The following is a 221,480-nucleotide window of genomic DNA, read 5'->3' on the forward strand; positions in this document are numbered from 1 at the left end:
TCTTGTGAGCCTGCTGAGAGTGAGTGTCCTCTTATCTGGCGACAGCTGTATCCTGCTACCAGCTGGGGCAACTCCGTTTATGAACCACTGGTAAGTGTGAATTTGACCTCTAGCCTGGCATGTCAATGAGAAGTCCTTGGTCTCCACTGCAGTAATGTTGGAGATGACAATGGTAGGTTTGGACAGTGGCCCTGCGCAGAGAATAGACAGAAAATGACTGTGTTGGTTCTTTTTCTTACCTTATAACCAAATAAGTGGTTTGGAAGTGGCCTGTCTAAGACCTTGGCAGGCTGGAGGCCAGACACCAAGAACCTGTGATTTCAATAGCAAAGCTCCCCCCTTTCTCTGGTGCAGATCTCATCTCCTCCAGGCCTTAGGAAAAGTTCAGCTTCAGTTCTTGTGACTGACAAAGACATTCACATGGGGTCCAAGCCCCGGGTGCTCAGTCTTTCTGGGCTGAGGCAAGCAGGACTGGGGATGACAGACCCCTTCATCCAGCACCTGGGCTTGGATTTGAGGCCTTTATAGCTTGGCAGAACCACCAAGAGTTTAAGATTCCTTGGCCTGGGCATTAGGAAGCCAGTGTTCCTTACCTTGACAGTTTGATAAGGATATTGGGAGAGGTTGGTGTGGATAGACTAGGGACAGGCCACAGGGAGACTGTGCTCAGAAAGGGAAACATTACTTTAATTCTGAAGAGAAAAGAAAAGGAAAGGCAGAGAGTGGAAAAAGATCAGTTAGTATCAGGGAACAAAAGGAAGAGCCTCAGGCTGGGAGTCAGGTCAGACCTGGTTCAAGTCTGGAGATTTCAAACCCACAATAACATCTCTGGTGCCTAGGACATGATTTGTCCACAGGAAGTAGTTCCTACCCTTTACAGAAGATTCTGGAATTCCCTGCTTTGGCCTCTCCCTTTTCCTTAGGTGTTTCCTACCCTATAAGATAAGAATGAGAATGTTGAAGGTGATCTTCAAGCTCAGATATGGTTTTATGCTGGGAATCTAAACTAATGGGGAATAATTTTCCCAGAGTCTTCATGGCCCAAGGAGAGCCGTTTCCTTATCTCTAGTTGGAAGTAAGGCCTTGCCACTGAGAGAGATATGTATGCCAGAGCAATCTCTGGGGCACATGCATGAGGATCGTCAGGCCTCTGTCCTGGGTCATCCATGGCCAGCTGTCTTAAAAATAATTTCCAAATTGATAGTCATAAGTTAGAAATATTTCAGCTTCCTTGACCTTTCTCCTTGTTATTTTGGTAGAGCTTGCACTCCATCCCTGGGTCTCCATTGGGAAGTTTAATGTGAGGAAGAGTGAGCCTCCCATTTGTATCCAGTAAAGCCAAGTGACACTGGCCAGGACAGTGACAAATCTGAGGTCAGCTAGCTACCTTTTGTAGTGGGGGGAGAATATGAAGGAACAGTGAGCATTCTCCTGGGCATGAAGGCCATGGTAGGACTTTTTGGAAGGTGTTTTGGCAGCATCAATGGATACAGTGCCTGACATGACATAGTGACTAGTGGTAGCCTAAGAGGGAGAAAGACTTATGTTCAAATTCTGTCTCAAAATGTTACTGGCTGTGTGTCTTACTAGGAAGTCCCTATCTGTGTCTCAGTCTCCTGATCTGTTAAATGGGTAAAATAATCTCTCAGTCCAAGTGTTATTGGACCAAATGAGAACATATATAGAAGTTCTGTATAAATCCTGAAAGTAGACCAAACAACGGTTCAGAGGAAGGAAAGTACAGAGTGTGAGTCTGAGTACCAAATGTAGACTCATGCTGTCTGAGCACACAATGCATGGCCAGAAGTATCTGAAAGGCCTGATGCCCTTTTGTGAATGGCTAAGGTTTAATGACAGACCAAGAACACTCAAGGATAGTCTGTAGGCAATAGAGAGTCATGAGCAGAGAAGAGACTAGAGCACACACATATTTAATTGAAGGACCAATTGAGGGCACTAGAGATGCTTAGCCCAAAGAAGAGAAGACTTGAGTGGGAGAGGAGACGTGTCTCCATGGACTGGTGGAGTTATAATGGGTTCTGTGCCCCTGCCAGGGGATGTTCAGTGGCTTACATTGATCAGGTGGGGACTATTTTCCTTTCTCCTTACAGCAACATTCAGGTACCCTTTTATCTCTTGTCTATCACAGAACAACTCTTTTTTTAACCCTTACCTTCTGCATTAGAATCAATACTATGTATTGTTTCCAGAGCAAAAGGGCCAGGCAATGGGGGTTAAGTAACTAGCTCAAGGTCACAGAGCCAAACAGGATCCAGTTTTAATGGACTTGACTCCCTGATCATTTCTCTTCCAAAAATGATTTGGGATGCCTTGGGGAACTAACTGAGCAGGATTCCTGGCCTGACTCTGCAACAGTGCTGAGACCCATAAACAGGTCCACATCCAACACAATCCCTTCATGGGTGAGGATGGACTCCAACATTTGCCCCTCTATGATCAGATGCAAATCAGGCTGGCTCAATCATCCCTGGCCTCAGATATTTCTCTCTTGCTATTGGTCTCCTTCTGTCCACTAGGTGGAACTACCAGGTGTGACAAGGAAATCACTTTTAAAAGACTGATATATATTAATTTAAGGTCGCCAAGGAATTCAGCTATGTAATTCCTTAATGAAAACTCAAGTCAGTCGTCAACCTTTTATGGAGTTTTAATTACAAACAGGAGGAAGAAAGGAATTAGAGATAGAGAGATAGAGGGAGAGAGAAAGGGGAGAGAAGGGAATAGGGCTTGAATACCCCTTCTGTTTAGGCTGGGCCAAAAGGCCCAAGCCCTTAGATAGCTGGGGCAATGAAAGGAGATCAGTCCCTATTACTCACGTGACCAAATATGGAGAAACAGTCTCTGGGGCCCCCACCTTCAGCTTCCTTCAGCACAAGCTTCTCAGAGCACACTGCAACCACTATGACAAACTCCTCAATCACCCCCAGTCTTCAGACCCTCCTATCCTTCAGGAAAACCCTCCAAGTTCCCTCCCCTCAGTCCTCACATCTCCCAATCACCTGTCCATCAATTTCCCTGTGCCAATGGAGGCTCTAGCTTAACCCAGGACCACCCAGAGGTCTCTGGCCTTTACACATGTCTGTTGAAGGTTATATTTTCAAATAATTAAATCTTTGATCCTTTGCTACAGCCCTTTCTAAATCCTGTTAACCTGAGGAGGATAGAGATTGGAATAATTAAATTTTGATCTAGACTGCAGCCCTTACTCAATCCTGTTAGGACTGAATAGGGTGGAGATTGATTCCAAGTATCTCCATTGTATCAATTCTAAAATCAATCATGACTCAAAGAAATTCCTGTTCTATGCTTAAGCATAGGTCAAAGTCCTTTCCATTGTTCAGCAAAAGGTTTCTGACCTAAAGTAATCTTAAGAAGGGAAGAGGAGGAAACTCCCATGCCAATGGGGTTCACATTCCAATAGCCAAGACCCACTATCAATAGGGAATTTTTCAAGTATGAAATTTCCCAATGGTGAAATTTCCAACATTTATAAGTCTAAGAAATTTTGAGGTTTACACAGGACAGGAAGAACTCTGGCTCATAAAAAGTTTCAGAGTAGCAGTTGACACCTAATGTGATCTAGGGCATCTTAACCTCTCTAGGGCTGTCTGTGGATACAACTGACTTCAGTTCCCTGGAAAGATCAGGAAATGTCCAATTAAACAGAAAATCCTGAAAATCCAAAGAGAATTTAATAAAATCAAAAGAAAAAATGCAGAATTAAATAAATCTAGGATCTGTTTTTTTTTTAATAAAAATACAACTAAATAGATGACCCATTGGTTAATTTCATTAAAGAAAGAGGAAAACATAATTACCAAAAGCAAAATTGAAAAGGATGAATGAGTTAGCAATGAAGTTGAAATTAAGGAAATTCTGAGCAATTATTTTGAGCAATTATGTACCAGCCATAACTCAGAAACAGAGAGTCATTGAAGGGTTACATCTAAAAAGCAAATCAGGAAAGGCTTTACAAAGTTATAATTGTGGATTGTCTTATGGCTCAATTAATATGGAAAGGCATAGAATATGTGGTTTCAGGTTTAGGATGGTATCCTCATGAAATCTGGGTACCCATTGCTAAAGATATACTACAGAAATATTTAGTCTTTACTATTAGCATACCCCATTACTATTACCACCTACACTCCACAAGGTTAATTTTCTTTTTTGTCCCAACATCCTGTTGTTTTTCCTAGTGTTCTAAGAGATCTTCCAGTATCAGGACCTAATGTTCATGTTGATGAGAATGCTAGTTATAAGGCAGGAGTATACAAGGAAGGTAGCTACCTGTCATTTTTACCACTCCTTTTTCTTCTTCCCAACAAAATGAATTAACAGCTGTTTTGCTAGAATTTTGGTTATTTCAGGAGCCTTTCAACCTCATAATGGACTTTAAATATGTTTTTCAGTCTTTGCAAGGTGTAGAACAAGCTGTCATCAGATCTACTCAAAGCAATGTACAAATGTTATTCTGTAAATTACAAACTGTCATATGACAAAGGACACATCCAGTGTATGCCATGCATGTACGCAGTCATATCAATTTACCTGGACCTATTTTTAAAGGAAATGATATCATAGATCAAGCTTTGATTGCTCAATGTTATCTAACTGATATGCAATTAGCTGAGGAATCCATCATAGATTTCACCAAAATAGTACTGCTTTAGGCCAAATGTTGCAACTCACTAAAGATCAAGCCAGGAGTATTGTTAAAAAGTGTCCTAATTGTGTTCCAAACCATCCCCCAATGTATATTGGTGTGAATCCCAGAGGCTTAAGTAGTACAGATATACGGCAAATGGATGTGACTCACAAACCGTCCTTTGGACGACTTAAATATATCCATGTCACTGTGGATACTTATTCAGGGTTTTTATGGGCTTACTTTTCAGATGCCTGGTCCCCCCAGAACATTTAAAACAGATAATGGACCTGCTTATACTTCCAAACAACTTTTTCTTTTTTGTAAAACTTGGGATATTCAACACCTCACAGGTATCCCATACATTCCACAAGGACAAGCTATTGTGGAGCATAGTAATCAAATACTAAAAATGTTTCTTTTAAAACAAAAAGGGGGAGACAGCACCCCACATCAACGATCGGCAATAACTGTATATACTATAAATAATTTGATCTTTACTTCCAATAATATATCCAGAGCTGAAAATGTTTTCTCTGCATTTTCTTATGAACGAAATTGAGGTACCACTACTCCTGTATTCCCTGCTACAGAAGAAAAATTTGTCATATGGAAAGATGATGATCAATCCTGGCAAGGACCTCACCCAGTGGTCCTGCAAGGCCAAGGCTTTGTTTGTGGCTCCACAGGTAAAGACAGTGTATGGCTCCCTTCCTGCTGAGTTCAAGAGACTGACTGACCATAAAGAGAAGGACGAGAAGAGGACTCCGGAAGCCTCACAAGGAGACTCGACTACGTCTCAATAAGATACTGACTCTTCTACTCCTATTCCAGAATTTAAGTACAGCTCCTGGAATAAAGAGATGGGTTTTTTGGGAACAACCACCTTGGGTAGAGTATGTCGGCATGGGACACACTTTACCGTAAGTCATCTTATATACAAAAACTAATTCTGATATTCCTGGCATTTACCATTTTGAGAGACAAGCTAAGGACAATAATCAGGCCAATAATTGTTTGTGTCTTTCAATTGGACTGGACTAGTTGAGGCACCCCCAGTGTGCCTCACACGAGACCATCCTGAATGCCTGCCCCTCAGATCTCTGCAGGCGCATTATTATGGTCATCCTGACCTGTCAGACTCTTTCTGGATAGGATCTTATCGTGTAGACAAAGGGGTAAAATATAAAGGGTACAGCCAACTGCAATATTTAGTTTGGCTAGGGGAATCTTGTGATGGTACTTGGGGACAAGAAATACCTATTTGTCCTTCTGTGATGGAATATGAACAAAGAGACACTGTTAATATGTTTCCTCCCTTGCTATTGTGTAGATCTAAAAGGGCACCATGTATTCATTGGAAAAATATGATTTGGGTATCTTGGCATAACGACACAATGTGTATTGGAAAGAAACTGGATTCTTATAAATTTCATCATAGTTTTATAGGAGGATACAGCTTGCCTTTGTGGGTGATGCCCCCAGAGCTAATTGGTTACGTTCTGCTAATTTCATACAGATTTTGATTGATTATGGAAAGACAGCCCTGGCATTGGATAAAGTAAATATGTATCACTATGTTAATGTTTCTAATAATGGAAAAGTCCAAAAACCAGTAAATACAAGTGTTACATTAGACATTCAGACTTGCCTAACAGGGGGATATGCTTTTATACCTACAGTAAATAATCATCCTGAAGCTGAACATTACTGAAATAACAAGCAAAAGAGTTAGATATTTGAATATTGGAATGTAACCTGTAGCAACTATAGGGTCAGTTACTGTGTAGGATCACAGGTGGATGGGCCTGTCTTAATCATTAAGTGACCACGCATGGCCCTTTTTGCCACTGAACATAAAGATTCATGGTATGGTAGCCCAGGGGATCAAATTCTTTATGTATTACAACAAAAAATAAGACCACAACAAAAACGATGTATTACTTGTATTGCATTAGGCATAGTAGCATTAGTTTCTTCATTGGCTTCTACTATAATAGATTCTGTATCTTTAGCACAATCAGTATCTAACTTACATTCTCTGGAGAATGACGCCAATCATTTGAAAGCATTGGCTACAAATGTAACCTCAGCATTAGAAAGAGAAAAAGAAATTGATACAAGTTTTTACAAAAGTATTATGATGTTACAGAAAAATATGACTGATCTAACAAATGAAGTAGAATGTGTCATTGAAAACACACATGAAATGTGATTATACATATACTGCATTTTGCTTACTATATAAGAGTAAATAATGACACAAAAACATTGGAAAAAAATTAAATTACAATTACAGGAATTATGGGACCATGAAAACATCACCAAATATATTAACAATCTCAGTATATTAATTCAGAATATTGATTCATTCTTTCAGGAGGATCTCTAACCACAGCATATCGCAGATTCTTTGTATAATTGGATTGAAACATAAAAAGGATTATTTTCCTCCTTATTTCATGATATGACTCTTCTTGTAGTTGGTGCACTTGTGATTTTGTTTATCTGCTTATGCTTGCCTTGTTTGCTAAAAGCTTTAATTACTAGTTTTGCTGAATTGCAAAAAAACTATTAATGGGATCCTGTACCAAAAGGAATTTGATGTCTTAAAAATAAATGGGGAATTGCAGTGAACCTTCCAGGAACCCATGAGAAAAAATTCCTCTTCCCAGGTGTTTGACACAAACTATTCCTGCTGAGTACACCAAAACATAGAAATCTCAGTTCAAGGCTGCATAAACAATTCCAAGATCTCCTGAGAACGGGTTAACTCCCCTGTTCACATTCTGGGGAGGATTGGGGAGAATAGATTGTTTCTCTTGAGGAGAACTTTAAATCTTGTGTGCTGCATACAATAAACGTTCATTATCCCTGCTTTGATAATGTTGCAGTCTTTCTTTCTTGAAACATTTTAGCAGTCCCCTATTGCAACTCCTTAGAAGTCCCAGGCAGTTTTCTAATACGCAGTTCCCTCAATTGATCTTCAGAGACTCCAGACCCCTCACCAATCTGGCTGAACATTCCCCAGTTCACTGTTGCCACTTGTTAATTGTGTCATCTAGAACCAAATACAATAATCCAAGTGCCATCTGATTGTACAGAAGGACAGCTATCTCCTTATTCTTCGAAGTGGACATGCTTCTCTTAAGACTGCATTGGTGGTTGGGGTAGTTGTGTAGCTCAGTGGATAGAGAGCCAGGCCTAGAGATCAGAAGTTCTGGGATCAAATCTGACCTCAAATAATTCAAAGATATATGACCTTGGGCCACTCATTTAACCTCCATTGCACAGCATGGATTCTAATGCTAATAGGGAAGGATTAAAGAAAGTATACATTATGTTTTTTCAACTACCCTGTTACCTTCCTACTGATAATAAGTTTGTGGATCTCTCAATCATCCCAACATCTCTTTATGCAATCCAACATGGCATTAATAGTCTGTATCCAATTTCTCTCTTTTTTTTTTTTTTAGTTTTTAGTTTTTAAACATTATTTTATTTGGTCATTTTCATACATTATTCATTGGAATCAGAGATCATTTTCTTTTCCTCACCTCCCCTTCCACCAACCATCCCCAAGTCAACTTGTGATTCCACTGGGTATCACATGTGCCCTTGCTCCGAACCCTATTCCTTGCTGTTGGTATTTGCATTAGGGTGCTCATTTAGCATTTCTCCTCAATCATATCCCCTCAACAACTGGAGTCAAGCAGTTGCCTTTCCTCTTTGTTTTTACTTCCACACTTTGTCTTCTGCCTAAGGATACCGTTTTTTCTCATAGATCCCTGCAGATTGTTCAGGGACATTGCATTACCATTAATGGAGAAATCCATTACATTCAATTGTGCCACAGTGTCTCAGTCTCTGTGTACAATGTTCTCCTGGCTCTGCTCCTATCACTCTGCATCACTTCCTGGAGGTCGTTCCAGTCTCCATGGAATTCCTGCACTTTATTATTCCTTTTAGCACAATAGTATTCCATCACTAACATATACCACAATTTGTTTAGCCGTTCCCCAATTGAAGGGCATCCCCTCATTTTCCATTTTTTTTTGCAAGCACAAAGAGCACAGCTATGAATATTCTTGTACATGTCTTTTTCCTTATTTGGGGTACAAACCCAGAAGTGCTATAGCGGGATCAAAGGGCAGACAATCTTTTAGTGCCCTTTGGACATAGTTCCAAATTACCTTCCAGAATGGTTGGATCAGTTCACAGCCCCACCAGCAATGCATTAATGTCCCAAATTTTGCGACATCCCCTCCAGCATTCATTACTTTCCTTTGCTGTCATGTTGGCCAATCTGCTAGGTGTAAGGTGATACCTCAGAGTTGTTTTGATTTGCATCTCTCAGATTATAAGAGATTTAGAACAATTTTTCACGTGCTTATGAATAGTTTTGATTTCTTTAACTGAAAATTGCCGATTCATGTCCCTTGCCCATTTTTCAATTGGATAATGGCTTGACTTTTTCTACAATTGGTTTAGCTCTTTATAAATTTGAGTAATTAGACCTTTGTCAGAGCTTTATGTTATGAAGATTGTTTCCCAATTTGTTGCTTCTCTTCTAATTTTAGTTACATTGGTTTTGTTTGTACAAAATCTTTTTAATTTGATTTAGTCAAAAGTATTTGTTTTACATTTTGTGACTATTTATAAGTCTTGCTTGGTTTTAAAATCTTTCCCTTCTCAAAGATTTGACATGTATACCATTCTGTGTTCACCTAATTTACTAATAGTTTCCTTCTTTATATTCAAGTCATTCACCCATTCTGAATTTATCTTGGTGTAGGGTGTGATTTGTTGATCCAAACCTAATCTTACCCACACTCTCTTCTAATTTCCCCAGCAGTTTTTATCAAATAGTGGATTTTTGTTCCAAAAACAGGGGTCTTTGGGTTTGTCATAGACTGTCTTGCTGAGGTCATTTACCCCAAGTCTATTCCACTGATACTCCTTTCTGTCTCTTAGCCAGTACCAAATTGTTTTGATGACCACTGCTTTGTAATATACTTTGAGATCGGGGTCGGCAAGGCCACTTTCCTATGTATTTTTTTTTCATTATTTCCCTGGATATCCTTGATCCTTTGTTCTTCCAAATGAACTTTGTTATGGTTTTCTCTAATTCGGTAAAAAAAGTTTTTTGGAAGTTCCATGGGTATGGCACTAAATAGATAGATAAGTTTGGATAGGATGAACATTTTTATTATGTTAGCCCATCCCACCTATGAGCAATCAATGTTTTTCCAATTGTTTAGATCTAGTTTTAATGGTGTGGAGAGTGTTTCGTAGTTGTGTTCATATAGTTCCCGTGTTTGTCTCGGGAGATAGATTCCTAAGTATTTTATATTGTCTAGAGGGATTTTAAATGAAATTTCTCTTTCTAATTCTTGCTGTTGAGATGTGTTGAAAAGATATAGAAATGCTGATGACTTATGTGGGTTTATTTTGTATCCTGAAACTTTGGTAAAGTTGTTGATTATTTCCACGAGCTTTTTAGTTGATTCTCTAGGATACTTTAAATAGACCGTCATATCATTTGCAAAGAGTGACAGCTTGGTATCCTCATTGCCAATTTTAATACCTTCAATTTCTTTTTCTTCTCTAATTGCTACTGCTAGTGTTTCTAGTACAATATTAAATAATAAAGGTGATAATGGTTATCCTTGTTTGTCTCCTGATCTTATTGGGAAGACTTCGAGTTTATCCCCATTACAGATGACGTTTACTGAAGGTTTTAGATATGTACAGTTTATTATTTTTATGAAAGGCCCTTCTATTCCTATACTTTCTGGTGTTTTCAATAGGAATGGGTGCTGAATTTTATCAAAGGCTTTTTTCTGCATCTTTTGAGATAATCATGTGATTTTTGTTGGTTTGCTTCTTAATATGATCAATTATGTAGATGGTTTTCCTAATATTGAACTATCCTTGCATTCCTGGTATGAATTCTACCTGTAGTAGCTAACCCTTGTGATGACTTGCTGGAGTCTTTTTGCTAGTATCCTATTTAAGATTTTTGCATCTATATACATTAGGGAGATTGGCCTATAATTTTCTTTCTCTGTTTTTAACCTGCTTGGCTTTGGGATCAGTACCATGTTTGAGGCGGAAAAAGAACTTGGTAGAACCCCTTCTTGGCTTATTCTGTAAAATACTTTGTATAACATTGGGATTAGTTGTTCTTTGAATGTTTGATAGAATTCATTTGTGAATCCATCTGGACCTGGGGATTTTTTCTTAGGGAGTTCTTTGATGGCTTTTTCAATTTCTTTTTCTGATATGGGGTTGTTTAGGTAATTTATTTCTTCTTCTTTTAGTCTAGGCAATTTATATTTTTCTAAGTATTCATCCATATCACCTAGATTGCCATATTTTTGCCATATAATTGGGCATAGTAGTTTTTCATGATTACCTTAATTTCCTCTTCATTAGAGGTGAGGTCTGCCTTTTCATCTTGGATACTGTCAATTTGTTTTTTTCTTTCCTTTTTTTAATTAGACTGATTAGTACTTTGTCTATTTTATTTGTTTTTTTTCAATGTACCAGCTTCTAGTCTTATTTATTAAATCAATAGTTCTTTGGCTTACAATTTTATTGATTTCTCCTTTGATTTTTAGGATCTCTAACTTAGTCTTCTTCTGAGGATTTTTAATTTGTTCACTTTCTAGTTTTTTAATTTGCATGTCCAATTCATTGACCTCTGTCCCTCTTAATTTGTTATATATAAACTCAAGGATATAAATTTCCCCCTGAGTACTGCTTTGGCTGCATCCCATAGGTTTTGAAAGGATGTCTCACCAATGTCTTTTTCTTCAATGAAGTTATTAATTGTTTCTATGATTTGTTCTTTAACTAGCTGGTTTTGGAGAATCATATTGTATAATTTCCAATTAATTTTTGGTTTACTTCTCCATGTACCCTTAGTAATTTTTATTTTCATTGCATTGTGGTCTGAGAAGTTTGCATTTATTATTTCTACCCTTTTGCATTTGTTTGCAATGTTTTTGTGCCCTAATACATAGTCAATTTTTGTGAATGTACCATGTGCTGCTGAAAATAAGGTGTATTCCTTTTTGTCCCTATTTATTTTTCTCCACATGTTTACTAACTCTAATTTTTCTAAGATTTCATTCGCTTCTATCACCTCTTTCTCATTTATTTTTTGGTTTGATTTATCTAGTACAGATAGAGGAAGGTTCAGGTCTCCCAATAATATACTTTTTCTATCTATTTCATCCTTGAGCTCCTCTAGTTCCTCCTTTAGAAATTTGGATACTATGCCATTTGGTGCATAGATGTTGAGTACAAATATTTCCTTGTTGTCTATACTGCCTTTTATCAGGATGTAATTACCTTCCCTATCTCTTTTAACTAGATTTATTTTTACTTTGGCTTTGTCAGATATCATGATTGTGACTCCTGCCTTCTTTTTATCAGTTGATGCCCAATAGATTTGGACCGTCCTCTAACTTTCACCCTATGAGTATCTATCTTCCTCATGTGTGTTTCTTGCAGACAGCATATGTTAGGGTTTTGGATTCTAATCCACTCTGCTATCCACTTGCATTTTCTGGGTGAATTCATTCCATTCACATTCAGAGTTATGATTACTAGCTGTGTATTTCCCAGCATTTTGATTTCTACTCCTGGTCCTGTCTTTTCTTCTTTCACTATTTCCTTCTACACTAATGTTTATTTATAATCAGTCCCCATAGTTACCACCCTTATTTTACTTCCCTTTCTACCCCCCTTCCCTTTTTATCCCCCCCTTATTTTCCCCTGTAATCTTTTTATAAATTTCCCCCCCACCCTTCTCCCACCCTTGTATTTCTTTCCCTCACCACCAGTCCACTTTTTACCCTTTTATTTCCATATAGGGCGCAAATCTATTCTCTGCCCCAATGAATTGGATTATTCTTCCCTCTTTAGGTCAGTCTCAAAGCACATAAGTGATGAGTAATTCCTATCTCCACCCTCTTTACCCTTCCAGTGTATCGATGTTCTCTCCCCTCCTGCCATGAGCTTCTTTGTGACATATAAATTTACCCTCATTTGTTTCTTTTCCTGTTTCTTTTAGTATTAACCTCTTTTTTTTAGGTCTGGTTGTATACACACACACACACGTATATGTATTTATGCATGCATATATCTATATACCTATTGTGTCTTGTCCTTTCATCCTATACAGTTTGTCACTGTTCCCTCTAAGTGTAATTCTACTAGCTGCCCAGGTGATAGCAACAGTTTTTAAGAGTTACCAATGACCTCTCTTTCTTATAGGGATACATATAATTTTAACTTATTGAGTCTCTTAAACATGTTTTTCTTCTTTTTTTGTTTTTCTTTTCCCCCTCTTTTTTAATTACCTTTTGATGATTATCTTGAGTTCTATGCTTGAACATAAAATTTTCTGTTCAGGTCTGATCTTTTCTTTACAAATGCTTGGAATTCTTCTATTGTGTTGAATGACCATACTTTCCGCTGTAAGAATATAGTCAGTTTTGATGGGTATTTGATTCTTGGTTGTAGACCTAGTTCCAGAGTTCTTTGCTTTCCAGAATATCATATTCCATGCCTTTCAGTCCTTCAGTGTGGATATAGCCAGATCTTGTGTTATCCTCACTGTGTTTCCATTGTACCTGAATGACGTCATCTTTACAGCTTGTAATATCTTTTCTTTAGTCTGATTGATAGTTTTTAAATTTGGCTATAACATTCCTGGGTGTTATCAGTTGGGGATTAAATACAGGAGGTGATCTGTGGATTCTTTCAGTCTCCACTTTCCCCTCTTGTTCTAGGATATTGTGACAGTTTTCCTGAATAATTTCCTGTAGTATTATGTCCAGGCTTTTTCTTTTGTCATGGTCTTCTGGTAGACCAATGATTCTTAAATTATCTCTTCTCAAACAATTTTCTAAATTGTCTGTTTTGTGAATGAGAGGCTTCATATTTTCCTCAATTTTTTCATTCTTTTTGTTTAGTTTTATAGTGTCCTGTTGCCTTGTGAGGTCACTTAAATCCAGTTGTTGTATTCTGATTCTTAAAGACTGAATTTCATCCCTGGCTTTTTGGTCCTCCTTTTCCATCTGATCTGATTTTCTTTGAAGGTCTTCTTTCATCCTCTTTACCTTGTCTTTCTTCTCCTTTGTCCCATCTTTCATCTTCTTTGCCTCATCTTTCATCTCCTTTGCCTCATTTTCCAGCTGGTTGATTTTGGCTTTCAAGACACTATTTTCTCATTTTAGTTCAAGTGCCTCTGTTTCCAGATGACTTATCTTAATTTTTCAGTTATTTTCCCAGTTGTCTTCAGCTTCTTTTGATTTTGTTTTGAATTCTTCCACAGCCTGTATCCAATTCACTGGGATTTCTGATTTATCGTTTGCTGATCTCTCCCCCTCTGTTCCATTTGCTGAGTAGAAGCTGTCTATTGTAGTTTCTTTCTTCTTTATCTGTTGTTTGCTGAAATTCACCCCTTCTTTACTCCCCATATTTGTCTGTGCTCTTACTCCTCTCATTTTTTTTTTGGTTTTGGGGGCTTCTGTCAGTCTCCCCTCTTGGAGCTTTAATAGGAGATCTCAATGTAGCCTCTGGTGGGGTTTGAGCTTCGCTGACCTCTGGAGGCTTTTGATTGCATTAAAGTCCAGCAGTCAATGAGGATGGATATGGAGCTTGGGTTTCCCTGAACTCTGGAGTCTTTTGATGAGATTAAGTTCAGCTTAGTTGAGCTGGGTGTGCTCTGAGTCCAAAACTTCCTGGAAGGCTGGAGCAAATATGGAGGATCTCCACCACTCTGACAAGGCTGCCAGGTCTATGCTCCCTCTCTAGCTCCTTCCCCGACATCTATGTTGGACACTCTGAACTTGGCACAGCTCTGCTTGCAAGTTATGCCTTTCAGACCAGCACCTTTGACCACCCAGAAGTTCCCGCTGCCATTGGAATCTCAGCACTCTGGGTGGGTGGGGGGATGGGTCCTGGGACCTTCCTTCATTCTTCCCCTTAACCCTGAGTGTTCTCAGATTCTGGCTTTATGGGGGGAGGGGGGGTGTACTTTTTGAATTAAGTCCAGCAGGATGGTTCCTTGGCTCAGACTTGTTGTTAAGTTTGATTTTCAATCCCCTGGGAGCATTCAGTTTGTGATCCATTAGGAAGGGTATTCAGAGGTCTGAACTTCTGCTCCTTCGAGGCCTCCATATTACATCCCCAACCATTTTCTTGAGGATAACCTTGTGTGCTACATAAAATAAATGTTAATTATCCCTGCTTTGATAATGTTGCAGTCTTTCTTTCTTACAACTCTTTAGCAGCCCCCTATTGTGACTCAGTAGAAGTCCCAGGCATTTTTCTAATATGTAGTTCCCTCAATTGATCTTCAGAGACTCCAGACTCCTCACCAATCTGGCTGAACATTCCCCAGTTCACTGTTGCCACTTGTAAATATTCATCTAGAACCAAATACAATAATCCAAATGCCATCTGATAGTACAGAAGGGAAGCTTTCTCCTTATTCTTGGAAATGGACATGCTTCTCTTAAGACTGCATTGGTTGGGGTAGTTGTTTAGCTCAGTGGATCAAGAGCCAGGCCTAGAGATCAGAGGTTCTGGGATGAAATCTGACCTCAAATAATTTAAAGATATATAACCCTAGGACACTCATTTAACCTCCATTGCACAGTATGTATTCTAAGGCTAAAAGGGAAGGGTTAAAAAAAGTATGCATTATGCTTTTTCAATTACCCTGTTACTTTTCCCACTTATAATAAGTTTGTGGATCTCTCAATAATCCCCAACATCTCTTTATGCAATCCAAATTGGCATTAATAGTCTGTCTCCAATTTCCCCTTTTTTAAATCAATCATACCCCATTACTTCAACTCTTTTCTATGGCATAGGTACCAGTCACTGTCCCATCGAGGCCGATGCTTTTTTGTGTTTTGGACTTTTTCTACTCAAGGATAGGACCTGATATCAATCCCCAATGACATTCATCTTATCACATTATGTCTACTGTGCCAGCATCCTAAACTACTTCTGCATCCTACCTGTTTCAACAATCCCTATCCTGCCAATTTTCTAATTATTTCTTTTTTTCTTTCCAGTTTCAAAATTTTGCCTTCTGCTTCTCTGTAGAATTAGTAGAACATTAATGGTCATGATTTACAAAACTCTTTACAGATATTATTTCATTTGATCCAAGTCACTCATAGAAACATTGAACAGAATGAGTTCAAGAAAAGAAACTTCAGAAGATTTATTTGAACTGATACAGAATGAAGTGAGTAGAACCAAGAGATAATATATACAATACCAACATTGTTCTGAAGGCAAACAACTTGGAAACCCATGGGACCTCTCATCACTGCACTAACCAACCAGGACTGCAGAAGACCCATGATGAAATAAGTTACTCACTTTCTACAAAAAGCTATAAACTTCCTATGAAATCAGCTGCCTCTCTTCAGAAATGGGATGGACTGAGGGTGTAAGTTGCAACACATATTTTTTGAGCTCTGAAATTAGTTTTCCTTGATTGTCCATGCGGCATCATACATGTATTTTAATCTTGAAACAATTATTAATATGTAAATATTGCAACTTATGTGCTCATGTACCGGATTCATAGGCTTATTAGTCTTGATCATTGCATTTAATAGGTACTGTATTAATTCTGACTACTCTCCAAATCTACAGTCCAAAAATAAGAAGAATTCCCAGGTAAGCTGCCATAGGGTCCTAGTTCACACCTTGTCTGACCAGATTCCATACCAGGTCACATGTTTGAATAAACCCCTCCTATTTGATCTTGTGGTAGTCAGTTGAACCAATGTTAAGTCTTGTGCCTTGTAAAATGATCATTAGCTACCTCCATTCCCCATTCCTTGATCCTCCAATAAAAGATTGAGGACATATATAGTTCACTCTCTCTTTCTGTCTACCACCATCAGAGGAGCACACAGGCTGGATCCCAAGCTCTTGAAGCCTTGTCTCTGAGTCTCTCTTCCTTTGTTCTATTTCCTCTTTCTCTATATCCCCTTCACCCATTTTCTCTCAGTTTCTAACTCTCCTTCTCAGGTGTCCACCTAGGAATATATTAATTTGTGGCTACAGGCAGGCACAACTCATACCTGTCCCAAAGATTTTAGTTTTCATTACTGGTAGAAGGTAGAAGGGGGACGGAAAATAGATTTTAGTTAATTGGAAAGAAATAAATTAAGAAAAAGCTCTTTTCAACCATGGCTGTCAAATACATAGCCTGCAATATTCTCAGGTGCTGTATGAACCAGGGGAAATGGTAATTGGAAAATAGTTAACAAAAGAAAATAACACACAGATAATTATATGATCATTTAAAATGTGTGCTTTCATCATCCCCATGTACAAATTGAGGCCAATAAAAAAGCATTCCACCTCTAAAGTATATCCTGTTGGTGTCTGACTTCCCCAAGGTCACTTCCCCACTTCACAATTCTGTCTCTCCCCCCTGCTCTCCATTCAGAACATTCCTAGAGGCAGGGACAGGAAGTTGGGATACCCCTAAGTTTTGTAACAATAAAACTACATGAAATAAAAGGAAACTAAGGCCAGAGATGATCTCTCTCTGGTCCTGCTGTACATTAATGTGATTATGGGAATGGAGGGTCTGTCATCTGTACATAGGAAAGTCAGACCAGTGAATTAATTGGGCAGCAGGAATTCTACAGTGGATCCAGCTACTGAATGCTAAAGCCAATAGATCAGAACCAGGCCTCACAAGAGACATGCTTCCATGTGGCATTTAATGCCACAAAGAAGAAAATATATGTCCAATGGTGAATCTCTTTGTGTGAAAGGAGACAAAGTTTATATCTTCCTTTCCATCTCCAGAATTTCCCTACCAAGGGGAATCAAGGCCAGCCCCATTGCATGACCATAGCTTATACTCAACCAAGACTAGAAATATTCCGTGCTTCCACAGCACCAAGGGAAAGGGATTGAAGGAAAGAGTATTGGGCAGTCATTGAACCTGCGGTCCTAGAATTTGGGAGATGAAGAAGGTTGTATATCACTAGGACAGAAGAGAATAATACAATATCAATAACAAGGATGATGAAGACAACTCACATGCTTTTTATACCTACCATATAAAAAGGACCTCTACTCATAGAATGCTATTATATACAGAGAAAATGTAATTCATTTTTCCAGATAAAGAAACTGAGGCCTCAAAAGGAGGAGTCATTTACTACACAGATAGTAGACAGAAAAGAAAGGATTCTATCCAAGTTTTATGATTCTGAGCTCAGGGCTCTTTCTACCACAGTGCACTGTGCCATGGGACCAGGGGGGTGGGGAGAGTGTCACTTTTGTCTATTTCTGTCATGCCAGGGAAAGAGAGAGCCCCACACAAAGTTGGGGGCCCAATCCAGATACTCACCATAGATTATAATATTCTTGGTTGCAGTACGCGTCAAACCAGTGAATGAGTTAGATGCAGTACAGGTATAAGTGCCAGCATCACTCAGGGATGCAATAATAGAAAATGTGGCTGAGTTGCTGACTGGTTGTCCATTGTGTAACCAAGTGAATTGTGCTGCTGGGTTAGAATCAGCAACACAGCTCAAGGTAATATTTGCCCCAGGAGGGTACTCATTGACTGAATGTACAATTGTGACGTTATCAGGGCCATCTGGAAGAAAGAAAAGGATTCCATATTGAGATTATGGCAGAAATAAGGGGGCATCTCCTAGTCTATAACCCATCACCAAGAACCACTGTGTCTCCCTGATCCTCCTTTGAGCTGGGAAATTCACAACTCATCTTCTACTTTTCCAGTGTGGATCTGAACTTGGAACATCTTAGCGCTTTCTCCAGTTCAGCACCCTGGATGGCCACCGTCAACCAGAACACATGGCAAGGCCAATTTGGGCTCCCTAAAGATGAAAGGGGTTGGGAACCTCAGAGCCTACCTCTTTAGCTCTCAGAGAAGGGACTGAATTAGCCTGGGCCTCTGGGAACACACCACCAGGCTATAAGAAGGCACCATATAGGAAGAAGCAATATACTCACAGGTAACATTCAGTGTGAATGGATTACTCCTTTTCCTAAACAATGGGTTCTCGATTTCACACACATAGGGCCCTTTGTTTTCCGTTCTTCTGAGAGTGCGGATAGTGAGTGTCCTCTTATCCGGCGACAGCTGTATCCTGCTACCAGCTGGGGCAAGTCCATTTATGAACCACCGGTAAGCGTGAATTTGACCCGTAGCATTGCATGTCATTGAGAAGTTCTTGGTCTCCACTGCAGTATTGTTGGAGGTGATGATGGTAGGTTTGGACAGTGGTGCTGTGCAGGGAATAGACAGAAAATGACTGTATTCGTACTTTTTCTTATCTTATAACCATATAAGTGGTTTGGAAGTGGCCTGTCTAAGACCTTGGCAAGGCTGGGGGCCAGAGACTAAAAACCTGTGATTTCAAAGGCAAAGACACCCCTTTCTATGGTGCAGATCTCATCTACTCCAGTCCTTAAGAAAAGTTCTTCTTCAGTTCTGTGACTGACAAAGACATTCACATGGAGTCCAAGCCCCTGGTGCTCAGTCTTTCTGTTCTGAGGCAAGCTGGTCTGGGGATGATAGACCACTTCATCCAGCACCTGGGCTTGGATTTGAGGCCTTTCTAACTTGGCAGAACCACCAAGAGTTTATGATTCCTTGGCCTGGACTTCCAGAAGCCAGGGTTCCTTACATTGACAGCTTGATAAGGATATTGGGAGCCGGTGGTGTGGATAGACTAAAGTCAGGCCATGGGGAGATTGTGCTCAGAAAGGGAAACATTACTTTAACTCTGTCGAGGAAAGAAAAGGAAAGGCAGAGAGTGGGAATAGATCAGTTCTTATCAGGATACAAAAGGATGAGCCTCTGGCTGGGAGTCAGGTGAGACCTGTTTCAAGTCTGGATATATTGAACCCACAATAGCATCTCTAGAGCATAGGACATGATTTGCCCCCAGGATGTCCATACCCTTTACAGAAGATTCTAGAATTCCCTGCTTTGGGATCTTTACTTTCCTTTGGTGTTTCCTGCCCTACAGGATGAGAATGAGAATGTTGAAGGTGATCTTCAAGCTCACATGAGGTTTTATGCTGGGAATCTAAGCTAATGGGGACTAAATTTCCCTGAGCCTTTATGGTCCAAGGAGAGACCTTTCCTGATCTCTAGTTGGAAGTTAAAACACCTCACTGAGAGAGGTATGTGTTGTAATAATTAAAGGAGTTTGGCATAAACTGTTACAGATAAAAGAGTGGTTGCCTTAAACTGTGACCTCAAAGATATGTTTTCAAATCAAAAATATAGTGGTCACCCGGGAAAAATTCCCACATATTAAATATAACCAAGTCAGCTGGGTTTTATGGAGATTTTAATTAATACAAATAAGGAATTAATGAAAGAGAGAGAATAAGAGGAAACAATGAGAAAAGAGATAGGCCAGCTTAGGCCAGCCTAGGCTTTTAAGCCTTAAGAGAGAGATCAGTCAGTCTTTTATCACTCATGTAAAAAATAGACTCAAATACAGGACTACAATCCCCACGAGCCTTTGCTCCACTTCCCCAGAATGCCTTGTAATCTCACCTGGGCCGAGATCGAGAAGGGATTTAAGCTGATTCAAAAGCTTTTGAGGGGGGCTTGGGGCTTTTGGACTTCCGTTTTGCAGCAGGAGCGTCTCTTGCGTGATGTGAGGTTATTTTGTCTAGGCCTCTGGCCTAGGCACATGTTTCTTACTTGTATATTCTTTAATCTTTAATCCTTTAATAAACCTTTAAAAAATATAATACTTCTTGCAGAGAGAAACTAATTTCTACCTGCCTCAGTCTCCCCATCTCCCCTAAATTTTAATCTTTACACTCACCACAAGATTTGTCCCAAGCAAGACTCTAGTGTTCAGAGAGATACCAGTTCACCTTTGGCCAGCTCAACCTCCATCTAAGTTCAGCCACCAAGCCCTTCAAGGCAGCTCTGGCAAGCTGCCTCTCTCCCATTCATCTTTGGCCATATGAAACCTCTTCAGAGAGAGGTCCTCAGAGAGAGTTTTTCTCTCAGCTTCTGATTTCCTTTTAAAGAGAATTTTCTCCTATGTCACCTCCCCTAAGTTCTCACATCTACCAATCGCAGTAGACATTTTCCAAAGGACAAACCATTCTTATTTCACACCTGAGTAGACTAAAACCTCATACCTCTTTTGTTAAGGCTTGTCCCTTACAAGTTGGCAAGTTGCCTGACCTTCATAGGTACTTAGCACCTTCCTAAAAATGGACTTAGCTTAAGGCTTTTGTTTCACTATAAGTATGAGTTAAGTACTTATTTATTGTTCAGTAAAGAGTTTACAACTTTATCTTCCTCTAAAATATGCTTAAGTATGAGTGGAGTAGAGTTCTCACATTCCTGACTAAGTCCCTTCATTGTTAAAATGGGGAATGGTCTTAACCAAGTGTTATGAAGTAGGGTCTGAGAATTTTTAAGATTCACAGTGTGCCAGAGCAATCCCTGGGGCACATCCAGGATCATCAACAGGCTTCCTTCCTGGGTCATCCATGGCCAGCTGTCTTAAAATTAATTTCCAATTTTACAGGTATAAGTGAGAAATATTTCAGCTTCCTTGACCTTTCTCCTTGTTATTTTGGTAGAGCTTGCACTCCATCCCTGGGTCTCCACTGGGAAGTTTAAGGTGAGGAAGAATGAGCCACCCATTTGTATCCAGTAAAGCCAAGTGAGACTGACCAGGACAGTGACAAATCTGAGGTCAGCTAGCCACCTTTTGTAGTGGGGGGAGAATATGAAGAAACAGTGAGCATGCTCCTGAGCATGAAGGTCATGGTAGGACTTTTTGGAAGGTGTTTTGGCAGCATCAATGGATCCAGTGACTGACATGACATAGTGACTAGTGTTGGACTAAGAGTGAGAAAGACCTGAGTTCAAATTCTGTCTCAAAATGTTACTGGTTGTGCGACTTTCTAGCAAGTCCCTATCTGTGTCTCAGTCTTTGTTAATTTGTTAAATGGGTAAAATAATCTCTCCCTCTTAGTGTTGTTGGATGAAATGAGACCATATATAAAAGCTGTGTATAAATCCCAAGAAGAGCCCAAACAAAGGTTCAGAGGAAGGAAAGTCAGAGTGTGAGACTGGGTACCAAATGTAGACTCAGGCTGTCTGAGCACACAATGCATGGCCAGAAGTATCTGTAATGCCTGCTGCCATTTTGTGAAGGGCTAAGGTTTAATGCCAGAACAAGAACACTCAAGGATAGTCTGTAGGCAATAGAGAGTCATAGAGAAGAGACATGAGCACACACATATTTTATTGAAGGGCCAATTAAGGGCACTAGAGATGCTTAGCCCAAAGAAGAAAAGACTTGAGGAGGAGGGGAGACATGTCTCCAAAGACTGGTCAAGTTATAATGGGTTTGATGCCCCTGCCAGGGGATGCTCAGTGGTTACATTGATCAGGGAGGGACTATTTCCTAATGTGTCAGTATCTTTTCTCCTTACAGCAACATTCTGGTACCCTTTTATCTCTTGTCTATCACAAAACAACTCTTTTTTAAAACCCTTACCTCCTGCATTAGAATCAATACTCTGTATTGTTTCCAAGGCAGAAGGGCCAGGCAATGGGGGTTAAGTAACTAGCTCAAGGTCACACAGCTAAGAAGTGTCTGAGGCAAGATTTGAACCCAAGATTTCCTGATCCACAGCCAGGCTCTCAATTCGCTGAGTTACCCAGCTGCCCCTGCAGATCAGCTCTTCAGAGGAGGTAATGGCTTCTTTTTCAGAAGGGGCAGGGATTATGATTGGAATCCTGGTGACTAATTGAGAACTCTACTATATTTTGTTAGAAAGATAGGCGAGTAGGATTGTGTGGCCTCTGACTCTTATTTCTCCTAGTCTGCCTCCAGAAATGTGGGAGAAAAATGAAGATGATTCCTCAATTTCTTGACCTTCTCTAGGCCCCTGGTCTCCCTCCCTTCCCCAAGCTTGCCTTTCACACAATATTTACTGATATGGATCTCATTGTTCTTTTCAGGGTTATTCATTGTACCTCCTTTTTTCCCAACTTCTTTCTCAAGCAAAAAGTCTTTACTTTTCTGTTTTTAGAAGATGTGGTAGACCTAGATTGATGTAGCCCCAAAATTAAGGAAATAAGATTTAAGAAGACAGAGCCGAAAAGAATGGAGAGGCAGCAAAGGGATCAGGGATAGGGTAGTCTAGAGATAAAGAGAGATGGAGGAGAGTTTTCAGCAAGCTGTATCTCAAGGAAACTGGTCTATGGGTTTTCCTTGACTACACAGGCCAAACAGCAAACAGTTTTAATGGACTTGACTCCCTTCTCATTTCTCTTCCAAAAATGATTTGGGATGCTTTGCAAAACTGATCTGAAGAGGATTCCTGGACTGACTCTGCAACAGTTATGAGACACATAAACAGGCTCACATCCAACCCAATCCTTTCTTGGGTGAGGAAGGGCTCCAACATTTGCCCCTCTATAATCAGATGGAAATCAGGCTGGCTCAATCATCCCTGGCCTCAGATATTCCTCTCTTGCTATTGGTCTCCTTCTGTCCACTAGGTGGAACTACCAGTACAGGAAGGACTCATTAGTACAAAAAGTTTCAGAGTAGCAGTTGACACATAATGTGATCTAGGGCATCTTAAACTCTCTAGGGCTGTCTCTGGATACAACTGACTTCAGTTCCCTGGAAAGATCAGGAAATGTCCAATTAAACAGGAAATCTTGAAAATCAAAAAGAGAGTTTAATAAAATCAAAAGAAAATAAAAAACAGAATTAAATAATACTAGGATCTGGTTTTTAAAATATAAATACAATTAAATAGATGAAGCATTGGTTAATTTGATTAAAGATAGAAGAAAACATTATAACCAATAGCAAAAATGAAAAGGATGAATGAGTTAGCAATGAAGTTGAAATTAAGGAAATTTTGAGCACTTATTTTGAGCAATCATGTGCCAGCAAAATTGAAATGTAAGTAAAATAGATGAATACTTACAAAAAAGATTAATTGCTCAGATTAACAGAATTATAAATAGAATATTTAAACAACTCAATCTTAGAAAAAGACATTGAAGAAACCACAAATGAGTTCTCTATGAAAAAGTCCCCAGGATCAGATTGATATACCAGTGAATTACTACACTGAAGGAAAAATGAATCTCAATGCTATTTAAACAATCTTTAAAATCTAGGCAATGAGGGCTATGGGGTGATCAGTAGATAGCAGGGCCTAGATTCAGGAGGACCAGGGTTCACATCTGGCCTCAGATACTTTGGATGTGTGACCACGGGCCTGTCATTATCCCCCTTTTTCTAGCCTTTACTTCTCAACTTACTTTGAACCAATACTCAGAATTGATTCCAAGATGGAAGGGAAGAATTTTCAAAAATAGGTAAAGAAAGAATCCCACCAAATTCCTTTTGTGATCCAAATATATTTTTGATACCAAAGCCAGTGAAAGCAAAAACAGAAAAAGAATTGGAATACTTAAATAATCCTGTATTAGAAATAGAAATTGAACAAGGCATCACAAATGTCCCTAAGAAAAAATCCACAGGGCCTGATGGTTCTATAAGTGTGTTATATCAAACATACAACGAACAACTAATCCCAATATTATACAAAATATTTGATGTAATAAACAAACAGGGACTTGTACAAAATTCCATTTATGACACAATTATGGTACTGATTCCAAAGCCAGGCACATCAAAAACAGAGAAAGAAAACTATAGACTAATCTCCTTCATGGACATAGATGCAAAGGTCTTAAATAGAATACTAGCAAAAAGACTCCAGCAACTGATCCTGAGGGTTATTCATTATGATCAGTTGGGATTCATACCAGATTAATATTAGGAAAATCATCCACATAATTGATCATATCAACAAGCAAACCAACAAAAATCACATGATTATCACAACAGATGCAGAAAAAGCCTTTGACTAAATACAACACTCATTCCAACTGAAAGCACTAGAAAGTATAGGAATAGAAGGGCCTTTCCTAAAAATAATAAACAGTATATATCTAAAACCATTAGCCAACATCATCTGCAATGGAGATAAACTAGATGTATTCCCAATAAGAGCACAAGTGAAATAAGGATGCCCATTATCACCTCTACTATTTAACATTGTACTAGAAACACTAGCAGTAGCAATTAGAGAAGAAAAAGACATTGAAGGCATTAAAATAGGCAATGAGGAGATCAAGCTATCTCTCTTTGCAGATGATATGATGGTCTACTTAAAGTATCATAGAGAATCAATTAAAAGGCTAGTGGGAATAATCAACCATTTTACCCAAGTTACATGATACAAAATAAACCCACATATGTTATCAGCATTTCTATATATTTCCAATATATCTCAACAGCAAGAATAAGAAAGAGAAATTCCATTTAAAATCACCCTACACAATATAAAATATGTAGGAATCTATCTGCCAAAGCAAACACAAGAACTATATGAACACAACTACAAAACAATTTCCACAAAATTAAAACTAGATCTAAATAATTGGAAGAACATTAACTGCTCATGAGTAGGATGAGTTAACATAATAAAAATGACAATCCTACCCAAACTTATTTAGTGCCATACCCATGGAACTACCAAGAAAGTTGCTTATTGAAGTAGAAAAAACATCACAAAGTTCATTTGGAAGAACCAAAGATCAAGGATATCCAGGGAAATAATGAAAAAAAAATGTGGAGGAAGATGTCCTAGAAGTAGCAGATCTCAAACAATACTATAAATCAGGGGTCATCAAAGCAAAATGGTACTGGCTAAGAGACAGAAAGGAGAATCAGTGGAATAGACTTGGGGTAAGGGACCTCAGCAAGACTGTCTATGATAAACCCAAAGATCCCAGCTTTGAGGACCAAAATCCATTTTTAGACAAAAATGGCTGGGAAAATTGGAAGACAATATGGGAGTGATTGGGTGTGGATCAACATCTCAAACCATAAACCAAGAAAATTCAGAATGGGTGAATGACATGAATGTTAAAAGAAGGAAAATATAAGTAAATTAGGTGAACACAAAATAGTATGTATATGTCAGATCTTTGGGAAAGCAAAGATTTTAAGACAAAGCAAGAGTTAGAAAGAATCACAAATGGAAAGTAAATAATTTTTATTATATTATACTAAAAAGGTTTTGTGCCAACAAAACCAATGTAACCAAAATTAGAATGGAAGCAACAAATTGGGGGAATAAATCTTCATAACAAAATCCTCTGACAAAGATCTAATTACACAAATTTATAAAGAGCTAAATAAGTTGTACAAAAAAACCATGCCATTCTCCAATTGATCAATGGGCAAGGGACATGAATAGGCAATTTTCATATAAAAAATAAAAACTATTAATAAACACAGGAAAAAAAGTGTTCCAAATCTCTTATAATCAGAGAGATGCAAATCAAAACAACTCTGAGGTATCACCTCACACCTAGCAGATTGGCTAACATGCCAGCAAAGGAAAGTAATGAATGTTGCAGGGGATGTGGCAAAATTGGAACATTAATGCCCTGCTGGTGGTGTTGTGAATTGATCCAACTGTTCTGGAGGTCAATTTGGAAATATGCAGAAAGGACACTAAAAAACAGTCAGCCCTTTGATCCAGCCATAACACTGCTGGGTTTATACTCCAAAGAGATAATATGGAAAAAAAAATTTGTACAAGAATATTCATAGCTGCACTCTTTGTGGTGGCAAAAAATTTGAAAATGAGGGGATGCCCTTCAATTGGGGAATGGCTGAAAAAATTGTGGTATATGTTGATGATGGAATACTATTGTGATCAAAGGAATAATACACTGGAGGCATTCAATGGGAACTGGAATGACCTCCAGGAATTGATGCAGAGTGAAAGGAGCAGAAGCAGGAGAACATTTTACACAGAGACTGATACACTGTGGTACAATCAAATGTAATAGACTTCTCCATTAGTTCCAAATGCAGTGATCCTGATCAACTCGGAGGGATCTATGAGGAAGAAAACTATCCATATTCGAAGGAAAAACTGTGGGAGCAGAAACACAGAAGAAAAAGAATTGTTTCATTACATTGATGGAAGGGGATATGATTGGGCATGTAGACTCTAAATGATCACCCTAGTGCAAACATCAACAAAATGGGAATAGGTTCTGATTAAGAACACATATAAAACACAGTGAAATTGCATTTCAGCTACAGGAAGGGGTGGAGGAAGTAGAAAGAGGGAAAGGATATGATTCTTGTAACCAAGAAATAATGTTCTAAATTGACTATATAAAATTTAAAATATAACTCCATGAAATATTTCAGTAGCTATAAGACTTAAATCCTAAATATTTACATTCGCCACACTCAAGTTATGTTTTACTCCAGAACTGGCTACAAATCATGTTTGTAAATATTATGTAGAAAAATATAAAAACATGTTTGAATGGAAATAATTTCCATATGGTGCTATTTCTTTAAGTTAAATAAAGCAACTTTTTTTAAAAGATAAAAAAAAAATAGACAAGAGGAGAGTTAATCCTATCTTTCACAAGAGACTGATGACTTAGCTATCCTGATCAATACATTGATCTAAGATATTTTCAAAGGATTTATGATGAAGAAATATACTCTCTACCTCCAGAGAAAGATCTGATGGTGTCTAAATGTTGTATAAACAATACTTCTTTCAATTTCTTTTTTCTTGGCTTTTGTGTTGTTGTTACAAAGTGGATAATATGTACATATGTTTTACATAATTTCATATGTACAAAGGACATCACATTTTTTGTCTTCACAATGGGTCAGGACCAGGTAGGAAGGTGGGAATGCAAAATTTTAAAAAACTGTTATAAGTAAAAATATAAAGAATTTGGAGTTTGGAAGGAAGTTTGAGATTTCCATTCCATTGAGGTCCTGGGATAAATTGGCAAATAGAATCATCTACCTACAATCTTGCAAAAGGTTTAAGATACAGGGTCCTAATTTTTTGTAGTTGCCTTTATTGAATAGTTGGAGGCATTGCCCAGAAGAACAAAAAAGGCAGAAAGTAATAAAAGCCCTTCTTAATGAGGTAATTCCTAAGATTGGATATCCCAGATCACATAATCAAAATGATAATGGTCCTGGCATCACATCACAGATTTTTCTCATGATTGCTAATGCTTTGTGCTTAACCAACAACCTTCATTACACCTGGCATCCTCAGTACACAATCAACCCTGTTTGCTTCAGTTTTCTCATCAGTAAAATAAGCTGAAGAAGGGAATAACAAAACACTTCATAACTTTTGGTAAGAAACACCAAATAGGGTCATGAAGACACAGACCTGTCCGAAATAACTGAACAACAATTTTTCCTTTTCTGAAAGGGAAATTTTGTGATTCTGAACAATACTGGCTGTATCAGTCATTTTCTTCCTTTGGTTCCTCTAGTTTGGGACATACTCCTGGAAGGGGGGCAGGGACTGAGTCATTTTCCTGTATCTCAAGTCCATAGCCTAGGGACTTTTTGCTGAGAAAGTGGGTGAAAAATATTGTGGGATAGAGGTGAATGGCCAGTTGTGGCCCAGGTCAGTTAGATGAATGAATGAATGAATGAATGAATGCATGCATGCATGCATGCATGCATGTACCAGTGGACTGATAAGAATAGGATTAGTAATGTGGGAGATGGGGAAGGAGGGAGGAGGGCTTGGCATTCATCCAGTACTACATATCAGCCTTATCATTCAAATGAAGATAATGCTTGTGCTTTGGAACTGTATTTTAATTTAAAATCCAAGATTTTGATTTTTGTTCTAGAAAAGATCTTCAATAAGAAGCTTGCTAACTCCTAAATCCAGGGAATGAACTGTTGCAGAAAGATGCAAAAACATACATTATTACATCAAGAAGATCAAGAATGAACTTTGGATATGGTTGATTGAACTAAAATTTAATTGAACATTTATTGTAAATGTACACATTTATGACAAAAGGGACTGCCCCTAATTTGGCTTTCTGTCATTGTGCCTAGCAAAACATTGGTTTTGCTTTCTTTCTTTCTATTTCCTCCCTTACTACTCTAATTTCCTCTCAGAAAATTGAATATTGTATATATCTATAGTTAGAAGGGCATTTAGGACTACAAGATGATTATGTTAAATGATCAATGGGGAGACTAGTCACCCAGTGATCATCAGGGGGGATTGTGAATCTTAAAAATTCTCAGACCCTACTTCAGAACACTTGGTTAAGACCATTCCCCATTTTAAACAATGAAGGGACTTAGATCAGGAAGTGGGAACTCTACTTCACCCATACTTAAGCATGCCTTAGGGGAAGATAAAGTTGTAAACTCCTTGCTGAACAATGAAAAGTACTTAACCCATACTTATAGTAAGGCAAAAACCCTTAAGCTGTGCCTATTTTTAGATCTAATTCAAAAAGGTGCTAAATACCTATAAAGGTCAGACAACTTGTAAACTTGCAAGGAGCAAAGAGGTGAGAACTTACTCAGGTGTGAATTACTCAAAGTTTAGTCTACTCAGGTGTGAATTAAGAATGGTCTGTCCTTTTTAAATCGTCTACAGTGATTAGTAGTTGTAAGAACATAGGGGAGGTGACATAGAAGAAAATTCGCTTTTAAAAGGAGCTCAGAAAGGGCTCTGGGGAAATTCAGCTGGAAGGAATCAGCTGGAGAGATTGAACTGGGAAAGGCTGAATGGTGGCTGAACTTGATTGAGCTAGCTGAAGCTGAACTGTTGTCTCTCTGAACACTAAAATCTTGCTTTGGACAGATCTTGTGGTGAGTTGATAAAAGACTGACTGATCTCTCTTAAGGTTAGCCTAAGCTGGCCTAGCCTTTTTCTCATTATTTCCTTTCTCTCTCTCTCTCTCTCTCCCTTTCTTTAATTCCTCATTTGTATTAATTAAAATCTCTATAAAACCCAGCTGACTTGGGTATATTTCATATATGGGAATTTTTCCCTGGCGACCACTTTATATTTGATTTAAATCAAGACACTGTACTGAAACCATATTTTCTGCAGTCACAATTTAAGCCAACCACTCTTTTAACTGCCACAGTTTATACCAGACCACTCTTTTAACTGTTACAGAACACAATGAGATGCTATATTGCTTAGTAGACTTTAAAATGCTGGGCATCTGGAAACTCTTGTAATTAGTATCATTTCATTTCTCTGTGCATAGAAGATTACTCAGTTTAGGTCAATTCCCTGGGGGTAAGGGATAAAGCTGATCTCAATAGGTGAGCCATTGAAGTGGGAATGACCAGGAGAACCAGAGGGGAAGCAGTTAGAAACCAACAGGGGAAGAGCCAAGATGGCAGCATAGCAGGAGCTTCTCTGAATCTCCTTCTAACCAATCATTACAAAGCATCTCAAGGGGGCAGCTGGGTAGCTCAGTGAATTGAGAGCCATGCCTAGAGACGGGAGGTCCTAGGTTCAAATCTGGCCTCAGACACTTCCCAGCTGTGTGACCCTGGGCAAGTCACTTGACCCCCATTGCCTAGCCCTTACCACTCTTCTGCCTTGGAGCCAATACACAGTATTGACTCCAAGACGGAAGGTAAGGGTTAAAAAAAACAAAAAACAAAGCATCTCAAAAGGACAAAAATCAGAACCAGAGAAATAAAGGCACTCTCCCACTGGTCACAGTGTGAAAGGTAGGCAGTGAGTGAGGATTCCTATGCCATAAAGAAAAGAAACTGCTCAAATCAAAGCACTAGTTGACCACACTTTCCCCCACATCAAATACTGAACCACAGTTAATGCCAGGGCCAGGAGAATTTCCAAAGTCTCAGGGGAAGACTGAGAGCACCACAGAATACCCCTGAGGGCTGTGGCTGGCCTTGGCAGTGAGACTCAAAGCTAAATAACACAGTCCTTGCAGCAGGGGAAGCAAAGGGGCAGCCAAAAGGGTAGCCAAAGCAGAGTTGAGGATGATGAACTTAGTGCAAAACCCATGTTGCAGTTGAAAATACAAGAAGCAACAGCTGAGGAAGATAGCCTTAGGAAAAAATGCTTTGAAGCAGGAACTACACATAAAAAAAAAACAACAGAGATCTACCTGCCCTCATTCAATCCTCAGAAAGGGAACGAAAGATACTCACAAGGCAAAGCCCTTGAGACAGAAGCTAAGAAACCAATGACCACCAACATGCAAGAATACCAATCCTAAAGGGGCAAAAGGAGTTAACAAAAAAAACCATCTTGACCCTGGAAAATTTTTATGGAGAAAAAGAGCAAATGTAGAATATCTGTCTTGTAAAGTGGGTAGAGGAAGTGCACATCATCCTCTTCCTCATTTCTTGCTCTGGGGCCCAGGGGTCTCACATTAAAAAAAAATCCCTTAAATTCTGTTTTAGAATATATATTAAATATTGTTTCTAAAGCAGAATAACAGAAGGGCTTGGGATTTGGGGGTAAGTGGAATGCCCAGGGTAACAGAGATACAAAGTGACTAAGGACAGATTTGAAGCTAGGTCCTTATGACTCCAGGCCTGTCCCCTCTATTCACTGAGCCCTTTCATCTTGTTGTGAGAAAAAGAGAAACCATTAAAAGGAGAAAGCTGTGGGAGAGACCTGAGAACTGGAGAATTACCACCATTCTCGGAAGGAAATGCTTCCTCAATGTTCCAATTCCTGCATGATCCAGCAACTTTAGCACTAGATGACTGGCATGGAGAGGTGCCTTATTAGTCTATTTCAGACTTCTCCTAATTCATAAACTCTTCATGTGTTTCTGATTTCTCTTTATTGAGATTCCTTAGTAGCAGGAAAACTCACCAAAGGAAGACACCCACATCTCACATACAGTGCCAAAAACAAGGTGGTGAAGTATGGGTGAGAATATGACTCCTGGGAAACAAGTCCTCTTCTGCAAGTCTGACTTGGCCAGATTGGGCTGGATGGCTCTTGCCACTCTGTGGCTCAGAATAGGGCAAGGCTTTCTCTCTAGGACTGGGAGGGAAGAATCCCAGGTGCCTTTCATAAGTTAGGTAAAGGAGGAACCTGGCCCTTGGAAGTCCATGCCTCCAAATTTGGAAAAGATACAGAAATGGAGACTGGAGAAGTCTTTCAGAACAAAGGAGCCACTAGGAGAACACACTGGTGGCTAACTCTGTTGGTTCTTAAATTTATTTGCAGGGATTGGATACTAATGATTTGTACTTTGTAAGGACATGGTAGTTGTCCCTGAATAAGTATCAGATATGATTTGACTAAGGTCTCAATCAGAGCAATTGAGTTACTTGAGAAAGAAGGGATACTTAGAGAAGAGTTGTCTTTGGAGCTTCTTAAAATATAAGATTATTTCCCAGGCACCAGGGTTTCTTTCCCCCTCCCTCATCAAGCCTCATCACTGACATGCAACTACCTCAAAGTTAGTCCTTCAGCCATATACACTATTATTCTCCTACTCAGCTAGCCTATGGAGTGTTGGATCTTTCTCAGGAGTCTTTTTCCTACACTAGGTTATGTAATATTTTAATTTGAGAAATTGTTTGGAGCTGTAGTAGTAGTAGTAGTAGTAGTAGTAGTAGTAGTAGTAGTAGTAGTAGTAGTAGTAGTAGTAGTAGTAGTAGTAGTAGTAGTAGTTGTTGTTGTTGTTGTTGTTGTTGTTGTTGTTGTTGTTGTAGTATAGTAGTAGTATTGGTAAAGAGAGGGGAAAATGGAAGAAAGGTCAAGAGATATTAGTGTTAAAAGGAATTTCCCTCCAGATTATGTGTTTTTGTTTGATATCATCAATCACTGACCTGTAGGTCATTTATCATTGAGATTGACTGGTATTGAGAAACCCTCAGAGAAAGGAAGTTGAAACCAAGGAGAAGGGAAACTGATCCGACAGAAACTGCCCCCTTGTTAATCCAAGGAATTGCTCCTGCTCTTCTCTCTCTCTCTCTCTCTCTCTCTCTCTCTCTCTCTCTCTCTCTCTCTCTCTCTCTCACTCTTTCCAGTTTGACATGTACTATCATTTTGTTCAGTCTCTTTACATTTAACTCTTCCTAAACTATTCTTAAGTAAGTTATTATAGTTTATTTAGATTGGCTAAAATACACCAAGATGTTGACCAGAACCAGTAATCAAGACTGATCAAAGCTACAACCGCACTGCAGAAAACTTTGGATTGGTGAGAAATGGTTAAGTATTGGGGGAGGGAAGCAAGCTGAACTTTTGCTTTTTTCCCCAAATAGAGCCAGGTTTGGGGATTAAGCTCTAATTAATGATTAAATTACAGCTAGGAAATATTGTGGATGGAGACTGGAGTCAAAAAACTCATCTTTCTGAGTTCAAATCTGGTCTCAGACACTCAATAGATGTGTGACCCTGGGAAAGTCACTTCACCATCTTTGCCTCAGTTTTCTCATCTGTAAATTGAGCTAGACAAGGAGTGCAAACCCCTCCAGCATCTCTGCTAAGAAATGGAGTCAGGAAGAGTTGTATATGACTCTATAATTACTTGTTAACAATTTCTCCTCACACATAAGGGTTTTGCTTTCCATCATCATTTGCCTCTATGATTCTAGTTCAGCCCTCTGTGGCCACACAGAACACTTCTAAATCCTCTTCCACGTAAGAGTCCAGAATATTGCTATCAGGCCTCTCCCCAAAGCTTTCTATTCCTTTTTCTAATATGTAGTTCCTCAATTGATCTTCAGAGACTCCCAAACCCTCAGCAATCTGGCTGAACACTCCCCAGTTCACTGTTGCCCCTTGTAAAATGTGTCATCTAGAACCAAATACAATAGCAAAAGTGCCATCTGATAGTACAGAAGGGCAGCTATCTCCTTATTCTTAGAAATGGACATGCTTCTCTTAAGACGGCATTAGTGGTTGGGGTAGTTGTGTAGCTCAGTGGATTGAGAGCAAGGCCTAGAGATCAGAGGTTCTGGGATCAAATCTGACCTCAAATAATTCCTAGCTATATGACCCTGGGCCACTCACTTAACTTCCATTGCATAGTATTGATCCTACGTCTGATAGGTAAGGGTTAAAATAAAGTTTGCATTATGTTTTTTCAACTACTCTATTACCTTTCCTACAGATAATAACTTTGTGGTTCTCTCAATCATCCCCAAGATCTCTTTATGAAATCTAACTTGGCATTAATGATCTGTATCCAATTTCCCCTTTTTTTAAATCAACCATGCCCCATTAATTTAACTTTTTTCTATGACATGTATACTAGTAACTGCCCGATCGAGGTCGATTTTTTTTTTTGTGATTTTGACATTTTGTATTCCAGTATAGGACCTGATATCAATTCCCAATAATATTCATATTATCACATTCCATCTACTGTACCAGCTTCCTGAACTACTTCTACATCCTATCTGTTTTTACCATCCCTATCATGCCAATTTTTTCTTTCTCTATATTTTCCTTCCAGGTCCAAAATTATGCTTTCTGCTTGTCTACAGAATTACTAGAACATTAATGGTCACCATTTACTAAGGTCTTTAAAGATATTATTTCATTTGAGCCAAGTGACTCATAGGAACATTGAACGGAATGAGTTCAAGAACAGAAACTTCAGAAGATTTGTCTGAACTGATGCAGAATGAAGTGAGTAGAACAAGAAGGTAATTTATACAATAACGATAGTGTTGTGAAGTCAAAGAACTTTGAAAAACTTGGGACCTCTGATCAATGCAGTGGCTGACAAGGATTGCAGAAGGACTTTAGAAACATCTACAGTGATTGGTAGATGTAAGGACTTAGGGGAGGTGACAGAGGAGATTTTGTCCTTAAAAATAAGAGCTCAGAGAAGAACAAGAGGAGGGGGATCTGGTTTCTTATTCTCATTCTGAAGGAGAGCTCCTTGAGGAGCTCCTCTGAGGGGCTCTGTCCCTCTGGGGTAGGAGCTCTGGAGGCTCTTGAGAGAGGCCCTTTGAAACAATCTCTGTCTGGAAGACTCTTTGAGAAAGCAGCTGAGATGCTGCTGGCCTGGTGTCATTAGAAATACTTACTTAGACAGTTCTTATGGTGAGTTATAAAAAACTGACTGATTTCTCTTTTAAGACTCAGGTCTAGGCCATATTGGCTTTGAGACCCTTCATACTTATTCCTTTTTTACTCTCTCTCTCTTTCTTTGATTACAAATTGTATTGTTAATTAAAATCTTTATAAAACCCAATTGACTTGGGTATTTGAATAATTGGGAATATTTCCCTGGCAACCACCTTATATTTGATTTTAAAACCCAAGACACTGTAGTGAAACATATTTCTCCGGTCAAATTTACTCACCCTCTCTTATATCTATCACAATTTATATCTTCCACTATTTTAATCACTACAGTTTAAAACCTCAACCATTTTAAATCTCACATGGACTGGGGATGACAGACTACTTCATCCAACACCTGTACTTGGATTTGAGGCCTTTCTAGTTTGGCAGAACTACCAAGAGTTTATGATTCCTTAGCCTGGACTTCCAGAAGCCAGGATTCCTTACCTTGACATCTTCTTAAGAATATTGGGAGAAACTGGAGAAGATAGACTAGGGACAGGCCATGGGGAAATTGTGCTCAGAAAGGGAAACTTACTTTAACTCTGAAGAGGAAAGAAGAGGAAAGGAAGAGAGAGGGAATAGATCAGTTCTTATCAGGATACAAAAGGATGAGTCTCTGGCTGGGAGTCAGGTGAGACCTGGTTCAAGGCTGGAGATTTCAAACCCACAATAACATCTCTCCTGCCTAGGACTGTGTTTTGCCACCCCAGGAGGCAGTTCATACCCATTTACTGGATTCTGGAATTCCCTGCTTTGGGCTCTTCTCTTTCCTTAGGTGTTTCCTACCCTACAAGATGAGAATGAGTATGTTGAAGGTGATCTTCAAGCTCAGATGAGGTTTTATGCTGGGAATCTAAGCTAATGGGGACTAATCTTCCCTGAGCCTTCATGACCCAAGGGGAGCCCTTTCCTTATCTCTAGTTAGCAGGTAGGCCTTGCCACTGAGAGAGGTGTGTGTACCAGAGTAAAGCCTGGGGCACATCCAGGAGCATTGACAGGCTTCTGTCCTGTGTCATCCATGGCCAGCTGTCTTAAAATTAATTTCCAAATTGACATTCATAAGTTAAAAATATTTCAGCTTCCTTGACCTTTCACCTTGTTATTTTGGTAGAGCTTGCACTCCATCCCAGGGTCTTGGTTGGGAAGTTTAAGGAGAGGAAGAATGAGCCTCCCATTTGTATCCAGTAAAGCCAAGTGAGACTGGCCGGGAAGGTGACAAATCTGAGGTCAGCTAGCCACCTTTTGTAGTGGGGGGAGAATATGAAGAAACAGTGAGCATGTTCCTGGGCATGAAGGTCATGGTAGGACTTTTTGGAAGGTGTTTTGGCAGCATCAATGGATCCAGTGACTGACATGACATAGTGACTAGTGTTGGACTAAGAGTGAGAAAGATCTATATTCAAATTCTGTCTCAAAATGTTACTGGCTGTGTGTTACTAGCAAGTCCCTATCTGTGTCTCAGTCTCCTGATTTGTTAAATGGGTAAAATAATTTCTCCCTCCTGGTGTTGTTGGATGAAATGAGACCATATATAAAAGCTCTGTATAAATCCTGAGAATAGGCCAAACAAATGTTCAGAGGAAGGAAAGTACAGAGTATGAGTCTGGGTACCAAAGGCAGACCCAGGCTGTCTGAGCACACAATGCATGGCCAGAAGTATCTGAAAGGTCTGATGCCCTTTTGTGAAGGGAGCCAGACCAAGAACACTCAAGGATAGTCTGTAGGCAGTAGGGAGTCATGAGCAGAGAAGAGACATGAGCACACACATGTGTATTTGAAAGACCAATTGAGGGCACTAGAGATGCTTAGCCCAAAGAAGAAAAGACTTGAGGGGGAGGGGAGACATGTCTCCAAAGACTGGTCAAGTTATAATGAGTTTGATGCCCCTGCCAAGGGATGCTCAGTGGTTACATTGATCAGGGAGGGACTATTTCCTAATGTGTCAGTATCTTTTCTCCTTACAGCAACATTCTGGTACCCTTTTATCTCTTGTCTATCACAGAACAACTCTTTTTTAAAACCCTTACCTCCTGCATTAGAATCAATACTCTGTATTGTTTCCAAGGCAGAAGGGCCAGGCAATGGGGGTTAAGTAACTAGCTCAAGGTCACACAGCTAAGAAGTGTCTGAGGCAAGATTTGAACCCAAGATTTCCTGATCCACAGGCAGGCTCTCAATTCGCTGAGTTACCCAGCTGCCCCTGCAGATCAGCTCTTCAGAGGAGGTAATGGCTTCTTTTTCAGAAGGGGCAGGGATTATGATTGGAATCCTGGTGACTAATTGAGAACTCTACTATATTTTGTTAGAAAGATAGGCGAGTAGGATTGTGTGGCCTCTGACTCTTATTTCTCCTAGTCTGCCTCCAGAAATGTGGGAGAAAAATGAAGATGATTCCTCAATTTCTTGACCTTCTCTAGGCCCCTGGTCTCCCTCCCTTCCCCAAGCTTGCCTTTCACACAATATTTACTGATATGGATCTCATTGTTCTTTTCAGGGTTATTCATTGTACCTCCTTTTTTCCCAACTTCTTTCTCAAGCAAAAAGTCTTTACTTTTCTGTTTTTAGAAGATGTGGTAGACCTAGATTGATGTAGCCCCAAAATTAAGGAAATAAGATTTAAGAAGACAGAGCCGAAAAGAATGGAGAGGCAGCAAAGGGATCAGGGATAGGGTAGTCTAGAGATAAAGAGAGATGGAGGAGAGTTTTCAGCAAGCTGTATCTCAAGGAAACTGGTCTATGGGTTTTCCTTGACTACACAGGCCAAACAGCAAACAGTTTTAATGGACTTGACTCCCTTCTCATTTCTCTTCCAAAAATGATTTGGGATGCTTTGCAAAACTGATCTGAAGAGGATTCCTGGACTGACTCTGCAACAGTTATGAGACACATAAACAGGCTCACATCCAACCCAATCCTTTCTTGGGTGAGGAAGGGCTCCAACATTTGCCCCTCTATAATCAGATGGAAATCAGGCTGGCTCAATCATCCCTGGCCTCAGATATTCCTCTCTTGCTATTGGTCTCCTTCTGTCCACTAGGTGGAACTACCAGTACAGGAAGGACTCATTAGTACAAAAAGTTTCAGAGTAGCAGTTGACACATAATGTGATCTAGGGCATCTTAAACTCTCTAGGGCTGTCTCTGGATACAACTGACTTCAGTTCCCTGGAAAGATCAGGAAATGTCCAATTAAACAGGAAATCTTGAAAATCAAAAAGAGAGTTTAATAAAATCAAAAGAAAATAAAAAACAGAATTAAATAATACTAGGATCTGGTTTTTAAAATATAAATACAATTAAATAGATGAAGCATTGGTTAATTTGATTAAAGATAGAAGAAAACATTATAACCAATAGCAAAAATGAAAAGGATGAATGAGTTAGCAATGAAGTTGAAATTAAGGAAATTTTGAGCACTTATTTTGAGCAATCATGTGCCAGCAAAATTGAAATGTAAGTAAAATAGATGAATACTTACAAAAAAGATTAATTGCTCAGATTAACAGAATTATAAATAGAATATTTAAACAACTCAATCTTAGAAAAAGACATTGAAGAAACCACAAATGAGTTCTCTATGAAAAAGTCCCCAGGATCAGATTGATATACCAGTGAATTACTACACTGAAGGAAAAATGAATCTCAATGCTATTTAAACAATCTTAAAAATCTAGGCAATGAGGGCTATGGGGTGATCAGTAGATAGCAGGGCCTAGATTCAGGAGGACCAGGGTTCACATCTGGCCTCAGATACTTTGGATGTGTGACCACGGGCCTGTCATTATCCCCCTTTTTCTAGCCTTTACTTCTCAACTTACTTTGAACCAATACTCAGAATTGATTCCAAGATGGAAGGGAAGAATTTTCAAAAATAGGTAAAGAAAGAATCCCACCAAATTCCTTTTGTGATCCAAATATATTTTTGATACCAAAGCCAGTGAAAGCAAAAACAGAAAAAGAATTGGAATACTTAAATAATCCTGTATTAGAAATAGAAATTGAACAAGGCATCACAAATGTCCCTAAGAAAAAATCCACAGGGCCTGATGGTTCTATAAGTGTGTTATATCAAACATACAACGAACAACTAATCCCAATATTATACAAAATATTTGATGTAATAAACAAACAGGGACTTGTACAAAATTCCATTTATGACACAATTATGGTACTGATTCCAAAGCCAGGCACATCAAAAACAGAGAAAGAAAACTATAGACTAATCTCCTTCATGGACATAGATGCAAAGGTCTTAAATAGAATACTAGCAAAAAGACTCCAGCAACTGATCCTGAGGGTTATTCATTATGATCAGTTGGGATTCATACCAGATTAATATTAGGAAAATCATCCACATAATTGATCATATCAACAAGCAAACCAACAAAAATCACATGATTATCACAACAGATGCAGAAAAAGCCTTTGACTAAATACAACACTCATTCCAACTGAAAGCACTAGAAAGTATAGGAATAGAAGGGCCTTTCCTAAAAATAATAAACAGTATATATCTAAAACCATTAGCCAACATCATCTGCAATGGAGATAAACTAGATGTATTCCCAATAAGAGCACAAGTGAAATAAGGATGCCCATTATCACCTCTACTATTTAACATTGTACTAGAAACACTAGCAGTAGCAATTAGAGAAGAAAAAGACATTGAAGGCATTAAAATAGGCAATGAGGAGATCAAGCTATCTCTCTTTGCAGATGATATGATGGTCTACTTAAAGTATCATAGAGAATCAATTAAAAGGCTAGTGGGAATAATCAACCATTTTACCCAAGTTACATGATACAAAATAAACCCACATATGTTATCAGCATTTCTATATATTTCCAATATATCTCAACAGCAAGAATAAGAAAGAGAAATTCCATTTAAAATCACCCTACACAATATAAAATATGTAGGAATCTATCTGCCAAAGCAAACACAAGAACTATATGAACACAACTACAAAACAATTTCCACAAAATTAAAACTAGATCTAAATAATTGGAAGAACATTAACTGCTCATGAGTAGGATGAGTTAACATAATAAAAATGACAATCCTACCCAAACTTATTTAGTGCCATACCCATGGAACTACCAAGAAAGTTGCTTATTGAAGTAGAAAAAACATCACAAAGTTCATTTGGAAGAACCAAAGATCAAGGATATCCAGGGAAATAATGAAAAAAAAATGTGGAGGAAGATGTCCTAGAAGTAGCAGATCTCAAACAATACTATAAATCAGGGGTCATCAAAGCAAAATGGTACTGGCTAAGAGACAGAAAGGAGAATCAGTGGAATAGACTTGGGGTAAGGGACCTCAGCAAGACTGTCTATGATAAACCCAAAGATCCCAGCTTTGAGGACCAAAATCCATTTTTAGACAAAAATGGCTGGGAAAATTGGAAGACAATATGGGAGTGATTGGGTGTGGATCAACATCTCAAACCATAAACCAAGAAAATTCAGAATGGGTGAATGACATGAATGTTAAAAGAAGGAAAATATAAGTAAATTAGGTGAACACAAAATAGTATGTATATATCAGATCTTTGGGAAAGCAAAGATTTTAAGACAAAGCAAGAGTTAGAAAGAATCACAAATGGAAAGTAAATAATTTTTATTATATTATACTAAAAAGGTTTTGTGCCAACAAAACCAATGTAACCAAAATTAGAATGGAAGCAACAAATTGGGGGAATAAATCTTCATAACAAAATCCTCTGACAAAGATCTAATTACACAAATTTATAAAGAGCTAAATAAGTTGTACAAAAAAACCATGCCATTCTCCAATTGATCAATGGGCAAGGGACATGAATAGGCAATTTTCATATAAAAAATAAAAACTATTAATAAACACAGGAAAAAAAGTGTTCCAAATCTCTTATAATCAGAGAGATGCAAATCAAAACAACTCTGAGGTATCACCTCACACCTAGCAGATTGGCTAACATGCCAGCAAAGGAAAGTAATGAATGTTGCAGGGGATGTGGCAAAATTGGAACATTAATGCCCTGCTGGTGGTGTTGTGAATTGATCCAACTGTTCTGGAGGTCAATTTGGAAATATGCAGAAAGGACACTAAAAAACAGTCAGCCCTTTGATCCAGCCATAACACTGCTGGGTTTATACTCCAAAGAGATAATATGGAAAAAAAAATTTGTACAAGAATATTCATAGCTGCACTCTTTGTGGTGGCAAAAAATTTGAAAATGAGGGGATGCCCTTCAATTGGGGAATGGCTGAAAAAATTGTGGTATATGTTGATGATGGAATACTATTGTGATCAAAGGAATAATACACTGGAGGCATTCAATGGGAACTGGAATGACCTCCAGGAATTGATGCAGAGTGAAAGGAGCAGAAGCAGGAGAACATTTTACACAGAGACTGATACACTGTGGTACAATCAAATGTAATAGACTTCTCCATTAGTTCCAAATGCAGTGATCCTGATCAACTCGGAGGGATCTATGAGGAAGAAAACTATCCATATTCGAAGGAAAAACTGTGGGAGCAGAAACACAGAAGAAAAAGAATTGTTTCATTACATTGATGGAAGGGGATATGATTGGGCATGTAGACTCTAAATGATCACCCTAGTGCAAACATCAACAAAATGGGAATAGGTTCTGATTAAGAACACATATAAAACACAGTGAAATTGCATTTCAGCTACAGGAAGGGGTGGAGGAAGTAGAAAGAGGGAAAGGATATGATTCTTGTAACCAAGAAATAATGTTCTAAATTGACTATATAAAATTTAAAATATAACTCCATGAAATATTTCAGTAGCTATAAGACTTAAATCCTAAATATTTACATTCGCCACACTCAAGTTATGTTTTACTCCAGAACTGGCTACAAATCATGTTTGTAAATATTATGTAGAAAAATATAAAAACATGTTTGAATGGAAATAATTTCCATATGGTGCTATTTCTTTAAGTTAAATAAAGCAACTTTTTTTAAAAGATAAAAAAAAAATAGACAAGAGGAGAGTTAATCCTATCTTTCACAAGAGACTGATGACTTAGCTATCCTGATCAATACATTGATCTAAGATATTTTCAAAGGATTTATGATGAAGAAATATACTCTCTACCTCCAGAGAAAGATCTGATGGTGTCTAAATGTTGTATAAACAATACTTCTTTCAATTTCTTTTTTCTTGGCTTTTGTGTTGTTGTTACAAAGTGGATAATATGTACATATGTTTTACATAATTTCATATGTACAAAGGACATCACATTTTTTGTCTTCACAATGGGTCAGGACCAGGTAGGAAGGTGGGAATGCAAAATTTTAAAAAACTGTTATAAGTAAAAATATAAAGAATTTGGAGTTTGGAAGGAAGTTTGAGATTTCCATTCCATTGAGGTCCTGGGATAAATTGGCAAATAGAATCATCTACCTACAATCTTGCAAAAGGTTTAAGATACAGGGTCCTAATTTTTTGTAGTTGCCTTTATTGAATAGTTGGAGGCATTGCCCAGAAGAACAAAAAAGGCAGAAAGTAATAAAAGCCCTTCTTAATGAGGTAATTCCTAAGATTGGATATCCCAGATCACATAATCAAAATGATAATGGTCCTGGCATCACATCACAGATTTTTCTCATGATTGCTAATGCTTTGTGCTTAACCAACAACCTTCATTACACCTGGCATCCTCAGTACACAATCAACCCTGTTTGCTTCAGTTTTCTCATCAGTAAAATAAGCTGAAGAAGGGAATAACAAAACACTTCATAACTTTTGGTAAGAAACACCAAATAGGGTCATGAAGACACAGACCTGTCCGAAATAACTGAACAACAATTTTTCCTTTTCTGAAAGGGAAATTTTGTGATTCTGAACAATACTGGCTGTATCAGTCATTTTCTTCCTTTGGTTCCTCTAGTTTGGGACATACTCCTGGAAGGGGGGCAGGGACTGAGTCATTTTCCTGTATCTCAAGTCCATAGCCTAGGGACTTTTTGCTGAGAAAGTGGGTGAAAAATATTGTGGGATAGAGGTGAATGGCCAGTTGTGGCCCAGGTCAGTTAGATGAATGAATGAATGAATGAATGAATGCATGCATGCATGCATGCATGCATGTACCAGTGGACTGATAAGAATAGGATTAGTAATGTGGGAGATGGGGAAGGAGGGAGGAGGGCTTGGCATTCATCCAGTACTACATATCAGCCTTATCATTCAAATGAAGATAATGCTTGTGCTTTGGAACTGTATTTTAATTTAAAATCCAAGATTTTGATTTTTGTTCTAGAAAAGATCTTCAATAAGAAGCTTGCTAACTCCTAAATCCAGGGAATGAACTGTTGCAGAAAGATGCAAAAACATACATTATTACATCAAGAAGATCAAGAATGAACTTTGGATATGGTTGATTGAACTAAAATTTAATTGAACATTTATTGTAAATGTACACATTTATGACAAAAGGGACTGCCCCTAATTTGGCTTTCTGTCATTGTGCCTAGCAAAACATTGGTTTTGCTTTCTTTCTTTCTATTTCCTCCCTTACTACTCTAATTTCCTCTCAGAAAATTGAATATTGTATATATCTATAGTTAGAAGGGCATTTAGGACTACAAGATGATTATGTTAAATGATCAATGGGGAGACTAGTCACCCAGTGATCATCAGGGGGGATTGTGAATCTTAAAAATTCTCAGACCCTACTTCAGAACACTTGGTTAAGACCATTCCCCATTTTAAACAATGAAGGGACTTAGATCAGGAAGTGGGAACTCTACTTCACCCATACTTAAGCATGCCTTAGGGGAAGATAAAGTTGTAAACTCCTTGCTGAACAATGAAAAGTACTTAACCCATACTTATAGTAAGGCAAAAACCCTTAAGCTGTGCCTATTTTTAGATCTAATTCAAAAAGGTGCTAAATACCTATAAAGGTCAGACAACTTGTAAACTTGCAAGGAGCAAAGAGGTGAGAACTTACTCAGGTGTGAATTACTCAAAGTTTAGTCTACTCAGGTGTGAATTAAGAATGGTCTGTCCTTTTTAAATCGTCTACAGTGATTAGTAGTTGTAAGAACATAGGGGAGGTGACATAGAAGAAAATTCGCTTTTAAAAGGAGCTCAGAAAGGGCTCTGGGGAAATTCAGCTGGAAGGAATCAGCTGGAGAGATTGAACTGGGAAAGGCTGAATGGTGGCTGAACTTGATTGAGCTAGCTGAAGCTGAACTGTTGTCTCTCTGAACACTAAAATCTTGCTTTGGACAGATCTTGTGGTGAGTTGATAAAAGACTGACTGATCTCTCTTAAGGTTAGCCTAAGCTGGCCTAGCCTTTTTCTCATTATTTCCTTTCTCTCTCTCTCTCTCTCTCCCTTTCTTTAATTCCTCATTTGTATTAATTAAAATCTCTATAAAACCCAGCTGACTTGGGTATATTTCATATATGGGAATTTTTCCCTGGCGACCACTTTATATTTGATTTAAATCAAGACACTGTACTGAAACCATATTTTCTGCGGTCACAATTTAAGCCAACCACTCTTTTAACTGCCACAGTTTATACCAGACCACTCTTTTAACTGTTACAGAACACAATGAGATGCTATATTGCTTAGTAGACTTTAAAATGCTGGGCATCTGGAAACTCTTGTAATTAGTATCATTTCATTTCTCTGTGCATAGAAGATTACTCAGTTTAGGTCAATTCCCTGGGGGTAAGGGATAAAGCTGATCTCAATAGGTGAGCCATTGAAGTGGGAATGACCAGGAGAACCAGAGGGGAAGCAGTTAGAAACCAACAGGGGAAGAGCCAAGATGGCAGCATAGCAGGAGCTTCTCTGAATCTCCTTCTAACCAATCATTACAAAGCATCTCAAGGGGGCAGCTGGGTAGCTCAGTGAATTGAGAGCCATGCCTAGAGACGGGAGGTCCTAGGTTCAAATCTGGCCTCAGACACTTCCCAGCTGTGTGACCCTGGGCAAGTCACTTGACCCCCATTGCCTAGCCCTTACCACTCTTCTGCCTTGGAGCCAATACACAGTATTGACTCCAAGACGGAAGGTAAGGGTTAAAAAAAACAAAAAACAAAGCATCTCAAAAGGACAAAAATCAGAACCAGAGAAATAAAGGCACTCTCCCACTGGTCACAGTGTGAAAGGTAGGCAGTGAGTGAGGATTCCTATGCCATAAAGAAAAGAAACTGCTCAAATCAAAGCACTAGTTGACCACACTTTCCCCCACATCAAATACTGAACCACAGTTAATGCCAGGGCCAGGAGAATTTCCAAAGTCTCAGGGGAAGACTGAGAGCACCACAGAATACCCCTGAGGGCTGTGGCTGGCCTTGGCAGTGAGACTCAAAGCTAAATAACACAGTCCTTGCAGCAGGGGAAGCAAAGGGGCAGCCAAAAGGGTAGCCAAAGCAGAGTTGAGGATGATGAACTTAGTGCAAAACCCATGTTGCAGTTGAAAATACAAGAAGCAACAGCTGAGGAAGATAGCCTTAGGAAAAAATGCTTTGAAGCAGGAACTACACATAAAAAAAAAACAACAGAGATCTACCTGCCCTCATTCAATCCTCAGAAAGGGAACGAAAGATACTCACAAGGCAAAGCCCTTGAGACAGAAGCTAAGAAACCAATGACCACCAACATGCAAGAATACCAATCCTAAAGGGGCAAAAGGAGTTAACAAAAAAAACCATCTTGACCCTGGAAAATTTTTATGGAGAAAAAGAGCAAATGTAGAATATCTGTCTTGTAAAGTGGGTAGAGGAAGTGCACATCATCCTCTTCCTCATTTCTTGCTCTGGGGCCCAGGGGTCTCACATTAAAAAAAAAATCCCTTAAATTCTGTTTTAGAATATATATTAAATATTGTTTCTAAAGCAGAATAACAGAAGGGCTTGGGATTTGGGGGTAAGTGGAATGCCCAGGGTAACAGAGATACAAAGTGACTAAGGACAGATTTGAAGCTAGGTCCTTATGACTCCAGGCCTGTCCCCTCTATTCACTGAGCCCTTTCATCTTGTTGTGAGAAAAAGAGAAACCATTAAAAGGAGAAAGCTGTGGGAGAGACCTGAGAACTGGAGAATTACCACCATTCTCGGAAGGAAATGCTTCCTCAGTGTTCCAATTCCTGCATGATCCAGCAACTTTAGCACTAGATGACTGGCATGGAGAGGTGCCTTATTAGTCTATTTCAGACTTCTCCTAATTCATAAACTCTTCATGTGTTTCTGATTTCTCTTTATTGAGATTCCTTAGTAGCAGGAAAACTCACCAAAGGAAGACACCCACATCTCACATACAGTGCCAAAAACAAGGTGGTGAAGTATGGGTGAGAATATGACTCCTGGGAAACAAGTCCTCTTCTGCAAGTCTGACTTGGCCAGATTGGGCTGGATGGCTCTTGCCACTCTGTGGCTCAGAATAGGGCAAGGCTTTCTCTCTAGGACTGGGAGGGAAGAATCCCAGGTGCCTTTCATAAGTTAGGTAAAGGAGGAACCTGGCCCTTGGAAGTCCATGCCTCCAAATTTGGAAAAGATACAGAAATGGAGACTGGAGAAGTCTTTCAGAACAAAGGAGCCACTAGGAGAACACACTGGTGGCTAACTCTGTTGGTTCTTAAATTTATTTGCAGGGATTGGATACTAATGATTTGTACTTTGTAAGGACATGGTAGTTGTCCCTGAATAAGTATCAGATATGATTTGACTAAGGTCTCAATCAGAGCAATTGAGTTACTTGAGAAAGAAGGGATACTTAGAGAAGAGTTGTCTTTGGAGCTTCTTAAAATATAAGATTATTTCCCAGGCACCAGGGTTTCTTTCCCCCTCCCTCATCAAGCCTCATCACTGACATGCAACTACCTCAAAGTTAGTCCTTCAGCCATATACACTATTATTCTCCTACTCAGCTAGCCTATGGAGTGTTGGATCTTTCTCAGGAGTCTTTTTCCTACACTAGGTTATGTAATATTTTAATTTGAGAAATTGTTTGGAGCTGTAGTAGTAGTAGTAGTAGTAGTAGTAGTAGTAGTAGTAGTAGTAGTAGTAGTAGTAGTAGTAGTAGTAGTAGTAGTAGTAGTAGTTGTTGTTGTTGTTGTTGTTGTTGTTGTTGTTGTTGTTGTAGTATAGTAGTAGTATTGGTAAAGAGAGGGGAAAATGGAAGAAAGGTCAAGAGATATTAGTGTTAAAAGGAATTTCCCTCCAGATTATGTGTTTTTGTTTGATATCATCAATCACTGACCTGTAGGTCATTTATCATTGAGATTGACTGGTATTGAGAAACCCTCAGAGAAAGGAAGTTGAAACCAAGGAGAAGGGAAACTGATCCGACAGAAACTGCCCCCTTGTTAATCCAAGGAATTGCTCCTGCTCTTCTCTCTCTCTCTCTCTCTCTCTCTCTCTCTCTCTCTCTCTCTCTCTCTCTCTCTCTCTCTCTCTCTCTCACTCTTTCCAGTTTGACATGTACTATCATTTTGTTCAGTCTCTTTACATTTAACTCTTCCTAAACTATTCTTAAGTAAGTTATTATAGTTTATTTAGATTGGCTAAAATACACCAAGATGTTGACCAGAACCAGTAATCAAGACTGATCAAAGCTACAACCGCACTGCAGAAAACTTTGGATTGGTGAGAAATGGTTAAGTATTGGGGGAGGGAAGCAAGCTGAACTTTTGCTTTTTTCCCCAAATAGAGCCAGGTTTGGGGATTAAGCTCTAATTAATGATTAAATTACAGCTAGGAAATATTGTGGATGGAGACTGGAGTCAAAAAACTCATCTTTCTGAGTTCAAATCTGGTCTCAGACACTCAATAGATGTGTGACCCTGGGAAAGTCACTTCACCATCTTTGCCTCAGTTTTCTCATCTGTAAATTGAGCTAGACAAGGAGTGCAAACCCCTCCAGCATCTCTGCTAAGAAATGGAGTCAGGAAGAGTTGTATATGACTCTATAATTACTTGTTAACAATTTCTCCTCACACATAAGGGTTTTGCTTTCCATCATCATTTGCCTCTATGATTCTAGTTCAGCCCTCTGTGGCCACACAGAACACTTCTAAATCCTCTTCCACGTAAGAGTCCAGAATATTGCTATCAGGCCTCTCCCCAAAGCTTTCTATTCCTTTTTCTAATATGTAGTTCCTCAATTGATCTTCAGAGACTCCCAAACCCTCAGCAATCTGGCTGAACACTCCCCAGTTCACTGTTGCCCCTTGTAAAATGTGTCATCTAGAACCAAATACAATAGCAAAAGTGCCATCTGATAGTACAGAAGGGCAGCTATCTCCTTATTCTTAGAAATGGACATGCTTCTCTTAAGACGGCATTAGTGGTTGGGGTAGTTGTGTAGCTCAGTGGATTGAGAGCAAGGCCTAGAGATCAGAGGTTCTGGGATCAAATCTGACCTCAAATAATTCCTAGCTATATGACCCTGGGCCACTCACTTAACTTCCATTGCATAGTATTGATCCTACGTCTGATAGGTAAGGGTTAAAATAAAGTTTGCATTATGTTTTTTCAACTACTCTATTACCTTTCCTACAGATAATAACTTTGTGGTTCTCTCAATCATCCCCAAGATCTCTTTATGAAATCTAACTTGGCATTAATGATCTGTATCCAATTTCCCCTTTTTTTAAATCAACCATGCCCCATTAATTTAACTTTTTTCTATGACATGTATACTAGTAACTGCCCGATCGAGGTCGATTTTTTTTTTTGTGATTTTGACATTTTGTATTCCAGTATAGGACCTGATATCAATTCCCAATAATATTCATATTATCACATTCCATCTACTGTACCAGCTTCCTGAACTACTTCTACATCCTATCTGTTTTTACCATCCCTATCATGCCAATTTTTTCTTTCTCTATATTTTCCTTCCAGGTCCAAAATTATGCTTTCTGCTTGTCTACAGAATTACTAGAACATTAATGGTCACCATTTACTAAGGTCTTTAAAGATATTATTTCATTTGAGCCAAGTGACTCATAGGAACATTGAACGGAATGAGTTCAAGAACAGAAACTTCAGAAGATTTGTCTGAACTGATGCAGAATGAAGTGAGTAGAACAAGAAGGTAATTTATACAATAACGATAGTGTTGTGAAGTCAAAGAACTTTGAAAAACTTGGGACCTCTGATCAATGCAGTGGCTGACAAGGATTGCAGAAGGACTTTAGAAACATCTACAGTGATTGGTAGATGTAAGGACTTAGGGGAGGTGACAGAGGAGATTTTGTCCTTAAAAATAAGAGCTCAGAGAAGAACAAGAGGAGGGGGATCTGGTTTCTTATTCTCATTCTGAAGGAGAGCTCCTTGAGGAGCTCCTCTGAGGGGCTCTGTCCCTCTGGGGTAGGAGCTCTGGAGGCTCTTGAGAGAGGCCCTTTGAAACAATCTCTGTCTGGAAGACTCTTTGAGAAAGCAGCTGAGATGCTGCTGGCCTGGTGTCATTAGAAATACTTACTTAGACAGTTCTTATGGTGAGTTATAAAAAACTGACTGATTTCTCTTTTAAGACTCAGGTCTAGGCCATATTGGCTTTGAGACCCTTCATACTTATTCCTTTTTTACTCTCTCTCTCTTTCTTTGATTACAAATTGTATTGTTAATTAAAATCTTTATAAAACCCAATTGACTTGGGTATTTGAATAATTGGGAATATTTCCCTGGCAACCACCTTATATTTGATTTTAAAACCCAAGACACTGTAGTGAAACATATTTCTCCGGTCAAATTTACTCACCCTCTCTTATATCTATCACAATTTATATCTTCCACTATTTTAATCACTACAGTTTAAAACCTCAACCATTTTAAATCTCACATGGACTGGGGATGACAGACTACTTCATCCAACACCTGTACTTGGATTTGAGGCCTTTCTAGTTTGGCAGAACTACCAAGAGTTTATGATTCCTTAGCCTGGACTTCCAGAAGCCAGGATTCCTTACCTTGACATCTTCTTAAGAATATTGGGAGAAACTGGAGAAGATAGACTAGGGACAGGCCATGGGGAAATTGTGCTCAGAAAGGGAAACTTACTTTAACTCTGAAGAGGAAAGAAGAGGAAAGGAAGAGAGAGGGAATAGATCAGTTCTTATCAGGATACAAAAGGATGAGTCTCTGGCTGGGAGTCAGGTGAGACCTGGTTCAAGGCTGGAGATTTCAAACCCACAATAACATCTCTCCTGCCTAGGACTGTGTTTTGCCACCCCAGGAGGCAGTTCATACCCATTTACTGGATTCTGGAATTCCCTGCTTTGGGCTCTTCTCTTTCCTTAGGTGTTTCCTACCCTACAAGATGAGAATGAGTATGTTGAAGGTGATCTTCAAGCTCAGATGAGGTTTTATGCTGGGAATCTAAGCTAATGGGGACTAATCTTCCCTGAGCCTTCATGACCCAAGGGGAGCCCTTTCCTTATCTCTAGTTAGCAGGTAGGCCTTGCCACTGAGAGAGGTGTGTGTACCAGAGTAAAGCCTGGGGCACATCCAGGAGCATTGACAGGCTTCTGTCCTGTGTCATCCATGGCCAGCTGTCTTAAAATTAATTTCCAAATTGACATTCATAAGTTAAAAATATTTCAGCTTCCTTGACCTTTCACCTTGTTATTTTGGTAGAGCTTGCACTCCATCCCAGGGTCTTGGTTGGGAAGTTTAAGGAGAGGAAGAATGAGCCTCCCATTTGTATCCAGTAAAGCCAAGTGAGACTGGCCGGGAAGGTGACAAATCTGAGGTCAGCTAGCCACCTTTTGTAGTGGGGGGAGAATATGAAGAAACAGTGAGCATGTTCCTGGGCATGAAGGTCATGGTAGGACTTTTTGGAAGGTGTTTTGGCAGCATCAATGGATCCAGTGACTGACATGACATAGTGACTAGTGTTGGACTAAGAGTGAGAAAGATCTATATTCAAATTCTGTCTCAAAATGTTACTGGCTGTGTGTTACTAGCAAGTCCCTATCTGTGTCTCAGTCTCCTGATTTGTTAAATGGGTAAAATAATTTCTCCCTCCTGGTGTTGTTGGATGAAATGAGACCATATATAAAAGCTCTGTATAAATCCTGAGAATAGGCCAAACAAATGTTCAGAGGAAGGAAAGTACAGAGTATGAGTCTGGGTACCAAAGGCAGACCCAGGCTGTCTGAGCACACAATGCATGGCCAGAAGTATCTGAAAGGTCTGATGCCCTTTTGTGAAGGGAGCCAGACCAAGAACACTCAAGGATAGTCTGTAGGCAGTAGGGAGTCATGAGCAGAGAAGAGACATGAGCACACACATGTGTATTTGAAAGACCAATTGAGGGCACTAGAGATGCTTAGCCCAAAGAAGAAAAGACTTGAGGGGGAGGGGAGACATGTCTCCAAAGACTGGTCAAGTTATAATGAGTTTGATGCCCCTGCCAAGGGATGCTCAGTGGTTACATTGATCAGGGAGGGACTATTTCCTAATGTGTCAGTATCTTTTCTCCTTACAGCAACATTCTGGTACCCTTTTATCTCTTGTCTATCACAGAACAACTCTTTTTTTTTAAACCCTTACCTCCTGCATTAGAATCAATACTATGTATTGTTTCCAAGGCAGAAGGGCCAAGCAATGGGGGTTAAGTAACTAGCTCAAGGTCACACAGCTAAGAAATGTCTGAGGCAAGATTTGAACCCAAGACTTCCTGTTCCACGGCCATGCTCTCAATCCACTGAGATACCCAGCTGCCCCCACAGATCAACTCTTCAGAGGAGGTAATGGCTTCTTTTTCAGAAGGGGCAGGGATTATGATTGGAATCTTGGTGATTCTGATTGGGAACTCTACTATTTTTTTGTTAGAAAGATAGGAGAGTAGGATTCTGTGGCCCCGGACTCTCCTCTCTCGTAGTCTGCCTCCCATAATGTGGGAGAGAAATCAAGATGATTCCTCAATTTCTTGACCTTCTCTAAGGCCCTAGTCTCCCCTCCCTGGCCCAAACATGCCTTTCACACAGTATTTACTGCTGTGGATCTCATTGTTCTTTTCAGAGTTATTAATTGTTCCTCCTTTTTTTTCAACTGCTTTCTCTAGGAAACAGTTTTTACTTCTCTGTTTTTAGAAGAGTTGCTAGACCTAGAGTATGTAACCCACAAAATTAAGGAAATAAGATCTAAGAAGACAGAGCAAGAAAAAATGGAGAGGCAGCAAAGGGAACAGGGAGAGGGTAGGCTAGAGAAAAAGAGAGATGGAGGAGAGCTGTCAGCAGGCTGCATCTCAAGGTAATAGCTCCAGAGGCTTTCCTTGACTACACAGACCAAACAGGATTCAGTTTTAATGGACTTGACTCCCTGCTCATTTCATTCCAAAAATTATTTGGGATGCCTTGGAGAACTGAACTGAACAGGATTTCTGGACTGACTCTGCCACAATGCCAAGACCTATAAACAGGCTTGCTGGGAGCCATCAGGCCAGGACTCCTTGACAGAGGCACGTGTGTTACTAAGGAGGCCACAGTGTGGCCCTTGGGAAGATGTGATTGTCCCCTCAGCCCCCATTTGCATGCCTCTTAAATGACATGATTTTTATTTCCCCTGGTCTGAAAAGGAATAATGCAAGAGCAAAACACCTGTACTCTAATTCTCTAAAACATCACTGAAAGATCAGACCCTCAAACCCAATCCCAAAAGACTATCATGTGTTAAACTTTACTTAGGTACATAATCCCCAGTAAAACCACAGCTACAGGCCAAGCCCAAAAACTTTTCACTCACAGAAACCTATTCTCATGAAGCCAGCACACAAATCAATCATAGAGACCTATACAATAAGTACAAGTTCATCAAGCTTCAATATGCCTCAGTGACTGGATTACACAAACCAGTAAGTCACCAGTGGGAAACTCCCTAGTAAGAACCCTGAGAAATGACCAGTCTGATATGAAATCTGAATTATGATTCCAGTACCCCTCAACCTCAATGATATGATTGTTGAATTGTCTTTTAAGAACTGTTGATAATTATCGTATTTCGTTAAAAGCAATAAGTAATTTTCCTTGATTGTTTGTAAGCTTAAAACTTCTCACAGGGTAATGAGAAAATTAAGCCACCTGTGATGAAATCATTTATCTTGTATGCTGTCTGTAATCACAATATATGAATATAGAATGTTAATCAAGTGATTTGTTAAAAGTTAATGTATCACTTTTCCAATTATCTCTCTTTGAACATGTGTGTTAGCTAATGTATCTATGTGCAAAGAAAATGGGCATAAAAATAAACACCAAGCCTGGGGATGGCAGAGCAGCTATCAGATGCAAAGCAATCCCATGGCCGTAATGATTAAGCTGTCTCCCATTTGTTATTTTGACTGATCCTTTGCCACCTGTCGGGAACCCCTGGAGTCTCGAGTGAGGCTGGACCTTGCCTGTGGCATTTCTGGTGCTGGAACAGGACCATTCCTGTCAAGTTAAATCCCCTTCCCCTAACCCTAAAAGTTTTGAATGGATCAGGTTCCCCGCCCCGAAGAGGTCCCAGGCCCCCCATGGACAGAGCAAGGTTTGTGGGGGGGATTAATCCAGGGCTCCCAATATAAGAGGAGCCGTTCATAACAGGTTAAGGTAAGAGAAGAAAAGGGCTGCCATGGGACACAGTGAATTGAAAGAAAGAAAACTTTTCACTGAAATAATTAAACACAGTTTTCAGAAAAGTGGAATAAAGGAGAGAAAAATAAGCAAGTCACAGCTGATTAATTCTTGGAGTTTATTCAAAATTGCGGTCTGTGGTTCCGTAATGTAAGGATGGTAGATTTAGACACAGAAGAAAAAGTTAGCCCAGAATTAAAATCTTATAACATCCCCATGGGCTAGACAACCACCAGTAACCCCTCCATCTGAGGAAAGGAGGAGTGGATGGTCAGGAATGAGGGGTCCCCCTCATCCTCCAACTCCATGACCCCCAGATTCTCGACTCTAGCAGAGAAAAGCCCATTTTTCAATCCCTTGTCACCTGCCTTTTCAAATGTTTACACTTAAGGCTCATAGAGCCAAAACCTTTTTTCACCTCTAACAGTTTTAAAGGGACAGTACTTTGGAAACAACAAGATGGACTTTTTCATTTCTTCTTCCTTTTTCTTTCTTCCTCAAGATCTTGAGTAAACACCTTAACTCTTAAAAGCATGCTTCCCTAGTATGTGTTTAATGTTTATTATGTGTGACTCGATGCGTGTCTGCATCCTAAGTTTTGTGTTCACATTTTCCCTAATTGGCCATTTACAAAAAAGTACTTCAAAGTCCTCCGCCGAAAAGAAATAATTTATGTTCCATAAATCTTCTTTCATTTTGTTTTAGAAAGGGCCCATTCAGAAAAAAAAGAGAGAAAGAATGATTTGTAACCTACAAAGGGGACTTTAATCCCCCAAACTGGCTCTTCTCTTAGATTTGATATTAAAGATCTATATTGGCAACCTTGGAAAACTGCTAATTAGTCTGAAAATGTACTGTGATGAGTGGAATTTTATGGTGATGATTGTGTCTCAGTTAGAAGTGAAATGTTAGCTAAATTCAATTCTCTTCAAGCCAGAGGTCTGTTTATCAACACTAGAACCAATAAGAGATAGTGATTGAAATAAGTTCAGAACTGGTTGAAGGTAATTAATAGACAGCTTGACACCAAGAGGAATTTTCCTTTCTAAAAGACAAAAAACCATAATGGATGCTTACTAAAACATAAGATATTTATATGTCAAATTCAGTCATGCAACAGTTATAGTGGAGAACTTTTTTCTAAGAATTAAATGTTGAATTTCAAAATGAGATATCCTTCAAAGACAGCAACATGTTAGCATTGAGATTGTAGAAGTTCAGAACTGGTAATTAGCATATGTGAATTTGCATAGTTGATAAGTATGTGATGTATGGCTAATGTTAGAAGATGTAAACAATGTTATACTTGATAGGGAATATATGTGCTATGAATAAGAAGAAACATATCTATTCAAATGTAATTTGTTATGATGTCATAATAGATGAATACAAAATATGTATGAAATTGTGCTGTGAAGAAAATTAATTTTTATGCAGATTATGTATAGTGCAATTGGCAAAGGAAATTTGACCAGTTCGAAATCAAATAAGATTCATTATTAGGCTATTAAGTCTAGGTAAAAGGTAGTCGCCTCTCCCATACTTATAGTAAGAGTAATAGGGACAAAAACTAAATGTTTTATTCTGCATGGAGCAGAAGTATGAAAGGAAAACTGGAATCTTAAGGAAACATTGTTAGAGAACTTTAAACAAAGTCAATTTGGAAGTTGTTAAGTTTTTCATTAATATACTGAGAGAGATTTAATATCAAGGTTTTAAAAACATGTAACTAAAGCGTTAAAAAAGGATTGGAAAGAAAGGAAAAATCTTCACAGACTACAAGTGCAGTCAAGCAGTTACTGTCCTAAAACATTCCAAAAGTAATTTATCCCCTTCCTCAGGTACAGAAAGGAGAACAAAAGTGCTTGTAATCATTTTATATTTATATTAAGGGACCAATAAAACAAAATATTTTAAACAGATAAAAGTTTTCAGCTACCTTATTTAAACTACAGAGATATAATTTGAAAAACTTGAGAGGTTGGCTGATAGCTGGAATAAATCTTGATCTGATAATAAGATATATTACAACTAAGACTTAAAGAAGCAACAGGTGTTTTAAGAGTTTATTTGAGTTGCCTAAATATTATAATCTCTATAAACTACTATTAAGTAAAAATATGAGTTTTTCTAGAAGCAGACAGAAATAAAAGGTTTTTTTAATTCAAACTGCACAATGCTGGCTAGGTAATACAACTGCAAATGTCCAAACTACAAATCCAGAATCCTAAAGAAGCTCAGGTTAGAAAACATAACTTCCTTTTAATAATGAAAATTGATATATTACAGTTAGCTAAACAAAAATAAAAATGCAATGATTTATGAATAGTTGGATTAACTGATCCCAGCACAGGCACACATCCAACCCAATCCCTTCATGGGTGAGGATGAGTTCCAACATTTGCCCCACTATAATCAGATGTAAATCAGGCTGGCTCAATCATCCCTGGCCTCAGATTTTCCTCTCTTGCTGTCTCATTCTGTCCACTAAGTGGAACTACCAGGACAGGAAGGACTCTGGATCATTACTACAAAATGTTTCAGAGTAGCAGTCTATGTTTCTGTAGCAGTCAGAGAGAGAGAGGGAGAGAGAGAGAGAAGGGAATGGGGCTTAAATACCCCCTCTGTTTAGGCTGGGCCAAAAGGCCCAAGCCCTTAGTTAGCTGAGGCAAAGAAAAGAGATCAGTCCCTATTACTCACGTGACCAAAATGGAGAAACAGTCTCAGGGGCCTCCACCTCCAGCTTCCTTCAGAGCAAGCTTCTCAGAGCACAACCTCTCAGAACAAAACCTCTCCAACCACCCTAGTTCTCAGACCCCGCTATCTTTAAGGAAACCATCCAAGTTCCCTCCCCTCAGTTCTCACATCTACCAATCACTGTCCATGTCTTCCCTGTGCCAATGGTGGCACTAGCTTAACCCAGGACCACCCAGAGGTCTGCGGCTTTGCACATGTCTGTTGAAGGTCATAATCTCAAATAATTAAATCTTGATCCTTTGCTGCAGCCCTTCCTAAATCCTGTTACCCTGAGTAGGGTGGAGATTGGAAGTTCCAAGACCTGGTTTTGTCATTCCAAGTATCTCTATTGTATAAATTCTAAAATCAATCATGACTCAAAGAACTTCCTGTTCTATGCTTAAGCATAGATCAAAGCCCTTTCCATTGTTTAGCAAAAGGTTTCTGTCCTAAGGTAGTCTTAAGTAGGGAGGAGAAGGATCCTCCCTACCTAATGTTGGAAATGGGGAAATTTCCAACATTCATAAGTCTAAGAAATTTTAAGGTTTACAGTCCTCAGTTTTTGTAGATACCTTTATTGAGTAGGTAGAAGCTCTGCCCAGAAGAACAGAAAAAGGCGGGAAGTAACAAAAGCTCTTCTTAATGAAGTTATTCCTAGGGTGGGCCATCCCACATCACATCATCAAAACGATAATGGTCCTGGCTTCACATCACTATTATTGTCATGATTGTTAATGCTTTGGGCATAACCTACAAGCTTCATTGCACCTGGCATCCCTAGAACTCAATCAACCCTGTTTGCTTCAGTATTCTCATCTATAAAATAAGCTGGAGAAAGAAATAACAAAGCACTTCAGAACTTTTGTCAAGAAACACCAAATAGGGTCATGAAAACAAAGACACATCTGAAATAACTGAACAAATTTTCCTTTTCTGAAAGGGAAATTTAGTGATTCTGAACCATACTGTCTGTCTCAGTCAAATTTGCCTCCTCTTGTTTGGAACATACTCCTGGAGGGGGGCAGGGACTGAGTCATTTTTCTGTATCTCTAGTCCAGAGCCTAGGGACTTTGTCCTGAGCAAGTGGGTAAAAAATATTGTGGAGAGGTGAATGGCCTCTGTGGCCCAGGTCAGTTAGATGAATGAATGAATGCAAGATAAGAATAGGATCAATAATGTGAGAGGTGGGGAAAGGAGGAGGCTTGGTGTTTGTCTAGTGCTACTTATCAGCATCAGTTTCCTTACCATTCAAATAAAGATGCTTGTGCTTTGGAACACAATGAGATGCTATATTGCTTAGTAGACTTTAAAGTGCTGGGTATCTGGAAACTCTTGTAATTAGTATCATCTCATTTATCTATGCCTAGAAGATTACTCAGTTTGGATCAATAGATTCCCTGGGGATAAGGGATAAAGCTGATCTCAATAGGTGAGCCATTGAAGTGGGAATGACCAGGGGAACCATAGGGGGGAGCAGTTAGAAACCAACAGGGGCAGAGCCAAGATGGCAGCATAGCAGGAGCTTCTCTCAATATCCTTCTAACCAATCATTACAAAGCATCTCAAAAGGACAGAAATCAGAACCAAAGGAGTAAAGGGCCTCGCCTACTGGACACAGTGTGAAAGGTAGGCAGTGAGTGTGGATTCCTATGCCATAAGGGAGAGAAACTGCTCAAATCAAAGCACTAGTTGACCACATCTTCTCCCACAACAACTACTGATCCACAATCAATGCCAGGGCCAGGAAAATCTCCAAAGTCTCAGGGGATGACTGAGAGCACCACAGAATACCCCTGAGGGCTGTGCCTGGCCTTGGCAGTGAGACTCAAAGCTGAATAACACAGTCCTTGCAGCAGGGGCAGCAAAAGGGCAGCCAAAAGGGCAGCCAAAGCAGAGTTGAGGTTGATGAACTTAGTGCAAAACCCATGTTGCAGTTGAAAATCCAAGAGGCAACCACTGAGGAGGATAACCTTAGGACAAAATGCTTTGAAGCAGGAACTACACATAAAAAAAACCATCAGAGATTTACCTACCCTCACTCAGTCCTCTGAAAGGGAAGGACAGATAGTCCCAAGGCAAAGCCCTTGAGGCAGGAGCTTAGAGAACAGTGACCACCAACATGCAAGAATCCTAATCCTCCAAGGGCAAAAGGTGTAAAGAACATCAAAAAAAAAACCCTCTTGACCCTGGAAATTTTTGAAGGAGTAAAAGAGCAAATGTAGAATGTCTGTCTTGTAAAGTGGGTACAGGGAGTGCACATCATTGTCTTCCTCATTTCTTGCTCTGGGGCCCAGGATTCTCATATTAAAAAGAAACAAACAATCCCTTAAATTCTGTTATAGAATATATATTAAATATTGGTTCTAAAATAGAAGAGTATAAGGGCTTGGGAATTGGTGGTAAGTGACATGACCAGGGTAACATATATAGGTAGTGAATTAGGACAGATTTGAAGCCAGGACCTCCTCACTTCAGTCCTGGCCCTTCTATTCACTGAGCCCTTTCATCTTGTTGCTAAGAAAAGAGAAAGCAGGAAAAGGAGAAAGCTGTGGGAGAGACCTGAGAACTGGAGAGTTACCAGCATCTTCAGAAGGAAATGCTTCCTCAGTGTTCCAATTCCTGCTTGATCCAGCAACTTTAGCACTAGATGACTGGCATGAGAGGTGCCTTATTAATCTATTTCAGATTTCCCCCAATTCATAAAGTCTTCCTGTGTTTCTGATTTCTCTTTAACAAGATTCCTTAGTAGCTGTTTCTAGTCAAGGAAAAGGGAATGAGGATTCCAGAACTTCCACAGGAAAGCTCACCAAGGGAAGACACCCACATCTCACAAACAGTGCCAAAAACAAGAGGGGGGGAAGTATGGGTGAGAATATGACTCCTGGGAAACAAATCCTCTTCTGCGAGTCTGAATTGGCCAGGTTGGGATGGATGGCTCTTGCCACTCTGTGGCTCAGAATAGGGCAAGGCTTTCTCTCTTTCTAGGACTGGGAAGGAAGACTCCCAGGTCCCTTTAGTAAGTTAGGTAAAGGGGGAACCTGACCCTTGGAGGTCCATGGCTCCAAAGGGGAAAAGGCACAGAAATGGAGACTGAAGGAGTCTTTTAGAGCAATGAGGCCACTAGGAGAACCCACTGGTGGATAACTCTGTTGGTCCCTGAATTTATTTGCAGGGATTGGATACTGAGGATGTGTGCTCTGTAAGATTATGGTAGTTGACCCTGAATAAATATCAGACATGATTTGACAGAGGTCTCAATCAGAGCAACTGAGCTCCTTGAGAAAGAAGGGATACTTAAGAGAACAGTTAAAAGTCTTGACTTTAGAGCTTCTTAAATTTCAAGATTTCTTCGCAGGCACCAAGGTTTCTTTCCCCCTCCCTTATTATCAAGCCTCATCACTGACATGCAACTACCTCAAAGTTAGTCCTTCAGCCATATACACTATTATTCTTCTACTCAGCTAGCCTATGGAGTGGTGGATCTTTCTCAGGAGTCTTTCTCCACACTTAGTTTATCATTAGGTTGTGCAACATTTTAAATTATGAGATTGTTTGGAGTTTGATAATTTCATTAAATGAATGTAGAAGCAATAGTAGTAGTAGTAAGTAGTAGTAGTAGTAGTAGTAGTAGTAGTAGTAGTAGTAGTAGTAGTAGTAGTACTATTGGTAAAGAGAATTAAAATGGGAGAAAGGTAAAGAGACACTTAGTGTTAAAAGGAATTTTCCCTCCAGATTATGTGTGTTTCTTGGATATCATCAATCAGTGACCTGTAGGTCAATTACCATTGAGATGTGCAGGTATTGACAAACCATCAGAGAAAGGAAGTTGAAACCAAGGAGAGGGGAAACTGATCCCACAGAAACTGCCCACTTGGGTGTTGCCAGGCAAACTGAGGAACTATTATTGGTTCTTTAGATGTGATTGGGGAGAGCTAGTGGGTGGAGAAAGCTACTTATAAGGTTAGACCGAGGAACTGCTGCTGCTCTCCTTTCTCTCTCTCACTCTCTCTTTATTTCTTTCTCTCTCTCTCTCTCTCTCTTACTCCCTACCCACCCATCCCCCTCTCCCTCTCTCCCTCTCTCTACATTTCCCTACCTTTCCTATCACTACTCTGATATAATAAAACTACTCAAGATACTACCAGCATCATAATTTAATTTTAATTGTTGCCCTCTGGTGACGATAAAATTTTGACATTTGGTTTCATTTTGTTCAGTTTCTTTACATTTTACTCTCCCTAAACTATTCTTAAGTGTTAGTAGTTGATTTAGACAGGCTAAATACACCAAAATGTTGACCAGAACCAGTAATCAAGACTGATCAAAGTTACAACCTCACTGCAGAAAACTTTGGATTGGTGAGAAATGATTAAGTATTTGGGGAAGGAAGCAAGCTTACTTTTTGCTTTTTCTCCCAAATAGAGCCAGGTTTGGGGATTAAGTGCTAATTAATGATTAAATGACAGCTAGGAAATATTGTGGATGGAGACTGGAGTCAGGAAACTCATCTTTCTGAGTTCAAATCTGGTCTCAGACACTCAATAGATGTGTGACCCTGGGAAAGTCACTTCACCCTGTTTGGCTCAGTTTCCTCATCTGTGAAATGAGTTGGACATTGAACTGGCAAAACCCTCCAGGATCTCTGCTAAGAAATGGAGTCAGGAAGAGTTGTACATGACTCTATAATTACTTGTTAACAATTTCTCCTCACACATAAGGGTTTTGCTTTCCATCATCATTTGCCTCTATGATTCTAGTTCAGCCCTCTGAGGCCACACAGAACACTTCTAAATCCTCTTCCACATAAGAGTCTAGAATATTGATATCAGGTCTCTCCCCAAAGCTTTCTATTTCTTTTTCAAATATGTAGTTCCCTCAATTGATCTTCAGAGACTCCAGATCCCTCACCAATCTGGATGAACTTTCCCCAGTTCACTGTAGCCCCTTCTAAATTGTGTCTTCTAGAACCAAATACAATAATCCAATTGCCATCTGATAGTACAGAAGGACAGTTATCTCCTTATTCTTGGAAGTGGACATGCTTCTCTTAAGACTGCATTAGTGGTTGGGTAGTTGTGTAGCTCAGTGGATTGAGAGCCAGCCCTAGAGATCAGAGGTTCTGGGATCAAATCTGACCTCAAATAATTCCCAGCTATATGACCCTGGGCCACTCACTTAACATCCATTTCACAGTATGAATTCTATGGCTAATAAGTAAGGGTTAAAAAAAGTTTGCATGATGTTTTTTCAACTGCCCTGTTACCTTTCCAAATGATAATGAGTTTGTGGATCTCTCAATCATCCCCAAGGTCTCTTTATGCAATCCAACATAGCATTAATAGTTTGTCTCCAATTTCCCCTTTTTTAAATCAACCATCCCCCATTAATTTAACTTTTTTTCTGTGGCAGTTGTACCAGTCACTGCCCCATGGAGGCCAGTGATTTTTTCTGATTTGGACTTTTTTATTCCAGGATAAGACCTGATATCAATCCCCAATAGTATTCATCTTATCATATTCCATCTTCTGTGCCAGCTTCCTGAGCTACTTCTGCATCCTATCTGCTTTTGCCATCCCTATCTTTCCAATTTTTCTTTTTCTCTTTTCCTTCCAGTTACAAAATTATGCTTTCTGCTTGTCTGTAGAATCAGTCGAACAATAATTGTCACCATTTACAAAGCTCTTTTTATATGTTATTTCATTTGATCCAAGTCACTCATAGGGACAGTTCTGTTTCACGAACAGAAACTTCAGAAGATTTGTATGAACTGATGCAAAATGAAGTGAATAGAAGCAAAAGAGTAATTTATTCAATAACAACAATGTTGTAAAGGCAAACAACTTTGAAAAACTTGGGACCTCTGATCAATGCAGTGGCTAACAAGGATTGCAGAAGACCCATGATAATAAGTTACTCACTTTCTACAAAAAACTACGGACTCTCTATCAAATCAGCTGCCTCCCTTCAGAAATAAGATGCAACAGGGTGTAAGTTGCAACAGATATTTTTTAAGCTTGGGAAATAGATTTCCTTCATAGTCCATGTGACATTATAGGTGTATTTTAATCTTGAAACAGTTACTAATGTATTAATATTGCAACATATGAGCTCATGTACGGGATTCATAGGCATAGTAGTTCTTGATCATTGTATTTAATAGGTACTCTATTAATTCTGACCACTCTTCAAATCTACAGTCCAAAGGTCAGAAGAATTCCTGGATAGGCTGCCACAGGGTCCTAGTTCCCACCTTGTCAGACCAGATTCTATACCAGTTCACATGCTTAATTAACCTCTTCCTCTTTGATCTTGTGGTTGTCAGATGAGCCAATGTTAAGTCTTATGCCTTGTCACATGAACATTAGCCACCTCCCATTCCCCATTGCTTAATCCTCCAATAAAAGGTTGAGGAAATATGTAGTTCACTGTCTCTCTCTCTCTACCACCATCAGAGGAGCACACAGGCTGGATCCCATTAAGGCTCTTTAAGCTGTTTTTCTGAGTCTTTCTTCCTTTATTATATTCCCTGTTTTTCTATATCCCCTTTACCCATTTTCCCTCAGTTTCTAACTCTCCTTTTCAGGTGTCCACCTAAGAATATATTAATTTGTGGCTACAGGCAGGCACAACCCAAACTTGTCCCAAACATATTCTTTTTCATTAGTGGTAGAAGGTAGAAGGGGAACAGAAAATAGATTTTGGCTAATTGGAAAAAATTAAATTTAAAAAAGCTCTTTTCAATCACAGGTGTCAAATACATAGCCTGCAACATTCCCAGGTGCTGCCTGAACCAAGGGAAAAGGCAATTGGGAAATAGTTAACAAAAGAAAATAACACACAGATAATTATTTGCTAAATTAAAATATGTGCTTTAAGCATCCTCATGTACAGATTGAGGTCAATAAAAAGGCATCCCTCCTCTTAAGTATATGCTTTTGGTGTCTGACTTTCCCAAGGTCACTTCCCCACTTCACAATTCAATCTCTCCCCCTGCTCTCCATTCAGAACATCCCCAGAGTCAGCACAGGAAGTTGAGATACCTCTAAGGTTTGTAAGAATAAAACTGCATGAAATAAAAGGAAACTAAGGCCAGAGATGATCTCTCTATGGATCTCTATGGATCTCTCTATTGCCCATTAGTGTGATTATGGGAGTGGATGGTCTGTCATCTGTACGTAGGAAAGTCAGACCAGTGAATTAATTGGGCAGCAGGAATTCTACTGTGGACCCAATTACTGGATGCTAAAGCCAATAGATGAGAACCATGTTTCATAACAGACATGCTTCCATGTGGCATTTTATGCCACAAAGAGGAAAAATATGGGTGCAATAGTGAATCTCAGTGTGTGAAAGGAGACAAAGTTTATATCCTCCTTTCCATCTCCAAAATTACCCTGCCAAAGTGGATCAAGGCCAGCCCAATTGCATGACCAGAGCTTATACTCCAACCAAGACTGGAAGCAGTCTATGGGTTCACAGCACCAAGAGAAAGGGACTGAAGGAAAGAGTATGGGGCAGTCACTGAACCCGCATTCCTAGAAGATGGGAGACAAAGAAGGTTGTATGTCACTGGGACAGAAGAGAATAGTACAATATCAATAACAAGGATGATGATGGCAACTCCTGTGTTTTTTGTGCCTATGATTTAAAATGGAATTTCTCCACATAGAATCCTATTATATACAGATCAAATATTATTTATTTTTCCAGATGAAGAAACTGAGGCTGCAAAAGGAGGAGACACACTTATTAAACAGATAGTAGACAGAAAAGGAAGGATTTGAAGGATGTCAGAACAACCTCCCTCTGGGGGCCAGGAGTAAACTTTTGCCCAAGTCAGCACAACTGTTCCATCGGCTAAGCAGACACTCCCTGTATTGTGAACCACCCCCCCCCCCCTAGCCAGTTGCAACTGCCAAATCACGACATCCTCTTGTTCAACATTTCATGCTAGCCCCCTATACTATTAAAGGTGTTACCCTAGCCAAGCCAGCATGGCTCTTTCTTTGGAGCAGCCCTAATGGGTTAGTTTCATTAAAGATGTACCCTTGCTTACTTTCATTGTCTCCATGTCTCCATTCTTGGGGGATTTTCTCGAACCCAATATTTGGTGCATTAACTGAGAATCCTTCACGAGTAGACTACCAGAACAGGGACACTAGTATTGTGGGACTCTGACTGATGGGGAACTGATCATGGAATTAGGACATATGACTAAGTGGCCCAGATAGTCTCACTCCCTCTGGCTATATACGAGGGGGACTAAACCAAGCCCAATTCCATTAAATTGTCAGGTTCCACCTGTGTGTGAGTGTGGACTGGCTTAGTACGCAGTTCCTGTGTCCTGTGAAGGACTAGGCCAGAAAGGCTGGGAAGCAATTGGGTGATGAATGTTTGAGTTTGTATTACTGACAGGAATTTTTGTCTGTGATGCCCAGATGATTTCTGCCTGAAATACCAGGGAGCCAGAAAATCCTTGTTTATTGTTTTTTGCCCAGAATACAGAGGGTTAGACTCCCTCTGCCTAGTTTGGAACTAGGGCACCAAGGTGGGACCTCCATTACAGGGGTTGAAGTCCCCTGGGTCTTCGAGCCCATCTGTGAAAATGGCAATCACACAAAGATTAGGTTTATAGTTTGACTCAAACCTCCCTGAACTGCCAAACTGGGTCTATTTGGTCAGACCAATACAATTGGCTATAGACAAATCTGGAAACCTCATCATTTCTTTTTCAAGGCATTACTCTGTTACTTTGTTCTTTGTCTCATTATTTTTGTCTTATGTGTTTTCATGCCCCCAGAAATGGTGGTCCAGGTTCCCTCTCCTCCCCTATCCCTAGTTTTAACTCATTGGCCTGATTTTAAAGTCAAGGCTCACAGTCTCTCTGTGGGGGTAAAAAGGACTAGACTCCAAACCTTTTGTAAGTCAGAGTAGCCCTCTTTCAGTGTCGGATGGCCCAAAGGAAGAATCTGGAATAAAGAAGTTGTGAGTGCTGTCCGCTCCCAGGTCTTGGATCCGAGTCCTAATGGCCACCCCAATCAAATGCCTGATATCCCGACCTGGCAGGACCTGGTCTTGTATCTCCGTGCTTAGATATGTCCCCTGGAGTTGGCCACCAACCCCTCTAACATCATGGTGGCCAAGGCACCGACACCAATACCTCCTCTGTCACCCATTTCAGGATCACAATCCCCAGACCCCCATTACCCCCACCCCCATACGTCCCTGGGTTTCCTCTCTTCTTCATCCCACTCTCCAGATATTGGCGTAGAACTCTTGGTCAGCAGGAAAGGAGTTAAGCCAAAAACCCAGTGGAGCAATGGGCTGGCCCCCTGCCATTTCCTTTCTACTCCACTGACACTCAGAGGAGCCCTTCCCCAGCCCCAGGTGTAACCCACTCAGAGCCAGATGGGCTAGAAGGTGGGGCCTGGGTTGGGTGGGCTGGAATGGGAGGACAAGTCCATGACCTGTGTGGTTTTTAGGACAATCAATGGGGGTTTGGGGTTTCTGCCTGGGAAAATATTTGCTATTCCTAGGGGTTGGTGAGCCCAGAGAGGAAGGGTAACAAGTTTGACCTGTGTGTGTTGCTGTAGATCCCCGGGCTTTCCCCTCCCCTTCCTCTCAATACCAATGAGGCCATGGCTGTGCAGTGGGAGGCATCTCCACCGCCTGCACCACCTACCCCCACCTCCTGCACATCAGACAAGGGGATGAGGCAGGCCCATTTCCCCTAACCCCCCTTCTTCCACAATGGCCCTCCCCATCCAAACGGTCGGGCCAATGGTTCCAGGGTTTTTTTGGTTTTTTGTTTTGTTTTGTTTTGTTTTATCTGTATTCGCTCATGTTAAATAGCTGAGCGCCATCAGGAAAAAAATGAGGAAATTTGCTTCTTGATACCCTAAATTCTAACACCAGGTAGCAATTGGACATACTTTACAAGAAAGAGGGCATAATATGGATAGAAGTCCCTTACTCTTTGCTTGGATTTTAAGGCAAGGGCCCACCGAGAAATCCAGACAGAGATGATAGGGAAAACAGACTACCTGGAAGCTATCAGTTCACTGATCAGATCTGACTCCTTCCTCTGTATTGTGGTAACTGTATATCAGTTAAATGTGAAATGTTAGCCAGATTTTCTTGAGCACAAAAACATTCATGGTTAGAAGTTTGTTTTGTTAGATCTTGCAATGCATAATGGTTTCAATGAATTCGAGAATTCTCTAAATGTGTTTGATAGCCAGCCCGGCAAAGAGAAGGAATGTTTTATTCTATAAGGACAGAAATTGTACTGGCTACTTTATATATGTAAAAGTCATCCAGAAAAAAAGTTGATATGTTACTCTAGAATTTAAACTTGGGATTTTTCATTTTTAATGTATGTCCTGTCAGAACTAGGAAGAAGAAATCATATGACACACAAGAAGTTTTTTAAGTGGTTAATCTGTGCATAGGATTTAATAATACAAGTACTAAGAATTTGGTATTTTGCAAAAGAGGGAATGTCTAAACAGTGTTGTCTTTGACAAAGGTTTGTGAACTGTTTTTTTTAAACATTATTTTATTTGGTCATTTTCAGACATTATTAATTAGATACAAAGATCATTTTCTTATTTTCTTTACTTCCCCCACCCCTCCCACCACCCCTCCCATTGGCAATGCGTGATTCGTCTGGGTATCACATGTATCCTTGATCCGAGCTCATTTCCATGTTATTGGTTTTTGCATTATGGTGTTCATTTAGAGTCTTTCCTCAATCATATCCCCTCCATCCCTGTGGTCAAGCTGTTACCTTTCCTCAGTGTTTTTACTCCCACCATTTGTCCTCTGCTAGAGGGTAGTGTTTTTTCTCCTTGATCCCTGCAGGTTGTTCAGGGACATTGCATTGACACTAATGGAAAAGTCCATTACATTCCATTGTACCACAGTGTATCAGTCTCTGTGTACAATGTTCTGGTTCTTCTCCTCTCACTCTGCATCACTTCCTGGAGGTTATTCCAATCTCCATGGAATTCCTCCACTTTATTTTTCCTTTTAGCACAATAGTATTCTATCACCAACATATGCCATAATTTGTTCAGCCATTCCCCAATTGAAGGGCATCCCCTCATTTTCCAATTTTTTGTGACCACAAAGATTGCACCTATGAATATTCTTGTACAAGTCTTTTTACTTATTATCTCTTTGGGATACAAACCCAACAGTGCTATGGCTGGATCAAAGGGCAGACAGTCTTTTATCACCCTTTAGGCATAGTTCTAAATTTCACTCCAGAATGGTTGGATCAATTCACAACTCCACCAGCAATGAATTAGTGTCCCCACTTTGCCACATCCCCTCCAACATTCATTACTTTCCTTTGCTGTCATGTTAGCCAATCTGCTAGGTGTGAGGTGATACCTCAGAGTTGTTTTGATTTGCATCTCTCTGATTATCAGAGATTTAGAATGCTTTTTCATGTGCTTATTAATAGTTTTGATATTTTTGGCTGAAAACTGCCTATTCATGTCACTAGCCCATTTATCAATTGGAGTATGGCTTGATTTTTTGTAAAATTGATTTAGCTCCTTATATATTTGAATAATTAGACCTTTGTCAGAGGTTTTTGCTATGAACATTGTTTCCCAACTTGTTGCTTCTCTTCTAATTTTGTTTACATTGGTTTTGTTTGTACAAAAACCTTTTAATTTGATGTAATCAAAGTTATTTATTTTTACATTTTGTGGCTCTTTCTATGTTTTGCTTGGTTTTAAAATCTTTCCCTTCCCAAAGGTCTGACATGTATACTATTCTGTGTTCACCTAATTTACTTACAGTTTCCTTCTTTATGTTCAGGTCATTCACCCATTCTGAGTTTATCTTGGTGTAGGGTGTGAGTTGTAGATCCAAACCGAATCTCTCCCACACTGTCTTCCAGTTTTCCCAGCAGTCTTTATCAAATAGTGGATTTTGGTCCCAAAAGCTGGGGTCTTTGGATTTGTCATAGACTGCCTTGCTGAGGTCACTTACCCCAAGTCTATTCCACTGATCCTACTTTCTGCCTCTTAGCCAGTACCAAATTGTTTTGATGACCACTGCTTTATAGTATACTTTGAAATCTGGGACTGCAAGGCCACTTTCTTTTGTATTTTTTCATTATTTTCCTGGATATCCTTGATCCTTTGTTCTTCCAAATGAACTTTGTTAAGGTTTTTTTCTAATTCAGTAAAAAAAAATTTTTTTTGGAAGTTCAATGGTTATGGAACTAAATAGATAAGTTTGGGAAAGATGTTCATTTTTATTATATTGGTTCATCCTACCCATGAGCAGTTAACATTTTTTCCAATTGTTCAAGTCTAGTTTTAGTTGTGTGAAGAGTGTTTTCTAGTTGTATTCAGATAGTTCCTGTATTTGTCTCAGCAGATAGATTCCAAACTATTTTATTTTGTCTAAAGTGATTTTGAATGTAATTTCTCTTTCTAATTCTTGCTGTTGAGATGTGTTGGAAATATATAGAAATGTTGATGACTTATGCAGGTTCCTTTTATTTTCTGAAACTTTGCTAAAGTTGTTGATTATTTTGACTAGCTTTTTTGTTGATTCGCTAGGATTCTATCATCATATCATCCGCAAAGAGTGTTAAATTGCTCTCCTCATTGTCTATGTTAATGCCTTCAATTTCTTTTTCTTCTCTAATTGCTATTGCTAGTGTTTCTAGAACAATGCTAAATAATAGAGATAATAATGGGCATCCTAGTTTTACTCCTGATCTTATTGGGAATGCATCTAGTTTATCCCCCTTGCAGATGATGTTAGCTGATGGTTTTAGATATAGGCTGTTTATTATTTTAAGAAAGACCCTTCTATGCCTAAGCTTTCTAGTGTTTTTAATAGGAATGGGTATTGTATTTTGTCAAAGGATTTTTCTACATTTAATGAGATAACCATGTGATTTTTGTTGGTTTGCTTGTTGACATGGTCAATTATGTGTATGGTTTTCCTAATATTTAACCAGTCCTGCATTCATGGTATAAATCCTACTTGATCATAGTGAATGACCCTCCTGATCACTTGCTGAAGTTTTTTGCTAGTATCCCATTTAAGATTTTTACATCTATGTGCAATAGGGAGATTGGTCTATAGTTTTCTTTCTCTGTTTTTGACCTGCCTGGCTTTGGAATCAGTACCATGTTTGTGTAATGAAAGGAATTTGGTAGACTTCCCTCTTTGCTTATTATGTCAAATAGTTTGTATAGTATTGGGATTAGTTGTTCTTTGAATGTTTGATAGAATTCACCAGTGAATCCATCAGGCCCTGGGGATTTTTTCTTAGGGAGTTCTTTGATGGCCTGTTGGATTTCTTTTTCTGATATGGGATTACTTAAGAATTTGATTTCTTCTTCTGTTAGTCTAGGCAATTTATATTTTTGTAAATATCCGTCCATATCATCTAGATTGGCATATTTATTGCCATATAATTGAGCAAAGCAGTTTTTAATTATTGCCTTCATTTCCTCTTCTTTGGAGGTAAAGTCCCCATTTTCATCTATGATACAGTAAATTTGCTTTTCTTCTCTCCTTTTTTAAATTAGATTGGCCAGTACTTTGTCTATTTTGTTTGTTTTTTCAAAGTACCAGCTTCTTGTCTTATTAAGTAGTTCAATAGTTCTATCACTTTCAATTTTATTAATTTCTCCCTTAATTTTTAGAATTTCTCATTTGGTTTTCTTCTGAGGGTTTTTAATTTGTTCACTTTCAAGTTTTTTGATTTGCATGTCCAATTCATTGATGTCTGCCCTCCCTAATTTGTTAATATATGCACTGAGGTTTATGAATTTTCCTCTGAGTACTGCTTTGGCTGCATCCCATAAGGTTTGAAAGGATGTCTCACCATTGTCATTTTCTTCAATTAAATTATTGTTTTTATGATTTGTTCTCTAACTAACCGATTCTGGAGCATCATATTATTTAATTTCCAATTGATTTTTGATTTTGCTCTCCATGTACCCTTGCTGATCATTATTTTTATTGCCTTATGATCTGAAAAGTTGCATTAATTATTTCTGTTTTTCTGCATGTGTATGCTATGTTTTTATGACCTAGTGTATGGTCAATCTTTGTGAACGTGCCATGTGCTGCTGGAAAGAAAGTGTATTCCTTTTTGTCCCTATTTATTTTTCTCCATATGTCTATCAACTCTAATTTTTCTAAGATTTCATTTACCTCTTTTACCTCTTTTTTTGTTTATTTTTTATTTGATTTATCTAAATTTGTTAGTGGTTGTTTCAGATCTCCCACTAGTATAATTTTTTATATATTTCCTCCTTCAATTCTCCTAGTTTATCCATTAGAAATTTGGGTGTTTTACCATTTGGTGCATACATGTTGATTAGTGATATTTCCTCATTGTCTATACTCCCTTTTATCAGGATGTATTTACCTTCCCTATCCCTTTTAATCAGGTCTATTTTTGCTTTGACTTTGTCAGATATCATAATTGCTACACCTGCCTTTTTTCTGTCATTTGAGGCCCAACAGGTCTTATTCCAACCTTTAATTCTGACCTCGTGAGTATCTACCCACATCATGCATGTTTTCTGAAGACAACATATGGTAGGGTTTTGGATTCTAATCAATTCTGCTATTTGTCTACATTTTATGGTTGAGTTCATCACATTCACGTTCAATGTTATGATTGTCATTTGTGAATTCCCCAGCATGTTGATATCCTCCCCTAATTCTGACCTTTCTTCTTTTGCTATAACCTTTTAAACCAGTGGTTTCCTTCAAATCAGTCCTCCTAGTCCCCTCCCTTGTTATGCTTCCCTTTCTGGCCCCTTCCTTTTTGTTCCCTTCACCTCCCCCCTCTCCTTCCCTCCTTTTTGTGTTCCCTCTCCCCCAGCACCCCTTAGTTTTCCCTTCTCCCTTGCCCTGTTGGATGAGATAGAATTCTAGATCCCAATTGATTTAGATACTCTTCCCTTTCAGAGTTGATTTCACTGAGAGTAAGGCTTAAGTAATACCAATTAGGACTCTTTTCCTCTCATTCTTATAAGAGAACTCCTCCCGTCCCCTTCCCGAGTATATCTTTGTGTGACAAAGATTGTTCTATTTAATTTATTTCTATTTCTTCAAGTATATCTTAGTACCATTATTGATTCCCCCCCTTTTTCTTTCTTTTTGTTTTTTCCCCTCCAAATCTTGTTAATGCCCCGATCTTTCCCTATGAGTGATTTGTTTGATTACTCTATTAATGCATACAATTTTTGAAAGCTACACATAAGATTTCTCCCATAAGTTAGTATATATAAGTTGATCTAATTGTGACCCTTATAGAAGAAAGTTTGAATAAAAGAAAAGAAAAAAGCACTTTTCTCCTTTTCCCTTTCTTTCATATTTACCTTTTCATGTTTCTCTTGATCTTTGTGCTTGGATGTCAAACTTTCCACTGAGTTCTGGTCTTTTCTTTACAAATATTTGGAAATCTTCTATTTTGTCGAATGCCCATACTTTCCCCTGGAAGTATAGAGTCAGTTTTTATGGGTAGCTGATTCTTGGATGAAAGGCCCAGTTCTCTTGCCTTTCTGAATATCATGTTCCAGGCTTTCTGGGCTTTTAGTGTGGCCACTGCTAGGTCTTGTGTGATCCTTATTGGCTCTCCTCTGAATTTGAAGTTTCTCTTCTTAGCTTCTTGTAAGATTTTCTCCTTAGCTTGGAAGCTCTTGAATTTGGAGATTACATTCCTGGAGGTTGTCTTTTGGGGATTTAATATAGAGGGTGTTCTATGAACTCTTTTGATTTCTATTTTGCCCCCTTGTTTGAGAATGTCAGGGCAATTCTCTTTGATGATATCTTGTAGTGTGGCATTGAGATTTTTGTTAATCTCTGGTTTTTCAGGTAGACCAATGATTCTCAAAATGTCTCTCCTTCCTCTGTTTTCCTGGTCTGTCAATTTGTCAGTGAGATATTTTATGTTTTCTTCTAATTCATTAATTTTTTTTTTACTTTGCTTTATTAATTCTTGCTGTTTTGCAAGATCATTGTCTTCCAGTTGCAGTCTTTAAGGACTGGTTTTGCTTTTCAGTTTGGTCTGCCCTTCTGTTTGAGGCTTCCACTGTTTCTCCAATTGGGAGTTCTTGTCTGTCAGGCTGTTGACCTCTTTCTGAATTTGTTCCCATTTTTTTTTTTGCCAAAAGGTTTCCATCTTTTGGATAAGCTCCATTTTGAGTTCTTCCAGAGCTTGTGGATAATATCCAATTTTGGGAGGCACGTTTTGATTTTGTTTGAATTTGATCCTCTTTAGCCTGGGTTTTCCATCCATAAAAGTTTTCAATAGTCACTTGTTTCCCTTTCTTTTTGGTGGGTTGATCTTGGGCAATGTGAGCCATCCCTTTGGTGGTTTTCCCTTTCCTTTTTAGTCAGAGGTCTGAGTGAGATGAGCAGGTTTTCTGTGGACTTAAGTGGCGGTGCTTTTGCCTCAGACTGGTTCTTCCCAGCCTCCGCAATTTGTTAGTGTGCCTGCTGGCTTAGTCTGTGGTCTTTTCTCTCCTGTGTGCAGTAGTCTCTTGTAAAACCACTCTGAGGGGTAGTTCCCTGGTAGCCCTTGTCAGTTCCCAAGGACCCTGGTGTGCCCCCCCCTCACTGCAGTGAGGAGCAGAGATTTTGCCTCAGGCAGTTTCTAGAGTCTCCACAGGATTCAAAGTTTGCAAGAGCCCCTGTGGTCTGCTCACTCTCCAGTGCGCAGGGGTCTCCAGTGAAATCGCTCTGAGGGGTAGTTCCCTGAAAGTCCTTGTTATATCCCAAGGACCCTGGTGTGCCCCGCCCCCCAGTCCCCACAAAGACATTCCTCACTCAGTCGCTATCTCTGGTGAGCTCGCTGGTCCCTACTCTGTTTTGGTAGGTGAGGTGGGGGAGGGTAGCTCAGCTCATGTTTGTGTGCAAGCTTTTTCTCCTTCTTAGAATGTTCCTCCATTGCTGTGTCCTACTAGAGAATCCCTCCGTTCTTCCAAAGATGATTTTTTGCTCTTTTGAGGTAATCTATTTCGTTCAGTGCCGGAGGAGAGGAAGCTATTCGTATCTAGATTAGAGCCATGTTTACCCGGAAGTCCCACATGAATTGTTTTTTTAAATGTGCACAATGTATAGGAAGAAACTTGTGATCTAGAGATGTCTGCACTTATACTAAAGAGAGAATTAAGTTTTCCACCTAAAAAGGTTAAGGGCTTATGATATGCAAACTGTATGTCCTTAAAAAGACAAATTTGAGTACAGGTAAATGCTTTGCACTTCAGTCTGGTTACACACTGAAAGATTGCTAAAAGACTTAAAGTTATTTGGAAGTTGTACAGTTGAAACTATAATCCACTGAGAGTAAACTATTATGAAAGGGGTTTGATACATTCAAAATTTTAAATTGTGGTAAACTAAGCTCACTTGTTAAAGAAGAATGGGACAAGGTTAAAACCTAATTCCAGCCAAGCAATCTTAGGATAAATTGCTCACAAGCTATTAACCCCTTCCTTACACACAGAAAGGAGAAAGAAGTGGTTATGATTGTTCCACACTGATACTTAGGGACTGAAATAGGGACCTCACAGAGTTGGCAACCACTGTGTGATAGGACTTAAAGATGAGGAGGGAGGTGAAAGAGAACAGATAGATGTTCTACTCTTATAATTGAATTCCTGACTAGGGATAATTTCTAAAATTAATGTATGTGTTGTGGGAAAATCACCTATGATTCTATAATTTCTCTGGACAGTTACTCTGAAGTGATTTCTATGTGGTCTTGTCTTAGTCTTTCAGATGGCCTAGGTCCAAGAGATGATACAGCTCTGAATTATATTACTATGGAGCTACTTAATTCAGCATCCATGTTCATTATTGTGTGATATGTAAATTATTGCCAAAATACATGAGAATAACTGAGTGATCAGCCTTGTAGGGATATAAAAGGCCTGTTTGAGAGTATGGAAATTTCTTTCTGGACTGCTGGTAAGCAGAATTTCTCTGAGCTGTAATGCACGAGACTTGTCTTACAGAGAATGTCCTGGGATGGTTACAAAGGCATATTCTGGGATCACCTGGGAATGTACCTTTTCTGACCATCTAGGCTATTAATTCTTGAGTGATACAATGATGACATGAGCCAGTGATAGCTTTGGCCCATATGTGAATCCCTCACTATGTGTCCCTTGGGACTTGAGGAAATATTTGCCCTCTTGGCCTTTTTCCTTTGTGACAAATTCCCATAATCAGCACATAATGCAAATTGTAAAATTAAAGTTTCCATTTCCTCAAACAACCTATTAGGCTAATAATTGAATTGTTAGGGAACATACTTTGAGAAGTATGTGAGTTTATTAATAGATGGCTTGTATTTGTAGCCTTAATTTACCACAGTTGAAGTTTGGATCTTGAGCTTGGAAATATAGCTCAAAACTTTCTGGAATTTCCCCCAGAATTTGGGATAAAGAAATACATCTGTAAACTGTTGTTACTCAAGTATTTATAGTTGTTTATAGTTAATGTGTACTTTGCAAAAGGATATTCTTTAACAGAAACATCACATACCAACTCTGCAGACAACTCAGGAATCTGATTTCCTAAAGGAATCTATTCCTGTCAGAAGATTATTTCTGAAGATGGAGTCTATTGGCTTCTCTGTTTCTATCTAGTGTTTTAGTTTTTGACCCAGTCCTGGTTTCTACATTTCTATCCTAGGGGCTGACTCTACCCCCTTATGACCTGTTTGCCAATCAGGGGAAACAGTTCCTGGACATCCTTCAGATGTCCAAGGAGGTTCCCACCTTCCTAGGACCCAGGCATTCACAGAGGACACTCACCTAAAGACCCTGTGTCCACAACCTTTTCCTCCTTGTTCAAGTTTTGGCTACTCCCCTGTGGGATATGTGGACCTTGCATTTGTAACCTTGTCACTTCTCTAGTTGCTTCTAGGATAAAAGTACTCATGGGAGTCACCCAGATTCCACTGTAACCTCATCAACTATTCCAGCCTGAAGCCCTGGACATTGCCTAGAGTCAATACCTCTCTCCTAACAATAGCTCTACAACCATTCTCAGCTCTGAAGAAGCTATAGAATACTGAGACCATCACCCCTTTCCCCTAGATATTTGGAGAGGGGGGAGATGACATGGGCATTGGACCACCAGAAACTCGGGCAGACTATTGACAGGGAAATTCTTCTGCTCCCTTGTATTCTTGTAGCCTAAGGATTCTTTGCTTTTATGCTGATCATTTGGGGATAGTTCCATGCATTCTTAATCGCCTAGTACCCTAGTAGCCTTTGTCAAGAATCATATTAATACTGTCCAGTTATGGTCCTTCACCAGCAATATCAAACTCTGACTCACACTGAATCCCTTTATGAAGATATGGTCGCAAGAGTAAGATTCCTCATGTATAGTAGAAGAAGTGGAGAATGAAGGAGGTCAGAACAACCTCCCTCTGGAGGCCAGGAGTAAACTTTTTGCCCAAGTCAGCACAACTGTTCACTCCCTGTATTGTGAACCCCACCCCCCAGCCAACTGCAACTGCCAAATCACAATATCCTCTTGTTCAACATGTCATGATAGCCCCCATACTATAAAAGGTGTTCCCCTAGCCAAGTCAGCACAGATCTTTCTTTGTAGCAGCCCTAATGCATTAGTTTCATTAAAGGTGTACCCTTGCTTACTTGCATTGTCTCCGTGTCTCCATTCTTGGGGGATTTTCCCGGACCCAACAGATTCAATCCAAGTTTCTTATTCTCAGCTCAGGGAGCTTTCTACCACAATGCATTGTTCCATGGGACCAGGGGGACAGAATGTCACTTATGTCTATTTCTCTCATGCCAGGGAAAGAGAGAGCCCAACACAAAGTTGGTGGCCCAATCCAGATACTCACCATAGATCATAATATTCTTGGTTGCAGTACGCGTCAAACCAGTGAATGAGTTAGATGCAGTACAGGTATAGGTGCCAGCAACACTCAGGGATGCAATAATAGAAAATGTGGCTGAGTTGCCGATCCTTTGTCCATTCTGTAACCAAGTGAATTGTGCTGGTGGGTTAGAATCAGCTACACAGCTCAAAGTAATATTTGCCCCAGGAGGGTACACATCCGGTGTACGGACAATCGTGGCGATATCTGGGCCATCTAGAGGAAAGAGAAGGATTCCATATTGAGATTATGGCAGAAAGAAGGTGCATCTCCTAGTCTGTAACCCATCAGCAGGGAACACTGTGTCTCCCTAATCCTCCTTAGAGCTGGGGAATTCACAACTCATCTTCTACTTTTCCAATTTAGATCTGAACTTTGGAGATCTTAGGGCTTCATCCAGTTCAGCACCCTGGCTGGCCACCCTCCACCAGAAAACATGACAAGACCAATCTGGGCTCCCTAAAGATGAAGGGGGTTGGGAACCTCAGAGCCTACATCTTTAGCTCTCTGAGAAGGGACTGAATTAGCCTGGCCTCTGGGAACACACCACCAGACTATAAGCAGGCACCATACAGGAAGAAGCAATATACTCACAGGTAACATCCAGTGGGAATGGATCACTCCTATTCCTAAACAATGGGTTCTCGATTTCACACACATATGGCCCTTTGTTATCCCTTCTTGTGAGCCTGGGGAGAGTGAGTGTACTCTTATCCGGGGACAGTTGTATCCTGCTACCAGCTGCGGCAAGTCCGTTTATGAACCACCGGTAAGTGTGAATTTGACCTTTAGCCTGGCATGTGAATGAGAAGTCCTTGGTCTCCACTGCAGTATTGTTGGAGATGAGAATGGTTGGTTTGGACAGTGGTGCTGTGCAGAGAATAGACAGAAAATTACTATGTTGGTTCTTTTTCTTACCTTATAACCAACTAACTGGTTTTCAAGTGGCCTCTCTAAGACCTTGGCAAGGCTAGAGGCCAGAGACCAAGAACCTGTGATTGCAATGGCAAAGTCACCCCTTTCTCTTGTGCAGATCCCAACTCCTCCAGGCCTTAGGAAAATTTCATCTTCAGTTCTTGTGGCTGACAAAGACATTCACATAGATCCCAAGCCCATGATGCTCAATCTTTCTGGACTGAGACAAACTGGACCAGGGATGACATAGGCCTTCATATAGCACCTTTACTTGGATTTGAGGCCTTTCTAGATTGGCAGAACCACCAAGAGTTTATGATTCCTAAGCCTGGACTTCAAGAAGTCAGGGTTCCTTACTAACTAACCTCCAGGCCACCCTATCTATGTCATTCATCTCCATCTCTGTTTGTAGCAACAATGTTTCATTGACCTCAGGTTTCATGTCAGTTGTTAGGTTCTATGGAAATGTATGTTGAAAAATGATTGTGTGCCAGAAAATCATATACTCACTAAACCCATAAATAAACCAAACTCTGTGCCATGACAGAACGCTGGGTGATACCTACATACGGATTGATCATTCAGTGTATCTCATTCGTAATTGACTGGACTGTCCCACCTAGACAGAAGGACCCTCCCCTATGAGAGACCACTGGCTTGGCTCTCAAAGTATTGATGCCTTGAACTGTACCAGGACTGAGGAATTCTGCCTAGGTAAGCCCCTTACCCCAAAAACAAATCAAATGGCCCCCAGAACCAAGAGTACTCCCAAATTAGGATGACTCAGCATCTTTTCCAAGAGGGCTCCAAGCCTCACTGCCAGAAAGGACAATTAGGAGGGACAAGTAATACAGAACTTTTTTTAGAGGATCATGGGCCATAATGAATCAAAAGAAAGAAAGCTATTTTTTGGAAAATTAAGCACACTCCTCAGAAAAGGGGTGCAAAAGTAAGAAAATCAAGCAAGCCACAGTTAGCTAACTTCTTGGATCTAACTCAAATTTGTAGTCAGTGGTTCCCTGATGATGAAGGGAAAGTAGATTTAGACAAAGAAAAGAAAATTAGCCTTGACTTCAAATCTTATAGGAATCCCCATTTGGTCTTTCCTTTTCAGGTTAGGCAGCCACCAGCAATTCCTCTCCCCAAGAATTATCCTGAACTTAGGGGAAGATGAAGAAAATGAATGGAAATGAGGGGTCCTCCTTTTCCACCTTCACAACCGCCAGATCCTTGGTTCTAGCAAAGAGGTGCCCATTTGTTGATCCTTGTCACCTGGCTTTCAAACATTTAAGCCTAAGACTCCTAGAACAAAAGTTTCTCTCTACTCCTCACATTTTTAAAAAGCCAGTACCTTGAGCATGTCCAAACACCATAATTTATCTATACTACTATTAAGTAAAAATATGAGGTTTTCTAGAAACAGACAAAAAAGGGTTTTTTAGTTGAAACTGCACAATTTGGCTAAGTGATAAAACTGCAAAAGTCCAAACTACAAATTCGGAATTCTAAAGAAGCTCAGGTTAAAGAACAGACCTCCCCCTTAATCACAAGAATTGATATGCTAAAGTTAGTTAAACTAAATTAGTAATGCGATGATTCATGAATAATTGGATCACCTGGTTAAGATGCTCATGTGAAGATATCAGAATTGAAAGATTCATGATTCAGGTGGTTAGGATAAATTCTTTAGAAAATATCTAGATTACCTTTTTACCTCCACATGTCAGTCTTTCCTGTAGATGCTTCTGTGTGAACCATACATTCATGATTTAAGTTTAGGATTGCATTTTGAAAAGTTAAGTATATTGACCACTTAAAGGAAATTGTTTAGAATTGCTAGGATACAAACTTGATGAAAGTATTCCCTCTATCCCCTTCCTTTTCTTTTTCCTCCCAGCTAGTTAAACATACACTGCCTAACAACCAGAAGCAGGTTTTTTTTTAATCACAAATAATTTCATTAGTTACTGGAAAAAGGACTCCATTATCCACCTTTATTATGGGAATCCACATATATTTTTGAAAACCAGGATCCTATGAATTTAAAACACTACTATTAAAAATTTTAATTTGTTTTTTGAGTTAGCCATACACCCTTTTTCCTATTAGAACAAGTTACCAGTTACCCCTCCCTTTTCCTACTGTGGTATAAAGGATATTTAGAGAGCACTAAAAATTCTATCATAAATAGGATCATACTAAATTTAAACACACTTTAAATAAAACCTCAAAATTCCTTAGACTTATAAATGTTGGAAATTTCACCATTGGGATATTTCATACTTGAAAAATTTCCTATTGATAGTGGGTCTTGGCTATTGGAATGTGAACCCCATTGGCATGGGAGGTTCCTTCTCTTCCCTTCTTAAGATTACTTTAGGACAGAAACCTTTTGCTGAACAATGGAAAGGACTTTGACCTATGCTTAAGCATAGAACAGGAATTTCTTTGAGTCATGATTGATTTTAGAATTGATACAATGGAGATACTTGGAATCAATCTCCACCCTATTCAGTCCTAACAGGATTGAGTAAGGGCTGCAGCCTAGATCAAAATTTAATTATTCCAATCTCTACCCTACTCAGGTTAACAGGATTTAGAAAGGGCTGTAGCAAAGGAGCAAAGATTTAATCATTTGAAAATATGACCTTCAACAGACATGTGCAAAGCCTCTGGGTGGTCCTGGGTTAAGCTAGAGCCTCCATTGGCACAGGGAAATTGATGGACAGTGATTGGTAGATGTGAGAACTGAGGGGAGGCAACTGGGATGGTTTCCTTAAAGATCAGGGGGGTCTGAAGACTCGGGGTGGTTGAGAAGTTGGTCGGTGTGGTTCGTGTGGGCTCTGAGAAGCTTGCTCTGAAGGAAGTTGAAAGTGGGGGCCTCTGAGACTGTTTCTCCATTTTGGTCACGTGAGTAATAGGGACTGATCTTTTTTCTTTGCCCCAGCTATCTAAGGGCTTGGGCCTTTTGGCCCAGCCTAAACAGAAGGGGTATTTAAGCCCTATTCCCTTCTCTCCCTTTTTCTCTCTCTCTATCTCTAATTCCTTTCTTACTCCTATTGTAATTAAACTCCATAAAAGATTTACTGCTGACTTGAGTTTTCATTTAGGAATTACATAGCTGAATTCCTTGGCGACCTTAAATTAATATATATCAGTCTTTTAAAGTGATTCCCTTGTAACATAAGATACGATAGGATAGTTTTTCACCACTATAGTGATATGCATATAAATATTCTATTCAGAAAAGTTACTGAGAACATTACATTTATTTGAAGTAAATATTTTAGCAATTGCTAGGTTATGTGAACATGCAAGCAACCTGTTCCCAAATTATGATAATGATCGAAAAAGGAGTATTATTGATTAAGAGTGAAAATTTTTGTCCTTTGAGAAGTAAGTAACCACATCTATTATACTTTGCCTTTATTGATAATTGCTGCTTAGTCTATATATGTATAGTTCTAAACAAGATCTTTTTTCCTGCATTTCTGAGATTCTGATTGGCCTACAATTAAATGTCACAAGTATAATTTAGTTACTTATAAGGGAAATATAATCTAAACTTTTAAGTTAAAGATTAAGAACTTTAGGACATGTCCACACCATGATTCCCACCCCAACAACAAGCCACATGACACATCCCAGCAGGAAGGCGATTAAGAGAATGTAGATACAGAGAGACTGTGTTAAGGGAACAGCCCAGAATGCTCTACAAACTTAGGGACAAATCAAGACATCTGCAGCTAAAGGACAAGAAGGGATTTTCACCTCCTGATTGCACTGCTGCCTTCAAATGACTCTGACTTTCTCGGTGGTCCTACAGATGTGATTGTTATCCCCCATGACTTAGAATTTCTTGTTCAGGAAGTATTTTAACCAATAGTCCTAATCCCTTCACTGTATTTGTTTTTGAACAAGATTTAGACATTTATACCCTACAATTGCTTTCCCAAAGTTAAGCTGCTTTAAGCTTACATCCCTAGCAACTTCCACTGCAGCCATTGTTCAGAGAGTCCACACTGCACAACAGTAATCACCCATAATTAGGTCCTATCCTATTTCAAGCTCAAGATGAATTGAAGTCACTCTATTTAAAAAACAAAAAAACAAAAAACAAAAAGGCATTGTACTAGAAACATTAGCTGTAGCAATTAGAGAAGAAAAAGAAATTGAAGGTATTAAAATAGGCAATGAGGAGACCAAGCTATCACTCTTTGAAGATAATATGATGAAAGAATCTTAGAGAATCAACCAAAAGCTAGTTGAAATAATCAACAACTTTAGCAAAGTTGCAGGATACAAAATAAACCCACATAAATCATCAGCTTTTCTATATATCTTCAACACATCTCAGCAGAAAAAATTAGAAAGAGAAATCACTTAAAATCACCCTAGAAAATATGAAATACTTAGGAATTTCTGCCAAGACGAACACAGGAACTATATGAACACAACTACAAAACAATTTCTGCACAATTAAAACAAGATCTAAACAGTTGGAAAAGCATTGATTGCTCATGGGTAGGATGAGCTAATATAATAAAAATGACAATACTTCCCAAATTAATTTACTTATTTAGTGCCATACCCATTGAACTAACAAAAAACTTTTTTTACTGAATTAGAAAAAAAATATAACAAAGTTCATTTGGAAGAACAAAAGATCAAAAATATCAAGGGAAATCATGAAAAAAAAATGTGAAGGAAGAAGGGCTTGCAGTCCCAGATCTCAAACTACACTATAAAGCAGTAGTCATCAAAACAGTTTGGTACTGGCTAAGAGACAGAAAGGGGGACCAGTGGAATAGACTTGGGGTAAGTGACCTCAACAAGACAGTCTATGATAAGCCCCAAGATCCCAGCTTTTGGGACCAAAATCCACTATTTCATAAAAACTGCTGGGAAAATTGGAAGACATTATGGGAGAGATTCGCTTTGGATCAACATCTCACACCCTACACCAAGATAAACTCAGAATGGGTGAATGACCTGAATATAAAGAAGGAAACTATAAGGAAATTAGGTGAACATAGAATAGTATACATGTCAGACCTTTGAGAAGGGAAAGATTTTAAAACCAAGCAAAACATAGAAAGAGCCACAAAATGTAAAATAAATAATTTTGATTACATCAAATTAAAAAGTTTTTGTACAAACAAAACCAATGCAACCAAAATTAGAAGGGAAGCAACAAGTTGGGAAACAGTCTTCATAACAAAAACCTCTGAGAAAGGATTAATTACTCAAATATATAAAGAGCTAAACCAATTGTACAAAAAAATCAAGCCATTCTTCAACTGATAAATGGGCAAGGGACATGAATAGGTAATTTTTTCAGTTAAAGAAATCAAAAGTATTCATAAGCACATGAAAAGGTGTTCTAAATCTCTTATAATCAGAGAGATGCAAATCAAAACAACTCTGAGGTATCACTTCACACCTAGCAGATTGACTAACATGACAGCAAAGGAACGTAATGAATGTTGGAGTGAATGTGGCAAAAGTGGGACATTAATGCACTGCTGGTGGAGGTGTGAATTGATCCAACAGTTCTGGTGGGCAATTTGGAATTATGCCCAAAGGGCACTAAAAAACAGTTGGCCTTTTGATCCAGCCATGGCACTGTTCTGTTTATACACCAAAGAGATAAGAAGGAAAAAGATTTTTACAAGAATATTCATAGCTGCACTCTTTGTGGTGGCAAAAAATTTGATAATGCCCTTCAATTGCGGAATGGCTGAAAAAATTGTGGCATATGTTGATGATGGAATACTATTGTGCTCAAAGGAATAATAAACTGGAAGATTTCCATGTGAACTGGAATGACCTCCAGGAATTGATGCAGAGGGAAAGGAGCAGAACCAGAAGAACATTGTACACAGAAACTGATACACTGTGGTACAATCAAATGTAATGGACTTCTCCATTAGTTGCAATGCAATGATCCTGATCAACTCGGAGGGATCTATGAGGAAGAAAACTATCCACATTCAGAGGAAAAACTGTGGGAGCAGAAACACAGAAGAAAAAGAACTGCTTCATTACATGGATTGAGAGGGATATGATTGGGGATGTAGACTCTAAATGAACATCCTAATGCAAACACCAGCAACATGGAAATGGGTTTTGATCAAGGATGCATGTAATACCCAGTGTAATTGTGTGTCAGCTATGGGAAGGGTGGGGGGAGAGGAGGAAGGTACATAATATGATTCTTTTAACTAAGGAATGAAATTCTAAATTGACTAAATAAATTTAAATTTAAAAAATTAAAAATAAATAAAAAACAAAAAACAAAAAAGGAGATGTTGGAAGCCATCACTCCCTTGCTATCTGACAGAGTCACAGTATGGGAAATGGATACTACAAAGCAGTCCCCAGAAAATAAGGAACCCACTGAACCCTCCTCCATGTGACTTCTCCCACTACCTTCCCTTACTACTGACTAGGATTGTTATTCTTCCCCTCCCCCATTACAAAGGAAGTTATATGAGGACAATATTCATAGGATTTATACACATGCCCTACTATAATCCCCCCAGAATATCACCCTTAAGATCCACTCTAAAGATCTTATTCACAGAATTATAACCTAAAGAATTCCAGGCACCCATTACCCCACCCTTTTCCCTCTCTGCAGAGTTACATTCACTCCCATTACAAGCCAGGCAAGCCAGGACCATCAATACATTTTAAGCCCAGGTTGACAGGACACACTTCTCTGGTTTGTTATGTTACAATAGCCAGAGCAACATCTCCAAGTACCCAAGTGAAATACAAGAAGAATGCAACTTGGAAATTGAGGAAAATTCCAATTCTAGTGTGTCTTTAATTATCCTCTAACCCCATACCTAGCTATGAAATGCTTTGTTACCCATCTCCTAAGTAATTGTGATTTAGTGTGAAAGTTGATCAAAAGTAACAATGATTCTCCTAACTGGTCATCTCACAGGTCAGGAGGAACTAACCTCTAGATTACCCTATCCATGTCAGTCATCTCCATCTCTGTTGTAGCAACAATGTTTCATTGACTGTCTCTTTAGTCTGTGTCTGTTGATAGTTTCTATGGAAACATGTATGTTGAAAAATGATTGTGTGCCAGAAAATCATATACTCACTGAGCCTATAAAATAAACCAAACTCTATATCATGACAGAACACTGGTTGATGCCTAAATATGGACTGAGCATTCAGTGTCTCGTGTTCTTATTCAGCTGGACCATCACACCTAAACTGAAGGACCCTCCCCTCTGAGAGACCTCTGGCTCAGCTCTCAAGTATCTGGCACATTCAAGAGTGAAGGAAATAGTCATTTTTTCACATCTATTTTCCAGTATTAGTCAGTATTGTAATAGAAATGCTTTTGTGATTGTTATTATTCAGTGGTGTCTATCTCTTCATAACCCCATTTTTAAGGTTTACTCCTCACATATGCTGGATACTTAATGAAAGAGAGAACTTTTATGCATCCCTGATGAAAAGACCAGATGTGCATAGAAAATTTGACTCTCAAATATAAGACTGAAGTAAAGCATAAAAAGGTAAATAGAAAAAGGAATCAAAAGGAGATCTCTAAGTTTAAAGTATATCTATTCTTATATGAGAAGATGATACTTATAATTCCTAAGAACCTTGTCATTGTTCAAAGGAGGATACAAGAGCAGCTGGATTGCACAGTAGTTTGAGAGGAAGACCTGGAGTTGGGAGATTCTGGGTTCAAATCTGGCCTCAGATACTTCCTAGCTTTGAGGCCCTAGGAAAGTCACTTAATCCCCTTTGCCTAGTTTTTATCACTTTTCTGTCTCAGAACCACTACATAGTATTGATTTTTAAATAAAAGGCAAGGATTTTTTTTTAAAGAAGGATACATAGACAGAGAGCATGGGTGTGAATTGAATATATGCGATAATTAAAAATAAATAAAATTAAGCAGTGAGAAAGAATGATGAACTGGGAGAAGGGGGAAAGGAGAAAGAGAATCAGGGAAATTATATCTCACATAAGAGGAATCTGTGAGGAAGACATTTTATGATGAAGGGGATATGGGGAGTGGCAGGCAAAGCTTGAACCTTACAGTCATCAGAATTGGCTCAAAGAGGTACTAACACACATTAGGTTGGGTATAGAAATCTAGTTTATCCAACAGGGCAGAAAGAGGGGAAAGGTAGAAGAGAAAGGAGGAGGCTGATACAAAGGAGGGAAGAAGGAAAACCAACTTTTGAGGAGGAGGAGGGTAAAAAGAGACAGAGAAGGATAAAGGGGGGGCTGGAATAGGGTAGAAGGAAATACAGAGCTAGTAATCATAACTCTAAATGGAAATGGCATGCATATAATGGAAACAGATAACTTAGAATGGATTATAAAACAGCATCTAACAAGAAGTTATTTATAAGAGTTACACTTGAAAAAGAGTAACCCTGAGTGAAAATAAGTGGCTACAGAAGCATCTATTACACTGCCTCAGAGGTTAAAAAGCACCAGGGTAGCAATCATGATCTCAAACAAAGCAAAAGGCAAAACAGATCTAATTAAAAGAGAGACACTGGGAAAAATATGTTGCTCAAAGATACAGTTTTGATTAAAATTATCTGAAGACAATATCTTAATTTTAAAACATAATTATTTCTAAATATTAAAATTATAATCATAACAGCAGGTCAGAGAAAGAAAAAGTGCATGCTGCCTGTGGCCTGCTGACTAGTTTTCCTGGCTACCTCCTCTGTGAGCAGGCTACTCCAGACTAGAGCCAGATCAGGTGCCTCTTCAGTTGTTGGTTCCAAATGTGTGGAATAAATATGAGTTCTCGCCCACACAAATTAAAACCCCAGAGTCCCAAAGGGAGGGTAGAAGAGACAGAAGTTTCTTTCTTCTTTCTCATGAGAGAGGGCAACTGCCTAGGTTGGGCAAATGCAATGCATGGGCATAAATACAAACATTATGGAGGTTTCTAATGAGGGGACCCCCCCCCACCATCATCTACCTGACTCCTTTGGTGCTGAGGAGGGCCTAGGCTTGCAGGCTAGGTGTGAAGTTCACCCCAATCAGGAAATAAGAAGATATATAGCATGAGCTCTCCACTAACCCCTACTTAGGAGGGTTGAGGTTATTGGGAGGAAACCATGTCCACAAAAGTGACTCTTAGGTTCTACAGATCTGAAGAGTGAGCTGCGTCTGCCTTCCTTGTTTCTTGAGCTGTCAGGATGTCCTTAGACAGGGAGTACAGGGGGCCTCCAATCTCCAGGACTAGCCAGGCTTGCCTCCTAAATCTACTAAGCAAAGGATCACAATGTCCTTGAAACTAAAGCAGACTTGCTAACACATTACATTCTTAACTGGGGGTGCAGGCTGGATGCTTTACCTTGAGAAGAACACACTAATTTTATTTCCCTTACAGTGGAATAGTCTGACTTTCTGTCCCCTCTACCATTTTGTGCTCATCATAACATCCCTTTCCCAATTCTCTTTGATTGCCAGACTCAGACTTCTGGCCTGACAAGAGGCAGATCTACTGGACTCCAACAGTAACCACGCCATGGTTCGAATGGCCACACAATGCTTCTACACCATCTCCTAGTAGGGAAGACAGGAGAAGAGAGGACTCCACCAATGGCCTCAAAGATCAGTCAGAGGTTCAGATATAAGATTTTTTGCAGTAAAATCAAAAGGTTGCTTTTGGATTCCAAAAAAAGAGGTTCAATTTTCACAGTCCCATATACAATGAAGTAATATCAATACTAAATATACATGCACCAAACAGTAAGCCATTTAAATTGTACTTATTTTGTCATATTCATTGAATTATTATAATGCAAAAGAGTTTCTAATAAATACTTTTATATCTCTTCATTGCTGATCACTTCATTCTAATCATTTGAGATGCTAGTAGTTCAGTTTTCTTCCTTCTTTCCTTAAAAAAATTAACAACCGGTGATTTATCTATTTTATTGTTATCTCATGAAATAGCCCTTTTTCTTAGTTATTAGTTCAATGATTATCTTACTTTCAACTTTATTAATTTTTCCTTTGACTTTTAGAATTCCCTATTTGGTATTTAATTGATTTTAAAATTTTTGTTCTTTTGAAATTCTTTTTAGTTGCATGCCTCATTCATTGATGTCCTTTTTTCTTTATTTTATTGATGTAAGTATTTAGAGAGGTAAAATTTCCCTAAGAACTGTTGGAGCTATATCTCAGAAATTTTGGTATATTCTCTCCTTTTTGGTCATTCTTTTTCTTTAATTTTTTTTCAAGCCCTTATCTTCAACCATAGAATCAATACTATGTATTGGGTACATGGCAGAAGAACAGTAAGGGCTAGGCAATAGAGGTTAAGTGGCTTGCCCAGAGTCCCAGTTAAGAAATATCTGAAGCCAAATTTGAACTTAGGATACCTCCTGTCTACAGGCCTGGCTCTCAATCCACTAAGCCACCCAACTTCCCCTGGGTCCTTCTCTTTAATGAAATTATTGATTGTTCTTTGACCTATTCATCCTTTAGAATTAAATTATTAAGTTTCCAGTTAAATTTTACACTTTTTTTTCTGCAGCACTTCATTGAATGTAATTCTTATTATGTATATAATAATTCCCTTTTTCTGCATTTGTTGGTGAGACTTGTATGGCCTAATACATGACCACTTTTTTGTGTAGGTGCTATGTGTTATTGAGAGAAAATATATTCATTTCTATTCCTCTTGAGTCTTTTCCAGAGGTCTATCATATCTAACTTTTCTGAAATTCACTTCCTTAATTTCTTTTTTTTTTGTTAGATGTATCTAATTCTGAAATGGTAAATTTGAGGTTCCCCACTTGTATAGTTTTCTTTCTTCCCAAAATTCATGTAACTTCTCCTTTAGGCATTTGGATGTTATGACATTTGGTACATATATGTTTGGCACCTATTTTGCTTCATTGTCTAAGATACCTTTTATCAATATGTAGTTTCCTTCCTTTATTTTTTTTAGTCTTAGTCTCAACACTGCATAGTGGTTCCAAGGCAGAAGAACTCTAAGGGCTAAGCAATGGAGATTAAGTGACTTGCTCAGGGTCACACATCTAAGAAGTCTTTACCCTTATTTGAACCTTGTACCTCCTGACTCTAAGTCTCACTATCAATCCATAGAACCAAATTAGCTGTCTCCTTTTTATCTTTTTAAAATTAAGTCTATTTTTACTTTTACTTAGCTTGAGGTCATGATTGGTACTCTCATGCTCTTTTTTTTTTCACCTGAAGCAAAATAAGATTTTGCACCTACCTTTTACCTTTGTTCTTAGTGTTTCTCCCTACTTTAAGTGTATTGCTTATTTAAAAAAAAAGATTATTGGATTCTGGTTTTTAATTCCACTCTGCTATTCATTTCTGTTTTATGGATAATTTCATTCCATTCCATTCACAGTTATGATCATTAATTATGTGTTTCTCTCCATCTCATTTCCAATGTTTATCTTCCTATCTTTACAGGCTTTCCCTGCCCACAAATGTTTTGCTTCTGACCATCACCTTCCCCAATTTCCCCTCTCCTCTCTCAAGTCCCTCTGTCCCTACCCCATTCCTCCTATCCTCCACCTTCCCTGGAGGGCAAGATAGATTTCCAAAGTCAATTGAGTATGGGTATTATTCCTCTTTGAATCAATTCCAATGAGAATAAGGTTTGAGCATTGCCCATCTTGCCCCTACCTTCCACTTCATTATTAACTCTTTCATGACTCCACTTGAGGAGTAATTCATCTTGATCTTCATTCCCTCTTTTCCCATACAGTCCTCTTTCTCATACCTTAATATTTTTATATTATCCCATTCTATTTGAATTAGTCTTGTGCTCTCTGAGTATACTTCTTCAAACTGTCCCAATAGTAATGAAATTTTTAAGATTTACTAGCATCATGGTCAGATAGGAGACTCAGTGGGTAGGCTTCAGACACTTTTTTAACTGGGTGACCCTGGGTAAGTGACTTAGCCCCATATTGCCTAGCCCTTAGTGCTCTTCTGACTTGGAATTGATACTTCATACCAATTCTAAAGGAGAAGGTAAGAGTTTTTATTAAAAAATAAAAGTTTTATGGACTTTCAGGTTAAGATGTCTCCAGAGTAGAAGCAAGGCTCTTCTTCTCCTCTCCACTTATGGTGACCTACTCAGATATCAAAGAGCACCAGTCAGAATTTCAAAGGATCTGGCAGCCTCCACACTAAAAGACCTTAAGTTTTGGAATATGTTATTAATAAAGGCAAGAGAATTGGGTCTACAACCACGGATCACCTACCTATCAAAATTGACTACATACTTCCAGAGAAAAGTATGGACATTCAATAAAATAGAAGACTTCCAAATATTTGTAATGAAAAGACCAGATCCAAACAGAAAATTTGACATCAAAAAAAAAAAAACCAAGAGAAACATGAAAAGGCAAATAAGATAGAGGGGGGGGGTCTTATTTTTTGCTTTCCTTTAAGGGCCTCAATAAGTCCAAATTGTTTATATTCCTGTATGGGAAAATGTTATTTGTAATTCTCAAAAATTATGTTCACTATCATAGTAGTTAGAAGAATTATTCATAGGTAGAGATTGAGGTAACAAGTGGTTTAAAATCATATGCAAAAAAAAAGAAGGAAAGAAAAGGGGGGAAGAGAAGATGGCACCAAGAGAAACTTCAAGGAATAAGAAAATTAGGATAATCTATACTACACAAAAAGGCACATGGGGGGGGGGGCAAGAATACAATTAAAAGAAAGAGAGGAAGAGATGGCTAAAAAGTAAAACAAATCTTACTCTCAGTGGAATCAATTCCAAGAGGGAAGAGCATCTAAATCCACTGGGGTATCAAATTCTATCTTACCCTATAGGGAAGTTGAGAAGGAAAAACAAAGGAGGGGAGTAGGATGGGGAGTTTAAAAAAAGGGAGGAGAAGAAAAGGGGAAGGGAATTTAATAGACCCCCAAAATGTGAATAAAAAGGGAGGGACTGGAAAGAGAGGGTGGTGAGCAAAGCAATACTAGGGAGGTGAGTGTATAGGGTAGCTTAAAAAGAACACAAAAGAAAAATAAGAGGGGAATAAGAAGGGAGACACAAATTTCTTCAATATTATTGTGGAAGGCAATGGGAGAAGGTTTTTAAGAAGTAAGCTAGTATAAGGAACTAATTAATTGTTACACAGCAATAGTATCAATAATGAATGTGTATTTATTATAATTATTGTTGTTATTAATAATTAGTAATAGTAAATAATCACAAACAACAAGTATCAATTTACAATAAAAATTATTAATAATAGTTAATTGTGACTAATAGGGAAATTAATAATTATTATTATTGATAGTATTAATAATGTGTTCTAAAAGTATCAATATTTTATTGCATTTAATTATTTTGAATTATGTTTGGCTTTGTTCAATTTTAGAAATTTGGTTTTGATTTTAATTCAATATTAGTAATATTTAACTATTAATAATCCTTGTATTTAAATATAATCAATTCAATACCATTATTATAGATTACTAGTAGTTGTAGAAAAGGAATTTTCTTTTAATTTTCCTGCAGTTTTAGTTCTCTCCACAGGGTGATGCTCTAACAGAGTGTAGAGGGTTACACACTTGAGGGTTTAGGTCATATCTAAAAGCAACTGGAGAGATGTTAAGACCCAGAAGAAATGTTCGAGGAAGAAGAAAAAGGAATCTTTAAAAAACAAACAGACAAACACAGTCCTAAGGAATATTTGGGGCAGGAGAAGGGGAAAGGGAGAAAGAACAGCCTAATCCTTCCCCTCCTCAAGAGATAAAAACTATGTGTTTCTTTTAAAAGTTGCGGTAGCTGTAGGGACATTAATTCATTGCTGGTGGAGTTGTGAATGGATCCAACCATTCTGGAGGGCAATTTGGAACTATGCCCAAAGGGCAACAAAAGAATATCTGCCCGTTGACCCAGCCATAGCACTGCTGGGTCTGTACCCCAAAGAGATAAAGGACAAAAAGACTTGTACAAAAATATTCATAGCTGCGCTCTTTGTGGTGGCCCAAAACTGGAAAACGAGGGGATGCCCATCAATTGGGGAATGGCTGAACAAACTGTGGTATATGTTGGTGATGGAATACTATTGTGCTCAAAGGAATAATAAAGTGGAGAAGTTCCATGGAGACTGGAACAACCTCCAGGAAGTGATGCAGAGCGAGAGGAGCAGAACCAGGAGAACATTGTACACAGAGACTAATACACTGTGGTACAATCGAACGTAATGGACTTCTCCATTAGTGGCAGTGTAATGTCCCTGAACAATTTGCAGGGATCTAGGAGAAAAAACACTACGCATAAGCAAAGGATAAACTATGGGAGTGGAAACACCGAGGAAAAGCAACTGCCTGAATACAGCAGCTGAGGGGACATGACAGAGGAGAGACTCTAAATGAACACTCTAATGCAAATATTATCAACATAGCAATGGGTTCAAATCAAGAAAATATGTAATGCCCAGTGGATTTACGCATCGGCTATGGGGGGTGGAAGGGAGGAAAAGAAAATGATCTATGTCTTTAATGAATAATGCTTGGAAATGATCAAATAAAATATTAAAAAAAAAAAAGTTGGGGTAGCTGGTTACTGCCAGTGACCTGCTCAATCAGTGCCAGAATTTTAACCCAGGAACTCTTCTCTCTAGGTCTGGCTCTCAAACTACCAAGCTAGGGAGTTCCCTGCTCCAGCCCCTCACTGCCATATTCTAAAGCTGCAGTAGTGGTGGGGCGCTGGGTCCTCAACCATTTCCTAGGGGGCCACCCCTGTGCACTGTTCCACCAATCTTCAAGGACCATGCTGTGCTGAGCTCAACTGGAGCAGGTAGGGCTTTGCTTCAAAGTCCTAGTGGCTAGTTTCACTCACAGCAGCTAAATGTCTGCATTTTCATAAGCCTGGGGAAAACAAGGCTGCTTCTGTTTGTGCAAAAGGCTTCTACCCCATTCTTTACTGCTAACTCCAATCCACAGCCTGGAAGGACCCTCAGGATTAATTTAAGGTGTGTCTCCACACTCAGATCAGCATATGGCTGAGCAAAGCAGCACTAGGAGCTGGCAGTTTCAAGAGCCCAGGGAAGTCAGGGGCTGGGCTGGGCCTTAAAACCCTCTTGGTTCTGTGTAGAAAGGCTTTGGGCCCCAGAATGAGGGGGCTCACTCCCACATGCTGCACTCAGCCCCCAGACTGAAAAAGCAGGACCAAGAAAGTACCCTGCAGGTGTAGGGTGGGAAACACCATGTTTTGTTTTGTTTTTTTAAGGTGTGTGTGCTGGGTCTTAGGAGCAGGGACTTTTTTTCCCTCTCTCACCCCACCCTGGGCCAAGCTAAAGGAATGGGGGTTAAGGGGGAAACTCCAAGTGCAAAGGTCTCACCAATCAGATCCAATCCTGGGTGCTAGGCCCTTTCTCCATCTCCACCAAGGTGAGTTTTGCATATGAAGGCAGGCAAGCAAACTGAAACCCCTTTAATCTATCCTAAACACTTTTAAGTCTCAGAAGAAAAGTAAAGGTCCTAAAAAATCAATGTTGATTGCCAAACTGTTATAATTAAATTAATATATCCACCCAGTTATAAAGTTTATTAGAAAGGGTAGACAATCATAGTTTTAAATCTCATTCTTACTCTAAGTTCAGACCATGTTCAGACCTCTACCTGCCTCTCCAGCCTCGTGTCCTCCCAAAAACCCGCTCTGCCTCACCTACCTTCTTTTATTGACATAAACTGATATGTGGGGAATGTTGATGAACTGGACTGGCCCTCCGAGGGGGAGGAGATAAAATCCCCTCAACAGAAAAGGAACTCTGTGTGTGTGTTTCTCTCTCTCTCTCTCTCTCTCTCTCTCTCTCTCTCTCTCTCTCTCTCTCTCTCTCTCTCTCTCTCTCTCTCTCTCTCTCTCTCTCTCTCTCTCTTTCTCTCTCTCTCTCTTGCTCTCTCCCTCTCTCTATCTCTTTGACTTTCTTAATCTCTGTCTATCTCTCTGACTCTGTCTCTCACTTTATTTATTAATAAACACTTATAACTCTGACAAGAGCACCCTTTTTATTTGCTTCATTGCCATGTATGCATGGGGATAGTGTGGCTGACTTGCTTTGGGGAGGCTTACAGCTTTTCTTCTGGATGCTACCTATGGTGGATTGAGCTGGATTCTATTCCACCTGTTTTTGGTTTGACCAGACATCCTTCTTCTTGCCTCCCACTCCAATCCACCTTCAGATACCTCCTGCACTTAGTTGTTTTCCCTTCTTAATTTGTCTTAATTCACTTTTTGATTAAGGGGAAGAGGCCAGCCAACTCTCCCATTAATCACTCACCTACATGTCAAACCAAGAAGGTCTATCATACCTTCATAATCAGAATAAAAATTTCATAACAAGTAAAAGCCATTAGGTGAACTTCTCACCCAGTTAAGAGGAAGAGTTAATGCAAAGGATAAAAAATTAAAAGCATACATGAAGCTGAAGAGCCCATTTGCAAACCTGACAACTAATCCATTAGCCTATAACCAAGAAGACAAGAGGAGGTATTCTTCCAAGGGGCCTCGGGTTCTGGTACTTGTATTTCTGATATAACTTTTCAAACAGTTGAAATAAAATCAAGATGAGGAACAAAATGCATTTAGTTTGTTGTGAGAATCAGAAGGACCAATCAGATTTTTTGTTGTAAACAGACTCTGCCTTGTGCTCTCCCACTTTGTTGTTTTTCTGTTAGCCAGTCATGGGAAACTAGATTATATCGATCATCTACTGTTGCATATATAAGGGGGGATAGAATTAATCAGCATTCTTTTCTTTTTTTTGTTTTCAAACCATTACCACTCTCTCTTAGAATTGGTTCTAAGTGGTAAGGGCTAGGCAATGGGGGTTAAATAACTTTCCCAGGGTTGCATAGCTAGGAAGTGTCTGAAACCAGACTTGAATTCAGGACATTCTATATCCAGACCTGACTCTATAATTTGTTCTATAAGTCATAATAGATATACACAAAATATGTATGAATTTGTGCTGTGAAGAAAATTAATTTTTATACAGATTGTGTACAGTGCAATTGGCAAAGGAAATTTGACCAGTCCAGAAATCAAATAAGATTCATGATTAGACTATTAAATACAGGTAAAAGGTAATCACCTCCCCTATTTATAGTAAGAATAATAGAGACAAAAACTGAAGGTTTTATTCTGCTTGGAGTAGAAGTTTGAAAGGAAAATTGGAATATTAAGGAAACAATGTGAAGGGTTGTTTGCTATGGGATGGGCCAGCCTCCCACAGGGGATGGGGTCTTAGAGGTGGAAGAGTATCAGTGGAATGATAAACGGGACAGCTTTTGCATTCAACCCGCAACACAGGTTTCACAGGATAAACTGCTACACTTTGGCTGAGGCCTGGCTTTATTTTATACCCTCAAGATCACATATCTACTTGGCACAGAGTTTCATTCTCAACACACGTTTCCATGGAATCTAACAACAGATAGGAAGCCTAGGGAGATAGTCAATGAAACATTGTTGCTAAGGGCAGGATCAGAGGGTAGAATCAACATGATACAGATATAGGTTGGAGAATTCAGAGCACAGACTTGCCAGAAGTTTTTATGCCTAGAAAAGAGAGTCTTATCTAAATGGATATATAAGAATCCTTAGGTTTAATTTTGCAAGTGGGCTCTCCTGGTAATATCCTGGGGGAACAGAGTGGGACATCTGTATTAAATTGCTCTCATCTATTTTTCCTGGAGCTAAGTAGGAATAATAATCATAGCAATTTCAATAATAAGGGAATGTTAATAATGAAATTCAGTTAGGGAGGTTTCAGGGTATGTTTCCATCCTTCCTAGGGGCTGCTTTGCAGTCCCTGGTTTCCATGAGGACCGTGTCAAATAGAGTAGTCTTTGATGGCTTCCAGCAGTCGTTAAACAAAGTCAAATTGGAAGTTGTTCAGTTTTGGGGTTTTTTAAAGCTTGTAACAACAGAACTTTATTAAATGGCTTGCTTAGGCATAGCTTTATATTTGATTAACAAGGGTCTTCATACAAATTTTCTCCTGAGGAATTATATGCCAAGCCTATAATTGACTTCTCTCTACAGGATTGTTTTTTGGGGAAAAAAACTTGCTTCTTTTGCTTGCATTTTGGTTCAGTTACAAATTCTGTGTCTAATTGGAAAGTAAAGTCTTGAACTACTTCCCAAGAAATACAAAGATAATAATGGAAATGAAATAAAAGAAAAACATATTTCCTTGAACCTTATTTAAAAATCAGTAAACTTATGCAGCTAAACACATAGAGGACCTGGAACATAGGCCAAAATTATAGCCAAACTAATCCAGGAGGGAATGAATGTCTGAGTTTTTTTTTTTCCTTTTAAGTGTAATTTTCACATGACAGGTAGCTCTATTCTACATGGGATAGTAGACTTCATTTGCACAAGAAAGTCAAATATTGGTCTCTGGCACAAGAAAATGTCTCTTATGGCTTAGTAATATATAATCTGATAGAAGAAAATTGCCTTCAAAAAATTTTCACAAGTTTTTCTAAACATTTCAAGCATCTCGCAGCTTTCATATATTTAAAAAAAAAAAAGGTTTCCTTCCAGATATTTAGCTCATTTACAACTAAAATCTAATCGCTATCATTGGAACCTAGCTATGAGGCCTCATTGTTAGAGGCTTCTAGTTCTGAGTCATACCCAGAGCCCCTTGCAGAAGCCTCATTATCAGAAGCTCTTTCAGACTCCTTGTCAGAATCAGCCCTCAGTGAAGCTGGAGGAGACTCATTGTCGGAACCTGCAGAGTGACTCCTTCCTGACTGGATGAACTCATTGTCAGATTGTTCAGATACTGAGTGCCTTCTCTTTGGAGCTGATCAGTTACTATCAGAGTCTTCTTCTGACTGCTGCATGCTGGATCTCCGGGGGCTGCCGACTTCACTCCCAGACTGGTTTGGATTCTCATCAGGATCACACTAAGACTGACACGTTTCTTGCGCAGATCACCATCATCTGAATCACTATTGCTATTCCTAGAATGTCCCTCATCAGCAATTTTAAGTTTCTCTTCATCTGAAGAATCATCACTTGATGAGATTATGACTTTTGACTTTATTTTTACCTTCATTGAAGGAGGCAATCGTTCTGGCTTAGGGGCCTACTTTTTTTCTGCTCTAGGTGGGCGAAGCTTTTTTGGCCTGGGGCCATTTTCAGTTTTTTCCTCATCAGATCCATTATCTCCCTTTGGTGGTCTCCTCTGCTTTTTCTTCTTTCTCTCGCCTTCTTCTTCTTCTTGTTCACAGCCACTGCCCTTGCTCTTCTTGGACACAGGCATATGTTCATCTGTGTCATCATTAACAAATTCATCAAGCTCACCTCCTTCTTAGATCACCTGTGCCCACCACCGCCGCCACCTCTCTTTTTTTTTTCTTTGTCCCTTTGGCTTCTCTTGTGATCATGAGGATGTTCTTGGTCTTCTCCACATACTGGGCTCGCTGTTCAAGGAGTTTCTTCTGCTCTTCTTTCTCTCAAAGGCATTTCTCTTCCTGTTCCTTCAGCAGTTTCTGCCATAATAGTTCCTTCTCTTGCTCCTGTTTGGCCCGGAGCTCTCTCTCCTCTTCATCCTGTTTGTGTGCTTGGGCTACATGGTACTGAGCCTGGCTCAGTAATTCAGAGCATTGCCTGGCTTCTGTAGCAGCAAGGGTGAAGTCAAATCTCATTTTGTCTCCTACTTTGCTCAAATAACTAAAATACCTGTGGGCAAGTTCCAGTTCTTTAACTGCATTAAACACTTCCTTGAGATTACTCTTCATCCTTAAGGACCGAAGTTGCTAACCTCTGAAGTACCAGAGCTACACTGAACATGAGAACTGTATCACTGGGAGCCATATGTCTAGCCTTCAGCAATGTCTGTTTGCACTCCTGCAGCTTGCCACACTTGAAGAGGGCACGGGCCAAATACAGAACAGCCTCTGTTCTGGTGTTTGTAGAACTTCCAGAGGCAGTTTTCATACATTAGAACAGCACTGATATATTGCTTCTGCTCTACATATATGTGTGCTAAATTTAGCCACACATCCATCACTGATATCTGCCGTTGCCTCTCTTACTTGGGCAAAACATCACGAGCCTCGCGGAAATGTCCTTTGTGGGCCAGCACAGCACCTAAGCCATTGGTAGCATAGAGGATGATTTCTGAGGATTTGCTTGTAGATGGTTAGTGCACGATCCTGAGGTCCTTCTCTCAGTCTCTGATGCAAAGTCTTTGGTCAAATGCTGCCAAGGGCCAGCATGGAATATGTGTCATTTTGAATTTTTCTATTACATATATATATATATATATATATATATATATATATATATTTTATACTTTAATATTCTTTCAAATTTCTTCTGACCTGGACCCCATTCTTGCTTGGTCAAATGAAGATTGCCAATCAGAGTCCAAGCATCTGGATGATCCTGGTTGATGCCATGGGCTTCCTTAAACCAATTTGAAGCCTCATAAAAGTTTCCTTTATCTCTAGCCATTGCTCCTAAACACAAATAGCAGGCAACGTAATTAGGATGCTCTTGTAGTATATTTTTTAAGCAGCTTTTCTGCTTCATGGAATTCATACATTGCCTCATAAAGCCTGGCCAGATTGTATGATGTTGTAACTGAGATAGCATTATAGTAATGTTCATCATGTTCAGCTTCTGCCTTGGCACGATCCAAAGATGCCAAAAAATATTTCTTTGCCTCCCCTAAGTTTCCAAGCCTAAAATAAAGGGCACCCACATTATTCAGAATCTCTGGCAGGTACATCAGCCTGTACCTTCTCTTGTAGGCTTCATGTTGCTGTTCCATATGCTGAGAGGGCACCTTGTGTGTCGGTCTGCTCTAGGACTTGTGCCAGTTCAATCAAAGTCTCCACATCATCTGGTTATTGCTCTGTGACTTTCTTCAAGTGGCCCTTGGCAGTGCCTAATTTGTCTTAATCTTCAGAGACAGCATAGAGAGAGCCAAGAATTTTCATCATCTCATAATTATTGGGATAGGCTTTCAAAACTTTCTCAAAGCACTGAGGTGCATTCTCCTTGTCACCTCAGTAAATATACATCTGACCTAAACCAAGAAAGGATAGTACAAAAGAGGAGAGGCAAGCTGAGTGGCTTGATAGTAGTACAGGAAAGCTTGATCGTTGTCTTCTTGAACATGGAAGGACCTGGCCAGCTGATAACGCTTTCTGCCTGTGTAGCTTCCAACTCTGTGTTATGGGAAGCATGGAGACCCAAGTTCTGGACTTTGCTATAATCCTTTCTGAAGAAAAAGTGATTTGCCAAATGGTTTAGTACCATAGAATTGCTAGGATCTATTGTGTAAGCTCAGAAAAGAAGATGGATGCCATTTTTTTTAGAGTCAGCCTCTTTATTATTAGATTCTAGGACAGCCAATCCAACTAATGTTCCCACACATTTGGAGTTGAGTGCCAGGGCCCTGCTGAATTCCAGGTGAGCTTTCTCCACTTTGTACAATCTGGCCAGGCTTTATGAGGCAATGTATGAATTCCACGAAGCAGAAAAGCTGTATAAAAAATATACTACAGGAGCATCCTAATTATGTTAAACAGACACTAGCTGGGAAACAGAAGCAGTTTTTGATTACAAATAATTCCATTGATTATTGGAAAAGGGATTCCATTATCCACTTTTATGTATGGGAATCCACATATAATTTTGAAAACAAAATCCTATGATTTAAAAACTACTATTAAAGATTTTATTTTAAATTTTGAGGAAACCTGTTTCATCACACTCACCCCCCCCTCTTTCTCCTGCTACAACAAGTTACTTGTTACCCTCCCTTTTCCTACAGCAGTAAAGAGAATTCTTAGAGAGCACTAAAAAGCTCTGTCATAAATAGGAACTTTAAATAGATAGGATAGCATCACTATAGTGACATGTACATAAATAAAGCTTCTATGCAGCAAAGTTAGTGAGAACCTTACACTTATTTGAGGTAAATATTTTAACAATTTCTAGGTTATGTAAATATGCAAGCAACCTGTTTCCAAATTATGACAATGATTGGAATTGAAGTATTATTGACTTTGGGTGAAATTTTTGCCCTTTAAGAAGTAAATAACCACACATATTATATACTAGCTTTCATTGACATCTGATGCTTAATCTGTGTATGTATATTTCAAAACAAAATATTTTCCCCCGCATTAGTGAGATTCTGATTGGCCTACAATTAAGTGTCTCAAATACAATTTAGTTATTTATCAGAGAAATATAATCAAAATTTTTAAATTAAAGGTTAGGACTTCAGGAAATTCTATACCTCCTGAAATAAAAGAATTTATTTTACAATATGTTAGTTCTACCAAAATTTTTTAATGAAAGTACATATTCTAAACAACATGGACCACACAGATCAGAGAGTCCAGACAAACAAGATCCATGGAAATGAAAATAAAAGAAAATTCAGCTAAAGATTTATCAACGTAATTACCTGTTATTTGAAATAGATGTTAAATCCTGCCCATCTGTGTACCATTGGCTACATTTCCTAATCTAATTTTTACTTTTATCCATACTACTGAAGCAGTATGTCCTCTGCATCTCCCAAACCTTCAAAACAGATAACAGCCCAACACATACATCCAAAGCTCTTGCTAATTTCAAATTAATCTTTAAAAAAGGAATCCCATATACTCCTCAGACAAAAGTTCATTTGGAAAAATTCATTATTAATCATTGGTAGCCCCCCCCCGGGGGGCAAGGATTTATTTGTATTTCTCCCTCCCAGGTACTCCCATATACATTTGGATTCCAGAAGGATTCACCCATGCCTGCCATGATTCCTATTCCAACAACAAGCCTGGGAGAATACAGATACAGAGACTGTGCTAAAGCAACAAAATGCTCTACCAATTTGGGGACAAATTGGGGCACTTGCAGGCCAAGCAAAACTAACAATGGACAAACAAACATTCACATCTGCTGATTGTACTACTGTCTTACTTCTTGCCATGCTAGCTCTTTTTTCTGTTCCCCCTGTTATTTCTGACATTGAAAGTCCCTTATCTCCCGTTACTCATTTTCTTTGTGGAAACTCATTGATTCTCTCTCTCTCTCTCACACACACACACACACATACACACACACACACACACACATACACACACACACACACACACACTATATTACTGCACCCCAGTGGCAAGAAAAATTCCAAATTCAAGCCTATGCACTGATTGTACAATATGTTTCCCCCACGAATTATAGAATTTCGTGTCCAGAATGTATTTACCAAATTGCCTTAACCCCTCCATTCTTGCTACCACAGTATATGTTGTAAAATGTAATAATTAAATAATAATATTTCCTTCTACCCAGAGATATATATTTTATAAAGTTTATTAGGAATGGTAGACACTCATCCATAAATAACCTGACCGCATGCTGCCTAGCCTGCATGTATCCTCCTCAATCTCCCCTCATCTCCTGCGCTCTCTCTTCTCCTCATGGTTCCCTCATGGTCCTCTTGTTAATAATCCCCCTGGTCTTCTTGTCGGTCTCCCTGCTCTCTCAAACCTTAACTTTTATTGACTTACAGAACTTACACCAATGCAACCCTGTGTAAACCTTAAAATTTCCCAGACTCTACTTTATAAGATTGGATTAAGACCATTCCCCATTTGGGCAGTGAACTCTACTTAAAGCAGGAATGTGAGAATTCTACTATACCTACTTAAGTCTGCCCTAGGGGAAGATAAAGTTGTAAACTCTTTTCTGAACAATGAACAGTACTTAAACCCATACTTTTCTTAAGCTAAGTACCTATAAAGGTCAAGCAACTTGTGAATTTACAAGGAACAAAGAACTGGAAAACTTACTCAGAGCTTTCCTGGTGTGAATTACTCAAAAATCCACACCTTCTTAGGTGTGGACTAAGAATGGGTAGTCCTTTAGAAACATCTACAGTGATTGGTAGATGTAAGGACTTACGGGAGGTGACAGAGGAGATTTTTCCCTTAAAAATAAGAGCTCAGGGAAGAGCTCAGAGGTCATTCTGAAACATTCAGATTGGAGACACTCATTCTGAGGAGACTGATTCTGAAACATTCAGATGGAGGAGGGAGCTGGTGAAAGCAGCTGAGATGCTGCTGGCCTGGTGTCATTAGAAATACTTACTTAGACAGATCTTGTGGTGAGTTATAAAAAACTGACTGATTTCTCTCTTAAGATTCAGGTCTAGGCCATATTGACTTGAGGCCCTTCATACTTATTCCTTTCTTACTCTCTCTCTCTCTTTCTTTGATTACTCATTGTATTGTTAATTAAAATCTCTATAAAACCCAATTGACTTGGGTATTTGAATGATTGGGAATATTTCCCTGGCGACCACCTTATATTTGATTTTAAAACCCAAGACACTGTAGTGAAACATATTTCTGCGGTCAAATTTACTCACCCTCTCTTATATCTATCACAATTTATATCTTCCACTATTTTAATCACTACAGTTTAAGACCACAACCATTTTAAATCTCACAGCTGGCACAACTGTGGTATGTCAAGAATGTTTGAAGGACAGGTAAAGTTACTCAGGAAGGGGGAGGGGATGAGCTTCCTTCACAGAAACCCCCCTGTGATCCTTTGGGAGACACATCTCCCCAATGGTTCATTTAAATATAACTATCTTATAACTCTAAAAACCTTCTAGCTAAAAGTACATACAACATTGCATTTTTCTAAGAGAGAGTTACAATAGTTAGAGATGGGAGGAAAATACAAAAACTGATTGATAGACACATTGACAAAATGCCAACTAGGGGGCAGTCTCCTTTGGCATAAGAGTTTACATTCAGAATAAGTATGTTCAATCCCCTTCAATTCAGTTCATTATATCCCAAAGTTCATTCTGGATCTTTTGATGTAATGTGCAGCTTTTTCAGGAATCTTTACAGCACCTTCTCCAAAAGGATCCATTTCCTTGATTTCTGGTGTTGGCAAGTTTATTTTCCTTAAATTTCTCCAAAAAATTTTAAATCTTGCATTTTAGGATAATTACACAATCCCCCCTGAGGACGGTGTTGACCAACACCAGAATCACACTGGGATACATGACTGAGTTATGAGGTATATGAAAATATTGTCAAAAGAAAAACAAAACAAAAACAAATCACCCCCCCAAAAAAATCCCAAATAAAAGATTAAAAATTTCAATTCTGTATAAAAATAAGAAATACAGAAATGATACAAATAAGGACCCTCAGAATTAATTTAACGTCTCTGCAGCAACGGCATGCAGGGAAAGTGAGGCATACATTAGGCTGGTAAAGGTCCGTTGGGTCCTAATGCCCCTTGGTTTAAAACAGGTTGGGCTAGGTGGGGTGGGGAAGGGCCATGTGAGGAGAGTACAGATGCCAGGAAGAAACAGGAGTTTGCATTTTTTGGCACCCACGGGATCCTGCCCTTTAATATAAAGCAGCCACTCCCCTGCCTGGGTCCCCAATTCTGTGTAGGGACTGCCCCAGGGAGCCCCTAACTCTACTCCACAGCCCCTAGGATCCATTCAAAGGGTCCCCCCCTGCTCTGCACTGAACTAGGCTGAAAGGCGGAACTCTAGGACCTTTCCTGCTGTGGAAAATAAAAGAGCAGGAGTTCCTGTTGGGTCCTAAAACCCACCTGATTCCCTATGGGCAAAAAGGGCCCTTCACCCCTATTAAAGCTGAAAGAAAAAAATGGGGTGTGTTGGAGAGTGGGAGGGAATGCCACCAGGGAAGGAGTTTTTCTCACTATCCAATGTGATCTGATCCAGGAAAAACAGCAGCCTGTTTCCTCTTTCCACCAAGTTCCTTTTGCATATGAAGGCAGCCTAGCTAACTGAAGCAGCTTCTATCTTACTTAACCTTTATCTAAGACTCAAAACTTCTCTCAGAAGAAAATTAAGGGTTAGTCTTAGATACATGTGGTCGCCAACTGTAATAAATAAAAAATAATGATATTTCTTCCTGCCCAGAGATACAAATTTTATAAGGTTTATTAGAAAGGGTAGACAATCATTCCTAAGTAACCTGACCGCATGCTGCCTAGCCTACCATTTTCTTCCTGATTCCCCCTCATCTCCTGCACTGTCTCTTCTCCTCATGGTTTCCTCATGGTCCTCTCGTTGGTCTTCCCCTGGTCTTCTTGTCAGTCTCCCTGCTCTCTCTCAAACCTTAACTTTTATTGACGTATAGAACATACACCGACACAACCCTGATGCAAATGTGGTATGTCAGGAATGTTTGATAGGCATGTAAAGTTAATCAGGAAGGGGGAGGGGATGAGCTTCCTTGACACAAAAACAACCACCTTTTATCATGATCCCCATCAACATGACCACTGACTGGTATGAAGACCCAGGTATTTATGCCTTAAAATTAATCTTCATTAGTTTAACCTAACCCAAATGCTTCATTGCATCCCTAATTCTAGGTATAACTGCTTTAATATACACTATGTCATTATTAACAGCATCGACCACTGCTGTTGTTCAGACAGTACATACTGCAAAACATGTAAATAATATATCCAGGAATGTTTCCTCTCCTCACCACCTACCGATATAGACTACCTCAAAAGGCCAAAAAACCCAAATTCATATGAATGAAGAAACTTTATAGTAGGGCACCACATTGAAGGTACAAGGGATTTGTGCATTTCCACACTATATGGGGGTGAAATAGCTTGCACCAAAATGTGATATGATCAAAACTCCCCCTCCCCACCTATGGAGCCAGAGTCAGAGACAGTGCGCTAAAATCAGTGAATGAGCAAGGAGCACCTCTAGGTCCTTGGCAGATGACTAAGACCACCAAACACTGTGGCATTTAAAAGTGGAAACCATAAAATGTAAGAGTTAAAATAGTTGGTTGTCATAAACTGTAGTGATTAAATAGTGGAAGACTTAAATTGTAGTAGATATAAGAGTAGATGAGTAAGTTGTGACCACAGGAAATATGTTTTCACTACAGTGTCTTTGTTTTAAAATCAAATATAAGGTGGTCGCCAGGGAAATATTCCCAATTATTCAAATATACCCAAGTCAGCTGGGTTTTATAGAGATTTTAATTAATAATACAATGAGGAATTAAAGAGAGAGAGAAAGAGTAAGAAAGGAATAAGTTTGAAGGGCCTTAAGCCAACATGGCCTAGACCTGAGTCTAGAGAGAGATCAGTCAGTCCTTAATCACTCACCACAAGATCTGTCCAAGCAAGAATATAGACACCAGTTCAGCCAGCCATCCTTCACCAGAGAGAGATTCTTCTGACTGTGTCCTGAGACTCAGCCTTTCTCTCCTTATAAAGGGAATTTTCTCCTATGTCACCTCCCCTAAGTTCTCTCATCTACCAATCACAGTAGATGTTTTCCAAAGGACAGCCCATTCTGAATTCACACCTGAGTAGACTAAACTTTTGAGTAATCCACACCTGAGTAGACCTGGATCTCTGAGTACATTTTTTCCTCTTTGCTCCTTGTTAGTTCACAAGTTGCCTGACCTTTATAGGTACTTAGCACCCCTTTGTATTAATTCTAAAAATAGGCATGGCTTAAGTATGGGTTTAAGTATTTTTCATTGTTCAGCAAGGAGTTTTCTCCCCTAAAGCAGGCTTAAGTACAGGTGGAGTAGAGGTCTTCACATTTTTTATCTAAGTAGAGTTCTCGCTGTCCAAATGGAGAATGGTCCCAATAGGGAATTGTCCCAATGGAGAATTCACCAATGGGAAATTTTTTAACATTCACAAGTCTGAAAAATTTCAAGATTCACAAGACCTATGAGAGTTTCTAGACCTGAGACACCATTAGGCTGAAGAACATAGACCTTGGGTGCCTAATCAGAGATAGCACAGAGAAGTGCAGCAGATAGTAGAAGCTGCAGAGATTTGAGAGGTGGTCTGTAGTAAGGAATTTTAGCAGGGCAATCTAACAGCATGAGATGCTGCAAACCAATATTCCACTAAGAACTCCCAGGAACTGGGACTGAAGACAGAGGCAGTTGCTGGAAACCGTTGGTAGACTCTGGAGGAGAGAGAGAGGCTGCTTTCTATAGCAGGCAAGAGAACCCAGAGTTGTATCTGTCTGGTATTTCTGGGGTGGACCAGAGATCCAGTTGTTCCCACTTCTTTGGCTTTCCTGATATTCTGTCTGTTCCTACTACTGCTCCTACAGAGAAGTGCATTTCATCGGTTGCTGGTGAAATCGTACTGGGACTGCTGTTTGAAACAAAGAGGACTCCTGTGTTGTGACATCCTTTAGACCCATGGTCATTGTCCCTACCTAACCCTCCCTTCATTAGTTAGTTTAGAATTATTATAGAAAGTGTTAGGATTTTAATATCTGTTGTTTAGAAGTAAGTTATTCCCTGATCCTTTTAGCTAAATTAACCGTGTGTGTGTGTGTGTGTGTGTGTGTGTGTGTGTGTGTGTGTGAGTATTGCTAGTGTGAAACCTTCTTTAACCCACATTATTACAGGGATGCCTCAGGCAAAAACCATACTCCTACTCCATACACAGAGAGCCTGCCCTCCTTATTCAGACTTCTGACTGGAAAGGGAAAGAAAAACCACTATAATGATGGCAACAGTGCCCAGGAAAGACTTCTCAACACCAAGAAAAACAAAAAACAAAAAACATTGACCCTTGATAATTTTTATGGAGGAAAAATCCAGACTACAGAGGAAAAAGCAGAAGAGGAAATACAAATAAATGCACCCAAACCTTCCAAAAAATGGAAATTGGCCACAAGCTCTTGAAGAATTTAAATTGAAGCTTATCAAAAAGATGGAAATATGTGGGCAAGAAAAGTAGGAAATAATTCAAAAAGAAAATAACAGTTTAATGGACAGGAACTCCCAATTGGAGAAATAGCTGGAAGCCATGAAAAGCAGAACAGACCATACCAAAAAGGAAAATCAAAAGATTATGTCAGAAAATTAGTCCTTAAAATTCAGAATTAGGCAATTGGAAGCCAATGATCTTGCAAAATAGCAAAAATTAATGAAGCAAAGTCAAAAGGCTGACAAAATAGAAGAAACTGTAAAATATCTCACTGAAAAGATGATAGCTCAGGAAAACCAGTCTCGAAGAGACAATTTGAGAATCATTGGTCTATCTGAAAACCCAGAAGTAAACAGAAATATTAACATCATACTGCGAGAAATTATCCAAGAAAACTATCCTGATGTTCTTGAACAAGAGGGAAAGATAAACATTGAAAGAGTTCATAGAACTCTACACTAAATACTCAAAAGACAACCCCCAGGAATGTAATTGCCAAATTCAAGAGCTTCCAAGCTAAGGCTAAAATTTTACAAAAAGCAAAAAAGAGATGATTCAGATATCAAGGACCACTAATCAGGATTGCACAAGATCTGGCAGCTTTCACACTAAATGACTGCAAGGCTTGGAATATGATATTCAGAAGGGCAAGAGAATTTAGTCTTCAACAAGAATCACCTAGCCATCAAAACTGACTCTATACTTCCAGGGGAAAGTATGGGCATTCAACAAAATAGAATTTTTCCAAGTGTTTGTAAAGAAAATACAAGAACTAAGTGGATAGTGATATCCAAACACAAAAATCGAGAGAAACATGAAAAGGTAAATAAAAAAGAGAGGGGAAAGGGGAAAATATTTTTATTGAAATTTTCTTCTTTAAGGACTTCAATGAAATAAAATTGTTTATGTTAATATATGGAAAAATATTATATGTAACTCTCAATACTTATATTCAATATTATAGTAATTAGAAGAACCATCCACAGGTAAATATTAGGGTAATAAGTGGTATAAGTTGATATGCAAAAAAAAAAGGAGGAGGGAATAGAAGATGGTACCAAGAGAAACTTGAAGGAATAAGATAAATAGAATAATCTATACCACCCAAAGAGGCACATGGGAAGGGAAAGGGAAGAATACTATTATAAGTAGGAGAGGAAGAGAGTGCTAATAGGTAATACTTAAACTTTCCTCTCAGTGAAATCAGTTCTGAGAGGGAAGAGCATCTAGAACCATTGGGGTATCAAATTCTATGTTACCCTATAGGGGAAATGAGAAGGGAAAACCAAGAGGGGGAATGGGACAGGGAGTACAAAAGGGGAGGTAAAGAGAGGGGGAAGGACCTTAACAGACCCTAAAAAATTAAGGGAATAAAAATGGAGGGGGCAGAAAGGGAAGCATAGTAAGGTTGGGGATTAGGGGAACTGATTAAAAGTAAACCACCGCTTTAAAAGGATATAGCAAAAGAAAAAAGAGCAGAAGTAGGAGAGGATATCAAAATGTTGGGGAATACACAAGTGTCAATCATAACACTGAACATGAATGGGATGAATCCACCCATAAAAAATGAAAGCAAATAGCAGAGTGGATTAGAAACCAAAATCCTACCATATGTTGTTAATGGGAAACACACATGAGGCAAGTAGACACTCACAGGGTAAGAATTAAAGGTTGGAGCAAAATCTATTGGTCCTCAACTGAGAAAAAGAAGACAGGAGTTGTAATCATGATATCTGAGAAAGCTAAACTAAAAATAGATCTGATTAAAAGAGATAGGGAAGGTAATTACAACCTGATAAAAGGCAGTAGAGACAATAAGGAAATATCAGTATACAACATGTATGCATCAAATGGTATAGTATCCAAATTTCTAAAGGAGAAACTAGTGGAGTTGAAGGAGGAAATAGGTAGCAAAACTATAAGAGTGAGACACCTGAACTTTCCTTTATCAAATCTAGATAAATCAAACCATAAAATAAATAAGAAAGAGGTAAGAGATGTGATTGAAATATTGAAAAAAATTAAAGTTAATAGACATATGAAAAAAAATAAAAAGGGACCAAAAAGAATACATCTTCTTTTCAGCAGCACATGGTATATTCACAAAGATTGGCCATGTATTAGATCATAAAAACAAGGCAAAAAAGTTAAAAAATAGTAAATGCAAACTTTTCATATCATAATGCAATTAAAATAATAATTAGTAATGGTACATGGAAAGTAAAATCAAAAAATAATTGGAAATTAAATAATTTGATTCTATAAAATTGGATAATTAAAGAACAAATCATAGAAACAATAATTTCATTGAAGAAAAGGACAATGATGAGACATTTTTTCAAACTCTATGGGATGCAGCCAAAGCAGTACTCAGTGTGAAATACATATCCTTGAGTGCATATATCAACAAATTAGAGAGGGCAGAGATGAATGAATTGGGAATGCAAATTAAAAAACTCTAAAGTGACCAAATTAAAAAGCCTCAGATGAAAACTAAATTATAGATCCTAAAAATTAAAGGAGAAATTAATAAAATTGAAAGTCAAAAAACTATTGAATAAATAAGAATAAAGCTGGTACTTTGATAAAACAAATAAAATAGACAAAGCCCTTGTCAATCTAATAAAAAGAAAGGAAAGGAAAAAAACAAATTAACAGTGTCAAAGATGAAAAGGGAGACGTCACTTGTAATGAAGAGGAAATTAAGGTAGTCATTAAAAATTATTCTGCCCAATGATATGACAATAAATATAGCAACCTAGGTGATATGGATGAATATTTACAAAAATATAAATTGCCTAGATGAACAGAAGAAGAAATTGAAGAAGTCATCAAAGAACTTACTTAGAAAAAATCCCCAGGGCCTAATTGATTCAAAAGTGAATTCTATGAAACATTCAAAGAACAACTAATCCCAATACTTTACAAACTATTTGACAGAATAAGAAAAGGAGTTCTACCAAGTTCCTTTTGTGACACAAATAACTTACTGTTTACAAGGGTTATTCATTATGATTAGGTGGGATTTATACCATGAATGCAAAGATTGTTGAATATTAGGAAAACCATCCACATAATTCACCATATCAACAAATAAAAAAACACTTGATTATCTCAATAGATGTAGAAAAAGCCTTTGACAACATACAACACTCATTCCTATTGAAAACACTAGAAAGTGTAGGAATAAAAGGGCCTTTCTGAAAAAATAATAAACAGTATATATCTAAAACCACAAGCAAGCATCATCTGCAATGGGAATAAATTAGAAGCATTCCCAATGAGATCAGGAGGGAAACAAGGATGCCCATTATCACCTCTATTATTTAACATTGTGCTAGAAACACTAGTGGTAACAATTACAGAAGAAAAAGGAATTGAAGATATTAACATAGGTAATGAGGAGACCAAGCTATCAAAAAAGCTAGTGGAAATAATCAACAACTTTAGCAAAGTTGCAGGATGCAAAATAAACTCACATAAGTCATCAGCATTTTATATATTGCCAATAAACCTCAGCAGCCAGAATTAGAAAGAGAAATTCCATTTAAATTCACCCTAGACAATATAAAATACTAAGAAATCTCTCTACCAAGACAAACACAAGAACTATATGAACACAACTACAAAACACTTTCCTCACAATTAAAACTAGATCTAAATAATTGGAAAACATTAACTGCTCATGGGTAGTATGAGCTAACACAATAAAAATTACAATCCTACCCAACTTGTTTACTTATTTAGTTCCATACCCATCAATCTACTAAGAAACTTTTTTACTCAATAAGAAAAAAAAAACAACAAAGTTCATTTGGAAGAACAAAAGATCAAGGATTTCCAGGGAAATAATGAAAAAAATGTAGAGGAAGATGTCCTATGTGCATATTGGATTTGGCTCTCCCCTGATTATAACAATGAAGGTGCTTAGGTCTTCCTTGATTGTGAAGATTAAATTGTGATCTCCTGTCTCTTTTTAGATTTTAAGCACCAAAGTATAAACACAGTACTTAATTTTGATCTAAACATTTTGGATTTTAACCACAAAAATAAACACCCATTTCATACGTTGAGTGGGAGGTCTGTGACCCATGTGTGAAAAAGTAGGCAGTCCTGGAGTGGAGTATCAGCTATGATTGGTAGCTGTAAAATTTAGGGGAAGTGACACAAGACAAAAACGTCTTTAAATGTGGAAACAGAGACACACAGCTGACAGACACTCAGACTTGGAGTGAAGAGGGACACTTGGAGTTTGACAGAGACACACTTGGAGTGGAGTCTGCTGGAGTTGAGGCTGATAAAGAATCTGCTGATTGAACTGACAACATGGTGGAGTGTAAAGGCTGACTTTTCTCTCTCTTTCTCTCTCTCTCTCTCTCTCTCTCTCTCTCTCTCTCTCTCTCTCTCTCTCTCCCTACCCTCCTCCCTCTCTCTCCCACTCTCTCTTTTTTTCTCTTCCTTAATATCTTCCTTCTATTGTAAAATAAACTATAATAAATTCCATTTTACTATAGCAATTCATTTTTAAGATTTATAAATTAAATCCCTGTCAATCAATTAAATATATTCAGTACACCCAAATTAACACCTCACAGTACTATATCTCAAACAATACTATGAATCAGTGGTCATCAAAACAATATGGTACTGGATAGGAGATAGAAAGGAGGATCAGTGGAATAGACTTGGGGTAAGTGACCTCAGCAAGACTGTCTATGGTAAACCCAAAGATCCCAGGTTTGGGGACAAAAATCCATCATTTGAAAAAAAAAACTGCTGGGAAAAATTAGAAGGCAATATGGGAAAGATTGGGTTTGGATCAACATCTCACACCTTATACTAAGATAAATTCAGAATATGTGAATCACTTGAATATAAAAAGAAAACTATAAGTAAATTAGGTGAACACAGAATAGAATACTTGCCAGATCTTTGGAAAAGGAAAGATTTTAAGACCAAGAAAGAGTTAGAAAAAAAATTACAAAATTTAAAATACATAATTTTAATTACATTAAATTAAAAAGGGGTTGTACAAACAAAACCAATGCAAACAAAATAAGAAGGGAAGTAACAAATTGGGGAAAATCTTCTTAACAAAAACCTTTGACAAAGGTCTAATTACTCAAATTTATAAAGAGCTAAATCAATTGCACAAAAAATCAGCATATTCCCTAATTGATAAATGGGCAAGGGACAAGAATAGGCAATTTTAAAGTAAAGAAATGAATACTATTAATAAACACATGAAAAAATGTTCTACATCTCTTGTAATCAGAGAAAAGTAAATCAAAACAACTCTGAGGACCACCTCACACCTAGCAGATTGGTTAACATGCCAGCAAAGGGAAGTATTGAATTCAGGAGAGGATGTGATAAAATTGGAGTATTAATGCATTATTTGTGGAATTGTGAATTGATCCAACCACTCTGGAGGGCAATTTGGAACTATACCCAAAGGGCACTAAAAGACTGTCTGCCCTTTGATTCAGCCATAGTACTGCTGGTTTGTACCCCAAAGAGATAAAAAGGAAAAAAAAAAGACTTGTACAAGAATATTCATAGCCTCAGTGTTTGTGGTGGCAAAAAATTGGAAATGAGGGATTGTCTTTTGATTGGGGAATGCCTTAACAAACTGTGGTATATGTTCTTGAAGAAATACTATAGTGCTCAAAGGAATAATGAACTGGAGGAATTCCATGTAAACTGGAATGATCTCCAGGAATTGATGCAGAGTGGAAGGAGCAGAACCAGGAGAACAATGTACATAGAGACTGATACACTGTGGTACAATCGAATGTAATGGACTTCTCTACTATCAGGAATACAACAATCCAGAACAATTCAGAGGGGTTTATGAGAAAGAATACCATCCACATCTAAAAGAAGAACTGGGGGGGGGGTGAAGAAACACGGAAGAAAAACAACTTCTTGATCACATGGGTCGATGGGGATATGATTGGGTATATAGTCTCTGAATGATCACCCTAGTGCAAACCTCAACAATATGGATATAGATTTTAATCAAGGACACAAATAAAACCCAGTGGAATTGCATGTCAGCTACAGGAAGGGGGTGCAAGAAGGGGAGGGAAAGAATATGATTCTTGTAACTAAGGGAAAAATGTTCTAAATTAACTAAATAAAATTTTCCAAAAAAGGAATCCCTGGAATGACGCCCATGAATTGATGGAAAGTGAGTGGAACCAGGAGAACATTGTACACAGAAAGAGAAACATTGTATGAAGAGCAACTGTGAATTACTTATGTATTCTCTTTTTTTTTTATTTTTCCACTATCCACTTGTTATAATTAAAATCATCTCAAGAGTGTAAAAATTTAAATTTAGGTTTCATTCTAAACATGAGGATTCTAAATTTATATTTTGGTCACCAATTTAAAAATATTACAGCTTAAGTCAAAATAACTTTTAGCAGCTTCACTTACAAAGAGGTCTAAAGAGTGAAAGTGGGAAAATGTACATAAAGAGATAGAAAGTATTGCCTAGCTACCAATACCCTAAGTTTAATCCTAATGTCTCCAGACCACAGGTGAAAATTCAAAAGTGAATCTCAACAGAATCCAAAGTCCTAATTAGGAAGCCAAAATGCAAAGAATCAAGAAATGCTAAAGAATCCCCCAAGAATCTTCTGTACACACTAGGCTAAGACTGCCAAGAATCTCACCAGAACTCTTGCTGAAGGGAGTGTTCCACTAAAGAGCCAAAGAGGAGAGAGGGTCTCCTGACCAAAGAACCAAGGAAGGAATCACTCCGCTCACCACCACAAGCCCAACTCAGGATCTAGGGAAAAGGTTTCCTCAGAAAATGTATCTTCCTCCAGTCTGGCTCATCAACACAGAGAGAATGACTGATTCCTCCAGCTTGCCTTTTTAAAGAAGTTTTATTGATTTCACTTCCTGTCACCCCCTCACTTTAAGGGAACTAATAGCAGTTGCTCAATTTGCCTAGCACTGCCCACGTGCTTGGGGGGTGGGAGGGCGGACATGCCATTACCTTTGGGGGTGTGAGCTTACTCTAGTAAGTGACTTGCTTAACTCTCTTCCTTAATGTCAAGTAGAGGTACCTTAAGGGCTTGATTTGTTTAGCTAAAATTAGACAAGGGGAGAGTTAATCCTATCTTCACAAGACTGGCTTAGCTCTTCTGATCAATACAGTGATCTATGACAATTCCAAGAGACTTATGATGAAGAAAAATACTCTACCTCCAGAGAAAGATCTGATGGAGTCTGATTGTTGTACAAAGAATACTTTTTTCCATTTCTTTTATATTGCCTTTTTTGTTGTTGTTTCAAAGTGGCTAATATGGAAATATGTTTTACATAATTTCATAAGTACACAGGACATCACATTTCTTGCTTTCATGATGGGTAGGAAATACATAGGAGTGTAAGAACTCAAACTTCTTTTTAAAAGATTGTTAAAAGTAAACAATAAAGAATTTGGAGTTTTGTAAGGTGGCTTGAGATTTCCATTTCTTTGAGGTACTGGGGAAAACTGTCAAATGGATTTTATCCACCTACTATCTTGAAAAAGGTATAAGGTATAGAGTCCTCAGTTTTTGTAGATGCCTTTACTGGATGGGTAGAGGCATTCCCCAGCAGAACAGAAAAAGACAGGTTGTAACAAAAGCCCTTCTTAATGAGGTAATTCCTAGGGTTGGCCTTCCCAGATCACATTATCAAAGTGATAATGGTCCTGACTTCACCTCACAGGTTATTCCCATGATAGTTAATGCTTTGGGCATAACCTATTACTTTCATTCCACCTAGCATCCTCAGTACTAAGGAAAGATAAATGCAGAACCAGACCCTGAAAAAAGACCTTTAACCTACTCTTTGAAGAAGAAAATATTGAATCCATGCACTCCCTCTTTGGTCCACTGTAATTAAAATATACCCTGGAGCTCATTTGGGGCTGAGTCCCTCTGAGCTCCTTTATTGCAGACATTGACTTCCTCTTGGACCCTAAAACACATACTCTTACACAGTTCTCTAAATATGTTGGGCCTATTATTCGATAGAAAGCCTTCCTGTGTACTCACATTTGGTTTTTGTTTTTTTTCTCACATTTTGGTTCAGTTTCCTAAAAATGGAAACATTTCCATTATTCTTTTTATAACATTATTTTATTTGGTCATTTCCAAACATTATTCATTGGAAACAAAGATCATTTTCTTTTCTTCCCACCTCCTACCACCTCTCCCATAGCCAACACCCAATTTCACTGGGTATCACGTGTCCTTGATTCGAACCTATTGCCATGTTGTTGGTATCTGCATTAGAGTGTTCATTTATAGTCTCTCCTCAGTCATATCCCCTCCACCCCTGCAGTCAATCAGTTGCTTTTCATCAGTGTTTTTACTCCCACAGTTTATCCTCTGCTTGTGGATAGTGTTTTTAGATCCCTGCAGATTGTTCAGGGACATTGCATTGACGCCAATGGAGAAGTCCATTACCTTCAATTGTACCACAGTGTATCAGTCTCTGTGTATAATGTTTTCCTGGTTCTGTTCTTCTCACTCTGCATCACTTCCTGGAGGTCATTCCAGTCTCCATGTAATTCCTCCACTTTATTATTCCTTTTAGCACAATAGTATTCCATCACCAACAGATACCACAATTTGTTCAGCCATTCCCCAATTGAAGGGCATCCCCTCATTTTCCAATTTTTGGCCACCACAAAGAGCGCAGCCATGAATATTCTTGTACAAGTCTTTTTCCTTATTATCTCTTTGGGGTACAAACCCAGCAGTGCTATGGCTGGATCAAAGGACAGACAGTCTTTTTATCGCCCTTTGGGCATAGTTCCAAATTTCACTCCAGAATGGTTGGATCAATTCACAACTCCACCAGAAATGAATTAGTGTCCCTACTTTGCCACATCCCCTCCAGCATTCATTACTTTCCATAGCTGTCATGTTAGCCAATCTGCTAGGTGTGAGGTGATACCTCAGAGTTGTTTTGATTTGCATGTCTCTGATTATCAGAGATGTAGAACATTTTTTCATGTGCTTATTAATAGTTTTAATTTCTGTGGCTGAGAACTGCCTGTTCATGTCCCTTGCCCATTTATCAATTGGAGAATGGCTTGATTTTTTGTACAATTGATTTAGCTCTTTGTAAATTTGCATTTCCATTATTCTTTTATCCATTATGATGATCAGTGATCAGATATCTTTGATGTTACTATTGAAGGTTGTTTTTGGATCTGTGTACTATGCCATAAGAGACAGTAGATTGAATCAATAAATGTTGTGGGGGTTTTGACTTCTCCATCAACTGGCATTTTCCTCATCTCTCTCTCCCTCTCCTTAGGATCCTATTTCCTGGATCACAACAATATTGAAGAATATTATGTAAACTTAAACAGCAGAGGGTTTGTCAGGATTGAATCCAATTTTAAGAAAAGCTCTAGTGTGAGGTAAATGCTATCAAAGACAATTGAATGTTACAGAGAAATATTAGAAGGCACAAAGAGTCAATCCATGCAGAAAACTGTAAAGGTTAAAATTATTATTGAGACTGAAAAATCTAAATTTAAGTGGTCACCAGGGGAAATTCCAAATAATAAAATACCCAAGTCAGCTGGAAATTTTTATGGTGATTTAATTGATAGTGGAGGAGATTAAGTAGAAGGAAGAAGGAAAAGGAATAGGTTTTTTCTCTCCCTCTCCCCGCCCCCATCTGAGTAGTATTGGGTGGAGAGATCAGGAGATAAGGAAGTAAGGGATTGGAGTATTAAGGAGGAAGGAGTCAGCCAGAACTCCAGAAAAAGAAGGGCTAAACTCTGATGCCCGAAACTGAATCAGCTCAAGGCAAACTCACCACCAACACTCCAAGATGTCGAAATGCCTAGCACACTCTCAGTCAGAGTCACCTCTCCAGGGAAAGAGGAAGAGAGAGGAAGTGACATGCCTTATATGGATGGTTTTCGTCACTTTCCTGCATCTCATCTGTACCAGTGATCACTAACTTGACTTGGGACAGAGCAGGGTTCTATCCATTTTTTCTGCACATGTCTGTTGAAGGCCATTTACTCAGATAATTCAATCTTGAGTTTGATGCAGACCTTCCTAATCTTGTTAAACTAAGAAGGGTAGAGAAATGTAGAATTTCCAAGACCTGATTCTGTTATTCCAAGTATCTCCATTGTTACTGATCAGGAAATAGCTAAATCAGATCTTCTAAAGTAGTTTGATTAGGGTAGAATAGTTTTAAAATTCACAAAACTTCACCATCATCTTATTTTGAGAAATTGCCATAGCAGCCATTACCCTGAGCAGTGATCAGCCTGTAGCCTTGAGGCAAGACCCTCCACCAGAAAAAAGATGACAACTGGCTTAAGGCTCAGATCTTAGTTAGCATTTGGAAATTAAGGCACATACATTGATTTTTAGATATAATGCTAGACTAGAGTATGGTGTAAACATGACTTTCACATGCACTGGGAAACTTGCTACATTGGCTTTGTTTTGGTGATCTGGAACCAAACCTGCAATATCTCAGAGGTCTTCTTGCACATATGTATGCAGGGCAGAGAACGAGATGGACCAGATCATTTCATTTTGATTTCACAGTAAATGGTACCTGAGATCATTGAGGACTTAAGATTTGCAGATTGTTTCTGGGCATTGAAGTTCAGAGAAACATTGGATTCTTCTTCAATCTGCCAGAGACAATGTGGGATCGGTGGAAGGCACATTGCACAGAGAAAGAAGGTATGATCCTCTGGGGCCCCTCCAACTTGGGGAATATGTCAAGACTGCAAACTACTACATTGTCTAACTTATATCTGAACCCTACATGTCCTCTAAGCTTCTCCCTGGCCAGTGGCCATCCAGCCTATTCCTGAAGACCTTCAGTAACAGGAAGCTCACTACTCCTGGGAGAGTCCACTCAACTTTTGAAAAATTCTTGGTTTTCAAAGGAGGTAGGTCAATGAACCCAGTTTGCCTCAGTTTTCTCATCTGTAAAAGAAGCTGGAGAAGGGAATAACAAAGAACTTCACTACTTTTGTCAAGAAACATCAAATAGAGTCGTGATGAATCAGACCTGACTGAAATAACTAAACAACAAGTTTTGCTTTTCTGAAAGGAAATTTTGTGATTCTGAACCATACTGTCTGTTTCAGTTATATTCTCCCTTTGACTCCTTTACTTTGGGACATACTCCTGGAGGGGAGAAGGGACTGAGTCATTTTTCTGTATCTCTACTCCAGAACCTAGGGACCTTGTACTGAGCAAGTGGGTGATAAATATCGTGGGATAGATGTGAATGTCATGTGTGGCCCAGGTCAGTTAGATGAGCACCATTTCAATGAATGCATCTGTGGACTAATAAGAAGAGGATCAATGATTGTTGGGAGTCATCAGGCCAGGATGTCTTGACAAAGTCACTTGTGGTGTAAACCTCAAAATTTCTTAGACTTCTAAATGTTGGAAATTTCACCATTTGGAAATTTCATACTTGAAAAATTTCCTATTGATAGTGGGTCTTGGCTATTGGAATGTGAACCCCATTGGCATGAGAGTTTCCTCCTCCTCCCTTCTTAAGATTACTTTAGGACAGAAACCTTTTGCTAAACAATGGAAAGGACTTTGACCTATGCTTAAGCATAGAACAGGAATTTCTTTGAGTCATGATTGATTTTAGAATTGATACAGTGGAGATACTTGGAATCAATCTCCACCCTACTCAGTCCTAACAGGATTGAGGAATGGCTGCAGCATATATCAAAATTTAATTATTCCAATCTCTACCCTACTCAGGTTAACAGGATTTAGGAAGGGCTGTAGCAAAGGATCAAAGATTTAATTATTTGAAAATATGACCTTCAACAGACATGTGCAAAGCCAGAGACCTCTGGGCGGTCCTGGGTTAAGCTAGAGCCTCCATTGGCACAGGGAAATTGATGGAGAGTGATTGGTAGATGTGAGAACTGAGGGGAGGGAACTTGGATGGTTTCCTTAAAGAGAGAGGGGTCTGAAGACTCAGGGGTGGTGGTTGAGGAGTTTGTCTGAGTGGTTGGAGTGTGCTCTGAGAAGCTTGCTCTGAAGGAAGCTGAAGGTGGGGGCCTCTGAGACTGTTTCTCCATTTTGGTCACGTGAGTAATAGGGACTGATCTCTTTTCTTTGCCCCAGCTATGTAAGGGCTTGGGCCTTTTGGCCCAGCCTAAACAGAAGGGGTATTTAAGCCCTATTCCCTTCTCTCCCTTTTCTCTCTCTCTATCTCTAATTCCTTTCTTCCTCCTGTTGTAATTAAACTCCATAAAAGATTGACTGCTGACTTGAGTTTTCATTAAGGAATTACATAGCTGAATTCCTTGGCGAACTTAAATTAATATATATCAGTCTTTTAAAGTGATTTCCTTGTCACAGTGGTAGCTAAGGAGGCCACAGAGTGGCCCCTGGCAAGATGTGACTGCCTACTCAGTCCCCCTTGTATGAACTTTCTCATTAATATCCCTTACCTATGGAATTGACATGATTGTAATTCCCATTAACCTCAGAAGGAATAATTCAAGAGCAAAATACCTGTACTCTATTTCTCCAAAACACCACCAAAATATCAGACCCTCAAACCCAATCCCAAAAGACTACCATGGGTTAACTTTTACTTAGGTGCATAATTCCCAGTAAAACCATAGCTACAAGCCATGCCAGAACTTTCCCACTCCCTGAAACTTACTTACATAAAGCAAGCATACAAATCAATCATAAAGGCCCATACAAAACATTCAGGTACACCAAGCTTCATCATCCCCTTGAGAAACTCCCTAGTAAACCCTGAAAAATGATCAGTTTAATATTAAATCTGAATTGTGTTCCCAGTACCTCTCAACCTCAATGTTATGATTGTTGAATTATCTTTAAGAATCTCTGATTGATTATTTCTTTTTACTAAAAATAATAAGTAAATTTCCTTATTTCTAAGCTCAAGCTCCTCACAGGGTAATGAGAAAATTAAGCCACCTGTGATGAAATCATTTATCTTGTGTGAAACCTTTATTCTGTCAAGAATCTATAATCACAATGCAAGAATATAGAATGTTAATCAAGTGATTTGTTAAAATCACTTTTCCAATTATCTTTATTTAGACATGTGAGCTAGGTAATGTATCTGTGTTCCAAAAAAAATAGGTCTTAGTATAAACACCAGGCCTGTGGATGGTGGAGCAACTATCAGATGCAAAGCATGCCCATGGCTATAAAATATACAGCTGTTTTCAGTTTCTTATTTTCTTGACTGACCGACCGTTCACTACCTGTGGGGAACACCTGAAGTCTCAAGAGAGGCTGGACCTTGCCTGTGGCAAGTGATGGGGGAAGCTGGGGAATGGAGGAGGTTTGGTGTTAATCCAGTGTTACTTATTAGCCTTAGTTTCCTTACCATTCAAATGAAGATAATACTTGTGCTTTGGAACCCAATGAGATGCTATATTGCTTAGTAGACTTTAAAGTGTTGGGTATCTTGAAACTCTTGTAATTATTTTCATCTTATTTCTCTGTGCCTAAAAGATTACTCAGTTTGGGCCAATAGATTCCCAGGGAGTAAGGGATAAAGTTGACCTCATTAAGTGAGTCATCAAAGTGGGAATGACCTGGGGAAACAGAGGGGTAGCAGTTAGAAAACAATAGGGGCAGAGTCAAGATGGCAGCATAGTAGCAGGAGCTTCTCTGAATCTCCTTCTAACCAATCATTACAAAGCATCTCAAAAGGACAGAAATCAGAACCAGAGGAGTAAAAGGGCTCTCCCACTGGACACAGTGTGAAAGGTAGGCAGTGAATTAGGATTCCTAGGTCTTAAGGGGGAGAAACTGCTCAAATCAAAGTACTAGTTGACCACGTTCCCCCCTAACCCCCCCACACACACACATAACTACCTACTGAGCCATAGTTAATGCCAGGGACAGGAAAATCTCCAAAGTCTCAGGGGCTGACTGAAAGCACCAAAGACATACCCCTGAGGACTGTGCCTGGCCTGGGCAGTGAGACTCAAGGCTCAATAATACTGTCTTTGCAGCAGGGGTAGCCAAAGCAGAGAGGAGGATGATAAACATAGGGCAGAATACATGGTGGACCTGCAGCTTGGCCAGAGGGGTCGGCTCACAGCAAAACAGCACAAAGACCCTAAAAATAGCCTGTGGATAAAAACCTCTCTAGTGCTCAATACAGACACTTGCCTACATAAGACACAACCAGACCTCTGCCAAAGCAGTACATGGAGAAATTAATATCCTTGAGTGCATATATCAACAAATTAGGGAAGACTGAGGTCAATGAATTGAGCATGCAAATTAAAAAACTCTAAAGTAAAAAAAATAAAAAATCCCCAAATGAAAACTAAATTTGAGATCCTAAAAATTAAAGGAAAAATTAATAAAATCAAAAGTCAAAGAACTATTGAATTAATACATGAGACTATAAGCTGATACTTTGAAAAAAACAAATAAAATAAATGAAGTACTGGTCAATCTAATATAAAAAAAAGAAAGAAGAAGACCCAATTAATAATATCAAAGATGAAAAGGGAGACCTAACCTCTAATGAAGAGGAAATTAAGGCAATCATTAAAAACAATTTTGCCCAATGATATGGCAATAAATACAGCAACCTAATTGATATGAATGGATATTTACAAAAAATGTAAATTGCTTAGATGAACAGAAGAAGAAATCGAATACTTAAATAACCCCATATCAGAAAAAGAAATTGAAAAAGCCATCAAAGAAATCACTAAGAAAAAAATTGCCAGGACCAGATATATTCACAAGTGAATTCTATCAAATATTCAAAGAACAACTAATCCCAATATTGAAACAAACTATTTGACAAAATAAGCAAAGAAGAAGTTCTACCAAATTCCTTTTATGACACAAATTTGGTACTGATTCCAAAGTCAGGCAGGTCAGAAAAAGAAAAAGAAAACTATAGGCCAATCTCCTTAATGAACATAGATTCAAAAATCTTAAATAGAATAATAGCAAAAAATAATCCAGCAAGTGATCAGAAGAGTTATTCACTATAACCAGGTGGGATTTATACCAGGAATGCAAGGATGATTCAATATTAGGAAAACCATGCACATAATTGACCATATTAACAAGCAAACCAACAAAAAACACGATTATCTCAATAGATGCAGAAAAAAGCCTTTGACAAAATACAACACTCATTCCTATTGAAAAAACTAGAAAGTATAGGAATAGAAGGGTCTTTCCTAAAAATAATAACCACCATATATCTAAAACCATCAGCAAGCATCATCTGCAATGGGAATAAATTAGAAGCATTCCCAATAAGATCAGGAGTGAAACAAGGATACCCATTATCACCTCTATTATTTAACATAGTGCTAGAAACACTGGCAGTAACAATTACATAAGAAAAAGAAATTGAAGATATTAACATAGGCAATAAGGAGACCAAGCTATCACTCTTTGCAGATATGATGGTCTACTTAAAGAATCCTAGAAAATCAACTAAAAAAGCTAGTGGAAATAGTCAACAACTTTAGCAAAGTTGCAGGATACAAAATAAATCCACAAAAGTCAGCAGCATTTCTATATATTTCCAACACATCTCAGCAGCAAGCGTTAGAAAGAGAAATTCCATTTAAAATCACCTTAGACAAAATAAAATACCTAGGAATCTATCTGCTGAGACAAGCACAGGAATTATATGAACACAACTACAAAACACTCTCCACACAATTAAAACTAGATCTAAATAATTGGAAAAATATTAACTGCTCATGGGTAAGATGAGCTATCATAATAAAAATGACAATCCTACCCAAACTAATTTACTTATTTACTAATATATCCATAAAATTACCAAGAAACTTTTTTACTGAATTAGAAAAAAATAACAAAGTTCATTTGGAAGAACAAAATATCAAAAATATCAAGGGAAATAATGAAAAAATGCAAGCATATGAAGTATACTAGCAATACTAGATCTTAAACTGTACTATAAAGCAGTGGACATCAAAATTATATTGTACTGGCTAAGATGCAGAAGGGAGGATCAGTGAAATAGACTTGGGGTAGGTGATCTTAGCAAGACTATCTATGATAAACCCCAAAATCCCAACTTCTGGGACAAAAAGAAGCTAGTTGAAAAAAAATTGCTGGGAAAATTGGAAAACAGTATGGAAGAGATTAGGTTTAGATCAATATCTCACACCCTACACCAAGATAAACTCAGAATGGGTGAATGGCATGATTATAAAGAAAGAAATTCAGTGAACACAGAATAATATACTTGTCAGATCTCTGGGAAAGGAAAGGTTTTAAGACCAAGAATGAACTAGAAAAAATTACAAAATGTAAAATGAATAATTTTTATTACATTAAATTAAAAAGGAACAAATGGAAAAATTCTTTATAACAAAAATCTCTGACAAAGGTCTAATCACTCAAACTTATCAGGAGCTAAATGAATTTTACAAAAAAAAAATCAAGCCATTCCTCAATTGATAAATGGGAAAGGGACATGAATAGGCAGTTGTCAGATAAAGAAATAAAAAATATCAATAAACACATGAAAATGTGTTCTAAATCTATTTTATGCAGAGAAATGCAAATCAAAACAACTCTGAGGTATCACCTCACATCTAACAGATTGGCTAACATGATAGCAAAGGAAAGTAATAAATGTTGGAGGGGATGTGGCAAAATTGGGACATTAATGCACTGCTGGAGTTGTGAACTGATCCAACCATTCTGAAAGGGAATTTGGAACTATGCCCAAATGGTGCTAAAAAACTGTCTACCCTTTGATCCAGTCATAGCACTGCTGGCTTTGTACCCCCAAAGAGATAATAAGGGAAAAGACTGGTACAAAAATATTCATAGCTGTGCTCTTTGTGGTGGAAAAAAATTGGAAAATGACAGGATGCCCTTCAATTGGGGAATGGCTGAAGAAATTGTGGTATATGTTGGTGATGGAATACTATTGTGTTCAAAGGAATAATGAACTGGAGGGATTCCATGTGAACTGGAATGACCTCCAGAAATTGATGCAGAGTGAAAGGAGTAAAGCCTGGAGAACATTATATACAGAGACTGATACACTATATTGTATAATTGAATGTAATGGACTTCTCTACTAGTAGCAATGCAGTGATTCAGAACTATCCTGAGGGACCTATGAGAAAGAACACTATCTACATTCAGAGGAAGAATTGTGGGAGTAGAAACATAGAAGAAAAACTACCACTTGATCTGATGGGCCAATGGGGATATTATTGGGGATGTAGACTCTAAATGTCCACCTTAATGCAAATATTAATAATATGGAAATAGGTTCTGATCAACGGCAAGTCTAAAACCCAGTGGAATTGCTTGTCAGCTATGGGAGGGGGTTGGAGAAGAGAAAGGAAAGAACATGAATCTTTTAACCATGGAAAAATATTCTAAATCTACTAATTAAAGAAAATTCTCAAATAAAAAAAAGTTACACATATCATCTTCCTATGTAGAACTATAAACTGTTTCATCTTATCGGATCCCTTAAGTTTTCTCTTACATGTTTACCATTTTTATGCTTCTCTCAAGTCTTGTATTTGAACATCAAATATTCTGTTAAGCTCTGGTCTTTTCCTCAGGAATGCTTGAAAGTCCTCTACTCTGTCTTTCAATGTATTTTTCCCCTGAAATATTATGTTCAGTTTTACTGGGTAGATAATTCTGCATTGCAATTGTTGTAAGGATGAGCTCTTTGCTACAAACCAGGAGCAGAAGATCCCCAAGGACAGAAGCAGGGCCAAGATTCCGGAGCTCTGAAGAAGAGAGTTCCTGCCTGACAGTTGCTCCTCTGGAGGAGAGAGGGAGGCTTTGAAGCTGCCAGGAGACTGGGACTTTCCTACAAGCAAGTTTTCATCTTCAGGAAGTGGTGATTAAGGCTTGATAAGATTAAGTCAGGTTGGGGCTGTTCTTGCTGGATTGCCCTGACACCAAAACCTTGAGAAGGGGGTCCAATATGGAGTGTCTCAGCTGCAACTAGGCTGCCTGCTCTGTGCTTCTTCTCCAGCTGCTTCCCCACTGCCTGTGTTCAAAGCCTTGAGCCTGGCACAGCTTTGCCTTCAAGGCATTCACTAGAGACTAGCGCCCTTGCCTGCCCAGAGATTCCAGCCACTGTAGGTGGGGGAGGGGTCCTGGAACCTTCCTTCTTTCCCCTTAAATCTAAGTATTCTCAAATTCAGGCTTTTGGGGGGAGTGCCTTTTAAATTGAGTCCAGCAGGAGGGTTCATTTGCTCTGTCCTGTTGTTACTTTTGATTATATGGGTCGAGGGGGATATGATTAGGGATATGGACTCTAAATGAACATCCTAGTGCAAACATCAACAATATGGAAATATGTTCTGATCAAGGGCACATATAATACCCAGTGGAATTGCATATTGGCTATGGGAATGATGGGGGGAGGGGAGGGAGGAAAAGACTTTTATTCTTGTAACCAAGGAATAATGTTCTGGATTGAATAAATAAAATTAAAAATAAAAACTACATTACCCAATTTTGTGTCCTGAGTTGTATCCTAGTTATTTATTTTTTTGGATATAATTTGGTTTTTTAACAACATATTTGATTGTTTTTTGTTTTTTTTTTTTTTACTATAAGACTTTGAGGTCATTGGATTAAATGGCGGGGGTTCATTCACCATTGCTTTGTAACTGCCTAGTGTATAATTGAAAAATCTGTTACCTTAAAAAAAGAACTATATTTCCCAGGAGCCCCCTGACTTCCTGTCCTTACATACTCCCTGTAGACAAGGGATATTATTACGTAAGGACATAAAGGGTCCCAGCTCTTTACTTCCTGTCCCAAGGTTGGTGGTGGTAAGGCAGGTGTTTGAACTAACTGATCAGCCTTGGGAACGTGGTCTTTACTTTGTATCTTCTTTATTCCTTGGTTTCTAATGATCATTAATAAATCTCCTAAAATATATTTTTATTATTGAGATTTAATGTTAATTTTTACATTAGCCAATACTAATGTATTATAATAAATGATGAACAAGAAGCTTTTAGAAATCCCTGGAATGACGTCCAGTCACTAATGGAAAGTGAGGTGAGTGGAACCAGGAGAACATTGTACACAGAAAGAGCAACATTGTATAAATATTAACTGTGAACAACTTAGCTATTCATTTTTACTGTACCACTATCCACTAAAAGTGAAGAAAATCATCTTAAGAGTGTAAGAATTTAAATTTAGGTTTCATTCTAAACATGAGAATTCTAAAGTAATATTGTGGTCATCAATTTAAAAATATTACAGCTTAAGTCGAATGACTTTTAGCAGCTTCATTTACAAAGAGGTCAAAAGAGTGAAAGTGGGAAAATATACATAAAGAGATAGAAAGAACTGCCCAAGTTTTCAGATGAAGAAATCAAAACTATTAACAAGCACATGAAGAAGTGTTCTACATCTCTTATAATCAGAGAGATGCAAATCAAAACAACTCTGAGGTATCACCTCACACCTAGCAGATTGGCTAACATGACAGTTATGGAAAGTAGTGAATGCTGGAGGGGATGTGGCAAAGTAGGGACATTAATTCATTGCTGGTGGAGTTGTGAACTGATCCAGCCATTCTGGAGGGCAATTTGGAACTATGCCCAAAGGGCAATAAGAGAATGTCTGCCCTTTGATCCAGCCATAGCACTGCTGGGTCTGTACCCCAAAGAGATAATGGACAAAAAGACTTGTACAAAAATATTCATAGCTGCGCTCTTTGTGGTGGCCAAAAATTGGAAAACGCGCGAATGCCCATCAATTGGGGAATGGCTGAACAAATTGTGGTATCTGTTGGTGATGGAATATTATTGTGCAAAAAGGAATAATAAAGTGGAGGAGTTCCATGGAGACTGGAACGACCTCCAGGAAGTGATGCAGAGCGAGAGGAGCAGAACCAGGAGAACATTGTACACAGAGACAAACACACTGTGGTATAATCGAACATAATGGACTTCTCCATTAGTGGCAGTGTAATGTCCCTGCACAATCTGCAGGGATCAAGGAGAAAAAAACACTATCCATAAGCAGAGGACAAACTGAGGGAGTAGAAACACTGAGGAAAAGCAACTGCCTGACTACAATGGCTGAGGGGACATGACAGAGGAGAGACTCTAAACGAACACTCTAATGCAAATACTAACAGCATGGCAATGGGTTCGAATCAAGAACACATGTGATACCAGTGGAATCACGCGTCAGCCACGGGGGGTGGGAGGGAGGAAAAGAAAATTATCTTTGTCTTTAATGAAAAATGCATGGAAATGATCAAATAAAATAGTATAAAATTAAAAAAAAAGAAAGTACTGCCCAGTTACAAATACTGTAAGCTTAATACTAAAGCCTCCAGGCCACAGGTGAAAATCCAAAAGTGAATCTCACCAGAATCCAAAGTTCTGATTAAGGAGCCAAAATGCAAAGAACCAGGAAATGCTGAAGAATTCATCAAGAATTTGCTGTACACCCTAGGCTAAGACTGCCAAGAATCACACCAGAACTCACACTGAAGGGAGTGTTCCAATGAAGAGCTAAAGCAGAAAGGGTCTCCTGACCAAAGAACTAAGTAAGGAATCACTCCACTCACTACCACAGGATGTAACAAAAAAGACAGAATGTAAGAAAAGCCCTTCTTAGTGAGGCAATTCCTGGGATTGGCCTTCCCAGATCATATTATCAAAGTGATAGTTGTCCTACCTACACTTCACACATTATTCCCATGATTGCTAATGCTTTGGGCATAACATTACTTTCATTGCTCCTGGCATCTTCAGTACTCAAGAAAGGTAAACTCAGAACCAGACCTTGAAAGATATCCTTATGGAATTCATTGAGGAAGCAAAGATTTATTGGGTCCATGCATTCTTCATTGGGCCCACTGTAATTAAAATATTCCCTGGAGCTCATTTGGGGCTGAGTCCCTTTGAACTCCTTCATGGCAGACCTTTCCTCACTACTGACTTCTTCTTGGACCCTGAAACACAGACTCTTCCACAGTTCTCTAAATATTTTGGGCCTATTCACCAAGACCTTCCCTAAGTCTTCACTGGGGGTGGGCAGAAAACCCAACACCTAGCCTAGCCAGGGGACCTCGTGTATCTGACAACTGGGAAAACTGAGAGAAGGAACCAACTAGCATCTCTATGGGAGAGTCCCCATGGAGTTATTCTATCCACACCCACAGCCATAAAACTGAAAGGGCAGAATATGTGGACTCATGTCTCTCCTATTCAAGTCTTTGTTTAGTCTCCCCATCCCCACCCCCCACCCTGCTTTGACAGGAAAAAAGAGGATGCAGATTGCAGAGGAAGATCTCAGATAGGTAAGTACAGAAGAGTTCAACAAATATGAAATGAATTCTATTAAAAATAGTAATGTTGATTATCATGAGTTTTATTTAGCTATTTGGTCTCCTTAGAAGCAGGGGTCTAGGTCAGAGAAAGGGTTTTTCCCTTTTCCGCTGTCTCCTTTGAGAAACCAGAGGAAGTAGATCTGAACCCCATTACTTTCAGAGGTCTAGATAAAGAGAGGCAGTTCGAAAGTTCTGGGTCCAGTCTCTGACTTCCTCAGGGGTCCTGTCTCTCTCTGACTCACTTGGGAGCAATTGGCTGGATCTTTGTCTGACAGCCAAAGAATCTTTTAGAGACTTTAGATACTGTTTATTTTAGAGTGGAGAAGTACAGACAGTTAGATCCTGATTTACAGAGAGCTTTTCCCTTCAGAACCACAGGAGAGGCTAAAGAGCAGTTTGGAGCAACTGTCAGAGAAGCCTTGTCTTCTCTGACTGAGGGAAGCAGAGGAACTGAATTCAGTATCTGCACAGAGAAACTGACCTTCTGAGGTTCATAAATTGCTTTAAGGAGCTTTATGAATGAGAGTAGTGTAGAAAGTAAGAGGTTAAATCTTTAGTCAGTGAGTATAGATTAAGTCAGGCCTGTTTGCAGGCAAGAAGAAAACTCTGTGAGGAGTTAGTTTGGGGGGATGTATTTAGATATTGAATATAATCTATTTCCCATCACATTCCTAACTCCTAATTTCTATCCTTCTATTCCTCTCCCTGCCTCTAGAAGGAGTGAATAGATGTTGGATTAAACTGCCTCCATGTACTGCCTGCAAATCAGATTAACCACTGACAGCTTTAGCTGATTATACTAACTGACTATTACCATTTTGTTACTCATATTCAATACTATACCAGCTTAATTATACTAATTACAGCTTTTTTAATGTGAGTCAAATGTCCCGTCCATTTGAGCAAGGTTTTGGTCAATAAATAAGCAGTTAAAGTGAACTAAAGATGCTTTTAGATCCTCATAATCTCATTCTCCAGAAGGGGGAAATGACAATGTTGAATTAGTATTTCATTCTCCACAGGGGAAGTGAGCAGTATACATTTTCATTCTGAGAATTTTTGAATTTTATTTAAACAATTTTTGAAACGGAAATTTTTTGAAAGAACTTTTAACATCTAAATTTATCAATGGTGATCTAATATGTGCCTGAAAAGCATTTTTTTGGTAGGAATTCTACCAAATTCATTTTACGACACACACATGGCCAGGCAGGTTAAAAGCAGAGAAAGAAAACTATAGGCCAATCTCCCTAATGAACATAGATGTAAAAATCTTAAATAGGATACTACAAAAGGACTCCAGCAAGTCCTCATAAGGGTCATTCACTATGACCAGGTAGGATTCATACCAGAAATGTAAGGATGGTTCAACATTGGGAAAACTATCCACATAATTGACCATATCAACAAACAAAACAACAAAAATCACATGATTCTCTCAAATGACTCAAAAAAAGCTTTTGACAAAATACAACACCCATTCCTATTGAAAATACTAGAAAGTATAGGAATAGAAGGGTCATTCTGAAAAAATAATAAACAGTATATATCTAAAACCACAAGCAAGCATCATCTGCAATGGAAATAAATTAGAAGCATTCCCAATGAAATCAGGAGTGAAACAAGGATACCCATTATCACCCCCATTATTTAACATTTTACTAGAAACACTAGCAGTAGCAATTAGAGAAGAAAAAGAAAATGAATGTATAAAATGGGCAATGAGGAGAACAAGCTATCACTCTTTGCAGATGATATGATGGTCCACTTAATGAATCCTAGAAAATCAACCAAAAATCTAGTTGAAATAATCAACAAATTTAGCAAAGTTGCAGGATACAAAATGAACCCACATAAGTCATCAGCATTTCTATATATCTCCAATCCATCTCAGTAGTAAGAATTAGAAAGAGAAATTCCATTTAAAATCACACTAGACAATATAAAATACTTAGGGATCTATCTGCCGAGACAAACAGAGGAACTGTATGAACACAACTACAAAACACTTTCCACACAGTGAAAACAAGATCTAAACAATTGGAAAAACATTGATTTGCTTATGGGTGGGACGAGCTAACATAATAAAAATGACAATCCTACACAAATTAATTTACTTATTTAGTGCCATACCCATTGAACTACCAAAAAAATTCTTTACAGAATTAGAAAAAAAAAAACTTAACGAAGTTCATTTGGAAGACCAAAAGATCATGGATAACCAGGGGAATCATGAAAAAAAAAATGCAAAGGAAGGAGGACTTGCAATCCCAGATCTCATACTATACTATAAAGCAGTGGTTATCAAAACAATTTGGTACTGGCTAAGGGACAGAAAGGAGGATCAGTGGAATAGACTTGGGGTAAATGACTTCAGCAGGACAGTCTCTGATGAACCCAAAGATCCCAGTTTGGGGGACCAAAACACACTTTTTGATAAAAACTGCTGGGAAAATTGGAAGACAGTATGGAAGAGATTAGGTTTGTATCAACATCTCACACCCTATACCAAGATAAACTCAGAATGGTTGAATGATCTGAATATAAAGAAGGAAACTGTAATCAAATTAGGTGAACACAGAATAGTATACTTGTCAGACCTTTGGGAAAGGAAAGACTTTAAAACCAAGCAAGAGCTAGAAAAAAATCACAAAATGTAAAATCAATAATTTTGATTACATCAAATTAAAAAGTATTTGTACAAACAAAACTAATTTATTGAAAATTAGAAGGGAAGCAACAAATTGGGAAACAATCTCCATTAGAAAAACGTCTGACAAAGGTCTGATTACTCAAATTTATAAAGAACTAAACCAATTTTACAAAAAATCAAGCCGTTCTCTAATTGATAAATGGGCAAGGGACATGAATAGGCAATTTTCAGTTAAAGAAATCAAAACTATTAATAAGCACATGAAAAATTGCACTGAATATCTTATAATCAGAGAAATGCAAATCAAAACAACTCTGAGGTATCACCTCACACCTAGCAGATTGGCTAACATGATAGCTATGGAAAGTAATGAATGCTGGAGGGGATGTGGCAAAGTTGGGACATTAATGCATTGCTGGTGGAATTGTGAATTGATCCAACCATTCTGGAGGACAATTTGGAACTATGCCCAAAGGGTGATAAAAGAGTGTCTGCCCTTTGATCCAGCCATAGCACTGCTGGGTTTGTACCCCAAAGAGATAATAAGGAAAAAGACATGTACAAGAATATTCATAGCTGCGCTCTTTGTGATCACAAAAAAATTGGAAAATGAGGGGATGCCCTTCAATTGGACAATGGCTGAACAAATTGTGGTATCTGTTGGTGATGGAATACTATTGTGCTAAAAGGAATAATAAAAGACATGGGAACTTGAACAACCTCCAGGAAGTGATGCAGAGTGAAAGGAGCAGAACCAGAACATTATACACAGAAACTGATACACTGTGGTACAATCGAATGTAATGGACTTCTCCATAAGTGGCAATGCAATGACCCTGAATAACTCGGAGGAACCTAAGGGAAAAACCACTATCCACAAGCAGAGGAAACACTGGGAGTAAAAACACCAAGGAAAGGCAACTGCTTGACTACAGGTGTGGAGGGGATATGATTGGGGATCTAGACTCTAAATGAACACCCTAGTGCAAATACCAACAACTTGGAAATGGGTACCGATCAAGGACACATGTGATACCCAGTGGAATTGCGCATCATCTATGGAAGGGGTGGAGGGAGGAGAGGGAGGAAAAGAAAATGATTTTTGTATCCAATGAATAATGTTTGAAATTGACCAAATAAAATAATGTTTAAAAGTTAAAAAAATAAGAAATACCAAATAGGGTCATGAAGATATAGGCATGTGTGAAACAACTGAATAAGTTTTCCTTTTCTGAAAGGGAAATTTTGTAATTCTGAACCATATTTTCTGTCTCAGTCATGTTCTCCCTTTGACTCCTCTTATTTGAGAAATAATCCTTGTATTAGAGGGTTGGTTTGGGTATAATGGAGGAAAAGTAGATAATAAATATGCAGAAGGTAGGAGGGTGAGATGGATTCCCCCCTTCATTTATCCTCAAACATGTCTCCCCACCAACCCTTCCTTTTCTCTCCTCTAATAACTGATTTTAATGGGTGAACCTCTTCCCTTGGGGAAAGAGAGAGAAATCAGCTCTCTCCCTCTTCCCATATGACAAGGAAGACAATTTAGGACAACTGACAACTTCATTCTTACAAATTGTGGTTAGGGGTAAGATAAGCAAGATGTGTGAAGGCTGGATTTTATAGGAAAGAGGGTAAAGGAAGTCCCTGCCTGTCTAAAATATCTTTTTTCCTCCCTCCAAAGTTGAGAGACTCAAGCTTGCCAGCCTGGTCTCTAAGAGGTTCAGGGTTTGTGACCCCTGGTCTATCACAGCAGCGCCATTGGCCAGACCCAGGGTGTCACAGGAGCTGTGTAAGATCTTCTTATGGTGTTCTTATTCTTTTCAGGTTCTGCCACAATTCTTGGTATCTTTGGGGGAGATGGTGATTGGATTCATTGAGGGATTTAATATGGCCAGGAGCCAAATCTCTGATCATCCTGTCACCCTTGCTGTCTCAAGATAGAGATTAACTGTCTCCCACCTGGAATTTCTCTTCCCTCAAGGTTCCAAGTCACCGCAACCATCCTCCACTGTGGATGCAAACCTTTGCCTGCCTCCAGGCTCTGCCCTTCAGAGTCTCTGGATCATATCTAGATATATGCTCTCCACTATCTTTTACAGTATAATATATTCTATCTCTGTGCTAACTCTCTAGTTACAGAATTCCCTTTTCCTCCCTAAACTACTCTATCCCTGTCTTGTGAATAAGGGGATGACCAAGAGCAAAGAGAAATCTGACGTTTGAAGAGATACTGAGAAGAGGGGCAAATGGAACCTTCACAAGACCTGCAGGGATGGGAGAGTTCCATCCTCGTTCAAAAGCAGTTGGAGTCAAAGAGAAAAATCTTCTTATCATCTGGAACTCTGTGGAGCTGGGTGGAAGAAGTACCAATCTCAAAATCTTTTGCTTGAATTGAATGAAGATCTCAATTATCTACTGAAGCTAAAGTTTGGATAAAGACTCTTTTTCCCTTAGGGGAACCCAGAGCTTAGCCCTAAAGAAATTCCCTTGGTCAAATGCTCAAGAGTTATATTAGGAAAGAAATCTTAGGGACCTTCCTCTTTTCCTCTACCCTTTCTCTTCTTTTCCTCTTCTTTCGACAACCCTATACTCCAATAAATTAGACATCCTGAGTTATACCAGAGATTGATTCAGAATTTATGTAGTAGGAGGGGAATTTTAATCTATCAGTTAAGAAGGAGACTGGGAGAATAGACTTATCCTGTCCTCTAGACTGCCTGACTCCATTGATAACAACCCAGCTCAGGGAAAGAAAGAGGAAGGGCCAGGTAGAATTCAATCCCCTAACAGCTGTTCAGTGGTTCCTTTCCCTTTCTCAGTCCCCTCATTATTACAATTTGGCACCCTAGGAAAAAGCCAGAATCCATCCCAGGCAATTGAAATTGAAAGGAGGGTTGTCAGTTGGAACATCAAAACAAGAGTAGCCATTTTTGAAGGGTAAAGGACAGAGGAGTTTTGAAAAGAAAACATGATGCTACAATTTATTTTCTGGGCATCTATGCTCATAGCACTAGTGATATATTGGGCATATTATATAATCTACAATACTGTTACAAGTGTCATGATGGATACAGTAGAATTACTGTATCCATAACACTACTTTGTTCATCACCATGATACCATTCTCTAATTCCATAGTTTGGCAGGTGGTGAACCAAATCTATATGATTCTCATGGCCACCATACAAACCCTCTCTTACTTAAGATCTGTTTTGAGGATGTTATCACCCAAGAAGTCTGCACAGATACTTGTATTAGACAGAAAATTAGAAAACTTGGTACAGAAAATGTGTATTGAATATTTGGCAAAAAAGGAAAAGGATAATGCTAGGGAAATGGCTGAAACATCTAAGGATATGATTGGGGACAAATCTGATTTAGGAAATGATAAAGACAAGACAAATGACACCATGGTTAAGGAAAAGGTTTATGACAATGTAAAGGACAAAAGCAGACAGGAAAACACAAATGAGGTCATAGGGGCTCATAAAATCCAACTCTTCGTGGCATGACACAAATCATTGATGGAGCTGACATTTTACACTCAAAAGTGCACAAGTCTTTCACCACCAAAGACTTGGAATTGCTGAAAAAAATGATTCCCAAAATTTGTATCTGAGACTTACAAATTTCTCAAAGAGCTGAAACTGGTGTTCAAAGTTTATGAGTCCAATTTTGATAATATTAATCTTATTAGGGGAGAGGTATTCAGCTCCCATGAACAGAGACAGCTTGTAGAAAAGACTAGACAAGATGGGAGCTTGACAGATTGGCCTAGGGCACATGAATGTGAGGATTTCGATTTTGCTAGACGGACTAATTTCCCACATCTTAAGAGATGCAGAGAAGACATCCTACAAGCAATAAAGTCATTTTGCTCTAGACCAAATACTTGGAGCAAATTTGACAGGATGGTACAGGAAAAGAATGAGCACCCTGCCACTTACATTGAGAGACTAACAGAAAACATAGGATCAAGTATGGGAATTAGCCAGGACTCACAAGAATCAGTGGCCCATATCAGAAGGCAGTTTTTGAAGGGATGGAACATGCAATTAAGAAATTTCTTTAGGAATTTCTTCCCTAAGTATGACACCATCTCAATTTCTGAACTAAGAAACACAGCAACTGCTGGGGGCCATCAGTCCATGATGCCTTGACAGAGTCATGCGTGGTATCTGGGGAGACCACAAAGTGGTCCTTGGTGAGATGTGACTGCCCACTCTATCCCCCTTGCATGACTTCTTTCATCAATGCCCCTTACCTATGAATTGACATGATTATTATTCCTCTTAGTCTCAAAAGAAATAATGCAAGAGCAAAACTCATGTACCCTAATTCCCCAAAAACATCACCAAAAAATCAGACCATTAAACACAATCCCAAAAGACTATAATAGTTAAGTTTTACTTATGTACATAATTCCCAGCAAAACCGTAGCTGCAGGCCAAGCCCAAAACTTTCTCATGAAGCCAGTAAACAAATCAATCATAGAGACCCAAGAGATAAGTACAAATACATCAAGCTTCAGTATGCCTCAGTGAATCAGAACTCCCTAGAAGCCACCAGTCTAAATTTGAATTGTGTTCCCAGACCCCTCGGCCCCTATGGTATGATTGGTAATTGTCTTCTAAGAACTGCTGATTAATTATTCAATTTTATTAAGAGCAATATGTAATTTTGATTGTTTGTAAGCTCAAAACTTCTCACAGTGTGATGAAAAAATTAAGCCACCTGTTATGAAATCATTTATCTTATGTGCAACCTTTATTCTGTCTGTAATCACAATACAAGAATATAGAATGTTAATCAAGTGATTTGTTAAAAGTTAATGTATCACTTTTCCAATTATCTCTCTTAGATTCCGTGAACCTGCATGTCAAGAATATGGATACAAAAATAAATCTCAAGCCTGGGAATGTCAGAGCAGCTGAGATGCAAAGCAATCCCATGGCCGTTATGATTAAGCTGTCTTCTGTTTGTTATTTATTTTATTTTATTTATTTTTACTGATCATTCGCCACCTCTATGAAAATCAAATTACAAAAATTCATATCAAATCTTTAAAACCACAGGATACACTTATAACAGATTAGAAAAATATATTGCATACACACATGAATGATCCTGTATTTTAAAATCATCAGAAAACACAGGACTTCAGTCAAGGTGAGACTACAAGCAAATATGAATGCTGTACAGAGGAATACATAGGACCTGTTAGGGGTTAATGTGTTAATTCTTTTTCTCACTTTAACTTAGTAGATTAGATTATTAGTCTTTACATGTGTACATGTATGATTTCTCTACAAATATGATACTATATATATATATATATATATATATACACACTCTCATAAAAGATAAAAAAGGCATCAGCAACAGGTGGAAAGAACACTTCAATCAGCTTCTCAACCGACCCTCTTCAGTCGACCAAAGCGCCCTTGACCAGATCCCCCAAAACCGCTCCATTGAACAACTTGACGTCCCTCCTTCAATAGAGGAAGTCCAAAAAGCCATTCAACAAATGAGTGCAGGCAAGGCACCTGGTAAAGATGGGATCCCAACCGAGGTGTACAAGGTCTTAAATGGAAAGGCACTTCAGGCATTCCACATAGTGCTGACCAGCATATGGGAAGAGGAAGACATGCCCCCAGAACTCAGAGATGCCTCCATCGTACCCTATACAAGAACAAAGGCTCATGAGCAGCCTGTGACAACTACAGAGGCATCTCACTACTCTCCACTGCTGGAAAGATCCTCGCCCGTGTTATACTCAACAGACGCCTGTCATCTGTCTCAGAGCAGAACCTACCTGAATCACAATGTGGCTTCCGACCAGATCGCAGCACCATCGACATGGTCTTCACAGTGAGGCAAATGCAGGAAAAATGCCTTGAGCAGTACCTGAGTCTCTACATTGTCTTCATAGACCTGACAAAGGCATTCGACACAGTGAACAGGAATGCATTGTGGGTGATCCTCAGCAAGCTTTGTTGCCCAGCAAAATTCGTCAAACTGATCCAGCTCTTTCATGTCGACATGACAGGGGAAGTCCTATCTGGTGGAGAGACTTCCAATCACTTCAACATCTCCAATGGTGTGAAACAAGGCTGTGTCCTCACTCCATTACTATTCAACCTATACTTCACCCAAGTATTACGACATGCTGTGATGGATCTAGACCTGGGCATCTACATCAAATACCGACTGGATGGCTCACTATTCGACCTTCGCCGCCTGACTGCAAAAACAAAGACAACAGAGAGACTCATCCTGGAAGCTCTCTTCACAGATGAGTGTGCTCTCATGGCCCACCAAGAAAATCATCTCCAAACCATTGTGGACAGGTTCTCTACCGCAACAAAACTGTTTGGCCTGACTATCAGCCTCAGCAAAACAGAGGGGCTGTTCCAACCTGCACAAGGGAGGCCAACTAACCAGCTGTGCATTACAATCGACAGCACTCAGCTTTCTAACGTCAACACTTTCAAGTACCTGGGCAGCACCATCGCCAATGATGGGTCCCTAGACCATGAGATTAATGCCAGGATCCAAAAGGCCAGCCAGGCACTTGGGCGGCTGCGCTGCAAAGTCCTCCAACACAGAGGTGTAAGCACTGTGACAAAGCTCAAAGTGAACAACGCAGTGGTCCTCAGCTCGCTCCTGTAAGGTTGTGAGACATGGACACTATACTGGAAGCACATGAAACAGCTGGAACAATTCCACCAACGCTCCCTCCGGTCAATTATGAGGATCCGATGGCAGGACCGAATCACCAACCAGGAAGTCCTCGACAGAGCCAACTCCACCAGCATCGAAGTCTTGGTCCTCCAAACCCAGCTACGATGGTCTGGACACGTCATCCACATGGACCCACAGCAAATACCAAGACAGGTATTCTATGGTGAACTGTCAGCTGGACTCAGGAAACAAGGCCGACCAAAGAAAAGATTCAAGGATCAGCTAAAGTCAAACTTGAAGTGGGCTGGCATTACACCAAAGCAACTAGAACTCGCTGCCTCTGACAGAAGCAGCTGGCGAACCCACATTCACCATGCCGCCACCACCTTTGAAGATGAGCGACGTCGACGTCTTGCTGCTGCGCGTGAACGCCGGCACCAGGCCACAGCCGCACCTCCCGTAACAACTGGCATCCCATGCCCCATGTGCCACAAACTCTGCACCTCAGCCTTTGGACTCCAAAGCCACATGAGGGTACATCAATAGATGATAATGCACAAAGACAATGGTCATTCTTGGTCACTGAGAGACTACCACTATATATATACACCTATACATACATTCCAGTTTGAAGTCATTCAGACAAGAAAGTCTTTTCCTTCCTATCTGCAAGAGTTCTACCAGAGAGTTATTTACAAATGTTCAATTTTGCGGGCTGCCCTTATTTAAGAATCAACCCCTAAGGTCAGTGTGAATTCATGGTTTGTGTGCTAAATATGTGGTGATGAATGCATATACTCACATTATCCCCTGGATTTCTAATTCTTGTGTTTCCTGATGGATTGATCACCTTCTTTCTTCTTATGCAGATTTATATGTGCATGTGAATATAATTCCCTAAATGTGATGTTAATGTGTACAGTGATTCAATCTTACATGTCCCTTTAATGGAAGTTCATTTCCTACAATGTCTTTGATTTAAAGTTCTTCCCGGTTGTCCAGTTGTGTCTCTGCCAGCCTCTGGTGTTGATAGAAGTTAACACAGGTCTAGATGTCTTCGTCTTTACTTGACTGTTTTCTCACCTTCATCATCGATCTCTGGATCTCTGTCATCTGGTTACCAGAACATACAGGAGGTGTGTAAGATTGTTTTGCCATGGTGCGTGTGTGTCAGAGTGATTTTTGTATTGGGTGAGTTCAAGTGAGATTTTTTTGTGAACATTGTATGTATCTTCCTCTGTGTGTGTGTGGAAGTGTTTATCATGAAGTGCTTTCTGCAGAGGTTTGTTTTATTTTTTACTTGATGGAGAGGTTTACTTATATAATGGATCATTCTAATTCACATTCTTCATATTCCTGTGCGTCTTGTGTCAGAGTATGGGCTAGTTGATCATATTTTAAAAGTGATTTCTGTTGTGCTTGGGGCATTTGGATCTGTATTTCTTCTAGGGCTTTTTCTGTACTGTTTTCAGGCATTACATTTTGGGCATAATGGTGTTTTACATGGGACACATGAAACCATGCATTTTTCCCCATTATCTTGATGGATGTAGGAGTAGTGAGGGCTACTTCGAAGGGACCATTCCACCTGGGTTCTGTAGGTTTGTCTTTGGTGAAATTTTCACATACACTTTGTCTCCTGGCTTGATGTTATGTAGTGAGAAATCTGGTGGAACCCTCTGCACTAATAATCCTAGTCTTCTTAGTTCTTCCAGCCTGTCTTGTATCTTTGTTAGACAGGTGTGCCACTGGCATTCCTCTCCCAGCATGGACACATAATATGGCTTAGAAGTCCCTCCATGCCATACTGGTTGTCTGAAAAGTATCTCAGATGGGCAAATGTGTAAATCTCCTCTGGGTTTGATTCTATCTGAGGCAGTACAAGTGGAAGGGCTTCTGCCCTCTTGAGTTTGTGCACAGAGTTTTGCTATTGTAGTTTTTAATTCCTTATTCAATCTTTCCACCTGTCCTTAACTTTCTGATCTGTAAATATTGTGAAAATTCCCTTTTATTTCCAGAGATGTATAGATTTGTTGTAACATGTGTGATGGAAAGAAATGGGAAAAGACAGAAGACAAGAGATGAAATACAAAGATGAGCTCAGGAAGAATGGATGGAATTCTCCAGATGCAGTGGGGGAAGAGAGAATTCCAATGGAAGGTTCAAGAAGAGGAGCAGTTCCAGAACTGTGGTCTGGTCTGGTCACTTCATCACTTGACTTCTCTTCTTCTCTGGCCAACCCCTCTGAAGGAGAAAGGCTGAAGAAGTGCTTGGCTTTTACCCTCCTTTACCTGGCTGAACTGAAAAGAGTCTTGCCCAGTGAAGATCCCAGCTGATATATAACTGTTTTTCCCTCAGGAGAAGTCAACCTTATTTTCTTTGAAGAGACTTTGAATTGAAGCCTTCAACTAGAGATAAGGGTTATAGCTAGGGAAACTCTTGTCCGTCTCTCCTTTTATTTCCTTATTCCCTTTCCCCAAAAGATAATAAATTAGACCTTCAACTATAAGAGAAAAGTCTTCAAACATTGTAATAGGAGGGAGAATTTAAAATATTCCAAGAAAGAAGATTTGGGGAGGGGTGACTCACCATCTATTAAGTACAGACTCCATTAGGGCTGTCCAGCAGAGAGAGAGAACAAGAAGGAAGATACTCCTTTGAATTCAGTCCCCTACCTCAACCTTCTTCCTGAGGTCAACATCCATTTAGTCCCCCTCTCTCAATAACCCTCACTACTACATTTGCCAGCTGTAAAATTACTTTCCCAGTCAGATTCAATGGCATCTGGAATGCCATACCTAGGAATTATTTTTTTAAGCAGTGTTCTCTCTACCATGCCAGTGTTGTTCTTTTTTGGTGGGTATGCTTCTGTCCACCACATGAGTATGTCAACTGTAACTAAAGCATATTTGTATCCTCTATCACTAGGAATGTTGATGTAATCAACTTGCAAGGAATTGCAAATTGCAATTGGAAGGGTGTATAAGCTAATGTTCTTCAACCCAATGCCTTGCACTTAAAAAGAACTTGATTGAACTTCTTACATAGGTCATATGCCTGAAACACTCTTATAGCATTAGTTGATATCCCTGGTGCTGCCCAAAAATGTCGGACCTCATCTAGCAAGGATTGCACTCCATATTGACCTCTGGAGTGAATCACATTGCATAGATGTTAGTACAGCTTTTTGAGCAAAATGGGCTTTCCTCTCTCTGCTATCCAGATTCCTTTGACTAATCTGGCTCCTAGGTGTTCTTGCCATGACTGAACTTCCTCTTGGCTGTAAGCTTATTTGATATCATGCTTGTCAGTCAGAGAGAAATTCAGAACATGGATAGGACCAAATCTTGTGGTGAATCTTGCTGTCATGTCTGCTCTGTGATTTCCTAGTGATATCTCATTCTTGTCAGAGGAATGTGCCTTGCATTGGATCACTGCAACTTCCTTTGGCAAATCTACTGCTTCTAAGAGTTGTGAAATGAGATTTTCATATGCTATCTTTCTTCCAGCTATTGTTCTTCCATATTTGTCCATTAGCAAATAAAATTCCAAATGCATAAGCAGAATCTGATTATATGTTAACTCTTTTTCTTTTTGACAGCTCAAGTGATTTTATAAGCCCTTTTAACTCCGTGCCTTGAGTGCTGACATGACTTGGCAGTGAAGCATGCCAGAGTGTTTTGTCTAGTGTCACTACCATTGCCCCAGTCACCCTCCTCCCTTTGAAAACATACAAAGAACCATCTGAAAATATCTGAAGGTTGGGATCATTGAGTGGTGTACCCCTCAGATCTTCTCTGGTTTTATGTACTGTCTCTACCATTTGGGTACAATCATGTAGGGATTTTTCTCCCAATGGTAGGTCAGGGACTAATGTAGCTGGCTTCAATGGTGTACTTCTATATAAATCAAGTTGTCATTTTCCAGCAAAATGATTTCATACTGGAATAGCCTTGCTGATGTAAATGCTTGTCTACTTTGGAACTTCATCCATTTTTCTAGCTGGTGGGCAGAGTAAACATGTTGCCTTTATCACAGCACTAATTCATTAGCTTTTTTTTTTTTTTAACCATGAGGGTGGCAGCAGCAATGCTGTGCAAACAATGCACCATGCCTCTTGCAACATGATCTAAAATTGTGCTGACATATGCAATAGGTCTTAAATTCAATCCTAGATATTGGGTTAAGACTCCAGAAGCTATCCCTTGTGCCTCATGGACATATAAATGAAAATCTTTGTTGCAATTTGGTATGCCAAGGGCTGGAGCTGTTAGGGTAGCTTGCTTCAAGGTGGACAGGACATTTAGATGTACTTTTGTGAGCTTCAATGGTTCTTCAACATCATTCTTGGTGAGATCTGTGAGGCACTTGGAGATATGTGAATACCCTGAGATGTATTGATATGAGAACCCTGTCCTGCCCAGAAATGCCCTGAGTGCTTCTTTGTCCTTGGAATACCTGGCTTTTGTATATCCACTATTCTTTTATCAGATATTTTCCTGGTGCCCTTTTCCAGAATTAAGCTTAGGTATTCGACTTTCAGGAGAACCCACTGTAACTTTCTCTTGGAGACTTTGTGTCCTCTCTTATATAACTCTATTAATAATCTCTTTAAATCCTCCAGGCATGTTTTAGCATCGGGAGATGCAAGGAGCAGGTCATCTACATAATGTACTAGCTTGATTGCTTAAATCTTATATTTTCTAGGTCTCTTTTTAGCAGTTGACAGAAAATTGATGCACTCTCGCAACAGCCCTGAACTAAACGAGTCCATCAGAGCTTGATTTTTTTCCCCAGGAGAATGCACAAATATTCTGGATGTCAGGATGGAGTGGAATGGTAAAATTGGCATTAGACAGATCAATCACAGTATACCAGCAGGCATCGCTAGGGATCTCTGATATGATATAATTTGGGATGGAGTGATGCTATATTTCTTCCTTATTATCTTATTGGTTGCTCTGAGATGCTGAACAAATTGCCAGTTCACAGACTCATCTTGGTTTGACTTGCTCTTTTTGATGGCTAATATTGGGTTATTATGTTCTGATATTGTAGGTCTTAATATGCCCTGCTCCAGCAAGCTGTTGATTAGGGCTAATGCCCTCCATAGTTTCGTTGCTGAGCTAGTATTGAGGTATTTTGGGAGGTATGCAGTCATGGACTTCTAGTGTTACTGATTTTATCATGCCTACATTATTCTTGTGTACAGCCCATACACCCTGTAGAATGTCTGTAGGAATGTCATGAAGTGATATTATAGCCTACTGTTGGTTACTCATCTCATTAAGCTGTCCCAGAAATAAGAGTGGGTAATGCTTCAGAGATTCTTTAGGTAAATAGAGGTATATATTCCCTGATTGCTCACACTGCAATGTTGCTCCAATTTTACAAAGTATGTCTCATCCAAGAAGGTTGTCTGGGCAATTGGCACCCTAGGAAAAAGATCCACCACTTTCAACTGTCACAAACACTCAGTTGGAACTCAGAGGGGAAGATAACCATATGAAGGAGCAGGACAAGAACACTCAGTATATAGGATGAGATATTTTAATACCTAAAAAGAACAAACCCTCTAAGACAAACCCAGAAGTCTGACAGCAGACATTTTAAACTGTCAACAATTAGAGCCCTTTGGTAGAGTAGCCATGGTCAATAAACATCTATAAAGAAATAAGAACTTAGTATCTAACATATTGGTAACTAAGTGAGGCAAGTCAAGTAGAAACAACAGAAGGGATTTTGTGGAAAAGATGTTGCAGTTCTTATTCTGGACAACTTTAATTTGGGTTTTGATGGTTTACTGGGGATATTGTATAATATATAACACAATATCAGAAATAGTTGAGAATACTATAGGTACTGATACTTCCGGTTAAGATGGAGGCTTAGAGAAAGCTAAAGTTCAGATATCCGGAAAACCCTTCCCGACCGATCTCAAAGTATAAGCTCCTAAGGCGCTGAAATTCATAATGATCAACAGCATAGACCCTGGGAACCCTCCTCCTGGACCTGGACCTGGATCAAAAGGTATGGCCCCACTCAAAAGCCAGAACCCGAGATCACTTGGACCTAAGGGGTAGGATCACAGAGTCCAAGGCTCTGGAAAGCCGCAGCCCGGCCCGGCTCAGAGAGCAGGGTCCTCGGAACAACAACCCTCAGGGCCTTCTATCCGAGTCCCAGTGAAAGTCACTGCCCTCTGAGCTCCCCCGACAGAGAGCAGGGTCGAAACAACAGCAACCCTCAGGGCGGGCAAGACAGCCTCACGGGCTGGATCCTGCTATCCAAGTCTCAGTGAAAGTCCCTGCCCTCGGAGCTCCAGGAAGCCGCAGTCCATCCCCCCGCAGGCCAATGAAACAGCCTCATGGCCAGCTATTCTGAAGGCAACTTCCAGAAAGCAACCCGATCCAGAGAGCCAGGGGAGAGTGTGGCCTCATGGTCCGACCCTTCCATTCAAGTTCCATTGAGGCATATTTAGTTTAACCCAGGGAAAGCTCATAGAACCGACAATCTGCCCAGGACTAAAGCCTCTGAACACCAGACAGAGATAAGAAAAGCTAATCCTCCACATTCAGAGATGGCAAACTCCACAGAAGCATAGAAGCCCCAAAATACCAAGAAAAATAAGAAGAAAGGGGCAACTTTGGACACATTCTATGGAGCCAAAATACAAAATACAGAGCAGATAGAAGATGATATACAAGAAAATGCTCCAAAACCTTCCAAAGGAAATGGAAACTCTCCACAAACCTATGAAGAATTTGAATCAGAAATGACCAAAAAGATGGAAGCCTTCTGGGAGGAAAAGTTGGAAATAATGCAAAAGAAATTCACGCATCTACAAAACTGGTATGATGAAACTGAAAAGGAAAACCAGGCTTTAAAGGCCAGAATCAGGCAGCTGGAAGACAACGATCGTGTAAAAGAGCAAGAATTAATAAAGCAAAGCCAAAATACCAAGAAATTAGAAAAGAACATAAAATATCTCACCGACAAGATGACAGATCTGGAAAGTAGAGGGAGAAGAGATAATTTAAGAATAATTGGACTCCCAGAAAAGCCAGAAATAAACACCAAACTGGACATGGTGATACAAGATATAATCAAAGAAAATTGCCCAGAGATTCTAGAACAAGGGGGCAATACAGCCACTGACAGAGCTCACAGAACACCTTCTACACTAAACCCCCAAAAGACAACTCCCAGGAATGTAATTGCCAAATTCCAAAGCTATCAAACAAAAGAAAAAATCCTACAGGAAGCCAGAAAAAGACAATTTAGATATAAAGGAATGCCAATCATGGGTCACACAAGACCTTGCAAGTTCTACTCTGAATGATCGTAAGGCATGGAACATGATCTTCAGAAAGGCAAGAGAGCTGGGTCTCCAACCAAGAATCAGCTACCCAGCAAAACTGACTATATACTTCCAAGGGAAAGTATGGGCATTCAACAAAATAGAAGACTTCCAACTTTTTGCAAAGAAAAGACCAGAGCTCTGTGGAAAGTTTGATACGAAAAATCAAAGAGCAAGGAATACCTGAAAAGGTAAATATTAAGGAAAGGGGAAAAATGTTATCTTCTTCTTTTACTCAAACTCTCTTCTATAAGGACTACATTTATATCAATCTATGTATACTAACATGTGGGGAAAATGTAATGTATAAATAGGGGGTAAAGAAAGACCAAATAGAATAATCGTTCTCACACAAAGATTCACATGGGAAGGGGAGGGGAAGAAAACTCCTATAAGAAGGAGAGGAAGGGGGGGGGGTTACTTAAACCTCAATCTCAGGGAAATCAACTCTGAGAGAGAAAAACATCCAGATCCATTGGGATATTGAATTCTATCTTACCCAACAAGGGTAGGGAGAAGGGAAAACCAAGGGGGGGGAGGGGGACAGGGAGAACAAAAAGGGAGGGAAAGAGAGGGGGGAGGGGGAGGGAAGAAAAAGGGAATGACTAAAAAGGGAAACATCAAGGGAGGGGACAAGTGGGACTGATTCAAAGTAAATCACTGGACTAAAAGGTAGAGCCGAAGAAGAAAAGGTCAGAATTAGGGAAGGCTATCAAAATGCCAGGGAGTCCACAAATGACAATCATAACTTTGAATGTGAATGGGATGAACTCACCCATAAAACATAGACAAATAGCAGAATGGATTAGAATCCAAAACCCTACCATATGTTGTCTTCAAGAAACACACATGAGGCGTGTTGACACCCACAAGGTCAGAATTAAAGGATGGAGTAAGACCTTCTGGGCCTCAACTGATAGAAAGAAGGAAGGAGTGGTAATCATGATATCTGATGAATCCAATGCAAAAATAGACCTGATCAAAAGGGATAGGGAAAGTAATTATATTTTGTTAAAAGGGACTCTAGATAATGAGGAAATAGCATTAATCAACATGTATGCACCAAATAATATAGCACCCAAATTTCTAATGGAGAAACTAGGAGAATTGAAGGAAGAAATAGACAATAAAACCATACTAGTGGGAGACTTAAACCAACCATTATCAAATTTAGATAAATCAAATCAAAAAATAAATAAGAAAGAGGTAAAAGAAGTGAATGAAATCTTAGAAAAATTAGAATTAATAGACATATGGAGAAAAATAAATAGGGATAAAAAGGAATACACCTTCTTCTCAGTACCACATGGCACATTCACAAAAATTGACCATACATTAGGTCACAGAAACATAGCAAACAAATGCAGAAAAGCAGAAATAATGAATGCAGCCTTCTCAGATCACAAGGCAATAAAAATAATGATTAGTAATGGTACATGGAAAACCAAATCGAAAACCAATTGGAAATTAAACAATATGATACTCCAAAACCGTTTAGTTAAAGAAGAAATCATAGAAACAATTATTTCATCGAGGAAAATGACAATGGCGAGACATCTTTTCAAACCTTTTGGGATGCAGCCAAAGCGGTAATCAGAGGTAAATTCATATCCCTGAATGTTTATATTAACAAACAAGGGAGGGCAGAGATCAATCAAATGGAAATGCAAATGAAAAAACTCGAAAGCAATCAAATTAAAACCCACCAGCAGAAAACCAAACTAGAAATCCTAAAAATTAAGGGAGAAATTAATAAAATTGAAAGTGATAGAACTATTGATTTAATAAATAAGACAAGAAGCTGGTACTTTGAAAAAACAGACAAAATAGACAAATACTGGTCAATCTAATTTTAAAAAGGAAGGAAGAAAAGCAAATTCACAGCATTAAAGATGAAAAGGGGGACAGCACCTCCGATGAAGAGGAAATTAAGGCAATCATTAGAAATTACTTTGCCCAATTATATGGCAATAAATACACCAATTTAGGAGAAATGGATGAATATATATAAAAATACAAACTGCCTAGACTAACAGAAGAGGAAATAGAATTCTTAAATAATCCCATATCAGAAATTGAAATCCAACAAGCCATCAAAGAACTTCCTAAGAAAAAATCCCCAGGGCCTGATGGATTCACCTGTGAATTCTATCAAACATTCAGAGAACAGTTAATCCCAATACTATACAAACTATTTGACATAATAAGCAAAGAGGGAGTTCTACCAAACTCCTTTTACGACACAAACATGGTACTGATTCCAAAACCAGGCAGGTCAAAAACAGAGAAAGAAAACTATAGGCCAATCTCCCTAATGAATATAGATGCAAAAATCTTAAATAGGATACTAGCAAAAAGACTCCAGCAAGTGATCAGAAGGATCATTCACCATGATCAAGTAGGATTCATACCAGGGATGCAGGGCTGGTTCAAATTTAGGAAAACCATCCACATAATTGACCACATCAACAAGCAAACTAGCAAGAACCACATGATTATCTCAATAGATGCAGAAAAAGCCTTTGATAAAATACAACACCCATTCCTATTAAAAACACTAGAAAGCATAGGAATAGAAGGGTCATTCCTAAAAATAATAAACAGTATATATCTAAAACCAACAGCTAATATTATCTGCAATGGGGATAAACTAGATGTATTCCCAATAAGATCAGGAGTGAAACAAGGATGCCCATTATCACCTCTACTACTTGACATTGTACTAGAAACACTAGCAGTAGCAATTAGAGAAGATAAAGGAATTGAAGGCATCAAAATAGGCAAGGAGGAGACCAAGTTATCAGTCTTTGCGGATGACATGATGGTCTACTTAAAGAATCCTAGAGATTCAACCAAAAAGCTAATTGAAATAATCAACAACTTTAGCCAAGTTGCAGGATACAAAATAAACCCACATAAATCATCAGCTTTTCTATATATCTCCAACACAGCTCAGCAGCAAGAACTAGAAAGAGAAATCCCATTCAAAATCACCTTAGACAAAATAAAATACCTAGAATCTACCTCCCAAGACATACACGGGAACTATATGAACACAACTACAAAACACTCGCCACACAACTAAAACTAGACTTGAGCAAATGGAAAAACATTAACTGCTCATGGATAGGACGAGCCAATATAATAAAAATGCCCATCCTACCCAAACTTATTTATCTATTTCGTGCCATACCCATTGAACTGCCAAAATACTTCTTCACTGATTTAGAAAAAAACCATAACAAAGTTCATTTGGAAGAACAAAAGATCAAGGATATCCAGGGAAATAATGAAAAAAAAACACATATGATGGGGGCCTTGCAGTCCCTGACCTAAAACTATATTACAAAGCAGCAGTCATCAAAACAATTTGGTACTGGCTAAGAAACAGAAAGGAAGATCAGTGGAATAGACTGGGGGAAAGTGACCTCAGCAAGACAGTATACGATAAACCCAAAGATCCCAGCTTTTGGGACAAAAATTCACTATTCGATAAAAACTGTTGGGAAAATTGGAAGACAGTGTGGGAGAGACTAGGAATAGATCAACACCTCACACCCTACACCAAGATAAATTCAAAATGGGTGAGTGACTTAAACATAAAGAAGGAAACCATAAGTAAACTGAGTAAACACAGAATAGTATACATGTCAGACCTTTGGGAGGGGAAAGGCTTTAAAACCAAGCAAGATATAGAAAGAATCACAAAATGTAAAATAAATAATTTTGACTACATCAAACTAAAAAGCTTTTGTACAAACAAAACCAATGTAACTAAAATCAGAAGGGAAACAACAAATTGGGAAAAAATCTTCATAGAAACCTCTGACAAAGGTTTAATTACTCATATTTATAATGAGCTAAATCAATTGTACAAAAAATCAAGCCATTCTCCAATTGATAAATGGGCAAGGGAAATGGATAGGCAGTTCTCAGATAAAGAAATCAAAACTATTAACAAGCACATGAAGAAGTGTTCTACATCTCTTATAATCAGAGAGATGCAAATCAAAACAACTCTGAGGTATCACCTCACACCTAGCAGATTGGCTAACATAACAGCAAAGGAAAGTAATGAATGCTGGAGGGGATGTGGCAAAGTAGGGACATTAATTCATTGCTGGTGGAGTTGTGAACTGATCCAACCATTCTGGAGGGCAATTTGGAACTATGCCCAAAGGGCGACAAAAGAATATCTACCCTTTGACCCAGCCATAGCACTGCTGGGTCTGTACCCCAAAGAGATAATGGACACAAAGACTTGAACAAAAATATTCATAGCTGAGCTCTTTGTGGTGGCCAAAAACTGGAAAACGAGGGGATGCCCTTCAATTGGGGAATGGCTGAGCAAATTGTGGTATATGTTGGTGATGGAATACTATTGTGCTAAAAGGAATAATAAAGTGGAGGAATTCCATGGAGACTGGAACAACCTCCAGGAAGTGATGCAGAGCGAAAGGAGCAGAACCAGGAGAACATTGTACACAGAGACTAATACACTGTGGTATAATTGAACATAATGGACTTCTCCATTAGTGGCAGTGTAATGTCCCTGAACAACTTGCAGGGATCCAGGAGAAAAAAACACCATTCATAAGCAAAGGATAAACTATGGGAGTGGAAACACTGAGGAAAAACAACTGCCTGAATACAGAGGTTGAGGGGACATGACAGAGGAGAGACTCTAAATGAACACTCTAATGCAAATACTATCAACAAAGCAATGGGTTCAAATCAAGAAAACATCTAATGCCCAGTGGACTTACGCATCGGCTATGGGGGGTGGGCGGGAGGAAAAGAAAATGATCTATGTCTCTAACGAATAATGCTTGGAAATGATCAAATAAAATATATTTTAAAAAAAAGAATACTATAGGTACTGTGGTAAACATAACAAACTCTTGGACCCAGATACCTTTGGATACATCCTTTCTCTAGAACACTCTCCCTCAAGTATATGTAGTTTTCATGGCAATGGTTAAGACATTAAATTGCATCAAGGTTGGAGCTGATATCATCATGCAGAAGAAAGCTGTTAAAACAAGGTCCTTGACAACATATTGGAGGCATTATTTAAACTGATACCCATTATAACTAAAATTTGTCAGGAATATATGATTACAAAACAAGAAAACATGGAGGGGGCAGGGACTGAGTCATTTTTCTGTATCTCTACTCCAAAGCCTATGTACCTTCTGCTGAGAAAGTGGTTATAAATATTGTGGGATAGAGGTGAAAGACCTGTGGGTCCCAGGTCAGTTAGATGAGCAACCATTTAATGAATGAATGAATGCACCTGTGGATTGACAAGAAGAGGATTGATGATGTGGGAGGTGGGGAATGGGGGAGGCTTGGTGTTAGTCCAGTGCTAAGTAGCCTCAGTTTCCTTACCATCCAAATGAATATAATGCTTGTGCTTTGGAACCCAATGAGATGCTATATTGCTTAGTAGACTTTAAAGTGCTGGGTGTATGGAAACTCTTATAATTAGTATCATCTAATTTCTCTGTGCCTAGAGGATTACCCAGTTTGGGCCAATAGATACCCCAGTAGGAAAGAATAAAGCGGACCTCATTAGGTGAGCCATCATGACCTGGGGAAGCAGAGGGGCAGCAGTTAGAAACCAACAGGGGCAGAGCCAAGATATCAGCATCATAGCAGGAGCTGCTCTGAATCTCCTTCCAACCAATCATTACAAAGACTGAGCAAAGCTACTACCTCACTGCGGAAAACTTTGAATTGGTGAAAAAGGGTTAAGTATTGCGGGAGGGAAGCAAGCTTCTCCTTTGGGGGTTTTCCCAAACAGAGCCTGGTTTTTGGAATTGAGCTCTGAGTTCCTGACACTAAAACCAGGTGAAACCCAAATCTCCAGTTTCTAGCCCTTTAAAGAAGGGTATCTTGCTCCTGGGAGTCTGTTATTTTATTTTTTTTTAAGGCCCTTTCTGAGCCCCCACATGCCTTCAGCAATTAGCATTAGTGGGAGGTGGGGTATTGGGGAGAGCAGCAATAAGATCTCTAAAGCTGCTCCCTTAGCTCTGAGAAGCATTTCAGGGCCTAATAAGGGAAAAACCCGAGGAGGAGATCCTGCCTACAGCCTGCACTCTTCAGAGCAATACTTGGCAACTGAGGATGGTGCTGGAGAGAGTGGCCCACATTGTAAAAGTGCAGCTTCCCACCTATCAAAAACAGCACCAAGTCCCAGAGAGCATTACTGGCTTCACACAACTCACAGTTTCACAGTGGCTTCATTTAGGACCTTTCCTAGGGGTATTTACACTGCTATGATGCCTCACTATTTGTTGAGTCCTCCCCAAGTAAGAACAACAGAAAGATAGCTTGGTTAATCTCAAGAATCATTACAGCTCTCCAGTAATGTGGGGGCTCACAGACAGTTTGAATTTACCTTCTAGGCAATCAAAGTCAGAAAAGGTTCTCCATCACTGACCTAGGCCCTTGGAGTCTAACAATGCTTTCTAGTCCAGATCCTGCAGTTATCCATGGGGCAGGAGGTCAGAGACCCTTCTCTGGACCTTAATTTCCTATCTGCACACTAGAGGACTACCGAAGTGAGTTCCAGCTCTGAATTCTGTGGGATGGGTGAGCTTTCTCGATCCCTTCCTCCTCCAATCTAGTCCAGCTTTATATTTTTTCTTTGGCCAGCTGAGAACATGGTAGTAAATAGCCTTACTCTGTTGCAGGAGAGATTTTGCAGCATCCTCTAAGGGCTAAGTGGTCTGGGCTGAGATGGGACCCAGGTGGGCCAACAGCCTAGCACTGTCTCAGCAACAAAGTACCAGAGCCGGCAGAGGGCATCTGGTCCAAGAACCACAGCATGTCTGATCAGTGGTCATTCAGCCTCTTCTTATCCATGACTGTCAGTTGTTTGGCCTCGTTCCCCCTCTGGACAGCTCTGCTTCTGAGGGTCCCCTAGGCTGTGCTGACATTGTCTTCCCTCCAACCTCCCCACTTCAGTCTTAGCTCTGCCCACTGGGGCCATATAGAGCAGCACTGACCTGCTTCTACCCAAGGCCCTGTAGGTTCTTCAAAAGGCTTCTTTCCTGTTCCATCTCAATCCTCCCTCTATCAGTTCCTTCAGTCCAAACTGTGGGTTGCCACAGAATACTCAAATGTTTCAATAGCTGTGATTTGTAGGTTTTCCTCCCCCCCTCTATTCTCTGCCCTTCTGCCTTGACCAAATGGACATAGTGAATGTGTGAGCCTGAAAAAAAAAATCTCATCTCCTTGTGGCCAAGCTTGGGGTGATGAGCCTCTGCTCACTTGGCAAAACGCATCCCTTTGGTAATGAATACATGCTTCGAGCTCAGGGCCTGCCTGGCTCACTGCTGCAGGATTCTAAGCCCGGTATGATGGCAAGGAGGGAATGAATGATGGAAGATAACTATCAGTGTGTCCTCCTAGGGCTGAGTTTTGCATAGAGCTGCCTTGCCATGCCCAGGATGAGCCTTTATTTTTATACCCATTTTCTTGGCATACAACTACATTATTCAATATATGTGTTCAAATAAAGTTAATTGGATAAGTGATACATCACCTTTTAACAAATCATTTGATTAACATTCTGAGATTATTCTATACACTTGTTTTATAACTATTGATTCTGACAGGATACACAAAGGTTTTGCACAAGATACAATTTTCATCACAGGTGGCTTAGTTTTCTCATTAACATTTACGGAACTTGAGCTTACAGATAATCAATGAAAATCACTCATTAAAAATCTTTAGGACATTCAATGTGACAGATGGTCATTTGGCCTCCATAGATGAGTAGGACAGGGAAGGGGAAAAAATAAGTCTTTTAGGGCCTTCTATGTGTGCCAAGCACTTTATTTTGTTATAGAAAATTTTAATGTAATTAATTAAATTAGAATGTCTGTTACATGATTCATGTTTTTTCCCTCCCCTCCTACCCTTCTCGCCCTGAGAAAACCAGCACCTAATTCCACTGGGTTTTGTGTTAGTATTTTACAGATAGAAGAGCTCCAAGTGTTAGGGAGTTTTCATTGAAGTTCAGACTTTACAGGTGTAGGGGACCTCAGAAGCCATCTTGTCCAACACAACCACTGAAGGAATCCCCACAAGGACGTCTTCAACAATTGGTCATTTGCCATGGATTTGGAATGCATCTCATGATGGTTGGAGATCCTCCCACTTTTTATTACAGCCCAGTCTACCTTGAACTGCTCTAATTAATGATTAAATGACAGCTTGGAGATATAGGGGATGGAGACTGAAGTCAGGAAACTCATAATTCTGAGTTCAAATCTGGTCTCAGACACTTACTAGCTGTCTGACCCTGGGAAAGTCACTTCACCCTGTTTGCCTCAGTTTCCCCATCTGTAAAATAAGCTGGACAAGGAAATGGCAAACCCCTCCTTGATGTCTGCTAAGAAATGGAGTCAGGAAGAGTTGGATATGACTTAATAATGACTTGATAAAGAATTTCTCCTCACACACAAGGGTTGTGTTTCCAATCACCATTTGCCTCTATGATTCTAGTTCAGCCTTCTGAGGCCACACAGAACAGTTCTAATTCCTCTCCCACATAAGAGTCCAGGAAATTGTTATCAGGCCTCTTCCCAAAGCTTTCTATTCCTTGGCTAATATACAGAGTTCCCTCAATTGATCTTCAGAGATTTCAGACCCCTCACCAATCGGGCTGAACACTCTCCAGTTCACTGATGCCCCTTGTAAATTGTGTCATCTAGAACCAAATACAATACTCCAAGTACCATCAGATAGTACAGAAGGATGGCTAGCTCCTTATTCTTGGAAGTAGACATGCTTCTCTTAAGACTGTATTAGTGGGTGGGGTAGCTAAGTAGCTCAGTGTATTTAGAGCCAGGCCTAGAGATGGAAGGGCCTCAAATACTTCCTAGCTATTGTTAGATTTAAATTAGTTTTGAGGGTTAAATAGTTGTAGATAAGAGAGTGGGAGCCATAAACGGTGATAATTAAAATGTTTGGGAGAAAGGGAAATATATATATCAATTATGACCGCTGAAATATGTTTTCTACTGTGTCTTGGGTTTATATAAATATAAGATGGTCACCAGGGAATATATTCCCAATTTATGAATATGCCCAAGCCAACTGGGTTTTATAGAGAAATTTCTAAGGAATTTTAAGGTTTACACTATATGACCCTGAGCAAGTCATTTAACCCCTGTTGAATAGTAATGATTCTAAGTCTGAGAGGTAAGGGTTAAAAAAAAATTTGCATTATATTTTTTCAAGTGCCCTGTTACCTTACCAATTGATAATAAGTTGGTGGGTTCTCTCAATCATCCCCAAAGTCTCTTTATGAAATCTAACTTAGCATTAAAAGCCAATTTCTTCTTTTCTAAATCAACCATCCCCCATTACTTCAACTCTTTTCTAAGGCAGGATACCAGTCACTGCCCCATCAAGGTTGATGCTTTTTTGTGCTTTGGACTTTTTATATTCAAGGATAGGACCTGGTATCAATCCCCAGTGACATTCATCTTATCACATTCAATTTACTGTGCCAGCTTCCTGAGCTACTTCTGCATCATATCTGCTTCTAACATCCCTATCCTCCCAATTTTTTCTTTCTCATTTTCTTCCAGTTTCAAAACATTTCTGTCTGTCTATAGAATCAGTAAAATTATAATGATCACCATTTACAAAGCTCTTTACACATTATTTCATTTGATCCAAGTCACTCATAGGAACACTGAACAGAATGAGTTCAAGAAAAGAAACTTCAGAAGATTTGTATGAACTGATGCAGAATGAAGTGAGTAGAACAAGAAGGTAATTAATACAATAACAACAGTGTTCTGAAGTCAAACAACTTTGAAAAACTTAAGACTTCTAAACAATGCAATCATTAACAAGAATTGCAGAAGACCCATGATAATAGTTACTCACTTCCTACAAAAACCTACAGACTTCCTATGAAACAAGCTGTCTCACTTAAGAAATGGGATGGACTCAGGGGGTATGTTGCAACATATATTTTTTGAGCATGGGAATTAGTTTTCATTGATTGTCCCTATGGCATCCCAGGTATATTCTATTCTTGAAAGTATTATTAATTTATTAATATCATTACCTATGTGCTCATGTACTGGATTCATTGGCATAATATTCTAGATCACTGTATTTAATTGATACTCTATTAATTCTGACCACCCTCCAAATCTTCAGTCCAAAGGTCAGAAGAATTCCTGGGTAGGCTGCAACAGAATCCTAGTTCCCACCTTGTCAGACCATATTCCATACCAGGTCACATGCTTAATTAAACTCCTCCTCTTTGATCTTGTAGTTGTCAGGTGATCCAATGTTAAGCCTTATGCCTTGTCACATAAACATTAGCTACCTCCCATTCCCCATTCTTTGATCCTCCAATAAAAGATTGAGGACATATGTAGTTCACTCTCTCTCTACCACCATCAGAAGAACACACAGGATGGATCCCAAGCTCTTTAAGCCGTGTCTCTGAGTCTTTCTTCCTTTATTATATTCCCTCTTTCTCTATATCCCCTTCACCCATTTTCCCTCACTTTCTAACTCTCCTTTTCAGGTATCCACCTAAGAATATATTAATTTGTGGCTTCATGCAGTCACAACCCATACTTTTCCTACTTAGTGGTAGAAGGTAGAAGGGGGACAGAAAATAGATTTTGATTAATTGGAAAAAATTAAATTAATAAAAAGCTCTTTTAGACCACAGGTGTCAAATACATAGCCTGCAACATTCCCAGGTGCTGCCTGAACCAGGTGGAAAGGAAATTAATAAATAGTTAACAAAAGAAAATAACACACAGATAATTTAAATGCTAAATTAAAATGTGTGCTTTAAGCAACCTCATGTACACATTTAGTCCAATAAAAAATCATCCCTCCCCTAAAGCATACACTGTTGGTGTCTGACTTTCCCAAGGTAACTTCCACACTTCACAATTCTATCTCCCCCACCCCCTCTCCATACAGAACATAACCAGAGGCAGAGACAGGAAGTTGGGATACCCCTAAGGTTTGTAACAATAAAACTGCATGAAATAAAAGGAAACTAAGGCCAGAGATGATCTCTCTAGGGTCCTTCTGCCAAATAGTGTGATTATGAACGTGGAGGGGCTGTCATCTGTACATATGAAAGTCAGACCGGTGCATTAATTGGGCAGCAGGAATTCTACTGTGGACCCAGCTACTGGATGCTAAAACCAATAGATGAGGACCAGGTTTCATAACTGACATGCTTCCATGTGGCATTTTATGCCACAAAGAGGAAAACTGTAGGTGCAATAGTGAATCTCAGTGTGTGAAAGGTGACAAAGTTTACACCCTCCTTTCCATCACCAGAATTTCCCTGCCAAAGGGGATCAAGGCCAGCCCCATAACATGACCAGAGCTTATACTCCAACCAAGATTAGAAACTCTCTGTGAATCCGCAGCCCCAAGGGAAATGGGCTGAAGGAAAGAGTATGGGGCAGTCATTGAACCTGCAGCCCTAGAAGGTGGAAGACAAAGAAGGTTGCATGTCACTGGGACAGAAGAGAATAATACAATATCAATAACAAGGATGATGATGACAATTCACATGCTTTTTGTAACTTTCACGTAAAAAGAACTTTCTCCACATAGAATCCTATTATATACTGAGCAAAAGATTATCCATTTTTCCAGATGAAGAAACTGAGGCTGTGAAAGGGGGAGACACACTTACTACACAGATAGTAGACATAAAAGGAAGGATTCAATCCAAGTTTCATGATTCTGAGCTCAGGCTCATTCTACCACAATGCACTGTGTCATGGGACCAGGGGAGCAGAATCTCTTATGTCCATTTCTCTCATGTCAGGGAAAAAGAGAGCCCAACACAAAGTTGGTGGCCCAATCCAGATACTCACCATAGATTGTAATATTCTTGGTTGCAGTACGAGTCAAACCAGTTAATGAGTTGGATGCAGTACAGGTATAGGTGCCAGCATCACTCAGGGATGCAATAATAGAAAATGTGGCTGAGCTGCTGACCCTTTGTCCATTCTGTAGCCAAATGAATTGGGCTGGTGGGTTAGAATCAGCAGAACAGTTAAAGATAATATTTGCCCCAGTAGGGTACACATCCGGTGTATGGACAATCGTGGCAATATCTGGGCCATCTGGAGGAAAGAAAAGGATTCCATACTGAGATTATGGAAGAAAGAAGGGCATCTCCTGTTTTATACCACATCACCTGGAACCAATATGTTTCCCTAATCCTCCTTTGAGCTGGGAAATTCACAGCTCCTCCTCTCCTTTTCTAGTTTGGATCTGAACTTGGAAGATCTTAGGGCTTTCTCCATTTCAGCACCCTGGATGGCCACCCTCCACCAGAAAGCATGACAAGGCCAATTTGGGCTCCCTAAAGACTAAGGGGGTTGGGAACCTCAGAGCCTACCTCTTTAGCTCTCAGAGAAGGGACTGAATTAGCCTGGCCTCTGGGAACACCCCACCAGGCTATAAGCAGGCACTATATAGGAAGAGGCAATATACTCACAGGTAACATCCAGTATGAATGGATCACTCATACTACTAAACAATGCGTTCTCAATTCCACACACATAAGGCCCTTGGTTATCCCTTCTTGTGAGCCTGGGGAGAGTGAGTATCCTATTATCCCGGGACAGCTGTATCCTGCTACCAACTGGGGCAAGTCCATTTATGAACCACTGGTAAGCTTCAATTTGACCCGTAGCCTGGCATGTCATTGAGAAGTCCTTGGTCTCCACTGCAGTCTTGTTGGAGATGAGAATGGTTGGTTTGGACAGTGGCGCTGTGCAGAGAATAGACAGAAAATGACTGTGTTGGTTCTTTTTCTTACCTTATAATCAAATAACTGGTTTTCAAGTGGCCTGTCTAAGACCTTGGCAAGGCTGGAGGCCAGAGACCAAGAATCTGTGATTTCAATGGCAAAGACAAAGACAACCCTTTCTCTGGTGCAGATCTCAACTCCTCCAGGCTTTACGAAAAGTTCATCTTCTGTTCCTGTGACTGACAAAGACATTCACATGGAGCCCAAGCCCCAGGTGCTCAGTCTTTCTGGGAGGAGGCAAACTGGTCCAGGGATGACAGACCCCATCATCCAGTATCTGGGCTTGGATTTGAATCCTTGCCAGCTTGGCAGAGCCATGTGAAGATTAAATTTGATTCTCCACAATTATATCAATGAAATTACTTAACTCTTATAGCATTTAAAAATATGAATTCTCTGCTAGAATTATTATATTTTATGAAGTTTATTAAAGATTAAGAATTTAAGAAAATACAAGTAAGAAAGCACATGCCAAGGAGAACTGAAAGGCCCATTCAATTTCACTTACATCATGAGAGACGTGTCTGCTTGGAAGCAGAAGTAGAAAGAGGGAGCGAGAAGAAGGGGGAGTCCGTTTTAAAAACCCCTCTCTGCTCTAGGCACAGGTGATGGCCTCACCCAAGATTATGGGGAACTGTGGGAGCTTCCAAGGATTCCTGGGAATTGAATCCAGGGTTCAAATCTCCATTTTTACATTCTCTCCTGATTGTGAAGAATAAATTGTAACCCATTTCTATTTATAGATTTTAATCACCAAAAGTATAAACACCCTACTTCAAAGTTAAGTATGGAGATCTGCCCATTTTAGATCTAATCACCAAAAGTGCAAATATCCCACTTAATTATGAAGTGTGAAGTCTGTGACCCATGTGTGTGGTAGTGGGTGACAAATCAGAATTGACTGACTGCCTGCTGGGCAGTCCTAGAGCAGGAATTCAACTATGCTTGGTAGATGTGGAATTAGGGGAAAGCACAGGAAGTGACACAAGAGAAAGTGTCTTTAAAAGTAGCTGTTACTTCTTGTAAAAGTCAATACTTCATTCTTTGATCTGCTGACTGGACCTGAGACCCTGTTTCTGAGTGGACTGAGTGAAAAGTTGACTCAACTGCTGGTTTTTTTCTGAAGACACCAGCCTCAGGAAAGACCTATCCTCTTGAGACAGGCTCCCTGGGCATTGGCTACAAGGGCCAAGGTCCCTCAGGCTAGGAAATAATTCTTTTTGCCCACGGACCAGCAGCAGATTAGGGTTTAGGCTAGAAAGCCTTCCTTATCCCCTGTGATTTCTTACTTCACTCTTTCTACATTCTCTAAGTAAATTGTAAATAAATCTCTCTGGAATGAATTAAATTCCTGGTGACCACATTCTATTAAATATAACGTCCAACCCTCTTTTATATATAAACCCCTTGCCCCCCTTACAATTTATTGGCTGAACATGTCAGTTGTGATGAAATGCGCTCCATCTTCCTAACTTTCCTAAACTTTTCCTTTACTTTGGTGACTATCCCTAAGTCAGCATTTAATAGCTTATTTTGAATCTACACAAATCAGCTGTGCAGGTAAATGCAATTCTTTTCTTTTCCCCACTTAAAAACAAATATAGCACAGCTGCTTTTAATCTTTCCTTCTGTACACTGAGGCTCCACCTGGAGAAAGAGTCTATCCTTTAACTACTGTTGCCTTGTCTCTTAATTAGCTGTGAGGGCAAAAACCTGTGAGGAAAAAGCTTTCACACCCTGAGTTTAACTCTTAGCTAGTAGTTCCATCTACTGACTAAAACTAATGATTTCATGGAGACAATTGGAAAAAAATTGAAATATTTAACAAATAGGATTGATAAACAGAAAAAAAAGGCATGATTCTCAACCAATGGCACTTGACCCTCTCCAAGAATCTAACTATGGATCCATTTCCTGCCACTTCTGTGAGAAGAAGGGCCACAAAATGATAGACTGTAGAAATGTATTCAAGGCAATCAGAAATAATAACTATAGAAATAACTAAAATAATGATCATAGAAACCACAACTTTAGGAATGAAAACAATAGGAATGGATATTGGGGAAATGATAACTCAAACCCACTAAACCCTCAACCATATAACTTAAGTGGAACTCGTCCAAAAATACTCAGGGTGCTACTTCCTCGCCATGTGGGGCAGAAGGAGGTACCTCTTAGACTCTATTGTTTGGTTGATATTAATTAACACTTTTCAGTTCTGTGTCCCCTCCAAATAGTAGCAAAGAAGAAGAAATGGGTTTCTGAATACAGTACCTCTGTGACTGTAAAATATACACATATTTAATATTTTTGTTTTTCTTCCTACGTGTGCCATAGGGTCTGCGTTTTTTCTCTCATTTTGTTTGCATTGGAAGCATATGTCACCAGGATGGAGAAGATTTTCTTTTAACTATTTTTGATTTTTTCAATGGAATAAGCTAACGTATCCATTTGTTTAGCACGTAAATGCATATCCCAAAGCTTTAAGACTATGGAAACCAGCCATTAATTGATAAATGCTATGGTACTTCTGATTAATGTTTGTGTCTGATTCAAGGAAATGGAATTTAAAAAAAAAAGAGCACAGACTTTATCTACATAGTTCTGTAGAAGCTCAGATTTACCCTGAATGGTGACAAAAGAGCACATAGGTCAATAGAAAAAGAAACCAATCTAGGTGGGATTGATGAACTTCTATGCCAATATGAAAGGACTTGAACCTAGTGTGAGATTCAGGGTTCTAGTGCTTGACATATATTAAGATGCAGGACTCCTTGAAACACTCTTCTTGTAAAAAATTATTATTAAAGTACCTAACAATTGGCTGTTCTGTCTTCCTTATCCTTGAGAAATGATGAAAGATCAAACCAGAGAATGTCATTTCCCTTGTACACAAAATTCTAGTCCTTTTTTCTCTCTTATATTATGACAATTTTGTGTAGTCGTAACTTATAATGGGTAAATACAATATTACTTTGTTTTTTCCCCTACAGATTTCTGGGACAGAAATCTACTTTAATTAGATCCTAATACAAGGCCTGTTATGAATTTATTCTTGTTTTATTCAGAAATTATATATGTATATATATAATGTTTGCTAATTTTAATCTCACTTTGAATTTTTATTTCTCCCAAAATTTAATTTTCTATTTCTTTTTCATTTTATGTTTTTAGCTTTTCTTTTGATAATTGACTCATAAACCCCATAACTCAACTATATATTTGAAGATGATCAGGATGTTGGTGAACACCCTTTTCAGGGAGGATTGTATTATATTTTTATAAAAATTTCCAAGACTTAAAATTTTGTTTTAGAAGAATTTCAGAAAAGAAGCTTGCTAACTCCTTGAAGTCAGAGAATGAACTCTTTGAAGAAAGATGCCTGCAGAAACCTACCCTGCATCATAAAGATACAGAATGAACTTTTGAGTGCAAATGATTGAACTGAATTTACATTTATTGTAAATGTACACTTTTATGCCAAAGGGGACTACCCTCTAATTGGCTTTGTCAATGTGCTTAGCAAAATATTGGTTTTGCTTTCTCTCTCTTCTATTTCCTTCTTATCTCTATTTTAGTTTCCCTCTTAGAAGGTGAAATATTGTATACATCTATACTTGGAAATTTTTAGGGGTACCAGATGATTAATATTAAATGATCAATGGAGAGACTAGTCTCCCAATGATCATCGGGGGAAGATTCTACCATGATAATAACAATAAAAATACTTAACTCTCCCCGGATTTTGAAGATTAAATTATAACCCATTTCTATTTTTAGATTTCAATTGCCAAAAGTATAAACATGCTACTTATAATTTAAGTATGGAGATCAGCCCATTTTAGGTCTAATCACCAAAAGTGCAAACATCCCACTTAATCATGAATTGTGAGGTCTGTGACCCACATCTGAGTAATGAATCAGAACTGATTGACTGCCTCCTGGGCAGTCCTAGAACATGAATTCAACTATGATTGATTGATGTGTAAGAAGGGGAAGGTACAGGAAGTGACTCAAGAGAAAATGTCTTTAAAAGTAGCTGTTACATCCTATGAAATTCAATTCTTCATTCTTTGATCTGTTGACTGGACCTGAGACCCAGTTTCTGACTGGACTGACTTTTGGTGAATGAAAAGCTGACTCTTAACTGCTGGCTTTTCTCTGAAGACACCAGCCTCAGGAAAGACTTATCCTCTTGAGAAAAGCTCCCTGGGCCTTGGCTATGAGGGCCGAGGGCCCTCAGACTAGGAACTAATTCTCTCTGCTCAGGGGCCAGCCGCAAATTAATTAATGTTTACTACATATAGCTTAACTTATCCTCTCATATTTCTTACTTCACTCTTTCTACATTTTGTAAATAAATTGTAAATAAATCTCTTTGGAATGAATTAAATTCCTGGTGACCACACTCTTAAATATAAGGTCCAACCTTTTTTTAGAAATAACCCTTTTTCCCCCCTTATAACCACCAAGAATTTATATTTCCTTGTCCTGGACTTCAAGAAGCCAGGGTTACTTAACTTCACACCTTGTTGAGGATAGTGGGGGAGGCTGAAGAGGATGAACTAGGGACAGACCAGAAGGAGATTGTATTCAGAAAGGGAAACATTACTTTAACTCTGAAGTGGAAAGGAAAGGCAGAGAGTGGGAATAGATCACTTAGTAGCAGGGTACAAAGAGAAAAGCCTCAAACTTGAAGTCAGGAGAGACTTGGTTCAAGTCTAGAGATTTTGAATGCACAATAACATCTCGTGCCTAGGACTGTGTTTTGCCCCCAGGAGGCAGTTAATACCCTTTACAGAAGATTCTGGAATTCCCTACTTTAGGTTCTCCCCTTTCCTTAGGAGTTTCCTGCCCTGCAAGATGAGAATGAAAATGTTAAATGTGATCTTCTTCAAGATCAGATACAGTCCTATGCTAGGAAGTTAAACCAATGGGGACTAATTTTCTCTGAGCCTTCATGGTCCAAGGAGACCTCATTCCTTATCTCTATTTGGCAAGTAGGTCTTTTCACTGAGAGGGTTGTATGTACAAGAACAATCTCTGGAACACATTCAGTAAGTAAGCTTGCCTGACTTCCTTCCTGGGTGATCCTTGTCCAGCTGTCTTAGGATTAATTTCCAAAATGGTAGGAATAAGAAAGAAATATTTCTGCATCCTAGACATTTCCTCTTGTTATTTTGGTAGAGTTTACACTCCCTCCCTGGGTCTCGGTTGGGAAGTTGAAGGTGAGGAAGAGTGGGCCTCCCACTTGTATCCTGTAAAGCCAAGTAGGACTGGCCAGGAAGGTGACAAATCTGAGGTCAGCTAGCCACATCTTGAAGTGGAGTAAGAAAATGATGGAAAAGTGAGCATGCTCCTGGGCAAAAGGGCCACAGTAAGATATTTTGGAAGATTCCTGGGCAAACCCAATGGATCCAATGCCTAGCATGGCATAGTGAAAAATGTTGGATTAAAGTGAGAAAGACCTGAATTCCAATCTTGTCTTGGAATGTTATTGGCTGTGTGACTTTTAGCAAGTGCCTATTTTGTCTCACTCTGCTGATCAGTTAAATGAGTATAATAATCTCTCCCTCGTAGTATTTTTGGATCAAATGAAATCATCTATAAAAACTCTTTATGAACCCTAAACAAAGACTGAACAATGGTTCAGAGGAGGGAAAGTACAGAGTGGAGTCTGAATGGCAATGTAGACCCAGGCTATCTGAGCAGACAATGCTTGCCCAGAACTATCTGAAAAGCCTCATACCCTTTTGTGAAGAGTTGAGGTTTAATACCAGAGTAAGAACACTCAAGGATAGTCTATAATCAATAGGGAGTCATGAGCAGAGAAGAGACATGAGCACACACATATTTAATTAACAGACCAATTGAGGGCACTAGAGATACTTAGCCCAAAGAAGAGAAGACTTGAGGGGGAGAGGAGACATGTCTCCAAGGACTGATATAGTTATCATGGGCCCCCTGCCCCTGCCAATGGATGCTCAGTGAATTACAGTGATCAGATAAGAACTCTTTCCTGATATGTCAATCTCTTATTTTGGACCAGCAACATTCAGGCTCCCTTTTTTTTTTCTTGACTATTCATCACAAATCCACTCATTTTTAAAACCCTCACTTTCTGCATTAGAATCAATACTCCACAGGCCAAACATGATCCAGTTTTAATGAACTTGACTCCCTGCTCATTTCTGTTCCAAAAATGATTTGGGATGCCTTGGAGAACTGAAATGAACAGAATTACTGGACTGACTCTGCAACAGTGCTAAGACCCTTAATCAGGCACACTTCCAACGTAATCCCTTCATGGGTGAGGATGGACTCCAACATTTGCCCCACTGTGATTAGATGCAAATCAGGCTGCCTCAATCATCTCTGGCCTCAGATCTTCCTCTATTGTTGTTTCCTTCTGTCCACTAGGTGGTATTACCAGGACAGGAAGGACTGTGGTTCATTACACCAAAAAGTTGCAAAGAGTAGCAGCAGTTGACACCTAGTGTGATATAGGGCATCTCAGCCTCTCTAGGGTTGTCTATGGATACAAATTACTTCAGGTTCCTGGAAAGATCAGGAAATGTCCAATTAAACACAAACCTGGAAATCCTGAAAATCAAAATGGAATTTAATAAAATCAAAAGAAGAATAAATAAATAAATGAATGAATGAATGAATGAATGAATGAATAAACAAACAAACAAATAAATAAATAAGTGAATGAATAAATAAATAATTGAATGGATGGATGGATGGATGGATGGATGGATGGATGGATGGATGGATAAATGAATAAATAAATAAATATAACTAAGATTTGTTTTTTAAATAAAAATTTTAAATAATTACACTATTCATTAATTTGATTTAAAAAGGAATACTATTGTGCTAAAAGGAATACTAAAGTAGAGGAATTCCATGGAGACTGGAACAACCTCCAGGAAGTGATGCAGAGGGAAAGGAGCAGAACCAAAAAAACATTGTACATAGAGACTGATACAGTTTGGTACAATTGAAGGTGATGGACTTCTCCATGAGTATCAATGCAATGTCCCTGAACAATCTGCAGGGATCTAAAAAATACTACCCACAAGCAGAGGATAAACTGTGGGAGTAAAAACACCGATGAAAAGCAACTGCTTGACTACAGGGTTGGAGGGGATATGACTGAGGAGAGACTCTAAATGAACACTCTAATGCAAATACCAACAACATGGAAATGGGTTTGAGTCAAGAACACATGTGATAACCAGTGGAATCGTGCGTCGGCTATTGGAGAGGGAAAGGTGAGGGTGGGGGGGAGGGAGGGGAAGAAAAGAAAATGATCTTTGTTTCCAGTGAATAATGTATGGAAACAACCAAATAAAATAATGTTTAAAAATTAAAAAAAAAATGAGATTGTGCCAGCAAAATCAAAATGTAATTGAAATAGATGAATCCTTACAAAAAGAGGGAATTGCTCAGCTTGGCAGTATTATAAATAGTATATTTAAAAAACTCAATCTTAGGAAAAGAAATTTAAGAAAACAAAAATGAGCTCCCGATGAAAATGTCCCCTGGATCATATCAATTTGCCAGTGAATTACAATGAAGGAACAATGAATCTCAATGCTATATAAACGACCTTAAAAATATAGGCAATGAAGGGCAGTGAAGTGCTCAGTAGATAGCAGGGGCTAGATTCAGGAGGATCAAGGTTCACATCTGGCCTCTGACAGATCCTGACTGTGTGACCCTGGGCAAGTCATTAACACCAATTGTCTAGCCTTTACTTCTCATCATGGTCCTTTACTTCTCTTTCATGGTCCTGGCATCGGCCAGGACCATGAAAGATGGAAAGGAGTGCTCAGAAAACATGGCATAGGCAAAATGCACAACAAAGGCCCACTGCTACTCAGCAAATGCTCAGAGTTAGAACTCACCATCACGAACACTGTGTTCAGAATGGCAAACAAATATAAAACAACGTGGATGCACCCACAATCAAAACAGAGGCATCTCATTGACTACATCATTGTAAACCAGCGAGACATCCAGGATGTACAGATCACCAGAGCCATGAGAGGAGCTGAATGCTGGACAGACCACCAATTGGTTAGAGTGACTCTTCAAATGCGCATTGTGCCTCACCATCCAAAACAGGCCTAGATAGTTAGCGCATTTTACATCTTAGAGATCCATCTTATTTGCAAACATTCCAGTCCTGCCTGGATGACAAGCTGTCTGCCAAGGAACCACTCACTTGGAAGCTCAACTGAGAAATGGAACCAGTTCAGAGGCGCAGTGAAGGAAACATCAAAGGCAGTCCTAGGCCCCAAACAACGCAACCACCAGGACTGGTTCGATGAGAACAACACTGCTATTGAAGACCTATTGAGCAAAAAGAACAAAGCCTTTATGGAGTGGCAAAATAACCCAAACTCTGCTCCTAAAAAGGACAGATTCAAGTCTCTCCAAGCCATGGCACAGTGTGAGATCAGGAAAATGCAAAACCAATGGTGGGGAAAAAAGGCAGAAGAAATCCAGCACTTTGCTGATACGAAAAACTACAAACAATTTTTCAGTGCCCTCAAGATTGTCTATGGGCCATTAAAACCCACCACCACTCCCTTACTATCCTCTGATGGTGACACTCTCATAAATGTAATAATTAAACTAGTGGAAGACATTATAAATTGTAGTAGATATAAGAGTGGTTGTTAAAATTGTGACCACAGAAAATATGTTTTCAAGACAGTGTCTTGTTTTAAATCAATATATACGGTGGTCACCAGGGAAAAATTCCCAATTATTAAATATATCCAAGTCAGCTGGGTTTTATAGAGATTTTAATTAAAACAAATGAGGAATTAATGAAAGTGAGAGAGAATAAAAGAGGAAGTATGAAGGGCCTTAGCCAACATGGTTTAGACCTGAGTCTTAAGAGAGAGATTAGTCAGTCATTAATCACTCACCACAAGATCTGTCCCAAGCAAGAATATAAACACCAGTTCAGCCAGCCAGCCATCTCCAGAGAGAGAATCTTCTGAATGTCCTGAGACTCAGCTTTTCCTCTCCTTATAAAGGGAATTTTCTCCTATGTCACCTCCCCTAAGTTCTCCCATTTACCAATCACAGTAGACGTTTTCCAAAGGACAGACCATTCTTAGTTCACACCTAAGAAGGCTTAAATGTTTGATTAAGTTCACACCAGAAAACCTCTGAGTAAGTTCTCACCTATTTGTTCCTTGTAAATTCACAAGTTGCCTGACCTTTATAGGGACTTAGCACCCTTTTGTATTAGATCTAAAAATAGGCACAGCTTAAGAACTTTTGTATTACTATAAGTATGGGTTTAAGTATTTTTCATTGTTCAGCAAGGAGTTTCTTCCCCTAAAGCAGGCTTAAGTAGGGGTGGAGTAGGAGTCTTCATATTCCTGTTCTAAGTTCCCTCATTGTTTAAAGTGGGGAATGGTCTTAACCAAAACTTATGAAGTAGAGTCTGAGAAATTTTAAGGTTTACATAAAAGACAAAAAAGGCATCAGCAATAGGTGGAAAGAACACTTCAGTCAGCTTCTCAACCGACCCTCTTCAGTCGACCAAAGCGCCCTTGACCAGATCCCCCAAAACCGCTCCATTGAACAACTTGACGTCCCTCCTTCAATAGAGGAAGTCCAAAAAGCCATTCAACAAATGAGTGCAGGCAAGGCACCCGGTAAAGACGGGATCCCAACTGAGGTGTACAACACCTTAAATAGAAAGGCATTCCAGGCATTCCACATAGTGCTGACCAGCATATGGGAAGAGGAAGACATGCCCCCAGAACTCAGAGATGCCTCCATCGTAGCCCTATACAAGAACAAAGGCTCATGAGCAGCCTGTGACAACTATAGAGGCATCTCACTACTCCCCACTGCTGGAAAGATCCTCGCCCGTGTTATACTCAATAGACGCCTGTCATCTGTCTCAGAGCAGAACCTACCTGAATCACATCATCTGCATGGACCCACAGTGAATACCAAGACAGGTATTCTATGGTGAACTGTCAGCTGGACTCAGGAAACAAGGCCGACCAAAGAAAAGATTCAAGGATCAGCTAAAGTCAAACATGAAGTGGGCAGGCATTATACCAAAGCAACTAGAACTCACTGCCTCTGACAGAAACAGCTGACGAACCCACATTAACCATGCCGCCACCACCTTTGAAGACAAATGACGTCAATGTCTTGCCGCTGCGCGTGAACACCGACACCAGGCCACAACCGCACCTCCCGTAACAACTGGCATCCCATGCCCCATGTGCCACAAACTCTGAGCCTCAGCCTTTGGACTCCAAAGCCACTTGAGGGTTCATCAATAGATGAAAACGCACAAAGACAATTGTCATTCTTGGTCAATGAGAGACTACTACTACTTCTCATCTAACTTTGAACCAATACTTAATTTTGATTCTAAGATGGAAGAATGGCTTTTAAAAATAGGTAATGAAAGAATCCCACCAAATTCCTTTTGACACAAATATGGTTTTGATCCATAAACCAGGGAAATAAAAAACAGAAGAAGAAAGGGAATACTTAAATAATCCCATATCAGAAAAAGAAATTGTTCAGAAGCCACCGCAGAACTCCCTAAGAGAAAATCACCAGGACTTAATGGATTCACAAATGAGTTCTATCAAACATTCAAAGAACAACTAATCCCTATACTGTACAAACTCTTTGATAAAATAATCAAAAAAGGAGTTCTATCAAATTCCTTATATGAAACAAACATGGTACTGATTCCAAAGCCAGGCAGGTGAAAAACAGAGAAAGAAAACTACAGACCAATCTCCCTAATGAATATAGATGCAAAAATCTTGAATAGAATACTAGCAAAAGATTCTAGCAAGTGATCCTGAGGGTTATTCATTATGATCAGGTGGGATTTATACCAGAAATATGAGGATGGTTAATGTTAGGAAAATCATTCACATATTTGACTATATCAACATGCAAACCAACAAAAATCACATGATTAGGTCAACACATGCAGAAAAAGCCTTTGACAAAATACAACACTCATTCCTATTGACAACAATAGAGGAGCCAGAGTCAAGATTGTGGCGTAGAGGCAGTGAAAGTTCAGACCTCTGAAAACCCTTCCTTACCAATTACAAACTAAATGCTCCTAAGGGACTGAAAATCAAACCTAACCACAAGATAGAGCCAAGGAACCCTCCTGCTGGACTCAACTTAAAAGTTATGTCCTCCCTCCCCGTTCCAAAGCCTGAATTTGAGAACACAGATTTAAGGGGAAGAAAGAAGGAAGGTTCCAGGACCCCTACCCCATTGAGAGCACTAAGCCTCCAATGGCAGCCAGAACTTCTGGGGAGGCAAGGGTGCTGGTCTGGAAAGACTACCATACGGGCAAATCTGTGCCAGGCTCAGAGCATTGAGCATGAGTGTTGGGGAATCAGTTGGAAAGGAAGCTCAGAGCTCAGAACCTAGAGCAGGCAGACTAGTTGCAGAGGCTGAGACACTCCATAATGCCCCCCATTCCCGAGGTTTTGGCCTCAGGGCCCATCCAGCTCAACCCAGCTAAACTTAATATCATCAAAGCTTTCAGAGGGCAGGAAAGTTCAATCTCCAACACCCCTCCCCCAGAGACTGAGCTGAGAGCTCCAAGGGTGAAGACTGACAGAAAAGCACAAAACCAAAGATCCAACAAAACAACAAGAGGAGCAAGAGCCTAGGCAACTGCACAGAATAAAGAAGGGGTAAATATGAGCAAAGAACAGAAAAAGAAAAAAGAAATTACAATTGACAGCTTCTATTCAGACAATGAACAGCAAATGGAACAGAGAAGGAGGAGGGAACACCAAGCAAAAAGCAGGAACCCCAGCAAATTGGATACAGGCTGTGGAATGACTCAAAATACAATTCAAAGCACAATTAAGAGAGGCTAAAGACTACTGTGAAAAGAACTTAAAATTCAAGATAAGTCATCTGGAAACAGAAAACAGTGTCTTGAATGCCAAAATTGATCAGCTTGAAAATGAGGCAAAGGAGATGAATGATGAGAAAAAGAAGATGAAAGATGAGGCAAAGAAAATGTAAGATGAGGCAGAGAAGATGAAAGATGACCTCCAAAGAAAATCAGACCATAAGGAGGATGACCAAAAAGCCAGAGATGAAATCTAGTCTTTAAAAACTAGAATACAACAACTAGAAACAAATGACATCACAAGGCAGCAAGACACTATAAAACAAAATCAAAAGAATGAAAAAATTGAGTAATATATCAAGCATTTCATTCACAAAACAGAAGATTTAGAAAATCATTCCAAGAAAGACAACTTAAGAATCATTGGTCTACCAGAAGACCATGACAAAAGAAAAAGCCTGGACATCACTTTCAGGAAATTATCCAAGAAAACTGCCCCAACATTCTAGAACAAGAGGGAAAAGTGGAGATGGAAAGAATCCACAGATCATCTCCTGTACTTAATCTACAACTGACAACACCTAGAAATGTTATAGCCAAATTCAAGAACTATCAGACCAAGGAAAAAATATTACAAGCTGCTAAGAAGAAGTCATTCAAATTCCAAGGAACTGCAGTGAGGATAACACAGGATCTGGCTGCATCAACACTGAAGGACAAAAATGCATGGACTATGATATTCTGGAAAGCAAGGGAACTAGGTGTGATAAAGAATGAAAATGTTTGCAATTTGCAAAACTGTGCAAGAACTGAAAAATTCAAACCTAGGAATGATTGACAGTGGCATGTGACCAAGGGTTACATGTGAGCCGGAGTTGGCGGGATCTAGGTGAAGAGTCCAACTTCCCAACTGATGTTCTGCTGGTCTACTGAAGTTGAGGTGAAGGCTTGAAGAGATTTTCCCTGTGATCAAACTGAGGAAGGAGTTTTCCTGTATCTTGCTGCTTGCAGCATCAGTCTTGGACATCAGGACTTGGACACCTAACAACAAAGGATCCTGGCTGTCTTTGATCTTGGACTCCCTACTGTGAGATTGGGGTATTTGGTTAAGTTTTTAGTTTACTGACATAGTTAATATAGTTTACTTAGTTTTAAGAATAAGAATAAATATATCCCTAAGCCCTTATTCCTTTTCTTTTCCAAACAAATAAAGCAGATTTTTAATATGTTTTCCTCTTGTGTTTCCCTTATCCCAAATCCTACCCTAACAGTTTGGCTGGGTCAGCTATGTCAAAGAGTCAATTTGCTGTATGTTTGTTTGTTTTTTTAATTATATAAGGCAATGTTTTACTGTGTATTTTAGGTAGCTAGAATCTTAGGGGGTTATATAGAATTCTGAGGGTTGGCTTGCTGGAGGGGTTACTGACACTGCACCACAGACCCCAGCAGCCATCTTGGGGTATGTAAACCTCAAAATTTCTCAGACTTATGAATGTTGGAAATTTCCCCATTGGGGAATCTTCTACTTAAAAAAATTCCCTAGCAAATAGTGAGAATTCTACCTAAGTGTGAAAACTCCTTGCCTTGGGAATATCCCTACTCCACCCTACTTAAGACTGCTTTAGGACAGAAAAATCCTTCAGAACAATGAAAGTGCTTTGATCCATGCTTATGGAAGGGACAGGAAGTTCTTTGAGTCATGACTGTTTTAGAATTGATACAATGGGATACTAAGTACCTATAAAGGTGGGGCAACTTGTAAACTACTTACACCAAAAAAAGAGTGATAACTTATTCAGAGGTTTTTTCTAATGAAATGCGACACAGCAGCATTTTTTCCTGACTTACTAAAGAGATTAAAACTACTCAGCTGTGAATTCAAAATGGACGGTCCTTTAGAAACATCTACAGTGATTGGTAGATGTAAGGACTTAGGGGCGGTGACAGAGGAAATTTTGCCCATAAAAATAAGAGCTTGGATCTCATTCTGGAGAATCTCGATTTCTGACTCTCATCCTGAAGGAGAGTTCTTTGAGGAGCTCCTCTGAGGGGCTCTGTCCCTCTGGGGTAGGAGCTCTGGAGGCTCTTGAGAGAGGCTCTTTAAAACAATCTCTGGCTGGAAGACTCTTTGAGGAAGAACGCTGGCCTGGTGTCACTAGTATCCTTGTTTAGTCAGACCTTGTGGTGAGTATTAAAAAAACTGACTGATTTCTCTTTTAAGACTCAGGTCTAAGCCATATTGGCTTGAGGCCCTTCATACTTATTCCTTTCTTACTCTCCCTCTCTTTCTTTGATTACTCATTGTATTGTTAATTAAAATCTCTATAAAATCCAATTGACTTGGGTATTTGAATAATTGGGAATATTTCCCTGGTGACCACCTTATATTTGATTTTAAAACCCAAGACACTGTAGTGAAACATATTTCTGTGGTCAAATTTACTCACCCTCTCTTATATCTATCACAATTTATATCTTCCACTATTTTAATCACTACCATTTTAAATTTTAAACCATTTTAAATCTCACAGGTAGCCATCTTGAGGGGAAAAACTGTTTTGACTTATTGTCATCTATTTTTGTTGTTTTGGTATATGTACAAGTTACATTGTAACAATAATATTACAATGCATGCTGGCATGTCTATAGACATGTTTACCAATGTACTGTCCATGTTCTCCATTATTTACTATGTATTCTATATTTTATATTTGTAGTATTCCCGAATTACTGTCATTCTGTTTCATGATGTATTGTTTGAAATCAGTAATGGATTTGAAGCTATGTGACATTGTGTCATATGTACCCCTGGCTGTAATCTGTGGTTGTATTGTTTATAAGTCTCATGCCTCTGTGTGCATTTGTGTTAAGGGTCTAAAAGATCTGGTGGACCTGGTTCAGAAAGTATGACATGAAGATGATGGCTATACAAATGAAAACTCAATTTGATACCCCCTCAAGCACTTTATAAACATGAATATGAATCATTACTTTGCAGAAGATAACAGCAGATTAAACACTACTGGGAAACACTTAAGTAGGCTACAAAAAGAGGAAGCAACAGGAATAATTTCTTTATGCCCACTTAGAGATATGCTAGTGGTAAAACAAAATGAAGCCCATAAAGTAAAAATGCATAAGAGATTTTCCCCAGAAGACCTTGAGTCCATCAAGAAGAGGACCACTATTTTTAATGAGGAACCAAATAGGGTAATTAAGGAGATGTGTAGGGCAATTGATTTTTATGATCTTGACTTCAATGATTTTGCCCTTCTGATGAAAGAGGTCTTGACAAAGAGAGAGAGAGAGAACCAAATTTATACTGGAGACAAGAACTGATCTCTTATTGTAATCTTGGCCAGAGGACTTAAAGTTTGATACATCTAATGAGGGGCCTTATGAAACATTAGTAGAGGCAAGAGATGCAATTCTGGAGGTAATGGGGAGGTATACCAAAAGGCCCAATTAGTGGTCAAAATTTGAGACTATCAAACAGGAGATCTCTGAGTTTCCTGCGGTTTTCCTGGAAAGGATAACTGAGGCAGCTGAAACTTTATTGAGGATGGATCCACTGTAAGAAAATTCAAATGAACATATTAAGAGGGTCTTTGTTAAAAATGTTGTCCCAAAGATCAGACAATTTTTTAAAACAAATTACCCTGACTAGGAAGAGTTAGACCTCAATGATTTATGGAGAAAAGCCACATATTTGATTACTGATTTGGAGGATAAAAATGATGAGAGGGATACTGTTGTTGAGGACTTAAAATGGAAATTGCAGGAAGCTGAAATGAAGGCCAGAGACAGTGAAACCAAAGAAATAAAAGCTGTGGCTACATTGAGATCTGTACAGCCAAGGTATACCAATAATAATTATAAACCAAATGAGAGGAGATCCTGCCCCAGACAGTGTTTCCTGTGTGATCGTATTGGACATCTGTAAGGGGACTGCAAATTTAAGAGTCAGGTTAGGAGACAATTAAATAATGGCTATAATAGAAATAATAATTGGAGTAGTAGTAATAATAATAATAATAATAATATATAGAATACTAATAATAACAACAATACTCAAAATAGGTATACCACTCAATGTCAGAATGCCTGTTTCCAGGGGTAGCAAGAGTCTGATTTAAATACTATGCAGTCTTGGGTAAATGCTGGAGCTAGGCCTAATTATAGCCAAGTTGTAAAAGGTGATCAGAGTAAGAATGCTAGTGCCTTATGAATGTTTCTCATTGGAATACATGAGAATGAATCAAGAAATGAGTTTGATATATTTGAAAATGAGTTGAGGATAAATAAAAGTGGGAGTAATGAAAAATAAAATGCATGGTGATACAAATGAATTAATTGAATCACAGAGGATATAATTGGTGTAAATAATTGTACAGAAAAAGAACATTGTTATTGTTCTTGAAATGTTTCATTCATTGAATTGTTCATGAATTAAATATAAATTTAATAGCAAATCCTAATGAATGTATAAGAAAAATTAATGTAAATAAAAACTAAATAATAATAATGAAATTGTAAATGGGAACAATGATACTAAGATGGAGAATTTAAGGACCAATGAGAGTAATATAAAAGCTGATAATGTGAAATCCTGGGAAAGTTATGTGATTCATTCAGATGTAGATTTGGATGGACAGAAAATGACTGATCTTACTGTGCTCGTACCAATTCTTGAAACCTTCCAACCTCCAAATAGTACTAAGTCCTATGCTTCTGTAACTATAGGAGATCAGATATATGATCTTCTGGTGGATACTGGAGCCAGTAAATCAGTTTTACAAAGTCTTCCTAAAGATTGTAAAGCTGTTGGTACTATGGAGTGATTGGAGTTACTGGAAAACCAGAGAGAGTAGCAGAATTACAACTTAAAATGATTACCCTAGATCCATTAAACATAGAGCACATGTTTCCATGTATGCCAGGATGTCCAATGAACCTTCTTGGGAGGGACTTGCTCTGTAAATTATGATTCAATGTTCTGACACTGGGGATATATCATTACAACTCCCAGAAGAATTTCTGAAAGTTTTTCCATTGCTGTTCTTATATTCAGTCAAGTACAGAGAATGAGTTGAACTCCATCTAATCTATTCCTGAGGATATACCAGAAAATTTATGCAAAGTCTTCCACAGATGTTGACCTATTAAAATCAGTTGATCCAGTGATAGTGAGAACCAAGGAAGGACCAGTTATTTGTGTTCCTCAATATCTTTTGAGTAAAGAAGCTATAGACAGAATAAGACCAATTATTGAGTCCCTAATTCAACAAGGGATCATAATACCATGATTTTCAAATTACATTTCTCCCATATTGCCAATAAAGAAACAAAAGCCTGATCAAGGTGGCAGAATTGTCTATAGATTCATACTGGATGTGAGAACTGTAAACGATCATGTAAGAAAGACTCAAGTACCAAGTCCAGCTGCTATAATCTCATTCATTTCAAGTCAAGCAAGATATTTCACCATGGTTGATTTATAACATTTTTCTCGATACCAATTCACAAGGATTCTAAAAAGATCTTTGCTTTCATATGGGACAGTGCCCAGTGGACTTTCACTAGTCTTCCACAAGGTTTCTGTGATAGCCTGAGCCAATTCTCTCAATTTTTGGACAGAGATCTTAAAACAATATCATTCAAGGAAAGTAAAATAGTACATTTTGTAGATGATATCCTCCTAGCATCTCCATCTGCTAAAGTGTGTTTAAAGAGATAGCAAGATTCTTTTGATTTAATTATATAAATGTGGACATCAAATCACTAAAGCAAAAATTCAATGGGTTTTGCCTCACATTGAATATCTTGGTTTTGTATTGTCAGAGGGTTCCAGAAGTATCACTAAGAAAAGAATAGCTGATATCCAGAAACTGAGTGTACCTAAGACCAAGAGGCAACTCAGACCTGTTCTTGGGACAACTGGTTTTTGTAGACAGTGGATACCTGCATAGTGTGAAATTAATAGTAGTAGTCTCTCAGAAGCCAAGAATGATGATTGTCTTTGTGCATTATCATCTATTGATGTACCCTCATGTGGCTTTGAAGTCCAAAGACTGAGGCACATGAGGCATGGAACACCAGTTGTTACGGGAGGTGCGGTTGTGACCTGGTGTCAGCTTTCACGTGCAGTGGCAAGACGTCAACGTTGTTCATATTCAAAGGTGGTGGCGGCATGGTGAATGTGGGTTCGCCAGCTGCTTCTGTCAGAGGAGGCAAGTTCTAGTTGCTTTGATGTAATGCCAGCCCACTTCAACTTTGACTTTAGCTGATCCTTGAATCTTTTCTTTGGTCGGCCTTGTTTCCTGAGTCCAGATGACAGTTCACCATAGAATACCTGTCTTGGTATTCACTGTGGGTCCATGCGGATGATGTGTCCAGACCATCATAGCTGGGTTTTGAGGACCATGACTTCGATGCTGGTGGAGTTGGCTCTGTCGAGGACTTCCTGATTGGTGATTCGGTCCTGCCATCGGATCCTCATGAGTGACCGGAGGGAGCGTTGGTGGAATTGCTCCAACTGCTTCATGTGCTTCCGGTACAGTGTCCATGTCTCACAACCATACAGGAGCGAGCTGAGGACCACTGCGTTCTACACTCTGAGCTCTGTCGCAGTGCTTACACCGCTGTGTTGGAGGAATTCAGAGCGCAGCCACCTGAGTGCCTGGCTGGCCTTTTGGATCCTGGCATTGATCTCATGGTCTAGGGACCCATCATTGGCGATGGTGCTGCCCAGGTACTTGAAAGTACTGATGTTAGAAAGCTGCCTGCCGTCAATTGTAATGCATGGCTGGTTAGTTGGCCTCCCTGGTGCAGGTTGGAACAGCACCTCTGATTTGCTGAGGCTGATAGTCAGGCCAAACAGTTTTGTTGTGGTGGAGAACCTGTCCACAATGGTTTGGAGATGATTTTCATGGTGGGCCATGAGAGCACAGTCATCTGCGAAGAGAGCTTCCAGGATGAGTCTCTCTGTTGTCTTTGTTTTTGCGGTCAGGCGGCGAAGGTCAAATAGTGAGCCATCCAGTCAGTATTTGATGTAGACGCCCAGGTCTACATCCATCACAGCATGTCGTAATACTTGGGTGAAGTATAGGTTGGATAGCACGAGAGCAAGGACACAGCCTTGTTTCACACCATTGGAGATGTTGAAGTGATTGGAAGTCTCTCCACCAGATAGGACTTCCCCTGTCATGTCAACATGAAAATGCTAGATCAGTTTGACGAATTTTGCTGGGCAACCGAGCTTGCTAAGGATCACCCACAATGCGTCCCTGTTTACTGTGTCAAACGCCTTTGTCAGATCTATGAAGACAATGTAGAGACTCAGGTTCTGCTCAAGGCATTTTTCCTGCATTTGCCTCACTGTGAAGACCATGTCGATGGTGCTGCGATCTGGTCAGAAGCTGCATTGTGATTCAGGTAGGTTCTGCTCTGAGACAGATGACAGGAGTCTGTTGAATATAACACGGGCGAGGATCTTTCCAGCAGTGGAGAGTAGTGAGATGCCTCTGTAGTTGTCACAGGCTGCTCATGAGCCTTTGTTCCTGTATAGGGCTATGATGGAGGCAGCTCTGAGTTCTGGGGGCATATCTTCCTCTTCCCATATGTTGGTCAGCCCTATGTGGAATGCCTGTAGCACCTTTCCCTTTAAGGCCTTGTACACCTCGGTTGGGATCCCATATTTACCAGGTGCCTTGCCTGCACTCATTTGTTTAATGGAAATTACTAAATGTTTAACAGATCTAACCAGGAATACAGAACCAGAACCTCTGAAACTCAAATCTGAATATCTACAAGCCTTAAGTAAGCTTAAGAAAGCAATTTCATCCACAGCAGCTCTTGGAATCCCAGACTATACTAAATCTTTTCAATTATTTGTGAATGAGACCAAAGGTATTGAATTATTGCATCTGGTGTACTGACACAGACTTTAGGATAAAGTTATCATCCAATTGGATTCTATAGTTGTCATCTAGATTTAATTGCTGCAGGTACAGTTCCGTTTTTAAGGGGTGTAGCTGCTGTAGCTGTGTTAGTTCAAAAGTCATCTGACTTAGTTTTGGGATGTCCATTGACAGTATTTTGTTCACATCAAATAGAAGCACTGATGAGGAAACTTCTTACTCAAGCATATTCAGACCAATGAATATCTAAGTATGAAATTATACTTCTAGGTAGTGAAAACTTCATGTTGATAAGGTATAATGTATTAAATATGGCTATACTTCTTCCTGATTTGCCAGGAATGGTGAACCATTACATGAATGTGTAGAAGTAGTAGATCTAGTGAATGTGCCATGGATAGATTTAAAAGATACTCCAATCGAAAATCCAGATTTGGTTTTATTCACAGATGGATCTTCATATTTGTGTAATGGAATTAGATGTACAGGTGCTGCGGTTGATAAAGAATTTGAGACACTGTGGTATGGATCATTACCTAGTAACCTTAGTGCTCAAAGTGCAGAGTTGATTGCTTTAAAGCAAGCATTTTTCTGGCAGCTGGTAATGGTGCAAACATTTACACAGACTCTCATTATGCTTTTTCTGTTTGTCAAGCTACAGGAAAGATCTGGAAACAATGAGGTTTTATTACTGCATCAAGAAAACCAATTGCTCATGCAGAAATAATAACTAAGTTGTTGGATGCTATCCAGAAGCCTAAATAGCTAGCAGTAATCCATTGTAGAAGTCATACTAATAGAAGAGATTCGGTTTCTAAAGGAAATCATAGAGCTGACATAGTGGCAAAATTTGTGGCCAGAAATGCTCCAGTGTATATTATGAACTTATCAACTATAGAATCTGATGATATAGAAAAATCTTATGTAGACTCAGAAATACAAAAATGGAAAGAGAAGTTTGGAGCAAGGAAAGACCATGGTATATGGTTAACAGATACAGGAAAGCCACTGTTACCAAAAGACCTGTATACCTATTTGTATCAAGCCAGTCACACAAAAGGTCATTTTGGTACTCAGGCTGTAACTGACACCATAAAGAGGCAATGGGTTGCTGCTGGAATAAGTACTGTAGCAAATAAGATCTGCTCAAGCTGTTATGTATGCCAAAAACCCAATCAATGAGCATTCAGACAGAAAGGTTTAGGTGGTAGACCTTTAATATATTGTCCATTTGAAACAGACTGCAGATTGATTACATCAGCATGCCAAAAGCTGGAAGATACTAGTTTTGCTTGGTAATTGTTGATAGATTAACCAAATGGCTTGAAGCTTTTCCATCAAATACAAATACAGCTACCTTTGTGGTGAGAGTATTGATTAAGGAAATTATACCTAGATTTGGAGTGCCATTAAAAATTGACTCTGATTATATGGCAATAAATATGGCAATCTAGGTGATATAGATGAATATTTCAAAAACATAAATTGCCTAGACTAACAAAAGAAGAAATAGACTACCTAAACAACCCCATATCAGAAAAAGAAATCAAACAATCCATCAAAGAACTCCCTAAGAAAAAATCCCCAGGTCCAGATGGATTCACAAATGAATACTATCAAACATTCAAAGAACAACTAATATATATATTATACAAAATATTTGACAGAATAAACAAAGAAGGAGTTTTACCAAATTCCTTTTATGACACAAATACGGTACTGATTCCAAAGCCAGGCAAATCAAAAACAGAGAAAGAAAACTACAGACCAATCTCCTTAATGAATATAGATGCAAAATATTAAATAAGATACTAGCAAAAAGACTCCAGCAAGTGATCATGAGGTATATTCACTATGACCAGGTAGGATTCATACCAGGAATGCTAGAATGGTTCAATATTAGCAAAACCATCCACATAAATGACCATATTAACAAGCAAACCAACAAAAAACACATGATTATCTCAATAGATGCAGAAAAAGCCTTTGACAGAATATAACACTCATTCTTTTTGAAAACACTAGAAAGCATAGGAATAGGAGGGTCATTCCTAAAAATAATAAACAGTATATATCTAAAACCATCAGCAAACATTATCCACAATGGTGATAAACTAGAAGCATTCCCAATAAGATCAGGTGTGAAACAAGGATGCCTATTATCACCTCTATTATCATAACAATGTACTAGAAACCCTAGCAGTAGCAAGTACAGAAGAAAAAGAAATTGAAGGTATTAAAATAGGCACTGAGGAGACCAAGCTATCACTCTTTGCAGATGATATGCTGGTCTACTTAAAGAAACCTAGAGATAGTGCAAATACCAACAACATGGAAATGGGTTCGAATCAAGAACACATGTGATACCCAGTGGAATCGTGAATCAGCTATGGGAGAGGTGGTGGGAGGGAGGGGAGGAGGAAAAGAAAATGATCTTTGTTTCCAATGAATAATGTTTGGAAATGACCAAATAAAATAATGTTTAAAAAATACTTTCTGGTTACAAAAAGGATACCACTGTCTTACTAAAAGTTTGTTTAGCAAGTCAGGTGGTTTATAAAAACAAAAACATTTGCCAAGAATGTCCTTGTTCTTTGTACTTTACTCTGAACTGTATAGGGTCAAGATATATATATCCATCCATATCTTTGTTATTATTTTATTTAAGATTTTGCATCAATGTTCATTAACAAAATTGATCTGTAATTTTCTTTAAAAAAAAAAAAGAATCCTAGAGAATCAACCAAAAAGCTAGTCAAAATAATCAACAACTTTAGCAAAGTTTCAGGATACAAAATAAAGCCATATAAGTCTTCAGCATTTCTATATATTTCCAACACATCTCAGCAGCAAGAATCAGAAAGAGAAAGTCCATTTAAAATCACCCTGGACAATATAAAATACTTAGGAATCTATCTGCGAGACAAACACAGGAACTATATGAACAAAACTACAAAACACTCTCCACACAATTAAAACTAGATCTAACCAATTGGAAAAACATGGATTGCTCATGGGTAGGAAAAACTAACATAATAAAAATGACAATCCTTCCCAAATTAATTTACTTATTTAGTGCCATACACATTGAACTATCAAAAAGCATTTTTACTGAATTAGAAAAAAAAACTATAAAAAACTTCATTTGGAAGAACAAAAGATCAAGAATATCCAGGGAAATCATGAAAAAAAAAAACATGAAGGAAGGAGGCCTTGCAGTCCCAGATCTCAAACTCTACTAAAAAGTCGTGGTTATCAAAACAATTTGATACTGGATAAGAGACAAAAAGGAGGATCAGTGGAATAGACTAGGGGTAAGTGACCTCAGCAAAACAGTCTATGATAAGCCCAAATATCCCAGATTTGGGGACAAAAATCCACTATTTGATAAAATCTGCTGTGAAAATTGGAAGACAGTGTGGGAGAGATTAGGTTTAGATCAAGACCTCACACCCTACACGAAGATAAACTCAGAATGGGTGAATGACTTGAATATAAAAAAGGAAACTATGAGCAAATTAGGTGAACACAGAATAGTATACATGTCATATCTTCGGGAAAGGAAATATTTTAAAACCAAGCAAGAGCTATAAAAAAATCACAAAATGTAAAATAAATAATTTTGATTGCATCAAATTAAAAAGGTTTCCTTTTCGTACAAACAAAACCAATGCAATCAAAATTAGAAGGGAAGCAACAAATTGGGAAACAATCTTCATAACAAAAACCTCTGACAAAGGTCTAATTACTCAAATTTACAAAGAGCTAAATCAATTGTACAAAACATCAAGCCATTCTCCAACTGATAAATGGGCAAGGGACATGAATAGGCAATTTTCAGTTAAAGAAAACAAAACTATTAATAAGCACATGGAAAAGTGCTCTAGATCTCTAATAATCAGAGAGATGCAAATCAAAACAACTCTGAGGTATCACCTCACACCTAGCAGATTGACTAACATGACAGCAAAGGAAAGTAATGAATGCTGGAGGGAATGTGGCAAAGTCTCAATGAATTACTGATGGAGTTGTGAATTGATCCAATTGTTCTGGAGGGCAATTTGGAACTATGCCCAAGGGGCACTAAAAGACTGTCTTCCCTTTGCTCCAGCCATAGAACTGCTGGGTTTGTACCCCAAATAGATAATAAGGAAAAAGATATGTACAATAATATTCATAGCTGCGCTCTTTGTGGTCACAAAAAAATTGGAAAATGAGGGGATGCCCTTCAATTGGGGAATGGCTGAACAAATTGTGGTATATTTTGGTGATGGAATACTATTTTTCTCAAAGGAATAATAAAGTGGAGGAATTCCATGGACTGGAATGACCTCCAGGAATTGATGCAGAGTGCAAGGAGCAGAACCAGGAGAGCATTGTACACAAAGACTGATACACTGTGGTACAATCAAATGTAATTGAGTTCTCCACTAGTGGCAATGTAATGATTCAGAATAATTCAGAGGAATTTATGAGAAAAAACAACATCCACATCTGGAGGAAGAACTGTGGGAGCAGAAACACAAAACAATTGCTTGATCACATGGGTTGATGGTGATATGATTGGGGATGTAGACTCTAAATGATCACCCTAGTGCAAGCATCAACAGTATGGAAATATATTTTGATCAAGGACTCATTTAAAACCCAGTTGAATTGCATGTTGGCTATGGGAGGTGGTGTTGGAAGGGGAGGAAAAGAACATGACTCTTGTAACCAAGGAAAATTTTTCTAAATTGACCAATTAAATTAAATTAAAAAAAAAAATCCTTCAAATGACTCCCTTGAACTGATGGAAAGTGAGGTGAGTTGAACCAGGAAAACATTGTAAACAGTATACATCATTGTATGTAGATCAACTTTGAATGACATAGCTATTTGCTCTTTTTTTTTTTTACTGTACCACTATCCACTTGTTATTACAATTATCTCAAGAGTGTAGGAATTTAAATTTAGGTTTAATGCTAAACATGAGAATTCTAAAGTAATATTATGGTCACCAATTTAAAAATAATACAGCTTAAGTCAAAATGACTTTTAGTAGCTTCATTTACAAAGAGGTGGAAATAGTGAAAGTGGGGAAATGTACATAAAGAGATAGAAAGTATTGCCTAGCTACCAATACCCTAAGTTTAAACCTAATATCTCCATACTGCAGATGCAAATCCAAAAGTGAATCTCATCAGATTCTTAATTAATAGTCTTAATTAGGAAGCCAAAAATCAAAGAACCAGGAAATGCAGAAGAATCCACAAAAAATCTCCTGTATACACTAAGCTAAGACTGCCAAGAGTCTCAACAGAACTCACGCTGAAGGTAGTATTCCAATGTAAAGCCAAATTGCAGAGAGGGTCTCCCGACCAAAGAACCAAGGAAGGAATCATTCCACTCACCACCACAAGCCCAACTCAGGATCCAGGGAAAAGGTCTCCTCCTCCAGTCTGGCTCACCGACACAGAGAGAATGACTGAATCCTTCAGCTGGCCTTTTGAAAATTTTCTCAATGTCACTTTCTGTCACTCACCCACTTTATGGAAACCAATAACAGTCTTTCAATTTGCCTAGCACTGCCCAAGTGCTTGGAGGTGGGGGGCGGGGAGGGGGGGGGATACAGTGACCTTTGGAAGTATGAGATTACTCCAGTACGTGACTTGGGAACTCTCTTCCTTAGGGTCAAATAGGGGTACTTTCAACTCTCCATTTCTTTACTTAAAAATATCAAGGAGAGTTAATCCTATATTCACAAGAAACTGATGATTTGGCTATTCTGATCAATACAGTGATCTAAGACAATTCCAAATGACTTGTGATGAAAAAAAATACTTTCAGCTTCCAGAGAAACATCTGACAGTGTCTGAATGTAGACCAAAGAATATTTTTTCATTTACTCTTTTTCTTGCCTTTTTTGTTGTTGTTTCAAAGTGGCTAATATGGAAATTACATAATTTTTACATAATTTTTTACATAATTTCATATGTACATAGGACATCACATTTCTTGCCTTCACAATGGGTGGGGAATGGGTAGGAGGGTGGGAACTCAAAATTCTTTTTAAAAGACTGTTATAAGGAAAAATATGAAGAATTTGGAGTTTTGTAAGGAGTTTTGAGATTTCCATTCCATTGAGGTACTGGGGGAAATTGGCAAATAGATTTTATTCACCTACTATCTTGCAAAAGGTATAAAATACAGGGTCCTCATTTTTTGTAGATGCCTTTACTGGATGGGTAGAGGCATTGTCCAACAGAACAGAAAAAGATAGGATGTAACAAAAGCCCTTCTTAATGAGGTAATTCCTAGGGGTGGCTTTCCCAGATCACATTATCAAAGTGATAATGGTCTTGCCTTCATCTCACAGATTATTCCTGATTGCTAATGCTTTAGGCATAACCTACTACCCTTCATTCCACCTGGCATCCTCAGTACTAAGGAAAGGTAAATACAGAATCATATCCTGAAAAAGACCCTTACCCAACTCTTTGAGGATGAGGAAGAAAGCCTGATTGTTTCCATGTACTCCCCATTGGGCTTACTTGAATTAGAATAACCCCTTGAGTTAATTTGGGGCTTAGTCCCTTTGAACTTCATGGCAGATCTTTCCTCACCACTGACTTCCTCTTGGACCCAGAAACACATACTCTTACACAGTTTTCTAAATACTTTGGGCTTATTCACCAAGACCTTCCCTAAGCCTTCATTTGGCTTGTGGGTGTGCAGGGGTGTGCAGGAAACCCAACACCCGACCCAACCAGGGGGCCTTATGTATCTGAAAACATGGAAAACTGAGAGACTAAACCAAGTAGCACCTCTATAGGGAGTTAACCCCGTGGAGTTATTCTATTGCTATAAAGGGGATTTAGGAAAGTAAAGGTTTAAGGAAGGGAACACACAAGTATATAAATAATTTTATTAACAAAAGGGAAGGGGATGGCAGGAGATGATGGACCAACTGACTATTACCCACCCAGAACTCAATAAGATTTGTACTGGAAGCTTAACCTAACTAAATTAAAACTAAACTAAAAGGTAATTAAAAGATAAAGTCCAAAGAAGGGCCCAGATTCTCACACACTTCCAGAGTCCTTGGTAGGGTCACACTGAAGAAATTCAGTTGTATGGTCCTTACAAGATCCAAGGGAGGGAGAAGGTTCACACCCAAATCACTTCTGTCTACCAGAATCAATGGGGAACTCAACTCAGCCTTTTTTCTTGAGGATAATCCAAGGCAGGCAGCAGCTTCAAAGATGATTCATTGAGGGAACCTCCCAGACTCACAGCCTCTGGGTCTGAAATCCCAGCTTTAGAGAGAGGCAGTTGTAAGCTACCCAGCCCATAGAATCTTGACCTAGCCAGCTCTGAAGAATCTTGGTTTGAGGGCAGTCAATCAACTTTGCAAATTCTTTAGCTGCAATATCCACACCCACAGCCATAAAACTGAAGAGGCAGAATATGAGGACTCGGGTCTCTCCCATTCAAATCTTTGTTTCCTCCCCCCCCCCATCCCTACCCCCACCCTGCTTGGACAGAAAAAAAGAGGATGCAGATTGTTGTGACCAGAGGAAGATCTCAGGTAAGTGCAGAAGAGGTCAATAAAAAGGAAATGAATTCTATTAAAACTAGCAATGTTGATGATCATGAGTTTTACTTAGCTATTTAGTCTCCTTAGGAGCAGGGGTCTAGGTCAGAGAAAGGGTTTTTCCCTTTTCCACTATCTCCTTTGAGAGACCCGAGGAAGTAGATCTGAACCCCTTTACTTTCAGAGCTCTAGATAAAGAGAGGCAGTTGGAAAGTTCTGGGTCCAGTCTCTGACTTCCTCAGGGGTCCTTGCCTCTATCTCTGGCTTGCATGGGAGCAGTTGGCTGGATCTTTGTCTGACAGCCAAAGAAGCTTTTAGAGACTTTAGATACTGTTTACTTTAGAGTGGAGAAATACAGACAGTTTAGAATGATTCTGATTTACAGAGAGCTTTTCCCTTCAGACCCACAGGGGAGGCTAAAGAGCAGTTAAAGAGCAGTTTGGAGCAATTGTCAGAAGCCTTTTCTTCTCTGACTGAGGGAGGCAGAGGAGCTGCATTCAGCATCTCTACACAGAGAACCTGACCTTTTGAGTTTCATAAATTGCGTTAAGGAAATAGGCTAGAAAGTTAGAGGTTAAATCTTTAGTCAGTGAGAGTAGATTAAATCAAGCCTGCTTGCAGGCCAGAAGAAAACTGTGAGGACTCAGTTTTGGGGGTGGGGGGATATTTAGATTTTTGAGTATAAGGATTAATAGATTTCCCATCATATTCCTAACTCCTGGTTTCTATCCTTCTATTCCTCTCCCTCCCTCTACAAGGAATGAATAGATGTTGGATTAAACTGCCTCCATCGTCCATCTACCACCTGCAAATCAGATTAACCTCTGACAGCTTCAGCTGATTATACTAACCGGCCATTACCATTTTCTTACTAATATTGAATACTCTATGTGCTTAATTATACTTATTACAGCTTCTAATGTGAGTGAAATATCCAGTCCATATGAGCAAGGTTTTGATCAATAAATAAGCAGTTATAGTGAACCAAAAGTGCTTTTAGATCCTCAGAATCTCATTCCCCAGAAGAGGGAAATGACAATGTTGAATTATTTCATAGTCCACAAAGGAAGTGAGAAGTACAATTTTTAATTTTGAGAATTTTTGAATTTTATTTAAACAAAATTTGAAACTGGAATTTTCATGAATGAATTTTTAACATCTAAATTTATCAATGGTGATCTAATATGTGCCTGGCAAGCATTTTTTAAAATGTTGTTTTGGTTTTACACTAGGATACTCACTTGGAATTTTTATTTAATATTCACTGATATTTCTTTTTAATTTATTTCCACAAATGGTGAATGGGGTCATTTCTAGGTTTGTAAACCTTCATAACCTGTGTTGTGTTTTTTACTTTTATGTGTATTTCTATATAGCCTATATCCTTTTTTTCTTATTTTAACAGCACAACACAATTACTTTGTTATTGTTAGGCGTACTGTATTAGCTTAACAGATATGGCTTATCAATTTCTAGTTGCTACAAATGGATTTTAATATAAACAATAAGATGTCAGAGGCGAGCAAATGAGGTTACCTTTGCATAGTGTTCAGAGCACCAGTATCGAGTAATTTCTAAGGACCAAAAGAACATTTCAATCAGGCCAAAATAACTGAATGTCTAGTGTGGCTGGCAGCAGAATTTAGCCCTCTAAATGCTTATGAGTAAGTATCTGAAGAGTCAATCAGTTCCTGTTGGAGAATTTGGTTACAGGTTTCCACGTTCTCTTTTCCAGCCAAGAAAACTGTTGGAGAACCTGTCTATTGCCAGGGAGACTTCTGCAAAAGGAGAAGGTTGCTGAGGTCTACATCAGAGCCATAGGGCTTGAAAGACTCAATAAACTGTGGGAAACGGGGGATATAAAGTCAATGTTTATCAGGAGCATGCTGGGAGAAGCCTATCTATGATCATCAAGAATGAAGGGAGAAAAAAAACTGCTGAGCAAATTGGAAAACAGTAAGGGAGAGATTAGATTTCAATCAACTTCCCTTACTCCACACCAAGATAAATTCAGAATGGGTAAATGACTTAAATATAAAGAAATAAACTATAAGTAAATTAGGTGAACATAGGATATTATACCTGTCAGATCTATGGGAAAGGAAAGAATTTAAGACCAAGTAAGAGAAAGCATTACAAAATATAAAATGATTAATTTTGATTACATTAAATTAAAAAGGGTTTGTACAAACAAAACCAATGCAACCAAAATAAGGGAAGCAACAAATGGGGAGGGAGGGGAATCTTTATAACAGAAGCCTCTGACAAATTTAAAATAATTCCTCAAATTTGTATGGAGATAAACCAATTGTACAAAAAATCAGGCCATTCCCCAATTGATGAATAGGTCAAATAAGTTTTACAAATAAACATCAATAAAGGAGAGGAAGAAGTCTCTTTGAGCAGAATGGAATTAATTCCCCTGGGTGAGAGGAGGTATAGGATTTAGGTCTTGGTGAGTGAAGCTGAGAAGAGGGATTTCAGTACTGACTGTTCCCTAAGGGGCTCTGAAAAAAGGTCCCTCAGTTTTGGTGTGAGATCAAGTATTGGACAGGAAAATCTTCCTATGTACACACATTTGTTTTGTATCACATTTTGGTTCCGTCTCCTAATACTGTAACCATTTACATTATTCTTATATCCATTATGGTGATAGGTGAACAGGGATCTTTCATGTTACTATTGCAGTTGTTTTGGGGGCTTTGAACTGTGCCATAGGAGACAGCAGACTGCATCAATAAATGTTGTGTGGGTGATGACTGCTCCATTGACTTGCCTTTCCCCCATTTCTCTCTCCCTCTCCTTACCCCTCTCTATTCCCTGAATCACAACAATTTTGAAGAATATTATGAATATTGAAGCAGCAGAGGGTTTGACAGGATTGAATCCAATTCTGAGAAAAGCTCTAGTGTGAGGTAAATGCTATCAAAGAGCATTGAATGTTACAAAGAAAGCTTAGAAGCCATGAAGAGTCAATCCATGCAGCAAACTTCACCATGATCATATTTTGAGAAATTGCCACAGCAGCCATCACCCTGAGCAGTGAGCAGCCAGCAGCCTTGAGGCAAGACCCTCCACCAGCCAAAAGATGACAACTGGCTTAAGGCTCAGGTGATAGTTAGCATTTGTAAATTAAGGCACATACATTGGTGTTTAGATATAATGCTACTGCACATTTAATAGACTAGAGAATGGTGTAAACATGACTTTCACATGCGCTGGGAAACTTGCTACATTGGCTTTATTTGGTGATCTGGAACCAAACCTGTAGCATCTCAGAGGTCTGCTTGCACATACATGTGCAGTGCAGAGAACGAGAAGGACCAGGTCATTTCCTTTGGATTTCATAGTAAATGGGGTCTAATGTCATTGAGGATTTAGACTTGCAGATGATTTCTGGGCTTTGAAGTTCAGAGAAACATTGGCTTCTTCTTCAATCTGCCAGGCACAGTGGGGGATCAGTGGAGGGTATATTGCACAGAGAAGGAAAGTATAATCCCCTGGGGCCCTTCCCACTTGGTAATTGTCAACACTGTCAAGGCTGTAAAAGGCTGTACACATCTAGTATAAATGATATCTGAAGTCTAGATGTCCTCTAAGCTTCTCCCTGGCTAGTGGCCATCCAACCTATTCCTGAAGACCTTCAGTAACAGGGAGCTCACTACTCCTGAGAGAGCCACCAAACTTTTGAATAATTGTTTACTTTTAAAGGAGGTAGTCAATGAATGCTGTTTGCCTCAGTTTTCTCATCTGTAAAAGAAGCTGGAGAAGGGAATAACAAAACACTTCCGTACTTTTGTAAAGAAACACCAAATAGGGTCTTGAAGACACAGACCCGTCTGAAATAACTGAACAATAAGTTTTCCTTTTCTGAAAGGGAAATTTTGTGATTCTGAACCATACTGTCTATCTCAGTCACATTCTTCCTTTGGCTCCTCTTGTTTGGGACATACTCCTGGAGGGGGGCAGGGACTGAGTCATTTTTCTGTAGCTCTAGTCCAGAGCCTAGGGACTTTATATTGAGGAAATGGGTGAAAACTATTGTGGGATAGAGGTGAATGGCCTGGTGTGGCCCAGGTCAGTTAGATGAATGAATGAATGCACCTGTGGACTGATAAGAAGAGGATCAGTGACGTGGGAAGTAGGGAAGGGAGGAAGCTTCCTGTTAGCCCAGTGATACTTATCAGTTTCCTGGCCAGTCAAATGAAGATAATGCTTATGCTTTGGAACCCAATAAGATGTTATATTGCTTAGTAGACTTTAAAGTGCTGGGTGTATGGAAACTCTTCTAGTGAGTATCATCTCATTTCTGTGTCTAGAGGATTACCCAGTTTGGGCTAATAGATTCCCTTGGAGTAAGGGATAAAGCTGACCTCATTTGGTGAGCCATTGATGTGGAATGACCTGGGGAAGCAGAAGGGCTGCAGTTGGAAACCAACAGGGGCAGAGCCAAGATGGCAGCATAGCAGGAGCTTTTCTCAATATCCTTCTAACCAATCATTACAAAGCATCTCAAAAGGACAGAAATCAGAACGAGAGGAGTAAGGGCTTCTCCCACTGGACACAGTGTGAAAGGTAGGCAGTAAGTGAGGATTCCTATGCTGTAAGGGGGAGAAACTGCTCAAATCAAACTACTAGTTGACCATGTCTCCCCCTTCCCCCACCTACCTGCTGAGCCATAGTTAAAGCCAGGGCTAGGAAAATTTCCAAATTATCAAAGGCTGATTAAAAACACCACAGAATACCCCTGAGGGCTATGCCTGGCCTTGGCAGTGAGACTCAAAGCTGAATAACACTCAGCCAAAGGAGAGGTGAAGATCATAAATTTGGGGGAAAACCCATGTTGCATTTGACAATCCAGCAGGCAACAACTGAGGAAGATAGACTTAGGACAAAATGCCTTGAAGCATGAACTACACACACACACACAAATCACAGATCTACCTGACACCACTCAGGCCTCTGAAAGGGAAGGAAAGATAGTCCAAGGCAAAGTCCTTGAGAGAGAAGCTAGGAAAGCAATGACAACCGACAGGCAAGAATCCCAATCCTCCAGGAGAAAAAGGAGTAAACAACAGCAAAAACAGCTCTTGACACTGGAAAAAATTTTATGGAGAAAAATAGCAAACTAAGAATATCTGTCCTATACAGTGGATAGAAGGAGTCCACATCTTCCTCATCCTCATTTCTTGTCCTGGGGCCCAGGATTCTCACATTAAAAAAATCCTTAACTTCTGTTTTAGAATATATATTAAATGTTGGTTCTAAAGCAGAAGAGTAGTAAGGGCTTGAGAATTGGGGGTAAGTGGAATGCCCAGGGTAACATAGATAGCAAGTGTCTAAGAATATATTTGAAGCCAGGACCTCCTGTCTCCAGACCTGGCCCCTCTATCCACTGAGCCTTTTCACCTAGTTGCTAAGAAAAGAGAAATCAGGAAAAGGAGAAAGCTGTGGGAGAGACCTGAGAACTGGAGAGTTACCACAATCCTCAGAAGGAAATGCTTCCTCAGTGTTCCCATTCCTGCACAGTCCAGCAACCTTAGCACCAGATGACTGGCATGGAGAGGTGCTTTATTAGCCTATTTCAGATGTCCTACACTACATAAACTCTTCATGTGTTTCTGATTTCCCTTTAGAGAGATTCCTTAGTAGCAGTTTCCAGTCAAGGAACAGGGAATGAAGATCCCAGAACTTCCATAGGAAAATTCATTAAAGGAAGACCCTCCCATCTCACATACAGTGACAAAAACAAGGGAGGGAAAGTAAGGGTGAGAATATGGTTCCTCTACTGCAAGTCTCACTTGGCCAGGTTGAGATGGACGGCTCTTGCCACTCTGGGACTCAGAATAGGGAGGATCTTTTGCTCTTTCTAGGGCTGGGAGGGAACAAGCCCAAGTCCCTTTTGTAAGTTAGGTAAAGGGTTAACCTGACCCTTGGAAATCAAAGGCTCCCAAGGGAGAAAGGCACAGAAATGGAGACTGGAGGAGTCTTTCACAGATTTTCAGAGAAGATGTCATTTACCATTGAGATGTGCATGTATAGACAAACCCTCAGAGAAAGGAAGTTGAAACCAAAGAGGGGGGAAACTAATCCCACAGGAACTGCCCCCCTGGGAGTTGCCAGGCAAACTGAGGTACTATGATTGGTTCCTGAGATGTGATGGGGAGACCTAGTGGGTGGAGAAAACTGCTTATAAGATTACCCAAGGAGCTTCTCCTGCTCTTCTCTCTCTCTCTCTCTCTCTCTCTCTCTCTCTCTCTCTCTCTCTCTCTCTCTCTCTCTCTCTCTCTCTCTCTCTCGTAGGTGGTTAGCTACAATACATCAAATAGTAAATAGGGTATTCAGCTAATCAACTCACGACCTTCTTTCCTACATTTCCCTTTCTTTCCTATCACTACTTTTATGTAATAAATCTATTCAAGCTACTACCAGCCTCATAATTTAATTTTAATTATTGCCATGTGACGACCACAAAAGTTTGACATGTACTTTCATTTGTTCAGTATTTTTACATTTTACTCTCACTAAACTATTATTAATTAAGTGTTAGTAGTTAATTTAGATTGGCTAAAAAACATGAAGATGCTGACCAGACCCAGTAATCAAGACTGATCAAAGCTACAACCTCACTACAGAAAACATTGGATTGGTGAGAAATGGTTAAGTATTGGGGAAGGGAAGCAAGCTTAACTTTTGCTTTTTTCCCCAAATAGAGCCAGGTTTGGGGATTAAGCTCTAATTAATGATTAAATGACAGCTAGGAGGTATAGTGGATGGAAATTGGAGTCAGGAAACTCATCATTCTGAGTTCAAATCTGGCCTCAGACATTGACTAGCTGTTTGACGCTAGGAAAGTCACATCATCCTGTTTGCCTCAATTTCATCATCTGTAAAATAAGCTGGACAAGGAAATGGCAAACCCCTCCAGGATCTCTGCTAAGAAATGGAGTCAGGAAAAGTTGGACATATGACTTAATAATGACTTCATGAAGATAGTCTCCTCACACACAAGGGTTTTGCTTTCCATCACCATTTGCCTCTATGATTCTAGTTCAGCCCTCTGAGGTCATACAAAACACTTCTAATTCCTCTTCCATATAAGAGTCCAGAAAATTGCTATCAGGCCCCTCCCCAAAGGTTTCTATTCCTTTTTCTAATATGTAGTTCCCTCAATCGATCTTCAGAGACCCCAGACCCCTCAACAAACTGGCTGAACACTCTCAAGTTCACTGATGCCCCTTGTAAATTGTGTCATCTAGAACTAAATACAAAACTCCAAGTGCCATCTGATAGTACGGAAGGATGGCTATCTCCTTGTTCTTGGAAGTGGACATCCTTAAGACTGCATTGGTGGGTGAGGTAACTGTGTAGCTCAATGCATTGAGAACCAGGCCTATATATCAAAGGTTCTGGGATCAAATCTGACCTCAAATACTTTCTAGCTATATGACCCTGGGTCAGTCACTTAACCTCTATTGCATAGTATTGATTTTAAGGCTAATAGGTAAGGGTTAAAAAAAAGTTTGCATGATGTTTTTTTCAAGTGCCCTGTTACCTTTCCAATTGATAATATGTTGGTGGTTCTCTCAATCATCCCCACGGTCTCTTTATGCAATCTAACATGGTATTAAAAGTCTGTTTCCAATTTCTTCTTTTTAAAATCAACCATCCCGCATTACTTCAACTTTTTTCTATGACATGGGTACCAGTCACTGCCCCATCAAGGCCGATGCTTTTTGGTGATTTGGACTTTTTGTACTCAAGGATAGGACCTGGTATCAATCCCCAATATCATTCATCTTATCACATTCCATCTACTGTGCCAGCTTCCTGAGCTACTTCTGCATCATATCTGCTTCTACCATCCCTATCCTCCCAATTTTTTCTTTATTTCCTTTCCTTCCAGTTTCAAAATAATGCTTTCTGCTTGTCTCTAGAATCAGTAGAACATTTGTGAATTTGAAAACTCTTACCCCCTAATCAGACCATTCTTTAGAAGATCTGATTTAGCTATTTCCTGATCAATAACAATGGAGATACTTGGAATAACAGAATCAGGTCTTGAAAACTCTACATTCTCCACTCTTTTTAGTTTAACATGATTAGGAAGGTCTGCATCAAACCCAAGATTTAATTATCTGAGGAAATGGCCTTCAACAGACATGTACAAAAAAAATGACAGACCTTTGGGCTGTCCTAAGTCAAGCTAAGTGATCACTGGTACAGATGAGATGCAGGAAAGTGATGTAAAACTGACTATATAAGGCACGTCACTTCCTCTTTCCTCCGTTTTCCCTGAAGAGACAACTCAGGATGGCAGTGTGCTAGGCGTTCCTACATCTTGGTGTGGTGATGGCTATTGTCTGAGTTCAGTGGTGAGTTTTCTCTGAAGCTGATTTCAGGTTCAGGCATCTTGGCTTAGCCATTTCCCTTTGCAATTCAAGCCTGACTCTTTCCTTCATACTCCAAAACCTTATCTCCTCATCTCCCCCCTCCCACTAGCCAAGGGGAAGGGAAGGGGAGAGAAAGCCGATTCCTTTCCTTCTTCCTTCTCCTTAATTTCCTCCACTATCAATTAAAACAACATAAAATTTCCAGCTGACTTGGGTTTTTCACTACATTTTATAAATAAAATCCTTGATGACAAAAATAATATTACATTCAGTCTCAGCCATAATTTTACCCTTTACACATTAATGGTAAACGTTTACAAAGTGCTTTACAGATATTCTTTCATTTGATCCAAGTCACTCATAGAAACACGAAACAGAATGAGTTCAAGAACAGAAACTTCAGAACATTTATCTGAACTGAGACAGAAGGAAATGAGTAGGACCTAGAGGGTAATTTATACAATAATAACAGTGTTCTGAAGGCAAATAACTTGGAAAGCCTTGGGACCTCTGATCACTTCAGTGACCATTGTATTTAATAGGTACTCTATTAAGTCTGACCACTCTCCAAATCTACAGTCCAAAGGTCAGAAGAATTCCTAGGTAGGCTGATACAGGGTCCTAGTTCCAACCTTGTCAGACCAGATTCCATACCAGGTCACATGTTTAATTAAACTCATCCTCTTTGATCTTGTAGTTGTCAGATGCACCAATGTTAACTTTTTTGCCATGTCACATGATGATTAGCTACCTCCAATTCCCCATTCCTTGATCCCCCAATAAAAAATAGATGAAATAAGGTAATTCACTCTCTCTCTCTCTCTACAACCATCAGAGGAGCACACAGGCTGGATCCCAAGCTCTTTAAGCTGTGTCTCTGAGTCTTTCTTCCTTTATTATATTCCCTCTTTCTCTATATTCCCTTTGCCCATTTTCCCTCACTTTCTAACTATCCTCAGGTATCCACCTAAGAATATATTAATTTGTGGCTTCATGCAGTCACAACCCATACTTTTCCTACTTAGTGGTAGAAGGTAGAAGGGGGACAGAAAATAGATTTTGATTAATTGGAAAAAATTAAATTAACAAAAAGCTCTTTTAGACCACAGGTGTCAAATACATAGCCTGCAACATTCCCAGGTGCTGCCTGAACAAGGTGAAAAGGTAATTGGGAAATAGTTAACAAAAGCAAAATAAAACACAGATAATTTCATTACTAAATTGAAATGTGTGCTTTAAGCATCCTTATGTACAGATTTAGGCCAACAAAAAAATAATCCCTCCTCTAAAGTATATGCTGTTGGTGTCTGACTTTCCCAAGGTCACTTCCCCATTTCACAATTATATCTCTCCCCCCTGCTCTCCATTCAGAATATCCCCAGAGTCAGGCACAGGAAGTTGGGATACCCCTAAGGTTTGTAACAATAAAACTGCAAGAAATAAAAGGAAACTAAGGCCAAATATGATCTCTCTGTGGTCCTGCTCCCCATTAATGTGATTATGGAAGTGGAGGGTCTGTCATCTCTACACAAGAGAGTCAGAGCAGTGAATTACTTGGGTACCAGGACTTTTACTGTGGACCCAATTACTGGATGCTAAAGCCAATAGATGAGGACCAGGTTTCATAGTAGCATGCTTCCATGTGACATTTTATGCCACAAAGAGGAAAAATATAAGTACAATGGTGAATCTCTGTGTGGGGAAGGAGACAAAGTTTAAATTCTCCTTTCCATCTCAAGAATTTCCCTGCCAAGGGGGATCAAGGCCAGCCCCATTGCATGACCATAGCTTATACTCCAACCAAGAATAGAAACTCTCTGTGAATCCGCAGCCCCAAGGGAAAGGGACTGAAGGAAAGAGTATGTGGCAGTCATTGAACCTACAGCCCTAGAAGGTGGAAGACAAAGAAGGTTGTATGTCACTGGGATAGAAGAGAATAATACAATATCAATAACAAGAATGATGTAGTCAACTCACATGCTTTTTGTAACTTTCATGAAAAAAGTATTTTCTCCACATAGAATCCTATTATATAGAGAGCAAATGATTATCCATTTTTCCAGATAAAGAAACTGAGGCTGTGAAAGGAGGAGACACACTTACTACACAGATAGTAGACAGAAAAGGAAGGATTCTATCCAAGTTTCATGATTCTGAGCACAGAACTCCTTTTACCACAATGCATTGTGCCATGGGACCAGGGGAGAAGAATGACACATGTGTATTTCTCTCATCCAGGGAAAGAGAAAGCCCAACAAGAAGGTGGGGGCCCAAAGCAGTTACTCACCATAGATTCTAATAGTCTTGTTTGAAGTGCGCGTCAAGCCAGTGAGTGAGTTGGATGCACTACAGGTATAGGTGCCAGCATCACTCAGGGATGCAATAATAGAAAATATGGATGAATTTCTGATCTGTTGTCCATTCCGTAACCAAATGAATTGGGCTGGTGGGTTAGAATCAGCAGAACAGTTAAAGATAATATTTGCCCCAGTAGGGTACACATCTGGTGTTCGGACAATTGTGGCAGTATCTGGGCCATCTGGAGGAAAGAGAAGGATTCCATATTGAGATTATGGAAGAAAGAAGGGGCATCTCCTGTTTTGTAACACATCACCCAGAACCACTGTTTCCCTGATCCTCCTTTGAGCTGGGAAATTCACAGCTCCTCCTCTCCTTTTCTAGTTTGGATCTGAACTTGGAAGATCTTAGGACATCCTCTAGCTCAGCACCCTGGATGGCCACCCTCCACCAGAAAGCATGACAAGGCCAATTTGGGCTCCCTAAAGACTAAGGGGGTTGGGAACCTCAGAGCCTACCTCTTTAGCTCTCAGAGAAGGGACTGAATTAGCCTGGCCTCTGGGAACACCCCACCAGGCTATAAGCAGGCACTATATAGGAAGAGGCAATATACTCACAGGTAACATCCAGTATGAATGGATCACTCATACTACTAAACAATGCGTTCTCAATTCCACACACATAAGGCCCTTGGTTATCCCTTCTTGTGAGCCTGGGGAGAGTGAGTATCCTATTATCCCGGGACAGCTGTATCCTGCTACCAACTGGGGCAAGTCCATTTATGAACCACTGGTAAGCTTCAATTTGACCCGTAGCCTGGCATGTCATTGAGAAGTCCTTGGTCTCCACTGCAGTCTTGTTGGAGATGAGAATTGTTGGTTTGGACAGTGGAGCTGTGCAGAGAATAGGCAGAAAATGACTGTGTTGGTTCTTTTTCTTACCTTATAACCAAATAAGTGGTTTGGAAGTGGGCTCTCTAAGACCTTGGCAAGGCTGGAGGCCAGACACCAAGAATCTGTGATTTCAATGGCAAAGACACCTCTTTCTCTTGTGCAGATCACAAATCCTTCATCTTCACTTCCTGTGGCTAACAAAAATCATTCACATGTAGCTCAAGACCCGGGTGCTCAATCTTTCTGGGAGGAGGCAAACTGGTCCAGGGATGACAGACCCCATCATCCAGTATCTGGGCTTGGATTTGAATCCTTGCCAGCTTGGCAGAGCCATGTGAAGATTAAATTTGATTCTCCCCTGATTGTATCAATGAAATTACTTAACTCTTATAGCATTTAAAAATATGATTTCTCTGCTAGAATATTATATTTTATGAAGTTTATTAAAGATTAAGAATTTAAGAAAATACAAGTAAGAAAGCACATGCCAAGGAGAACCGAAAGGCCCATTCAATTTCACTTACATCATGAGAGATGCGTCTGCTTGGAAGCGGAAGTAGAAAGAGGGAACGAGAAGAAGGGGGAGTCTGTTTTAAAAAACCCCTCTCTCCTCTCGGCTCAGGTGATGACCTCACCCAAGATTATGGGGAACTGTGGGAGCTTCCAAGGATTCCTGGGAATTGAATCCAGGGTTCAAATCTCCATTTTTACATTCTCCCCTGATTGTGAAGAATAAATTGTAACCCATTTCTATTTATAGATTTTAATCACCAAAAGTATAAACACCCTACTTCAAAGTTAAGTATGGAGATCTGCCCATTTTAGATCTAATCACCAAAAGTGCAAATATCCCACTTAATTATGAAGTGTGAAGTCTGTGACCCATGTGTGTGGTAGTGGGTGACAAATCAGAATTGACTGACTGCCTGCTGGGCAGTCCTAGAGCAGGAATTCAACTATGCTTGGTAGATGTGGAATTAGGGGAAAGCACAGGAAGTGACACAAGAGAAAGTGTCTTTAAAAGTAACTGTTACTTCTTGTAAAAGTCAATACTTCATTCTTTGATCTGCTGACTGGACCTGAGACCCTGTTTCTGAGTGGACTGAGTGAAAAGTTGACTCAACTGCTGGTTTTTTTCTGAAGACACCAGCCTCAGGAAAGACCTATCCTCTTGAGACAGGCTCCCTGGGCATTGGCTACAAGGGCCAAGGTCCCTCAGGCTAGGAAATAATTCTTTCTGCCCATGGACCAGCAGCAGATTAGGGTTTAGGCTAGAAAGCCTTCCTTATCCCCTGTGATTTCTTACTTCACTCTTTCTACATTCTGTAAGTAAATTGTAAATAAATCTCTCTGGAATGAATTAAATTCCTGGTGACCACATTCTATTAAATATAACGTCCAACCCTCTTTTATATATAAACCCCTTGCCCCCCTTACAATTTATTGGCTGAACATGTCAGTTGTGATGAAATGCCCTCCATCTTTCTAACTTTCCTAAACTTTTCCTTTACTTTGGTGACTATCCCTAAGTCAGCATTTAATAGCTTATTTTGAATCTACACAAATCAGCTGTGCAGGTAAATGCAATTCTTTTCTTTTCCCCACTTAAAAACAAATATAGCACAGCTGCTTTTAATCTTTCCTTCTGTACACTGAGGCTCCACCTGGAGAAAGAGTCTATCCTTTAACTACTGTTGCCTTGTCTCTTAATTAGCTGTGAGGGCAAAAACCTGTGAGGAAAAAGCTTTCACACCCTGACTTTAACTCTTAGCTAGTAGTTCCATCTACTGACTAAAACTAATGATTTCATGGAGACAATTGGAAAAGAATTGAAATATTTAACAAATAGGATTGATAAACAGAAAAAAAAAGGCATGATTCTCAACCAATGGCACTTGACCCTCTCCAAGAATCTAAGTATGGATCCATTTCCTGCCACTTCTGTGAGAAGAAGGGCCACAAAATGATAGACTGTAGAAATGTATTCAAGTCAATCAGAAATAATAACTATAGAAATAACTAAAATGCGTCTATCATTCAGTTTTACTATTTTACTGTCATCTCTAACAATTGTAACTTCCTCTTAGAAAAATACAATATTGTATGTACTTTTAGCTAGAAGATATTAAGATAGTTATATTTAAATGATAAATTGGGGAAGTGGGTCTCCCAAAGGATCACAGGGGGAAATTGTGTCAAGGAAGTTCATCCCCTCCACCTCCTGTGTAGCTTGACCTGTCCATAAAATATTCCTGACATTACACAGTTGCACAAGGTTTTGCATCTGTGAACCTGCTGTATATCAATAAAAGCCAAGGCTTTGGGTTTGAGGGGAGAGAGAAGCAAGAAGAGAACAAAGAAGGAAGAAGCAGGAACAGAGTAGGCAGGTAACAGGGGAAGAAGGAAGGGACTTCCAGAGTAGGAACCATGTGGTCAGATTACTTAGAGGAATAATTGTCTACCCTTTCTAATAAACTTTATAAAATATATATCTGGGTAGAAATATTATTTCAACTCTTACATTGTGAAATAGGGAAAATGCTAAATTAAAATGTGGGCTTTAGAGATCCTTATGTACAGATTTAGGCCAATGAAAAATCATCCCTCCTGTAAAGTACATACTGTTGGTGTCTGACATTCCCAAGGTCACTTCCCCACCTCAAGATTCTATCTCTTCCCACTGCTATCTACTCAGAATATCCCCAGAGACAGGGACAGGAAGTTGGGATAACCCTAAGGTTTGTAACAATAAAGCTGAATGAAATAAAAGTAAACTAAGGCCAGAGATGATTTCTCTATGGTTCTGCTACACACTAGTGTGATTAGGGGAATGGAGAGTCAGACCAGTGAATTAATTGGGGAGCATGGATTATACTGTGGACCAAGAACCAGGTTTCATAGCAGCCATGCTTCCATGTGATATTTTATGCCACAAAGAGGAAAAAAAATAGGTGCAATGGTGAATCTCTATGTGGGAAAAGAGACAAAGTTTAAATTTTCCTTTCCAACTCCAGAATTTCCCTGCCAAAGGGGATCAAGGCCTGACCCATTGCATGAACGTAGCTTATACTCCAACCAGGACTAGAAACACTCTTTGGGTCCATAGCACCAAGGGAAATGGACTGAAAGAGTATGGGGGCAGTCATTGAAGCTGCAGTCCTAGAAGTTAGGAATCAAATAATGTTGCATGTCACCAAGCCAGAAGAGAATAATACAATATCAATAACAAGGATGACAACAACTCAAATGCTTTTTGTACCTACCATGTAAAAAGGACTTTCTTCACATAGAATCCTATTATATACAGAGAAAAATATTATCCATTTTTCCAGGTGAAGAAACTGAGGCTGTGAAAGGAGGAGACACACGTACTACACAGATAGTATACAGAAAAGGAAGAATTCTATCCAAGTTTCATGATTCTGAGCTCAGGGCTCTTTCAATCACAATGCATTGTGCCATGGAACCAGGGGGGCAGAATATCTTATGTCTATTTTTCTCATGCCAGGGAAAGAGAGAGCCTAATGGGTCCCAGTCCAGATACTCACCATAGATTCTAAGAGTCTTGCTTGCGGTGCGCGTCAAGCCAGTTAATGAGTTGGATGCAGTACAGGTATAGGTGCCAGCATCACCCACAGATGCAATAATAGAAAATATGGGTGAATTTCTGATCTGTTGTCCGTTGTATAACCAAGTGAATTGGACTGGTGGGTTAGAATCAGCAGAACAGTTAAAGATAATATTTGCCCCAGTAGGGTACACATTGCTTAAATGGGCAATCGTGGCATTATCTGGGCCATCTGTAGGAAAGAGAAGGATTCCATATTGAGATTATGGAAGAAAGAAGGGGCATCTCCTATTCTGTAACCCATCACCAGGGACCACTGTGTCTCCCTGTTGCTCCTTTGAGCTGGGAAATTCACAGTTCATTCTCTACTTTTCCACTTTGGATCTGAACTTGGAAGATCTTAGGGCTTTCTCCAGTTCAGCACCCTGGCTGGCCACCCTCCACCAGAAAACATGACAAGGCCAATCTGGGCTCCCTAAAGATGAAGGGGGTGGGAACCTCAGAGCCTACCACTTTAGCACTCAGAGAAGGGACTGAATTAGACTGACCTCTGGGAACACACCCCAGGCCATAAGCATGCACCATGTAGGAAGAAGCAATATACTCACAGGTAACATCCAGTGTGAATGGATCACTCTTATTGACACTAACTGTATTTTCAGTTTCACACTCATAGGGTCCTTTGTTTTCTGTTCTTCTGAGATTGCGGATAGTGAGTATACTCTTATCCGGGGACAGCTGTATCCTGTTACCACCTGCAGGAAGTCCATTTATGAACCACCGGGTTGTGACAATTGCACCCGAAGGCTGGCATGTCATTGAGAAGTCCTTGGTCTCCACTGCAGTATTGTTGGAGGTAAGAATGATAGGCTTGGATAGTGGCCCTGTGAAAAAAATAGACAGAAAATGACTGTGTTAGTACTTTTTCTTACCTTATAACCAAATAAGTGGTTTGGAAGTGGTCTGTCTAAGATGTTGGCAAGGCTGGAGGCCAGAGACCAAGAACCTGTGATTTCAATGGCAAAGACACCCCTTTCTCTGGTGCAGATCTCATCTCCTCCAGGCCTTAGGAAAAGTTCATCTTCAGTTCCTGTGTCTGACAAAGACATTCATATGGAGCCCAAGCCCCTGGTGCTCAGTATTTCTGGGCTGAGGTAAGTTGATCCGGGGGTGACATAGCCCTTCATCCATCATCTGTACTTGGATTTGAGGCCTTTTTAGCTTGGAAGAACCACCAAGAATTTGTTTTCTTGGCCTGGACTTCAAGAAGCCAAGGTTAGTTACCTGCATGCCTTGGTGAGGATATTGGTTGGAGAGGATAGACTAGGGACACACCATGGGGAGATTGTGCTCAGAAAGATAAAAATTACTTTAACTCTGAAGAGGAAAGAAGAGCAAATGCAAAGAGTGGGAATAGATCAGTTAGTAGCAGGGTACTACTACCCTTCAGTATTTGGGGGGGGAGGTATCTCAAGAGACTAATCCATGCATCAATATATGGGATTTGATCTGGGTGTCTAGGATCCCCATAAATGATTCTCTTAACAACAAAACAGACCTGGAGATTAGTGGTTCCCTTTGGTGGCCAATCCATCTCAGATGTTAGACATTCCAACCTACATAAGCAATGAAGTGTGGCAGTCTACCTTTTCCCCATATCTTGAAGCCACTTTCTTGAAGGCTTTAAAATTAGTCAACATACAATCAAGGGGGTTTGAGCCAGACGTCAAAGTAGTGTTACCCATTTTTAGCAGTGGTATGAGTATAGACAGACAAATAACACCTCCAAGACAGACAAGACACACAAAAGACAGCAAGCAGTCACTATAATACACATGTAGGGCCTGAGGACATTTCCTGAAGTCCCTAGATAGGAGTCGTATAGTCTACTGCCATCCTACCCCAAATGGATCTAGCCTGATTCAGAACAGAGCAGGAAAAAGTCCTTAGACATCAGAGATGTCCAAATATCCAATTTATGAGATGGCAAGGTACAGAAACAAACTTCTTATCCCCTTTATGATGACTTCCCACACCATTCACTTCCAGGAATTTCCTGCCCAGGTCCTCAAGGACTAAGGGAAACATATTATCTTCCCATCCACTCTCAGAAGCACCTCCACCTTGGAGTATTAACCTTTTATCCACACAATCACACACAGTCACAGGTAAGTGGGTCAAAATGCAAGGATCAGAAGTCACAACTCCAGGGCATCTCGCTGGGGCCTCCAAATGGACACTTGGACTGTAACCACACGGACCCAGGAAAAGTTGGTTGGAGATTCCTTTATACTGGGCACTGAGGCATACTCAAAGAGAGAGTGAAGCTTTTCCCTCAGAAGAACAAAATATATATACCTTTTCAAAGTAGAACAGGGGTTGTTTATATGGTAAACAGATTGAGTAAGTCCTTGATTCTGCCTAGAGATGGGGGAGGGGGATTCATGGAAGCAGTTGAGGTTACAGAAGGCAAAGCGATGCAGTTATGCAGGTGTTGTATTCCTGATGCTGGGGTTGTGGCAGATACGGTTATTTCTCAGAACGGGAGATTTCTAAAATAAGCGTGCACAGACAGTCTTCTGGGAATTAAGGTTGGGGCAAAACAACTTCAGGATATGGCACATAGCACCTTGGTGCCTCTGTCATAACAGCTTTAGCTGATTATAATAGTTTACCATTGCCATTTTATTACTAATATTCAATATTATACATTCTTAATTATACTTATTACAGCTTTGAATTTTGAGTGAAATGTCTAGTCCACTTGAGCAAGGTTATGGCCAATAAATCAATCAATCAATAAATAAATATGCATTTAGATCCTCAGAATCTTATTCTCCAGAAGGAAGAAAAGACAATGATGAATTAGTATTTCATTCTCCACAAGGGAAGTGAGAAATACAATTTTTAACTTTTAGAATTTTAGAATTTTATTTAAACAATTTTTGAGACTGGAATTTTCATGAAAGAACTTTTGATATCTAAATTTATTAAGGCTGATCTAATATGTGCCTGGAAAGCATTTTTTAAATGTTGTTTTGGTTTTATACTTGGACACTCAATTGGAATTTTTATTTAATAATCACTGGACTTTCTTTTTAAATTCTTTCCACAAAAGGTGAATGGGGTCATTTCCAGGTTTGCAAACTTTCATAATCTGTTGTGTATTTTTTCTTTTATATTTATTTCTATATACTCTGTATCTTTTTTTCTTACTTTAACAATACAATTACTTTGGTATTGTTAGGCACACCATATTAGCTTGAAAAATATGGCTTATAAATTTCTAATTGCTACAAATAGATTTTAATAGAAACAATAAGATGTCAAAGGTGAGGACTTGAGGTTACCTTTGCATTAGTGTTCAGAACACCAGTATCAAGTCATTTCTAAGGACCAACAGAATATTTCAATCAGGCTAAAATAAATGAATGTCTAATATGGCTGGCAGCAGAATTTAGTCCTCTATGTGCTTATGAGAAAATATCCGAAGAGTCAATCAGTTCCTGTTGGAGAATGTGGTTATAGATTTCCCATATTGTCTTTTCCAGCCAAGAAAACAGTTGGAGAACCTGTCTATTGCCTTCTGAAAAAGGAGAAGAAGGTTGCCAAGGCCTACATCAGAGCCACAGGACTTGAAAGACATGATAGACTGTGGGGAATAGGGTAAGCCACTTTTTCTTGTTAAGATTTTGCCAAAGTGGAGTGCCTGTCTTCTGGCTAACTGTGAATGCTTCTCTGCACATGGCCAGTGCTCCAGAAGCCAATTATGCTATGTGTTAGCCCCTCATCTCCTTTCCACCATGGGAAGGGTCAGACCCTCCTGGGCATACTGCCCTTTGTCCCTTTCTATGGCCAATGGCAGAATCACTCTGAGCAGAATGGGGAAATGACAACCTTGTTTAGGAAACCCCAGAGTTGCCTCTGTCCCATGGGGACTTGTCCTCCAGGAATCCCCACACTGACCCTTGTCTCAGACTGAACAATAAGCCATCAAATAAATACCCAATGAGCACTTTGTGTAGAAGTGATAGAGATGCTCAAAGAAGACATTTAGTCAGTATTACCTTCTGTCATCTTGTACTGAATCCTGACCTTTTCCCTTATTTCCCTCCCAGAATAATTATTTAGACCACAGAAGGAGCACCTAGAGAATGGACAAAGGCAATGATCTTGGATCCCTATTGGCAGTTTCTAGGCCCCAGACTAGTGGTCAGTCTAACATAACAACAAATCCTTTTTAGGGTGGGAGGAGGGTCCCTGCAGATTTTCACCTGGTGGCCCATCTGATTTATGCCTTGGACAATCCTACCCAAATTAATTTACTGATTTAATGCCATACCCATTAAACTACCAAAAAACATTTTTACTGAATTATAAAAAAAAAAACTATAAGAAAGTTCATTTGGAAAAATAAAAGATAAAGGATATCCAGGGAAATTATGGGAAAAATGCAAAGGAAGGAGGCCTTGTAGTCTCAGATCTCAAACTATATTATAATGCAGGGGTCATCAAAACAATTTGGTACTCGTTAAGAGACAGAAAGGAGAATCAGTGGAATAGACTTGGAGTAAGTGACCTCAGCAAGACAGTTTATGATAAGCCCAAAGATCCCACCTGTTGGGACCAAAATCCACTATTTGATAAAAACTGCTGGGAAAATTGGAAGACAGATGGGAGAGATTAAGTTTGGATCATCATCTCACAACCTACACCAAGATGAACTCAGAATGGGTGAATGACTTGAATATAAAGAAGGAAACTATAGTAAATTAGGTGAACACAGAATAGTATAAATGTCAGATCTTTGGGAAAAGAAAGATATTGGAACCAAGAAAGAGCTAGAAAAAAAATCACAAAATGTAAAATCAATAATTTTGATTCCATCAAATTAAAAAGCTTTTGTACAAACAAAACCAATGCAACCAAAATTAGAAGGGAAGCAACAAATTGGGAAACAATCTTCATTACAAAAACCTCTGACAAAGGTCTAATTACTCAAATTTATAAAGAGCTAAATCAATTGTACAAAAAATCAAGTCATTCTCCAATTGATAAATGGGCAAGGTATGTGAATTGGCAATTTTCAGTTAAAGAAATCAAAACTATTAACTATTAACACATGAAAAAGTGTTTTAAAATCAGAGAGATGAAAATGAAAACAAGTCTGAGGTATCACCTCACACCTATCAGATTGGCTAACATGATAGCAAAGGAAAGTAATGAATGCTTGAGGGGATGTGGCAAAGTTGGGACATTAATGCACTGCTGGTGGAGTTGTGAATTGATCCAACCATTCTGGAGGGCAGTTTGGAACTATGCCCAAAGGGCGATAAAAGGCTGTCTGCCCTTTGATCCAGCCATAGCACTGCTGGTTTGTACCCCAAAGAGCTAATAAGGAAAAAGACTTCTACAAGAATATTCATAGCTGCATTCTTTGTGCTAGCAAAAAAATGGAAAATGAGGGGATGCCCTTCAACTGGGGAATGGCTGAACAAATTGTGGTATATGTTGGTGATGGAATACTATTGTGCTCAAAGGAATAATGAACTGGAGGAATTCCACATGAACTGGAATGACCTCCAGGAAGTGATGCAGAGGGAGAGGAGCAGAACCAGGAGAACATTGTACACAGAGACCAATACACTGTGGTACAATCGAATATAATTAACTTCTCCATTAATGATCATGAACAAGCCAGAGGGATCTATGAGAAAGAACACTATCCACACTCAGAGGAAAAACTGTGGGAGTAGAAACAGCAAAGAAAAACAACTGCTTGATTACATGGGCCGAGGGGATACAGTTGGGGATGTAGATTCTAAATGATCATCCTAGTGCAAACACCAACAACATGAAAATAGTTTTTGTTCAGGGACACTTGTGATACCCAGTGGAATTGTGTGTCAGCTACGGGAAGGGTAGGGGGAGGGAAGGGAAGGAAAGAATATGATTCTTGTAACCAAGGAATAATGTTCAAAATTGACTAAATAAATTAATTTTTTTTAAAAAATATGAAATCAGCTGCCTCACTTCAGAAATCGGATGGACTCAGTCTGTATGTTGCAACAGATATTTTTTGAGCTTGGGAATTAGATTTCCTTGATTGTTTATACTTGTCACAAGGATTTTCTTTTTCTTTAGTGGGATGGGTGAGAAGTACAGAAAGTAAATGTTGGTTAATTGGAAAAATTAAATTAAGAAAAAGCCCCTTTAGAGCATGGGGTCAAATACATAGCCTGCTACACTCCCAGGTGCAGTCTGAACCAGATGAAAAAGTAATTTGGAAATAGTTAACAAATGAAAATACAGTAACACACAGATAATTTAAATGCTAAATTAAAATGTAGGTTTGGGGGATCCTTAAATACAGATTTAGGCCATCAAAAAGTCTTCCATCCTCTAGAGTATATACTGTTGGAGTCTGACTTTCCCAAGGTCACTTTCCCCTTTCACAATTCTATCTCTTTCCCCTGCTCTCCACTCAGAAAGTCCCCAAAGGGAAGGACAGGAAGTTGGGATGCCCCTAAGGTTTGTAACAATAAAGCTGAACAAAATAAAAGGAAACTAAGGCCAGAGATTGTCTCTCTATGGTCTTGCTGCACACTAGTGTGATTAGGAGAGTGGATGGTCTGTCATCTGTACATAGGAGAGCCAGAGCAGTGAATTAATTGGGCAGCAGGGATTCTACTGTGGACCCAGTCACAGGATGCTAAAGCCAATCTTCCCTTCACATGAATAATAACCAGGTTTCATAGCAGCCATGCTTCCATGTGGCATTTTATGCCACAAAGAGGAAAAATATAGGTGCAATGGTGAATCTCTGAGTGTGAAAGGAGACAAAGTTTATATCCTCCTTTCCATCTCCAGAATTTCCCTGGCAAAGAGGATCAAGGCCTGACCCATTGCAAGACCATAGCTTATGCTCCAACCAAGACTACAAACATTCTGTAGGTTCACAGCACCAAGTGAAATAGACCACAGGAAAGAGTATGGGGCAGTCATTGAAGCTGCAGTCCTATAAGTTGGGAGACAAAAAAGGTTGTATGTCACTGGGACAGAAGAGAATAATACAATATCAATAACAAGGATGACAAAGACAACTCAAAAGCTTTTTGCATTTATCATGTAAAAAGGACTTTCTCCACATAGAATCCAATTATATACAGAGCAAAAGATTATCCATTTTTCCAGATGAAGAAATTAAGACTGAGAAAGGGGGCAACACACTTACTACACAGATAGTAAATAGGAAAGAAAGGATTCTACCCAAGTTTCATGATTCTGAGCTCACAACTCCTACCACAACAAATCGTGCCATGGGATCAGGAGGGCAGAATGTCACTTATCTCTGTTTCTCTCATGCCAGGGAAGGAGAAAGCCCAATACAAAGTTAAGGGTCCAATCCAGCTACTCACCATAGATTATAATATTCATGCTTTGGCTGTGTCTTATGCCAGTCAATGAGTTGTATGCAACACAGGTATAGTTTCCAGCATGATTTAGGGCCGCAGTAGCAGAGAATGTGCCTGAGTTGCTGACCGGTTGTCCATTTTGTAACCAAGTCAATTGGGCAGGTGGGTTACATGATTGAGCAGAACAGGTCAACTGAATATGCTCCCCTACATTGTAACGATCGGCTGCAGGGAGAATCGTCATGCTATCTGGACCATCTGGAGGAAAGAAAAGGATTCCATATTGAGATTGTGGCAGAAAGAAGGGCATCTCTTATTCTGTAACCTGTCACCAGGGAACACTGTGCCTCCCTGATCCTCCTTTGAGCTGGGAAATTCACAGCTTCTCCTCTACGAGTTTGGATCTGAACTTGGAAGATCTTAGGGTTTTCTCCAGTTCAGCACCCTGAATGTCCACCCTCCACCAGAAAGTATGACAAGACCAATCTGGGCTCCATAAAGATGAAGGGGGTTGGGAACCTCAGAGTCTACTTCTTTAGCTCTCAGAGAAGGAACTGAATTAACCTGGCCTCTAGGAACACCCCACCAGACTATAAGCATGCACCATGTAGGAAGAAGCAATATGCTACTCACAGGCAACATCCAGAATGAATCCATCGCTATTAACATGACTAACTATGTTCACCATTTCACACATATAGGGTCCTTTGTTTTCACTTCTTGTGATTTTGGGGAGAGTGAGTGTCTTGTTATCCGGGCTCAGCCGTATCCTACCAGTACCATGTTGGACACGTTGGTTTATGTACCACGTTGTTGAGGGAAGGTAACCCGTAGCATTGCAGGTCAATGTGAAGTCATTGTTCTCCACTGCAGTATTGTTGGAGGTGACAATGTTAGGTTTGGATAATCCCACTGCGAAGAAAACAGATAGAAAATGACTTTGTTGGTTCTTTTTCTTACCTTATAACCAAGCAACTGGTTTTGAAGTGGCCTCTTTAAGACGCTGGCAAGGCTGGAGGCTGGAGACCAAGAACCTGTAATTTCAATGGCAAAGACAAAGACACCCCTTTCTCTAGAGCAGATCTCATCTCCTCCAGTCCTTAAGAAAAGTTCATCTTCAGTTCTGTGACTGACAGACATTCACATGGAGCCCAAGCCCTGGTGTTCAATCTTTCTGGGCTGAGGCAAGCTGGCCTGGGGATGACAGACCCCTTAATTAAGCACCTGGCCTTGGATTTGTGTCCTTTCTAGCTTGGCAGAACCACCAAGAGTTTGTTTCCTTGGCCTGGACTTCAAGAAGACAGGCTTCTTGCTCCATGGCTTGCTGTGGATATTGGTGGAGGCTGGGGAGGATGGACCTGAGACAGTCCATGGGGAGATTGTGCTCAGAAAGGTAAAAATTAATTTTAACTCTGAAGAGGAAAGAAAAGTAAATGCAGAGAGTGGGAATAGATCAGTTCGTATCAGGGTACAAAAAGAAAAGCCTCAGACTGGGAGTCAGGAGAGACTTGGGTTCAGGTCTACAGATTTTGAACCCACAATAACATTTCTTGTGCATAGGACTGTGTTTTGCCCCCCAAAAGTAGGTCATACCCTTTACAGAAATTTCTGGAATTCCTGCTTTGGGCTCTCCCCTTTCCTTAGGAGTTTCCTGCCCTACAAGATGAGAATGATAATATTGAAGGTAATCTTCTCCAAACTCAGATATAGTGTTAGGGTGAGAAGCTAAGCCAATGGGGACTAATTTTCCCTGAGACTTCATGGCCCAAGGGCCCATGGCCCTTTCCTTATCTCTAGTTGGCAGGGAGGCCTTGTCACTGAGTGAGATATGGGTCCCAAAATAATCTCTGGGGCATATCCAGTAGGCTTTCCAGACTTCCTTCTTGGGTCATCCTTGGCCAACTGTCTTAGGATTAATTTCCAAAGTGGAAGGAATAAGTTAGAAATATTTCACCTTCCTTGACCCTTCCTCTTGCTATTTTGGTAGAGCTTATAACTCTGTCACTTGGTCCCTATTGGGAAGTTGAGGACGAGGAAGAGTGAGCCTCCCACTTGTGTCCAGTAAAGCCAAGTGAGACTGGCCAGGAAGGTGACAAATATGATGTCAGCTAGCCACCTTTTGAAGTGTGTGAGTGTGTGTGTGTGTGTGTGTGTGTGTGTGTGTGTGTGCGTGTGAGAGAGAGAGAGAGAGAGAGAGAGAGAGAGAGAGAGAGAGAGAGAGAGAGAGAGAGAGAATATGAAGGAACAGTGACCATGCTCCTGGGCAAGAAGGCCTTGGTAGAACATTTAGGAAGGTGTCTTGATAACCCCAATGGATCTGGTGACAGGCATGACATAGTGGCATAATTCCAGACTTAAGAGTGAGAAAGGGCAGAATTCAAATCCTATCTCAGAATGTTACTGCCTGTGTGACTTAATTGCAAGTCCCTATCTATATCTCCATTTCCTCCTCTATAAAATTAAAATAATAATCTCTCCCTCATAATGTTGTTGGATCAAATGAGACCATGTACAAAAGCTCTTTATAAATCCTCAAGTATTGCATACATGTGAGCCATTACAGTTTTAGAAGGAGGTAGGTCCCCCTTAAGTGCCTTCAAATGGAGGAAGAGAGTGATGACAAGTCCCTTGGGTAATGCTCTGCTGCCCTGAGCAGGGATGAAAGGAGCAATGGAGAATGGATTAAAGAGAGTGGAGCAAGAACCAGGTCACCTGTAGAAAAGACACATCACATTATGCACTCTTGGAAACACTGGAAAGAGCCCTGGATATGAGGTCAGAAGACTCTGAGTTCAAATTCCAGCTCTGCCACTTCATACCTATGTGACCTTGGCCACATTTCTTTCCTTCTCTAGGTCTCAATCCTCATCTGTAAAGTGAAGACTATGAATTCCAGAATATCTAAGGTCCTTTTCCAGGCTAAATCAAGAATTCCATCATCACAGAATGGCAAGCACTTTTGAGACCCTCCAAACTTCCCATCATACCCTTGTGAAACTAATCAGAACTGTGGGTAGAGCTGGCCATTCTACTCCTCGAAGACATTAAGGGGCTCACTGTTATCACCCATCTCAGTCAAAGTCTGAGTCTTTTAAATGATGTTCAAAGCCGCTCCACCACCCCCCTTGAGCCATTCCACCCGTGAAGCATTCCCATGAGGAAGACTACTCCTTCCCTTTGTGAATCTTGAAATTTCTCAGACTTGTGAATGTTAAAAAATTTGGGAATTTTTATTGGGACAATTCCCTATTGGAACTATTCCCCATTTTTAAACAGTGAAGCTACTTAGATCTAAAATGTGAGAACTCTACTTGGATCAGAAATGGGAGGACCTCTACTCCAAAGGTACTTAGGACTGCTGTAGGGGAGAAAACTCCTTGCTAAACAATGAAAGTACTTAAACCCATACTTATAATGAGGCAAAAATTCTTTAAGCCATGCCTAGTTTTAGAAGTTATACAATAGGGTGCTAAGTACCTATAAAGGTCAGGCAACTTGTGAATTTACAAGGAGCAAAGAGGTGAAAACTTATTCAGAAGTTTTTTTCTGTTTCAAACTTACTAAAGGGATTAGTCGACTCAGCTGTGTATTCAGAATGGGCTGTCCTTTGGAAAACATCTACTGTGATTGGTAGATGTAAGAATTTAGGGGAGGTGACAAAGGAAAAAATTCCCTATATAAGGAAAAGAAAGAGTCTCTTAAAGAACAGTCAGCTGGGAACGGCTCCCTTGAAGGGTCTCTCTCGAGACTCTCTCGGGGACATTTCAGATTAAGGATTGAGTTGGTGAAGGCAGCTGAGATGGAGCTGGCCTGGTGTCACTAGAATCCTTGCTTGGACAGATATTGTGGTGAGTGATTAAGGACTGACTGATCTTTTCTCTTAGGGCTTAGGCCTGGGTTGGCCAGGACTGACCAGGGCCAGCTTATCCCTTTCTCATTATTCCCTCTTTTTCTTTCTTTCTTTCTTTAATTCCTCATTGTATTAATTAATTAAAATCTCTATAAAACCCAGTTGACTTGGGTATATTTGAATAATTGGGAATATTTCCCTGGTGACCACTTTATATATTGATTTTAAAACAAGATACTGTAGTGAAAACATATTTTCTGTGGTCACAATTTACTCACCCACTTTTATATCTACTACAATTTATATCTTCCACTATTTTAATCACTACAGTTTATAGCTTTCAACCATTTTAACTCTCACAGTTTATGGCATCCACTCTTTTAAATCTGACACCATCCATGTCATGTACTCTGACCAAAGTATATGTTATATAAGTATATATATATATATATATATATATATATATACATACATATACATATATATATATATATATATAAACACATATATATATACTAAGTATATAGAGAGACCAAAAGACTATCTGCCTCTGAGTCATGCCCCTTGTCCATCCCCTTCAGGTCTTGGATCATGGCTCCTAGGATCAGAGGGTAACAGACTCAGAGCTGACAGAGACCATCTAGAATGCTGGCTCTTCACCTTTTTGGTCTCATAGACCCCTTGGGCAGTCAGTGCCCATGGACTAAGCCTTCTCTGAATCATGATTTTTAAATTCCCAAAATGAAACACAAAGAATTCCAGAGGAAACCAGAAGTTGATGCAAATAAAAGTAAGTTTCCCCATTTCCATTTCTGGATTCCCCAAATCTGAGAAGTCCTGATCTAGCCTAATGCCCTTGTCATAGGGGAAAACCAAGGCCTGGGCTTGTAACCTGTCTGTGATCAGATGACAAAGCACAGCTGGCTTTGCACTCAGGGCCCCTGACTCCAAGATGGCTCTCTTCCCCCTCTCAGAAAGTTGCTCCAAGTTCAGACTTTAAGTGAGTAGCCCAATGCTATGCATCTGATGTCTTAGATGGGATTTGATCTCTGGACTCCGTATGCCTGAATTCCTTGGTCTTTCACTATATAAGCGGCCTTTCTAAAGCCTCAATTGCATATGATCAAATGACAGAAATGTGTATTTTTAAAAAGAAGAAATCCCAGAAATATCCAGGCAAAAAGTACAGTGTGGCCTTCTGTAACTCAGGCCTTTCCTGGAAGGTCTCTGAGGCTCCTTCCCACTCTTGCTGAATTCAGTGGTCAAAATGCCAGCCAAAAGGGAGCACCAAGTTAAAGAAGAGGCAGGAGAGAAGATGGCGGCAAGATTTCCCTGGGAGCTCACTCATCATGGATCCTCTTCCCGACCTCTTGACTCAGACCTGTGAATGTTCCTAGGTCCTTCCTCCCCCAGTCTCATCTGCTCAGGAGGTGAAGGACAGAAGAGGGCTGGAGATGAGCAGCAGGGCCCTCCTCAAACACTGGCTCCTGCCACAGATGATTCCCAGGACAATTCCCATGGGCAAACCATGGAAGAAGCCTGGATGTACCAGACAGCCAGTCACCACCCCACTAAGCCACCCAGATCATGCCCCCTTCAGGGCTGGAAGTCTCATCATGGGGACTCTGAGATTCTTTGCTTCTTTGTCCCACCCAGATCTGGTTAGAGATCCCCACTGGATCATTCTGGGTCAATGGCCAGCTAGTCTCTGCTTAAAGATTCCCAATGCTGAGTAGTCACTATCTCCTGAGATAATCCTCAGTGGTGGGAAGAACCTAGGTGATCCGTGAATGGAATGTTGGACTTGGAGGTCAGGAAGGCCCAAATTCGAATTCTGCCTCAGCTATTTCCTAGCTCTGGGCCTCTGGCCAAGTCCCTTAATCCCTTTTGGTCTCCTTTTCCTCCATGATAAAAAATGGTCCCTACAGCACAGAGTCTTTGGGAGAATCAAATGAAATCTGCTTCACAGGGCCCTTTGCTCACCTTCAGGCACTCCAGAAATGTTAGCTAGTGTGGCCAGCTTTCCGAATTAGAAAAGCCACCCCCCCTCTGGAGCCCTAAGTGACCTCTTTGCTCCCCTCATTGCATGGCATTTGTCTCTTCCTCCAACTGAGACCTCAGTGGGAGCAGCTGTGACCCTCTGCCCAGTCTGTCCCTTCAGAGAAGCCTGGGCCCCCCAGCTTGGCCTTTCCTCTAGAACCTGCAGGGAATACAGGTGTTCTCCCTCGGGGGTCCCTCTCACAGCACTGGGAGCCTGAGGGTGGGGACTGGCCTCTAGAAGGTCCCAGAAACCAAAGCAGCCCCTCCTCTGGCCCCTGTGGAGTAGGTGGTCTGGCCCTGCCCTCTGAGCCCTGCAGGGCAGGCCTGGAGTGTCTGGCCTCTCCCTGCCCCACCAAGCTGCCCCAGCCTCCTGGGCTTTTAGAGGTCTGAGTGCAGAGAACTTCAGGAAGAGGTTGTTGTCCCCAGGCCCAACAGGAGGGGACCAGGGGCCTTCCTAGGCCCTCGGGGCCTCACCCAAGCTTCCTAGCATGGACTGGGGGAGGCAGGAGCAAGAAAGCAGTTAGCTCTGCAGCCAGGGCCCTCTGAGCTCTCTGGGGCTCTCTGGGGCTGCCAGGCAGGAAGCCAGGAGTTCGGGAGTCTCCCCTCCTCAGGCTCCTTCCTGTGGGAGGGGGTCAGGCTGGGGCTTCTTCCTGCTCCCTGGAAAAGGAGGGTGGGGAGGAGTCGGAACCCAGACAGGGAGAGGCTGTTAGAACAACTGCAGGGCCCGTGGGTAGGGCAGCACTTACCATACACCTTCAGTGGGGCTCCTGCTTCGGGTCTGTCCAGAGTCCACCTATCTTTGATGATCTGTACTTCATAGTAACCAGAGTCATTGACGAGGAGGTTGGGGAAAAACATGGTGCCATTATGGTATACCCTCTGCCGAATATTGGTCTCTAACTGTCTTCTATTATAAGTACTGTATGTCACGATATGTTTCCTGCTGGGTTGCTGAGCTGATGTCTTATAGTACCAATTATACATAACAGGAGTCCCCGAGTACCCCAGGATACGAAAGGTGACGCTTAAGCCTTGTGTCCCAAGGGGTGGCTCTACTTCAACTGTGATATCTTGAGCAGACGTTGGCTGGATCCAGCAGCTGAGGATGGTGGCTGAGGGGAGGAAGGGGGCAGAGAGAGGTCAGCACATCCCCTGCCCTCCTGGCAGACCCCGATCCCAGAGCTGTCCCCAGGCTCAGGGGTGCTGCCAAGCCGACCCCAGAGTCTGTCTGGGCATTCCTGTGCCCACACGTCCGTCTGTCTGGCCCGGCCTCCACAGGGGATCTCAGAGGTCGGCCTGGGACCCCTCTGAGGCTCGCTCTGAGCACCTGATTCAGAAAGGGCCTGCCAGGGTGGTGGGCGAGACACCGAAGGGAGAAACGAATCACTTAACAGGTGCTTCCCAGTTGGGGAATCGAGTCTCAGAGCTGGATAGTGTATGATTGAAAATCTTCTTCCCTAAAAAAAGAACTACATATCCTAGAGCCCACTGACTTCCTGTCATTATGTACTTACTGTAGACAGAGGATAAAGGGCCTGGGATTTGGAGGCTCCTTCTCTCTGATGTAGAATCAACATTGATGGTGGTTGAGTGGGGTTGACTAAAAAATGGCTCGCCATCAATGTAAAAGTTAAAATTAAATCTCAATAATAATATTATATTTTAAGAGATTTATTAATAATCATTAGAAATCAAGGAATAAAGAAGTTACAAAATAAAGACCACGTGCCCATGGCTGGTTAGCCAGTTTTTAGTCAATCTCACTCACCACCATCAATGCTTATTCTAAATCAAAGAGAGGGAGCCTCCAAAGCCCAGGCCCTTTATCCTCTGTCTATAGGAAGTACTAATGACAGGAAGTCAGTGGGCTCTTAGGACATGTAATTCTTTTTTTTTTTTTAAATATATTTTATTTTATCATTTCCAAGCATTATTCGTTAAAGACATAGATCATTTTCTTTTCCTCCCCCCCTCACCCCCCATAGCCGACGCGTAAGTCCACTGGGCATTAGATGTTTTCTTGATTTGAACCCATTGCTTTGTTGATAGTATTTGCATTAGAGTGTTCATTTAGAGTCTATCCTCTGTCATGTCCCCTCAACCTCTGTATTCAGGCAGTTGCTTTTTCTCGGTGTTTCCACTCCCATAGATTATCCTTTGCTTATGAATGGTGTTTTTTTCTCCTGGATCCCTGTAAGTTGTTCAGGGACATTACACCGCCACTAATGGAGAAGTCCATTACGTTCGATTATACCACAGTGTATTAGTCTCTGTGTACAATGTTCTCCTGGTTCTGCTCCTCTCGCTCTGCATCACTTCCTGGAGGTTGTTCCAGTCTCCATGGAACTTCTCCACTTTATTATTCCTTTTAGCACAATAGTACTCCATCACCAACATATACCACAGTTTGTTCAGCCATTCCCCAATTGAGGGGCATCCCCTCGTTTTCCAGTTTTGGGCCACCACAAAGAGCGCAGCTATGAATATTTTTGTACAAGTCTTTGTGTCCATTATCTCTTTGGGGTACAGACCCAGCAGTGCTATGGCTGGGTCAAAGGGTAGATATTCTTTTAGCACCCTTTGGGCATAGTTCCAAATTGCCCTCCAGAATGGTTGGATCAGTTCACAGCTCCACCAGCAATGAATTAATGTCCCTATTTTGCCACACCCCCTCCAGCATTCATTACTTTCCTTTGCTGTTATGTTAGCCAATCTGCTAGGTGTGAGGTGATACCTCAGAGTTGTTTTGATTTGCATCTCTCTGATTATAAGAGATGTAGAACACTTCTTCATGTGCTTGTTAATAGTTTTGATTTCTTTATCTGAGAACTGCCTATCCATTTCCCTTGCCCATTTATCAATTGGAGAATGGCTTGATTTTTTCTACAATTGATTTAGCTCATTATAAATATGAGTAATTAAACCTTTGTCAGAGGTTTCTATGAAGATTTTTTCCCAATTTGTTGTTTCCCTTCTGATTTTAGTTATATTGGTTTTGTTTGTACAAAAGCTTTTTAGTTTGATGTAGTCAAAATTATTTATTTTACATTTTGTGATTCTTTCTATATCTTGCTTGGTTTTAAAGCCTTTCCCCTCCCAAAGGTCTGACATGTATACTATTCTGTGTTTACCCAATTTACTTATGGTTTCCTTCTTTATGTTTAAGTCACTCACCCATTTTGAATTTATCTTGGTGTAGGGTGTGAGGTGTTGATCTATTCCTAGTCTCTCCCACACTGTCTTCCAATTTTCCCAGCAGTTTTTATCGAATAGTGGATTTTTGTCCCAAAAGCTGGGATCTTTGGGTTTATCATATACTGTCTTGCTGAGGTCGCTTTCCCCCAGTCTATTCCACTGATCTTCCTTTCTGTTTCTTAGCCAGTACCAAATTGTTTTGATGACTGCTGCTTTGTAATATAGTTTTAGGTCAGGGACTGCAAGGCCCCCATCATATGTGTTTTTTTTCATTATTTCCCTGGATATCCTTGATCTTTTGTTCTTCCAAATGAACTTTGTTATGGTTTTTTCTAAATCAGTGAAGAAGTATTTTGGTAGTTCAATGGGTATGGCACTAAATAGATAAATAAGTTTGGGTAGGATGGTCATTTTTATTATATTGGCTCGTCCTATCCATGAGCAGTTAATGTTTTTCCATTTGTTCAAGTCTAGTTTTAGTTGTGTGGCGAGTGTTTTGTAGTTGTGTTCATATAGTTCCCGTGTTTGTCTTGGGAGGTAGATTCCTAGGTATTTTATTTTGTCTAAGGTGATTTTGAATGGGATTTCTCTTTCTAGTTCTTGCTGCTGAGCTGTGTTGGAGATATATAGAAAAGCTGATGATTTATGTGGGTTTATTTTGTATCCTGCAACTTGGCTAAAGTTGTTGATTATTTCAATTAGCTTTTTGGTTGAATCTCTAGGATTCTTTAAGTAGATCATCATGTCATCCGCAAAGACTGATAACTTGGTCTCCTCCTTGCCTATTTTGATGCCTTCAATTCCTTTATCTTCTCTAATTGCTACTGCTAGTGTTTCTAGTACAATGTCAAATAGTAGAGGTGATAATGGGCATCCTTGTTTCACTCCTGATCTTATTGGGAATGCATCTAGTTTATCCCCATTGCAGATGATATTAGCTGTTGGTTTTAGATATATACTGTTTATCATTTTTAGGAATGACCCTTCTATTCCTATGCTTTCTAGTGTTTTTAATAGGAATGGGTGTTGTATTTTATCAAAGGCTTTTTCTGCATCTATTGAAATAATCATGTGATTCTTGCTAGTTTGCTTGTTGATGTGGTCAATTATGTGGATGGTTTTCCTAATGTTGAACCAGCCCTGCATCCCTGGTATGAATCCTACTTGATCATGGTGAATGATCCTTCTGATCACTTGCTGGAGTCTTTTTGCTAGTATCCTATTTAAGATATTTGCATCTATATTCATTAGGGAGATTGGCCTATAGTTTTCTTTCTCTGTTTTTGACCTGCCTGGTTTTGGAATCAGTACCATGTTTGTGTCGTAAAAGGAGTTTGTTAGAACTCCCTCTTTGCTTATAATGTCAAATAGTTTGTATAGTATTGGGATTAACTGTTCTCTGAATGTTTGATAGAATTCACAGGTGAATCCATCAGGCCCTGGGGACTTTTTCTTAGGAAGTTCTTTGATGGCTTGTTGGATTTCAATTTCTGATATGGGATTATTTAGGAATTCTATTTCCTCTTCTGTTAGTCTAGGCAGTTTGTATTTTTGTATATATTCATCCATTTCTCCTAAATTGGTGTATTTATTGCCATATAATTGGGCAAAGTAATTTCTAATGATTGCCTTAATTTCCTCCTCATTGGAGGTGCTGTCCCCCTTTTCATCTTTAATGCTGTGAGTAATTCTTTTTTTTAAGGTAACAGATTTTCAATCATACAACAGGACCTTCCAGATCAATGAATCCAATATGGCCAATTCACAGACTAAGCCTTGAGGTCCAAACAAATAACAGCTGGGGCAGGTATTAAGCAGCAAATAGCAAGGGCAGCCTCAGACCCAGATCTTCTGGCTCCAGCCCAGGGAGGGCATTTCCCACTAAACCCCAGGGCATTGGAAGGCCCACAGTTGTGATCCCCAGCCTGGCTAGGAGGAAGGTGATGCTCAATGGCAAACATTAGCTAAGAGAGGTAAGGGACCTGTCCAGGGTCACTCAGGTAGGAGAAAGGAGAGCTGCCTTCTCTAGCTACAACACAGCCTTGGCCTCTTCAGTTTACCTGGCTCTGGGGCAGGGCTCTGGGGCTTCTTACTTTCTCCCCTGCCCCTGCAGGGTGTCACACATCTGCAGAGTGTCTCCTGGGACTGGCCTCCCTGCTGGGCCTTGGGTGGCTCCCCTTGTCTCTAGGTGGGCCAGAATCCCCCAGGCTCCCCCTCCTCCTCCTCCTCCTCTGGGCCCCAGCAGAGCAGGCATCTCACCTGTGATGATCAGGAGCCCCTTCCAGGAGCTGCCCCTAGTCTGTGAGGCTTTTGAGGGCCTCTCCATTGGTCTGCACTGCTCATCAGGTGTCACTGCCTCTCTCCTTCCCAGGAATCTCTGTTCTCCTACCCAGTAAGGTGTCTCATCCTTGGGTGTCTCCCTGGAGCTGTCTCTGCTGCTCTCCAGGCTAACGACTGTGTGGCTGCTCCAGAGCCTGTCTCTGTCTCTGTGGAGGCTGCTTCCCCTGCTCCAGAGGACTGGGAACTTTCTCTTCAGGACTGGAGCTCTTCTATCTGCCAGGATCACAGGGGCCCCACAGGGCACAGACTTGGCCTCTCACTTTCCCCTCCTCCCCTCTCCCCTCCTCTTTCTTCCCCTCCCAGAGGCTCTGGCCTCCTGCCTCTCCTGGGGAGCCCCTCCCACTGTCCCTGGAGTGCTTTTGTGCCCAGGAGGAGCCTGGTCACTCAGGATGACCCACAGTCCTCTTTGCTGACCTCCTGCCTTCTTTCCCTCCCAGAGGACTGATTCTTTGCATCCCACAAAGAGCCCAGAGAGCAGGGGCAGAGGCAGTGTGCTTGGACCCTGTCTGGGGCTTCCAGGATGCTGACTGCTGAGCCTCCCTGCCCTCCCCTATCAGGCCAGGCCAGTGCCCTGTCCTTTGCTCAGCCATTCACTGTGGCTTCTGGGGATCCCCTGGCACTGGAGAGTGGGAGCAGGGAAGGAGGGAGACTAAAGCAGACAGAAGACACCTCCCTCTTCCTGCCCCCACTTTCTCTCTCCCCAACCCCTGCTGCTGGGGACTCAGCCAATGGGGGAAGGGCTGGGGCTGGAGCCTAGAAGGTGGGAGATCAACTCTAGCCTTTGGGACCTTGGACAGCACTTAACATCTCTGTCCTTCAGTTGCATTTGTCTATTCCTGCCTCCATGTTGAGTTTCTGGGCAAAGATCCTGGAGTGTCTGCTGTGTCCTTCTCCAGCTCATTTTATAGACGAGGAAACTGAGGCCAGCTGGGTGAAGTGACTTGCTCAGGGTCCCACAGCTAGGAAGTGTCTGAGGTCACCTTTGAACTCTGGAAGTGAGTCTTCCTGACTCTCCAGGCCTGGTACTCTCTCCAGGGAGCCACAGAGATGCCCACTTAAACTCTCTGCCTCAGTTTCTCTGACTATAAGGTGGGCCAGACAACAACAGTATCTGCCTCCCATATGGGTGTGAGGAGCAAAGGAGACAGTAGTTGTCAGTCATTTAGCACAGTCAAGGGGGGTCCCTAGTCAGGCCCCTTTGGGAGGAGGGAGTGCTGTGGGCCAGGAGGTGGAGGCCACCCAGAGAGCCAGGGATGGGCGTAGGCTGAGATTGAGAGAGTCGGGAAGGTCTGTGGCACCTTTGATTAGCTTAGTGAGCCCCCAAACCTCCTTGTATGGGCCCACTAAGGGCTGGGCCACAAGGACAGGGAGCTTCCCTGCTCTCCAGGAGCTCCCATCCAATGAAGGAGCCAGAAGGCAGCCAGCTCTGTACAAGGAGCTGAGCAGAGGACAAGCTGCAGAAAATGGCAGAGGGGAGGCAGCAGTAGGAGGGAGAGCAGGAGAGGCTCAGGCTGTAGGTGGGATCTGAGCTGGGCCTTGATGGAAGGCAGGAGGCAAAGAGGAAGAGGGAGGCACCAGCTCAGTGGATTCCACAGGCATGGAGCCAGGCACTGAACAGAGGAGCAACGGAGGAAAAGTCTACTAAAAAGGATGAGTTTCTGCCACCAGCCAGCCCTGAGCCTGCCAGGCCAGCCAGCATCTTCCAGGAAAAGGAGGAACCTGACCCTCAGAGTGGACAAGTGACCATTCACATTTCCAGAGATACCCAGCTATTACCTGTTTTAGGAGAGTTTTGAACCCAATGCTTTTAACTCCAAGTCTGGAGATTTCGCTATTGGGCCCTGCTGTCTCATCCAATAAAATCCAGCTTTCAAGGCTCTCCTTCAGTCTGGCCCCAGCTGATCTTCCCTGCCTCATCTTCCCTTACTGTCCTCCAAAAACTCTAAGCCCCAGGAAAGGTGGGTTATTGTCCATCTGCTCCTTTACATTCTTTACATCCCATTAGAGAGAAGGATCCCCCTTTGATATGGGGTGAAGGGGTGGGAGACAAAGAGGGGGATATAAGGAGGGGCAGTCTGACCAGTACCTGCTCGTTTTTCCCTTCCATATGGTGACCGACCTTTCTTGGCCTTTCTTTTTGCTAGCCCTGTTGCCTTCCTTCTTGTAGGACAAGTGTTGGAGGGATGATGGTTGGTGTTATGCAAATGGTGGGAGTGAGTGTGGGGTTGGGCATGGGATGAGGAGTGATGGCTACTGCAGTGTGCTGTCCTGTTACCAGTCCTGGGTGGACTAGGGCTGGGACTGACAATGGGACTGGGGCTCTGGCTTTGGCTTCGGCTTCCACTGTGACTTGGACTTGGACTCTGTTGCCTATTTATGTTTTGCTTCTGTGTCTGAGCAGCAAGGAGCCCCTGCATCGTTGGCAGCCATGAAGGCACGTGGAGCTCAAAGGCCACCTTCCTCCTCTCCTTGTCTGATCTGGTCTGGCTTTCCCAGAACCATGTCTACAGACCCTGAGTTATACAGGTAGGGGCCACTGTTAGCCAGGACAGAGGGCTCGATTGTGATGTCAATGGCACAGTGGAGGTAGGGAACAGGCAGGTGGTGTGATGGCAGAGGGAAAGTGCTGTGGCTCAGAGGATGGGAAATAATGGAGAGAAAAAGATGCCTGTCCCAAAGGTTGTGATTTGAACAAAGGAGTAAGTGAAGGGGCTGCTTTTTCTGGTACTGAGAACTACCAGACCATTTTGTCTTGCTGATGCCTCCTAAGACTCTCCAGGTTGATGTCTCTCCCCTCTTGCCTCACTGAAAGTCACCTGCTTGTGGACCCCACTGCATATCCTGGGACCCTGCTATCCATGTTTTCCTCGCACCCTTGGGGGATATTTGAGCCTTTCCATTTGACCTTATAGCAGAGTGTGGCTTCTCTGAGTGTATGGACTTCTGCCTTCTTTGTAGCCTTTCACATTAACCTCTCTCTGAACCTTAGTTTCTCATATTAAAGGAATCTAAAAGTTTCTTATGACTTTTAAGCTCCATGGTGCCTAGCGTCATTTGCCTCAGTTTCTCCACCATTAAAATATCATGAAGTTTGTTCTTTCTTCCCTCCCTGGCAAAAACAATTTCAATGTTTCCCTTTATTAGGCAAAAGAATGAGTAATTGTTATAATAAATTCCTGGTTTAGAGTCAGGAAGACCTACGTGCAAGTCTCAGATATTTACTGTATATCCCAGGGAGTCCATCACTTCCCCCTGTTTGCTTTCAGTTTCCTCATGTGCTAAATGAGCTGGAGAAGGAAATGGCAAATACACTACAGTGTCTTTGCCCAGAAAATCCCAAATGTGGTCATGTTTTAAAAGAGTTGGGCATGACAAAACTGAGGATCCCCTGCAATCTGACACCAGCTGATCTTCCCTGCCTCATCTTATCCTACTCTCCTCCAAATACTCTAAGCCCCAGTCAAGGTGGTTTATTGTCTATCTGCCCCTCTAT

The 221,480-nt window shown here is 39.6% G+C and overlaps 1 protein-coding gene and 1 pseudogene across 4 annotated transcripts; both read right to left on the bottom strand.

The window, feature by feature from the left end:
* Nucleotides 1-18,608: 18,608 nt before the first annotated feature.
* LOC103096131 (carcinoembryonic antigen-related cell adhesion molecule 5-like) lies at nucleotides 18,609-220,506 on the bottom strand. Of its 4 annotated transcripts, none has more exons than XM_056825357.1 (14): nucleotides 220,074-220,506; nucleotides 217,907-218,200; nucleotides 213,199-213,564; nucleotides 207,196-207,474; nucleotides 206,566-206,820; nucleotides 199,756-200,031; nucleotides 199,128-199,379; nucleotides 195,304-195,579; nucleotides 194,676-194,927; nucleotides 156,287-156,562; nucleotides 155,658-155,909; nucleotides 76,564-76,839; nucleotides 75,934-76,185; nucleotides 18,609-18,994 (listed from the first exon to the last, which is right to left on the bottom strand). In XM_056825357.1, exons 1-14 carry the CDS (start codon nucleotides 220,402-220,404, stop codon nucleotides 18,630-18,632), a joined length of 4,002 nt encoding a protein of 1,333 aa, XP_056681335.1. In that variant the 5' UTR covers nucleotides 220,405-220,506; the 3' UTR covers nucleotides 18,609-18,629. The 4 variants fall into 4 exon arrangements, with proteins under 4 accessions (XP_056681335.1, XP_056681338.1, XP_056681337.1 ...); XM_056825360.1 differs by lacking the exon at nucleotides 220,074-220,506 and adding an exon at nucleotides 219,764-220,066; XM_056825359.1 differs by lacking the exons at nucleotides 194,676-194,927; nucleotides 195,304-195,579.
* Nucleotides 92,717-98,298, bottom strand: LOC100032369 (RNA polymerase-associated protein CTR9 homolog; annotated as a pseudogene).
* Nucleotides 220,507-221,480: the final 974 nt, after the last annotated feature.

The sequence above is a fragment of the Monodelphis domestica genome, chromosome 4 (assembly GCF_027887165.1).
Source record: "Monodelphis domestica isolate mMonDom1 chromosome 4, mMonDom1.pri, whole genome shotgun sequence".
NCBI classification, from domain to species: domain Eukaryota; kingdom Metazoa; phylum Chordata; class Mammalia; order Didelphimorphia; family Didelphidae; genus Monodelphis; species Monodelphis domestica.

Coding starts and splice junctions, on each gene's coding strand:
- LOC103096131 (XM_056825357.1), bottom strand. CDS start 220,404: ATGCAGGGGCTCCTTGCTGCTCAGACACAGAAGCAAAACATAAATAGG. Junction 218,201..220,073: donor TGGAAGGGAAAAACGAGCAG/GTACTGGTCAGA, acceptor TGATCCTGGCAG/ATAGAAGAGCTCCAGTCCTG. Junction 76,186..76,563: donor ATTCCCACTGGATGTTACCT/GTGAGTATATTG, acceptor TCTTTCCTCTAG/ATGGCCCAGATATCGCCACG.